General features: G+C 47.0%; 3 protein-coding genes across 7 annotated transcripts; all 3 read left to right on the top strand.

Moving 5' to 3' along the window:
- Positions 1 to 11,622: 11,622 nt before the first annotated feature.
- On the top strand, positions 11,623 to 77,036 carry AP1B1 (adaptor related protein complex 1 subunit beta 1). Of its 3 annotated transcripts, none has more exons than XM_073554089.1 (23): positions 11,623 to 11,872; positions 15,041 to 15,102; positions 15,179 to 15,284; positions 16,707 to 16,842; positions 23,430 to 23,675; positions 23,905 to 24,095; positions 24,405 to 24,626; positions 24,716 to 24,836; positions 24,942 to 25,037; positions 36,112 to 36,227; positions 36,485 to 36,650; positions 36,794 to 36,892; positions 37,052 to 37,311; positions 50,150 to 50,354; positions 51,717 to 51,737; positions 51,921 to 51,950; positions 52,461 to 52,595; positions 60,068 to 60,213; positions 60,294 to 60,423; positions 60,609 to 60,693; positions 73,037 to 73,123; positions 74,384 to 74,538; positions 76,583 to 77,036. In XM_073554089.1, exons 2-23 carry the CDS (start codon positions 15,066 to 15,068, stop codon positions 76,655 to 76,657), a joined length of 2,865 nt encoding a protein of 954 aa, XP_073410190.1. In that variant the 5' UTR covers positions 11,623 to 11,872; positions 15,041 to 15,065; the 3' UTR covers positions 76,658 to 77,036. The 3 variants fall into 3 exon arrangements, with proteins under 3 accessions (XP_073410190.1, XP_073410189.1, XP_073410191.1); XM_073554088.1 differs by having other exon boundaries at positions 11,623 to 11,786; XM_073554090.1 differs by lacking the exon at positions 51,717 to 51,737 and having other exon boundaries at positions 11,625 to 11,786.
- Positions 77,037 to 89,504: 12,468 nt separating this feature from the next.
- On the top strand, positions 89,505 to 162,011 carry LOC141057962 (AP-1 complex subunit beta-1-like). 3 transcript variants are annotated; one of them, XM_073554093.1, is made up of 14 exons: positions 89,505 to 89,635; positions 89,893 to 90,058; positions 90,202 to 90,300; positions 90,460 to 90,719; positions 110,071 to 110,275; positions 111,843 to 111,872; positions 119,009 to 119,154; positions 119,235 to 119,364; positions 119,550 to 119,634; positions 131,980 to 132,066; positions 133,327 to 133,481; positions 157,461 to 157,574; positions 158,620 to 158,678; positions 158,778 to 162,011. In XM_073554093.1, the coding sequence occupies exons 2-12, from the start codon at positions 89,963 to 89,965 to the stop codon at positions 157,473 to 157,475; spliced, it is 1,308 nt and encodes a 435-aa protein (XP_073410194.1). In that variant the 5' UTR covers positions 89,505 to 89,635; positions 89,893 to 89,962; the 3' UTR covers positions 157,476 to 157,574; positions 158,620 to 158,678; positions 158,778 to 162,011. The 3 variants fall into 3 exon arrangements, with proteins under 3 accessions (XP_073410194.1, XP_073410193.1, XP_073410192.1); XM_073554092.1 differs by lacking the exons at positions 157,461 to 157,574; positions 158,620 to 158,678; positions 158,778 to 162,011 and adding an exon at positions 135,532 to 135,985; XM_073554091.1 differs by lacking the exons at positions 157,461 to 157,574; positions 158,620 to 158,678; positions 158,778 to 162,011 and adding an exon at positions 134,708 to 134,803.
- A 19,851-nt stretch (positions 162,012 to 181,862) lies between these two features.
- RASL10A (RAS like family 10 member A) lies at positions 181,863 to 190,990 on the top strand. Its single transcript, XM_073554094.1, has 4 exons — positions 181,863 to 182,012; positions 182,492 to 182,815; positions 184,153 to 184,274; positions 186,254 to 190,990. Exons 2-4 carry the CDS (start codon positions 182,594 to 182,596, stop codon positions 186,513 to 186,515), a joined length of 606 nt encoding a protein of 201 aa, XP_073410195.1. The 5' UTR covers positions 181,863 to 182,012; positions 182,492 to 182,593; the 3' UTR covers positions 186,516 to 190,990.
- The last annotated feature ends 46,289 nt before the right edge of the window (positions 190,991 to 237,279 follow it).

A 237,279-nucleotide genomic window follows, 5' to 3' on the forward strand; every position in this document is an offset into this window, starting at 1 on the left:
GGATCCCAACGTTTAAACTGGGGCAAAAATATGTCGGCCCATATAAGATCAGCAGTATAGTGAATTCTGTAGCCTGTCGACTCAAGTTGCCTAACTCATTGAAAATTCATCCTGTCTTTCATGTCTCTTTGTTAAAGCCGGCAGTGCCTAACCCTTTTCCCGGACGCACCTCTGCTCCTCCTGACCCAGTTCTCGTTGACGGGCAAGAGGAATTCATCGTGGAAAGGATCTTGGATTCGCGGGTTCATAGGAGACGTCTCCAATACTTGGTAAAATGGCAAGGCTATTCAGCTGAAGAGAATTCCTGGGAACCAGTGGAGAACGTCCATGCTCCTCACTTAATCAGACTGTTTCACAGCAGATATCCCAATAAGCCGGACTTAAGATCGTCCAGAGGACGTCTTTTAAGGGGAGAGTAATGTAAGGACTTGGCCTGAATATCCGTTTCTCTGAAATCCTTGCCTTATGTCTGTCGCTCAGTTTCTGCTTTGCCCTTAGTTTAGTTCATTTTTGCCCTCATCCAAGATGGAGTCACGAGCCTCAACGGGGGCCATCTTATTTCCTGTGTTGATCTCTCTTGTTCCTGTCTGCTCTGTATATAAGGAGGCACTGTATGATTACTCATTGCTTGAGTATACTTGTTCTTGGACTTGTTATTAAACTGGAAGGACTGCTACCTAGCTCGTCTCTTCGTTACCTTGGGATACCCCGCCTGCCTGTGAATCTTGGTCTCATTGTAAAGACTTGTTTCTTCAGGATCAGCTCTGCACCCACCTCCACTTCAAGGACTGTTTCCTGCTAGCAGGCCTGGCCTGCTCTCCAGGTCTCTGGATCTGGCAACTTGGACTTCATACATCTCCACGGTCTGTACGTTTGCTCACTGCGTTATTATCTTCATCTGCTTTTACCCTGCTGTGTCTTATCTGTAAACCTGCTTGATTCTGATAAATACTACAGAACTGAAAACCTATGAGCTCAGGCCTCTTTTCTGATCCACGTCACTGACCTCCATTACACAGAGTATATAAAGTTATTACACTCTGTGTTTGGAGGTTCTGAGGGTCAAGGGTGCTTCTAAGAGTGTTGTAGTGGTGAACAACCAGATCAGGACAGGAAAAAGAGGAGATTGGGGACAAGGAAGATTGTAGGGAGTCTTAAAGTGTCTGAGGGTTAATGGCTTGTAGATTTTTGAACGTGTGATAGTAGGAGTGTGCTGGGGTGGGTGAGGATTTGTGAGCGTGAAGGAGAGAATGTTGTGGTCAGAGAAGGGAAGGGGCAAGTTATTCAGGTAGATTAAGCAAAGCCGGACAAAGACCAGGTCAAGGGTGTTACCGTCTTTGTGTGTCTCAGAGGTTGAGAGCTGTGAGAGGCCGAGAGAAGTGGTTAGTGATAGAAGCTGGGATGCAGATGTGGAATTGGGGCTGTTAATGGGCATGTTGAAGTCTCCCAGGATAAGGTAGTTCTAAGGACATGAAGTGCGGCAGCCAAGCTGAGAAGTGGTTAAGGAAGTGGGTAGGTGAGCCCTGGGGGCCGGTATATGACCGCTACTCTGAGGGAGAGGGGACGGAAGAGTCTGATGGTGTGGACCTCAAAAGAAGGGAATGAGAGTGATGTGGCCCGTACTGTGGCCCGTACCCTTGTAGGCCACTGTAGTTATGGACAGTGGGAGGTACCGGAGACCGACCACTGCCGCCAGAAGACGGACCATCGTGCTTCAGTGATTTCCTGGAAAGGACACCGTGCCAGCCGTTGTCAGCGCTATTGAGTTCGCAGCAGGAGCTGCGGTTTAAGGACTTCCTGACACAAGTTCTAACAAACTGCCTTTATCTGAAACGTTATTCTTCACCTCACCATATCCTTTGCCACTTATACCGTCTTATCCACTGTTTATCCCTTCACCTCCCTGCGTGGAGTATTCCGTTAATAAACCTGTTTAACCCTTGCTCTGCTGCCTGCGTACCGTCACTGCAACCCGTGTTAGCTAGAGGAGAGATGTAGAGCATTCGAAAAACTTCCGCAGCAGCCCCAACACTTAATCCCATATCGTGGGGTGAAGAGCGATTGCAGAGGGGGTATGCCTCCTGTGGAGGACGGCGATGCAGACGGAAGCACCCACCAGATAGGCGCTGAGTGCTGGACGTGTGGAAGAATGGGACACCTATCAAGAAGTTGTCAGTTACGAGACAGCTGTCGGCGAAGATTCGCTCACCCTTCCGAAGGTCATGCCAACTGGAGAGAGCGCTGCGCCTGGAAGAAATGGAGCGTTGAGTGGAGGGGAGACGCACCTGGAGCCAGACAAAGCCACGACGTCGGACGCCGAGAAGTGAGAGAGATGTCGAATGTCTATAGTGAGAAGTCTGTGCTGCTCTGTCACATGGAGGCGAATCGGGTGGAACGCCAAATTGGATCCAAGAATCCCGTCTGTGAGGATCAAATCGAAAGTGGGGAGAGCGTGTCAATTGTCCATGAAACGCTCACTCCCACGGTTCCCGACGGTGCTGAGGAAGAATCTCTTGCCTCGTTCTCTGAAGTGGATAATTCGCCGCCCGCTAGTCCAAGGGAAGTACATAGGCTTGAAACTCCAGAGATAGCTGCTCCATCGAATTCGGACGTACTCCCGTCTCCTGCGACCCAACCTGACTCTACCACTCAACCTGAAGTTCCGAGTACCCCTAATGAGCAAAGTCAAGAGGAGCTTCAAGGTACTCCACGTGACCATGCTGGTGACTCACCCCTGTGGAATGCACAGGACAATTTCTTTTGGCAGAATGAGATGCAATAGAGGCAGGAATGGATGTGAAAATTGTGGGCATTGATACCACCTCTGAAGAACAAGCAAGTAAAAGGAGGGAGTGTAAGGCGGACGACCAGACCGCGGGTACCTGCGTGTCGGGTCCGGAACTGATAAGGCTGCATACCCTGTTCCCTGGGGGAAGCAAGAGTGAGCTGGACCTTCCTCCTGACCGAGGGGGGCGGGCAGATAAAAAGGAAAAGAGCTCGCAGCAGGACAGTTTGGCGCGAACAGAGGGCAGCGCACAGTCAGGTGAGCGGCGTGCCCCGCTTCCCCTCTTCACACAGAGCACCGGCGGTGCGAGAGGCCGCACTGACAGGATCCCCCGACATCTGCAGAGGGACTGCTGTACTGAGGGAGACTGTGCGTCCAGCAGCAGCCAGGCAGAGGAATGCCCTGTCCTGGGAACATCAGCAGCATGCAGGTCAGTGTACATCGTCTCCCACCACCAACAGCGGGGACCAGAGAGAGAGAGGAACGTGCAGTGTGTGCCCAGTGACTACAGAGAGAGGTGCAGTGTGTCCGGTGAATACAGAGAGAGGTGCAGTGTGCCCGGTGACTACAGAAGACCCAAAGAAAAGAAAAAAAAGACTAGACTGATAATGGTATGCACATCCCCATAGTAAAATGTGAAAAAACTTTTATTTCATCTTGAACATGATAAATTGAAAAACATTTCAAATATAACACACAACACAACAACCAACTTCCCCTGACGAAGCTGCTCTTTTAGCAGCAATAAGCGTGGGGCCTTTTCCTCACCCCTTTCTCTTTTCCATCAGGACTTCTCACTTATGTGGGTTTATTTATAACCCTGTGTTTGTGCTTAGCTGGCGATGTGGTGATTACACCTAATACTCTTTACCTATTAAGCTTCTATATTGTCTTTTCCTGCAGGACCCTGTTTCAGATGTCAGGTTGCATGATTAGAATTTCATTTCTGGGTTTAGATCATGAGACTCCTCAAGCCTATTCCTTTTTGCATTTTACTCTGCATATGGGTTAGGCCTTGAGATATATATTGTGGCAGGGCTAAGGGTCGTGTAATTGATGGGAGATATGTGTCTCATAAATGGCTTATCTCCATAATGTAAGGCAGAAGTAAAGCATACCAGATATTGTTATTGTTTTTGTTTGAAGGACCTGTGGTGAGGTCACAGTCATGTGACCAGTCAGCTGCTGGGAACGTGGGTGTGGCTACAGCCTTATAATGTGACCTGCTCCTGAACCAGGGAGCTGTATGTGGGGAGGACTACACCTCCCAGCATGTGCTGAGACTCGCGGTCTGAGTCTGCAACCACGAAGGTTTATGTTTTGTTTGCCTAAGCTAGAGGCTATTTTTTGTGATACACTGTTTTATGGTTTATGACAGAAATAAACCTCATGAACTTTGGAAGAACCGGTCTCCTGATTGTCTCCCGCTGCACCTGAGCGAGTCACATCCCCACAATTGGTGGTACACGTGCGGGCAGCGGTCCCAGCAGAGACTTGAGACAGTTGCTGCATGTCCTGGGTGAAGTTTGCAGCGGGGCAACAAGCATTGCCTGGAATCATGGAGGACCTCATGAAACACCTGGTCCAGTCCCAGGCACTGCAGCAGGAAACCAACAAGCTGTTGTTACAGCAGATCCAGCAAAGCCAGCAGGAGCAGCGGCAGCAGTTCCAGCAGAGCCAGCAGGAACAACGGCAGCAGATGCAGCTTCTGGCAACCGCCATCCAGGAGGGCAGGACGAGCGCCCCAACCCCAGGTCGGGCTGATGTCACCGACGTCGAGAAGGTGGTAAGACGCGCATTACAAAAAATGACCCCTGAGGATGATGTGGAGGCCTTCCTGACGGTGTTTGAGAGGGTGGCTGAGAGGGAAAAACTTCAGCCAGAGCGGTGGGCGGAGGTACTGGCCCCTTACCTAACGGGGGGAGCCCCAGAAGGCGTACTTTGACCTGACGGTACAAGATGCCAGAGAGTATCCCAAATTAAAAGCGGAAATTCTCGCACGCTTGGGGGTAACAATGACTACCAGGGCACAGCGAGTTCATCGCTGGGCCTATCACCGGGACAAACCCCCGCGCTCCCAAATGTTTGACCTGTTGCACCTGGTCCAGAAATGGCTGCAGCCAGAGTCGGCTTCCCCTGCACAGATGGTAGAGCGAGTTGTGATGGATCGGTTTGTGCATTCTCTGCCGAGACCTCTACAGACTTGGGTTGCCCAGGGTGATCCCCAAAATGCTGATGAACTGGTTGGGCTGGTCGAGAGATACCAGGGGATGGAAGGTTCCTTGGGGAAGCAGCCCATTCCATATTGGGGGTCCCAGCAGGGGGTGGAGTCACAAAAAGGGGTGGTGCGTCCAAGGTCAAAAGGGGCGGGGGAGGCGGTGCCCAAGGTCCCCTCGGGTGTTATTTGCTGGAAGTGACATGGGCCAGGACATATAGCGGCCCGTTGTCCCCAGACCACCGAGCAGATGTACTGCAGCATGGGACGCCGTAGTTCATACTACGCATATCCAGCTTGCAGTGTGAACTCGCTACCTAACAAGGGGCCACAAGCGTGTCCCGTGAAGGTGAACGGTCGAGCAGTAATGGCGCTTCTGGACTCCGGGAGCTTGGTGACCCTTGTGAGGGCCAGTTTTCCTCTAAACATACTCCCGGGTAAAAAGATTGGTGTTCGGTGCATACATGGCGATGCAAAGGACTACCCTATGGCTAGGGTGAAGATTGAAACGGCGCATGGCACCGAGTCGCATGAAGTTGGCGTTGTTCGAGACTTGTTGCATCCCATAATTATTGGCCGGGATTTCTGTCTGTTTTGGGATCTGTGGGGGATGGGTTCTGAGTGTGCTAGCAAGAGCAGGGAACCAATCCACCCCACTGAGGTATCACCACCACCAGAGGCAGACGAGTTCCCTTTATGTGTCCTTGTTGGGGATGAAGAGGAAGGGTCCCCTGTACCTGACATCCCGGAGTTAGGGGTGGCCGGGGAGAATTTTGGGACTGCCCAACATAGGGACCCCACACTAAGGGAAGCCTTTAACAATGTCACCGTCATTAATGGGGTTGCACAAGAGTCGGGAGCAGACACAAGGTTTCCCCATTTTATGTTGAGTGGGGAATTGTTGTACCGGGTCACGAAAATAAGGGAGGAGGTGGCAGAGCAGTTAATAGTACCAGGCCCCTATAGACGAAAAGTGTTGGACATGGCCCATTCACACATCTTGGGGGGACACCTGGGGGTGGAAAAAACCCAGGAACGGATTGTACAGAGGTTCTATTGGCCTGGGTGTCACCGGGAAATAGTAAACTATTGCAGGTCCTGCCCGACATGTCAGTTAACTGCCCCCACATCTCATTTTCGGAACCCTCTTGTGCCACTGCCCATTATTGAGGTGCCATTTGAGAGAATTGCCATGGACTTGGTCGGTCCCTTAGTTAAATCAGCTCGGGGCCATCAGTATATATGTCATCCTGGACTATGCCACACGCTATCCTGAGGCCATTCCCCTGAGAAACTCCTCTGCGAAGAGTATAGCCCGTGAGCTGGTCCATGTGTTTTCCCGGACGGGTTTGCCGAAGGAGAACCTGACCGACCAGGGGACACCTTTTATGAGCAAGGTGATGAGAGAATTGTGCAGAGTCTTGCAAATTTCCCAGCTGAGGACTTCAGTGTACCATCCACAGTCAGATGGCCTTGTTGAGAGGTTTAACAAGACCCTGAAGAGCATGCTGAGAAAAGTCATAGAGGAAGATGGTAGAGACTGGGATTGTCTCTTACCGTATTTACTGTTTTCTATCCGTGAAGTTCCCCAGGCCTCCACGGGGTTCTCCCCCTTCGAGCTTCTGTACGGCCGGCATCCGCGAGGTCTCCTAGATATAGCCAAGGAAACCTGGGAAGCCGAAGTCACGCCCCACAGAAGCGTCATTGAGCATGTGGCACTGATGCAGCAGAGGGTTGCGAAGGTGATGCCCATTGTTAAAGAACATCTCCGCCAGGCACAAGAGGCTCAGGCCAGGGTCTACAACCGGTCAGCCAGAGTGAGGCAGTTCAATCCGGGAGACCGAGTTCTCGTGCTAATACCGACGGTGGAAAGTAAGTTCTTGGCCAAGTGGCAAGGGCCATATGAGGTGGTGGAGAAACTGGGAGACGTAAACTACAAGATCCACCAACCCGGAAGACGGAAGCCATACCAGGTTTACCATGTTAACCTTATCAAGCCATGGCAAGATAGAGAGCCAGCGGTAACTCCGTGCTTGCTGGGCAACCTAGAAGGGGAGGTTGGAGCCGTTACCATAGCGGAGACTCTATCGAAGGCCCAGAAGCAGCAGTGCCGGGAGTTACTCCAGAAAAACCGCGACCTGTTCTCAGAGTTGCCGGGGTGCACGAAGGTGGTGGAGCACGAAATTCTGACCGAGCCACATGTGCGGGTGAACGTGAAACCATATCGTATTCCTGAGGCCCGGCGAGAGGTAATCTCCAAGGAGGTGCAGCGCATGTTGAAGCTCGGGGTCATTGAGGAATCCAAGAGCGGCTGGTCGAGCCCGATTGTCCTGGTCCCAAAACCTGATGGTGAATGGAGGTTCTGCAACGATTACCGGAAGCTGAATGAGGTCTCCAAGTTCGACGCTTATCCCATGCCACGCGTTGATGAGCTCATCGAGAGACTTGGACCTGCCAGGTACATAACCACTTTGGATCTGACCAAGGGATATTGGCAGATCCCCATGGCACAGGAAGCAAAGGAGAAGACGGCATTCTCCACACCAGATGGGTGCTTCCAGTATGTCCGGATGCCGTTTGGCCTACAGGGAGCTCCAGCAACCTTCCAGAGGGCGATGGATAGAATCCTTGCACCTCATAAGCTATACGCTGCCGCATACCTGGATGATATCGTCATCTTTACCCCGGACTGGGAGACTCACCTGGAAAAGGTCCAAGCAGTGTTTGACGCTCTAAAAGAGGCGGGGTTTACAATAAACCCGAAGAAGTGTGCCTTGGGGAGAGAAGAAGCCAAGTACCTCGGATATGTAGTGGGGCGTGGCGAGATCAAACCCCAAATCAATAAAGTGGAGGCAATTCAAACATGGCCGAGACCTCTGTCAAAGAAGCAAGTTAAAGCCTTCCTGGGGATTGTGGGATATTACAGGAGGTTTATCCCAAACTTCGCCACAATGGCTGCACCTCTAACTGATTTGCTTAAAGGGACAAAGTCAGTGATGGTCAGCTGGTCCGAAGAAGCAGAGTCAGCCTTCCAAGAAATGAAGGGAGCTCTTTGTAAGCAGCCCGTTTTGGTGGCCCCAGACTTTAAACGTGAATTTGTCCTCCAGACAGATGCCTCAGATGTCGGGGTAGGAGCTGTCCTTTCCCAAGAGATACGTGGGGAGGAGCATCCTGTTCTCTACTTGAGTAGGAAGTTGACTTCTTGTGAGAGAAATTACTCAGTTGTAGAGAAGGAGTGTTTGGCCATAAAATGGGCAGTGGACACATTACGGTACTACCTGGTGGGACGGAAGTTTAGGTTAATATCCGACCATGCCCCACTCAGGTGGATGAGGGAAACCAAGGGCAAGAATGCTAGGGTCACCCGCTGGTTCTTAGCCCTACAAGACTTCAGTTTCCATGTAGAGCATAGGGCCGGGAAGCTACATGGGAATGCCGATGCCCTCTCCAGAATCCCTTGCCTGGTAGGTGAAAGTGCCAAGCCCCACGGCTTTAGGCAGAGGGGGGAGGTATGTGGCAGGGCTAAGGGTCGTGTAATTGATGGGAGATATGTGTCTCACAAATGGCTTATCTCCATAATGTAAGGCAGAAGTAAAGCATACCAGATATTATTGTTTTTGTTTGAAGGACCTGTGGTGAGGTCAGTCATGTGACCAGTCAGCTGCTGGGAACGTGGGTGTGGCTACAGCCTTATAATGTGACCTGCTCCTGAACCAGGGAGCTGTATGTGGGGAGGACTACACCTCCCAGCATGTGCTGAGACTCGCGGTCTGAGTCTGCAACCACGAAGGTTTATGTTTTGTTTGTTTGCCTAAGCTAGAGGCTATTTTTGGTGATACGCTGTTTTATGGTTTATGACAGAAATAAACCTCATGAACTTTGGAAGAACCGGTCTCCTGATTGTCTCCCGCTGCACCTGAGCGAGTCACATCCCCACAATATATATATATATATATATATATATATATATATATATATATATATATATTCTTTGGTATTCATCTTGTCTCAGGGTTTAAGTCAGGTTGACTTCAGTACATATTGTCTTGATCTTGCCATTGGACATCTATTAGGGATATACGGATGTATATTCATTTCTGGCTATTCACACATCCTCCAGCTTATCCATTTTTCTATGATTGTCATGGTATGTATCTTTGTATACAGTTGTGGCCAAAAGTATTGACACCCCTGCAATTGTGTCAGATAATACTCAGTTTCTTCCTGAAAATGATTGCAAACACAAATTCTTTGGTATTATTATCTTCATTTAATTTGTCTTAAATGAAAAAACACAAAAGAGAATGAAGCAAAAAGCAATACATTGATCATTTCACACAAAACTCCAAAAATGGGCCACACAAAAGTATTGGCACCCTCAGCCTAATACTTGGTTGCACAACCTTTAGCCAAAATAACGGCGACCAACCGCTTCCGGTAACCATCAATGAGTTTCTTACATTGCTCTGCTGGAATTTTAGACCATTCTTCTTTGGCAAACTGCTCCAGGTCCCTGATATTTGAAGGGTGCCTTCTCCAAGCTGCCATTTTTAGATCTCTCCACAGGTGTTCTATGGGATTCAGGTCTGGACTCATTGCTGGCCACCTTAGAAGTCTCTAGTGCTTTCTCTCAAACCATTTTCTAGTGCTTTTTGAAGTGTGTTTAGGGTCATTGTCCTGCTGGAAGACCCATGACCTCTGAGGGAAACCCAGCTTTCTCACACTGGGCTCTACATTATGCTGCAATGCTTGACTGTAGGGACCGTGTTCTTTTCTTTGAATGCCTTTTTTTCTCCTGTAAACTCTATGTTGATGCCTTTGCCCAAAAAAGCTCTACTTTTGTCTCATCTGACCAGAGAACATTCTTCCAAAACGTTTTAGGCTTTTTCAGGTAAGTTTTGGCAAACTCCAGCCTGGCTTTTTTATGTCTCGGGGTAAGAAGTGGGGTCTTCCTGGGTCTCCTACCATACAGTCCCTTTTCATTCAGACACCGACGGATAGTACGGGTTGACATTGTTGTACCCTCGGACTGCAGGGCAGCTTGAACTTGTTTGGATGTTAGTCGAGGTTCTTTATCCAACATCCGCACAATCTTGCGTTGAAATCTCTTGTCAATTTTTCTTTTCCGTCCACATCTAGGGAGGTTAGCCACAGTGCCATGGGCTTTAAACTTCTTGATGACACTGCGCACGGTAGACACAGGAACATTCAGGTCTTTGGAGATGGACTTGTAGCCTTGAGATTGCTCATGCTTCCTCACAATTTGGTTTCTCAAGTCCTCAGACAGTTCTTTGGTCTTCTTTCTTTTCTCCATGCTCAATGTGGTACACACAAGGACACAGGACAGAGGTTGAGTCAACTTTAATCCATGTCAACTGGCTGCAAGTGTGATTTAGTTATTGCCAACACCTGTTAGGTGCCACAGGTAAGTTACAGGTGCTGTTAATTACACAAATTAGAGAAGCATCACATGATTTTTTGAACAGTGCCAATACTTTTGTCCACCCTCTTTTTTATGTTTGGTGTGGAATTATATCCAATTTGGCTTTAGGACAATTCTTTTTGTGTTTTTTCATTTAAGACAAATTAAATGAAGATAATAATACCAAAGAATTTGTGTTTGCAATCATTTTCAGGAAGAAACTGAGTATTATCTGACAGAATTGCAGGGGTGTCAATACTTTTGGCCACAACTGTATGTTATATACGCTACAACAACCATGATTAATTGTCTCCTGTAAAACATTGTTTCTATTAGTGGGCTTATATTTATTTTCTGTATGAGCTTTATTAAAGACCTATTTTGTCGAACATTTTTTGGGGGTGTTGGTTATTGAGTTACAAGTGTGTTGTATTTTAAATGTTTTTTAAATTTATCATGTTCAAGATGAAATAAAGGTTTTTTTCATATTTTACTATGGGGAGGTGCATACCATTATTAGTCTAGTCCTTTTTCTTTTCTTTGGGTCTATTGTTATACAGGTATAGCACCCTGGTTACAGAAATGAATAACAATAGTGCCCCCTTTTTCTGTATTTCGGTGCCAAATGCTTTGGGCCCGTGAGCACGTGCCACATTAGAGGGACCGGGTACGGGACTGACACTTATGTCCTGAGAATTGCCAGTGTATATTAGCAGAGCCACGTCGGGCTCATAGAGTACTGCGGCCCGCCCCTTGTCAGCCCCTGTAGCATATGGACTAGGGGCAGCGGAAGGTACCGGAGACAGACCGCTGCCGCCAGAAGTCGAAACAGTGATGCCCACAGGACCCCATTGAAAAAGACACCGTGTCAGCCGTTGTCGGCGCTATTGACTTCAGAGTCTGAGAAGCTACTGACTTTCTAGCCAGAATTCAACAGAACTGCCATTCCCTGAACCTTTATTCTTCAACTCAGAATAGCCTTTGCAGCTAGACTGTTTATTCCCGTTTAACCCATTACCTCCCTGTGTGGCGTATTCCCTGGCTCATTACTTGTTAACCCTTGCTCTGCCTCCTGTCGGTCACTGCTTCCCACCTCACCACTGGCTGAGCTGTCCACAGGGGAGGTGCTATAGAGGGGCTCTCACAGAAACAACTCCGTTTTTACGCTTCTCCTCTGTTTCCAGGTTTCCATGGGAACTGCAGCTCTCTCTTAGACGTGGATACCGGATGTCCCTCTCGTCGTCACTTCCGGGATCAGGTGACGGCCATCTTTACGTTGATCTGCCGGGAGGAGGAGGAAGCTCCGCATACGCCTGACATCTGTAGCCCGCAACCCAGGACCGGTCATCGCGTCCTTCACCCAGGTCAGACTCTCCGCCATCCGCGGGCACAGTGCGGGCAGCCGGTGACTGACGGGTGTGAGGTGCTGTCAGTGCTGCCGGGGGGAGAGGTTAGTGACAGCTCAGTCAGGGGGGGAGCGCCATTCATTCCCGGGACAGGCCATGCTGGGAGTTGTAGTGCTGAGTGGTCACAGACCACCTGTGTGCTGGGAAACCCTTGGCTGCCATCTGTATACCGTCTGTCACTTGTGTGTGTCGCCCTCACAGATGGGAATAGATGTCATGCAGCATCTGTCAGTGATGGGATGAAGCCTCCACTTCCTATCCCATATGATCCTGCTAGATAATGGGGGAACCTGCGCCCCCCTTAGAATGTTCATACAGTTTTATAGGTTTCCATTGATTCTTGTCTCTGAAAGAGGTTCTGCAGCAGTGTCGGCCCGTATTATCGTCAGTGGGGTCTTTTGGTCCCAATTTGCGTAAGTGCCGTTTTATCCCCTATAACAGAACCCGATCCACTAATGTGATCCGGGCGTTAGGGACCTGCGGTTTGGAAATATTACAATTCCTTCACCTTCTCATTCAGTTTTGATTCTTCCCTATTTTACGGCTCCATCCTCGTCCCAGGGGGTCACAATCTAATGCCCTGTGTTATTCCTGCGGAGCTACCGGGTACTTCATCACTGATACCCCCGGAGTGTAGCTTCCATCCGTTTTTATGGGAGTTAAAGGGGCTGTCTGGTGAAAACAAGTCATCACCTATCCTAAGGACCGGCTGATTGGTGGGCGCCCACCCGCCCATGGCAGAATGGAGCAATTACATCCCCGTTATTGTGAGTAGTAGCAAATTGAAGACCCTGCTGCCGCTCTATTCATCCTCTATGGGGCAGCCAGACCAATCCATCAGCCCCATAGGGAATGGATGGAACAGGGGTAGAGTGAGTGTGCACACTTGAGCCCGTTCTGCCAGGGGTCCGACTTCCACCTATCAGCAACTTATTAATACTATGGTTAGGTGATAACGTCACTTGACAACCCCTTTAAGCAAACAGGATAGAGCAACCGTGGCCGACTTTTTTTCGATCACCGCTCCTGTTGGCTGCGGTCTAGGAGCAGTGTGAAATGCACTGATGAGAATATCCCTTTAAGAGGCCGGCACCTGTTAGCTGATGCATGCTGCCCAGCAGCAAGTATCAGATCGTGGCTGTATGGTCTCAGCCATACATGTTTAACTCTGAAATGTTGCAGGGTTTCAGAGAAAACCAGTTTAATAGTCATCAGGGACCGAGCCGCACGGGAGATTAGTAGGACAGGCGGCTCAGTCCCTGTCACTTCAGCAGAGTGGGAAGGATGAAGCCAATGCGGACCCACCTGTCCGACTAGTCCCCATGTGGTTGGGTCCCGGCAGCTATTAAGTCAAGTTTTTCTCTGTTCAGCATCAAACATACCTGGCTGTGATCATACACCCAGTGACTGGCACGTTCCGCCGGTGGATCTGGCAACAGGGATCAGCTGTCAGGTTCCCTTTAAAGTCACTTTTGCCCCAAGTCATCATTGCCTTTGCGCCTGTTTTTTTTTTTTTCTAGTTTTGTGCCTTTTTTTTTTTAAATGTCCCCAATTCCTTATTGTATTTGCACCTTTTTTTTTAAAGTCTACTTTATATATTTTCGCCTGTTTTGTTTTGTTTCTGCATCGCGGGCTGAATATCACAATTCCAGATGTTTTTACCTATTTCAACAATGGTAGCTTTTTAAAAAGTCACAATTTGGCAAAATTTCACTCCTGTGTCCGAGTTTGAGTATGTGCTGATTTCTATGGCCGCTACCATAAGTTTTTTTTTTTTTTTTTATGCTTGACATCCTCTCTTGCGGTTATAGGACCTGGCCATTTATATATTGATGTCTATCAAGTGTTAATAAATATACAAAGTTTCCATTTAATGTGACAGAGCCACCGAGAATGGTGTCCTGTGTGACGAGACTCTGAAATGCTGCGCCTGGGAGGAAAACCTGTAGGACAGGTCTGGCCACTTGTCAACATTTTGGTGTAAAGGCCCCGTCACACAGCGATCTCGCTAGCGAGATCGTTGCTAAGTCACAAGCCACAGGAAAGCCCAGCACATTTCTTTGGTCGCTGGGCTCCCGCTGGCCAGCACACATCGCTGCGTGTGACCGGCGTCCCTTGGATACCCGATGTGTACATTAGTTACCAAGCGCGCTGTTGCAGGTACCTGGTAACTAACGTACACATCGGGTATCCAAGGGACGCACGTCCCTTGGATACCCGATGTGTACGTTAGTTACCAGCTGCAGGCATCAACGCGCTGGTAACTAACAGAACACAGCGATGCAGCACGCTCGGCGTCGCTGTGCTAATCGCTGGTGAAGCTGTCTGTTTGACAGCTCACCAGCGATCACATAGCGACTTACCAGCGATCCTGACACCTTGATATCGTTGTCGGGATCGCTGGTAAATCGTCATGTGTGACGGGGCCTTAATGGCCTCTTAAGCTTATACCAAGGTGAGTTATGGGCACAATCCCTACTGCGCAGAATGTCTGTGTGCCCCAGAGTATGGCAGCAGATAGGGCATGTACTGCGCCCCCTGATGGCCATCATCCAGTGCAGCAGGCAAGGAAGACGCACGCCCCTATTGCCTGTGATACATGGAGCCTGAGCATTGTTACAGGTGGTATCGCTGGTCGGGGGTCACCTTACCTAATCCACACAAGCACATGTGTATATAATGGGGATCGTTTGCCATCTGTACAGTGTGCTGTCACTACGCAGTATTCCGCCATATAGCATGCCCCTGCTAGTAGGTTACACAGTAGAATGAGACGCCCCCAGCATGATGTAACGGTGTCATGTACGGTGTGTTGAGGCTTAATGCCATACTTGTGGTGTATAAAGGACCAGCTCTACCCCTTTACTCCGCTGAGAAATCCTTACTTTATTCCTGCTACCTGTTACTTGGAATTTCATTATGGTTGCAGAAGGATAAAGTGTAATCACATCAGTCCGTGTCCCCAGTGGGCTCACAATCTAATTTCCCTAATTTGTCGGACATACATGTAATTAGACTACTATCATAGGAAGCCAATTAGCCCATGTTACTGTCCTGCCGGGATTTCCAGTCACAGCTTTGGCGTTGCCTCTGACCTGCTCCTTGTTTCCTTTCCTGTCGGAGGGGGCGGCTCGGCCTCGTTCCTTCCTGCTGATAACTCTGTGGCTATCGTCCTTCCTCACTCACCGACCCACTGTGTCTTCTCCTTACAGCTAAGAGCGAAATCCCTGCGCAAATATGACAGACTCCAAGTATTTCACCACCACCAAGAAAGGTAAGAGGTGGAGATGTGGGCAGCCTCTCGCTCCCCCGAGCCTTGGAGGACCTATTCTTACATCTCCAACCTACAGGTGAGATCTTCGAGCTGAAAGCTGAGCTGAACAGCGACAAGAAGGAGAAGAAGAAGGAAGCTGTGAAGAAAGTCATAGCCTCCATGACCGTTGGGAAGGATGTTAGGTGAGCGGGGGGTAGGTTGTCATATTGCGCTGTTACTGGCGATGGCTGGTGGCGATAGTGATTCTGGGGGAAGTGGGAAGTTGGAAGGCTGTCCCGTACTGACTGGCTGACTTGGCTTTTATTAACGCCGGGAAGTTATCAGTCATCATATTGTGCCTTTCAGCTCTTTTGGAAAATCCTCGTGATCTGCAACCCTCATATTTTGCTCCTTCAGTAGTTTTTTTTTTTTTTTTTTTTTTTTTTTGTTCTCTTTTGTTGTTGTAGCGTTTATAGGGTTATTAACCCCTTCCCACAGTATGACGTGAATTATTATCCTGGGAGGTTATCAGCTTGTGAGGAGGGGGCTCAAGAGCTTAGCTCCCTCTAAACACGGCTTATGCCGGTAATAATACCTGTCCGGCACTTGTCTCTAACATTTGTTAACCATTTAGTTGGCACTGTCAGTCCCTGACACCGGCATTTAAATGGAACGCGCGTATCAGCTTCCATTACCTCCCTCGTAGCACAATCGGTCCCTGTCGCTGCCATCTGGGTGCTCCTATAAAACTAATCCACAGGCTGAGCTCCATGGGAGACCAAGATTTCCACTATATACTGTTGTATTGCACAATGTAATATCGCTTGTTTGAGTCCCTTAACAAAAACATATTAAAAATTTTTAAAAAACTCTTCTCTTTTCTGCCCCTGTTAAAAATAAAGGAAATAAACATATTTAGTATTATTGCATCAGTGAAAGGCTGTCAAAATATGGAATTAATTAACCCCTTTTGTTAAGCACCCTAAAGAAAAAAAAACAAAATTGTGAAATTATTTTTGATCACCTCCCAAAATAAAACATCCTATGTACCCCAAATTGGTATCAATAAGATGTCAGCTCTCCACACAAATAAATAAGCTATCACTCAACTCCAGCTACAGAAAAATTAAAATATTACAGGACTTGGAAACTGGCAACACAAAGCAAACAAAAAATGTTATTTCTTCCCCCAAAAAATTTTCAACACTTAAATTGTCGTAATCGGACTGACATGGAAAATCATATTTTCAGGTCATTTTTGTTGCACAATGAATGCTGTAAAAATAAAATAAAAAAAACAAACAATGGCAGAATTGAATTTATGGTATATTTTATTTCTCCATGTCATCCCACTTAGAATTTTTTTTCTCCATGTTTTCACTACATTTTGCAAAATGAACGGCGTCATTCAGGACTACAATTGTCCCACACAAAAAAAAGCCCTCTTGCGGTTATGTCATCAGAAAAATAATAAAAGGAATGGTTCTTGGAAGAAGGTGAAGAAAAAAACTCCTTGGTCCTTAAAGGGTTAGTGGCTTTTGCCAGTAGCAGCGGGCACGTGTAGAAAACTGGATACGGCATGTGTATGTATGGCATTGTCACTAAATCGCTCCGTTTTGTGATAGTGCCCTGTTTCCGGACGTGGTGAACTGCATGCAGACTGACAACCTGGAACTGAAGAAGCTGGTGTACTTATACCTGATGAACTACGCCAAGAGCCAGCCGGACATGGCCATCATGGCTGTAAACACCTTTGTTAAGGTGGGTGATGAAATGAAGGCTCCATGCCAACTTTCATAGAATCATAGAATCGTAGAGTTGAAAGGAACCTCCTGGGCCATCTGGTCCAACCCCCTGCTCAAAGCAGGATTCGCTAAATCATTCCAGTCAGATGTCTGTCCAGCCTCTGTTTGAAGACTTCCATTGAAGGAGAACTCGCCACTTCTCGTGGCAGCCTGTTCCACTCATTGATCACTCTAACTGTCAAAAAGTTTTTTCTAATCTCTAATCTGTGTCTCCTCCCATTCAGTTTCATCCCATTGCTTCTAGTCTTTCCTTGTGCAAATGAGAATAAAGTTGATCCTTCTACAATGTGACAGCCCTTTAGATATTTGTAGACAGCTATTAAGTCTCCTCTCAGTTTTCTCTTTTGCAAACTAAACATTCCCAAATCCTGCAACCTTTCCTCATAAGACAGGGTTTGCAGACCGGTCACCATTCTGGTCGCTCCTTTCTGAACTTGCTCCAGTTTGTTGATGTCTTTTTTAAAATGTGGTGCCCAAAACTGGACACAATATTCCAGATGAGGTCTGACCAAAGAGGAGTAGAGGGAAATAATGACTTCACGTGATCTAGACTGTATGCTTCTGTTAATACATCCTAGAATTGCATTTGCCTTTTTTGCTGCTGCATCACACTGTTGACTCATATTCAGTCTGTGATCTATTAGTATACCAAAGTCTTTTTCACATGTGCTGTCACTTAGCCCTATTCCTCCCATTCTATATATGCTTTTTTCATTTTTATTGCCCAGATGTAGTACTTTGCATTTCTCCCTGTTAAAAACCATTCTGTTAGTTGCTGCCCACTTCTCCAGTTTATTTAAATCTTTTTGAATCCTCTCTCTCTCTTCTCTAGTATTAGCTATCCCTCCTAGCTTTGTGTCATCAGCAAATTTAATCAGTTTACCCTCAATTCCTTCATCTAAATCGTTGATAAAGATGTTGAACAATACAGGGCCCAGGACAGAGCCCTGTGGTACCCCACTTGAGACATTCTTCCAACTGGATGTGCAGCCATTTACGACCACTCTTTGGGTCCGATCACTAAGCCAGTTATGAATCCACCTAACAGTTGCCTTGTCCATTCCATACTTAGTCATTTTTTTCAATAAGGATTGTATGAGAGACTTTGTCAAATGCTTTGCTGAAGTCAAGATATACTATATCTACAGCATTTCCTTGATCCACCCAATCAGTGATACCGTCATAGAAGGAAATTAAGTTAGTCTGACATGACTTATTAGTTACAAACCCATGCTGACTCTGTTTAATCACTTCATTCTTATCCAGGTATTGACATACATGTTTAATAATTTGTTCAAAGATCTTTCCTGGTATAGAAGTCAGACTCACCGGCCTATAGTTGCCTGGGTCCACCTTCTTCCCCTTTTTGAAGATAGGAACAACATTTGCTCTTCTCCAGTCTTCTGGCACTTCTCCTGTTCTCCCAGAATTTTCAAAGATTATGGAGAGGGGTTCAAAAATTTCTTCTGCTATCTCCTTCAGTACTCTGGGGTGTAATTCATCTGGACCTGGAGACTTGAATTCATTTAGGTTTGCTAAGTGTTTCCTCACTATCTTTCTGTTTATAGATATCCTGGATTCTTCTATTCCCTTAATAGAACATTGAATAACAGTTGATGTTACATTTCCTTTCTGAGAGAAAACAGATGCAAAATAGGAATTTAAAAGTTCAGCCTTCTCAACATCCTGTCTTACCATTTCATCATTTTCATCCTGTAAAAATCCTATAGCATCTTTGACTTTTATTTTATTTTTGACATATCCCCAAAATCCTTTATTATTGCTTTTGACATCTCTTGCAAGCCTCAATTCATTTTCAGCTTTAGATAATCTGATTTGTGCCCTGCAGGTTCTGCAGACAGCATTATATTCTTCTTTAGATATGCCTCCCTCTTTCCATTTTATAAACATTTTTTTCTTTCTTTTTAGCTTGTGCTTAAGTTCTGTGTTCATCCATCCTGGTTTCCTTAAATGCTTCCTATTCTTCCCTCTTTTCGGAATTGTTAACAACTGTTCTTTGAGAATTTCATTTTTCAAGATTTCCCATCCTTCCTGGACATTTTTGTCTTTAAGGATATCCAGCCATTGGATCCCTCCAATTCTCTTTCTGAATCCCTTAAAATCTGCCTTTCTGAAATCTAACCTTGACGTCTGAGTCTTCACAGGTCTTCCGCCTCTAGTTATCCAAAATTCTAAAATAGCATGGTCGCTACCTCCTAGGGTCCCAGCCACTTTTACCTCCTCAACCATTTCCTCCCTGTTTATAAGGATTAGATCCAAGGTAGCAGTTCCTTGTTTTCTCCCCTACCTTTTGGAAGATAAAGTTGTCAGCAAGAGAGGATAAGAATTTCCTTGACCTGTTAGTTTTGCCTGAGAGAGATTCCCAACAAATGTCTGGATAGTTGAAATCTCCCATGACAACTATGTCATATTTTTGGAGAACTTGGCCATTTGATGCATAAAGAGTTCATCCATATCTTCAGCTTGCACAGGCGGCCTGTAGTAAATGCCTACAATGGTGTCCTTTCCATTGTTCTGTCCTTGTATTCTTACCCAAACAGTTTCCACAGAACTCCCAGTCTCTGAAGCTTCAATCTCTGTGCAGATATACGCGTTTCTAACATACAATGCAACACCCCCTCCTCGTTTATCAAGTCTGTTTCTTGCAAATAAGTTGTATCCTTCTAGTCTTGTATTCCAATCATGTGTATTGTCCCACCAAGTTTCAGTGATTCCAATGACATCATATTTCTTTTCCTGTGTTAGTAGTTCCAATTCTCCTTGTTTGTTGCCCATGCTTTGTGCATTAGTATAGAAACATTTTAGTTTGTGATTGGTTTCTCTTTCTCCAATATTTTTATTAATTAGATTCTTTCGTCTTTGTTCTTCCTTTCCACTTCTAATAGCAGACTTCTCAATAGCATTTGTCAGGTGTATGGCTTTTTCTGGTCTTTTGCTTCCCTTCCCATGTTGTTCTAGTTTAAAGCTCTCCTTACAAGTGTAGCAAGGCGACTTCCAAATACATGCTTACCAGTCTTCGTAAGGTGCACCCCATCTCTAGCAAGTAGTCCATCGTATAAGTAGTTCACTCCGTGATCCAGAAATCCAAATCGTTGCTGACGGCACCATCGACGTAGCCAGTTGTTCACCTGCAGAATCTTATTCCACCTCCTTGCTCCATGGCCATCCACTGGGAGGATGGAAGAGAAGACCACCTGCACTCCCAGTTCTTTCACTTTCTTGCCTAAGTCTTCAAAGTCTGCAGATGGTTTCCAGGTCGTTTCTTGCGGTGTCATTTGTCCCCACATGTAGTAGCAGGAATGGGTAGTCATCTGTAGGTCTGAAGAGTCCTGATATCCTGTCAGACACATCTTTAATTTTTGCACCTGGAAGACAGCACATTTCTCTTGAAGTTATATCCGGTCTGCAGATAGCGGCCTCTGTTCCTCTCAACAGGGAATCCCCCATGACCACCACTCTCCGTTTCTTCTTCACAACATTTTTCTTTCTCCATCCTGGAGGACTCTGAAGGTGTACAATGTTGCTGTTTGTTGGAAAAGTCTTATCCTGATGTATTTCTTCATCGTTTTCCTGCGTGAGAGCCTGGTACTGGTTTCTGAGAAGTATGGGTGCTGACTGCCTCCTGATCCTCCTGCTTCTCTGGGTCACATGTCTCCATTCCTCTGTTTCTTCAGGTGCACTTCGAATTTCTTCTCTTTCTGTAACATGAAGAGATAATTCTGCTCTGTCCAAGAACTCTTCACCTTCCTTAATGATCTTCAACGTAGCTAACCTCTCTTCGAGATTTTGCAACTTTTCCTCCAACAGGAACACAAGCTTGCATTTGTAGCATGTGAAGTTTGGCTTTTCCACTGGTAAATCTGTGAACATGTAGCCACCAAATGGCTCCTGGCCTCTTCCATCTTGAGATTTCTTAAAAACGATGAAAGATGAGCCAAAATTTTTCCGGTTTTTCCGATTTCCTCTTTTCAACTGCAACGGCCAAAACCCAGTGATCGTTGAGCTCGCGGAGACTCTTCACTTATCCCAGAAGGCACTGGGAATATGCAAATGTTCTCCTCAAGACTCTTCCCCTGGTTTTCCGATTTCCTCTTTTCAGCTGCAACGGCCAAAACCCAGTGATCGTTGAGCTCGCGGAGACTCTTCACTTATCCCAGAAGGCACTGGGAATATGCAAATGATCTCCTCAAGACTCTTCCCCTGGTTTCGTGTCTACCTTTTTCCTCATAGCTTGTAAGCTTGCGAGCAGGGCCCTTATTCCTCTTGGTATCTGTTATGATCTATGTGATTATTGTTATGCTGTAATGTCTATTGTCTGTACAAGTCCCCTCTGAAATGTAAAGTGCTGCGGAATATGTCGGCGCTTTAGAAATGAGATTTATTATATTTCACATTACTGCCATACATCTTTTGTTTGATGGGACGGATACATTATGATTGATACAATTATGATAAGCCATGTAAAGATATAAGAAAAATCTTTATATAGAGCCAACATATTCCGCAGCGCTTCACAATACATCAGTTCATATACAACAGTCATAAGTAACAACGTTGAAGATAATACAATAATTAAAGCAAAATAATGACGACCCTGCTCATAAGAGCTTACAATCTACAATATTGGAGCAGGATGTAATGCCCGCTGAAGGTTTGTTTCGTCTCATAGCACATCCATGCCCACAAACATATTGCTCCTACACAAGCTAGACCTGTCACTGTACTGTGATGAATGAAAATTCCCCAATGTCTGAAGGGATTGTCCAGTTAGAAGATTTTGATAACCTATCGTCAAATTAGGTCTTTCTTAGAAGATCGAAGAGGGTCCAGCATGCAACGCCCCCACCAGTCAGCTGTTATATAGTTGTAAGCACATTGAAATAAGTTGCAGTGCGCGGCTCCATTCAATGTGTAGCGGCTGCAGCTTGATACAGCTCTTAATTAGTGATGAGCAAACCTGCTCGGATAAGGTGTTATCTGAGCATGCTGGGGTGCTAGCAGAGTGTCTTTGCCGTGCTCTAATAATATGCTCTAGTCCCCATGCCTGCAGGTCTCGCCGCTGTTTGACAGCCACAAATTGCCTGATAAACAGGCAATCCCTGCATGTGTTGCAGCTGTTGAACTATTGCGAAACATGCAGCTGCGGGGACGCAAACATATTTTTCGAGCCTGCAGAAGACATTCGGTTAGCACACGAGCATGCTCAGATAACACCGTATCAGAGCACGTTCACTCATCACTACTCCTTATCAAATGAGCGGTTCTGCAGTACCCAGCAGCGATCACTACATATGGACTGGAGCTGTGCACTGCAGCTTTGTTCAATGTATTATTTTCCACATAAGCACTATCTGCATATACTTGAGAATTTTCATAACTTGCTAGAGTTGCAGAGAATATTGTTATTGCAGGCTAAACGGGTTGGTCCCAATTTTTTACATATGGGCATAAAGCATAAAATACTTTGAAGAAGCACTCTCATGAAGTTTTTATTTTCATTAATTCTGTGTACGCAGTGTAGTGTGGGCGTATTAACCTATTCACCTATCGCCGCCTTCTCCAGGATCCAGCGCCGCTCTGCTCCTCTTCTCAGTGACATCACCGCACTTTCGACTCTCTGGGTCATTACATGCGTGAGCCATAATTCTCCCTAGCAATGCAAACCCATGTAGTCTAGTTCTGACACTCCATAGGCTTGCATTGTAAAAGTCACTTTTGGGTCATGCAGAGCGCAGCATGACTCGTGGAGTCTGAAGTGTGGTGACATCACTGAGAAAAGGAGCAGAGTGGCGCCGCATCCGGGAGTAGGTGGCGCTAGGTGACTCTATGAATACACTCACACTACATGCACATACATACAAATTTATTGAAGAAAATACTTCATCAGAGTTTCTTTAAAATAATCAAAAAAAGTATTCACCTGTGAATTGTCCGGAATTAGTGACATTGTGATCACATGTAAGTGAATGGCCTCAGAGGTGAGTAGCATGGCCGACATGATTGCTGAGGCCAGTGATTGGGTGTAGAGGTCGTCCACAAAAACTGGTGGGAGCGGCAGGGGGACTAGCTGGTGCGTTATTACATATTTTATTATTTTGAAGCATCGACTGTTTGCCTTGGCAAATGCTGTCATCTGCTACACATCGGCTATCTTTTTGCTGCATATTAAACTAATCAGTAGAAAACCTTCCCTGCAGACTTTACATTTTGACACCATATTGCACCCACCCTGACATACTGATAACGTTGGTTGTCTTTCAGCGGATGGATGTCTCAGATATCACGGAGGTTATATTACACTTGTGGGAAGGAAGCCACAACCTGATCATTTACTCCTGCTCCAAGCACTTCATATAGCTTATTACTGTGTGCTGCTGCCTTCATTCATTTATCATATGAAATAATAAAACCTAGACAGGTTCTCTTTAATCAATCATTTTATTCCAGGTACTAAATTTAGTTTTGTATCTTGTATTCATTTCTTCTGTATATATATTTTTTGGCTTGTCCTCTTTTGTTCAGGACTGTGAAGACCCAAACCCCCTGATCCGTGCACTGGCGGTGCGCACCATGGGCTGTATCCGTGTGGACAAAATCACCGAGTATCTCTGCGAGCCATTGCGCAAATGCCTGAAGGATGAGGACCCATATGTGCGCAAGACGGCAGCAGTGTGTGTCGCCAAGCTGCATGACATTAATGCTCAGCTAGTGGAAGATCAGGGCTTTCTTGATACGTTGAAAGATCTCATTTCTGACTCTAATCCGATGGTAAGGAAACTGCCCTTATTGCATTTTGTTGGTGGAGATGAGGAGCATTTTAAAAGGTCCAAAAGCAGTTACCACCATGTTTCTGCTGGATTAAGCAAAGCCGTTTGAAGTTACTATTCGTTGCTGAAAATGCCCAAAAACATAAATCATGGCTACTGCTTGGACCTTGTTGGCTGAACGGCAAGTACTATACCTGCTTGTACATGTACATCCTACCTTCTCATTCTAGGTTGTGGCTAACGCTGTAGCAGCTCTATCAGAGATTGCAGAGTCCCACCCGAATAGTAACCTCCTGGACTTGAACCCACAGTCAATCAATAAGTTGCTTACTGCTCTTAATGAGTGTACAGAATGGGGTCAGATCTTCATCCTGGACTGTTTGGCCAACTATATTCCCAAAGATGACCGGGAAGCTCAAAGGTAAGTTGAAAGTATATCATGGCACAAAATGACTGTTCAAACCAAGCACACACTCTTAGGTCACACTATCATTTCAGTGCACCTTTAAGCCTACATGATTTTTACATATCTCCACAGAGATAGATGGAAAACTAGGTGGGTAGATGTACTGACCTGAATAGTCATGCCGATGGTTCACCGAACTCCTGTGCTTGGTTTGTACAGTCATTTTGTGCTGACAAAATCCTTTAATATGAAAGTTGTTCATGTGGTTTTTTTTTTTTTGTTTTTTTTTTTACACTATATTTGATGCGCTTGTCCTCTCCACAGTGTATGTGAACGTGTTACACCACGTCTTTCACATGCCAATTCAGCTGTGGTCCTTTCTGCGGTCAAGGTCCTCATGAAACTTATGGAACTGCTATCAAAAGATTTGGATTACTATGGGACACTGTTGAAGAAGCTGGCACCCCCTCTTGTCACTTTGCTCTCTGCTGAGCCCGAATTACAGTATGTGGCACTGCGCAATATCAATTTAATAGTGCAGAAGCGGTAAGATTTTCATGTCCAAACTGATCAGCTTGACCAATGCGCTGTGTCCCCCAGTCACGGTCATTTATTCGACGTGCCTTTTCTTCCAGGCCAGAGATCTTGAAGCATGAGATGAAAGTTTTCTTTGTGAAATACAATGATCCAATATACGTTAAACTTGAAAAGCTTGACATCATGATCAGATTGGCATCACCTGCCAATATTGCCCAGGTTGGTGGCTGTATTATGTTGGGGTGTACAACTTTTGTTGGGGCTCTGAAAATTTTCCCGTTAGGATATCTGTACTTCAATATAATTTCTTTGAAAAACAATTAGGTTCTGGCTGAACTGAAGGAATACGCCACAGAGGTGGACGTAGATTTTGTACGGAAGGCTGTTAGAGCAATTGGACGCTGTGCTATTAAAGTGGAGGTATGAAATTATGTCTTCAAATGTACACTTTGGCCGGCTTAAAGGGCTATTCCAGGCAGATATATTTATTGCCTATCCCCTTATCTAGGAAACACTATATTATTAGGGGTCCACAACAAAGAATAAAAGAAAAAACAATGATTGGGAGTCTAGTAATATTAAAGAGTATATCACAAAAAGCTTTATTAGGTAATAAAATTCAGGCAGGGGAAACAGGAAACATACGTGCATGTGAAACAAATGTGCATGGAACGCATAAGGTAGCAGCAAAATATAATAATTTATAGCAACCAACTAAAAAAGTCTTGTGTAATGATAATGTACAGTTAGGTCCATATATATTTGGACAAAGACAACATTTTTCTAATTTTGGTTCTAGACATTACCACGATGAATTTTAAACAAAACAATTCAGATGCAGTTGAAGTTCAGACTTTCATCTTTCATTTGAGGGTATCCACATTAAAATTGGATGAAGGGTTTAGGAGTTTCAGCTCCTTAACATGTGCCACCCTGTTTTTAAAGGGACCAAAAGTAATTGGACAGATTAATTGTAAATAAAATGTTCATTTCTAGTACTTGGTTGAAAACCCTTTGTTGGCAATGACTGCCTGAAGTCTTGAACTCATGGACATCACCAGACGCTGTTTCCTCCTTTTTGATGCTCTGCGAGGCCTTCACTGCGGTGGTTTTCAGTTGCTGTTTGTTTGTGGGCCTTTCTGTCTGAAGTTTAGTCTTTAACAAGTGAAATGCATGCTCAGTTGGGTTGAGATCAGGTGACTGACTTGGCCATTCAAGAATATTCCACTTCTTTGCTTTAATAAACTCCTGGGTTGCTTTGGCTTTATGTTTTGGGTCATTGTCCATCTGTAGTATGAAACGACGACCAATCAGTTTGGCTGCATTTGGCTGGATCTGAGCACACAGCATGGCTCTGAATACCTCAGAATTCATTCGGTTGCTTCTGTCCTATGTCACATCATCAATAAACACTAGTGACCCAGTGCCACTGGCAGCCATGCATGCCCATGCCATCACACTGCCTCCGCCGTGTTTTACAGATGATGTGGTATGCTTTGGATCATGAGCTGTACCATGCCTTCTCCATACTTTTCTCTTTCCATCATTCTGCTAGAGGTTGATCTTGGTTTCATCTGTCCAAAGAATGTTCTTCCAGAACTGTGCTGGCTTTTTTAGATGTTTTTTAGCAAAGTCCAGTCTAGCCTTTTGATTCTTGATGCTTATGAGTGGCTTGCACCGTGCAGTGAACCCTCTGTATTTACTTTCATGCAGTCTTCTCTTTATGGTAGATTTGGATATTGATACGCCTACCTCCTGGAGAGTGTTGTTCACTTGGTTGGCTGTTGTGAAGGGGTTTCTCTTCACCATGGAGATAATTCTGCGATCATCCACCACTGTTGTCTTCCGTGGGCGCCTAGGTCTTATTGCATTCGAGTTCACCAGTGCTTTCTTTCTTTCTCAGGATGTACCAAACTGTAGATTTTGCCACTCCTAATGTAGCAATTTCTCGGATGGTTTTTTTTCTGTTTTTGCAGCTTAAGGATGGCTTGTTTCACCTGCATGGAGAGCTCCTTTGACCGCATGTTTCCTTCACAGCAAAACCTTCCAAATGCAAGCACCTCACCTCAAATCAACTCCAGGCCTTTTATCTGCATAATTGAGAATGACATAACGAAGGGATTGCCCACACCTGTCCATGAAATAGCCTTGGAGTCAATTGTCCAATTACTTTTGGTCCCTTTAAAAACAGGGTGGCACATGTTAAGGAGCTGAAACTCCTAAACCCTTCATCCAATTTTAATGTGGATACCCTCAAATGAAAGCTGAAAGTCTGAACTTCAGCTGCATCTGAATTGTTTTGTTTAAAATTCATTGTGGTAATGTCTAGAACCAAAATTAGAAAAATGTTATCTCTGTACAAATATATGGACCTAACTGTATATTGTACACTGCTATAGCTGAACCCTGTAGTTACCACCAAGTGGTTTGGTATCCAGGTCCATATATAAACACAGATCACAATTGTCAAATAGGGTATTAAACTGTATTTCTCGTTCGCCTTATTGGGGGACACAGAGACCATGGGTGTATGCTGCTGCCACTAGGAGGCTGACACTATGCACAAAAAAAGGTTAGCTCCTCCTCCGCAGTGTACACCCCACCGACTGGCAGGAAATTCCTCAGTTTAGCTTGGTGTCAGTAGGAGGTGGACACGGGTCTTTCTTAGACCCTTATCTACCTCAGTGTGCGTCGTTTTTTCTTTCAGGTTATCCGGAGGGATACAGAGTGAAGAGTCAGATCTGTAGTCCCACAAAGAGACTATGAGTATGGCGTGTACTGCCACCCCGTATCCTCATAGGTCCTCAGAGTCCCCTAACACGGATGTGTGTCAGGCGATCCAGATGGTCCTCGTTCCCCGTCTCCCACCCACTCGCCTACCAGAGCCTGTCGGTCGGATGAGGCGCGGATACTCTTCTACAGGAAAGACAACACACGCTGGATGAAGGTACCTTTATTCACAGGTTACATCAGAGACGGATCAGGCAGGGTAGGTATGAGGCCCCGAGTCCCATTCTCCTCAGCAGCTCCAGACACGGATCCTTCGGGAGCGGTCGCTGTGGCAGTGCTGCGACGCCTCCGCGCCGCCCCGCTCCTCTCGGCGGCCGCCGCATTTAATTCAGGCCCCAGCTTGTTATCGGCCTGTTCTGCCGCAACTTCGCCCCCACTGTATTCCTAGGCGGGTTTTTCTCCCGCCCGGCCACAACGATCCTCGGGAGTGGTCACCGCGGCAGTGCTGCGGGGCCTCCGCGCCGCCCCGCGCTGACAGGCGGCAGCCTCATCTAATCCAGGCCCCGGCTTCATCTTGGGCCTTGTCCTGCGTCGCGGCCACGCCCCCGCCTTCTTTCTCGGGCGGGCTTTCCTCCCGCCCGCTTTAAGCCCGCCCACCGCCTTCTCCCCTCACTCTAGGTCTCCCTGAGGCGGCGCTGTCTCCACCCACTCCCACTATTCCATAGGATGGCGCCATTTTTAGCATCGGTGGTTAGCCCCGCCCATCTTCCTCGGTCTCTGCAGGGAAGCGCGCGCTTCCTGCTCTATTCTCAGGCTGCCGCCATTTTCGCAGCCTGTCAGCCGGACGCTGTCCTATCTGCCGTGCCCCCTGCAAGCCCAGACGAGCTGTGCACCTTCATTTGCTGGAAGCTGCGACAGGACACCGGACCGTGAGTAGCTCTGCGACTGCAGACTGACACCCTCCTCTGCCTCCTGTCCCCCAACCTTCCGGCACTGCTTCAGTGACTGTCCGTCAGTATGTCTAATTCTAAGTCTGACCGCTCTCATCCTCCTGCCTCCTCTTGCTCCTTAGTTAAGTACTTTGCGTGCTCTTCTTGCAATCGCAAACTTCCCTCAGGTCAGTCCACTCCCCTCTGCCTAGACTGCAGCAATCCGATTCAGCCCGACGCCGTCCAGGAGCCATCTACTGCTCCATGCGAGAGTGAACCCCCCCATTCCTAGCTGGGCTTCGTCTCTATCACAATCAGTGGCAGACCTCACCAAAGTGTCTCAGTCCCTAGTAGCCGTTCTCGATAAGTTGCCCCTGGACACTTCTGCAGGGTCAGCAGGTCTCAAGAGATTCCATGTGAGCCAGCCAGTGTTAGTCGCAAAAGACCCAGAAAGGATCTCGAGCCGGAATCCTCTCCTTGCCCCATCTCACCGCATAGTCCTTCTCAGCAGCCTCCCTCCCAGGCCTCCTCTCCCGAGTCAGGTGAAGCGTTCTCGGACAGGTCATCTGAGGGGATTTTAGAGCTGGATTCGGACCAGGATGCGAATATGAAGGTTACGGTGCAGGACCTCATTGCAGCGATTCACCATACCTTCGACATTGCTGACTTCTCTGCGAAATCCTCAGATCAGGAGGTTTCGTTCAGATGGGCGGAAACACCCTCCAGGGTATTTCCTTTCCATTCCGAGTTTGGAAAGATTTTTACCAAGGAAAGAGAAGATCCGACCAGACGCTTTCAAAGAGGAAAGCCTCTCGGCGTGCCGTACCCGTTTGCCAAGAGCTCACGGACAACTGGTCTGCTTCTCCCTCGGTGGACCCACCCGTGTCCAGACTTTTTAATAACACCGTTCTCCCGCTTTCAGGTGTGGCGTCTTTAAAGGAAAGGTGTAGCAATTTTATATAATTTGCAAAAAAAAGAGTAAGTAACAAAACATGTTGTTAAAGCAAATGTTGTACTAACTCGGACTTATGGTTTGTTTGTAATAATGTTTTAATGTAGCCACTGGGCGCTGCCATCTTGATTTGCAGATCTGTGGAGGACTCATACAGTCTGCAAATATGGCCGTCCCTGGACATAGGAGACTGCGGGCGGCTCCCGACCCCACCATGCAGCTTCATTAGCAGAGAACTGGGCACGCCCCTGTGGGCTGCACCATTCACTGCTGTAGGTGTGGCTGGGCGCCATTTTACTGTAGCCCTGTGCTATCTCCTGTGTGATGCTGACTGCTGAACCGTGTATCTAATCCTCTCCTGTGTGATGCTGACTGCTGGGCCGTGTATCTAATCCCATCCTGTGTGATATTGACTGCTGAGCCGTGTATCTAATCCCATCCTGTGTGATACTGACTGTTGAACCGTGTATCTAATCCTCTCCTGTGTGATGCTGACTGCTGAGCCGTGTATCTATTCCTATCCTGTGTGATACTGACTGCTGAACCATGTATCTAATCCTCTCCTGTGTGATGCTGACTGCTGAGCCGTGTATCTAGTCCCATCCTGTGTGATACTGACTGCTGAGCCGTGTATCTAATCCCATCCTGTGTGGTACTGCCTGCTGAACCGTGTATCTAATCCTCTCCTGTGTGATACTGACTGCTGAACCGTGTATCTAATCCTCTCCTGTGACGCTGACTGCTGAGCCGTGTATCTAATCCCATCCTGTGATACTGACTGCTGAGCCGTGTATCTAATCCCATCCTGTGTGATACTGACTGCTGAACCGTGTATCTAATCCTCTCCTGTGTGATGCTGACTGCTGAGCCATGTATCTATTCCTATCCTATGTGATACTGACTGCTGAACTGTGTATCTAATTCTCTCCTGTGTGATACTGACTGCTGAGCCATGTATCTAATCCCACCCTGTGTGATACTGACTGCTGAACCATGTATCTAATCCTCTCCTGTGTGATACTGACTGCTGAACCGTGTATCTAATCCTCTCCTGTGTGATGCTGACTGCTGAGCCGTGTATCTAATCCTCTCCTGTGTGATACTGTCTGCTGAGCCGTGTATCTAATCCTCTCCTGTGTGATGCTGACTGCTGAGCCGTGTATCTAATCCTCTCCTGTGTGATGCTGACTGCTGAGCCGTGTACCTAATCCTATCCTGTGTGATACTGTCTGCTGAGCCGTGTATCTAATCCTCTCCTGTGTGATACTGTCTGCTGAGCCATGTATCTAATTCTCTGCCGTGTGATACTGCTCTCCTGAAATACTCTGTGCTGCTGTCACCCTGCTGGTTTTATGTGTGATCTACATGGTGGTATTGTGTATAATCTATATGGCGGCATTGTGTGTGAAGTATATGGCGGTATTATTTGTGATCTGCTTAAAGGGGACCCATTCTAGGGTGGCTCTAGCTGAGCACCTGCACACGGGTCAGGGGTAATAGGTGCAGTCAGGGGAGGGCTGGTGAGGCAGCTGAAGAGAGGGGTCTCATTTTTATCGTTACTGTATGGCTACATTCCCCCCAGCGTGCTTCCCAGCGTCACCCCGCACTGCGCCTGTCGCCTCGCTTTCACACATCGCCAGGACAGGATCTGAGGAAGGGAATGGGGTCTTTGCATGCAAAGTCTGGATCAGAACAGGCCATCAATCAGCAGAAATGTTTCCTGGATTTCTGTGCTGCTGTCTCCCTGCTCCTCCCCCATATATCTCCCTCTGTGCCCCCCATAGACCAGCGCACTGCTTTCCTGAAATACTGTGTGCTGCTGTCACTCTGCTCCCAGAATCCTTGCTGCCTGCCATCCTCGGTGACCGAAGACCCCATTCCTCTCATCAGATCCTGTCCTGGCGATGTGTGAAAGCGAGGCGACAGGGGCCTGATATATGGAGGAAGGAGCAGGGTGACAGCAGCACAGAGTATTTCAGGAGAGCAGTGTGCTGGTCCTTGTGGGGCACCCTGTTCGGTGCCAGGGATTGTACATAGAGCGCTGTGTTTTATACACATGGATGGACCGTCTTCTTGTCTGCTCCACAGAAATCCAGGAAACATTTCTGCTGATTGGTGACCTGTTCTGATCCAGACTTTACATGAAAAGACAGTCAGTATAACTTTGCAGGCCCCATCAAAATGGCTGCTCACTGTGTTCCTAGATGTCATCCTCTCTTTTCCCTTAGCAAGCACCCAGTATGGGAGGAGAGGAGTGACACCACACCCATGTCAGCAGATTCCGCCTATACAGTGTCCATTTTAGGGCATGCTCATATATCAAAATCAAACATCATGGACACTGTACGCCCATAATTACTGCAGGACAGTAATGTGAGCTAGTTGTACAGTAGGTTTTTGTGCCAAATTTCAGTATCTGCTCCCCCTAGTGTTAACAAGTGGAAATGCCAAACTTTTTAAAATTATTTTTCATATTTTACAAAATTAAAAACAAATAATAATATTTTTTAAGAAAATGTAAACATTAATTCTTTACATTTTTTCAATTGCTGAAAAATTTTTTGGAGGATGGCACATTCCCTTTAAAGGATTCTAATGATAGGATTATAGATTCCCTAGCAAAGTCCGCATTCGAAGCGGCTTCAGCGGCGGTATGTCCAATCTTTGCTTCATCTTGGGCAGCAAAGGCCATAGCTACTTGGGCAGAGGATCTTCGTAAGGGCATCCTAGATAAAGCACAACCAGAGCAGTTGGCCGATCTCGCTAATCAGATCTCCCATACGGGGGATTATCTGCTTTCTGCTTCTTTGGATGCTGCATCCTGCGCGGTTCAGGCGTCAAGCAACGCAGTGGCAATCCGACGTACGATTTGGCTCAAGGCCTGGCAGGCAGACTTGTCTTCTAAGAAATCTCTTACTAATCTGCCTTTTCAGGGAGTGCGCCTCTTTGGATCCCAATTGGATCAGATTATTAAGGATGCCACCGGAGGCACGAGTTTCCTCCTTCCTCAGTTGAAGCCTCGCAGACCTCCACTAAGGCGTCAGTTTCGTCCCTTTCGGGCTTTCCGCCGTTTCAACACGGCGGAGAACCCTTCCAACCAACAGAGACCGTAGGCACGTCAGGATAGAAAGAAAGTTTCCTTCAGACCCACCCCCTCCTGGCGATCACACTCTTCCCAGGGCAGACCATCCAGATCCAGATCTGGACGGTCCACATCAGCTAGACTATCGTCGGAATTCCGAGGGTCCCTTCCAATTGGGAGGTCGACTCCTCTTTTTCAGGGACGTCTGACTGGCCTCAGTGGAGGACGCTTGGGTCAGGGAGGTTGTATCGTCAGGATACAAGATAGAGTTCGTTTCTCGTCCGCGAGATCGTTTCTTCGAATCCCGCCCTCCAAAAGATCCAGCCTTGATCCCGGGGTTCTTTACAGCCATTGCCTCTCTCCTCAGTTCCGGGGTGATTGTGCCCGTTCCCGAGGCGGAGCGTTTCACAGGGTTTTATTCAAACCTCTTTGTGGTGCCGAAAAAAGACGGGGAGGTCCGACCAATCTTGGATCTCAAGCTACTCAACAAAAGAGTCCGCCTCCGCCACTTCCGGATGGAGTCGGTTCGTTCGGTAATCGCTTCCATGGAGGAGCAGGAATTCATGTGTTCAATAGACATCCAAGATGCCTATCTACATGTTCCCATATTCTCCGGACATCAGAAGTTCCTGCGGTTTGCGATTCGCCAGGAACATTACCAGTTCGTCGCGCTGCCCTTCGGTCTCGCCACCGCACCCAGAGTCTTCACGAAGATCATGGCTGCGTTGATGGCCTTATTGAGGATCAGAGGTCTTGTCCTTTTTCCGTACCTCGACGACATTCTGATCAAAGCTTCATCTTTTCAACAGGCTCGCCTAAGTCTGACGATCGTCTTAGACACACTTTCCAATTTCGGGTGGATCGTCAACAGGAAAAAGTCCTGTTTGGTTTCTACTCAGCGGCTTGTGTTTCTGGGCCTACTGTTCGACACTCGTCGGGCAAGGGTCTTTCTCCCACAAGAGAAGATTCTTTCCCTGCAGCAGGATGTACGATCGCTGCAGATCACACGATTTCCGTCCCTCCGAACAACCATGCGGGTCCTGGGAAAGATGGTGGCGGCGATAGAGGAAGTTCCCTTTGCCCAATTTCACGCCAGACCTCTCCAACACGCCATCCTGTTGAGGTGGAACAGGTCGGCTGTGTCCCTGGATCGTCCTGTTCGTCTTTCACACCGGTTCAAACGGTCACTCAACTGGTGGTTGACGTCACCTCTCATTTTCTTGGGACGGTCTTTTCTTCCCATTCACTGGCAGATTGTAACAACGGATGCCAGCCTCCTCGGCTGGGGGGCAGTGTTCCACAATCACACTGTTCAGGGTCGATGGTCGTCTCAGGAATCAGCTCTGCCGATCAACGTCCTAGAGATACGAGCGATTCATCTGGCTCTCATTCACTGGGAGAGGCTCCTCAGGGGCCTGCCTGTCCGGATTCACACAGACAGTGCCACAGCGGTGGCATATGTTAACCGCCAAGGAGGGACATGGAGTGTCTCAGCCCTAGCAGAAGTGTCCAAGATTCTTCATTGGGCAGAGGTTTCCGTGCCGACAATTTCCGCGGTACACATTCCCGGCGTAGACAACTGGGCCGCCGATTTTCTCAGCCGCGAGGGTCTCGCGGCGGGAGAGTGGTCCCTACATCCGGAGGTGTTTCATCTGCTCTGCCGTCGATGGGGAACCCCGGACGTAGATCTGCTGGCGTCTTGCCTCAACAGGAAAGTCCCACAGTTTGTATCCAGGTCTCGAGACCCTATGGCAGTGGGCGCCGACGCTCTGGCCCTCCCTTGGTCGCAGTTCCAACTCCCCTACCTGTTTCCTCGCCTGCCTCTTCTTCCCAAACTGTTGAAGAAGATCAAAGCAGAAGGAATCCCAGTCATTCTCATCGCCCCGAATTGGCCCAGAAGGTCTTGGTTCGCGGACATTGTCAATCTTCTCGTGGACGCCCCCTGGAAGCTTCCAGACAGGGCAGATCTGCTGTCTCAAGGCCCGATTTGCCACCCCAATTCTCGGTCGCTCAATTTAACGGCGTGGCTGTTGAGACCGAGGTTTTGAAACGGGCAGGATTTTCCGATCAAGTAATTCATACCATGATCCGAGCCAGAAAGCCATCATCTTCCAAAATTTATTACCGTGTCTGGAAGGCCTATTTCACTTGGTGCGAGGCCAATGACATCGCGCCCACGTGCTTTTCGCTCCCTTCGGTTCTGGCGTTTCTTCAGACAGGGCTGGATGCGGGGCTTGCCCTCAGCTCTTTGAAGGGTCAGGTTTCGGCGCTGTACATTTTATTTTAGAAGACGTTGGCCTCCCGTCCTCAGGTCAAGACCTTTCTTCAAGGCTTGGCTCACACGGCTTCTCCGTTCCGAGCGCCCGTAGATCCTTGGGATCTTAATCTGGTTCTCGAGGTTCTGCAGGGTCCTTCTTTTGAACCTCTCAGGGATGTTTCCCTTTCTCTCCTTTCTTGGAAGGTGGCCTTTCTGGTGGCCATCACTTCCATCCGGCGCATGTCGGAATTGGCGGCTCTTTCTTGCGGTTCCCCTTTTTTGGTACTCCACCAGGATAAGGTAGTTCTGCGGCTTCCGCCCTCTTTCCTGCCCAAGGTGGTGTCCTCTTTCCACCTCAATGAGGATATTGTTCTTCCGTCCTTCTGTCCGAGTCCAACTCATCCTCGGGAGCGGTCCTTGAACAAGCTGGATGTGGTCAGGGCGATGAGAGTCTATCTATCCAGGACGACTTCCTTGCGAAAGACGGTGTCTTTTCATCATTCCAGATGGGGCGCGGAAAGGTCACCCAGCTTCAAAGGCCACTATTGCTCGCTGGATCAGATCGGCAATCTTGGAGACCTACCGAGTTAAGCATCGAGTGGCTCCTCCAGGGATCAGAGCGCACTCTACCCGAGCAGTGGGTGCCTCCTGGGCGGTACGCCACAGGGCTTCCGCGCTGCAGCTTTGCAAAGCTGCAACCTGGTCGTCGGTTCACACGTTTGTGAAATTCTACAGTGTCCACACCTACGCTTCGGCGGACGCCAGCCTAGGTAGGAGGATTCTGCAGGCGGCGGTGGTGAGTCCGCTGGCCTGATGGAAGTTTGTTTTCCCACCCCAGGGACTGCTTTGGGACGTCCCATGGTCTCTGTGTCCCCCAATAAGGCGAACGAGAAAACAGGATTTTTTGGGTTGCTTACCATAAAATCTGTTTCTCGGAGCCTTCATTGGGGGACACAGCCCCCTCCCATGTTCTACAACTCCTGTTATTATGTTTGTTGGTTGTTTACAGTTGAGTTGTCTGTTCTGTTTTCAATCTATTCTGTTACTTCTCCTACTGCTTTCTCACTAACTGAGGAATTTCCTGCCGGTCGGTGGGGTGTACACTGCGGAGGAGGAGCTAACCTTTTTTTGTGCATAGTGTCAGCCTCCTAGTGGCAGCAGCATACACCCATGGTCTCTGTGTCCCCCCAAAGAAGGCTCCGAGAAACAGATTTTACGGTAAGCAACCCAAAAAATCCTGTTTTTACCTTGGACAGATACCAATATATACAAGGGCTCAAGAGTATCTGCGCATCCGCCTCGACGCGCGTTTCGGAAAGCCTTCATCAGGGAGTCTGACTATTTGGACTTTTACCAGTTGCCAAAAGAGGGGACCCCAGTTACATATTCTGCCCATGGCTAGGAGGAGGCTAAATAGAGCGGTAGTCGAGCTTCATTCAAAGTCTTTGGCTTGGAAGGAAATAGGTGATAAATGCTTCTGGCTAGAAAATCCCTTTAAAGTATGGTTAAGGCAATAATGGATTCTAAATTGTGATCTCCTTTAGCAATCTGCAGAGCGCTGTGTGAGCACTCTCCTGGACCTCATTCAGACCAAGGTGAATTATGTGGTCCAAGAAGCCATTGTGGTGATAAAGGACATTTTCAGAAAGTACCCAAACAAGTAGGTGTCACTGTGAGTTGTAACATATAGTCAAACAGTCAGGTGATGTGTGTCTCCTAGTGTCCTCATCGGTCAGACGTGTTCATTATCATATGTAGGATCTATAGTGTTTTCGTTAATGAGTAATGACTTGGATAGAAGAGTGGTTAGGATTGTCTGAAGATCGGTCCTTTTAGGTATACCTGATCACTTCCTAGCTTGTCACACTATGGCAGCAAAACCAATGCAAAGTTTGATAGTCGCTAATCTTTTATCAGATATGAGAGTGTCATCTCCACACTATGCGAGAACCTGGACTCTCTTGATGAACCAGAGGCACGGGCGGCCATGATTTGGATTGTAGGAGAGTATGCTGAGCGCATTGACAATGCAGATGAGCTGCTGGAAAGTTTCTTAGAGGGATTCCATGATGAGAGCACACAGGTAGGTCTGTTTGCAATGTGCCAATCCAGCTTGCCTTGATTGAAGTCATAGGCGCTCGAACGGCCTTCCTATGGATATAAACAGATTTTGTGGAACATTTTTAATGGTTGTATATTGCTCTTTATTATTTCTTTCCATCTTAGGTGCAACTACAACTTCTTACTGCTATTGTGAAGCTGTTTCTGAAGAAGCCAACAGAGACACAGGAGCTGGTACAGCAAGTACTAAGCTTGGCAACGCAGGTGAATGCCAATGGTTACAATACACTGACCAGTGTTGTTTAAAACCTATAGGCTATCTTTTCATATCGTTGTTTAAATATTATTATATGCAAGTGGAGATATGGAGAATCAGGAACTATGACAAAGACCACAACTATTTACTATGCATGTTACTCATAGGACTCAGATAACCCAGATCTCCGAGATCGTGGCTACATATATTGGCGACTGCTCTCTACTGATCCTGTTGCTGCTAAAGAAGTGGTCCTGGCAGAAAAACCTTTGATCTCGGAAGAAACTGATCTCATTGAGCCCACTTTGCTGGAGGAACTTATCTGTTACATTGGCACGCTGGCCTCTGTGTACCACAAGCCTCCAAATGCTTTTGTAGAAGGAAGTCGAGGAGTTGTTCCCAAAAGGTTACCACCTCGAGCTGGCTCGTGAGTATTAAATTAATGCCTAGTTATTTTTATGTGTTTTCATGTATCATTGAGAGATTGGCTTCTAAAAGCTTCTCATTTTATTTTAACCCCTTTCCGACTTCAGCCTTACATATATGGCACAAGTTGGGAGCAGGTGTATGGTGTGCTGAGTCCGCCCCATTCCCAAGAGATGGATGACTGCTAGAGATAAGCAGATTAATTTGCGGGACTCCGGTCCGGGTCAGTGGTACCTGGCAGCTAGACAGGAGGCCTGCGAAACTCTTACCTTCCTGTGTCCTCTATGCGATATTTTTGTTGTCAGGGCAGTTGCAGCGTCACACGTTCGACATCACACACAGATGATGTAGTGCCAGCCATAGCTAACCAAAAGCTGTGCAGTGCACGGCTAAAGGTAAAAGATTTGTGGGCCTCCAGTCTAACCACTAGGTACCACTGACCTTGAACACTGGACCGGAGTCCTTCAAATCCATCTGCTCATCCCTTATGGCTGTTACTTAGCCAAAAACTAACAGCAGCGCGTGGAGGTTGGGCTCTGCCCATTGCTGTTAACTGTTTAAATGCCACTACCTTTATAGTGTGTGAACAAGGGTGTGGAGTGGCGTTGGTCGACGCACTCAATGGACCAACCCCAGCATGATCATGAGGTGGGTTCCTATGGCAGTCTAAATCTACTGAAAACCCCCAAGCCTCCCATTACAGTGTTCCATTGCAACCCATACTTTTTCTGGGCTTCATAGGAGACTGTGATTTTTACTCTTTATTTCAATACAGTTCTATTACTGTATAAATGATCAGAGGATCACAGGTTCAAGTCCACCAGAGAGACTCTTTTAATAATTTAAAAAAAAAAGCTTTACTGCGTCTGTAAAAGTACAATCTGTCATTTACTAAACTATTTAACCCAATTGGTAAATACTCTGGAACTTTAACCCTTTAAGGACCAAGCCACTTTGTAGGTTACTGACCAGGCCTTAATTTTGAAATCGGACCACTGTCACTTCATGTGGATATAACTCTGGAACGCTTCAACGGATCCTGCAGATTCTGAGGGTTTTTTTTTTTACATATTGTACTTTATGAGAGTGGTAAAATTTCTTGTGTTTATTTGTGAAAAAAATATAAACTTGGCAAAAATTTTGATATTTTTATGCCCCTAAATCAGAGCGTTATGTCACACAAAATAGTTAATAAATAACATTTCCCACATGCCTACTTTACATCAGCACAATTTTTGAAACATAATTTTGAAACATAATTTTTTTTTTTTGTTAGTCAGTTAAAGGGTTAAAATTTGACCAGCGATTTTTCATTTTTCCAAAAAATTTACAAAACCATTTTTTTAGGGACCCCATCACATTTGAAGTCACTCTGGGGGCCTATATGACAGCAAATACCCAAAAGTGACACCATCCTAAAAACTGTACCCCTCAAGGTGTTCAAAACTACATTCAAAAAGTTTATTAACCCTTCAGGTGCTTCACAAGAATTTAACCTTTTTTGTGTCAAGGATATCAGGTGAAAATGAACCACAATATTTGTTGTGCAATTTCTCCTGAGTACACCGATACCCCATGTGTGGAGGAAGACCACTCTTTAGGCGCATGGCAGGGCTCAGAAGGGAAGGAGCTCCTTTTGAGGTTTTGAACGTAAAATTGGCTGGAATCGAGAACGGACGCCATGTCACGTTTGGAGAGCACCTGACAGTGGAAACCCCCCCCCATAACTGACCACATTTTGGAAACTAGACCCCACCAAGAAACTTGTCTAGATGTGTGGTTAGGACTTTGACCTACCAAATGCTTCACAGAAGTTAATAATGTAGAGCCGTGAAAATAAAAAAAAAATCATATTTCTCCATCGCTTCATTGGGGGACACAGGAACCATGGGTGTATGCTGCTGCCACTAGGAGGCGCTGACACTATGCACATAAAAGTTAGCTCCTCCTCCGCAGTATACACCCCACTGACTGCAGTAAATTAATCAGTTTAGCTTAGTGTCAGTAGGAAGTGGACACGGGTCTCTCTTGAGACCCATATCTACCTAATGTGCGTCGTTCCTTTTCAGGTACTGGAGGGATACAGTGTGAACGGTCACAACTGTACTCCCACGCAGAGACTGAGTACGGCGTGTACTGCCACCTCGTATCCTCATCGGCAGAACCCCAAAATCCCTAACACAGAAGCGTGTTTAGGTGATCCGTAAGAGAATACCCAGTCCTGCCTCCGTCTCCCACCCACTCGCCCACTAGAGCCTGTCGGTTGAGGAGACACGGACGTCCCGCAACATGGATTCCGGACATCCGATTTTCGTGATTGGGGAGGTACTTTTCCCTCTTTTCTCCTCAGGTGCTGAAGAGGAGAAGAAAACTGGAGAAGAAGAGGAGAGAGAGAGAGAGAAAAAAAAAGAAGCTGTTTATTGAAGCAGCTAGCACAGTTCATACCTTGCGGCTGGTTTGGGGGGCCTCAGCACTGCTTCGCAGAACCTTTGGGGAAGAGAGGGTGCTTTGGCACACAGAGGCTTCCTGTTCTTTGTGCCCCCTTGCAGCCTGTCTAAGTGGCGTCATGGCGCTTTGTTTGCGCCACTTTTAACACCCTGGCGCCACTGTGGGGACCCGTTTGGCGCTGTTTTATCACCTCCGCGGGCCCCCCTCCCGCTCTAGCGGCCGCCGGCTGTAATCTAGGTCCCGGCTTCATCTTGGGCCTAGTTTCAGCGCTGACTCCGCCCCCTTCCTCTCTGCTCCGGGCGGGCTTTTTTCCCGCCCGTGTCTCTCTCTCCTCTTCCTGTGTGGCGTCAGGCTCCGCCCACTACCCTCAGCCTCCACTGTGGGCTGGAGCCGCCGCCATATTGCTCCTCCGGGCCCCGCGTTTAGCTGAGAGCGGGCTTCCCGGTTTCTGGCCGTCCTCTACCCTCACAGTGCGCGCGTTCTGCCCTGCGTCTCCTGGCAGACGCCATTTTCCGGCTGGTGTACAGGGGAGCCAAATCCATCTCGGACCTGCCTGCCCTTCTTTACAGCTGCGAAGTCTCCTACACGACATCTGCCGTGAGTAGCTGCACTGCAGACTGACACCCTCCTCTGCTCTCCTGTCCCCTAACCTTCTAGCAGCGCTTAGTGGGATTGTTCATCATGTCTAATTCTAAGCCATCGTTCTCCGTCTTCCTCCTCTTCCTCCACTGTGGTCCTCTCTAACCGTACAGCAGCCCCCAGTTGACCCACGTGAGAGCATGGCCCCTATCCCAGGGTGGGCTTCCTCTGTCACAATCTGTGGTGGATTTTCATCAGGGTGTCTTAGACCCTGGTGTCCGTGCTTGATAAGTTGTCCCTGCAGACTTCCACAGGAACCAGCAGGTCACAGGAAGCTCCGTCGGAACCTAGCAACTTTAGCCGAAAAAGATCCAGGCAGGCGCATCGGTCTAATTCCTCTTCCCGTTCCATCTCGCCCCACAGTCCGTCCCTACGACCTTCGTTTCTCATCCCCAAGTCAGGCGAGGCGTTCTCGGATGCGCCCTATGAGGACGTTTTGGAGCTAGAATCGGACCATATCGCTAACATGAGGGATATGGTTCAGAGCCTCATTGGAGCAATCAACCAGACATTTGCATGAAAGACTTCTGCGGAACCCGCAGATCAGGTGGTTTCGTTCAGACAGTCTAAACCACGTTCCAAGGTCTTCGCTCCTCATACTGAGTTCGAGAAGCTTGTCGCCAGGGAAAGAGAAAATCTGACCAGACTCTTTCAAAGAGGAAAGTGCCTTGGCATGTTATATCCTTTTCCTCAGGAGCTCACCGCCAACTGGTCAGCTTCTCCTTCCGTGGACTCGCTGGTCGCTAGACTATCTCATCAGGGTCCTTCCGATTTCTGATGGAGCATCTTTGAGAGATTCTAATGACAGAAATATAGAATCTTTTGCGAAGTCAGCTTTCGAAGTGGCCGCGTCTGCGCTAGGTCTGGCCTCGGCTTCCACTTGGATTTCAAGGGCCATAGCAAAATGGATTGAGGATCTCCACCAAGGCATTCTGGCGGGAGCCCAACCAGAGCAGCTGGCAGAGCTCGCCAACCGGATTTGGTCTCTGCCTCCCTGGATACCGCGTCTTGCGCTGCTCAGGCATGCAGCAACTTTGTTGCATTTCGGCGTACAGTTTGGCTTAAGGCCTGGCAGGTGGACTTATCATCAAGGAAGTCCCTTACCAGCCTACCTTTTCAAGGAATCGCGCCTCTTCGATCAGTAATCGCTTCCATGGAGGCGCAGGAAATCCTGTGCTCCATAGACATTCAGGACACCTATCTGCATGTCCCTATCTTCTCAGGACATTAGAAGTCCCCTGCGCTTCGCGATACATCGAGAGCATTTCCAGTTTGTTACCCTGCCGTTCAGTCTCGCCACTGTTACAGGATTTTTATGAATATGACAGCGTTAATGGCCATCTTGAGGCTCAGAGGTCTCGTGCTCTTTCCGTACCTCGACGACATCCTCATCAATGCTGCATCCTTGACCCAGGCTCACGAAAGTCTAACCATCGTTCTCGACACCCGGATCCGATTCGGGTGGATCTTCAACTGGAAAAAATGTCTTGCATTGTTCCAACACGTCTTGTGTTTCTAGGCATACTGTTACGGCGGGTTGTTCGCTGGCTGCAGGATCCCCGCCTTACGTCCTTCCGTACAGCCATGACGGTTCTAGGGAGGATGGTTGCAACTCAGGACCGCTTCAGCAGGCCATCCTGTCGCAGTTGAACAGGTCTGTCTCTTCCCTGCTTCGTCCAATTCGACTCTCATTCCGTCTCAAACAGTCCCTCAATTGGTGGCTGACATCACCGCTCATCTCCCAGGGCTGGTCCTTCATTCCGGTCTACTGGCAAGTTGTGACGACGGACGCCAGTCTTCTCGGCTGGAGTGCGGTGTTTCATCATCTGACCGTCCAGGGTCGTTGGTCGGTGCCAAAAGCTGCTGTGTCGATCAACGTCCTACAGATATGGGCAATTTTTCTGTCCCTACTTCACTGGGAAAAGCTTCTTCTCAAGGGTCTGCCAGTCTGGATCCAGACGGACAATGCCACAGCAGTGGCATATGACAACCACCAGGAAGGGACTCGGTGTTCCTTGGCGTTTGCCGAGGTCTCCAAAATCCTCCATTGGGCAGAGGTGACGGTTCCAGCGATATCCGCTGTGCACATTCCCGGCGTGGACAACTGGGCCGCCAACTTTCTCAGCCGCGAGGGCATCGCGGCAGGGGAATGGTCAATGCATCAGAGATCTTTCTCCAAATTTGCCTTTGTTGGGGGACACGGATGTGGACCTTATGGCGTCCTGTCTGAACAGGAAAGTCCCACGGTTTGTTTCCAGGACCCAAGATCCTCTCGCGGTGGGCGCCGATGCTCTGACCATTCCTTGGTTTCAGTTTGTGCTTCCCTATCTGTTTCCTCCTCTTCTTCTTCCAAGCTGTTGAAGAAGATCAAGGTGGAAGGGGTACCAGTCATTCTCATCGCACCGGTTCGGTCCAGAAGGTCTTGGTTCGTGGACTTCGTCAACCTTCTCGCGGACGCTCCCTAGAAGCTGCTAAACAGATCAGATCTGCGGTCTCTGGGTCCGATCCGCCACCCCAATTCTCGGTCTCTTAATTGGACGGCGTGGCAGTTGAAACCGCGGTTCTGAAAAAGTCAAGTTTTCCAGATCGGGTAATTCACACAATGATCCGGGCTAGGAAGCCCTCGTCTTCCAGAATATACTATCGCACGTGGATGGCCTATTTCAGTTGGTGCGAGTCCAATCACATCCCGCCTATGTCCTTTTCGTTCCCTTCTATCCTAGCATTCCTTCAGGCGGGCCTGGACACGGGTTTTGCCCTTAGTTCTCGAAAGGGTCAAGTATCTGCGCTTTCCATTCTTTTCCAGATGATGTTATCCTAGCGACCGCAGGTCAAGACTTTTCTTCAGGGGGTAGCTAATGCAGCACCCCCGTGTCGGGCTCCCATGGATCCCTGGGATCTCAATCTAGTCTTAGAGGCCTTGCAGCGCGCGCACTTTAAACCTCTCAAGGAAGTTTCCCTGTCCTTTCTCTCCTGGAAAGTGGCCTTTCTCGTGGCCATCACCTCCATCCGGCGCGTCTCGCAGTTGGGGCCCTTGTCGCTCCCCCTTTGGGTACTTCACCAGAATAAGGTGGTTCTGCGGCCTCCGCCATCCTTCCTTCCAAAGGTGTTATCCGCTTTCCTAAATGAGGATATCGTTTTACTTCCTTTTGTCCCGGTCCAATTCATCCTCTGGACTTCTCCTTGAACAAACTAGACCTATTCAGGACGATGGAGGACTATTTGGGTAGAACGGCTTCTTTCCGCAAGACAGACTCCCTTTTCGTCATTCCGGATGGTGCGCGAAAAGGCCTGCCGGCCTCCAAGGCGGCTACTGCTCGTTGGATCAGATCAGCAATTTTGGAGACTTACCGAGTCATGATCAGAGTGCCCCTTTTGGGGTTAAGGCTCACTCTACTCGGGCAGTGGACACCTCCTGGGCGGTGCAACACAAGGCTTCTGTGCTGCGGCTTTGCATGGCTGCAACCTGGTCTTCTATTCGCAAAATTTTGCTAGGTCCACACCTACGCTTCGGCGGACGCCAGCCTAGGCAGAAGCATATTGCAGGCGGTGATGGTGAGTTCTCTGACCTAGTGGAAGTTTGATTTTTCCCTCCCTAGGGACTGCTTTGGGACGTCCCATGGTTCCTGTGTTAACCAATGAAGCGATGGAGAAAACAGGATTTTTGGTTCCTTACCGTAAAATCTGTTTCTCGGAGCCTTCATTGAGGGACACAGCACCCTCCTATATTTTAAAACTCCTGTTATTTGTACTGTTACGTTTACAGTTGAGTTGTCTGTTCTCTATTCTGTTGCTTCTCCTACTGCTTTCTCACTAACTGATTAATTTACTGCAGTCACTGGGGTGTATACTGCGGAGGAGGAGCTAACTTTTTTATGTGCATAGTGTCAGCGACTCCTACGTGACAGATGAAACCCCTGAGGGATCCATTCACTATAATGAGGCAGCAGAGTTACCCTGCACTCCGTCTGGCCTCTGTTCAGCGTTGTCCTTCCTTTTAGAGGTGCACAAAACCGCCAGATCACAGGTCCTATGGCGTTCACAGTGCCTGCATCTGCCTCATTATAGGGAATATTCCGCTGGGGGTTCTGTCTGAATCACTTATTTCAGAAATTTACATGGAAACCCCGATGCAAGTGCTCAGCACAGAGTGCAGGATAAATATGCGCTAAGCCGTACTGCGATCTTTGGGAGGCAGAATGAACAGATCCACAGCACGTGAAGAATTAGTTATATTTTTTTACGCCGGTCCTCGTGCGGTATAAGTGATTAGGCGACTTTATTCTTCGAGTCGATCCGATTACAACGTTACCAGATTTATAAAAAAAAAAAAAAGAGAGAGGAGCCAGCGCCGCTTAAGGATAGAACGCATAGCATAGAGTGCATATGCCATAATATCTGACTGTATTCAAAATGAGATATTTGGCAAAAAAATTGATCAATTCAATTGAGCCACCCAGTTAGATATTATGTTTGCCATTTTTTCTTGAGATTGCCTTGGCGCGGCGGGGTGGCTCAATTGAATTGATCAATTTTTTTGCCAAATATCTCATTTTGAATACAGTCAGATATTATGTGCATATGCATTCTATGCTATGCGTTCTATCCTTAAGCGGCGCTGGCTCCTCTCTCCTTTTTTTTTTTTTTTTGTATGTTGGTATGTGGCTGACCACCACTTTTGCCGTGCGCGCTGGGTTATGTTCGTCATTTTTTCTGTGTTCACTGTGATGGATCTAGGCTGCTGTGCACACACAGCAGCCCCACCCTGCCCCAAGCTTTATTTAATTGTGCACCTGTGTTTGAACCTGCATCGCCCTTCATCTATGTTTCCTGGTTGGGCAATGTGTGCAGGCTAAACCTGACATGTCTACATTCAGACCTTGTTGGCCTTCATCTGCACTTGCCTTATCTGGCTTCATGGGAGCGATCTAGATATGCTCAGGTACGGATTGCACTTAATGTGGTCTTGTTTTTAATGTATTTAGGAGGCCGTATGGCACAGTGTTTATTAAAAACGTAGAGTAGGACTCCCCCACATGAGATTGCCTTGGCGCGGCGGGGTGGCTCAATTGAATTGATCAATTTTTTTGCCAAATATCTCATTTTGAATACAGTCAGATATTATGTGCATATGCACTCTATGCTATGCGTTCTATCCTTAAGCGGCGCTGGCTCCTCTCTCTTTTTTCCCCTTCTTTCCTTCTTCTTTTTTTTTTTTTTGTTACCAGATTTATATCCTTTATGGTTTAGCTTCTGTCACATACTAAGACGCTTTGTTTGTAAGAAGAATTTTTTTTTGCATTGCCATATTTTGAGAGCTACAATTTTTCCATATTTCGGCCCACAGAGTCATGTCAGGGCTTGTTTTTTGGGCGACAAGCTGACTTTTTTATTGGAATCTTTTTCAAGCACATGACATTTTTTTGTTCACTTTCTATTCTGATTTTTGTGGAGGCAGAATGAACTAAAACCAGCAATTCAAGAATTGTTTTTTTTTTTTTTCTCCGTTCCGCGTGTGGCAAATTTGATTAGGCAATTTTATTCTTCGGGTCAGTACAATTACACCGATGACACGTTTATATTTTTTTGTGTGTTTTGGCACTTTTGCACAATAAAAAATATATAGAAAAAAATAATTTTAGCATTGCTTTATTCTGTGAGCTATAACTTTTTTTATTTTTCTGCTGATGGAGCGGTATGGTGGCTTGTTTTTTGCGGGACAAGATGGAGTTTTCAGTGATTACTTTTATTTATTTATCTTTTCGATCGTGTTTTATTTCACTTTTTCCAAGGGGTATGATTAAACACAATTTTTTTTTTTACGGCATTCTTTGAAGGGGTTTAACTAGGGGTTAGCGGAAAAAGCCAGCTCACCAGTAAGCAGTATCACGGAGCCCCGTACAGATCAACGTCAGGAAAAAAGAAATCTAGCATCAGCTGCTTGAAATTCTTCTTTATTAAGTGAGATAAAATTGACACATCATAAGACTCTCCATATAACCACACCAGGACAGGACGAGATGAGGCTACGCGTTTCAACCTACATGGCCTTTATCAAAGCCATACTCGGCACCCATCGCAAGTCAGATATATCTATGTAATCAAACAATGAAATTACTTGCATAGATCACATGACATTTTCGACAGGTCCTTTGCATGAACAAGACATGACATATAAAAATGCATCCAATAACACAAAAATTAAATTAAAACATTTAACAGTAGTGCAACATTAAATCATGTCTTTTATTTAGGCCATTCGGATATCTAGTGTTTAAGTGATAGATCCAAAATGCCTCTCGGGTGAGAAGGCAACGTCTGACGTCTCCTCCCCGAGATGACAGGTTCACACGCTCAATTCCCTGTACCTTAAAGTTTGATGTGTTTCTGGCATGACAATCAATAAAATGCCTAGAAGCTGCTGAGATATATTTCTTTCAAAATTATTTATGTTGACTGTATCATGCAAATGCTCCCTGATCCGTATTTTTAGTTGTCTGGACGTACACCCGACATAGGACAAATTACATTGATCACAATTAATTTTATATACTATATTATATGAGTTACAATTGATGTAATTTTTGATTTTAAAAACTGAAGTGTGATCACTATTACTGAACTCCTTAGATACCTGCACATGTTTGCACATTTTACATATATTTGCGCCACATTTGTAAAAACCTTTAGTGGTAAGCCAATTTTCTTTAGACTCTTTGCTATTCAATGAAAACATGCTTGGAGATAAGATATTCCCCAGTGAAGGAGCTCTCCTAGATACCACATTTACACCGGATGCCAAGATCTGCGCTAATTTCTCATCCTCATATAAAACAAGTAAAAATTTATGGACTATTTTTTTTATATAGTCAACATAAATAATTTTGAAAGAAATATGTCAGCAGCTTCAAGGCATTTTAATGATTGTCATGCCAGAAACACATCAAACTTTAAGGTACAGGGAGCGTGTGAACCTGTCCTCTCGGGGAGGAGACGTCAGACGTTGCCTTCTCACCCGAGAGGCATTTTGGATCTATCACTTAAACACTAGATATCCGAATGGCCTAAATAAGACATGATTTAATGTTTTAATTTAATTTTTGTGTTGTTGGATGCATTTTTATATGTCATGTCTTGTTCATGCAAAGGACCTGTCGAAGATGTCATGTGATCTATGCAAGTAATTTCATTGGTTGATTACATATATATCTGACTTGCGATGGGTGCGGAGTATGGCTTTGATAAAGACCATGTAGGTAGAAACGCGTAGCCTCATTTCCTCCTGTCCTGGTGTGGTTATATGGAGAGTCTTATGATGTGTCAATTTTATTCCACTTAATAAAGAAGAATTTCAAGCAGCTGGAGCTATATTTCTTTTTTCCTGTTTAACTAGGGGTTAACACTTATATAGATCGGATTGTTATGGACACGGCGATACCAAATGTGTACTTTTTGGTTTATTTTTTTCACGTTTTTTTAAAAAAATGTTTACTTTTTCACCTACTGTATTTTTCGGATTATAAGACGCACTTTTATTCCCCCAAATTTTGGGGGAAAGTGGGGGGGTGCGTCTTATAATCCGAATGTGTGCTGTAGAGGAGGGGGGGGCGGCTCTGGAGTGGTGTCAGGGGGCTGGGGTGTTTTTGGCTGCGGGCTGCAGAGACAGCGGGTACTCAGTGCTCCCGCTCATTAGGCTCATGTAATATTCAATGCACCTGTTGTCCATCACCCTGGTGCTGAAGCGGCGCAGAGTTGGTGGACAGGGGAGCAGCGCATATTGCATGTGCCTGCACCCTCCCCCCCGGGCCGTCAATATAGTCACCTTCTGATGATGGCTCTGTGCTACTCAGCTCCCCCCTGGCTCTTCCTGTGTCTGTGCCAATAGGACCTGCGGTCAGGTGACTCCCAGTGTGCAGCACTGCGGTCATGTGATGGAAGGTCCTGCAGCTACAATGAAATGCCTGTATGAGCAGCTCCTGGATATCAGCACAGACACAGGAAGAGTCATGGGGGAGCTGGGAACACGGAGCCAACATCGGAAGGTGAGTTAACTGTTTTTTATTTTATCATGTGCTTGCCAGCAGGGGGGAATATAGGGACGGGGGGAATGCCAGCAGGGGAAAATATAGGGACGGGGGGTGCTGTGTGCATGCCAGCAGGGGGAATATAGGGACGGGGGGGCATGTGCATGTCAGCATTAGCAGGGGGGCATATAGTGACCGGGGGGACATATCAAGGATTTGATGGGGGAGCTATGTGCCAGCACAAAGGGGCCATGTACCAGAATGGGGGTTATATAGATACCAGGATGAGGGACATATATATGATTTGAAAGATGGACACTGGCATTATAAGACACACCTCCATTTAACATTAAAAAAATTTTTTTTCTCTTTTTCTTCACCAAATTTGGGGGTGCGTCTTATAAAGCGAAAAATATGGTAATCCCTTTTTGGGACTTTCACTTTTTTCACTTTGAAGGTATAATGCACTGCAATGCACTAGCATTGCACTGCATTATACTTATTCTTAAAGCTTCTGGCATCATGCTGTGAGCATGGTCTCAGAGGCTTTCCGTAGCTTGATAACCCAGGGGTCGTCATGGCAACGATCGGGCCCTGCGATGAGGTCCCTCTGCCTCCCTCCTGAACGCTGCAATCAGCCAGGGGAGGCGTGGACACAGCTCCTGGCTGTTATTGCAGACCCTCAGCCACTGGCAGTGCTGAGCTGCTGCACTAATCAGGCAGAAAGTGCTGATATTTCACAATCTCCTGTGCAATGACAGCGATCTAGGTGCGGAGACCGAAGGCTTGGGTCCCTGCACCCGTTGTCGTGCCTCTCAGCTGTCACAGACAGCTGTTGGAGCTGAACTACCACTGCGTGTTTACACGCAGTGATGGTTTAAATGCATGACAGATACCATCCGTCCCGGTGCGGGAACAGAAACCCAGCTCTGGTTTTTGGTTGCTGCAATTAAGTGCAATAAGACGCAATTGAAACGTATCATTCAAAATGGTGGCAATAAAAAACATCTACTTGCCCCGCTAAAAATTAGACACAAACATGTTACACGTCTTGGAAAACAATAAAAGTAACAATGACAAAAAATTTTATTTTTTTTTTTGTTAAACAAATTTCCGTATTTTTTTTTCACCACTAGTATAATAAAAAAAAAAAACCTGGACCAGTTTGACACGCCATAATGATACTAACCTATAGAAATAATATAAGCCAAAAAACAATTACAGAATCCTTTCATTTTTTTTTTCCATCCCATCGCACTTGGAATTTTCCCTGTGTTTTTTTTTTTTTTTTGTTTTTTTTTTCTTTAGCACAGTGAATGGTGGCGATCAAAACTACAGCTCGTCCCACCAAAAACGAGCCCTTTTTCTGGCTATGTAGACAGAAAAAGAAAAAAGGTATGGCTCTTGAAAGAAGGGAAGGAAAAAACAAAAATGCAAAAATAAAATTTGGCTGCTTGGGGAGGTTTATAACCATGGGGTCTCATGTATGTCCCATTCTGGTTAGCATTGTATCTAACTGATGTATGTGATAGCTCATACTAGTGTGCGAGTACTTAGTCTTAGACAACGGCCCTATATGCATGTATAGAAATCTGAACTGCTCTTTTCGTTTGCCAAAATAAAAGCATCTTTGTCACTACATAAAAACCAGACATGAGATCCTATGTGAAAGATGTAGGGTTAAATTACAGACAGACCATTGCTAATTAACTTCCCTTTTGTCCACAGCAGCGAGAGTGCAGAGAGTCCGGATGCCGTTACCACAGTGCAAGCCCAAGCAGAAACGCACCCGTCAGTCATCCCATCTCAGGGCGATCTGTTGGGTGACCTCCTAAACCTTGATCTAGCACCACCAGTCAGTGGACCTCCCCTGACTACTAGTTCTGTACCGTTGGGTGGAGTGGATCTCCTGAGTGGTGGATTGGACACTTTGGTACGTAATAATGGTCAGCCCCTCTATTTACCATCTAAAATATAGGAATTGGGATATATAAAGGGACTCTGTCAGCACAGAACGACCATCCAAACTAAGTCCCGCCGCTCGGTGCTTCACGGCGGAGCCAATCCTTTATACGCTATCCACCTACTTGTTTTTCCTAAATTTCCACCTCCCCCTTGCTTGATTGATAGCTCTGGCTTCATAGGGCCAGAGAAGGATGGAAACCAAGAACGTAGGAAGGTGTATATAAATGATTGGCCGTGCCGTGAAGCAGTGAGCAGCCATATTTGGTTTGAACAATCATTATGCACTGACAGACAATTTAAGAAGTGACTTTTCATTTCTATGTCAATAATATATAGCCATGGCACAGGACAGAATATGCTCAATGTTTGCCATATTGTCTTCATGCCCTCAACACCACCTCCACTTCAGGCCCTCCACTGTTAAAGGGTTTGCCAAGCTCTGCTTACTCCCGCATCGTGATGTGTGTGGCGCTTATAAAGTTGCGTTCGTAGAGCGCGTGAATTTTTGATAGGAAGAGATGTCCTATTTTAATGAATGTAGGAAAAGGTTCAGGAGCAAAAAGCACAAAGTCTTATCCTATGACAAAGAACAATAAGGTGCAGGGAATTGCTCATCTGGTAAAGTTGTGTATCGCACAACAAGGATCAAGCTTAAATTAGTCAAAAATGTTGAAATTCCGGGGAGAAACAGTAGGTCGGTCGTCTGCACTGCTAATAGAGATTCGAAAGAATGGTCCAGGATACAAAGTAGACTTGATGCGGTTTTATTATTGTGTTTCCAAGTCTTCACACTTCTTCATCAGGATATAACCCCATACATATGTATCCTGGACCATTCTACTTTTATCTCCTAGACCATTCTTTCGGATCTCCATCAGCAGCTAAGACGACCCACCTTTGGTTTCTATTCTGATATTTTAATGAATAGGACACTTGCATGTTACCTGCATCATCATCACCACTTGCCTACTGATGCGGAAGTGTGCTGCGCCCGACAACCTCTTTATATGGACTGATATCTATGGACTAAATCATAAAGTATCAGAGCTCAGGGACTAAATTGTGACACATAACATCCTCTTATCTCTTTAATGAAGTTTTGCCAAATATTGTCTGAAGTCCCTTTAAATCTCTTTAATTTGCTTTGAAAATAATTCCTCATTCCTCCATAGTGTATCCGGCTGATCCTTTCTATCATTTTTCTTTTCTCTTTCTGTTATTGTTCTTTCCTTGGCTGCTCCTGCCTGCTGTTCGGCTTTTCTGTGTGTCTCCCCGCCTGTTTCTGGTTGCCTGTGCTCTGCCTCCCTTCTCATCTGCTTCAACTTCAAAGATTGTGGAAGACTCAGAAGGGGTATGCTAGGGAGAAGTATGCGTCTATGGTGCATGGGTTGTTGGGGTAGTTTTGAACCCTTTAAAATTCCAATCATGGTACACATTCACACCAGGGACTAGGCATCATCATCACATCTTGGGGGCTTTAGGGTAGTTCTGTAAAGACCATTTAAGTTTATAAATACATTTTTTTACTTTACAGCTTGGTGCTGACACCGGTCCAAATCTGTCTGTAAGTAAAATTCCTTATTCCCATTGATTGTCACTTCTTTTAACTAGCATTTAACCTTGGATTATGACTAGACTTGGTGCAATTCGATTTACAGGTCTTGGTCCATCAGCTTCATCAGTATTCTATGGCCGCTGGAGAGATGCCCTGAGAACTGCCTCTTACACGATGGCATGTTCTTTTGATTAGTTAGCCTGGTGTTATGAAATAAAAAGCTGAACCATGATTTCGAGAGGTAGAAGGTGGTTCTCTGGGCTCCAGTCCAGCGGCCACAGATTACTGATATGGCCGATGAACTGGGTCCTGTGAATCAATTCCCAAAAATTATGTCTCATATTTTCCTGATTGAATCCAAGGTTGACATAATTTGTCTCCTAATGAGAAACATAACCCAATATATGGAATCATGTGATAAACACGTTGCTTTTACTTTGGTCATAGTAATTGTGAAATACCATATTACTTATATAGTGTCCCATTGTATAGTATATGTCTGTCGTGCCTCTCTTGTAGATGCCTACTGGATTCATGGCTCCTCCAGTGGCTACTGCCCCCCTTGGACCTCCACTCTCTGGAGGACTCGGTGACATCTTTGATTTGGGCAGTGGAACAGGTGCTCTTGTTGGATCATATGTGGCTCCAAAGTCAGTAAGTGATATTTGTTATACATACAGCTACCTCTTCGGCCCCCTTCACATGTCCGTGAAAAAATGGTACCAGTGTCATCAGTATATTCCATCAGTGTATCATCAGTGTTAGGCTACTTTCACACTTGCGTTTTTTTGCGCTGCGTGCGCAGTAAAAACGCACATAAAAGCGCATTATGCATTTTTTAATGCGTTTTCTTGTTTTTTGTGCATGGTTTTTGCAAAAAAACACATGCTTTTTTTTGCGCTGACGTGCGCACACTACAAAAAAAACGCATGCGCATACCAACGCATTACAATGCGCACCCATGTTAAATATAGGGGAAAAAAACGCATGTGCATTTATGCGCAAAAACGCAGCACAAAAAAACGCAAGTGTGAAAGTAGCCTTATCATTGTTTTTCCGGAATGCGTAAAAGAATTAAATTACAAAGCTTCTCCTATACTTTCCAATGTTAAAAACAGGGCTGTGGAGTCAGTATAAAATGGATCAGCTCAAATTCCTAAAATATATAATAAATTGGGTACTATAGTTCAATGTCTGGTCTGTTCCTGATCTAAGGATCTCGGTTTCTAGGTGAGATGAATCTTTGCTGCACTTTATTTACATACTAAGTAGTGAGGCAGTGCTGTGGAGATGGAGGTTTAGGTGAGATGAATCTGTGCTGCACTTTATGTACATGCTCAGTAGTGACCAGTGCTGTGGAGTCGGAGGTTTAGGTGAGATGAATCTGTGCTGCACTTTATGTACATGCTCAGTAGTGAGGCAGTGCTGTGGGGTCAGAGGTTTAGGTGAGATGAATCTGTGCTGCACTTTATGTACATGCTCAGTAGTGACCAGTGCTGTGGAGTCGGAGGTTTAGGTGAGATGAATCTGTGCTGCACTTTATGTACATGCTCAGTAGTGAGGCAGTGCTGTGGGGTCGGAGGTTTAGGTGAGATGAATCTGTGCTGCACTTTATGTACATGCTCAGTAGTGACCAGTGCTGTGGGGTCAGTGGTTTAGGTGAGATGAATCTGTGCTGCACTTTATGTACATGCTCAGTAGTGAGGCAGTGCTGTGGAGACGGAGGTTTAGGTGAGATGAATCTGTGCTGCACTTTATGTACATGCTCAGTAGTGACCAGTGCTGTGGGGTCGGAGGTTTAGGTGAGATGAATCTGTGTTGCACTTTATGTACATGCTCAGTAGTGACCAGTGCTGTGGAGTGGGAGGTTTAGGTGAGATGAATCTGTGCTGCACTTTATGTACGTGCTCAGTAGTGACCACTGAAGAGTCGGAGGTTTGGTCAAACACAGCACGGATGTACAGCTAGCGTAAGTCGCTAACAGCAGTGACCAGAGCTAGGTTTGATCATTTTTGTATAACCCTTTAAATGCCGCTGTCAGTCTCTCTTAAGGCGCGATCCGGCCCATGCTTTCCTTTGGGCAATCATAGTCCAAACTAAGAAAAAATATAACAAATTTAAAATATTAGTGGGAATCCCCCCTCCTCCCTTGTTTTTCCTCCATTAAAAGCTTAGAAATAAAAAAAATAATCATATTTGGTATCACAGAGTTGACAAGTCTGATTTTTTTTTTTAATCCTTACAGTAACAAAAGTTAAAAATTAAATTGAAACACCAGAATTACTGTTTTTTGACTAACTGCCATTCACAAAATAATAAGTGATCAAGACATCATCTGTACCCCAAAATGGTACTTAATAAAAACATCATACAAAAAATATCCAAAACTTCTCACACCTCTATGGAAAGTGAAAAAAAAAATCTGTCTCAAAAGTAGGGCAAAACACATCTTAGTTTTATTTATTTTTCTCCTTCGTCTCATTGGGGGACACAGATACTGTGGGTGTATGCTTCTGCCGGTAGGAGGCTGACACTAAGTGAATAAAAGAGGTTAGCTCCTCCTCTGCAGTATACACCCTCGCCCCTATTGCGGGCGGAAATCAGTTTTTTGCTTCGTGTCCTATGGAGGCACACACAGTCTGGATCTCTATTTTTTTGCTAGTTTACTATGAAGATGAGACGGGCGACGGATCCTATTGAAAGGGTCTGATCTCCCCAAACCATCAACGGGCGAGCACGTGCGAGTATCCCTCCACGTATCCTTTCCCGCGACGTGGGACATTATGCCAGACTTAGCCCTGTCCACCCCTAGGTATTGAAACCATAGGCTTGCACAGAGGCACAAGACTAGTCTGTGCGGCCCCCACTGCTCCACCAAAGCTAGACGGCGGTGCTGCAAGGTGGACGGTCCCTGTCCTCACCCCCTGAAGGGGTTAGATGGAGCTAGGGTGCCTGCACCGTCCTATTTTTTATCAAAGACCCCCCTCACATACCTACGCTCAGGCTGAAGAGGATCATCTGTGAGGAGAGGAGAGGGGAGGGCTCCTGCGAAGATTTTGGGCTGGAGCCCACAGCCGCAGCACGCCTCGCGGCGTCCACTAGCCACGCACATGTTCTTTTACGCGGCATGCATCTCTTGTCGGGCTGCGTTTCCGCGGGCGCAGAGCAAGCATTTATGCGAAGCCTGCGAATCCAAACGCGCCCAGGAGCCCTCCCCTGCGACCGCAACCAATGTGTCAAATCCCCCGGAGTGGGCCCGATCACTGTCACAGTACATGGCGTCACTTACGAGAACAATAGAATCCCTTCAAGCCCCAGATAGGGGCAGGGACAGTGTCTCGCCGCCTTTAGAGGGAACCTCCACCTCACAGGAGCCTCCGGCCTGCAGGGGCCGCCCTCACTCCAGGCAGACCCGGGGGAAACGAATCCACACGGTGTCGCCCAGTCCATCCGGTGCCTTCGGCATCCGTAAGATCTGCTTCTCGCTCCCCGTCACCAGTGGTTGATAGCGAGCAGACCTCAGATTGCGACTCAGACGAGCCCATTGACCTGGACACTCCAGAGTCACGTGAAACAGTGGACAGCCTCATAGAAGCCATCAATCAGACCCTAGGGATTGAGGATGATACCGCAGCGGCAATGGGGCATAAAGTGGCGTTTTTCTCGGGTTAAAGGGCACTCGAAACGCGTTATCCGTTTGCTCCGGACCTCCGTAAACAATGGATGGAATCCCCGATAGTGGATCCTCCGGTTTCACGCCTGGCCACTAAGACCCTGTTATCTGCCCCTAGGGTTTCCTCGATTAAAGATCCCACGGACTGCCTTATTGAGAGCCTAGCTCGTTCAGTATATGAGGCGTCAGGGTCTGCACTTGCTCCCTCGTTCGCAGCAACTTTGGTAGCCAAGGCTTTGATATCATAGTCAGAAACATTAAACAAGGTCGCGCAGGAGCAGGATCTACCTGCAGAGATCTCGGAGGTCACAGGTCAGATGACGATAGCCAGAGATTATGTATTGAATGCGTCTTTGGATGCGGCCAATTGTTCAGCACTTGCTGCCGCTAATGCAAATTCTATCTAAAAAGCCCTGTGGTTGAGGACATGGCGGGCCGATTCTACTTCCAAGAAGTCCTTGACTTCCCTGCCTTATCAGTGCGGCCGCCTATTTTTGGATCAACTTATCTCCGACTCCACAGGAGGAAAGAGCGGGTTTCTCCCTCAACAGGTTAAATCGTTTTTTCGTCACCCGGTTCAGGCACGTTTTTGGGCCTTTCGCAGTGCCACCGGCCATTCTAGGCCGGGCGTGACGGCATTGGTCAGGTGGCGGCCGCTAAGCAGTCTGAGCCTGGTCCGGGACCCAAATAGAAGACCGGGCCGGGGTCATGCGTTAAAAGACTCCGGGTGGACTACGGGGCCCAATTCCGCCACCTCAGGCCGCCCCAACCAGGATAGGGAGCGGCAGGTCATATAGAGCCAACCCATTGGGGAGAATGCGTGCTCAACAGGCCAGGTCGAGGGGACCCAGAGCCTAAGGATCATCGGCCAAATGACTCGAGGTCTTTACCAGACGACACCAGCAAAGTGGGCGGCCGCCTACTCTGTTTTCACCACGTCTGGGCCAACATCGCTCACGACGCATGGGTAAAGGAATTGGTGTCCTCAGGTTACAAAATAGAATTTGTCAGATACCCTCCAAGAAGGTTTTTTCTTTCTCGGCTTCCCAGGGTGGATACCCAGGTAAGGGCTCTATTGGGAGCCATCAAGTCGCTCCTGCACAACGGAGTCATTGTTCCAGTGCCGGAACACGGAAGAGCTCAGGGGTTCTATTCCAACCTTTTTGCGGTTCCCAGAAAGGACGGGTCTGTCAGGCCTGTTTTTGGACCTAATGCTTCTGAACAAATTCATCAGTTCGTAGCGCTACCCTTCAGGCTAGCCACGACTCCCAGAGTGTTCACAAAGGTTATGGCAATTGTCAGGGACACACTGCATTCTCGAGGCATAGTCGTCTTGCCTTATCTGGACGACCTCTTGGTCAAGGGCCCGTCAATACGGGCATGTGAGGAAGGTGTCAACATCACGCTAGATACTCTTGCCGCTTAGATGGTTGGTCAATGCAAAGAAATCATCCCTTGTGCCAGCTCATAGGATCTCCTTCCTAGGAATGATCTTCCACACTTGCTGAAGGTCGATAATTCTCCCTCAGGAAAGGGCGCTAGTCTCCGGCAGGGAGTCCGGATACTACGCCAACCAGTCCCTCATACCATCCGATCCGCGATAAGGATCCTAGGGAAAATGGTGGCAGCAATGGAAGCGATACCTTTCGTCCAGTTCCATCCTTCACCCCCTGCAGCACGCCTCGTGTCAGCCCAGGACAAGAATCCTTTCACGCTCGATCGGTGGTGCAAACTGTCCTCTCAAGTCAGGCATTCGCTCGCATGGTGGATAACCAGTTCCTCTCTGGCCTAGGGGAAACCTTTCCCCCCATGTAATGGGCTGATAATGACAATTGACATCAGTCTCCTCGGTTGGGGAGCGGTGTTTCGCCACCACACAACCCAGAAACAGTGGTCGCCACAGGAGGCACACCTCCCGATCAACTTATTGGGGATACGAGCAATTCGGCTGGCTCTGCAGAAGTTTCATCACTTTCTAGCAGGCCGCCCCGCCCGGATTCCATCGGACATCGCCACGGCGGTGGTTTACATAATTCGTCAGGGGGGCACCCGCAGCAGAACAACCATGCGCGAGGTGGAGCACGTTCTTCAGTGGGCCGAAGCAAACCACTCGGTGATTTCGGCTGTCCACATCCCGGGCGTGGAAAATTGGGTGGCAGACTTCCTCAGCCGGCAGGGTCTTGCATCCGGAGAGTGGTCTCTACATCCCGAAGTTCTTCAACAGATTTGTCAACTGTGGGGAGCTCCGAATGTGGACCTGATGGCTTCCAGAGTGAATGCCAAGGTGCCCACATGTCGCTCGGGCCAGGGACCCGCAGGCATTCGCGGTGGACGCGTTGGTTCTGCCATGGAACCAGTTTCGTCTCTCATATCTATTTCCCCCACTGCCACTACTCCCGAGAGTCAGCAAAGGGATCAAGACGGAAGGGGGGCCGGCGATTCTGCTGGCCCCAGACTGGCCCTGTCGAGCGTGGTACGCTGATCTAAGGCAGCTGCTCGCCAATGTTCCTGGGCGCCTGCTAGAGCGCCCTGATCTACCGTCTCAAGGGCCAATTTGCCACCCGAACTCAGGGACCCTGTGTTTGACGGCAGGGCCGTTGAATCTTGGATTCTAACCCAGGCAGGGTTCGGGAGCAAGGTGGTCGCTACAACTATTAGCGCTCGGAGGCCTGCTTTAGCATGAATTTATCACCACACCTGGAAGGTGTTCTTTGCTTGATGTCGAGGCTGCGGTGTTTCTCCGCTAAGATTCTCGATCTCCAACATCTTGGTTTTTCTCCAGTCGGGCGCAGAGAGCCCGGATAGCTCAGTCGGTAGAGCATTAGACTCGGGCCTTGCCCCATGTTTCCGTAGGAAACAAATGTCGGCCTTATCCGTCCTGTTCCAGTGCAGGGTTGCTACCAATTTGCAGGTGAAAACTTTTCATCCGGGGAGTGTCCCACTTGATACCTCCCTATATGGCGCCGATGGACGCCTGGGTTCTTAACATGGTCCTAAGTGTTCTGCAGGAAGCTCCATTGGAACCGCTTCAGGATATCGCTTTGAGGTACCTTTCCTGGAAAGTTGTTCCCCTAGTGGCCATCACTTCCATCAGGCGGGTTTCAGAGCTGGCGGCTCTATCCTGCCGAGCTCCGTTCCTCACTTTCCATAGGTATAAGGTGGTCCTCAGACCAGCCCCTCCTTTTCTGCCGAAGGTCGTGTCCTCTTTTTTTCACATCAATGAAGATGTTGTTTTGCATTCATTTTGTCCAGCACCGGTGCACCGTGTGGAAGAAGGCTCTTCACACGTTAGACCTGGTAAGAGCCCTCCGGAGGTACGTGTCGCGGACGGCACCCTTTCCTCAGACGGACACGCTGTTCGTGCTCCCTGAAGAACGCAGGAAGGGACTCGCTGCCTCAAAGTCGAACATAGCCAGATGGATTCGTTTGACTATTCAGGAGTCCTACTGCATTAGAGGCACGCCGATTCCAGCAGGGATCAGAGCGCACTCTACCCGGGCAGTGGGCGCTTCGGCATCAGGCTTCGACGGAACAGGTTTGCAAGGCAGCAACCTGGTCCAGCCTGCACACATTTGCCAAACATAATATCCATGCTCAGGCCTCGGCGGATGCAAGCCTGGGTAGAAGGATTCTCCAAGCAACGGTGGTGCACCTTTAAACAGGAGGTGCATGTAGTTTGGATCGGTGAGTCAATCTCCCACCCAGGGACTGCTTTAGGACGTCCCACAGTATCTGTGTCCCCCAATGAGACGAAGGAGAAACATGGATTTTTGTGAGTACTCACCGTAAAATTCTTTTCTCCGAGACTCTCATTGGGGGACACAGCACCCACCCTATTAGCCAGTTGGCTCTTGTTTAAATGAATGTGTTTACTTATTTGATATAAGGGTGGTGTTTTCCTTTGGACATGTTGTACCTGTATTAAAGCTGATTTGTTGTCCTCCTACTGCTTTGACACCAAACTGATTTCCGCCCGCAATAGGGGCGAGGGTGTATACTGCGGAGGAGGAGCTAACCTCTTTTTTTCACTTAGTGTCAGCCTCCTACCGGCAGAAGCATACACCCACAGTATCTGTGTCCCCCAATGAACGTCTCAGAGAAAAGGATTTTACGGTGAGTACTCGCAAAAATCCATGTTTCAAATTTCTGAAAAAAATTCCGCCTACATTAAAAAAAACAAACCAAAACTGTTGAAGTTTGATTTCCCGTAAACTTTCCAGAGAATCGTTTTTTTACGTGTCATTTTTTTTTTTACCACACAGATGAAGGGAGTCAAAAGAAAACCCAAAATGCGGTGTCAGAATTACTTTTTCTCATTCGTTTAGGGGGAGAGGGGAGCTTGGAAAGCTTGGTTAAAGGCTGCTAAAAGAAACCATGTGCGCTTTAGTTGTCCGTGCTTCCCTCCCATGCAGCCTGGGTAGCTGCTCATCACTCTTCTGCTTCCTTATGACAGGTATGGTTACATGCCATGAAAGGCAAGGGCCTGGAAATCAGTGGCACTTTTGCTAGAAGGTCCGGTGCAGTATTCATGGATTTGCAGTTTACCAATCGAGCCCTTCAGGTCATGAGTGACTTTGCCATACAGTTCAATCGCAACAGGTATAGAGTTGGCCAGAGTAAAGCATTTGGGACAACTGTTTTTATTCATTTTGCCTAACCCTTTAAATTTACTTTGACAGCTTTGGCTTGGCCCCTGCGGCTCCACTCCAGATTCTCACTCCCTTGGCCCCCAACCAATCTACAGAAGTCTCTCTCCCTTTAAATACAGTTGGGTCTGTGATGAAAATGGAGCCTCTCAATAACTTGCAGGTATATCGCCCGCTTTCATTGTTGCTCATAGTGTTGCATGTTAATCTGTGTATGTAGGATTCTCCCTGTCTAGAAATAAGATCATCCTTTTTTGCTTATCGTGACATCGGTACAACATCCAATATTTATGAACCTTGGCGTAATGTTTTTTTTGCGGTTTGATGCAGTACTCTGTTTTCCCGCAGGTGGCAGTAAAAAACAACATTGACGTATTTTACTTTAGCGTTGTGTATCCACTTCACATTCTCTTTGTGGAAGATGGAAAGATGGGTGAGTGTTCACAGTTCAACAGTAATTTCCCCAAAAAATAAGGCTTTTCATTTCTAAACCTAGCTGCGGTGTTTTAGTGGTTCTTGTATTCTTTTCTGCTGTGCTTGCGAGTGTGACAGTTTTGTCGCCCCATAAATAAATCACACTAATCACACTTGCTTTCTGTATCCCAATTTTTGCACTGCCTGTTGCTGACTGCAGAATGGGTTAACTGAGAATCCATCAGTGAGTGCATTTTAACATTTTCTTCTATGCCTCATTGGGGGACACAGATAGTGGGTGTTATGCTGCTTGCCACTAGGAGGACACCAAGTAAAGACAGGAAAAAGTTAACTCCTCACCTGCAGTATACACCCTCACGCTGGCTGGGAATTCCCCACTTATTGCTTAGTGTCTGTGGGAGGCACTTGGGTCTGGCTTCAGACCCCACCGTATTTATTATTTTTTAATTTTCTGTAAATTTTTATTTTTTAATTAATGGAGTGAAGGGGGCGACGGTTCTTTTCTACGGCCTGCTCTCCCCCGAACCAACAACAGGAAAGCACACGGAGTATACCTCCCCGTACACTTCCCTGCGACGACTGGGGCTGATTCTTATGGCGATGGTACCTTTACGGTCCCGGTACCCCTTACGGATATGAGGGGGAACGCACGGAGAAGATTTGACCAGCGCTTTTGGATGCCCTGAATCAGCCCCATAGCTCTCCATCCCCCTGCCCATAGGGTGGATCGATTGAGCAATACCCCTGTAACAACCTCTCCAGCTCTGCTACATCGCCCGGGAGCTTTTTTACCTCAGGATCTGAGATGGGATGAAACCTGCAGGCTCCTGGACAGCGCAGACGGCGCGAGCATCGGATTGGAGGTATGGGGTCGGGTCCTGGTCCCTGGGAGAAGCGCTGACCGAGTCTCAGCGGCGGCATACCAGCTCCCCGTCACGGCTTCGCCCTTCACCTGGCGCTTGCCGCGGGTAGGCCCAAAAATTTAGTCCCCGGCATTTCGGCCTCCTAGGCCGCAATTTACATGGCGCCGCCCACTGTCAGCGCTGCCGGCCACGTCTTTGGTGCCTCTCGCTCTGTACGAGAGGCGCACTGCTAGTCTCAGGGGCCATGTCCTTAACCCCTTCTCTGCTCCTCGGGCTCTGTGACGGCTGTAGGGGTGCGTGCACGGATAGACAACACCTGGTGACGCTACAAAGCCACCGATATTCCTCCCAGGGATACAGCGTCAGGACCGCGGTAAGCTGCATCTGCTCTCGGAGAAAAGCTTAACCCCTTCGCTGCACATTCCCTGCAGCTGCAGCCCAGGCTCTGCTTGTAACCCTTTCACGGGTACTATGTCTCAGTCTAAGGAAGCAAAAAAGGGGGCTAATAAGAAGCGTACTGCGTTCTTTACCGCTGGTACCTATTGCAAGACTGCCTTGCCCAGTACCCAGACTAATCCGCTGTGCAAGGATTGCAACCCGGCTTGTGCTAAAACGCCATCCGCCGCCGCTGCAAGGTGCTCCCTGCGTTTAGTCCCCCTGTGTGTGCCGCGTCCTTGTCACGGTCTGTGGAGTCACTGACCAAGGCTATAGACTCCTCCGGGAATCCTCTTTAAGTCAGAATGCGTCTTTACCGCCCGAGGAGGGCTTTGGCGACGGCCGGGAACTGTCCGCCAGCAGGGGCCGTGCTCTTTCAAGGGATCCTCGGGTCTCTAGAAAGCAGACCTATGACGCGTCCCCTAGTCAGGCTCGCGATTCAGCATCGGCGAGTTCTGTCTCTCGCTCTCCCTCTCCTAATGTTCACAGAGAACATGTCTCTGAATTCGTGTCTGACATGTCAGTCCCTCAGAATTCCCCAAATGTCCATGAATCGCTTGATTCTCTGACAGAGTCAGTCAACAAGTTTCTGATGTTGGACGAGGTGAATATTCCTGCTCTGGAACATGTTATCTCCTTTAAGAAGACTTAACGTGTATGCAGGGTATTTGCCAGCCATCCGGAGTTGAAGGACATTGTCTACAAACGTAGGAACCGACCGCATAAGTGGTTCACAGGGAAAAAGCCTATCGAGGCTAAATACCCCTTTACTCCAGATCTAATGAAGGATTGGTTACAGTCCCCCCTCGGTGGATCCTCCTGTATTGGGCCTTGCTCCTTAAACTCTTCGATCCGTTTCTGAGGGCTCTTCAGTCAGAGACCCCTCCGATTGTCAAATTGGCTACCTCGCCAGTTCAGTTTTTGGAGCTTCAGGAGTGGCCTTTTTCCCATCTTTCGCAGCGACTTGAGTGGCTAAGGCAATGGCCACTTGGGCAGATTTCTGCCTTCCAACGTAGCAATCCTCCTCCGGAGACAACCAGTGTCGCCAAGCAGATAATTCACGCAGGGGATTTTGCAGTAGACTCCTCTTTAGATGCCGCTAATTGCGCTGCTAAGGCAACCGCTAATGCAGTCTACATCTCGAGCCATATGGCTACGCGACTGGCGGGCAGATTCCACCTGCAGAGACTTCTCTGCCGTATCAAACTGGTCACTTGTTTGGACAAGAAACTATAGATCAGCTCATTTCTGACACTTCCGGGGGGAAAGAGTAATTTTCTTCCACAACAAGGGGCTGCCCGGGCGTTTTCAGAATCAACAGCTGACTCGTTTCTCGACCTTTTTCGCAACAGCTCCAGCTGGTCCTCCACAATTTTCTCTTCCGGATCAGGTCGGTCCCCGCGTGGAGACAGAGGTTCCCAGGTCTCTCACAGACCTAACTGCTCTTTTATACCCAGGCCAACAGCATCTGGATCTAAAGAAGCAGATCCCATAGATCCTCTACTCAACGACTTGTTGTGGTATCCGGTAGACACCGACAAAGTAGGCGGCTGTTTGCTGTCATTCAGTCACAGCCTTCCTTCGGGCCGTTATGCGCCACAAAGGGACGGAGTCATCCTTCTGGTCCCTCAAGACGAATGGTTGAGCGATTTTTTTATTCAACCCTTTCTTTGTGGTTCCAAAGAAGGAAGGAACGATGCGGTCCATACTGGACCTCAAGCTGTTAAATCAGTTTGTCAAAGTACGGTGATTCCGAATGGAATTCCTCCGATCGGTGTCGCCTCCATGCAAAAGGGAGAGTCCTTATCCAGCAGTTCCTGCGTTTTGCAATTCGAGAAGAACACTTCTAGTTCGTTGCCTTGCCCTTTGGTCTCGCCAACGCCCCCAGGGTCTATAGCAAGGCCATGGCGGCTGTCATGGCCATTCTCCACGCTCGGGGAGTGGTGGTACTGCCGTATCTGGAGGACCTGCTGATCAAGGGTCCATCCCTTCCAGCCTGTGAGATATCCGTGGATATCACAGTAAATACACTTTCTCCTTCGTCTCATTGGGGGACACAAATACTGTGGGTGTATGCTTCTGCCGCTAGGAGGCTGACACTAAGTGAATAAAAGAGGTTAGCTCCTCCTCCGCAGTATACACCCTCGCCCCTATTGCGGGCGGAAATCAGTTTTTTGCTTAGTGTCCTATGGAGGCACACACGGTCTGGATCTCTCCAGACTATTTTTTTGCTAGTTTACTATGAAGATAAGACAGTGGCGACGGATCCTATTGAAAGGGTCCGATCTCCCCAAACCATCAACGGGCGAGCACGCGTTGAGTATCGTCTCCGCGTATACTTTCACGCCCCGAAGGATATATCTGGGACTTTTCCCCAGACTTCTATTTTTGTTTGTTACTTTATGAAGATGAGACAGGGGCAACGCATCCTATTGAAAGGATCCGATTTCCCCAAACCATCAACGGGCGAGCACGTGCGAGTATCCCTCCACGTATCCTTTCCCGCGACGTGGGACATTATGCCAGACTTAGCCCTGTCCACCCCTAGGTATTGAAACCAAGGGCTTGCACAGAGGCACAAGACTAGTCTGTGCGGCCCCCACTGCTCCACCAACGCTAGACGGCGGTGCTGCAAGGTGGCGGACGGTCCCTGTCCTCACCCCCTGAAGGGGTTAGATGGCGCTAGGGTGCCTGCACCGTCCTATTTTTTATCAAAGACCCCCTCACTTACCTGCGCTCAGGCTGAAGAGGATCATCGGTGAGGAGAGGGTCGGGGAGGGCTCCTGCGAAGATTTCGGGCTGGAGCCCACAGCTGCAGCACGCCTCGTGGCATCCACTAGCCATGCAAGAGAAGGGCTGGATCCGTCAGACAGGAACGCTGCGCCGGTCAGTAGCGCCATTTTTTTTGGTACCTCGACCCCCCCTGTGGCTTCGGCCGGAGCTAAGTTCCGCCCTCGGGGCCGCGCGTCACTTCCGGCAGCCCGCCCCGCACTCGGCGGCGGTAAAAATCGAGGCTTCGGAGCACGGGCTAGGCCGCAAAGTGGGAGTACCGCCCTTAGAGCGGTTTTACAGGCTGATGCGCGCCACAGATGTCGGCGCGCGATTTAAAGGAAGCATCCAGGTCGGGGGGGGGGGGGCGGCACAAGACTGGGGAAAGTGCTGCCTGAGAGGCCACGCTATAGGGAAAATATCCCTAGCAGCGGACAGATACAGCATGTCCGAAAAAAGCAAAGATGCACACGTTCTTTTACGTGGCATGCATCTCTTGTCGGGCTGCATTTCCGCGGATGCAGAGCAAGCGTTTATGCGAAGCCTGCGAATCGAAACGCGCCCAGGAGCCCTCCCCTGCGACCGCGACCAATGTGTCAAATCCCCAGGAGTGGGCCCGATCACTGTCACAGTACATGGCGTCGCTTACGAGAGCAATAGAATCCCTTCAAGCCCCAGATAGGGGCAGGGACAGTGTCTCACCGCCTTTAGAGGGAACCTCCACCTCACAGAAGCCTCCGGCCTGCAGGGGCCGCTCTCACTCTAGGCAGACCCGGGGGAAACGAATCCACACGGTGTCGCCCAGTCCATCCGTTGCCTTCGGCATCCGTAAGATCTGCTTCTCGCTCCCCGTCACCAGTGGTTGATAGCGAGCAGACCTCAGATTGCGAATCAGACCAGCCCCTTGACCTGGACACTCCAGAGTCACGTGAAACAGAGGACAGCCTCATAGAAGCCGTCAATCAGACCCTTGGGATTGAGAATGATACCACAGTGGCTACGGGGCATAAAGTGGCATGTAAAGGAGTGAAGCGGCCGCACAGAATTTGTTCCTCTCACCCTGAGTTTGAGGACATAGTGCAGCGGCACAGAACGTCCAGAACGGCGTTTTCTTGGGTTAAAAGGCACTCGAAACGAGGTATCCGTTTTCTCCGGACCTCCGTAAACAATGGATGGAATCCCCGATAGTGGATCCTCCGGTTTCACGCCTGGCCACTAAGACTCTGTTTTCTGTCCCTAGGGTTTCCTCGATTAAAGATCCCACGGACTGCCTTATTGAGAGCCTAGCTCATTCAGTATATGAGGCGTCAGGGTCTGCACTGACTCCCTCGTTCGCAGCAACTTGGGTAGCCAAGGCTTTGATATCATAGTCAGAAACATTAAACAAGGTCGTGCAGGAGCAGGATCTACCTGCAGAGATCTCGGAGGTTGCAGGTCAGATGGCGATAGCCGGAGACTATGTAATGAATACGTCTTTGGATGCGGCCAATTGTTCAGCACTTGCTGCCGCTAATGCAATCTCTATCTGAAAAGCCCTATGGTTGAGGACATGGCGGGCTGATTCTACTTCCAAGAAGTCCTTGACTTCCCTGCCTTATCAGTGCGGCCGCCTATTTGGAGAAAAGTTGGATCAACTTATCTCCGACTCCACAGGAGGACAGAGCGGGTTTCCCCCTCACCAGAAGGTTAAACCGTTTTTTCGTCACCCGGTTCAGGCACGTTTTCGGGCCTTTGGCAGTGCCACCGGCCATTCTAGGCCGGGCGTGACGGCATTGGTCAGGTGGCGGCCGCTAAGCAGCCTGAGCCTGGTCCGGGACCCAAATAGGAGACTGGTCCGGGGTCATGCGTTAAAAGACTTCGGGGCCCAATTCCGCCACCTTAGGCCGCCCCAACCAGGATAGGGAACGGCAGATCATATAGAGCCAACCCATTGGGGAGAATGCATGCTCAAAAGGTCAGATCGAGGGGACCCAGATCCTGAAGATCATCGGCCAAATGACTTGAGATCTTTACCAGACACCAGCAAAGTGGGCGGCCGCCTACTCTGTTTTCACCACGTCTGGGCCAACATCGCTCACGACGCATGGGTAAAAGAATTGGTGTCCTCAGGTTACAAAATAGAATTTGTCAAATACCCTCCAAGATGTTTTTTTCTTTCCCGGCTTCCCAGGGTGGATACCCAGGTAAGGGCTCAATTGGGAGCCATCAAGTCGCTCCTGCACAACGGAGTCATTGTTCCAGTGCCGGAACACGGAAGAGCTCAGGGGTTCTATTCCAACCATTTTGCGGTTCCCAAAAAGGACGGGTCTGTCAGGCCTGTTTTGGACCTAAAGCTTCTGAACAAATTCATCAGGATCAGACATTTCCGGATACAGTCTCTTCGTTCAGTCATGGAGCAGTGAGACTACTTGGCTGTCAATTAAGGCCAGGACGCATTTCTGCATATTCCCATTTTTTCCTCATCAGAGGCTTCTATGTTTCACCATCAGCGTTCAACATTTTCAGTTCGTAGCGCTACCCTTCAGGCTAGCCACGGCTCCCAGAGTGTTCACAAAGGTTATGGCAATTCTCAGGGCCACACTGCATTCTCGAGGCATAGTCGTCTTGCCTTATCTAGACGACCTCTTGGTCAAGGGCCCGTTAATACAGGCATGTGAGGAAGGTGTCAACATCACGCTAGATACTCTTGCCGCTTAGATGGTTGGTCAATGCAAAGAAATCATCCCTTGTGCCAGCTCAGAGGATCTCCTTCCTAGGAATGATCTTCGACACTTACCGAGGGTTGGTAATTCTCCCTCAGGAAAAGGCGCTAGTCTCTGGCGGGGAGTCTGGACACTACGCCAACCAGTCCCTCATACCATCCGATCCGCGATGAGGATCCTAGGGAAAATGGTGGCAGCAATGGAAGCGATACCTTTCGTCCAGTTCCATCCTTCACCCCCCGCAGCACGCCTCGTGTCAGCCTGGGACAAGAATCCTTTCACGCTCGATCGGTGGTGCAAACTGTCCTCTCAAGTCAGGCAGTCGCTCGGATGGTGGATAACCAGTTCCTCTCTGGCCTAGGGGAAACCTTTCCCACCAGGTCATGGGCTGATAATGACAATCGACGCCAGTCTCCTCGGTTGAGGAGCGGTGTTTCGCCACCACACATCCCAGAAACGGTGGTCGCCACAGGAGGCACGCCTCCAGATCAACTTATTGGAGATACGAGCAATTTGGAGATACGAGCAATTCGGCTAGCTCTGCAGAAGTTTCATCACTTTCTAGCAGGCCGCCCTGTCCGGATTCCATCGGACAACGCCACGGCGGTGGTTTGCATAATTCATCAGGGGGGCACCCGCAGCAGAAAAACCATGCGCGAGGTGGGGCACGTTCTTCAGTGGGCCGAAGCAAACCACTCGGTGATTTCGGCTGTCCACATCCCGGGCGTGGAAAATTGGGCGGCAGACTTCCTCAGCCGGCAGGGTCTTGCATCCGGAGAGTGGTCTCTACATCCTGAAGTTCTTCAGCAGATTTGTCAACTGTGGGGAGCTCCGGATGTGGACCTGATGGCTTCCAGAGTGAATGCCAAGGTGCCCACATATGTCGCTCGGGCCAGGGACCCGCAGGCATTCGCGGTGGACGCGTTGGTTCTGCCATGGAACCAGTTTCGCCTCCCATATCTATTTCCCCCACTGCCACTACTCCCGAGAGTCAGCAAAGGGATCAAGACGGAAAGGGGGGCCGGGGATTCTGCTGGCCCCAGACTGGCCCTGTCGAGCGTGGTATGCAGATCTAAGGCAGCTGCTTGCCGACGTTCCTGGGCGCCTGCTAGAGCGCCCTGATCTACCGTCTCAAGGGTCGATGTGCCACCCGAACTCAGGGACCCTGGGTTTGACGGCAGGGCCGTTGAATCATGGATTCTAACCCAGGCAGGGTTCGGGAGCAAGGTGGTCACTACAACTATTAGCGCCCGGAGGCCTGCTTCAGCATGAATTTATCACCACACCTGGAAGGTGTTCTTTGCTTGTTGTCGAGGCCGCGGTTTTTCTCCGCTAAGATTCTCGATCCCCAATATCTTGGTTTTTCTCCAGTCGGGCTCAGAGAGCCCGGATAGCTCAGTCGGTAGAGCATTAGACTCGGGCTTTGCCCCAGGTTTCCGCAGGAGACAAATGTCGGCCTTATCCGTCCTGTTCCAGTGCAGGGTTGCTACCAATTTGCAGGTGAAGACTTTTCATCCGGCGATTGTCCCACTTGATACCTCCTTATAAGGCGCAGATGGACGCCTGGATTTTTAACATGGTCCTAAGTGTTCTGCAGGAAGCTCCATTGGAACCGCTTCAGAATATCTCTTTGAGGTACCTTTCCTGGAAAGTTGTTCCCCTAGTGGCCATCACTTCCATCAGGCGGGTTTCAGAGCTGGCGGCTCTATCCTGCCGAGCTCCGTTCCTCACTTTCCATAACTATAGGGTCGTCCTCAGACCAGCCCCTCCTTTTCTGCCGAAAGTCTTGTCCTCTTTTTCACATTAATGAAGATGTTGTTTTGCCTTTTTGTCCAGCACCGGTGCACCGTGTGGAAAAAGGCTCTTCGCACGTTAGACCTGGTAAGAGCCTTCCGGAGGTACATGTCGCACACGGCACCCTTTCGTCAGACGGACACGCTGTTCATGCTCCCTGAAGAGCGCAGGAAGGGACTCGCTGCCTCAAAGTCGACCATAGCCAGATGAATTCGTTTGACTATTCAGGAGTCCTATCGCATTAGAGGCACGCCGATTCCAGCAGGGAACAGAGCGCACTCTACCCGGGCGGTGGGCGCCTCTTGGGCGCTTCGGCATCAGGCTTCGACGAAACAGGTTTTCAAGGCAGCAACCTGGTCCAGCCTGCACACATTTGCCAAACATAATATCCATGCGCAGGCCTCGGCGGATGCGAGCCTGGGTAGAAGGATTCTCCAAGCAACGGTGGCGCGCCTTTAAATAGGAGGTGCATGTATCTTGGATCGGTGAGTCAATCTACCACCCAGGGACTGCTTTAGGACGTCCTACAGAATCTGTGTTCCCCAATGAGATAAAGGAGAAACATGGATTTTTGTGAGTACGCACCGTAAAATCCTTTTCTCCGAGACGCTCATTGGGGGACACAGCACCCACCCTATTAGCCACTTGGCTCTTATTTAAATGAATATGTGTTTACTTATTTGATATAAGAGTGGTGTTTTCCTTTGGACATGTTGTACCTGTATTAAGGCTGATTTGTTGTCTTCCTACTGCTTTGGCACCAAACTGATTTCCGCCCGCAATAGGGGCGAGGGTGTATACTGCGGATAACCTCTTTTATTCACTTAGTGTCAGCCTCCTAGCGGCAGAAGCATACACCCACAGTATCTGTGTCCCCCAATGAGCGTCTCGGAGAAAAGGATTTTACGGTGAGTACTCACAAAAATCCATGTTTCTTGCCTGGGTCGGTAGATAAACTTCGAAAAGTTTTCCCCAACACCGGTCCTGCAGATTTCCTTTTTGGAATTGATCTTGGACTCTTCCCGCGGGTTAGTCATTCTCACTCCAGAAAAGGCCCGAGCCTTACAACAGGCAGCGCAGACTCTTTCCTGACTGGTTTCTCACTCCATACGTTTTCAGCATGATAGTTCTCAGAAACATGGTGGCAGCGATGGGAGCGGTCCCATTCGCACAGCTCTATTTCCGCCCTTTACAACATGCGTTGCTGTTAACTTGTGACAAGAACCCGTTCTCCCTGGACCGCCGGTTCCCTCTGTCCCTGCGGGTCAGATGAGCCCCCAAGCTGGAGACACTGAAATCCTCCCTGAGTTAAGTTAAGTTCTTTCTCCCAGTCTCCCAGTACAATGGTCGGTGGTGACCATCGACGCCAGTCTCCTAGGCTGGTGTCCGTTTTTTTTTTCGTCGTCACCACATGGCACAGGGTCGTTGGTTAATTCGAGAGTCACGTCTCCCCATCAACATCTTGGACATTCCAGTGATCAGATTAGCTCTACTGAGTTTCCACCATCTCCTCGCAGGTCACCTCATCAGGATCCAATCCGACAATGCCACGGCTGTGGCGTATATCAACCATCAGGGGGGTATTCGGAGCAGGATGGACATGCACGAAGTGAGTCACATCCTCCATTGGGCAGAGACCAACCATTCGCCTTTCTCAGCAATCCACACCCCGGGTGTGGACATTTGGGCGGTGGTTTTTCTCTGTCGCCAAGGCCTTGCCTCAGGAGAGTGGTCTCTTCGTCCAGAGCTTTTTTCAGCAGATCTGCTATCGCTGAGGGACTCCGCATGTGGATAATATGGACTAAAGACTAAACAGGGTTCTTCGATTCATTGCGCGATCCATGCGCCATCCGAGCGGACACCCTAGTTCTACCGTGGCAGCGGTTCCGGCTCCTGTGCATTCTTCCCTTGCTCCCGAGGGTCATCAAGAAAATTAGAGCAGAGGGAATACCAGTGATCCTAGTTGCGCCAGATTGGTCGCTCCGGCCATCGTATGCAGAACTAGCACAACTAGTCGCCGGCGTTCCCTGGTGACTTCCAGATCGCATGGATCTCTCTCACAGGGCCCAATTTACCACCAGAACTCCTGTCTTTGACGGCGTGACTGTTGAATCCTGGTTTTTAGCACAGGCTGTTTTTTTCTCCCGATGTGATCTCAACCATGATTAATGTTAGGAAACCCGTGTCCATGCGCACTTATCACCGCACCTGGAGAACCTTCTTCTCGTGGTGCAAGGATCATGGTCGATTCCCTCTTGTGTTTTCTATTCTTTCCTTATTGGAATTTCTACAATCTGGATTATCGTCAGGTCTCGCGCTTAGCTCGCTCAAGGGCCAGATTTTAGCCTTGTCAGTGCTGTTCCATTGCAAAATTGCCACCGGACTTCAGATGAAGACATTCATTCACAGAGTCTCCCAGGTGACGCCTCTATACTTTAAGGGCCATTGGAATCATGGGACTTTAAGTTGGTTCTCGTAGCCTTACAGGAGGCTTTTTTCGAACCACTGCAGGACGTACCACTAGCTATTCTCTCTTGCAAGGTGGTCTTTCTAGCGGCAATTGCGGCAATTACACAAGATTCTGAATTGGCGACACTGTCCTGCCGTCCTTCGTTCCTGAATTTTCATCAGGACGAGGCAGCTCTCAGGACATCCCTGACTTTCCTGTCCAAAGTCTGGTCTTCTTTTCATCTCAATGAAGAAATTGTTTGGCCTTCCTTCTATCCGGCTCCAGTCAGGGCTCTGAGATGGTACATCTCGCGGACGGCTCCCTTCCACAAGTCAGATGCCCTGTTCGTACTTCCACAGGGGCATAGGAAGGGTCTAGCCGTTTCAAAAACCACGCTAGCCAGGTGGATTTGCTTGGATATTCAGGAATCCTACCGTGTCCGGGACACACCTGTCCCAGCAAGGATTCAGGCGCATTCTATCCGCTCAGTGGACGCCTCTTGGGCCATTCGGCACCAGGCGTTGGCAGAACAGGTCTTCAACGCTGCGACTTAGTCCAGCCTGCATACCTTTACAAAACATTACCAAATTCATGCTCCGGCCTCTGCGGATGCAGCTCTTGGCAGACGCATCCTGCAATCGGCAGTACCACAGTGTTAAGCCAGTGGTACATGGGGTATTAGCAGTTGTATGCTCCCCACCCAGGGACTACTTTAGGACATCCCACTGTCTGTGTCCCCCAATGAGGCGTAGGAGAAATAAGGATTTTTGTGTACTAACCGTAAAATCCTTTTCTGCGAGCCAATCACTGGGGGACACAGCACCCACCCTGTTTGGCCTATTGGCTTACTGTAGCATTTTTAGGTTTTGACAGAGTTATGATTGTCATTCGTTTAATGCTCCTACTGCTTTTTTCACCGAACTGGGGAATTCCCAGCCAGGGAGAAGGTGTATACTGCAGGGGAGGAGTTAACTTTTTCCTGTGTTTACTTAGTGTCCTCCTAGTGGCAAGCAGCATAACACCCACTGTCTGTGTCCCCCAATGATTGGCTCGGAGAAAAGGATTTTACGGTGAGTACACAAGTCCCTTTTTTTTTTTTCTGCCCTCTCATCTGATTTATGTCCACAGACTACATTAAAGTTGAATGAGCCTGTAAAAGCCAAACTGTGCAAAATTTGTAACGAAACCCAATTATTATTAGCCTTAAATACATGCATTTTAAGTAAAAAAAAAAAAAAAAATTAAAAATTGTCTCCAAAGATGGAAAACCTTTGTGTGTTATCATGGAGAGGACAAAAAAAATACATTTCCATTTACTTTCCTGAACAGAGCGACAGATGTTTTTGGCCACATGGAAGGACATCCCCAATGAGAATGAGGCTCAGTTCCAGATCAGAGACTGCCCTCCAAGTCCAGGTATGTTTTGCAAGGAAATAACGTAAAAACCAGTGTCACGTGAGTTATGGCCCCACAGACTGCTATACAGATACTAGATTGCAATACTAAAACTATGCCGCAATGTGTGTCTAGTAGTGATGAGGAGAGTGCTCGGATAAGGTGTTATCAGTGCATAGTCGTGTGCTACTAGAGTGTCTTCGGCATGCTGTAATACTGTGTTCGAGTCGCTGTGGCTGTTACATACAGGGATTGGCCAACATGAAATCCCTGCATGTGTTGCGGCTGTTGTGAACAGCCACGACAAATCGAACATATTATTCGAGAACTGCGAAGATGCTCTATTAGCACACGAGCAAGCTCGGGTAAGGCTAGTTTCACACTAGCGTTCGGGAGAGCTGCAGACTTCCTCCGTGAAGCTCTTCCCTCTGTCGCACCTCCTCCGTGAAGCTCTGCCTACATCTGCATGCGGCCTGCATACCTATCTTTAGCATTGGGTATGCAGGCCATGCCGATGTATGCGGATCCGTCCACATGCGTCGCTTTGAAGCTGCGGCGACCGCAGAAAAATGCAACATGATGTGTACGCCGCAGCGTCAAAACGACGCATGTGGACGCATCCGCATACATCGGCATGGCCTGCATACCCAATGCTAAAGATAGGTACACAGGCAGAAGTAGGCGGAGCTGAATGGAGGAGGTGCGGCAGTGGGTGGAGCTTCACGGAGTAATTACGCAGCTCTGCCGAACGTTAGTGTGAAACTTGCCTTACACCTTATCCGAGTATGTTCACTCATCACTAGTGTCTTGTAGCCCAGAACCACATGGCTGCCGGGGAGCAGGAGAGCCTCTCATGAGCCAAGCCGAAATCCAGATGTAGCAGAATTGATGGGGAAAAGCCCCTTCCCCAGTCCCTCCTGCCTCTGTACTCCGCTACCATCTCTGTAGTGGTGGGAGACTGTCCCTGATTACGATCAGGCGTTCTAGCTGCCAATTAGATGGGGCTGGCAAAGTAATGAGAGATTCTGTTTCGCACATTATTGTGTCTGCACCACATCATTCATTGTAATCATAGTATAGTTTTTTTCCACTTTTTCGGCTTCAACTTGGTGCATGCGATTGTCCAGTGTGTTCTAAGGTGTATAACATTTTAATTGTGACTATTAATTGTACATAATAGTGATGACATTGCTGTCAGCTCATACTTTATTATTGGTAAGATTGCTCCTAGGTTCTAGTTTTCTAGCGTGTAAGTTTAATGCTGAGCTGTTAATTTCCCAGATGCGGTCAGCACCAAGCTGCAGGCCAGCAATGTCTACACAGTGGCTCGGCGTACAGTGGACGGTCAGGACATGTTGTACCAGTCTATAAAGCTCACAAATGGCATCTGGGTGCTGGCAGAACTGCGGCTGCAGCCTGGAAGTCCCAGCTGTGCAGTAAGTACCTGCTACACCTGTCCCGTCTCTGTCTGCTTCTGTCATTGATTTAGAGTCCGATAAGTTGTTTCATTGCCTTACATCAGCCTTCCCTTCTATGTGAAAACCAAAGGTCTGTTTCCTGGCTCCTTATATCTGGTGTTATGAAATATTTTCATAGCATGAGTGTGGATGGGAGCGCTCTTCCTATAAGGGCAGTAAGTACGTTCTATTAGTCAGCCCTGGAAGGCTTTACTGTACATGGTTATAATGGCTCTGAATGCGCCCATGCGTTGTTAGCCATAGACTAAACACCAATTAACCTGCCATATATTCCTTTTAGTGATAAGTGCAGCCAAAAAATATGGCTAAGCTAAGAAAGGATAGCTGCATTCGCTTTACTTTACAAATGGAAGGGATCGGGTCTCATGCATTAATATGGTTTCCAGTGAAAACTGTACAATTTTCTCTTTTATAAAGCAAAAGCTGGAAAGAACTATAGAAGTGTGAATATAGCCTTAAAGGTGTTGTCCTACAAACAAAGTACAATTTAATCAATAGATCTTGGAATAATAATTTCCACAATTGGATGTGTTAAAATAATATTCCTGTGCTGAGATAATCTTATAAATGAGGCCCTGCTGTGTTCTGTTTAATGGCTGTGTCTGACCGTACAGGAACATGGTCTGATCATACCACAGCTCCTGGGCAGCGGAGAAAGCAAAAGAGTATACAGACAGTACAGCACGGGATCACAGCTGATTGTTTCTGTAAGCTGAAACTTGTTTAAAAACAGGCAGCAAAAGCTTTACCTGACAGAAAAAATACGCTGTGGTCCCATGATGTCTGTATAATCTTTTGCACTCCGTCCTTCCCAGGTTTTGTGGTATGATCAGACCATATTCCTGCATGGTCAGACACAGACATTACACAGTACACAACAGGGGCTCATTTATAAGATTATCTCAGCACAGGAACAATTATTTTAACACATCCAATTGTGAAATTTTTTATTAGTCCAAGATCTAATAATTAAAACATACAGTACTTTGTTCTTTGGAAAACACCTTTTAAGCTGAATTCAGCCATCTGTTAAAGACCATGAAGTCGGACTGGCTGAAGGTCTCCCGACCCAAACTTGACAACCTCGTACGAAGACCTTGTTTTTCGGATGTCTGAGTTTATTAGGCTTTACAGATAATAGCAGGATTGTATTTGTAATTTTTCTTTTCGTCCCATTTCTTACTAGCACACTTCCAAAAATCTGGCCAACTATGGAGATGTTGGCGGAAAATTTTTAATATGCAAAGTTCCCATTTACATAACCTGATGATGGTGACAAATCATTGCACCATTTAAACGTGTGAGTCGTCAAGCAAGGAAATGCTTATGTCGCTTTATGGCATCTTTTACATTCATTATTGGCTACACATCCCCACGTGTAGACTGAGCTGTGCTGCCGACAATAATGAAACTGTATGGGGATGAATAGTTGCGGATGATTGCTACATGTAAAAGTAACAAACAAGCAGCCACCAACTTGCTGTGTCGTTAATTAGCACAGGTTTTCTACTCGTGTAAATGTAATGTAGTTGGTGAGAGATTTTTTTGTTTTATTGCAGATCTTGTATAAAACAGTACAACATAAATCTAGTCTTAAAGGGGTTGTCCGCTTCCAACAGATTGATGATTTTTTTTATTTCCCCCGGCTTGATCATCAATATTAGCTCTGTGGGGATCCGACAAGCATCTCCCCCACTGATCCGTTGTTTCAAGTCTCTGCTGGTATTACAGAACAACTTCTATTCTGATACCAATCAGATAAATAAATAATAATACTGGTAACTTATCCTAGGGATAGGCCATTAATATGCTGTGGCCTACAACCCCTTTCACTTTGTAGAAACATTACTTATGATTCTAGTATTAAGCTTTAGTTACAACTTGCATTTCCAATTTTGCATTATTCAGAGGTGAAATCTTCCAACATGCTTGATGTGTTTTATAGTTATTTGGATTCTGAGTACTGTGCAGGGTTAATTGTCTGAAATTTTTCTGTTAACAGCTATCTTTAAAGTGTCGTGCACCTGAAGTATCACCATTCATCTCCCAAGCCTTTGAAATAGTGCTAAAGAACTGAGCCTTCCTCTGTACCCAGCTGTATGACGATCACCATCCTTCCTGTATGAAGGCTGGGCTTATGAGAAAAGAGGCTTTGTGCGCATGAGTCTGCTACTTTTCTAATCGGGATAAATGAACATGGACCAAATAATGAATAGTGTTGATTTTATTCTCTTACTCCCAAAGTTGCTCCTATTTCTGCCTTCATTTTTAAACCCTTTGCTATCACGTGGATGGCACAGGGGTTAAACTGTTCACTACTGCTGTGAGCATGTGGGTAGACCCTACCCTTTTTTATGGTAGATGCTGTATTGGTTCTGCTGGATCCAGTTAATTTAAACAATAAAGAACTTGGATATAAATGTATATAATAAAAACTTTGATATGTGTGAGCCTCACCTTTTATGATTTATTCTCCAGTGAAACATTCCTATGTACTGTATGTACTGGAGGTGTTAAAGGGAATTTATCATTAGAAAATGACCTATTGTTTAACCTCTTAGTGATGGAGCCAATTTTGACCTTAAAAGGAACCTGTCATGTCCTCTGTAGCATGTAAACTGTCCCCAGTGCGTTGCAATGTGCATCACTGTCACGTTTTTTTTTAAATAAAAACGGCGGTCTAATCATTAGGATAAAGCACTTTATATAGTTATATCGTATCTGCTCATTTAGGGGTGTGCTTCATTGGGTTCAGACACAGTGTCACCGCCCATGCAATTTGAATGATTTTCTTGGGGTTGCGCCGATATCGCTCAAACACAGTTTGAAAATCCCACGCTTGCGCAATGTCGATCGTGGAGCTGTGCATGCTCAGTGACGAGAGGCTCCAACCCCACACTGGCGCACTGAAGCTGTGTGTAGTACCTAGCTCCACTGACTGTGGCAGTCATGGCGCATGTGCAGCTCCCCGATCAACACTGCGCAAGTGAGGGATTTTCAAATTGTATTTGAGTGATGACAGCACAACCTCATCATTCTAATTGTGTAGGCGGCGACAAAATGAGCAGGTACGCCCTAAACTATATAAAGTGCTTTTTCCACGTGATTACACCGTTTTTAATTAAAAAATGTATTAGTGATGCACATTGCAACGCACTGGTGACAGCTTACATGCTAAAAAGGACATGACAGGTTCCATTTACCCCAAAGGGTGGTTTGCATGTTAATGACCAGGCCAGTTTTTACAATTCTGACCTGTCCCTTTATGAGGTAATAACTCTGAAACGCTTCCATGGATCCCAGTGATTCATGATAGTGGTAAAATTTCTTCGATATGACTTGCGTTTATTTGTGAAAAAAAAAGAAATTTGGTGAAAATTTTGAAAATTTCGCAATTTTCGACTTTGAATTTTCATGCTCTTAAAACAGAGAAATATGTCACACAAAATAGTTAATAAATAACATTTCTCACATGTCTACTTTATATCAGCACAATTTTGGAACCAAAATTTTTTTTTATTAGGAAGGTATAAGGGTTAAAACTAAAAACAACGATTTCTCATTTTTACAACACCATTTTGTTTTAGGGACCACATCACATTTGAAGTCACATTGAGGGGACTATATGATAGAAAATACCCAAAAGTGACACCATTCTAAAAACTGTACCCCTCAAGGTGCTCAAAACCACATTCAAGAAGTTTATTAACCCTTCAGGTGCTTCACAGGAATTTTTGGAATGTTTAAAAAAAAAAAAATGAACATTTAACCTTTTTTCACAAAAAATTTACTTCAGATCCAATTTGTTTTATTTTACCAAGGGTAACAGGAGAAATTGGATCCCAAAAGTTGTTGTACAATTTGTCCTGAGTCCGCTGATGCCCCATATATGCAGGTAAACCACTGTTTGGGCGCATGGCAGAGCTCGGTAGGGAAGGAACGCCGTTTTACTTTTCAATGCAAAATTGGCTGGAAGTGAGCGAGGACGCCATGTTGAGTTTGGAGAACCCCTGATGTGCCTAAACAGTGGAAACCCACCACAAGTGACACCATTTTGAAAAGTAGACCCCCCCTAAGGAACTTATGTAGATATAGGGTGAGCACTTTGAACCCCCAGGTTCTTCACAGAAGTTTATAATGTAGAGCCGTAAAAAACACAAAATGATCTTTTCGCCCTCAATGTTTTTATTTTGCTAAGAGTAACAGGAGTAATTGGACCCCCAAAAGTTGTTGTGCAATTTGTCCTGAGTAGGCTAATACCCCATATGTGGGGGTTAAACCACTGTTTGGGCGCATGTTAGAGCTTGGAAGGGAAGGAGCACTGTGATGGTGTGATATGCTATGTGGATATCATTTTGTGTATATTTCTATTTCACTGATTTTCATAGTGTTTTTCTTGTTGCCTTCTATATCTGCAGCCTGACTGCATCTACGTCTCTTGATGACCCCCTGTAGTGTCAAAATCCCCCAGGCACCTTTGTCAGGCATGGGAGGCCAGAGAACCGCCCCAACCTGTCTGGTTACTCCTGGACATGAGGAGGGGGCTGGAAGGGACAGGAGGGGGGGGATGTCAGTTCCTGTGTGGAGAGCATCGTGTGAACACAGCACGTCAGAGAGAAAAGGAAGAGGATGGACCCATTTTAACCTCTGGCTGCTAGATTTTTGGAGTCTCATCTCCCTGGACATTTTATCCTGTTACTGAACTGCATACGTGTTCTGGACTATTGTATCCTCAGTGTGGTGGATTGTTTATGGACCTTCTAATTTTGCCTATAATAAAGGTCTTGGGATTGTTCACACTTCCCTCGCTCTGTTGATTGTGTGATACCGGAGAAGGACCCTGTGACAACTGGAGTCAGCAGTGGGATCAACAGAGTGTAACCCAAAGGAGAACCACCCACCGAGTGAGTACAGAATTTGGACTGTATCCAGTTTACAGGAGAGAGCCAGAGACCTGGACCTGAGCTTCCAGGGACTGACTAAAGAAGCCTTAATTGACCTACTGGTCAGCGCTAGCCCGGCCACCTGCTCCCAGATGTCTGAAGGACGAGCCCATACAAAAAAGCCAGTGGTTGGTGTGGTACGAAGAAGAGATGGCGGTTCTGGGCCCAGGCGTCTCAGGAGAACAAGGAGGAGGTTACCTGCCGAGCACAGCAGAGACAAGAAGCAATGGAGCTTGAAAGAGGGAGTAACGCAATGTGGAGTGTAAACCCAGTGATCCGGGAGCCTGTACGGATCCCCCGGACAGAGTTTAAGCCATTTGCTGAGGCTTCTGGGGATGTGGAGGGGTTCTTCAAGGACTTTGAGCAGCAGTGTGCTGTGATGGAGGTGCCCCACTCTGGCTGGATGCGTTTGTTAGTGGGACTCCTGAACGGAAGCATGGTGGAGGCTTACCGAACCATTGACTCACAGCAGAATTGGGATTATAACACTATAAAGCGGACTGTCCTGGATTACCACGCTATCACCCCAGACTCATATAGGGCCAAGTTCCGAGACCTCCCATGCACCACAGGGGGATCGATTAGGATATATGCACAAAAGATGTCCCAGGCATGTCGGAGATGGCTGGAAGCAGAAAATGCCTTTACTGTGGAAGATGTTATACAGGCGTTCCTTATAGAAAAAGGACGTCTTAATTGATGGATACAAAGTGTCAGGATTTAGAGACATGGGGGCATTCCTGACTATCGCTTACACCCGGGTGGTTCGACCCAAGGCAATTTACCAGGGTCCCGGAATTCCCATTGTCTTGGCGGGGGGTGCCCGCAAATCTATACAGCGAGCTTCTTTGCGTTTGGATTATGGTTATGGAGAAAAACTTGGATTGGAGTTATGGGAGGACTTCCTGCAGATATCCTCCTTGGGAACGACATTGGGGAGTTACAGTGCTAATTTGTGGGAGTCAGTCACCCGACTACAGGCCCTTCAAGCACTACGTCATCCGGACCTCACCGGGGAGCAACCACCACGAACCGCATCAGAGCTGGTAAGCGATACGTTTGCTGCTACTACATTGGGAGAGTCTTGGGACAGAGAGGAGTTTAGGAGAGAAATAGAGGGTGACACTACCTTACTTAGCAGCCCTTAGGCAAAAGGCAGAAACTAGCCACATGGGAGATAATGGGGATGGCTTCACTCGAGAAAACGGACTGTGTTATGTAACAAAGGTCAGTGACCAGGGCAACCCTGACCCAACGACCAGGCAACTCATTGTCCCTCAAAAGTACAGGGCACAGCTACTCCAACTGGCCCATGACATCCCCTTGGCTGGGCATCAAGGGAGGAAAAGGACTGAAAAGAGACTCACCCAAAGTTTTTACTGGCCTGGCATCTCGCAGTCGATAGCCCATTATTTCTGCACCTGCGATGTGTGCCAGCGAATGCGGCATCCAGGATCTCGGCATAAGGTACCCCTGCAATCCCTGCCCATAATTGAAGAACCATTTCAACGTGTAGCTGTCGACATTATAGGTCCTCTGTCCCACCCCAGCCAGTCGGGGAAAAAATATATCCTGACCGTGGTGGACTATGCCACTAGGTATCCTAAAGCTGTGGCCCTGTCCAGTATTACAGCAGTAAAGGTGGCCAAGGCCCTTGTTACCATCTTTGCCCGGGTAGGGTTTCCTAGTGAAATATTATTGGATCAAGGCCCTCAGTTCATGTCAGATCTGGTCCAGTCCCTGTGGCATACCTGTGGTGTTCGAGCCATCCGCACCACCTGCAGACCAACGGACTATGTGAATGCTTTAATGGAACCCTAAAAAATATGCTGAGGGCTTTTGCTGACGTTGAAAAAGACTGGGAAAAGTACCTGCCACATCTTCTCTTTGCCTATCGGAAGGTTCCCTAAGAGTCCACAGGGTACTCTCCCTTCGAACTACTGTTTAGCCGGAAGGTCCGTGGGCCTCTCACTCTTCTGAAGGAACATTTGGAGGGAGATATCTCAGACGTCGGAATGCCAATCATTCCCCATGTTCTAGAGTTCCGAGACCGTCTCGCCCAGCTAGCTACCTTGGCTAAAGAACATCAGCGAATGGCCCAGTCCAGACAAAAAATCTGGTATGACCGTAATGCCAGGACCCAGGAATTTATGGAAGGACAACAAGTGCTCATGATTACTGCTTCCCCTGCCATCAGGCTTCAAGCAGTGTGGGAAGGCCCTTATCAGGTTGTCAAGAAAATTAATGACACTAACTACGTTATTGACCTGGACTCTAGTGGTTGACGACAGATAACCGTCCACATTAACATGCTGAAAGACTAGCACGACCGATCTCTGCCTGTTCTAGCTGTCTGCTACCCCCCCCAGTAATACCGCCGACGACGAGTATCTCCCCGATCTTCTCCAGGTTGCCCAAGCGGGAGGATCACTGGAACAATTTATCGAATATACAATATCTTTGCCGTACAAGGCCAAGGGCTGCTGCATTCTTCTCAAAGAAGGGGAAGACTACTCTCACCAGCCACCATGTGGAAACCCCCGGACAACGCCCCATCCAGCAGGCTGCCTACCGGGTTCCAGAGGAAATTCAAGGCATGATAAAGAACAAACTGGAGGAGATGAAACGAGTGAGTTATTCATCCATCTCACAGTTCTTGGGCCTCTCCTGGTCCCCAAGAGGGATTGCACAACACGATTCTGCGTTGATTACAGATGGTTAAATGATGCCACCAAGAATGATGCTTACCCCATGCCCAGGGTTGATGATCTATTGGATTGTCTGACCAGTGCCCAATTTGTGACCACGTTAGACTAGAGAAAAGGGTGCTGGCAGAAACCCCTAATGGAGGGCGCTCTGGAGCGCTTGGCCTTCATTGCTCCATTTGGGCTTTTTGAGTTCCTGGGAATGCCCTTTGGGATCAAAACTGCCCCCACTACTTTCCAGAGACTGGTAGATTGACTGTTACAACAATGTCAGGACTTGGCCTGTGCTTACTTGCATGACATTGCCATTTTTAGCACCACCTGGGAGGAACATCTTAAACACTTGGGCATAGTGCTAGACTGTATCCTTGCTGCAGGACTGACCATTCACCCTGATAAATGCCAAATAGGGATAGCTGAGGTGCAGTACCTCGGGCATAGAGTAGGGGGTGGGACCCTAAGGCCTGAGCCTGTCAAGGTGGAAACCTTTAGCAACTGGTGTAGACCCCAGCAGGTACTTGCATTTTTAGGAACTGCTGGATACTATCGAAAATTTGTTGCTAATTTCAGCACCTTGGCAGAGCCCCTAACCGACCTGACCTGCAAGAACATGCCTACGAATGTGACATGGATGAATGCATGCGAGGATGCCTTTTCAGCATTAAAGACCGCCTTCATCACTGCTCCTGTCTTGGCTGCCCCTGATTAGAAGCGCAGGTTCCTCGTGCAGACAGATGCATCCACTTTTGGGATTGGGGCAGTACTTAGCCAAGTGAACGCCGCCAGAGCAGAACATCCTGTTGCTTTTGCCAGTCAGAAACTACTGGATCGGGAAGTTGCCTATGCCACTATTGAAAAGGAGTGCCTTGCCATCGTATGGGTGCTAACTAAGGGGGGTTTGATTTACTTTTTATAGCTGGTTTTTGTTTGACAGCTGTCACACACTAAAAGGAGCTTTTTATTACAAAAAGTAGTTTTTGCATCACCTCATTTTGAGAGCTTTAATTTTTCCATATTTTGACCCACAGAGTCATGTGAGGTCTTGTTTTTTGCAGGAAAAGTTGATGTTTTTATTGGTATCATATTCGGGCTCATGACATTTTTTTATCGCTTTTTATTCAATTTTTTGGAAGGCAGAATGAACAAAAACCAGCAATTCATGAATTTCTTTTGGGGGGGGGGGCGTTTATACAGTTCCGCATGTAGTAAAATTGATAAAGCAGTTTTATTCTTCAGGTCACTTCGATGACAGCGATACCTCATTTATATCTTTTTTTATGTTTTGGCGCTTTTATACAATAAAAACTTTTATAGAAAAAAATAATTTTTGCATCGCTTTATTCTGAGAGCTATAACGTTTTTATTTTTCTGGTGATGGAGCTATATGGTGGCTTGTTTTTTGCGAGATAAGATTGATGTTTTCAGCGGTACCACGTTTATTTATATCCTTCTTTTAGATCGCGTGGTATTCCACTTTTTTTCGGCGATATGATGATAAAGCATTGTACTATGAATTTAATTCACAGTTTTGGCAATTTTCCCATTTGGATTCTGGTTGTCCTGGGGCGGAGGAGTATGAACAGCATTTAAAATATTGGTGGGCTGAGGTTTGTCGTAACATCTCCAAGTCTCAGGGGAGGTATGTTTTTGCAGACAAAAAGAAGGTCTCGGGTCATACTTTTCAGTTTGGGGAGAAGGTTTGGCTCTCCACGCGGAATATTAAGCTCAAGGTTCCATCAGCCAAATTGGGGCCAATATTAATTGGTCCATACGAAATTGTGGAGATAGTCAATCCTGTAAGGTCACGTCTCCCAGCCTCATTTAAGATTTCCAATGTGTTCCACAAATCCCTTTTAAAACCTTTGGGATCTGTTGAGGAGGGTTCTGTGTCGGCTGTTCCCCCGGTGTGGGTGGAGGGTCACATGGAATATGAGGTAGGACACATTGTGGATTCTCGTCTGGTACGCCGCACCTTGCAGTATCTGGTACACTGGAAGGGGTACGGTCCAGAGGATCAGTCTTGGGTCTTGGCCCAGTCTGTATACTCTGATCATCTGGTTTGGGTGTTTCATGCCAGATATCCTGAGAAGCCTGGGGCTCCAGTGGGCCCCCATTAAGAGGGGGGTACTTTCATGGTCTGTATGTGAATTATGGTTTAGTGCTGCAGGGGTTAATACCTTTGGCCTCTCTTTGGTTCTGGGAGGGCTTTAAATAGCCTTATTTGGGCTCTGTCCGTTGTCCGTGATACTTTTGACCTCGGCTTAGTTCCTGACCCCTGTATATCTGTGGATACTGTCTGCCTGTGTATGTTTGCTCGTGTCCTGGCGATGTGTGAAAGCGAGGCGACAGGGGCCTGATATATGGAGGAAGGAGCAGGGTGACAGCAGCACAGAGTATTTCAGGAGAGCAGTGTGCTGGTCTATGGGGGGCACCCTGTTCGGTGCCAGGGATTGTACATAGAGCGCTGTGTTTTATACACATGGATGGACCGTCTTCTTGTCTGCTCCACAGAAATCCAGGAAACATTTCTGCTGATTGGTGACCTGTTCTGATCCAGACTTTACATGAAAAGACAGTCAGTATAACTTTGCAGGCCCCATCAAAATGGCTGCTCACTGTGTTCCTAAATGTCATCCTCTCTTTTCCCTTAGCAAGCACCCAGTATGGGAGGAGAGGAGTGACACCACACCCATGTCAGCAGATTCCGCCCATACAGTGTCCATTTTAGGGCATGATCATATATCAAAATCAAACATCATGGACACTGTACGCCCATAATTACTGCAGGACAGTAATGTGAGCTAGTTGTACAGTAGGTTTTTGTGCCAAATTTCAGTATCTGCTCCCCCTAGTGTTAACAAGTGGAAATGTCAAACTTTTTAAAATTATTTTTCATATTTTACAAAATTAAAAACAAATGATAATATTTTTTAAGAAAAATGTAAACATTAATTCTTTACATTTTTTCAATTGCTGAAAATTTTTTTGGGGGATGGCACATTCCCTTTAAAGGATTCTAATGATAGGATTATAGAATCCCTAGCAAAGTCCGCATTCGAAGCGGCTTCAGCGGCGGTATGTCCAATCTTTGCTTCATCTTGGGCAGCAAAGGCCATAGCTACTTGGGCAGAGGATCTTCGTAAGGGCATCCTAGATAAAGCACAACCAGAGCAGTTGGCCGATCTCGCTAATCAGATCTCCCATACGGGGGATTATCTGCTTTCTGCTTCTTTGGATGCTGCATCCTGCGCGGTTCAGGCGTCAAGCAACGCAGTGGCAATCCGACGTACGATTTGGCTCAAGGCCTGGCAGGCAGATTTGTCTTCTAAGAAATCTCTTACTAATCTGCCTTTTCAGGGAGTGCGCCTCTTTGGATCCCAATTGGATCAGATTATTAAGGATGCCACCGGAGGCATGAGTTTCCTCCTTCCTCAGTTGAAGCCTCGCAGACCTCCACTAAGGCGTCAGTTTCGTCCCTTTCGGGCTTTCCGCCGTTTCAACACGGCGGAGAACCCTTCCAACCAACAGAGACCGCAGGCACGTCAGGATAGAAAGAAAGTTTCCTTCAGACCCACCCCCTCCTGGCGATCACACTCTTCCCAGGGCAGACCATCCAGATCCAGATCTGGACGGTCCACATCAGCTAGACTATCGTCGGAATTCTGAGGGTCCCTTCCAATTGGGAGGTCGACTCCTCTTTTTCAGGGACGTCTGGCTGGCCTCAGTGGAGGACGCTTGGGTCAGCGAGGTTGTATCGTCAGGATACAAGATAGAGTTCGTTTCTCGTCCGCGAGATCGTTTCTTCGAATCCCGCCCTCCAAAAGATCCAGCCTTGATCCCGGGGTTCTTTACAGCCATTGCCTCTCTCCTCAGTTCCGGGGTGATTGTGCCCGTTCCCGAGGCGGAGCGTTTCACAGGGTTTTATTCAAACCTCTTTGTGGTGCCGAAAAAAGACGGGGCGGTCCGACCAATCTTGGATCTCAAGCTACTCAACAAAAGAGTCCGCCTCCGCCACTTCCGGATGGAGTCGGTTCGTTCGGTAATCGCTTCCATGGAGGAGCAGGAATTCATGTGTTCAATAGACATCCAAGATGCCTATCTACATGTTCCCATATTCTCCGGACATCAGAAGTTCCTGCGGTTTGCGATTCGCCAGGAACATTACCAGTTCGTCGCGCTGCCCTTCGGTCTCGCCACCGCACCCAGAGTCTTCACGAAGATCATGGCTGCGTTGATGGCCTTATTGAGGATCAGAGGTCTTGTCCTTTTTCCGTACCTCGACGACATTCTGATCAAAGCTTCATCTTTTCAACAGGCTCGCCTAAGTCTGACGATCGTCTTAGACACACTTTCCAATTTCGGGTGGATCGTCAACAGGAAAAAGTCCTGTTTGGTTTCTACTCAGCGGCTTGTGTTTCTGGGCCTACTGTTCGACACTCGTCGGGCAAGGGTCTTTCTCCCACAAGAGAAGATTCTTTCCCTGCAGCAGGATGTACGATCGCTGCAGATCACACGATTTCCGTCCCTCCGAACAACCATGATGGTCCTGGGAAAGATGGTGGCGGCGATAGAGGAAGTTCCCTTTGCCCAATTTCACGCCAGACCTCTCCAACACGCCATCCTGTTGAGGTGGAACAGGTCGGCTCTGTCCCTGGATCGTCCTGTTCGTCTTTCACACCGGATCAAACGGTCACTCAACTGGTGGTTGACGTCACCTCTCATTTCCTTGGGACGGTCTTTTCTTCCCATTCACTGGCAGATTGTAACAACGGATGCCAGCCTCCTCGGCTGGGGGGCAGTGTTCCACAATCACACTGTTCAGGGTCCATGGTCGTCTCAGGAATCAGCTCTGCCGATCAACGTCCTAGAGATACGAGCGATTTCATCTGGCTCTCGTTCACTGGGAGAGGCTCCTCAGGGGCCTGCCTGTCCGGATTCACACAGACAGTGCCACAGCGGTGGCATATGTTAACCGCCAAGGAGGGACATGGAGTGTCTCAGCCCTAGCAGAAGTGTCCAAGATTCTTCATTGGGCAGAGGTTTCCGTGCCGACAATTTCCGCGGTACACATTCCCGGCGTAGACAACTGGGCCGCCGATTTTCTCAGCCGCGAGGGTCTCGCGGCGGGAGAGTGGTCCCTACATCCGGAGGTGTTTCATCTGCTCTGCCGTCGATGTGGAACCCCGGACGTAGATCTGCTGGCGTCTTACCTCAACAGGAAAGTCCCACAGTTTGTATCCAGGTCTCGAGACCCTATGGCAGTGGGCGCCGACGCTCTGGCCGTCCCTTGGTCGCAGTTCCAACTCCCCTACCTGTTTCCTCCCCTGCCTCTTCTTCCCAAACTGTTGAAGAAGATCAAAGCAGAAGGAATCCCAGTCATTCTCATTGCCCCGAATTGACCCAGAAGGTCTTGGCTCGCGGACATTGTCAATCTTCTCGTGGACGCCCCCTGGAAGCTTCCAGACAGGGCAGATCTGCTGTCTCAAGGCCCGATTTGCCACCCCAATTCTCGGTCGCTCAATTTAACGGCGTGGCTGTTGAGACCGAGGTTTTGAAACGGGCAGGATTTTCCGATCGAGTAACTCATACCATGATCCGAGCCAGAAAGCCATCATCTTCCAAAATTTATTACCGTGTCTGGAAGGCCTATTTCACATGGTGCGAGGCCAATGACATCGCGCCCATGTGCTTTTCGCTCCCTTCGGTTCTGGCGTTTCTTCAGACAGGGCTGGATGCGGGGCTTGCCCTCAGCTCTTTGAAGGGTCAGGTTTCGGCGCTGTCCATTTTATTTTAGAAGACGTTGGCCTCCCGTCCTCAGGTCAAGACCTTTCTTCAAGGCTTGGCTCACACGGCTTCTCCGTTCCGAGCGCCCGTAGATCCTTGGGATCTTAATCTGGTTCTCGAGGTTCTGCAGGGTCCTCCTTTTGAACCTCTCAGGGATGTTTCCCTTTCTCTCCTTTCTTGGAAGGTGGCCTTCACTTCCATCCGGCGCATGTCGGAATTGGCGGCTCTTTCTTGCGGTTCCCCTTTTTTGGTACTCCACCAGGATAAGGTAGTTCTGCGGCTTCCGCCCTCTTTCCTGCCCAAGGTGGTGTCCTCTTTCCACCTCAATGAGGATATTGTTCTTCCGTCCTTCTGTCCGAGTCCAACTCATCCTCGGGAGCGGTCCTTGAACAAGCTGGATGTGGTCAGGGCGATGAGAGTCTATCCAGGACGACTTCCTTGCGAAAGACGGTCTCTTTTCATCATTCCAGATGGGGCGCGGAAAGGTCATCCAGCTTCAAAGGCCACTTTTGCTCGCTGGATCAGATAGGCAATCTTGGAGGCCTACCGAGTTAAGCATCGAGTGGCTCCTCCAGGGATCAGAGCGCACTCTACCCGAGCAGTGGGTGCCTCCTGGGCGGTACGCCACAGGGCTTCAGCGCTGCAGCTTTGCAAAGCTGCAACCTGGTCGTCGGTTCACACGTTTGTGAAATTCTACAATGTCCACACCTACGCTTCGGCGGACGCCAGCCTAGGTAGGAGGATTCTTCAGGCGGCGGTGGTGAGTCCGCTGGCCTGATGGAAGTTTGTTTTCCCACCCCAGGGACTGCTTTGGGACGTCCCATGGTCTCTGTGTCCCCCAATAAGGCGAACGAGAAAACAGGATTTTTTGGGTTGCTTACCATAAAATCTGTTTCTCGGAGCCTTCATTGGGGGACACAGCCCCTTCCCATGTTCTACAACTCCTGTTATTATGTTTGTTGGTTGTTTACAGTTGAGTTGTCTGTTCTGTTTTCAATCTATTCTGTTACTTCTCCTACTGCTTTCTCACTAGCTGAGGAATTTCCTGCCGGTCGGTGGTGTGTACACTGCGGAGGAGGAGCTAACCTTTTTTTGTGCATAGTGTCAGCCTCCTAGTGGCAGCAGCATACACCCATGGTCTCTGTGTCCCCCAAAGAAGGCTCCGAGAAACAGATTTTACGGTAAGCAACCCAAAAAATCCTGTTTTTACCTTGGACAGATACCAATATATACAAGGGCTCAAGAGTATCTGCGCATCCGCCTCGATGCGCGTTTCGGAAGGCCTTCATCAGGGAGTCTGACTATTTGGACTTTTACCAGTTGCCAAAAGAGGGGACCCCAGTTACATATTCTGCCCATGGCTAGGAGGAGGCTAAATAGAGCGGTAGTCGAGCTTCATTCAAAGTCTTTGGCTTGGAAGGAAATAGGTGATAAATGCTTCTGGCTAGAAAATCCCTTTAAAGTATGGTTAAGGCAATAATGGATTCTAAATTGTGATCTCCTTTAGCAATCTGCAGAGCGCTGTGTGAGCACTCTCCTGGATCTCATTCAGACCAAGGTGAATTATGTGGTCCAAGAAGCCATTGTGGTGATAAAGGACATTTTCAGAAAGTACCCAAACAAGTAGGTGTCACTGTGAGTTGTAACATATAGTCAAACAGTCAGGTGATGTGTGTCTCCTAGTGTCCTCATCGGTCAGATGTGTTCATTATCATATGTAGGATCTATAGTGTTTTCGTTAATGAGTAATGACTTGGATAGAAGAGTGGTTAGGATTGTCTGAAGATCGGTCCTTTTAGGTATACCTGATCACTTCCTAGCTTGTCACACTATGGCAGCAAAACCAATGCAAAGTTTGATAGTCGCTAATCTTTTATCAGATATGAGAGTGTCATCTCCACACTATGCGAGAACCTGGACTCTCTTGATGAACCAGAGGCACGGGCGGCCATGATTTGGATTGTAGGAGAGTATGCTGAGCGCATTGACAATGCAGATGAGCTGCTGGAAAGTTTCTTAGAGGGATTCCATGATGAGAGCACACAGGTAGGTCTGTTTGCAATGTGCCAATCCAGCTTGCCTTGATTGAAGTCATAGGCGCTCGAACGGACTTCCTATGGATATAAACAGATTTTGTGGAACATTTTTAATGGTTGTATATTGCTCTTTATTATTTCTTTCCATCTTAGGTGCAACTACAACTTCTTACTGCTATTGTGAAGCTGTTTCTGAAGAAGCCAACAGAGACACAAGAGCTGGTACAGCAAGTACTAAGCTTGGCAACGCAGGTGAATGCCAATGGTTACAATACACTGACCAGTGTTGTATAAAACCTATAGGCTATCTTTTCATATCGTTGTTTAAATATTATTATATGCAAGTGGAGATATGGAGAATCAGGAACTATGACATAGACCACAACTATTTACTATGCATGTTACTCATAGGACTCAGATAACCCAGATCTCCGAGATCGTGGCTACATATATTGGCGACTGCTCTCTATTGATCCTGTTGCTGCTAAAGAAGTGGTCCTGGCAGAAAAACCTTTGATCTCGGAAGAAACTGATCTCATTGAGCCCACTTTGCTGGAGGAACTTATCTGTTACATTGGCACGCTGGCCTCTGTGTACCACAAGCCTCCAAATGCTTTTGTAGAAGGAAGTCGAGGAGTTGTTCCCAAAAGGTTACCACCTCGAGCTGGCTCGTGAGTATTAAATTAATGCCTAGTTATTTTTATGTGTTTTCATGTATCATTGAGAGATTGGCTTCTAAAAGCTTCTCATTTTATTTTAACCCCTTTCCGACTTCAGCCTTACATATATGGCACAAGTTGGGAGCAGGTGTATGGTGTGCTGAGTCCGCCCCATTCCCAAGAGATGGATGACTGCTAGAGATAAGCAGATTAATTTGCGGGACTCCGGTCCGGGTCAGTGGTACCTGGCAGCTAGACAGGAGGCCTGCGAAACTCTTACCTTCCTGTGTCCTCTATGCGATATTTTTGTTGTCAGGGCAGTTGCAGCGTCACACGTTCGACATCACACACAGATGATGTAGTGCCAGCCATGGCTAACCAAAAGCTGTGCAGTGCACGGCTAAAGGTAAAAGATTTGTGGGCCTCCAGTCTAACCACTAGGTACCACTGACTTTGAACACTGGACCGGAGTCCTTCAAATCCATCTGCTCATCCCTTATGGCTGTTACTTAGCCAAAAACTAACAGCAGCGCGTGGAGGTTGGGCTCTGCCCATTGCTGTTAACTGTTTAAATGCCACTACCTTTATAGTGTGTGAACAAGGGTGTGGAGTGGCGTTGGTCGACGCACTCAATGGACCAACCCCAGCATGATCATGAGGTGGGTTCCTATGGCAGTCTAAATCTACTGAAAACCCCCAAGCCTCCAATTACAGTGTTCCATTGCAACCCATACTTTTTCTGGGCTTCATAGGAGACTGTGATTTTTACTCTTTATTTCAATACAGTTCTATTACTGTATAAATGATCAGAGGATCACAGGTTCAAGTCCACCAGAGAGACTCTTTTAATAATTTAAAAAAAAAAGCTTTACTGCGTCTGTAAAAGTACAATCTGTCATTTACTAAACTATTTAACCCAATTGGTAAATACTCTGGAACTTTAACCCTTTAAGGACCAAGCCACTTTGTAGGTTACTGACCAGGCCTTAATTTTGAAATCGGACCACTGTCACTTCATGTGGATATAACTCTGGAACGCTTCAACGGATCCTGCAGATTCTGAGGGTTTTTTTTTTTTACATATTGTACTTTATGAGAGTGGTAAAATTTCTTGTGTTTATTTGTGAAAAAAATATAAACTTGGCAAAAATTTTGATATTTTTATGCCCCTAAATCAGAGCGTTATGTCACACAAAATAGTTAATAAATAACATTTCCCACATGCCTACTTTACATCAGCACAATTTTTGAAACATAATTTTGAAACATAATTTTTTTTTTTTGTTAGTCAGTTAAAGGGTTAAAATTTGACCAGAGATTTTTCATTTTTCCAAAAAATTTACAAAACCATTTTTTTAGGGACCCCATCACATTTGAAGTCACTCTGGGGGCCTATATGACAGCAAATACCCAAAAGTGACACCATCCTAAAAACTGTACCCCTCAAGGTGTTCAAAACTACATTCAAAAAGTTTATTAACCCTTCAGGTGCTTCACAAGAATTGAAGCAATGTGGACGCAAAAATGAACATTTAACTTTTTTGTGTCAAGGATATCAGGTGAAAATGAACCACAATATTTGTTGTGCAATTTCTCCTGAGTACACCGATACCCCATGTGTGGAGGAAGACCACTCTTTAGGCGCATGGCAGGGCTCAGAAGGGAAGGAGCTCCTTTTGAGGTTTTGAACGTAAAATTGGCTGGAATCGAGAACGGACGCCATGTCACGTTTGGAGAGCACCTGACAGTGGAAACCCCCCCCCCATAACTGACCACATTTTGGAAACTAGACCCCACCAAGAAACTTGTCTAGATGTGTGGTTAGGACTTTGACCTACCAAATGCTTCACAGAAGTTAATAATGTAGAGCCGTGAAAATAAAAAAAAATCATATTTCTCCATCGCTTCATTGGGGGACACAGGAACCATGGGTGTATGCTGCTGCCACTAGGAGGCGCTGACACTATGCACATAAAAGTTAGCTCCTCCTCCGCAGTATACACCCCACCGACTGCAGTAAATTAATCAGTTTAGCTTAGTGACAGTAGGAAGTGGACACGGGTCTCTCTTGAGACCCATATCTACCTAATGTGCGTCGTTCCTTTTCAGGTATTGGAGGGATACAGTGTGAACGGTCACAACTGTACTCCCACGCAGAGACTGAGTACGGCGTGTACTGCCACCTCGTATCCTCATCGGCAGAACCCCAAAATCCCTAACACAGAAGCGTGTTTAGGTGATCCGTAAGAGAAAGAATACCCAGTCCTGCCTCCGTCTCCCACCCACTCGCCCACTAGAGCCTGTCGGTTGAGGCGACACGGACGTCCCGCAACATGGATTCCGGACATCCGATTTTCGTGATTGGGGAGGTACTTTTCCCTCTTTTCTCCTCAGGTGCTGAAGAGGAGAAGAAAACTGGAGAAGAAGAGGAGAGAGAGAGAGAGAAAAAAAAAGAAGCTGTTTATTCAAGCAGCTAGCACAGTTCATACCTTGCGGCTGGTTTGGGGGGCCTCAGCACTGCTTCGCAGAACCTTTGGGGAAGAGAGGGTGCTTTGGCACACAGAGGCTTCCTGTTCTTTGTGCCCCCTTGCAGCCTGTCTAAGTGGCGTCATGGCGCTTTGTTTGCGCCACTTTTAACACCCTGGCGCCACTGTGGGGACCCGTTTGGTGTTGTTTTATGACCTCCACGGGCCCCCCTCCCGCTCTGGCGGCCGCCGGCTGTAATCTAGGTCCCGGCTTCATCTTGGGCCTAGTTTCAGCGCTGACTCCGCCCCCTTCCTCTCTGCTCCGGGCGGGCTTTTTTCCCGCCCGTGTCTCTCTCTCCTCTTCCTGTGTGGCGTCAGGCTCCGCCCACTACCCTCAGCCTCCACTGTGGGCTGGAGCCGCCACCATATTGCTCCTCCGGGCCCCGCGTTTAGCTGAGAGCGGGCTTCCCGGTTTCTGGCCGTCCTCTACCCTCACAGTGCGCGCGTTCTGCCCTGCGTCTCCTGGCAGACGCCATTTTCCGGCTGGTGTACAGGGGAGCCAAATCCATCTCGGACCTGCCTGCCCTTCTTTACAGCCGGGAAGTCTCCTACACGACATCTGCCGTGAGTAGCTGCACTGCAGACTGACACCCTCCTCTGCTCTCCTGTCCCCTAACCTTCTGGCAGCGCTTAGTGGGATTGTTCATCATGTCTAATTCTAAGCCATCGTTCTCCATCTTCCTCCTCTTCCTCCACTGTGGTCCTCTCTAACCGTTCAGCAGCCCCCAGTTGACCCACGTGAGAGCATGGCCCCTATCCCAGGGTGGGCTTCCTCTGTCACAATCTGTGGTGGATTTTCATCAGGGTGTCTTAGACCCTGGTGTCCGTGCTTGATAAGTTGTCCCTGCAGACTTCCACAGGAACCAGCAGGTCACAGGAAGCTCCGTCGGAACCTAGCAACTTTAGCCGAAAAAGATCCAGGCAGGCTCATCGGTCTAATTCCTCTTCCCGTTCCATCTCGCCCCACAGTCCGTCCCTACGACCTCCTTCGTTTCTCATCCCCAAGTCAGGCGAGGCGTTCTCGGATGCGCTCTATGAGGACGTTTTGGAGCTAGATTCGGACCATATCGCTAACATGAGGGATATGGTTCAGAGCCTCATTGGAGCAATCAACCAGACATTTGCATGAAAGACTTCTGCGGAACCCGCAGATCAGGTGGTTTCGTTCAGACAGTCTAAACCACCTTCCAAGGTCTTCGCTCCTCATACTGAGTTCGAGAAGCTTCTCGCCAGGGAAAGAGAAAATCTGACCAGACTCTTTCAAAGAGGAAAGTGCCTTGGCATGTTATATCCTTTTCCTCAGGAGCTCACCGCCAACTGGTCAGCTTCTCCTTCCGTGGACTCGCTGGTCGCTAGACTATCTCATCAGGGTCCTTCCGATTTCTGATGGAGCATCTTTGAGAGATTCTAATGACAGAATTATAGAATCTTTTGCGAAGTCAGCTTTCGAAGTGGCCGCGTCTGCGCTAGGTCTGGCCTCGGCTTCCACTTGGATTTCAAGGGCCATAGCAAAATGGATTGAGGATCTCCACCAAGGCATTCTGGCGGGAGCCCAACCAGAGCAGCTGGCAGAGCTCGCCAACCGGATTTGGTCTCTGCCTCCCTGGATACCGCGTCTTGCGCTGCTCAGGCATGCAGCAACGTTGTTGCATTTCGGCGTACAGTTTGGCTTAAGGCCTGGCAGGTGGACTTATCATCAAGGAAGTCCCTTACCAGCCTACCTTTTCAAGGAATCGCGCCTCTTCGATCAGTAATCGCTTCCATGGAGGCGCAGGAAATCCTGTGCTCCATAGACATTCAGGACACCTATCTGCATGTCCCTATCTTCTCAGGACATTAGAAGTCCCCTGCGCTTCGCGATACATCGAGAGCATTTCCAGTTTGTTACCCTGCCGTTCAGTCTCGCCACTGTTACAGGATTTTTACGAATATGACAGCGTTAATGGCCATCTTGAGGCTCAGAGGTCTTGTGCTCTTTCCGTACCTCGACGACATCCTCATCAATGCTGCATCCTTGACCCAGGCTCACGAAAGTCTAACCATCGTTCTCGACACCCGGTTCCGATTCGGGTGGATCTTCAACAGGAAAAAATGTCTTGCATTGTTCCAACACGTCTTGTGTTTCTAGGCATACTGTTATGGCGGGTTGTTCGCTGGCTGCAGGATCCCCGCCTTACGTCCTTCCGTACAGCCATGACGGTTCTAGGGAGGATGGTTGCAACTCAGGACCGCTTCAGCAGGCCATCCTGTTGCAGAGGAACAGGTCTGTCTCTTCCCTGCTTCGTCCAATTCGACTCTCATTCCGTCTCAAACAGTCCCTCAATTGGTGGCTGACATCACCGCTCATCTCCCAGGGCTGGTCCTTCATTCCGGTCTACTGGCAAGTTGTGACGACGGACGCCTACCTTCTCGGCTGGAGTGCGGTGTTTCATCATCTGACCGTCCAGGGTCGTTGGTCGGTGCCAAAAGCTGCTGTGTCGATCAACGTCCTACAGATATGGGCAATTTTTCTGTCCCTACTTCACTGGGAAAAGCTTCTTCTCAAGGGTCTGCCAGTCCGGATCCAGACGGACAATGCCACAGCAGTGGCATATGACAACCACCAGGAAGGGACTCGGTGTTCCTTGGCGTTTGCCGAGGTTTCCAAAATCCTCCATTGGGCAGAGGTGACGGTTCCAGCGATATCCGCTGTGCACATTCCCGGCGTGGACAACTGGGCCGCCAACTTTCTCAGCCACGAGGGCATCGCGGCAGGGGAATGGTCAATGCATCAGAGATCTTTCTCCAAATTTGCCTTTGTTGGGGGACACGGATGGGGACCTTATGGCGTCCTGTCTGAACAGGAAAGTCCCACGGTTTGTTTCCAGGACCCAAGATCCTCTCGCGGTGGGCGCCGATGCTCTGACCATTCCTTGGTTTCAGTTTGTGCTTCCCTATCTGTTTCCTCCTCTTCTTCTTCCAAGCTGTTGAAGATCAAGGTGGAAGGGGTACCAGTCATTCTCATCGCACCGGTTCGGTCCAGAAGGTCTTGGTTCGTGGACTTCGTCAACCTATTCGCGGACGCTCCCTAGAAGCTACTAAACAGATCAGATCTGCGGTCTCTGGGTCCGATCCGCCACCCCAATTCTCGGTCTCTTAATTGGACGGCGTGGCAGTTGAAACCGCGGTTCTGAAAAAGTCAGGTTTTCCAGATCGGGTAATTCACACAATGATCCGGGCTAGGAAGCCCTCGTCTTCCAGAATATACTATCGCACGTGGATGGCCTATTTCAGTTGGTGCGAGTCCAATCACATCCCGCCTATGTCCTTTTCGTTCCCTTCTATCCTAGCATTCCTTCAGGCGGGCCTGGACACGGGTCTTGCCCTTAGTTCTCGAAAGGGTCAAGTATCTGCGCTTTCCATTCTTTTCCAGATGATGTTATCCTAGCGACCGCAGGTCAAGACTTTTCTTCAGGGGGTAGCTAATGCAGCACCCCCGTGTCGGGCTCCCTTGGATCCCTGGGATCTCAATCTAGTCTTAGAGGCCTTGCAGCGCGCGCCCTTTAAACCTCTCAAGGAGGTTTCCCTGTCCTTTCTCTCCTGGAAAGTGGCCTTTCTCGTGGCCATCACCTCCATCCGGCGCGTCTCGCAGTTGGGGCCCTTGTCGCTCCCCCTTTGGGTACTTCACCAGAATAAGGTGGTTCTGCGGCCTCCGCCATCCTTCCTTCCAAAGGTGTTATCCGCTTTCCTAAATGAGGATATCGTTTTACTTCCTTTTGTCCCGGTCCAATTCATCCTCTGGACTTCTCCTTGAACAAACTAGACCTATTCAGGACGATGGAGGACTATTTGGGTAGAACGGCTTCTTTCTGGAAGACAGACTCCCTTTTCGTCATTCCGGATGGTGCGCGAAAAGGCCTGCCGGCCTCCAAGGCGGCTACTGCTCGTTGGATCAGATCAGCAATTTTGGAGACTTACCGAGTCATGATGATCAGAGTGCCCCTCTTGGGGTTAAGGCTCACTCTACTCGGGGAGTGGACACCTCCTGGGCGGTGCAACACAAGGCTTCTGCGCTGCGGCTTTGCATGGCTGCAACCTGGTCTTCTATTCACAAAATTTTGCTAGGTCCACACCTACGCTTCGGCGGACGCCAGCCTAGGCAGAAGCATATTGCAGGCGGTGATGGTGAGTTCTCTGACCTAGTAGAAGTTTGATTTTTCCCTCCCTAGGGACTGCTTTGGGACGTCCCATGGTTCCTGTGTTCCCCAATGAAGCGATGGAGAAAACAGGATTTTTGGTTCCTTACCGTAAAATCTGTTTCTCGGAGCCTTCATTGAGGGACACAGCACCCTCCTATATTTTAAAACTCCTGTTATTTGTACTGTTACGTTTACAGTTGAGTTGTCTGTTCTCTATTCTGTTGCTTCTCCTACTGCTTTCTCACTAACTGATTAATTTACTGCAGTCACTGGGGTGTATACTGCGGAGGAGGAGCTAACTTTTTTATGTGCATAGTGTCAGCGCCTCCTAGTGACAGCAGTATACACCCATGGTTCCTGTGTCCCCCAATGAAGGCTCCAAAAAACAGATTTTACGGTAAGCAACCAAAAATCCTGTTTTTTTTCCACAAAACTGATCTTTTTGTCCCCAATTTTTTATTTTCCAAAGGGTAACACGAGAAATTGGACCACAAAAGTTGTGTAATTTGTCCTGAGTATGGGGGGGGCATTTGGATTTGGGAGTGCAGAATTTGCTGAATTTCTTTTGGCCTTTCCAGAGCCTTTGTACTTCCAGTAACATGGAAGCCTCCTGTATTTCTGTTGACAGGTTGACAGACCTTAGTGGGGACTTGTTTTTTCTTTTTTTTTTTTTTTTTGTTGCGTTGATGCTTTTATTGGGAACATTTTTCATAACGTTTGTGATCACATTTATCCGGCGCTCTATGCTGAGCACATACTTTGGGGTTTCCATCTAAATCTCCGAGCTACGTGACAGATGAAACCCCTGAGGGATCCATTCACTATAATGAGGCAGCAGAGTTACTCTGGACTCCGTCTGGCCTCTGTTCAGCGTTGTCCTTCCTTTCAGAGGTGCACAAAACCGCCAGATCACAGGTCCTATGGCGTTCACAGTGCCTGCATCTGCCTCATTATAGGGAATATTCCGCTGGGGGTTCTGTCTGAATCACTTATTTCAGAAATTTACATGGAAACCCCAATGCAAGTGCTCAGCACAGAGTGCAGGATAAATATGCGCTGAGCCGTACTGCGATCTTTGGGAGGCAGAATGAACAGATCCACAGCAGGTGAAGAATTAGTTAAGGATAGAACGCATAGCAGAGAGTGCATATGCCATAATATCTGACTGTATTCAAAATGAGATATTTGGCAAAAAAATTAATCAATTCAATTGAGCCACCCAGTCAGATATTATGTTTGCCATTTTTTCTTGAGATTGCCTTGGCGCGGCGGGGTGGCTCAATTGAATTGATCAATTTTTTTGCCAAATATCTCATTTTGAATACAATCAGATATTATGTGCATATGCACTCTATGCTATGCGTTCTATCCTTAAGCGGCGCTGGCTCCTCTCTCCTTTTTTTTTTTTTTTTGTATGTTGGTATGTGGCTGACCACCACTTTTGCCGTGCGCGCTGGGTTATGTTCGTCATTTTTTCTGTGTTCACTGTGATGGATCTAGGCTGCTGTGCACACACACAGCAGCCCCACCCTGCCCCAAGCTTTATTTAATTGTGCACCTGTGTTTGAACCTGCATCGCCCTTCATCTATGTTTCCTGGTTGGGCAATGTGTGCAGGCTAAACCTGATATGTCTACATTCAGACCTTGTTGGCCTTCATCTGCACTTGCCTTATCTGGCTTCATGGGAGCGATCTAGATATGCTCAGGTACGGATTGCACTTAATGTGGTCTTGTTTTTAATGTATTTAGGAGGCCGTGGCACAGTGTTTATTAAAAACGTAGAGTAGGACTCCCCCACATGAGATTGCCTTGGCGCGGCGGGGTGGCTCAATTGAATTGATCAATTTTTTTGCCAAATATCTCATTTTGAATACAGTCAGATATTATGTGCATATGCACTCTATGCTATGCGTTCTATCCTTAAGCGGCGCTGGCTCCTCTCTTTTCTCCTTCGTCTCATTGGGGGACACAGAGACTGTGGGGTGTGTGCTTCTGCCGTCTGGAGGCTGACACTAAGTATACAAAAAAAGAGTTAGCTCCTCCTCCGCTGCATACACCCTCGCCCCCAGACCGGGCGTAACTCAGTTTTTGCTTAGTGTCTGATGGAGGCACACGCAGTCTGGAGCTCCAGACTAGGTTTTTGTTTTTTTTTTTTTTTTCCCTTTCTTTGAAGATAAGACAGGGGCGACGGATCCTATAGAGAGGGTCCGATCTCCCCAAATCATCAACGGGCGACCACGTGTGAGTAGTCCTCCACGTGTTTTCTCTCCCGCACCGAGGGACACATCTGGGACTTTTCCCCAGACAACCATTTTTCTTTTTTATTTTGTAAAGAGGGGCAACGCATCCTGATAAGAGGATTCGATTTCCCCATGAACTACAACGGGCGAGCACGTGTGAGCGATGGGCGATCCCCAACGGACTCCACGTTTTGTTCCTCTCCTGCAACGCGGGATTTCAGGTTGCCCCTTCCACCCCTAGGTAGTGACACCAGGGGTGCAGTTGGAGGCGCAGGTGAGCCAGGGGATCGAAGCATCCACCCCCAGTAGCCTCCCCCTCCCCGCCCAGGGATGGGGTTGAGAGCACCCCAAGAGAGCCCCCCCGGTGGCCAGGCTCACCTTTTTTTGTAGGGTCACCCCCCGGAACGGGACCCCCCAGAATGCGCCGCGGGGCTGTCTGTTCCCCCGCCCGACGGGGTTACTTTTTCTCACGGGGCCCGACTCTCTCCCCGGTGGAACCCGGTGCGAGTAGTGTCACATGCGGAGTGCGGCCAGAAGTCCCGCCGGCGGCCGCGGTCCCCGCGGTATGGGGAGATCCGCAAGGCCGCGCGAGGCCTGCCCGCCCCTTCCGGTGGTAGCCGGAAGCCCCGCCCACTGACTTCCGGCAGCCCGGGGGGCGTGGCGGGCGCGCAGTTACCGGGGAGCGTGCGCCCTCCTCCCCCTCCTCGCAGGTCCCCGCCGGAGTACGGCTGAAGCTCCGCCGGCGGCCGCGGTCCCCGCTGTATGGGGAGGGCCGCGAGTTCCGCCCGCCGCTTCCGGTGGGGGCCGGAAGCCCCGCCCACTGACTTCCGGCGGCCCGGGGAGCGCGGCGGGCGCGCACAGTGACCGGAGGCTCCCGCCCCCCTCCCCCTCCTCGCATTTCCTCGCCGGAGTGCGGTCGGAAGCCCCGCCGCCTCTCTCCAGAGTGCACCGCAGTGCCCCCGGCGAGTAACGGCACGTGAAGCAGCTCGTGTCTGGCAAAGGGAAAGCTCACTCTTTCCTATACGCTGTTTGCGTTTCCTGTGGGGTCAGGCTGCCTAAAGCGCAGCCGGGTAAATTTTGCGAAGCCTGTGAGTCGGAGCGAGCCCAGGAGCCCCCCATTGTTGCAGAGCCCAGGGGTCAGGACCCCCCAGAATGGGCAGTGTCTTTATCGCATTCTATGATGTCCCTTACGAAGGCAATTGAGTCCCTTCGGGGCCCGGGCAGGGTCAAGGATGGTGGTCTGCCAGCGGAAGACAGCTCGTCCACGTCTCAGGACCCTTCGTCCGTTAGGGGCCGCTCCAGCACCAGACAAGCTCATGGTAAGAGAGCTCGTTCTCCGTCGGCCGGGCCCTCTGGGGAGTCGGCGGCGATTTTTAGGGCATCTCGTTCCCTGTCGCCAAGCTCAGGAAGCGATCAGGACGAGGGCGAGGAGGAGGAGGAGGAAGCCTGGAATCCAGAAAGCCTGGGATACCAGGACTCGGTGGACAGCCTCTTTGAGGCGGTCAACCAGACTTTAGAGATCGAGGATGATGTGTCCACGGCCTCAGGTCACAAGGTCTCCTTCAAGAAAACCAGGCGTCCGCATAGAAGGTTTGCCACACATCCGGAGTTCGAGGAGCTAGTCCAGAAACATAGGGAACACCCGGATAAGCGCTTTGCAATGCAAAAGGCGCTGCAAGCAAAGTATCCGTTTCCTCCTGAACTCCATAAAGGGTGGGTGGAGTCGCCAGTAGTGGACCCACCGGTGTCACGTTTAGCATCAAGATCGCTATTGTCGATACCCAGCGGTTCTTCTATTAAGGACCCAACTGATCGCCTCATAGAGGGGCTTGCCCGTTCAGTGTATGAGGCAGCAGGGTCGGCTCTGGCCCCCTCCTTTGCGGCTACCTGGGTGGCTAAGGCCATGGTTTCATGGGCAGACACTCTGCATAGGGCCCTCCAAGACAGGGATCTGCCCGCGGAAATCTTGGAGGTGACAAATCAGATATCAGGAGCGAGTGATTATCTCGTCGGCGCCGCTCTGGATGCGGCCGAGTGTTCTGCTGTGGCGGCAGCAAATGCGATCGCCGTAAGGCGAGCATTATGGCTGAGATTATGGAAAGCGGATTCTATCTCTAAAAAATCCTTGACCTCATTGCCTTTTCAAGGCAATCGGTTGTTCGGTGAAAAGCTTGATAAGCTTATCTCAGAAGCCACAGGGGGAAGAGTAGTTTTCTACCGCAGCAGAAGAGTTGGCCGGCATTCAGGCAGACGCAGAGGCGTTTTCGGCCCTTTCGTAGCTCCTGGAGGTGGACTTCGGCCAGGGCATCCACCTCCGCAAATGATGGTCAGATTAGGGAAAGGCAAGTTTCTTACAGGGCCAATCCGCTGGGTAGAGGCCGAGGCCGTTTGCCCAGAGCGAGGGGGGCCAGATCACAAAAGCCTCCAGCAAAATGACTCGAGGCACTTCGTACCTACGGACGACAGAGTGGGCGGACGCCTACTAAGGTTCAGCCACGTTTGGGTCGCAGTGGCACGCGACGCTTGGGTGGCAGAACTGATATCGTCCGGGTACAAGATAGAGTTTGTCGGACTCCCGCCATGGCGTTTCTTCCGTTCCCGGCTCTCCGGAACAGAATCGCAGGCGGAAGGTCTGTTGCAGGCTATAATGACGCTACAGCGCAACGGGGTCATTGTCCCAGTGCCGAAAAGCGAAGAGACGCAAGGTTTTTACTCCAACCTGTTTTCAGTCCCCAAAAAGGACGGGACAGTAAGGCCAGTACTGGATTTAAAGATCCTGAACAAATTTATCAGGGTCAGGCGATTCCGGATGGAATCCCTCCGTTCGGTCATTTCAGCCATGGATCCAGGGGAATTCCTGGCCTCGATCGATGTGCAGGATGCATATCTACACATCCCGATTTTTCCTCCACACCAGAGGTTCCTGCGTTTTGCGATCGGAGGGCGACATTTCCAATTTGTTGCTCTGCCCTTCGGTCTGGCCACTGCCCCCAGAGTCTTTACAAAGATAATGGCGGTGGTTATGGCCATCCTGCATGCTCGGGGCATAACGGTACTACCCTACCTGGACGACCTTTTGGTAAAGGGGCCGTCGTTTCAGGCGTGCCAGGAGAATGTCGGTATCACTCTGGATACCCTGGCCCGCCTAGGTTGGCTGATCAATCGGAACAAGTCGTCCTTGGTTCCGGCTCAGAGAATCGTATTTCTAGGCATGGTTTTCGACACCACCCAGGGGCTGGTGATCCTCCCTCAGGACAAGGCGCAAAGGATCAAACAGGGGGTACGGAACCTTCTTCAGCCGGGCTCCAGATCCATCCGGTACGGCATGAGTGTGTTGGGCAGAATGGTGGCGGCGATGGAGGCAATCCAGTTTGCCCAGTTCCATCTCCGTCCGCTTCAACATGCGCTCTTGTCAGCATGGGACCGAAGGCTGCTTTCCCTCAATCATCGGTGCAGTTTGTCTCCACCGGTCCGACGGTCACTCCAGTGGTGGACTCGCGACTCGTCTCTGGTTCAGGGGAAACCCTTTCCCCCGGAACAGTGGTTGGTGGTGACGACCGATGCAAGCCTGCAGGGTTGGGGAGCAGTTTTCCAGAGTCACACAGCCCAGGGGCGGTGGTCCTTTCGGGAGGTAATTCTCCCGATCAACATTCTGGAGATACGGGCAATACGATTGGCCCTGCAACATTTTCAGCGTTGGCTGACAAACCGGCCGGTGCGCGTTCAGTCGGACAATGCTACAGCGGTAGCGTATGTGAACCATCAGGGGGGCACGCGCAGCCAGGCAGCCATGCGCGAGGTCGGGCTGGTACTGCGTTGGGCCGAGAAAAACCACGTGGTAATTTCAGCGGTGCACATTCCGGGAATCGAAAACTGGGCGGCGGATTTTCTCAGCCGACAGGGGGTCGCAGCAGGGGAGTGGTCCCTGCACCCCGAGGTTTTTCAACAGATCTGCCAACGGTGGGGGACACCAGACGTGGACCTTATGGCATCCAGAGAGAACGCCAAGATTCAAAGGTTCGTCGCTCGATCCCTCGACCCGCAGGCAATCGCAGCAGACGCTCTGGTGCTTCCGTGGAGCCAGTTTCGGCTCCCGTACTTGTTCCCCCCGCTACCTCTGCTTCCAAGAGTCATCAGAAAGATAAGGAGAGAGAAGGTTCCAGCAATTCTGCTGGCCCCAGACTGGCCTCGGCGGGCCTGGTATGCAGATCTGGTTCAACTAGTGGTGGACGTACCCTGGCGTCTCCCAGATCGGCCGGACTTACTGTCCCAGGGGCCGATCTGCCATCCGAACTTAGGGGCCCTGTGTTTGACGGCGTGGCCATTGAATCTTGGCTGTTAACACAGGCAGGATTCAGGCGCGATGTGGTGGCCACGATGGTGAGTGCCCGAAAGCCTTCCTCGGCGAAGGTATATCATCGGACTTGGGAAGTGTTTTTCCGTTGGTGTAGGGATCGCGGAGTGGCTCCTCTGGTTTTTTCGATCCCCAACGTACTGGCTTTTCTGCAGGCAGGGCTGGACGCGGGATTGGCTCCGAGTTCGCTCAGAACGCAAGTCTCGGCCCTGTCGGTGCTTTTCCAACGAAAGGTCGCTTCGGTCTGGCAGGTTAGGACGTTTATGCAAGGGGTCGCACATTTAGTACCCCCCTATAAGGCACCGATGGAATCATGGGACCTGAACTTAGTGCTCAGGGCCCTTCAGGAGCCTCCCTTCGAACCGTTACAAGAAGTCTCCTTACCTTACCTGTCCAGGAAGGTCGTTTTTCTGGTAGCGATAACATCTATTAGGCGGGTTTCGGAACTGGCGGCTTTATCTTGTAAACCGCCGTTCCTGACTTTTTTTAAGGATAAAGTAGTTTTAAGGCCAGCTCCCCCCTTCTTGCCGAAGGTTGTCTCTGCATTCCATATCAACGAAGACATTGTCTTACCCTCGTTTTGCCCGGCACCGGTGCATAGGGTAGAAAAGGCATTGCACACCCTGGATCTGGTAAGAGCCCTTAGGAGATATGTGACAAGGACAGCGCCATTCCGCCAGACAGACTCTCTATTCGTGATTCCAGAAGGGCGGCGGAAGGGACTCGCTGCGTCCAGAGCGACTTTGGCCAGATGGGTTCGTCTGACAGTCCAAGAATCATATCAAATCAGTGGCACGCCGGTTCCGGCAGGGATCAGGGCACACTCGGCTCGAGCAGTGGGTGCCTCATGGGCACTGCGACACCAGGCTTCAGCGGAACAGGTGTGCAAAGCAGCTACCTGGTCCAGTTTGCATACGTTTGTCAAACATTATAACGTACATACCCAGGCATCCTCGGATGCAAGCCTGGGAAGAAAGATTCTCCAGGCAGCAGTTGCGCACCTCTAATCAGGGGCGCAAAATAGCATGGATTGGGTGAGCTAAGATCCCGCCCAGGGACTGCTTTAGAACGTCCCACAGTCTCTGTGTCCCCCAATGAGACGAAGGAGAAACATGGATTTTTGTGAGTACTCACCGTAAAATCCTTTTCTCCGAGACGCTCATTGGGGGAAACAGCACCCACCCTATTAGCCAGTTGGCATCTGTTTATTTTGAATTATACAAATCCTTATGTAAGGATCAGGGTGGTCCCTTTTTCAGACGTATAATTTCTTGCCTGAGTTTAAGGCGCGTTCTCCTACTGCTTATGCACTAAACTGAGTTACGCCCGGTCTGGGGGCGAGGGTGTATGCGGCGCAGGAGGAGCTAACTCTTTTTTTGTATACTTAGTGTCAGCCTCCAGACGGCAGAAGCACACACCCCACAGTCTCTGTGTCCCCCAATGAGCGTCTCGGAGAAAAGGATTTTACGGTGAGTACTCACAAAAATCCATGTTTTTCCCCTTCTTTCCTTCTTTTTTTTTTTTTTGTTACCAGATTTATATCCTTTATGTTTAGCTTCTGTCACATACTAAGACGCTTTGTTTGTAAGAAGAATTTTTTTTGCATTGCCATATTTTGAGAGCTACAATTTTTCCATATTTCGGCCCACAGAGTCATGTCAGGGCTTGTTTTTTGGGCGACAAGCTGACTTTTTTATTGGAATCTTTTTCAAGCACATGACATTTTTTTGTTCACTTTCTATTCTGATTTTTGTGGAGGCAGAATGAACTAAAACCAGCAATTCAAGAATTGTTTTTTTTTTTTTTTTTCTCCGTTCCGCGTGTGGCAAATTTGATAAGGCAATTTTATTCTTCGGGTCAGTACAATTACACCGATGACACGTTTATATTTTTTTGTGTGTTTTGGCACTTTTGCACAATAAAAAATATATAGAAAAAAATAATTTTAGCATTGCTTTAATCTGTGAGCTATAACTTTTTTATTTTTCTGCTGATGGAGCGGTATGGTGGCTTGTTTTTTGCGGGACAAGATGGAGTTTTCAGTGATACTTTTATTTATTTATCTTTTCGATCGTGTTTTATTTCACTTTTTCCAAGGGGTATGATTACACACAATTTTTTTTTTTTACGGCATTCTTTGAAGGGGTTTAACTAGGGGTTAGCGGAAAAAGCCAGCTCACCAGTAAGCAGTATCACGGAGCCCCGTACAGATCAACGTCAGGAAAAAAGAAATCTAGCTCCAGCTGCTTGAAATTCTTCTTTATTAAGTGAGATAAAATTGACACATCATAAGACTCTCCATATAACCACACCAGGACAGGACGAGATGAGGCTACGCGTTTCGACCTACATGGTCTTTATCAAAGCCATACTCGGCACCCATCGCAAGTCAGATATACAGTATATATGTAATCAACCAATGAAATTACTTGCATAGATCACATGACATTTTCGACAGGTCCTTTGCATGAACAAGACATGACATATAAAAATGCATCCAATAACACAAAAATTAAATTAAAACATTTAACAGTAGTGCAACATTAAATCATGTCTTTTATTTAGGCCATTCGGATATCTAGTGTTTAAGTGATAGATCCAAAATGCCTCTCGGGTGAGAAGGCAACGTCTGACGTCTCCTCCCCGAGATGACAGGTTCACACGCTCAATTCCCTGTACCTTAAAGTTTGATGTGTTTCTGGCATGACAATCAATAAAATGCCTAGAAGCTGCTGAGATATATTTCTTTCAAAATTATTTATGTTGACTGTATCATGCAAATGCTCCCTGATCCGTATTTTTAGTTGTCTGGACGTACACCCGACATAGGACAAATTACATTGATCACAATTAATTTTATATACTATATTATATGAGTTACAATTGATGTAATTTTTGATTTTAAAAACTGAAGTGTGATCACTATTACTGAACTCCTTAGATACCTGCACATGTTTGCACATTTTACATATATTTGCGCCACATTTGTAAAAACCTTTAGTGGTAAGCCAATTTTCTTTAGACTCTTTGCTATTCAATGAAAACATGCTTGGAGATAAGATATTCCCCAGTGAAGGAGCTCTCCTAGATACCACATTTACACCGGATGCCAAGATCTGCGCTAATTTCTCATCCTCATATAAAACAAGTAAAAATTTATGGACTATTTTTTTTATATAGTCAACATAAATAATTTTGAAAGAAATATCTCAGCAGCTTCAAGGCATTTTAATGATTGTCATGCCAGAAACACATCAAACTTTAAGGTACAGGGAGCGTGTGAACCTGTCATCTCGGGGAGGAGACGTCAGACGTTGCCTTCTCACCTGAGAGGCATTTTGGATCTATCACTTAAACACTAGACATCCGAATGGCCTAAATAAGACATGATTTAATGTTTTAATTTAATTTTTGTGTTGTTGGATGCATTTTTATATGTCATGTCTTGTTCATGCAAAGGACCTGTCGAAGATGTCATGTGATCTATGCAAGTAATTTCATTGGTTGATTACATATATATCTGACTTGCGATGGGTGCGGAGTTTGGCTTTGATAAAGACCATGTAGGTCGAAACGCGTAGCCTCATCTCCTCCTGTCCTGGTGTGGTTATATGGAGAGTCTTATGATGTGTCAATTTTATTCCACTTAATAAAGAAGAATTTCAAGCAGCTGGAGCTATATTTCTTTTTTCCTGTTTAACTAGGGGTTAACACTTATATAGATCGGATTGTTATGGACACGGCGATACCAAATGTGTACTTTTTTGTTTATTTTTTTCACGTTTTTTTTAAAAAATGTTTACTTTTTTACCTACTGTATTTTTCGGATTATAAGACGCACTTTTATTCCCCCAAATTTTGGGGGAAAGTGGGGGGTGCGTCTTATAATCCGAATGTGTGCTGTAGAGGAGGGGGGGCGGCTCTGGAGTGGTGTCAGGGGGCTGGGGTGTTTTTGGCTGCGGGCTGCAGAGACAGCGGGTACTCAGTGCTCCCGCTCATTAGGCTCATGTAATATTCAATGCACCTGTTGTCCATCACCCTGGTGCTGAAGCGGCGCAGAGTTGGTGGACAGGGGAGCAGCGCATATTGCATGTGCCTGCAACCATCCCCCCCCCCCGGGCCGTCAATATAGTCACCTTCTGATGATGGCTCTGTGCTCCCAGCTCCCCCCTGGCTCTTCCTGTGTCTGTGCCAATAGGACCTGCGGTCAGGTGACTCCCAGTGTGCAGCACTGCGGTCATGTGATGGAAGGTCCTGCAGCTACAATGAAATGCCTGTATGAGCAGCTCCTGGATATCAGCACAGACACAGGAAGAGTCATGGGGGAGCTGGGAACACGGAGCCATCATCGGAAGGTGAGTTAACTGTTTTTTTATTTTATCATGTGCTTGCCAGCAGGGGGGGAATATAGGGACGGGGGGAATGCCAGCAGGGGAAAATATAGGGATGGGGGGTGCTGTGTGCATGCCAGCAGGGGGAATATAGGGACGGGGGGGCATGTGCATGTCAGCATCAGCAGGGGGGCATATAGTGACCGGGGGGACATATCAAGGATTAGATGGGGGAGCTATGTGCCAGCACAAAGGGGCCATGTACCAGAATGGGGGTTATATAGATACCAGGATGAGGGACATATATATGATTTGAAAGATGGACACTGGCATTATAAGACACACCTCCATTTAACATTAAAAAAAATTTTTTTTCTCTTTTTCTTCACCAAATTTGGGGGTGCGTCTTATAAAGCGAAAAATATGGTAATCCCTTTTTGGGACTTTCACTTTTTTCACTTTGAAGGTATAATGCACTGCAATGCACTAGCATTGCACTGCATTATACTTATTCTTAAAGCTTCTGGCATCATGCTGTGAGCATGGTCTCAGAGGCTTTCCGTAGCTTGATAACCCAGGGGTCGTCATGGCAACGATCGGGCCCTGCGATGAGGTCCCTCTGCCTCCCTCCTGAACGCTGCAATCAGCCAGGGGAGGCGTGGACACAGCTCCTGGCTGTTATTGCAGACCCTCAGCCACTGGCAGTGCTGAGCTGCTGCACTAATCAGGCAGAAAGTGCTGATATTTCACAATCTCCTGTGCAATGACAGCGATCTAGGTGCGGAGACCGAAGGCTTGGGTCCCTGCACCCGTTGTCGTGCCTCTCAGCTGTCACAGACAGCTGTTGGAGCTGAACTACCACTGCGTGTTTACACGCAGTGATGGTTTAAATGCATGACAGATACCATCCGTCCCGGTGCGGGAACAGAAACCCAGCTCTGGTTTTTGGTTGCTGCAATTAAGTGCAATAAGACGCAATTGAAACGTATCATTCAAAATGGTGGCAATAAAAAACATCTACTTGCCCCGCTAAAAATTAGACACAAACATGTTACACGTCTTGGAAAACAATAAAAGTAACAATGACAAAAAATTTTATTTATTTTTTTTTTTTTTTGTTAAACAAATTTCCGTATTTTTTTTTCACCACTAGTATAATAAAAAAAAAAAACCTGGACCAGTTTGACACGCCATAATGATACTAACCTATAGAAATAATATAAGCCAAAAAACAATTACAGAATCCTTTCATTTTTTTTTTCCATCCCATCGCACTTGGAATTTTCCCTGTGTTTTTTTTTTTTTTTTCTTTAGCACAGTGAATGGTGGCGATCAAAACTACAGCTCGTCCCACCAAAAACGAGCCCTTTTTCTGGCTATGTAGACAGAAAAAGAAAAAAGGTATGGCTCTTGAAAGAAGGGAAGGAAAAAACAAAAATGCAAAAATAAAAGTTGGCTGCTTGGGGAGGTTTATAACCATGGGGTCTCATGTATGTCCCATTCTGGTTAGCATTGTATCTAACTGATGTATGTGATAGCTCATACTAGTGTGCGAGTACTTAGTCTTAGACAACGGCCCTATATGCATGTATAGAAATCTGAACTGCTCTTTTCGTTTGCCAAAATAAAAGCATCTTTGTCACTACATAAAAACCAGACATGAGATCCTATGTGAAAGATGTAGGGTTAAATTACAGACAGACCATTGCTAATTAACTTCCCTTTTGTCCACAGCAGCGAGAGTGCAGAGAGTCCAGATGCCGTTACCACAGTGCAAGCCCAAGCAGAAACGCACCCGTCAGTCATCCCATCTCAGGGCGATCTGTTGGGTGACCTCCTAAACCTTGATCTAGCACCACCAGTCAGTGGACCTCCCCTGACTACTAGTTCTGTACCGTTGGGTGGAGTGGATCTCCTGAGTGGTGGATTGGACACTTTGGTACGTAATAATGGTCAGCCCCTCTATTTACCATCTAAAATATAGGAATTGGGATATATAAAGGGACTCTGTCAGCACAGAACGACCATCCAAACTAAGTCCCGCCGCTCGGTGCTTCACGGCGGAGCCAATCCTTTATACGCTATCCACCTACTTGTTTTTCCTAAATTTCCACCTCCCCCTTGCTTGATTGATAGCTCTGGCTTCATAGGGCCAGAGAAGGATGGAAACCAAGAACGTAGGAAGGTGTATATAAATGATTGGCCGCGCCGTGAAGCAGTGAGCAGCCATATTTGGTTTGAACAATCATTATGCACTGACAGACAATTTAAGAAGTGACTTTTCATTTCTATGTCAATAATATATAGCCATGGCACAGGACAGAATATGCTCAATGTTTGCCATATTGTCTTCATGCCCTCAACACCACCTCCACTTCAGGCCCTCCACTGTTAAAGGGTTTGCCAAGCTCTGCTCACTCCCGCATCGTGATGTGTGTGGCGCTTATAAAGTTGCGTTCGTAGAGCGCGTGAATTTTTGATAGGAAGAGATGTCCTATTTTAATGAATGTAGGAAAAGGTTCAGGAGCAAAAAGCACAAAGTCTTATCCTATGACAAAGAACAATAAGGTGCAGGGAATTGCTCATCTGGTAAAGTTGTGTATCGCACAACAAGGATCAAGCTTAAATTAGTCAAAAATGTTGAAATTCCAGGGGAGAAACAGTAGGTCGGTCGTCTGCACTGCTAATAGAGATTCGAAAGAATGGTCCAGGATACAAAGTAGACTTGATGCGGTTTTATTATTGTGTTTCCAAGTCTTCACACTTCTTCATCAGGATATAACCCCATACATATGTATCCTGGACCATTCTACTTTTATCTCCTAGACCATTCTTTCGGATCTCCATCAGCAGCTAAGACGACCCACCTTTGGTTTCTATTCTGATATTTTAATGAATAGGACACTTGCATGTTACCTGCATCATCATCACCACTTGCCTACTGATGCGGAAGTGTGCTGCGCCCGACAACCTCTTTATATGGACTGATATCTATGGACTAAATCATAAAGTATCAGAGCTCAGGGACTAAATTGTGACACATAACATCCTCTTATCTCTTTAATGAAGTTTTGCCAAATATTGTCTGAAGTCCCTTTAAATCTCTTTAATTTGCTTTGAAAATAATTCCTCATTCCTCCATAGTGTATCCGGCTGATCCTTTCTATCATTTTTCTTTTCTCTTTCTGTTATTGTTCTTTCCTTGGCTGCTCCTGCCTGCTGTTCGGCTTTTCTGTGTGTCTCCCCGCCTGTTTCTGGTTGCCTGTGCTCTGCCTCCCTTCTCATCTGCTTCAACTTCAAAGATTGTGGAAGACTCAGAAGGGGTATGCTAGGGAGAAGTATGCGTCTATGGTGCATGGGTTGTTGGGGTAGTTTTGAACCCTTTAAAATTCCAATCATGGTACACATTCACACCAGGGACTAGGCATCATCATCACATCTTGGGGGCTTTAGGGTAGTTCTGTAAAGACCATTTAAGTTTATAAATAAATTTTTTTACTTTACAGCTTGGTGCTGACACCGGTCCAAATCTGTCTGTAAGTAAAATTCCTTATTCCCATTGATTGTCACTTCTTTTAACTAGCATTTAACCTTGGATTATGACTAGACTTGGTGCAATTCGATTTACAGGTCTTGGTCCATCAGCTTCATCAGTATTCTATGGCCGCTGGAGAGATGCCCTGAGAACTGCCTCTTACACGATGGCATGTTCTTTTGATTAGTTAGCCTGGTGTTATGAAATAAAAAGCTGAACCATGATTACGAGAGGTAGAAGGTGGTTCTCTGGGCTCCAGTCCAGCGGCCACAGATTACTGATATGGCCGAGGGTCAGAGGTTTAGGTGAGATGAATCTGTGCTGCACTTTATGTACATGCTCAGTAGTGACCAGTGCTGTGGAGTCGGAGGTTTAGGTGAGATGAATCTGTGCTGCACTTTATGTACATGCTCAGTAGTGAGGCAGTGCTGTGGGGTCAGAGGTTTAGGTGAGATGAATCTGTGCTGCACTTTATGTACATGCTCAGTAGTGACCAGTGCTGTGGGGTCAGAGGTTTAGGTGAGATGAATCTGTGCTGCACTTTATGTACATGCTCAGTAGTGAGGCAGTGCTGTGGAGACGGAGGTTTAGGTGAGATGAATCTGTGCTGCACTTTATGTACATGCTCAGTAGTGACCAGTGCTGTGGGGTCGGAGGTTTAGGTGAGATAAATCTGTGTTGCACTTTATGTACATGCTCAGTAGTGACCAGTGCTGTGGAGTCGGAGGTTTAGGTGAGATGAATCTGTGCTGCACTTTATGTACATGCTCAGTAGTGACCACTGAAGAGTCGGAGGTTTGGTCAAACACAGCACGGATGTACAGCTAGCGTAAGTCGCTAACAGCAGTGACCAGAGCTAGGTTTGATCATTTTTGTATAACCCTTTAAATGCCGCTGTCAGTCTCTCTTAAGGCGCGATCCGGCCCATGCTTTCCTTTGGGCAATCATAGTCCAAACTAAGAAAAAATATAACAAATTTAAAATATTAGTGGGAATCCCCCCTCCTCCCTTGTTTTTCCTCCATTAAAAGCTTAGAAATAAAAAAAATAATCATATTTGGTATCACAGAGTTGACAAGTCTGATTTTTTTTTTTAATCCTTACAGTAACAAAAGTTAAAAATTAAATTGAAACACCAGAATTACTGTTTTTTGACTAACTGCCATTCACAAAATAATAAGTGATCAAGACATCATCTGTACCCCAAAATGGTACTTAATAAAAACATCATACAAAAAATATCCAAAACTTCTCACACCTCTATGGAAAGTGAAAAAAAAAATCTGTCTCAAAAGTAGGGCAAAACACATCTTAGTTTTATTTATTTTTCTCCTTCGTCTCATTGGGGGACACAGATACTGTGGGTGTATGCTTCTGCCGGTAGGAGGCTGACACTAAGTGAATAAAAGAGGTTAGCTCCTCCTCCGCAGTATACACCCTCGCCCCTATTGCGGGCGGAAATCAGTTTTTTCTTCGTGTCCTATGGAGGCACACACAGTCTGGATCTCTATTTTTTTTGCTAGTTTACTATGAAGATGAGACAGGGGCGACGGATCCTATTGAAAGGGTCTGATCTCCCCAAACCATCAACGGGCGAGCACGAGTATCGTCTCCGCGTATACTTTCCCGCACCGAGGGACATATCTGGGACTTTTCCCCAGACTTCTATTTTTGTTTGTTATTTTATGAAGATGAGACAGGGGCAACGCATCCTATTGAAAGGATCCGATTTCCCCAAACCATCAACGGGCGAGCACGTGCGAGTATCCCTCCACGTATCCTTTCCCGCGACGTGGGACATTATGCCAGACTTAGCCCTGTCCACCCCTAGGTATTGAAACCATAGGCTTGCACAGAGGCACAAGACTAGTCTGTGCGGCCCCCACTGCTCCACCAACGCTAGACGGCGGTGCTGCAAGGTGGACGGTCCCTGTCCTCACCCCCTGAAGGGGTTAGATGGAGCTAGGGTGCCTGCACCGTCCTATTTTTTATCAAAGACCCCCCTCACATACCTACGCTCAGGCTGAAGAGGATCATCTTTGAGGAGAGGAGAGGGGAGGGCTCCTGCGAAGATTTTGGGCTGGAGCCCACAGCCGCAGCACGCCTCGCGGCGTCCACTAGCCACGCACATGTTCTTTTACGCGGCATGCATCTCTTGTCGGGCTGCGTTTCCGCGGGCGCAGAGCAAGCACTTATGCGAAGCCTGCGAATCCAAACGCGCCCAGGAGCCCTCCCCTGCGACCGCAACCAATGTGTCAAATCCCCCGGAGTGGGCCCGATCACTGTCACAGTACATGGCGTCACTTACGAGAACAATAGAATCCCTTCAAGCCCCAGATAGGGGCAGGGACAGTGTCTCGCCGCCTTTAGAGGGAACCTCCACCTCACAGGAGCCTCCGGCCTGCAGGGGCCGCCCTCACTCCAGGCAGACCCGGGGGAAACGAATCCACACGGTGTCGCCCAGTCCATTCGGTGCCTTCGGCATCCGTAAGATCTGCTTCTCGCTCCCCGTCACCAGTGGTTGATAGCGAGCAGACCTCAGATTGCGACTCAGACGAGCCCATTGACCTGGACACTCCAGAGTCACGTGAAACAGTGGACAGCCTCATAGAAGCCATCAATCAGACCCTGGGGATTGAGGATGATACCGCAGCGGCAATGGGGCATAAAGTGGCGTTTTTCTCGGGTTAAAGGGCACTCGAAACGCGTTATCCGTTTGCTCCGGACCTCCGTAAACAATGGATGGAATCCCTGATAGTGGATCCTCCGGTTTCACGCCTGGCCACTAAGACCCTGTTATCTGCCCCTAGGGTTTCCTCGATTAAAGATCCCACGGACTGCCTTATTGAGAGCCTAGCTCGTTCAGTATATGAGGCGTCAGGGTCTGCACTTGCTCCCTCGTTCGCAGCAACTTTGGTAGCCAAGGCTTTGATATCATAGTCAGAAACATTAAACAAGGTCGCGCAGGAGCAGGATCTACCTGCAGAGATCTCGGAGGTCACAGGTCAGATGACGATAGCCGGAGATTATGTATTGAATGCGTCTTTGGATGCGGCCAATTGTTCAGCACTTGCTGCCGCTAATGCAATCTCTATCTAAAAAGCCCTGTGGTTGAGGACATGGCGGGCCGATTCTACTTCCAAGAAGTCCTTGACTTCCCTGCCTTATCAGTGCGGCCGCCTATTTTTGGATCAACTTATCTCCGACTCCACAGGAGGAAAGAGCGGGTTTCTCCCTCAACAGGTTAAATCGTTTTTTCGTCACCCGGTTCAGGCACGTTTTTGGGCCTTTCGCAGTGCCACCGGCCATTCTAGGCCGGGCGTGACGGCATTGGTCAGGTGGCGGCCGCTAAGCAGCCTGAGCCTGGTCCGGGACCCAAATAGAAGACTGGGCCGGGGTCATGCGTTAAAAGACTCCGGGTGGACTACGGGGCCCAATTCCGCCACCTCAGGCCGCCCCAACCAGGATAGGGAGCGGCAGGTCATATAGAGCCAACCCATTGGGGAGAATGCGTGCTCAACAAGCCAGGTCGAGGGGACCCAGAGCCTAAGGATCATCGGCCAAATGACTCGAGGTCTTTACCAGACGACACCAGCAAAGTGGGCGGCCGCCTACTCTGTTTTCACCACGTCTGGGCCAACATCGCTCACGACGCATGGGTAAAGGAATTGGTGTCCTCAGGTTACAAAATAGAATTTGTCAGATACCCTCCAAGAAGGTTTTTTCTTTCTCGGCTTCCCAGGGTGGATACCCAGGTAAGGGCTCTATTGGGAGCCATCAAGTCGCTCCTGCACAACGGAGTCATTGTTCCAGTGCCGGAACACGGAAGAGCTCAGGGGTTCTATTCCAACCTTTTTGCGGTTCCCAGAAAGGACGGGTCTGTCAGGCCTGTTTTTGGACCTAATGCTTCTGAACAAATTCATCAGTTCGTAGCGCTACCCTTCGGGCTAGCCACGACTCCCAGAGTGTTCACAAAGGTTATGGCAATTGTCAGGGACACACTGCATTCTCGAGGCATAGTCGTCTTGCCTTATCTGGACGACCTCTTGGTCAAGGGCCCGTCAATACGGGCATGTGAGGAAGGTGTCAACATCACGCTAGATACTCTTGCCGCTTAGATGGTTGGTCAATGCAAAGAAATCATCCCTTGTTCCAGCTCATAGGATCTCCTTCCTAGGAATGATCTTCCACACTTGCTGAAGGTTGATAATTCTCCCTCAGGAAAGGGTGCTAGTCTCCGGCAGGGAGTCCGGATACTACGCCAACCAGTCCCTCATACCATCCGATCCACGATAAGGATCCTAGGGAAAATGGTGGCAGCAATGGAAGCGATACCTTTCGTCCAGTTCCATCCTTCACCCCCTGCAGCACGCCTCGTGTCAGCCCGGGACAAGAATCCTTTCACGCTCGATCGGTGGTGCAAACTGTCCTCTCAAGTCAGGCAGTCGCTCGCATGGTGGATAACCAGTTCCTCTCTGGCCTAGGGGAAACCTTTCCCCCCATGTAATGGGCTGATAATGACAATTGACATCAGTCTCCTCGGTTGGGGAGCGGTGTTTCGCCACCACACAACCCAGAAACGGTGGTCGCCACAGGAGGCACGCCTCCCGATCAACTTATTGGGGATACGAGCAATTCGGCTGGCTCTGCAGAAGTTTCATCACTTTCTAGCAGGCCGCCCCGCCCGGATTCCATCGGACATCGCCACGGCGGTGGTTTACATAATTCGTCAGGGGGGCACCCGCAGCAGAACAACCATGCGCGAGGTGGAGCACGTTCTTCAGTGGGCCGAAGCAAACCACTCGGTGATTTCGGCTGTCCACATCCCGGGCGTGGAAAATTGGGTGGCAGACTTCCTCAGCCGGCAGGGTCTTGCATCCGGAGAGTGGTCTCTACATCCCGAAGTTCTTCAACAGATTTGTCAACTGTGGGGAGCTCCGAATGTGGACCTGATGGCTTCCAGAGTGAATGCCAAGGTGCCCACATGTCGCTCGGGCCAGGGACCCGCAGGCATTCGCGGTGGACGCGTTGGTTCTGCCATGGAACCAGTGTCGTCTCCCATATCTATTTCCCCCACTGCCACTACTCCCGAGAGTCAGCAAAGGGATCAAGACGAAAGGGGGGCCGGCGATTCTGCTGGCCCCAGACTGGCCCTGTCGAGCGTGGTACGCTGATCTAAGGCAGCTGCTCGCCAATGTTCCTGGGCGCCTGCTAGAGCGCCATGATCTACCGTCTCAAGGGCCAATTTGCCACCCGAACTCAGGGACCCTGTGTTTGACGGCAGGGCCATTGAATCTTGGATTCTAACCCAGGCAGGGTTCGGGAGCAAGGTGGTCGCTACAACTATTAGCGCCCGGAGGCCTGCTTTAGCATGAATTTATCACCACACCTGGAAGGTGTTCTTTGCTTGATGTCGAGGCTGCGGTGTTTCTCGAGATTCTCGATCTCCAACATCTTGGTTTTTCTCCAGTCGGGCGCAGAGAGCCCGGATAGCTCAGTCGGTAGAGCATTAGACTCGGGCTTTGCCCCATGTTTCCGCAGGAGACAAATGTCGGCCTTATCCGTCCTGTTCCAGTGCAGGGTTGCTACCAATTTGCAGGTGAAAACTTTTCATCCGGGGAGTGTCCCACTTGATACCTCCCTATATGGCGCCGATGGACGCCTGGGTTCTTAACATGGTCCTAAGTGTTCTGCAGGAAGCTCCATTGGAACCGCTTCAGGATATCGCTTTGAGGTACCTTTCCTGGAAAGTTGTTCCCCTAGTGGCCATCACTTCCATCAGGCGGGTTTCAGAGCTGGCGGCTCTATCCTGCCGAGCTCCGTTCCTCACTTTCCATAGGTATAAGGTGGTCCTCAGACCAGCCCCTCCTTTTCTGCCGAAGGTCGTGTCCTCTTTTTTTCACATCAATGAAGATGTTGTTTTGCCTTCATTTTGTCCAGCACCGGTGCACCGTGTGGAAGAAGGCTCTTCACGCGTTAGACCTGGTAAGAGCCCTCCGGAGGTACGTGTCGCGGACGGCACCCTTTCCTCAGACGGACACGCTGTTCGTGCTCCCTGAAGAACGCAGGAAGGGACTCGCTGCCTCAAAGTCGAACATAGCCAGATGGATTCGTTTGACTATTCAGGAGTCCTACTGCATTAGAGGCACGCCGATTCCAGCAGGGATCAGAGCGCACTCTACCCGGGCAGTGGGCGCTTCGGCATCAGGCTTCGACGGAACAGGTTTGCAAGGCAGCAACCTGGTCCAGCCTGCACACATTTGCCAAACATAATATCCATGCTCAGGCCTCGGCGGATGCAAGCCTGGGTAGAAGGATTCTCCAAGCAACGGTGGTGCACCTTTAAACAGGAGGTGCATGTAGTTTGGATCGGTGAGTCAATCTCCCACCCAGGGACTGCTTTAGGACGTCCCACAGTATCTGTGTCCCCCAATGAGACGAAGGAGAAACATGGATTTTTGTGAGTACTCACCGTAAAATTCTTTTCTCCGAGACGCTCATTGGGGGACACAGCACCCACCCTATTAGCCAGTTGGCTCTTGTTTAAATGAATGTGTTTACTTATTTGATATAAGGGTGGTGTTTTCCTTTGGACATGTTGTACCTGTATTAAAGCTGATTTGTTGTCCTCCTACTGCTTTGACACCAAACTGATTTCCGCCCGCAATAGGGGCGAGGGTGTATACTGCGGAGGAGGAGCTAACCTCTTTTTTTCACTTAGTGTCAGCCTCCTACCGGCAGAAGCATACACCCACAGTATCTGTGTCCCCCAATGAACATCTCAGAGAAAAGGATTTTACGGTGAGTACTCGCAAAAATCCATGTTTCAAATTTCTGAAAAAAATTCCGCCTACATTAAAAAAAACAAACCAAAACTGTTGAAGTTTGATTTCCCGTAAACTTTCCAGAGAATCGTTTTTTTACGTGTCATTTTTTTTACCACACAGATGAAGGGAGTCAAAAGAAAACCCAAAATGCGGTGTCAGAATTACTTTTTCTCATTCGTTTAGGGGGAGAGGGGAGCTTGGAAAGCTTGGTTAAAGGCTGCTAAAAGAAACCATGTGCACTTTAGTTGTCCGTTCTTCCCTCCCATGCAGCCTGGGTAGCTGCTCATCACTCTTCTGCTTCCTTATGACAGGTATGGTTACATGCCATGAAAGGCAAGGGCCTGGAAATCAGTGGCACTTTTGCTAGAAGGTCCGGTGCAGTATTCATGGATTTGCAGTTTACCAATCGAGCCCTTCAGGTCATGAGTGACTTTGCCATACAGTTCAATCGCAACAGGTATAGAGTTGGCCAGAGTAAAGCATTTGGGACAACTGTTTTTATTCATTTTGCCTAACCCTTTAAATTTACTTTGACAGCTTTGGCTTGGCCCCTGCGGCTCCACTCCAGATTCTCACTCCCTTGGCCCTCAACCAATCTACAGAAGTCTCTCTCCCTTTAAATACAGTTGGGTCTGTGATGAAAATGGAGCCTCTCAATAACTTGCAGGTATATCGCCCGCTTTCATTGTTGCTCATAGTGTTGCATGTTAATCTGTGTATGTAGGATTCTCCCTGTCTAGAAATAAGATCATCCTTTTTTGCTTATCGTGACATCGGTACAACATCCAATATTTATGAACCTTGGCGTAATGTTTTTTTTGCGGTTTGATGCAGTACTCTGTTTTCCCGCAGGTGGCAGTAAAAAACAACATTGACGTATTTTACTTTAGCGTTGTGTATCCACTTCACATTCTCTTTGTGGAAGATGGAAAGATGGGTGAGTGTTCACAGTTCAACAGTAATTTCCCCAAAAAATAAGGCTTTTCATTTCTAAACCTAGCTGCGGTGTTTTAGTGGTTCTTGTATTCTTTTCTGCTGTGCTTGCGAGTGTGACAGTTTTGTCGCCCCATAAATAAATCGCACTAATCACACTTGCTTTCTGTATCCCAATTTTTGCACTGCCTATTGCTGACTGCAGAATGGGTTAACTGAGAATCCATCAGTGAGTGCATTTTAACATTTTCTTCTATGCCTCATTGGGGGACACAGATAGTGGGTGTTATGCTGCTTGCCACTAGGAGGACACCAAGTAAAGACAGGAAAAAGTTAACTCCTCACCTGCAGTATACACCCTCACGCTGGCTGGGAATTCCCCACTTATTGCTTAGTGTCTGTGGGAGACACTTGGGTCTGGCTTCAGACCCCACCGTATTTATTATTTTTTAATTTTCTGTAAATTTTTATTTTTTAATTAATGGAGTGAAGGGGGCGACGGTTCCTTTCTACGGCCTGCTCTTCCCCCGAACCAACAACAGGAAAGCACGCCGAGTATACCTCCCCGTACACTTCCCTGCGACGACTGGGGCTGATTCTTATGGCGATGGTACCTTTACGGTCCCGGTACCCCTTACGGATATGAGGGGGGAACGCACGGAGAAGATTTGACCCGCGCTTTTGGATGCCCTGAATCAGCCCCATAGCTCTCCATCCCCCTGCCCATAGGGTGGATCGATTGAGCAATACCCCTGTAACAACCTCTCCAGCTCTGCTACATCGCCCGGGAGCTTTTTTACCTCAGGATCTGAGATGGGATGAAACCTGCAGGCTCCTGGACAGCGCAGACGGCGCGAGCATCGGATTGGAGGTATGGGGTCGGGTCCTGGTCCCTGGGAGAAGCGCTGACCGAGTCTCAGCGGCGGCATACCAGCTCCCCGTCACGGCTTCGCCCTTCACCTGGCGCTTGCCGCGGGTAGGCCCAAAAATTTAGTCCCCGGCATTTCGGCCTCCTAGGCCGCAATTTACATGGCGCCGCCCACTGTCAGCGCTGCCGGCCACGTCTTTGGTGCCTCTCGCTCTGTACGAGAGGCGCACTGCTAGTCTCAGGTGCCATGTCCTTAACCCCTTCTCTGGTCCTCGGGCTCTGTGACGGCTGTAGGGGTGCGTGCACGGATAGACAACACCTGGTGACGCTACAAAGCCACCGATATTCCTCCCAGGGACACAGCGTCAGGACCGCGGTAAGCTGCATCTGCTCTCGGAGAAAAGCTTAACCCCTTCGCTGCACATTCCCTGCAGCTGCAGCCCAGGCTCTGCTTGTAACCCTTTCACGGGTACTATGTCTCAGTCTAAGGAAGCAAAAAAGGAGGCTAATAAGAAGCGTACTGCGTTCTTTACCGCTGGTACCTATTGCAAGACTGCCTTGCCCAGTACCCAGACTAATCCGCTGTGCAAGGATTGCAACCCGGCTTGTGCTAAAACGCCATCCGCCGCCGCTGCAAGGTGCTCCCTGCGTTTAGTCCCCCTGTGTGTGCCGCGTCCTTGTCACGGTCTGTGGAGTCACTGACCAAGGCTATAGACTCCTCCGGGAATCCTCTTTAAGTCAGAATGCGTCTTTACCGCCCGAGGAGGGCTTTGGCGACGGCCGGGAACTGTCCGCCAGCAGGGGCCGTGCTCTTTCAAGGGATCCTCGGGTCTCTAGAAAGCAGACCTATGACGCGTCCCCTAGTCAGGCTCGCGATTCAGCATCGGCGAGTTCTGTCTCTCGCTCTCCCTCTCCTAATGTTCACAGAGAACATGTCTCTGAATTCGTGTCTGACATGTCAGTCCCTCAGAATTCCCCAAATGTCCATGAATCGCTTGATTCTCTGACAGAGTCAGTCAACAAGTTTCTGATGTTGGACGAGGAGAATATTCCTGCTCTGGAACATGTTATCTCCTTTAAGAAGACTTAACGTGTATGCAGGGTATTTGCCAGCCATCCGGAGTTGAAGGACATTGTCTACAAACGTAGGAACCGACCACATAAGTGGTTCACAGGGAAAAAGCCTATCGAGGCTAAATACCCCTTTACTCCAGATCTAATGAAGGATTGGTTACAGTCCCCCTCGGTGGATCCTCCTGTATTGGGCCTTGCTCCTTAAACTCTTCGATCCGTTTCTGAGGGCTCTTCAGTCAGAGACCCCTCCGATTGTCAAATTGGCTACCTCGCCAGTTCAGTTTTTGGAGCTTCAGGAGTGGCCTTTTTCCCATCTTTCGCAGCGACTTGAGTGGCTAAGGCAATGGCCACTTGGGCAGATTTCTGCCTTCCAACGTAGCAATCCTCCTCCGGAGACAACCAGTGTCGCCAAGCAGATAATTCACGCAGGGGATTTTGCAGTAGACTCCTCTTTAGATGCCGCTAATTGCGCTGCTAAGGCAACCGCTAATGCAGTCTACATCTCGAGCCATATGGCTACGCGACTGGCGGGCAGATTCCACCTGCAGAGACTTCTCTGCCGTATCAAACTGGTCACTTGTTTGGACAGGAAACTATAGATCAGCTCATTTCTGACACTTCCGGGGGGAAAGAGTAATTTTCTTCCACAACAAGGGGCTGCCCGGGCGTTTTCAGAATCAACAGCTGACTCGTTTCTCGACCTTTTTCGCAACAGCTCCAGCTGGTCCTCCACAATTTTCTCTTCCGGATCAGGTCGGTCCCCGCGTGGAGACAGAGGTTCCCAGGTCTCTCACAGACCTAACCGCTCTTTTATACCCAGGCCAACAGCATCTGTATCTAAGGAAGCAGATCCCATAGATCCTCTACTCAACGACTTGTTGTGGTATCCGGCAGACACCGACAAAGTAGGCGGCTGTTTGCTGTCATTCAGTCACAGCCTTCCTTCGGGCCGTTATGCGCCACAAAGGGACGGAGTCATCCTTCTGGTCCCTCAAGACGAATGGTTGAGCGATTTTTTTATTCAACCCTTTCTTTGTGGTTCCAAAGAAGGAAGGAACGATGCGGTCCATACTGGACCTCAAGCTGTTAAATCAGTTTGTCAAAGTACGGTGATTCCGAATGGAATTCCTCCGATCGGTGTCGCCTCCATGCAAAAGGGAGAGTCCTTATCCAGCAGTTCCTGCGTTTTGCAATTCGAGAAGAACACTTCTAGTTCGTTGCCTTGCCCTTTGGTCTCGCCAACGCCCCCAGGGTCTATAGCAAGGCCATGGCGGCTGTCATGGCCATTCTCCACGCTCGGGGAGTGGTGGTACTGCCGTATCTGGAGGACCTGCTGATCAAGGGTCCATCCCTTCCAGCCTGTGAGAAATCCGTGGATATCACGGTAAATACACTTTCTCCTTCGTCTCATTGGGGGACACAAATACTGTGGGTGTATGCTTCTGCCGCTAGGAGGCTGACACTAAGTGAATAAAAGAGGTTAGCTCCTCCTCCGCAGTATACACCCTCGCCCCTATTGCTGGCGGAAATCAGTTTTTTGCTTAGTGTCCTATGGAGGCACACACGGTCTGGATCTCTCCAGACTATTTTTTTGCTAGTTTACTATGAAGATAAGACAGTGGCGACGGATCCTATTGAAAGGGTCCGATCTCCCCAAACCATCAACGGGCGAGCACGCGTTGAGTATCGTCTCCGCGTATACTTTCCCGCCCCGAAGGATATATCTGGGACTTTTCCCCAGACTTCTATTTTTGTTTGTTACTTTATGAAGATGAGACAGGGGCAACGCATCCTATTGAAAGGATCCGATTTCCCCAAACCATCAACGGGCGAGCACGTGCGAGTATCCCTCCACGTATCCTTTCCCGCGACGTGGGACATTATGCCAGACTTAGCCCTGTCCACCCCTAGGTATTGAAACCATGGGCTTGCACAGAGGCACAAGACTAGTCTGTGCGGCCCCCACTGCTCCACCAACGCTAGACGGCGGTGCTGCAAGGTGGCGGACGGTCCCTCTCCTCACCCCCTGAAGGGGTTAGATGGTGCTAGGGTGCCTGCACCGTCCTATTTTTTTATCAAAGACCCCCTCACTTACCTGCGCTCAGGCTGAAGAGGATCATCGGTGAGGAGAGGGTCGGGGAGGGCTCCTGCGAAGATTTCGGGCTGGAGCCCACAGCTGCAGCACGCCTCGTGGCGTCCACTAGCCATGCAAGAGAAGGGCTGGATCCGTCAGACAGGAATGCTGCGCCGGTCAGTAGCGCCATTTTTTTTGGTACCGCGACCCCCCCTGTGGCTTCGGCCGGAGCTAAGTTCCGCCCTCGGGGCCGCGCGTCACTTCCGGCAGCCCGCCCCGCACTCGGCGGCGGTAAAAATCGAGGCTTCGGAGCACGGGCTAGGCCGCAAAGTGGAAGTACCGCCCTTTGAGCGGTTTTACAGGCTGATGCGCGCCACAGATGTCGGCGCGCGATTTAAAGGAAGCATCCAGGTCGGGGGGGGGGGCAGCACAGGACTGGGGAAAGTGCTGCCTGAGAGGCCACGCTATAGGGAAAATATCCCTAGCAGCGGACAGATACAGCATGTCCGAAAAAAGCAAAGATGCACACGTTCTTTTACGTGGCATGCATCTCTTGTCGGGCTGCATTTCCGCGGATGCAGAGCAAGCATTTATGCGAAGCCTGCGAATCGAAACGCGCCCAGGAGCCCTCCCCTGCGACCGCGACCAATGTGTCAAATCCCCAGGAGTGGGCCCGATCACTGTCACAGTACATGGCGTCGCTTACGAGAGCAATAGAATCCCTTCAAGCCCCAGATAGGGGCAGGGACAGTGTCTCGCCGCCTTTAGAGGGAACCTCCACCTCACAGAAGCCTCCGGCCTGCAGGGGCCGCTCTCACTCTAGGCAGACCCGGGGGAAACGAATCCACACGGTGTCGCCCAGTCCATCCGTTGCCTTCGGCATCCGTAAGATCTGCTTCTCGCTCCCCGTCACCAGTGGTTGATAGCGAGCAGACCTCAGATTGCGAATCAGACGAGCCCCTTGACCTGGACACTCCAGAGTCACGTGAAACAGTGGACAGCCTCATAGAAGCTGTCAATCAGACCCTTGGGATTGAGAATGATACCACAGCGGCTACGGGGCATAAAGTGGCATGTAAACGAGTGAAGCGGCCGCACAGAATTTGTTCCTCTCACCCTGAGTTTGAGGACATAGTGCAGCGGCACAGAACGTCCAGAACGGCGTTTTCTTGGGTTAAAAGGCACTCGAAACGAGGTATCCGTTTTCTCCGGACCTCCGTAAACAATGGATGGAATCCCTGATAGTGGATCCTCCGGTTTCACGCCTGGCCACTAAGACTCTGTTTTCTGTCCCTAGGGTTTCCTCGATTAAAGATCCCACGGACTGCCTTATTGAGAGCCTAGCTCATTCAGTATATGAGGAGTCAGGGTCTGCACTGACTCCCTCGTTCGCAGCAACTTGGGTAGCCAAGGCTTTGATATCATAGTCAGAAACATTAAACAAGGTCGCGCAGGAGCAGGATCTACCTGCAGAGATCTCGGAGGTTGCAGGTCAGATGGCGATAGCCGGAGACTATGTAATGAATACGTCTTTGGATGCGGCCAATTGTTCAGCACTTGCTGCCGCTAATGCAATCTCTATCTGAAAAGCCCTATGGTTGAGGACATGGCGGGCCAATTCTACTTCCAAGAAGTCCTTGACTTCCCTGCCTTATCAGTGCGGCCGCCTATTTGGAGAAAAGTTGGATCAACTTATCTCCGACTCCACAGGAGGACAGAGCGGGTTTCCCCCTCACCAGAAGGTTAAACCGTTTTTTCGTCACCCGGTTCAGGCACGTTTTCGGGCCTTTCGCAGTGCCACCGGCCATTCTAGGCCGGGCGTGACGGCATTGGTCAGGTGGCGGCCGCTAAGCAGCCTGAGCCTGGTCCGGGACCCAAATAGGAGACTGGTCCGGGGTCATGCGTTAAAAGACTTCGGGGCCCAATTCCGCCACCTTAGGCCGCCCCAACCAGGATAGGAAACGGCAGGTCATATAGAGCCAACCCATTGGGGAGAATGCATGCTCAAAAGGTCAGATCGAGGGGACCCAGATCCTGAAGATCATCGGCCAAATGACTTGAGATCTTTACCAGACACCAGCAAAGTGGGCGGCCGCCTACTCTGTTTTCACCACGTCTGGGCCAACATCGCTCACGACGCATGGGTAAAAGAATTGGTGTCCTCAGGTTACAAAATAGAATTTGTCAAATACCCTCCAAGATGTTTTTTTCTTTCCCGGCTTCCCAGGGTGGATACCCAGGTAAGGGCTCAATTGGGAGCCATCAAGTCGCTCCTGCACAACGGAGTCATTGTTCCAGTGCCGGAACACGGAAGAGCTCAGGGGTTCTATTCCAACCATTTTGCGGTTCCCAAAAAGGACGGGTCTGTCAGGCCTGTTTTGGACCTAAAGCTTCTGAACAAATTCATCAGGATCAGACATTTCCGGATACAGTCTCTTCGTTCAGTCATAGCGGTCATGGAGCAGTGAGACTACTTGGCTGTCAATTAAGGCCAGGACGCATTTCTGCATATTCCCATTTTTTCCTCATCAGAGGCTTCTATGTTTCACCATCAGCGTTCAACATTTTCAGTTCGTAGCGCTACCCTTCAGGCTAGCCACGGCTCCCAGAGTGTTCACAAAGGTTATGGCAATTCTCAGGGCCACACTGCATTCTCGAGGCATAGTCGTCTTGCCTTATCTAGACGACCTCTTGGTCAAGGGCCCGTTAATACAGGCATGTGAGGAAGGTGTCAACATCACGCTAGATACTCTTGCCGCTTAGATGGTTGGTCAATGCAAAGAAATCATCCCTTGTGCCAGCTCAGAGGATCTCCTTCCTAGGAATGATCTTCGACACTTACCGAGGGTTGGTAATTCTCCCTCAGGAAAAGGCGCTAGTCTCTGGCGGGGAGTCTGGACACTACGCCAACCAGTCCCTCATACCATCCGATCCGCGATGAGGATCCTAGGGAAAATGGTGGCAGCAATGGAAGCGATACCTTTCGTCCAGTTCCATCCTTCACCCCCCGCAGCACGCCTCGTGTCAGCCTGGGACAAAAATCCTTTCACGCTCGATCGGTGGTGCAAACTGTCCTCTCAAGTCAGGCAGTCGCTCGGATGGTGGATAACCAGTTCCTCTCTGGCCTAGGGGAAACCTTTCCCACCAGGTCATGGGCTGATAATGACAATCGACGCCAGTCTCTGAGGAGCGGTGTTTCGCCACCACACAACCCAGAAACGGTGGTCGCCACAGGAGGCACGCCTCCAGATCAACTTATTGGAGATACGAGCAATTTGGAGATACGAGCAATTCGGCTAGCTCTGCAGAAGTTTCATCACTTTCTAGCAGGCCGCCCCGTCCGGATTCCATCGGACAACGCCACGGCGGTGGTTTGCATAATTCATCAGGGGGGCACCCGCAGCAGAAAAACCATGCGCGAGGTGGGGTACGTTCTTCAGTGGGCCGAAGCAAACCACTCGGTGATTTCGGCTGTCCACATCCCGGGCGTGGAAAATTGGGCGGCAGACTTCCTCAGCCGGCAGGGTCTTGCATCCGGAGAGTGGTCTCTACATCCTGAAGTTCTTCAGCAGATTTGTCAACTGTGGGGAGCTCCGGATGTGGACCTGATGGCTTCCAGAGTGAATGCCAAGGTGCCCACATATGTCGCTCGGGCCAGGGACCCGCAGGCATTCGCGGTGGACGCGTTGGTTCTGCCATGGAACCAGTTTCGCCTCCCATATCTATTTCCCCCACTGCCACTACTCCCGAGAGTCAGCAAAGGGATCAAGACGGAAAGGGGGGCCGGGGATTCTGCTGGCCCCAGGCTGGCCCTGTCGAGCGTGGTATGCAGATCTAAGGCAGCTGCTCGCCGACGTTCCTGGGCGCCTGCTAGAGCGCCCTGATCTACCGTCTCAAGGGTCGATGTGCCACCCGAACTCATGGACCCTGGGTTTGACGGCAGGGCCGTTGAATCATGGATTCTAACCCAGGCAGGGTTCGGGAGCAAGGTGGTCGCTACAACTATTAGCGCCCGGAGGCCTGCTTCAGCATGAATTTATCACCACACCTGGAAGGTGTTCTTTGCTTGTTGTCGAGGCCGTGGTTTTTCTCCGCTAAGATTCTCGATCCCCAATATCTTGGTTTTTCTCCAGTCGGGCTCAGAGAGCCCGGATAGCTCAGTCGGTAAAGCATTAGACTCGGGCTTTGCCCCAGGTTTCCGTAGGAGACAAATGTCGGCCTTATCCGTCCTGTTCCAGTGCAGGGTTGCTACCAATTTGCAGGTGAAGACTTTTCATCCGGCGAGTGTCCCACTTGATACCTCCTTATAAGGCGCAGATGGACGCCTGGGTTTTTAACATGGTCCTAAGTGTTCTGCAGGAAGCTCCATTGGAACCGCTTCAGAATATCTCTTTGAGGTACCTTTCCTGGAAAGTTGTTCCCCTAGTGGCCATCACTTCCATCAGGCGGGTTTCAGAGCTGGCGGCTCTATCCTGCCGAGCTCCGTTCCTCACTTTCCATAACTATAGGGTCGTCCTCAGACCAGCCCCTCCTTTTCTGCCGAAAGTCTTGTCCTCTTTTTCACATTAATGAAGATGTTGTTTTGCCTTTTTGTCCAGCACCGGTGCACCGTGTGGAAAAAGGCTCTTCGCACGTTAGACCTGGTAAGAGCCTTCCGGAGGTACATGTCGCGCACGGCACCCTTTCGTCAGACGGACACGCTGTTCATGCTCCCTGAAGAGCGCAGGAAGGGACTCGCTGCCTCAAAGTCGACCATAGCCAGATGAATTCGTTTGACTATTCAGGAGTCCTATCGCATTAGAGGCACGCCGATTCCAGCAGGGAACAGAGCGCACTCTACCCGGGCGGTGGGCGCCTCTTGGGCGCTTCGGCATCAGGCTTCGACGAAACAGGTTTTCAAGGCAGCAACCTGGTCCAGCCTGCACACATTTGCCAAACATAATATCCATGCGCAGGCCTCGGCGGATGCGAGCCTGGGTAGAAGGATTCTCCAAGCAACGGTGGCGCGCCTTTAAACAGGAGGTGCATGTATCTTGGATCGGTGAGTCAATCTACCACCCAGGGACTGCTTTAGGACGTCCTACAGAATCTGTGTTCCCCAATGAGATGAAGGAGAAACATGGATTTTTGTGAGTACGCACCGTAAAATCCTTTTCTCCGAGACGCTCATTGGGGGACACAGCACCCACCCTATTAGCCACTTGGCTCTTATTTAAATGAATATGTGTTTACTTATTTGATATAAGAGTGGTGTTTTCCTTTGGACATGTTGTACCTGTATTAAGGCTGATTTGTTGTCTTCCTACTGCTTTGGCACCAAACTGATTTCCGCCCGCAATAGGGGCGAGGGTGTATACTGCGGATAACCTCTTTTATTCACTTAGTGTCAGCCTCCTAGCGGCAGAAGCATACACCCACAGTATCTGTGTCCCCCAATGAGCGTCTCGGAGAAAAGGATTTTACGGTGAGTACTCACAAAAATCCATGTTTCTTGCCTGGGTCGGTAGATAAACTTTGAAAAGTTTTCCCCAACACCGGTCCTGCAGATTTCCTTTTTGGAATTGATCTTGGACTCTTCCCGCGGGTTAGTCATTCTCACTCCAGAAAAGGCCCGAGCCTTACAACAGGCAGCGCAGACTCTTTCCCGACTGGTTTCTCACTCCATACGTTTTCAGCATGATAGTTCTCAGAAACATGGTGGCAGCGATGGGAGCGGTCCCATTCGCACAGCTCTATTTCCGCCCTTTACAACATGCGTTGCTGTTAACTTGTGACAAGAACCCGTTCTCCCTGGACCGCCGGTTCCCTCTGTCCCTGCGGGTCAGATGAGCCCCCAAGCTGGAGACACTGAAATCCTCCCTGAGTTAAGTTAAGTTCTTTCTCCCAGTCTCCCAGTACAATGGTCGGTGGTGACCATCGACGCCAGTCTCCTAGGCTGGTGTCCGTTTTTTTTTCGTCGTCACCACACGGCACAGGGTCGTTGGTTAATTCGAGAGTCACGTCTCCCCATCAACATCTTGGACATTCCAGTGATCAAATTAGCTCTACTGAGTTTCCACCATCTCCTCGCAGGTCACCTCATCAGGATCCAATCCGACAATGCCACGGCTGTGGCGTATATCAACCATCAGGGGGGTATTCGGAGCAGGATGGACATGCACGAAGTGAGTCACATCCTCCATTGGGCCGAGACCAACCATTCGCCTTTCTCAGCAATCCACACCCCGGGTGTGGACATTTGGGCGGTGGTTTTTCTCTGTCGCCAAGGCCTTGCCTCAGGAGAGTGGTCTCTTCGTCCAGAGCTTTTTTCAGCAGATCTGCTATCGCTGAGGGACTCCGCATGTGGATAATATGGCCTAAAGACTAAACAGGGTTCTTCGATTCATTGCGCGATCCATGCGCCATCCGAGCGGACACCCTAGTTCTACCGTGGCAGCGGTTCCGGCTCCTGTGCATTCTTCCCTTGCTCCCGAGGGTCATCAAGAAAATTAGAGCAGAGGGAATACCAGTGATCCTAGTCGCGCCAGATTGGTCGCTCCGGCCATCGTATGCAGAACTAGCACAACTAGTCGCCGGCGTTCCCTGGCGACTTCCAGATCGCATGGATCTCTCTCACAGGGCCCAATTTACCACCAGAACTCCTGTCTTTGACGGCGTGACTGTTGAATCCTGGTTTTTAGCACAGGCTGTTTTTTTCTCCCGATGTGATCTCGACCATGATTAATGTTAGGAAACCCGTGTCCATGCGCACTTATCACCGCACCTGGAGAACCTTCTTCTCGTGGTGCAAGGATCATGGTCGATTCCCTCTTGTGTTTTCTATTCTTTCCTTATTGGAATTTCTACAATCCGGATTATCGTCAGGTCTCGCGCTTAGCTCGCTCAAGGGCCAGATTTTAGCCTTTTCAGTTCTATTCCATTGCAAAATTGCCACCGGACTTCAGATGAAGACATTCATTCACAGAGTCTCCCAGGTGGCGCCTCTATACTTTAAGGGCCATTGGAATCATGGGACTTTAACTTGGTTCTCGTAGCCTTACAGGAGGCTTTTTTCGAACCACTGCAGGACGTACCACTAGCTATTCTCTCTTGCAAGGTGGTCTTTCTAGCGGCAATTGCGGCAATTACACAAGATTCTGAATTGGCGGCCCTGTCCTGCCGTCCTTCGTTCCTGAATTTTCATCAGGACGAGGCAGCTCTCAGGACATCCCTGACTTTCCTGTCCAAAGTCTGGTCTTCTTTTCATCTCAATGAAGAGATTGTTTGGCCTTCCTTCTGTCCGGCTCCAGTCAGGGCTCTGAGATGGTACATCTCGCGGACGGCTCCCTTCCACAAGTCAGATGCCCTGTTCGTACTTCCACAGGGGCATAGGAAGGGTCTAGCCGTTTCAAAAACCACGCTAGCCAGGTGGATTTGCTTGGATATTCAGGAATCCTACCGTGTCCGGGACACACCTGTCCCTGCAAGGATTCAGGCGCATTCTATCCGCTCAGTGGACGCCTCTTGGGCCATTCGGCACCAGGCGTCGGCAGAACAGGTCTTCAACGCTGCGACTTAGTCCAGCCTGCATACCTTTACAAAACATTACCAAATTCATCCTCAGGCCTCTGCGGATGCAGCTCTTGGCAGACGCATCCTGCAATCGGCAGTACCACAGTGTTAAGCCAGTGGTACATGGGGTATTAGCAGTTGTATGCTCCCCACCCAGGGACTGCTTTAGGACATCCCACTGTCTGTGTCCCCCAATGAGGCGTAGGAGAAATAAGGATTTTTGTGTACTAACCGTAAAATCCTTTTCTGCGAGCCAATCACTGGGGGACACAGCACCCACCCTGTTTGGCCTATTGGCTCACTGTAGCATTTTTAGGTTTTGACAGAGTTATGATTGTCATTCGTTTAATGCTCCTACTGCTTTTTTCACCGAACTGGGGAATTCCCAGCCAGGGAGAAGGTGTATACTGCAGGGGAGGAGTTAACTTTTTCCTGTGTTTACTTAGTGTCCTCCTAGTGGCAAGCAGCATAACACCCACTGTCTGTGTCCCCCAATGATTGGCTCGGAGAAAAGGATTTTACGGTGAGTACACAAAAGTCCCTTTTTTTTTTTTCTGCCCTCTCATCTGATTTATGTCCACAGACTACATTACAGTTGAATGAGCCTGTAAAAGCCAAACTGTGCAAAATTTGTAACGAAACCCAATTATTATTAGCCTTAAATACATGCATTTTAAGTAAAAAAAAAAAAAAATTAAAAATTGTCTCCAAAGATGGAAAACCTTTGTGTGTTATCATGGAGAGGACAAAAAAAATACATTTCCATTTACTTTCCTGAACAGAGCGACAGATGTTTTTGGCCACATGGAAGGACATCCCCAATGAGAATGAGGCTCAGTTCCAGATCAGAGACTGCCCTCCAAGTCCAGGTATGTTTTGCAAGGAAATAACGTAAAAACCAGTGTCACGTGAGTTATGGCCCCACAGACTGCTATACAGATACTAGATTGCAATACTAAAACTATGCCGCAATGTGTGTCTAGTAGTGATGAGGAGAGTGCTCGGATAAGGTGTTATCAGTGCATACTCGTGTGCTACTAGAGTGTCTTCGGCATGCTGTAATACTGTGTTCGAGTCGCGGTGGCTGTTACATACAGGGATTGGCCAACATGAAATCCCTGCATGTGTTGCGGCTGTTGTGAACAGCCACGACAAATCGAACATATTATTCGAGAACTGCGAAGATGCTCTATTAGCACACGAGCAAGCTCGGGTAAGGCTAGTTTCACACTAGCGTTCGGGAGAGCTGCAGACTTCCTCCGTGAAGCTCTTCCCTCTGCCGCACCTCCTCCGTGAAGCTCTGCCTACATCTGCATGCGGCCTGCATACCTATCTTTAGCATTGGGTATGCAGGCCATGCCGATGTATGCGGATCCGTCCACATGCGTCGCTTTGAAGCTGCGGCGACCGCAGAAAAATGCAACATGATGTGTACGCCGCAGCGTCAAAACGATGCATGTGGACGCATCCGCATACATCGGCATGGCCTGCATACCCAATGCTAAAGATAGGTACACAGGCAGATGTAGGCGGAGCTGAATGGAGGAGGTGCGGCAGTGGGTGGAGCTTCACGGAGTAATTACGCAGCTCTGCCGAACGTTATTGTGAAACTTGCCTTACACCTTATCCGAGTATGTTCACTCATCACTAGTGTCTTGTAGCCCAGAACCACATGGCTGCCGGGGAGCAGGAGAGCCTCGCATGAGCCAAGCCGAAATCCAGATGTAGCAGAATTGATGGGGAAAAGCCCCTTCCCCAGTCCCTCCTGCCTCTGTACTCCGCTACCATCTCTGTACTGGTGGGAGACTGTCCCTGATTACGATCAGGCGTTCTAGCTGCCAATTAGATGGGGCTGGCAAAGTAATGAGAGATTCTGTTTCGCACATTATTGTGTCTGCACCACATCATTCATTGTAATCATAGTATAGTTTTTTTCCACTTTTTCGGCTTCAACTTGGTGCATGCGATTGTCCAGTGTGTTCTAAGGTGTATAACATTTTAATTGTGACTATTAATTGTACATAATAGTGATGACATTGCTGTCAGCTCATACTTTATTATTGGTAAGATTGCTCCTAGGTTCTAGTTTTCTAGCGTGTAAGTTTAATGCTGAGCTGTTAATTTCCCAGATGCGGTCAGCACCAAGCTGCAGGCCAGCAATGTCTACACAGTGGCTCGGCGTACAGTGGACGGTCAGGACATGTTGTACCAGTCTATAAAGCTCACAAATGGCATCTGGGTGCTGGCAGAACTGCGGCTGCAGCCTGGAAGTCCCAGCTGTGCAGTAAGTACCTGCTACACCTGTCCCGTCTCTGTCTGCTTCTGTCATTGATTTAGAGTCCGATAAGTTGTTTCATTGCCTTACATCAGCCTTCCCTTCTATGTGAAAACCAAAGGTCTGTTTCCTGGCTCCTTATATCTGGTGTTATGAAATATTTTCATAGCATGAGTGTGGATGGGAGCGCTCTTCCTATAAGGGCAGTAAGTACGTTCTATTAGTCAGCCCTGGAAGGCTTTACTGTACATGGTTATAATGGCTCTGAATGCGCCCATGCGTTGTTAGCCATAGACTAAACACCAATTAACCTGCCATATATTCCTTTTAGTGATAAGTGCAGCCAAAAAATATGGCTAAGCTAAGAAAGGATAGCTGCATTCGCTTTACTTTACAAATGGAAGGGATCGGGTCTCATGCATTAATATGGTTTCCAGTGAAAACTGTACAATTTTCTCTTTTATAAAGCAAAAGCTGGAAAGAACTATAGAAGTGTGAATATAGCCTTAAAGGTGTTGTCCTACAAACAAAGTACAATTTAATCAATAGATCTTGGAATAATAATTTCCACAATTGGATGTGTTAAAATAATTTTCCTGTGATGACATAATGTTATAAATGAGGCCCTGCTGTGTTCTGTGTAATGGCTGTGTCTGACCGTACAGGAACATGGTCTGATCATACCACAGCTCCTGGGCAGCGGAGAAAGCAAAAGAGTATACAGACAGTACAGCACGGGATCACAGCTGATTGTTTCTGTAAGCTGAAACTTGTTTAAAAACAGGCAGCAAAAGCTTTACCTGACAGAAAAAATACGCTCTGGTCCCATGATGTCTGTATAATCTTTTGCACTCCGTCCTGCCCAGGTTTTGTGGTATGATCAGACCATATTCCTGCGTGGTCAGACACAGCCATTACACAGTACACAGCAGGGGCACATTTATAAGAATCTCAGCACAGGAACAATTATTTTAACACATCCAATTGTGGAACTTTTTATTAGTCCAAGATCTAATAATTAAAACATACAGTACTTTGTTCTTTGGAAAACACCTTTTAAGCTGAATTCAGCCATCTGTTAAAGACCATGAAGTCGGACTGGTTGAAGGTCTCCCGACCCAAACTTGGCAACCTCGTACGAAGACCTTGTTTTTCGGATGTCTGAGTTTATTAGGCTTTACAGGTAATAGCAGGATTGTATTTGTAATTTTTCTTTTCGTCCCAGTTCTTACTAGCACACTTCCAAAAATCTGGCCAACTATGGAGATGTTGGCGGAAAATTTTTAATATGCAAAGTTTCCATTTACATAAACTGATGATGGTGACAAATCATTGCACCATTTAAACGTGTGAGTCGTCAAGCAAGGAAATGCTTATGTCGCTTTATGGCATCTTTTACATTCATTATTGGCTACACATCCCCACGTGTAGACTGAGCTGTGCTGCCGACAATAATGAAACTGTATGGGGATGAATAGTTGCGGATGATTGCTACATGTAAAAGTAACAAACAAGCAGCCACCAACTTGCTGTGTCGTTAATTAACACAGGTTTTCTACTCATGTAAATGTAATGTAGTTGGTGAGAGATTTTTTTGTTTTTTTGCAGATCTTGTATAAAACAGTACAACATAAATCTAGTCTTAAAGGGGTTGTCCGCTCCCAACAGATTGATGATTTTTTTTATTTCCCCCGGCTTGATCATCAATATTAGCTCTGTGGGGATCCGACAAGCATCTCCCCCACTGATCCGTTGTTTCAAGTCTCTGCTGGTATTACAGAACAACTTCTATTCTGATACCAATCAGATAAATAAATAATAATACTGGTAACTTATCCTAGGGATAGGCCATTAATATGCTGTGGCCTACAACCCCTTTCACTTTGTAGAAACATTACTTATGATTCTAGTATTAAGCTTTAGTTACAACTTGCATTTCCAATTTTGCATTATTCAGAGGTGAAATCTTCCAACATGCTTGACTTGGTGATGTGTTTTATAGTTATTTGGATTCTGAGTACTGTGCAGGGTTAATTGTCTGAAATTTTTCTGTTAACCGCTATCTTTAAAGTGTCGTGCACCTGAAGTATCACCATTCATCTCCCAAGTCTTTGAAATAGTGCTAAAGAACTGAGCTTTCCTCTGTACCCAGCTGTATGACGATCACCATCCTTCCTGTATGAAGGCTGGGCTTATGAGAAAAGAGGCTTTGTGCGCATGAGTCTGCTACTTTTCTAATCGGGATAAATGAACATGGACCAAATAATGAATAGTGTTGATTTTATTCTCTTACTCCCAAAGTTGCTCCTATTTCTGCCTTCATTTTTAAACCCTTTGCTATCACGTGGATGGCACAGGGGTTAAACTGTTCACTACTGCTGTGAACATGTGGGTAGACCCTACCCTTTTTTATGGTAGATGCTGTATTGGTTCTGCTGGATCCAGTTAATTTAAACAATAAAGAACTTGGATATAAATGTATATAATAAAAACTTTGATATGTGTGAGCCTCACCTTTTATGATTTATTCTCCAGTGAAACATTCCTATGTACTGTATGTACTGGAGGTGTTAAAGGGAATTTATCATTAGAAAATGACCTATTGTTTAACCTCTTAGTGATGGAGCCAATTTTGACCTTAAAAGGAACCTGTCATGTCCTTTGTAGCATGTAAACTGTCCCCAGTGCGTTGCAATGTGCATCACTGACACGTTTTTTTAAATAAAAACGGCGGTCTAATCATTAGGATAAAGCACTTTATATAGTTATATCGTATCTGCTCATTTAGGGGTGTGCTTCATTGGGTTCAGTCACAGTGTCACCGCCCATGCAATTTGAATGATTTTCTTGGGGTTGCGCCGATATCGCTCAAACACAGTTTGAAAATCCCACGCTTGTGCAATGTCGATCGTGGAGCTGCGCATGCTCAGTGACGAGAGGCTCCAACCCCACACTGGCGCACTGAAGCTGTGTGTAGTACCTAGCTCCACTGACTGTGGCAGTCATGGCACATCTGCAGCTCCCCGATCAACACTGCGCAAGTGAGGGATTTTCAAATTGTATTTGAGTGATGACAGCACAACCTCATCATTCTAATTGTGTAGGCGGCGACAAAATGAGCAGGTACGCCCTAAACTATATAAAGTGCTTTTTCCACGTGATTACACCGTTTTTAATTAAAAAATGTGTTAGTGATGCACATTGCAATGCACTGGTGACAGTTTATATGCTAAAAAGGACATGACAGATTCCATTTACCCCAAAGGGTGGTTTGCATGTTAATGACCAAGCCAGTTTTTACAATTCTGACCTCTGTCCCTTTATGGGGTAATAACTCTGAAACGCTTCCATGGATCCCAGTGATTCATGATAGTGGTAAAATTTCTTCGATATGACTTGCGATTTGTGAAAAAAATGGAAATTTGGTGAAAATTTCGCATTTTTCGACTTTGAATTTTCATGCTCTTAAAACAGAGAAATATGTCACACAAAATAGTTAATAAATAACATTTCTCACATGTCTACTTTATATCAGCACAATTTTGGAACCCAAATTTTTTTTTTATTAGGAAGGTATAAGGGTTAAAACTAAAAACAGCGATTTCTCATTTTTACAACACCATTTTGTTTTAGGGACCACATCACATTTGAAGTCACATTGAGGGGTCTATATGATAGAAAATACCCAAAAGTGACACCATTCTAAAAACTGTACCCCTAAAGGTGCTCAAAACCACATTCAAGAAGTTTATTAACCCTTCAGGTGCTTCACAGGAATTTTTGGAATGTTTAAAAAAAAAAAAATGAACATTTAACCTTTTTTCACAAAAAATTTACTTCAGATCCAATTTGTTTTATTTTACCAAGGGTAACAGGAGAAATTGGATCCCAAAAGTTGTACAATTTGTCCTGAGTCCGCTTATGCCCCATATATGCAGGTAAACCACTGTTTGGGCGCATGGCAGAGCTCGGTAGGGAAGGAACGCCGTTTTACTTTTCAATGCAAAATTGGCTGGAAGTGAGAGAGGACGCCATGTCGCGTTTGGAGAACCCCTGATGTGCCTAAACAGTGGAAACCCACCACAAGTGACACCATTTTGAAAAGTAGACCCCCCCCCTAAGGAACTTATGTAGATGTAGGGTTAGCACTTTGAACCCCCAAGTTCTTCAAAGAAGTTTATAATGTAGAGCCGTAAAAAACACAAAATGATCTTTTCGCCCTCAATTTTTTTATTTTGCTAAGGGTAACAGGAGTAATTGGACCCCCAAAAGTTGTTGTGCAATTTGTCCTGAGTAGGCTGATACCCCATATGTGGCTGTTAAACCACTGTTTGGGCGCATGGCAGAGCTTGGAAGGGAAGGAGCACTGTGATGGTGTGATATGCTATGTGGATATCATTTTGTGTATATTTCTATTTCACTGATTTTCATAGTGTTTTTCTTGTTGCCTTCTATATCTGCAGCCTGACTGCATCTATGTCTCTTGATGACCCCCTGTAGTGTCAAAATCCCCCAGGCACCTTTGTCAGGCATGGGAGGCCTGAGAACCGCCCCAACCTGTCTGGTTACTCCTGGACATGGGGAGGGGGCTGGAAGGGACAGGAGGGGGGAAGTCAGTTCCTGTGTGGAGAGCATCGTGTGAACAAGCACGTCAGAGAGAAAAGGAAGTGGATGGACCCATTTTATCCTCTGGCTGCTAGATTTTTGGAGTCTCATCTCCCGGAACATTTTATCCTGTTACTGAACTGCATACGTGTTCTGGACTATTGTATCCTCAGTGTGGTCGATTGTTTATGGACCTTCTAATTTTGCCTATAATAAAGGTCTTGGGATTGTTCACACTTCCCTCGCTCTGTTGATTGAGTGATACCGGAGAAGGACCCCGTGACAACTGGAGTCAGCAGTGGGATCAACAGAGTGTAACCCAATGGAGAACCACCCACAGAGTGAGTACAGAAATTAGACTATCCAGTTTACAGGAGAGAGCCAGAGACCTGGACCTGAGCTTCCAGGGACTGACTAAAGAAGCCTTAATTGACCTACTGGTCAGCGCTAGCCCGGCCACCTCTCAGATGTCTGAAGAACGAGCCCATACAAAAAAGCCAGTGGTTGGTGTGGTACGAAGAAGAGATGGCGGTTCTGGGCCCAGGCGTCTCAGGAGAACAAGGAGGAGGCTACCTGCCGAGCACAGCAGAGACAAGAAGCAATGGAGCTTGAAAGAGGGAGTAACGCAATGTGGAGTGTAAACCCAGCGATCCGGGAGCCTGTACGGATCACCCGGACAGAGTTTAAGCCATTTGATGAGGCTTCTGGAGATGTGGAGGGGTTCTTCAAGGACTTTGAGCAGCAGTGTGCTGTGATGGAGGTGCCCCACTCTGGCTGGATGCGTTTGTTAGTGGGACTCCTGAACGGAAGCATGGTGGAGGCTTACCGAACCATTGACTCACAGCGGAATTGGGATTATAACACTATAAAGTGGACTGTCCTGGATTACCACGTTATCACCCCAGACTCATATAGGGCCAAGTTCCGAGACCTCCCATGCGCCACAGGGGGATCGATTAGGATATATGCACATAAGATGTCCCAGGCATGTCGGAGATGGCTGGAAGCAGACAGTGCCTTTATTGTGGAAGATGTTATACAGGCGTTCCTTATAGAAAAAGCACGTCTTAATTGATGGATACAAAGTGTCAGGATTTAGAGACACGGGGGCATTCCTGACTATCGCTTACACCCGTGTGGTTCGACCCAAGGCAATTTACCAGGGTCCCGGAATTCCCATTGTCTTGGCGGGGGGTGCCTGCAAATATATACAGCGAGCTTCTTTGCGTTTGGATTATGGTTATGGAGAAAAACTGTTGGATTGGAGTTATGGGAGGACTTCCTGCAGATATCCTCCTTGGGAACGACATTGGGGAGTTACAGTGCTAATTTGTGGGAGTCAGTCACCCGACTACAGGCCCTTCAAGCACTACGTCATCCGGACCTCACCAGGGAGCAACCACCACGAACCGCATCAGAGCTGGTAAGCGATATGTTCGCTGCTACTACATTGGGAGAGTCTTGGGACAGAGAGGAGTTTAGGAGAGAAATAGAGGGTGACACTACCTTACTTAGCAGCCCTTAGGCGAAAGGCAGAAACTGGCCACATGGGAGATAATGGGGATGGCTTCAATCGAGAAAACGGACTGTATTATCATGTAACAAAGGTCAGTGACCAGGGCAACCCTGACCCAACGACCAGGCAACTCATTGTCCCTCAAAAGTATAGGGCACAGCTACTCCAACTGGCCCATGACATCCTCTTGGCTGGGCATCAAGGGAGGAAAAGGACTGAAAAGAGACTCACCCAAAGTTTTTACTGGCCTGGCATCTCGCAGTCGATGGCCCATTATTGCCGCACCTGCGATGTGTGCCAGCGAATGCGGCATCCAGGATCTCGACATAAGGTACCCCTGCAATCCCTGCCCATAATTGAAGAACCATTTCAACGTGTAGCTGTCGACATCATAGGTCCTCTGTCCCACCCCAGCCAGTCGGGGAAAAAATATATCCTGACCGTGGTGGACTATGCCACTAGGTATCCTTAAAGCTGTGGCCCTGTCCAGTATTACAGCAGTAAAGGTGGCCAAGGCCCTTGTTACCATCTTTGCCCGGGTAGGGTTTCCTAGTGAAATATCGGATCAAGGCCCTCAGTTCATGTCAGATCTGGTCCAGTCCCTGTGGCATACCTGTGGTGTTCGAGCCATCCGCACCACCTGCAGACCAATGGACTATGTGAACGCTTTAATGGAACCCTAAAAAATATGCTGAGGGCTTTTGTTGACGTTGAAAAAGACTGGGAAAAGTACCTGCCACATCTCCTCTTTGCCTATCGGAAGGTTCCCTAAGAGTCCACAGGGTACTCTCCCTTCGAACCACTGTTTAGCCAAAAGGTCCGTGAGCCTCTCACTCTTCTGAAGGAACATTTGGAGGGAGATATCTCAGACATCGGAATGCCAATCATTACCCATGTTCTAGAGTTCCGAGACCGTCTTGCCCAGCTAGCTACCTTGGCTAAAGAACATCAGCGAATAGCCCAGTCCAGACAAAAAACCTGGTATGACCGTAATGCCAGGACCCAGGAATTTATGGAAGGACAACAAGTGCTCATGATTACTGCTTCCCCTGCCATCAAGCTTCAAGCAGTGTGGGAAGGCCCTTATCAGGTTGTCAAGAAAATTAATGACACTAACTACGTTATTGACCTGGACTCAAGTGGTTGACGACAGAAAACCGTCCACATTAACATGCTGAAAGACTAGCACGACCGATCTCTGCCTGTTCTAGCTGTCTGCTACCCCCAGTAATACCGCCGCCGCCGAGTATCTCCCCGATCTCCAGGTTGCACAAGCGGGAGGATCACTGGGACAAATGCCCCTAGGCTCCCATTTATCGGATATACAAAAGGACAATATCTTTGCCGTACAAGGCCAAGGGCTGCTGCATTCTCCGCAAGGCTGGGGAAGACTACTCTCACCAGCCACCATGTGGAAACCCCCGGACAACGCCCCATCCAGCAGGCTGCCTACCGGGTTCCAGAGGCTATTCAAGGCATGATAAAGAACAAACTGGAGGAGATGAAACAACTGAGTTATTCAGCCATCTCACAGTTCTTGGGCCTCTCCTGGTCCCCAAGAGGGATTGTACAACACAATTCTGCGTTGATTACAGATGATTAAATGATGCCACCAAGAATGATGCTTACCCCATGCCCAGGGTTGATGATCTATTGGATCGTCTGGCCAGTGCCCAATTTGTGACCACGTTAGACTAGAGCAAGGGGTAGGGCAGAAACCCCTAATGGAGGACTCTCGGGAGCGCTTGGCCTTCATTGCTCCATTTGGGCTTTTTGAGTTCCTGGGAATGCCCTTTGGGATCAAAACTGCCCCCGCTACTTTCCAGAGACTGATAGATCGACTGTTACAACAATGTCAGGACTTGGCCTGTGCTTACTTGGATGAAATTGCCATTTTTAGCACCACCTGGGAGGAACATCTTAAACACTTGGGCATAGTGCTAGACTGTATCCTTGCTGCAGGACTGACCATTCACCCTGATAAATGCCAAATAGGGATGGCTGAGGTGCAGTACCTCGGGCATAGAGTAGGGGGTGGGACCCTAAGGCCTGAGCCTGTCAAGGTGGAAACCTTTAGCAACTGGTGTAGACCCCAGCAGGTACTTGCATTTTTAGGAACTGCTGGATACTATCGAAAATTTGTTGCTAATTTCAGCACCTTGGCACAGCCCCTAACCGACCTGACCCGCAAGAACATGCCTACGAATGTGACATGGACGACTGCATGCGAGGATGCCTTTTCAGCATTAAAGACCGCCTTCATCACTGCTCCTGTCTTGGCTGCCCCTGATTAGAAGCGCAGGTTTCTCGTGCAGACAGATGCATCCACTTTTGGGATTGGGGCAGTACTTAGCCAAGTGAACGCCGCCGGTGCAGAACATCCTGTTGCTTTTGCCAGTCGGAAACTACTGGATCGGGAAGTTGCCTATGCCACTATTGAAAAGGAGTGCCTTGCCATCGTATGGGCGCTAACTAAGGGGGGTTTGATTTACTATTTACAGCTGTTTTTTGTTTGACAGCTGTCACACACTAAAAGGCGCTTTTTATTGCAAAAAGTAGTTTTTGCATCACCTCATTTTGAGAGCTTTAATTTTTCCATATTTTAACCCACAGAGTCATGTGAGGTCTTGTTTTTTGCAGGAAAAGTTGATGTTTTTATTGGTATCATATTCGGGCTCATGACATTTTTTTATCGCTTTTTATTCAAATTTTTGGAAGGCAGAATGAACAAAAACCAGCAATTCATGAATTTCTTTTGGGGGGCGTTTATACAGTTCCGCATGTGGTAAAATTGATAAAGCAGTTTTATTTTTCAGGTCACTTCGATGACAGCGATACCTCATTTATATCATTTTTCATGTTTTGGCGCTTTTATACAATAAAAACTTTTATAGAAAAAAATAATTTTTGCATCGCTTTATTCTGAGAGCTATAACGTTTTTATTTTTCTGGTGATGGAGCTATTTGGTGGCTTGTTTTTTGCGAGATAAGATTGATGTTTTCAGCGGTACCACGTTTATTTATATCCTTCTTTTAGATCGCGTGGTATTCTACTTTTCTCTAGTCACCTTCCACGACAGCCAACTTGGAGGTTGTCTCCCCGCCCTAATGGGGGACAGGAACACAAAGAGGTTAAATAACCCTCCCCTTCCTGCTACCTCAGTGTTTTTCCTGTCCCCTATCGGGGCATGAAGAGGTCACAAGGGGCTGCCGTGGCCAGCGAGCGGAGCCCTAGATACTAACCGAAGCTGGGCAGCCGAGGTCGGGGGGCTCCCGTCTCCACCGCGGTGTGACTCGGGACTTTGCCACCCCTGTGGTGTGTACAGCATGGATGGTGACAAACCCTCAACTGCAGCATCTGCGGAGCCCAGCGTTCCCCCTCCTACAGTGAGTAGCAGGGCTGGTCCCCTTTTTCTGTCAAACTACGGTGGCACGGATCTGAGCGAGCCTCTCTTCTTCTTGCAGGAAGACAAGGCCTCGGTCCCTAAAAATCCTCGCAAGTGTGGTATTTGTGGTGCCAGGTTTCCTTCTGACTACAGGAAGAAGTTATGCCAAGCCTGTACGCAAAATATCCTGCGTACCGAGCAACCCTCCCTGTTTGACAGCATAAAGACTCTCATCAGACAGGAGGTGCAGTCCTCCATAGCAGCCCAGACCCCCGCAGCCCAGGGCCTTGCCCCAAAAAAAAGAAAAAGAGCACCTGTGGAAGCTGACTCGGACTCAGGAGAGGTCCGTTCCTCCGGATCGGAGGATATCTGGGAAAATGAGGGCTCAACGTCCACATCCAGTCATGATGCGAAAAAATATTATTTTTCCTCAGAGGATATGGAGGAGTTAGTATCCATGGTGAGAAACACCATGGGATTAGAGGAGGAAGAGGTTAAACTCTCAGCCCAGGATGAGATGTTTGGAGGGTTGAAACCCAAAGGTAGAAAAGGGTTCCCGGTTCATGAGGTCATACAGGATTTAATAGCTCAGGAGTGGTCCTCCCCCGAGAAGGCGCTCACTGTGCCCTCTGAGCTTAAAAATTGGTTCCCCCTAGAGGGTGATAGTTCTATATGGGAGATCCCTAAAATAGACGTCCAGGTGTCTAAGGTCACTAAAAAAAGTCCTTACCCTTTGAGGATGCTTCCCAATTAAAGGATCCGATGGATCGGAAAATAGAGAGCCATCTTAAAAAGTCCTGGGAGGCCTCCACGAACCTGCTCAAGGCGAATATTGCATCCACCTGTGTAGCCAGATCTTTGTTTTTCTGGCTACGCACGTTGGAAGACCACCTATCGGGGGGTACTCCAAGAGAGGAAATCCTAGACTCCCTATCAATTCTCCAGAAGGCAACGGGATATTTAGCGGATGCCTCAGGAGAGACGGTACGGGTGGCAGCAAGGTCCCTTGTCCTTTCAAATTCGGCCAGGAGAGCCTTGTGGCTAAAATCATGGGGGGGGGGTGATATCACCTCCAAGACGAAGCTGTGTGCTATCCCCTTCCAGGGACACCATGTGTTTGGTCCGGTCCTAGAGGACATCCTAGAGAAGGCCTCAGACAAGAATAAGTCGCTGCCAGAACAGAAATCCACCAAAAGACGTTTTTTTCGTCCCTCAAGAGAGCAGACCTCCCCAAGGGCATTCAGAGGAAAGGGCAAGACGGGTTGATGGAGCTACCCGAAAGGGGGGAAAGGGAGAAACATCCTTGTGCCCCAACAGCCGCAGCCCCCGGAGAAACAGTGATTCCCGGGTCGGGGGTCGACTCACACAGTTTCTCGCCCAATGGCAGGCCACGACTTCAAACCAGTGGGTCCTGCACACTGTACAATTTGGGCTGAAGCTGGAGTTCGAGCACCCTCCCCCACACGCCCTAAGAATTACTCCAACACAGTCCCCAAGTCTACAGAGAATATTGTGGCGTCAGATAGAAGAACTCCTACGAGAAGAAGTGGTCTCATATGTGCCTCCGCAAGAGGAGGGCAGGGGGCATTATTCTCGCCTGTTCCTGTTAAAAAAAACCTTTAGGAAAACACAGGCTCATAATAAATCTGAAGCCCCTGAACCACTTCATCAAGTACCGAAGGTTCAAAATGGAATCAGTGAAGTCGGCGATTCCACTGATTGGGCAAAACTGGCAAATGGCCATGATAGATCTGAGGGATGCGTATTACCACGTCCCCATTCATCCAGACCACCAAAAGTTCCTGAGGTTCGCGATCTTCCACGGCCAAGAAATCCGCCACCTCCAGTTCAACGCCCTGCCGTTTGGGGTATCCCCAGCACCAAGGGTATTCACGAAGATAATGAGGGAAGCAGTCATCTCTATCCGGCTTCAAGGAATATGTATTGTGCCGTATCTAGACGATCTGCTGATCATCGCACCATCGGTAGTCCGGCTGAACCAAGACGTATCAAGGACCCTACAGATACTCGAGGGCTTGGGGTGGATACCGAATCTCCAGAAGTCGGCCCTCTATCCTTCTCCAAGGAGAAAACTCCTGGGAATCCTCTTGGATTCAGAAGAAAGAACCTCCTTTCTCCCCGAAGATCGGCAAAGAGACCTTCGGCAGAAAGTAATCCGGTTCAGAAACCAGAAGGCGCCAACACTAAGGGACGCCATGTCCATCCTGGGTTCTCTGACGGCGTGCATTCAGGCGGTATCTTGGGCACAAGCTCATACGCGAGTCCTCCAATCATATGTCCTGATGAACGCAAAGAGGTATTCAAACAACCTATCAAAAAGAATCCCGCTTCCAGGACATATAAAAACAAGCCTTTGGTGGTGGCTGAATTACCGGTATCTGAGGCGAGGAATAAGTTGGGATCAGCTTCCTCTAAAGGTACTATGTACCGATGCCAGCCTGAGAGGCTGGGGGGCGGTGATCGAAGACTCATACTTTCAGGGGCAATGGCCCCAGAACATAAGATCTGGATCGTCAAACCTAAGAGAATTGACAGCAGTAGAAGAGTCGTTGAAAGCCGCATCAGCCCTAGTCAAAAACCATCATGTTCGGATATACTCCTACAACGTGACCACAGTAGCGTATCTCAGGCACCAGGGGGGCACAAGGTACGCCAGTCTAAAGAATGAACCTATTATCCGTTTCCGCAGTACATCTGAAGGGGTCGGAAAACATCCAGGCAGACTTCCTGAGCAGGAAAGACGTCCATCCAGGGGAATGGTGTCTGAACCAAGAGGTCTTCCAGAACCTAGTCTCAAGATGGGGAAACCCAGAAGTCGACCTGTTCGCGAATGCGCTGAATGCAAAGGTGGCGACCTTTTTTTCCCTCAGTCCCACGTATGGAGCCCGGGGGACAGATGCGTTTGCCCATCCATGGATCTTCAGACTGGCCTGCGCCTTTCCCCCAATCCCGATGCTGGCAAGAACATTACAGAAGATCAGAGCAGACGGAGTCACAACGATCCTGGTGGCTCCCATGTGGCCAGGACGAAGCTGGTACAGCGCTCTGCTGGACATGGCCCAAGAGGGTCCCTTGCTCCTACCCCAAAACTCCGACCTCCTGTTTCAGGGTCCCTTGCTTCACCCGAACCCGACCAGGCTGCGTCTAGCAGCTTGGTTATTGAAGCCAATATTCTAAAGGCTAAAGGGTTGTCGGACGAGGTGATTCGGACCCTTCAAAAAAGCAGAAAGCCGGTGACGAACGCAATTTATGGCAAGATATGGAAGAGGTTTTGCTCCTGGTGCCTCCCGGGGGCCCCTGACCCCTTTCATCCAAATATTGCCCAAATACTGGATTTCCTGCAGAAGGGCTTAGAATTAGGGCTTACTCCAAGTATGTTAAAAGTACAGGTATCTGCCCTTAGCTCTTTCTTTGATCAAGACCTAGCTAGACACCGCTTGATCAAGCGGTTCATGGTAGCGGCAGGCAGGATTCGCCCTTCAGTCCCTGATCGGGTTCCCCCCTGGGTTCTTAATTTAGTACTCAATAGCTTGACACAGGCCCCGTTTGAGCCCCTGTCAGAAATCTCATTGAAGGTTCTTACACTCAAAACTGTATTTCTGGTAGCAATCACATCGGCTAGACGGGTGGGGGAGTTACAGGCCCTATCAGTACAGGAACCTTACCTCCTACTCAATTCTGACAGTATAGTACTGCGTCTAGACCCCTCCTTTTTGCCCAAGGTGGTGTCAGATTTTCATAGAAGCCAGGATATCGTGTTGCCCTCATTTTGCGCAAATACTTCTAATCCGAAAGAGGGAAGGTTTCATACCCTGGACGTTCGCAGGGTGGTTCTCCGCTACCTCGAAGCAACCAAGGATTGGAGAATTGATCAGAACCTGTTCCTTCAGTATTCGGGAAGAAACAAAGGGAAGAAGGCAGCAAAGAGCACGATAGCGGGTTGGATCAAGCAGTCCATCTCCCTGGCATACTCTTCAAGACATCTATCTCCGCTGGAGTCGTTAAAAGCCCACTCCACTCGATCAGTCGCTACGTCCTGGGCAGCAAGAGGAAATACGTCTTCAGAGCAGATATGCAGAGCTGCCACCTGGTCCTCTGTGCACACCTTTACCAGACATTATAGACTGGACTTCAATAGGGATCTGACGTTCGGCAGACGCGTCTTGCAAGCCGTAGTCCCTCCCTAAAAAAATTAACGTTGGCATGACTCCAAGGTGGCTGTCGTGGAAGGTGACTAGAGAAAATAGAATTCGACTTACCGGTAATTCGGTTTCTAGGAACCTTCCACGACAGCACTAATTTCCCTCCCTATATGATGTATTTACCTGATGATTCCTTCTCTACTGGCGGTAACTATTCATGCTAGTATGTCAGAATAAACACTGAGGTAGCAGGAAGGGGAGGGTTATTTAACCTCTTTGTGTTCCTGTCCCCCATTAGGGCGGGGAGACAACCTCCAAGGTGGCTGTCGTGGAAGGTTCCTAGAAACCGAATTACCGGTAAGTCTAATTCTATTTTTTTCGGCGATATGATGATAAAGCATTGTACTATGAATTTAATCCACAGTTTGGGCAATTTTCCCATTTGGATTCTGGTTGTCCTGGGGCGAAGGAGTATGTACAGCATTTAAAATATTGGTGGGCTAAGGTTTGTCGTAACATCTCCAAGTCTCAGGGGAGGTATGTTTTTTGCAGACAAAAAGAGGGTCTCGAGTCATACTTTTCAGTTTGGGGAGAAGGTTTGGCTCTCCACGCGGAATATTAAGCTCAAGGTTCCATCAGCCAAATTGGGGCCAAAATTAATTGGTCCATACGAAATTGTGGAGATAGTCAATCCTGTAAGGTCACGTCTCCCAGCCTCATTTAAGATTTCCAATGTGTTCCACAAATCCCTTTTAAAACCTTTGGGATCTGTTGAGGAGGGTTCTGTGTCGGCTGTTCCCCCGGTGTGGGTGGAGGGTCACATGGAATATGAGGTCGGACACATTGTGGATTCTCGTCTGGTACGCCGCACCTTGCAGTATCTGGTACACTTGAAGGGGTATGGTCCAGAGGATCAGTCTTGGGTCTTGGCCCAGTCTGTATACTCTGATCATCTGGTTTGGGTGTTTCATGCCAGATATCCTGAGAAGCCTGGGGCTCCAGTGGGCCCCCATTAAGAGGGGGGTACTTTCATGGTCTGTATGTGAATTTTGGTTTAGTGCTGCAGGGGTTAATACCTTTGGCCTCCCTTTGGTTCTGGGAGGGCTTTAAATAGCCTTATTTGGGCTCTGTCCGTTGTCCGTGATACTTTTGACCTCGGCTTAGTTCCTGACCCCTGTATATCTGTGGATACTGTCTGCCTGTGTATGTTTGCTCGTGTATGACCTGGTCCATTTCTGTTTCTGATATTGTTGCCTGACACTACTTGCTTTGCCTCTCTGTTATGACCTTTGCCTGTCCCTGACCTTCCATTCCATTGCTCCTGACTGTACCGCGCTGCTATCTCAGGTTACCAGGCAGACTCTGCTTTGTGACTATGTCCCTGTCTTGCCCCTCCTGTACCGTGCCATCTCCTGGCTTAGACCCGCACCTGCCCGACTACTCTCTGGGCATCTCTAGCCCAAGCATCGGTCTCCGGAGCTCCGTGGCTTGTCTCTGCCCCCCAGACACTCCCCCAGAACTCACGTGCTTCAGGTCCTGTTTGCCTGAAGCACGCATCTTCACCGCTGCCGCCCCGCTCCACAGGTATCTTTGAACCGAGTTTGTTCTACTCAGGACACGCACACTGGCTCAGTGAGCAAGTGCAGTGCAGTGTTCCTGACAAAATGCTTCAGTTTCGTCCCTTTCGGCCTTTTCCTCCTTCAGTGATCTCCTCCCATCAGGACCGCTCTCCCGCTCAAAGGGAGAGGAGGAAGCCATCCTTCAAAGAAGCTATCCACTGGCATCCGAAGGGTCGCTCCTCCAAGCCTTCAGGGTCTCACGTCAACAGACTATCCTTGACGTGATGGGTTTCCCCCTCAGGAGTCTCTCCAGGGTGGGAGGCCAACTCCTTTTCCAGGAGGCCTAGTTGTCTGTGGTTATAGCCTGGGTCAGAGAGATCGTGATTTCGGACTACAAGATCTACTTTTCTTCTGTCCCAGGAAGATGTTTATTCCAGTCTCGTCCGCCGAGAATCGGACAGAAGTAATTTTACCCGTTCCATTGCATGAATGTTTTTCAGGGTTTTACTCCAATCTCTTCGTAGTCCCGAAGAAAGACCGGTCTCTCCGTCTTATTCTGGACCTCAAGTGATTGATTTGTCATGTTCGGAACCGTCTTTTCAGGATGGAGTCCCTGAGTTCGCTAATCGCCTCCATCGAGCCAGGGGAATTTTTCTGCTCTGTGAACATTCAGGATGCTTATCTTCACATTCCTTTGGCCTGGCCTCTGTCCCTAGAGTATCCACGAAGGACATGGTACCAGTCATGGCCATCCTTCGTTCCAAGGGGATACTCATAATTCCTTATTTGGACGATCTTTTGATCAAGGGGCTATATTTTTGAGACTCTTGTCCAGATTGCCCTGGACACTTATCCATCTTGGCTGGATAGTCAACAGGGAGAAGTCCTCCCTGACCGCAGCTCAGCGCCTGGTGTTTCTGGGCATGAGGTTCAACACAGTCCAAGCCAAAGTCTTTCTCTCTGTGCCAGGAAATCCGTGCTCTAAAACGCCCATCTCCACATCCCCTACGGCTCTGCATGAACGTTCTGGGGAAGTTGATTGCCGCCATGGAGGCTGTGCCCTTTGCCCAGTTCCATACTCGTCTCCTTCAGCTGGCCCTCTTATTTGCTTGGGACAAGAGGACCGCTTCTAATGCAGACCTGGGCAAAGCGCGGCCCGCGGGCCGGATGAGACAGCCAAGGGGCTGGAAAACAGTGGCCCATGTGCACTCCCACACCAGCCCACTCGCTGTCTCCATCTGCGCTGATTTCATTGATGGAGGAGGGGCCTCCGGCCACTTCCTCCACCAATCAGTGAGTGACACAACTGACGTCATTTCATTGCGTCAGCTGTGTACTGCAGTCAGTCATGCTGGACATAGGGAGGCTGTGTGGGGCTCATGTAGTATATATGAAGGCTGTGTGGGGCTCATAATGTACTGTATATGAGGAGGCTGTGATGGGGCTCATTCTTGGATATGGAGAGGCTGTGTGGAGCTCATGCAGGATATGGGAGGCTGTGTGGGGTTCATGCAGTATTTAGGGAATCTGAGGCTCATGCAGTATATGGGGAAGCTGTGTGGGGCTCCTGCTGCATATGGGGAAGCTGTGTAGGGCTCATGTTGTATATAGGGAAGCTCTGTGGGTCTCATGATGCATATTGAAGAGGCTGTTTAGGGCTCATGCCGCATATGGGGAGGCTGTGTGGGGCTCATTCTGCATATAGGGAGGCTGTGTGGGGCTCTCATGCTGGACATGGGGAGGCTGTGTGGGGTTCATGCTGGACATGGGGAGCCTGTGTTGAGTTCATGCTGCATATGGAGAGGCTCATCATGCTGCATATGGGGACGCTGTGTGGGGACTCATGCTGCATGTAGGTAGGCTGTGGGGGGGCTCCTACAGTACATAAGGGGTTGTGGGGGGTCTTATACTATATATAGAAGGGGCTGTATTGGGGTTCAAAAGATATAAAGGGGATGTTGTATATAGGGAGGCTCTGTGGGTCTCTTGCTGCATATTGAGGAGGCTGTTTAGGGCTCATGCCGCATATGGGGTGGCTGTGTGGGGCTCATTCTGCATATAGGGAGTCTGTGTGGGGCTCTCATGCTGGACATGGGGAGCCTGTGTTGAGTTCATGCTGCATTTGGAGAGGCTCTGTAGGGCTCGTGCTGCATATAGGGAGGATGTGTGGGGGCTCATGCTGCATATGGAGAGGCTGTGTGGGGCTCATGCTGCATGTAGGGAGGCTGTGGGGGGGCTCCTACAGTACTGCATTTTTTTTCCATACGTTTAATGGTACTGTACACCATAGCAAAACCTGCTGCGGGCCAAATCCACTGCGGATCCGCAGCAGAATCCGCAGCTTGTGCGCACACCCTTAATGATCAGTATTGTAGTATTCGGTCACAATGTGGTGGTAGTATATGATCTGGTTATGGTGTAGCGGTATTTCTCCCTGTTTGAGGTATTATTTGGTCACTATGTGATGATAATATGTGATCTGGTCAGGGTATGGAGATATTTGTTCCTTGTATGTGGTATTATTCGGTAACTATGTGGTGGTAATATATGGTCTGGTCATAGTGTGACTGTTTTTGTCCCTTGTATGTGGTATTAATAGTCATTCTAAAAATATATGTGACTCATTCTATTATAGAAAAATAAATAAATATAAACCTAAAAACAGTATTGGATATTTTAAGAAATGTTTAATAGGTTAGAGTAGAGTAGGGCCCGGCCAAAAGAGTATACCTTGTCGTGGTGGCGGCTTAAAAATTCTATTGGCCAAAACAAAAGCTACTGGTTATGTATGTGATCTGGTGTCTGCTGGGAACTGTTAATATCAGATTGGTGAGGATGTGGTGCAGAAGATGTTTTTTCAAGAGCGGGCGGTGGGACCGTGGAAGGTTCGGGGTGTGGAGGCAGAACTGGGGTGGAGCCTGGGCGGAGTCTCAAAGGGGCCTGAAAATTTTGCCAGTATGGGGCCCCAAAATTCCTAGTGGCTGCCCTGTGAACTTGGATCGAGCTGGCGGTCTGCCGCGAGGCTTGCTACCAGCAGTCCATTTAAAAATTTCACCCACAGATCATGGGGCAGAGTACCCCTACAGAAGCAGCTTACAAATTTCACCCTAAGAGCATGGGGCAGAGTGCCACTATAGAAGCAGCTTACAAATTTCACCCACAGAGCCAAACTTTTATCTTAGGTAGTGTATAGTAGAGCAGCCACAGACAAAAAGCTTGTTTGATTCTGGATACGGCTGGCGGTCCGTCACGAGGCTTGCTACCGCCATTCCCAGCCCCTTAGCCTTGGGACACCTCCCCAATGCTGTTGCCTTAGGGTCTTGGGGACTCAAAGTGTTCCCCTTGAAAAAATTAGTGTTTAAATCAGCCCATCCAACCACGCCTGAATGCTTCAGCTAGGGATAATGGAATTGTACTCCTTTTCTATTTTCTTATTTATTTGAGCTGGGGCCATGATTAAGAGAGGACCCAGGGGAACTCAAAGTGAAGGAACTGGAAGTACTCACAGACATTCAATCTCAAACCACCCACAGATGGGGTTGCAGAGTACATATGGGTAATGGAGAATCAGAGTTCTGATTCGGAGAGGCAACTTGATAAACGTTGATGTGGTATTCAAGGAAGGCAGCAGTCGAGCAAATTAACCACTTCTCAACTGAGTCAGCAGTTGATCTAGCGGGACACAATAACCATCCATGACAATTTTGAGGCTCTGTAATTGGAAGGAGTAGTTAAATCTTTTGATGAGCTTTAGGTCTGTCCACAAAGATAGAATAAAATTATTTTTAGGCATGCGACTCATACAGACACGGCTGCAGAGTACACAGAGGATTTTGGGCAGAGTGCTCCCACAGAAGCTAATAAAAATTTCATCCACAGAGAATGTTTTCAAACTTCTCCCCACAGAACCTGATAAATTTCACCCACAGAGCATGTTTCCACATTTCCTCCACAGAAGATAACAAGTTTTCCCCACAGAGAAAGTTTCCATATTTCCCCCACAGAAGCTGATAGCAAATTTCTCCGACAGAAGCTAATAACAAATTTCACCCACAGAGCATGTTTTCACATTTTCACCACCAAAGCTCATAACAAATTTTCCCCACAGAGCATGTCTCCATATTACCCCCACAGAAGCTGATAACAAATTTCAGCCACAAAGCATGTTTTCACATTTTCCCCACAGAAGCCTATTAAGGGTTCGCGCACACTTGCGAATAAATCAGACAAATGCAATCCACTAAAAAATCAGATTGCATTCCGACCAAGGTTACTCTATGATTCTGTGCTCATCTGCGTTTTTTCAATCAGCTCCAATCGGATCAAGATCGGACTGAAGAAAATACACATCAAGCTGCAATTGCATGCAAAATTCGGATTGCACGCACCCATACAAGTCACCCAAGTGCAGTGCTATTCCCGCAATGCAGGAGATGGGGAAATTAGTTTCTTTGTTCTTTGTTCCCACATGCTTTATGCATCCATTAGCCCTCTGTGTCTGTACTGTTACACACTTAACATTATGGCTGGTCCATACAATCAGGGCAATTGTTACCACCCACCTTTCGTGTCTACCTTTTTTCTCATAGATTGTAAGCTTGCGAGCAGGGCCCTCATTCCTCTTGGTATTTGTTATAATCTATGTGATTTTTGTTATGCTGTAATGTCTATCGTCTGCACAAGTCCCCTCTGAAATGTAAAGTGCTGCGGAATATGTCGGCGCTATAGAAGTAAAATGTATTATTATTATTTTTTCTCCTCTGAATCTCTGCTCCGATCCTCTGCTGCTAGAGGTAGGTAGTTTTCCAGGAAACTCTGCACCACAAAGTTCAGCACATGTGCCAGGGAAAGGATGTGCATCAAACCGGCTAGGCCCAGAGCTGCTACGAGATTTTGCATGTTATCGCACATCACAAGGCTGGGCTTGAGGTTCACCGGCACCATCCACTCATCTATCTGCTGTTTGATCTCAGTCCACAGATCTCGTGTGTTCTAGGATTTATCCCAAAACAGATGAGTTTTAGAACAGCCTGCTATCATTTTCCCCTGGTTATGCTGAAGATGGTGGTGCAAGTCTTCCTGTGACCATATGAGGAAGCAGTGCAGGAATCAGAGTAGGAGGAGGAGGCAACCTGAACAGATAAACGTCCAACCATCCTCAGTGGTGGTAGGACATGGACTATAACCAGTGGCGGATTATAATGAGGTCAATTTGGGCAGTTGCCCCGGGCCCAGTGGGGTTAAGGGGCCCACAGCCCAGGCCAGTAAATTGCCCCATTATAATCCGCCACCGCACGCCACACGACTGCACCGACCGACCTCTTAGGCTGACAGTTCCGCTCCTCCCCTTTCTTCCTCTTGCACAGACGAGACCGTACGTGGTGACGTATGAGTCCGACGTGCAGAGGACGTTGAAAAGACCGCGAGGTGAGGCACAGTCAGATGCGCAGCCCGCCTCAGTCTTACCTCACTCGGCCATAGAGGATCTGAAGACTGAGGAGAGCTGGCTGCTGCAGTGCTGACAACCTGCTCCTGGCTGTGCTGCTTGCTTGATTCTGCCGGGATCCTCTGAGTCCTGCTCCAGGAGGATCCAGGGCAGAAAAACACTTCCTTGGCAATTGCAGACAGGCTGACTGAGTCTGAGACTTGTGACTCATTGCCGCCCGTGACCCGCCGACCTTCATCTCCTGTTATCTCCTGGGCCATCGCCTCAGCCTGCAATAAAGGGAGTCTGAGGAGAGAGGTACTGTCCATCCCCCAATGCTGACATGCAGCACAGGGAACGTGAGTGAGTGATCAGTCCTCCTGACTAGTCCTGCCCTGCTGCAGCAGCTGCCTGTGGCAGTGCTCTGTGTGTGCACTGTCTGCTGCCAGCCAGACCTCCTGGTGGCTGCTGAATGACAGAGAGGACTCAGTTTCAGTCTCTCAGACACTCACTGAGTGTAAAAAGAAAAAAAAAAGAATCCTAAGTAATTAAATGATTTGTGTACTCAGGTTGGCTTCAGACTTGCTGATGCCTGCGCAGCATTCTGCGGAGGGCATCCGCAATCCCACCGTAGCTCCATCTGTATCATGGAATGCACGGTGGCTGCAGACAGCTGCGCGTTCCTATTGCCGGCAATGAGTGATTTGTGCGCATGCGGATGCTTGTGCACAAATCACACACTCTCGTCCACGCTGAGAATGTGACATGTCGTGTTCTCAAGAGTATGTGATTTGTGCGCAAGCATCCGCATGCGCACAAATCACTCATTGCCGGCAATGGGAACGTGTGGCTGTCTGCAGCCATCTGCAGACACCGTGCGTCCCATGATACAGATGGGCCTGCGGTTGGCTTGCGGACATCTTGCAGATGCCCTCCACAGAACGCTGTGGAGCGTCTGCAAATGTGAACCCAGCTTAAAGGCCCCGTTGCACGCCGCGATGTTGCTGGAGATCTCATGAACGCGCACATCGCTGCAATATCGCTGAGGAGAAGTCGCTGAAGACTCTCCTGTGATGTTGCGCGCAGAGCTGCGTTCAGTGATCCAGCGATCCTGCGGGCGATTCCGGTAGCTATCTTTATCATGGCACTTCCTCTGCAGAGTTGCCTCTTAGATCGCTATTGCGGTGTCACACGCAGCGATGCGCCAGGTTGCTGGAGTTGATATCGCCAGGATCCCCAACATGCACAGAAACCTGTCAACTCCGACCACCAACTTATCAGGGTTGAAATCGTCCTGTTACATGCAGCGATGCACTGGCAATGTCGCTCAAGCCGTGACGCAGGAGCAATGTCGCCAGCGATATCGCTGTGTGTGACTGATCCTTTACGGCCCTTTCACATCTGAATTTTTTTCGAATTGCGGCAGATTCACCACATCTGCTGCCTAACGGCCGCACTTCCGGCGCACTTGTGCCAAGCCCCATGCATTGTCTATAGGGCTTGCGGTCGGGTGTGGCAAGTTTAATTCTGCCGGATGCGGCAGATCCAGCACTTGCAACAGTGAAGGAAAACTGCTGCTGACCACGTTGTTTTTCACGAATGCAAGTGCCGGATCTGCCGCATCTGGCAGAACCGCACTTGCCGCACCCGACCGCAAGCCCCATAGACAATGCATGGGGCTTGCCACATGTGTGCGGCAAGTGCAGCCGTTAGGCAGCAGATGTGGTAAATCTGCTGGATCTGCCGCAATTTGAAAGAATCAATGATGTTAAAGAGGCTTAACTAAGGCTGCTTTCACATCAGCGTTTAGCTGATGTTTGCGGCCGATCCGGCAGGTGACACCACATGTGCTGGATCGTCTGCCTAACTGGGCAGATCCAGCACTTGCGGACGTGAAAAAAAAACGCTGTAAGCTGTGTTTTTTTTTCGCGGCCGTAAGTGCCAGATCTGCCGCACCCGACAGAACTGCACTTGCTACACCAGACCGCAAGCCCCATAGACAACGCATGGGGCTTGCCGCATCTGGGCTGCAAGTCGGCCGTTAGGCGGATGAACTGGCGCCACCTGTGAGGGAGGGTGAGGAGACAATACGGGACAGAGGACTGTCTGTCGTGAAACTACATGGGGCAAATGTACCCCATGTAAACTGTGCCCCCCCTCTTGGATAACACAAAAGCATGTGAAATTGCTGTACATGCTGTATCATGTGCCACTCTTAAGTGGCCATCTTCCTTGGATCATGTATGCATGGAGTCCATACATACATACATACATTAGTCAAGCAAAATATCCACATAGAGGGGAACATTCAGCATGTAGAGGTATTTCACATGTCTATACAAGGATGGAGGGGTAGTGGGTGTGCACGTTGTGTATTTGGTGAGTTTGTAACTTATTATTTGTAAGGTCTTGTGCAGATGTTCAGTATTTGGTCAGTTTGTCCCTCAGTATTTGTAAGGCCTCGTGCACACGCTGAATATTTGGTGAGATGTTACCTCAGTATCTGTAAGGCCTCGTGCACACGCTGAGTATTTGGTGAGTTGTTACCTCAGTATCTGTAAGGTCTCGTGCACACGCTGAGTATTTGGTGAGCTTTTATTTCAGTATCTGTAAGGCCTCGTGCACACGCTGAGTATTTGTTGAGTTGATACCTCAGTATTTGTAAGGCCTCGTGCACACGCTGAGTATTTGGTGAGTTGTTACCTCAGTATCTGTAAGGCCTCGTGCACACGCTGAGTATTTGGTGAGTTGTTACCTCAGTATCTGTAAGGCCTCGTGCACACGCTGAGTATTTGGTGAGTTGTTACCTCAGTATTTGTAAGGCCTCGTGCACACGCTGATGCTGCATTATAAGACGCAGGCCTTATGCTCCTGTACACAGAATAAATAACTTGTAAAAATCTAGCGCCCTGTATTCTAACCTGTTACCAGTCCAAAATTCTTGCTTGCACATTGGTCCAACCGGTGTCACGTCACCCACTCAGCTAAGGTCCACGCCCCCAGGACCTACTGTATAACCAGTCCCAGATACAAAAGGTGTATACTGCTGAGCTAATGTTCCCCTTGTATTCCAGACTCTGCAATTCCCTCCTCCACCTGTGACTAGAGAGGCACTGCACCTTCAACTTGGGGTGCAGTACCCCCCTGTGGCGCCTCGCCATAGGGGTGCCACACTTTTGGTAACTGTGCTAATGAGCACGGCCGCAAAACGCATGCCCACAAAATCGCGGGAAATGCACACTGTGTGAGCGTCGCGTATTGTTTTGTGATGTCTATTTTTTTGAGTCTCTCGTTCTTCCACTATCGTTATCTTTTTGGGGTCTTTTATCTACAGGAACTTTTCTCATGACTTGAATAATGAAGGGAAAGGGGTCAGGAGGCAAGACAAAGAACGAAGCTGCTGGATAAAGACAAAGCTAAAGAGGAACAGAGACCCAGCAACTTTCTAGTAAGTGTATGCTCATACCACGTACACACACCAAAGCCATTAGGTGTATACAGATATTAGAAACTCAGGCCAGTTTCAAATCATGATTTCTGAGCTTCCAAGTGTATCCGTTTCAAATCGGATACACTCGGATCTGAATTCGGCTCCCATGTACCCCTATGGAGATCAGATAGGATGTGTGCTTTTTGGCATCCAATTTTTGCACCATCCGATCCTGTCCGATTTAGTCACGGACACAAAATCGTAGCCTGCTGCGATTTGGTGTCCGTGCCTCAAATTGGACAGCATCGGATCCGTGCCGATCCGACCACCGATAAAATGTGAGCCTATGGACATCAGATCAGAGTTTACCTCAGATCTGATGTCGGCTCCGTGAGCCCTGTCTGTCCGTGTCCTCCCTGTTCTCCTTCCTCCATCTCCTCTATTCTGCTCCCCCCCCCTGCTATTCTATTCTGTCACCCCGCTACTCTTCCCTGTTCTATTCCCTATCCTGTCCCGTGTTCTCTCCCCTCTTTCTGTTTAAAAAAAAAATAAAATCTCCTCCTGGAGGATACATCACCTTCCCGCTGGCTCCGGGGATGCAACTGTCACCATCAGGGGAGAAGAACCTCTGGTGATGTCACAGGGGCGATCAGCTGACCTGTCATGTGATCGGCTCTGTGACATCACCAGAGGTCCTTTAGCCTCGATGGAGACTGTGGCATCCCCGGAGTCGGCGGAAGGTGATGTATCCTCCAGGAGGAGATTTTTTTTTTTAACACACGGAGGGAGAAAACAGATGACAGGATAGGGAATAGAACAGGGAAGAGGATAAAGGAGAGGAGGGAAGAAGATGAAGGAGGCAGGAGCAGGGAGAGACAGGGACCACAGGATCCACACGGAACCTGCATAGACTCAGATACAGGTGGCTATTTGCCATCTGAATGCAGGGATCCGTGTGGATCTGTGGCTGTTTGTGGGATCTTGCAAAAACTCAGATCCCCACGGACAGCCACAAAATCGTGATGTGAAACTGGCCTTATAGTTCTTGCTTTATTTCTTTTAGGTATTCAATACTCAAGTACATACCATTGTGCGCTTCCTCTGGAAAGTACCAGCCAAACTGTAAGTTCTTCCCAAAAAACACACACAGGCTGACACAGCATCAATGTTTAGTTTACTAAATGATTCCTTCTCTTACACTGTGTCATCCTATGCCCCTAGATGCATTCTTTACACAAATCGGGTGCTCAGAAAAGAAAAGAGCTACGACAGAGAACTCAACAAATGCACAAAGAGATTTCCAAATTTCCTAAGTTAGAGACTTTCTTTAAAAGGAAATCTACAGAATCTGACGAGCCAAGTCAAACTGATGTAAATAACAACAGCTGTGATAAATATACATCTCCGACTCCATGTCACTCATCTGATGACTCAAATTCTTTAATTACATTGCCCCAAAAACCTGATGGAGAGACAGAAAATGTAATGGATGAAATTGAGCATGCTCAGGAAGGGGTGGAGGATGTTTCAGAGTGTGCATCAGATATTGGGCTGTGGGGTGAACACATTTCAAAAGAAATGCAAGAATATTTTATTGCTAAAGGAGCTACTTTTTTCCAAAATTCTGAGGCAGACTTGTACAACTCTGCTGTGCTTACCACTGGTAACCATCATAGGTACTGTAATAAAAAATGCTTCACACATGTAAACCCCAAAACTAATGAAATTTCATCACGAAATTGGCTATGCTATTCACCATCTCAAGGCAAATTGTTCTGTTTTCCATGTAAACTGTTTTCTAGCAGGCGTTGTGCATTTACATATGGTTTTAATGATTGGAAACATGGTGAGGACAGGCTAGTTAGGCATGAATGTAGTGAGATCCACAAACAAGCTGTCCTGTCAGTAGTGAGCAGACAACAGACAACATCTCGGTTAGACAGTCAGGTGCTTTTGCAAATGGAAAGCGAAAAAATATACTGGCGTAAAGTCTTAAAGAGATCCCTTTCAGTTATAATGTTCCTTGCTGAAAGAGGGCTTCCTTTTAGGGGGAAAAATGAAACAATTGGTTCTTCTCACAATGGGAACTATCTTGGGTTCATGGAAGTAATGGCGAATGTGGATGAATTCCTAGATGAACATATAAAGCTACATGCAAATAAAGGCAGGGGGCATACATCTTACTTGTCTTCGACTGTGTGTGAGGAACTGATACAGATTTTAGGAACCAATGTCCTCTCACTTATTGTGCAGGAATTGAAGAAAGCTAAATTTTTTTCACTGTCTGTGGATTCTACACCAGATGTTTCTCACTGTGACCAACTAACATTTATTGTCCGTTAGGTTTTGCCTTCTGGACCTGTTGAAAGATTTTTAGAATTTATTCCTGTTATTGGTCACACTGGCCAACAAATAGCAGAGTTGATTGTTGGTATTCTATCTAAAAATGATATCAATATTAAAGATTGCCGTGGCCAGTCCTATGATAATGCTGCCAATATGAGTGGAAAATACAATGGGGTCCAAACACATGTCAGGAATGTATTTCCTTATGCCACATTCATTCCTTGTGCGGCCCATTCCCTTAACCTGGTAGGGAAAAATTGTGCTGAAAGTATTCCAGAAATTTTCAGATTTTTCAATGTTTTGGAACACCTTTATGTCTTTTTTTCGTCATCTACTGGGAGATGGAGAGTGCTGGTAGACAAATTAAAACCCCTTGGGCTACCAGTTGTAAAACAGCTTTCTGCCACAAGGTGGTCCGCAAGATATGAGGCAGTTTTGGCTTTGCACAAAGGTTACGAGCCAATATGTAATCTTTTACACAGCATGATTACAGATCCAGACTTCAGTTCATGTAAAAATGAGGCAGGGGCTTTGGGTGAGAAGTTAAGTGAACTTGATTCAACCTTTATTCTCGTGGTATGGCATGCAATTTTGGATCGGTTTCATAAAACCAATTTGTCCCTTCAAGAGGCAGGTTTAAATTTAAATACTGTTGTGGCTTTACTTCAGTCTTTGTTAGACTTTGTCAAGAGTCTGAGAGAAGAGTTTGATAAATATGAAAATGAGGCTGTCAACATTTGTGGCCATAATATGTATAATTCTTCGGTACATTGATTTCGGAAGAGAAATCGTCAGTATGATGATGGTAACTCCGAAGCAATTGTGTTATCCCCAAGGGATAAATTCAAAACTGAAGTTTTTTTTGGTCTCATAGACAATCTAATGAGTAGCCTGTGCCAACGTCTTGGAGCATATTCAGATGTTTGCTCCAAATTTGGCTTTTTGTCTAATTTGTCAAAACTTTCTCCATTGGAGATTAAAGAGGCTGGAAGCAATCTTGTTTGTTCATATCCTGAAGACCTAATGCCTGGTGCAACCGAAACAGAGCTAGTTCAGTTTTCAAAATTTTTATCCACCTCCTTTATAAGAGATAAGACAGCAAAAAACGAATTGTCTGAACTGAATTTGTTCCTACTTCTACACGAACATAATTTAACTCAGACATTTTGTAACACTGAAATTATACTCAGGATATATTTGAGTATGATGGTGTCAAACTGTACTGGCGAAAGGTCTTTTTCCAAACTCAAAAGAATAAAAAATGAGCTAAGGAGCCAAATGGGCCAAGAGCGGTTAAACCACCTTTCTCTTTTAAGCATTGAATGCAAACTTTTGAAAACCCTTGACGTATCCAAAATAATTGATGAATACAGCGCAAAGAAATGCAGGAAAAAATTGTGTTAATTTAGTCTAAAAAAAAAGGCTTATTGAGGGTTTTACATTCCGATGACACATAAATTAAAAACGTTATGTTACCCAAAGCAGGAAGAGATGATTATAATGCATATAGAAATAAGGAGGGAGGGGGAATGTTTACTGTGGGAAAAGCATCCTGATAATATATTTGAATACTGGCTTTCATCAGACTTTGTGAATTACTTTTACTTGTATCAAAGACTTTATCTAGTGTTTGGTATATGGTATTTTGTGTACTGTATTACACCATGTTCCAAATTATTATGCAAATGTTCTTTTTCTCTGATTTTCCTAAATGGTCGTTGCAAATGACAGTCAGTGTAATAAGTCACTTAATATATACCATCCATGTATTTCATTGACAAAAAAACCCCCCCTATGACACTGAAAAAGAACACTTGCATAATAATTTGGAACATGGCGTAGTACTGATGTACCTGAAACTAATGGTGCTGTGCTTGATTTTAGATATTTTCAGAGGATACTTGAATATATAGTTTCTGGTAAATGTGAGTGTATAAGTAATATTTATATAAGTTATGCATTTGACACTTTTGTCATTGATATGACTGTATTGTAATAGGAATGTGACAATTTCAATGTATTTTCCACTGTTTAAGTTGCACTTTTGATGAGAAACCTGTGAAAATTGTCAATCTTGTTTACAGATTAAAATTGGACTGTTCAATACTATGGCTTAAATTTTTTATTTTTTTTCTCTTCCTAAATGAAGGGTAAATTAACTAGATCAATGGATGTTTGACAGGTTATAGCTTCACTCAGCAACAATTTTTCTGGAATAATCTATTTCAGGTATATCGTGACCCCTGTCACGTGACGGGGGGGCCCACAGAGTCTGAACTGCCCCGGGCCCTGGCTACCCTTAATCCACCCCTGACTATAACCCCTTCCTACTCTGTTCCAGCCGCCACTACATTTACCCAGTGGACAGTTAGGAAGATGTAACGTCCCTGGCCGTATTTCCTGGTCCATGTATTGGTGGTTATGTGGACCTTGCCATTGATGGCATTGCACAGTGCACACCTGATTTGGTTCGCAACATGTTTATGCAGGGCATGGATGGCCTGCCTGGAAAAGTAGTGGCGGCTGGGAACAACAAACTTTACTAAGAGGGATCACTTACTGTAGGTTTTTGCTGTTTTGGCAACTCAGGACCTCTGTAACTTGGCATCCACAATTTATTCCATCCAAATTTGCACTCCAAAAATCAAATTGCGCTCTTTCCTTGTTGAGCCCTGCCATGAGCTCAAACAGTAGTTTTTAACCACATATGGGGTATTACGTCATTCAAGAGAAATTGCGCAACAAATTTTGGAGTACACTTTCTTCTATTACTCTTTGTCAAAAGACAAATTTGGTGCTAAAATAATATTTTACTTGGAAAAATGTAATATTTGTTTTTACATCCAAATGTAATAAAATCCTGTGAATCCTATGAGCGACAGTCTGCTCTTCTGATCCACATGTCTCACCCTTTTATTTACAGTAACACCTGGAGGCAGATTCTCAGGCAGATCAGTGTCTGACCCATAGCCTGGAACGGCTCACATGTAAGAAAAACATGAATATCTCTGGAAAAAGACATTGGATCACAGAAATCAAGATATCATATTATTCAGCTTCCTATGACCTACATGTCCATGTAGACGACCTAGGAACCTTGATCCTACTGACAAATTCTCTTTAAGTTGCAGGCCGCACAGAACTGATTGCTCTTCTGCCCATAACGCTTTCAGCCCTGCTCTGAAACACTAACGTGTGTAGGTAGTTGGCAGCTCATATCCAGCCCAAAGCTATGAACTATTAGACTTGTCATCTGTGGCCCATCCCTTTATCGTTATCCAGTAATTATGGTCTTTGCCTCTGCTTGTTTTTTGCACACATTAAACAGCTTAGATAAAATACCTTTTGTTTGTTGTTTTGTATTTTTGGCCAGAAAAAGTGCACTCAACAGGAAGACCACCTTTATCCGACACAAATTCTATAATTGTAGCACTGTAAGCCCTGTACAAGTATTGGCAAAAGGAAAATTGGCTGTGTTAATTGTTCTGTATACAAATGAGTTGTAACCTATCAGAGAAAAGCTGAGCTATATGTCCTCAGGATTTGATCTGGTATTGGTTCGATATACACAGAGTGCTCACAGAGCATTTATATGGATACTAGTTTGTTCTCGCTTTACATACTAGGTATTAGCTTTTATTTTTGCAAGGTAGGATAAAAAATCAACCTCATTTGTTTTACTATTGATCACTTGGTCCACACTTTGTCAGCAGAAGGTAAGGCATATTTGAAGTGCCGAAGACTGCTCAGGTTATTGGTGTTGTGGCGTTTGTTATAAATTAGAACCACAACATTGTATTTTATTTCAAACCTCTATTAGTGGCAGATATAGATCCCCATTACTTAACCTTTAGGCCACGTTCATATCAACAGTATTTGGCCAGTATTTTACATCAGTATTTGTAAATCAAAACCAGAAGGGGCTGAAAAATACAAAAGGGGTGACTGTGTTTCTATTATACTTTTCTTCTGATTGTTCCTCTCCTGATTTTAGCTTAGAAATACGTATGTAAAATACTGACCAAATACAGAATGTATGAACGTGCCCTTAAAGTGACTTTCCACTCTAGGACTAAAAAGTGACTATACATTTGTTAACAGGTATGCTGATGTAAGGGGGACGACCGGACAGCGGGTACCTGATTGCCGGGGCCGGAACAAGGCTGCATCCCCTGTTGCCTGGGGAAAGCTTTAGTGATGCGGACCTTCCCCTGTTGCCTGAGGGATGCTCTAGCGAGGCAGACCTTCCTCCTGACCGAGGGGGTCGGGGAGATAAAAGGAGAAAGCAAGCGCAGCAGAGCAGTTTGGCACAAACAGAGGGCAGCGCGCAGTCAGGTGAGAGACGCGCTCCGCTTCCCCTCCTCACACAGAGCACTAGCACCACGACAGGCCGCATTGACAGGGTCCCCCGCCATCTGCAGAGGGACCACTGCACTGAAGGAAGCCGTGTGCCCAGCAGACCACAGAGAGGAATGCTCCGTCCAGGGAGCACCAGCATCATGCAGGCCAGTGTCCGCCGTCTCCCGCCAACAGCCACGGGGACCAGAGGGAGAGACGTGCAGTGTGAGCCCGTTGATTATCAAAGGACAAGGCGCCGAACGTTCCGTGTCCGTGAGTACAGCACATGTGCCCCATGAGAGTGACCGGGTACGGGACTGACACTTGTGCCCTGAGTATTGCCAGTGTATATTAACAGAGCCACGTTGGGCGCGTACAGTACTGTGGCCCGCACCCTTTTCAGCCACTGCAGCACATGGACTAGGTTCAGCGGAAGGTACCGGAGACCAAGAGACCAACCACTACCGCCAGAAGATGGGGCATTGTTTCCCACAGGACCTTCCTGGAAAAGACACCGCACCAGCCGTTGCCGGCGCTACTGAGTTCCCAGCAGGAGTTACAGTTTGAGGAACTCCTGACACAAGTGCTTCACAGGAACTGCACTTACCTTATCCTTTACTCTTTACCTCAGAATATCCTTTGCTAATTGTCCTGTTTATTGCCCTGTTTAACCCTTTACTTCCTGCATGGAGTGTTCCCTTATTATTAAACTTGTTAACCCTTGCTCTGCCTCCTGTCCATCACTGCATCCGGCAACCTGCTCTCACTGATACAACAGCGCAAAAAAATGAAGAGACAGTGGTACTTAAACCAACAACTATTTATTTGAATAACACAATTAAAGGGGTGCCTTTAGCACAATATCAAGGGATAGCGCAAATAGCAAAAATGAAACAAGTTATGTTACAATAAGAATACAGTAGTTGAGATGAACAGGATATTGACACAATGCTATTTACACACCATTGTTCTATTATTACCATTAAATAACTTTTATCGTCAGTGATGTCTTAGTCCTAATACCCCAAACCTCAGGGCATCACTATCACTACTGAGCCCGTCACTGTCATCACTCTCTAGGCAACACAAAACATCACACAGGCCCTAACGGGAGTCGCTGACTCTACCCACTATGCCTCAAGTCCCAGGTTGGAGTTTCTCGGCCCACTGGTCACACTGGCCATCATCATTTCCTGAAGCACGTCCCTGTCCCCATTTTGTATCGTACGTCTATACTGAAAGCAACAGCTCACACGAACGTAGCACCGCAACGGCCTAGTCTTCTCTCTATCGGCTCCGACTCTAGGTCTGGTCTCTCTCGGGTTTTCACTCGGGTCTGGTCTTCCTCGGGTCTTCACTCAGGTTTGGTCTCTCGAATTTCTTTACTTGGGTTTGTTCTCTCATAACGGTGGCTATAAGTCAGCTGACTATACCACATGTCCATTCGGGCACCAACTCCTCCCCTTCACTGCCCTACTGGGCCTTTTTTAATTACTAACTGCACCACAGCTATCACCTAACCTGGTGTCTTCTCCAATATCTTCCCACTGGGAAGTTCCCAGAGGGAATCATGCACTTCATTCTTGAGTTACTACTAATGCAATTCTTTCTGCTTTCACTTTCCCTATCATCTTTGACCAGCAGATGGCGGTATTCGCATGCAGACACTCTGTTAGGCATTAACTGTGTGTGACTTCTCACTTGCCTATCTCCTTACATTCCTCCTCTCTTTAAAGTCACCAGTCCTTGGGTGAGAAAAAAACACTTTATCTCTAGATGCTCCTTCCAAGCATTACTAGTGTCCAAGCACATTCTTGTGCCTCCTGCATTATGTACTGCCAAATTAAGACACCAGCAATGGCACGCTCTGTTCTGCGAGGCCCCTCTTGGTGAGTTTCTTCAGGAACATTTGGACTTTCTGGTACTTCTATTGCATGTTCAGTCTCTGACCTATTCTCTGGATCAGCCTGGAGTGGTAGAGTTGCTTCTCTTGGCACTGCACGTACCATCCACTATTCATCCTCATCCTCCGCAAGCCTCCTTGACGCAGAGTTCCTGGGGAGTCATTCCGAACTGTAATGCAACTTGCCCCTAGGGCGCTTCACTTGTATCAGCACTCAATCTCCAGGTTATAGTGGTATCTCCTGCAACGGGATCACGTCTCTATGTTTCACCTCCTGGAATTTCTGTTCAATGAGCCATATCAGCATCTGCAGCCATTGCTGATGTTCTCATACCCAGGTAAATGTGCTTATCCTGGTGTAATCTTCCTCAGTGTCAAACTCTGGCTCTGTTATTTCATGGTTGTTACGGCCAAACAGTGACAAGTAGGGTGTGTACCCGGTTGTGGCATGAGCTCAGTTGTTGTACACTCCTACTAATTCCATAATAAATTCAGGCCACCTCATTTTCTGATCCTCTTCCAATATGCTTATCATCTGAAACAACGTACTGTTGAAGCGTTCGCAGGACTTCTCAATGTCGTAGTGTGTGTGGCTCTTCCATGACTCTCCCCTGGAAGCATTCCCCTTGATCAGAGTGGATCCCCTTCGGGCACCCATGTACCAGGATAAAATCTAGGCAATGACTTGGGCCGCTGAATCAACCATCTGATCCCGGGTCAGAGCTAGGACTGTGAACTTTGTGAAGTGCTTCATCATCACCTGGCAATATTCACAAACGTTATAAAAGGGTCTGATCATGAGATAATCCCTCATTAACACTTAAAGTGACTCAGATGTCATTATCACTTGTGTGGATGCCCTCTGTTCTGGAGGTTTAGCCAATTTACATTGCCTGCTATTCTAACAAACTTCTTCCACCACCCGCAGTTGTGGCCAATACACGAGCCATTGCAGCCATTGGAAGGTCCTCTCTGTTCTGAAAAAGTGCACCCCTCTCATGGGCTTCCTTCACCACACTTGGCACCATCCTTTCTAGAATCACTAACTGCCACGTATTCTTGAATTCTCTGCGCAACTGTATCCACCTGTATAACAGGCCATTCTTTATACAGAGTCGCTACCATTGTCCTAACTTCTGTAAGTCACCAATAGATAAGCCCAAAATCTCTTCTCTCTTTGACTTCTGGCCTAGGGTCATCCACTTCTGTAACTTCGATAGCTCTGGATCCTCTGACTGTTGCAGCTGTACCTATTCAACTATCCATCTCATGTGCATTCCAGCACTCATATAGTTGGTATACTTCTCTTGAGAGACCAAGAGAGCTGTCGCAAAGCGTCAGAAATCTGCGGTCTCATCACTCTCCAACTATTCATTCATATTCTTGTTTCTCATGGGTTAGTCTGGATAGTTTGTTTGCAAGTGTGCTTTCAGTCTTCGCCCGACTGGCTATCTTGGACCTGTACTTGGACATCCTCATAACTCATCATTGTTCCAATGCTCCCAGTTTCGCATTATCTAAGTGGGCAAGTGGGTTGTTGTCAGTCCTCTCTTTAAATTCAGACCTTGGCAAATATTCTGCAAACTTTTCAGTCATGGCCCATACCAGGGCTTACAAGTCTAGTTTGAATGAGCTATAATTTTCAGGTTTTCTCATATCCTGTAGGTTACTGCTAGCATAGGCAGTCACTCGTTCTTGCCCTTCCTGTACCTGGGCGAGCACTGCTCCCAGACCGTGGATACTCCCGTCCGTGTATAACACAAATGGTTGAGAGAAGTCTGCGTAGGCAAGCTTTAGTGCCTAGAAGGCTTTTTTTCTGCCTTGTCCCTCACTGAATCGGCATACTCTTGGGACCTCTTGCTTGTCACCCTTAACAGTTTCTGTCATTGGTACACCGTCTTCACAAAATCTTTGATGAATCTTCTATAATACCCCAATACACCCAGGAATGCTTTTAATTCTCTCAACATCATGGGTGTAGGCCACTTGTGCATGGCAGTATTTTTCTCCTTTGTTGTGTACATTTCTTCAATGGAGACTGTATATCCTAGGTCAGTGATGGCAAACCTTTTAGAGACCGAGTGCCCAAACTGCAATTCAAAGCCCACTTATTTTTCGCAAAGTGCCCTGAATACTGAGCTTTTGGGTTGGAAAGACAACTTGTACATTAGCGCGCTATAGAGTCAATATCAAAGAGTTTGTAAGCATTGCACTCCAAGCCTAAGATACTAGCCAAGCCACCAAATGTAGTGAAGGTCTGTTCTTGAGAATGGAGAGGATTTTTAATCAAAACTAAAATTGCAAAGTTGTTTGTTTTTACAACCTCTTTGCAATTGTAACCCTTTATCATGATGAGAACAAACCCTTTTAGTCCTCCATACAGTATAATGGGCCCATATGATGCTCCATACTATAAAAAGGCCCCACATAGTGCTCCATACTGTATAATGGCCCCACACGATGCTCCATTTTGCATAATGGCCCAACACGATGCTCCATTTTGCATAATGGCCCCACACGATGCTCCATACTGTATAATGGCCCAACGTGATGCTACATACTGTATAATGGCCTCACATTGTGTTTCATACTGTATAATGTAATGTGTACACATAGTGCTACATACAGTATAATGGCCTCACATTTTTTAAACAAAATACAGTATATACACGTGTATAAGCCAACCCAAGTATAAGCCGAGGCACCTAATTTTGACACCAAAAAATGGGAAAACTTATTGACTCGAGCATTAGCCTGGTATGCATGGTTCCTTATCACCATCCTTGGTGCCCTCGCAGCATCTTGTATCTGAAGCTGAGCGATCACATGTCCCCGCTCATTAACCCCTTCACACCGGAGTCCATTTTCGTTTTTGCGTTTGTTTTTTGCTCCCCTGCTTCCCAGAGCCTAAACTTTTTTATTTTTCGGTCAATATAGCCATATGAGGACTTGTTTATTGTGGGATGAGTTGCACTTTTGAATGAAACTATTGCTTTTACAATATCGTGTACTCAAAAATGGGAAAAAAATTCCAAGTGCGGTGAAATTGCAAAAAAAAGTGCAATCCCACACTTGTTTGTTTTTTTTTTGCCATGTTCACTAAATGCTAAAACTGACCTGCCTTTATGATTCTCCTGGTCATTATGAGTTCATAGACACCAAACATGCCTAGGTTCGTTTTTTTCTAAGTGCTAAAAAAAAATTCCAAACTTTGTTAAAAAAAAGATAAAAAATGACTCAATTTTCCGATACCTCTCCATTTTTCGTGATCTCGGGTTATTTTTTGCTCGCCGAGCTGATGTTTTTAGTGATACCATTTTGGTGCAGATACAACCTTTTGATCGCCAGTTATAGCATTTTAACCCCTTCACCCCCAAGGGTGGTTTGCATGTTCATGACCAGGCCAATTTTTACAATTCTGACCACTGTCCCTTTATGAGGTAATAACTCTGAAATGCTTCCATGGATCCTGGTGATTCTGACACTGTTTTCTCGTGACATATTGTACTTAATGTTTGTGGTAAAATTTCATTCATATAACTTGCGTTTATTTGTGCAAAAAACGGAAATTTGGCGAAAATTTTGAAAATTTTGCAATTTTCCAACTTTGAATTTTTATGCCCTTAAATCACAGAGATATGGCACACAAAAAACTTAATAAGTAACATTTCCCACATGTTTACTTTACATCAGCACAATTTTGGAACCAAAATTTTTTTTGTTAGGAAGTTATAAGGGTTACAAGTTGACCAGCGATTTCTAATTTTTACAACACCATTTTATTTTTATGGACCACATCACATTTGAAGCCACTTTGAGGAGTCTATATGATAGAAAATACCCAAAAGTGACACCATTATAAAAACTGCACCCCTCAAGGTGCTCAAAACCACATTCAAGAAGTTTATTAACCCTTCAGGTGCTTCACAGGAATTTTTTGAATATTTAAAAAAAATGAACATTTAAATTTTTTTCACAAAAAAAAAATTCAGGTTCAATTTTTTTATTTTACCAAGGGTAAAAGGAGAAATTGGAATGGAAAAGTTATTGTGCAATTTGTCCTGAGCATGCTGATACCTGATATGTGGGGGGAACCACTGTTTCGGCGCATGGTAGAGCTCAGAAGGGAAGGAGCGCCGTTTGACTTTTTCAATGCAAAATTGGCTGAAATTCTGATCGGACGCCATGTCACATTTGTAGAGCTCCTGATGTACCTAAACAGTGGAAACCCCCCACAAGTGACCCCATTTTGGAAACTAGACCCCCAAGGAACTTATCTAGATATGTGGTGAGAACTTTGAACCCACAAGGGCTTCACAGAAGTTTATAACGTACAGCGGTACAATTAAAAAATCATATTTTTTCCACAAAAATGATCTTTTCACTCCCAATTTTTATTTTCCCAAGGATAACAGGACCCTAAAAGTTATTGTGCAATTTGTCCTGAGTATGCTGATACCCCATATGTGGGGGTAAACCACTATTTGGGCGCATGGCAGAGCTCGGAAGGGAAGCAGCGCCATTTGACTTTTTTGGCTGGAATTGAGATCGGACACCATGTCGCGTTTGGAAAGCCCCTGATGTACCAAAACAGTGGAAACCCCCAACAAATGACACCATTTTGGAAACTAGACCCCCCAAGGAACTTATCTAGATGTTTGGTGAGAACTTTGAACCCCCAAGGGCTTCACAGAAGTTTATAACGTACAGCCATACAATTATAAAATATTTTTTCCACAAAAATGATCTTTTCACCCTCAATTCTTACTTTCCCAAGGGTAACAGGACCCTAAAAGTTATTGTGCAATTTGTCCTGAGTACGCCGATACCCCATATGTGGGGGTAAACCACTATTTGGGCGCACGGCAGAGCTCGGAAGGGAAGCAGCGCCATTTGACTTTTTTGGCTGGAATTGAGATCGGACACCGTGTCGCGTTTGGAAAGCCCCTGATGTACTAAAACAGTGGAAACCCCCCACAAATGACACCATTTTGGAAAATAGACCCCCCAAGGAACTTATCTAGGTGTTTGGTGAGAACTTTGAACCCCCAAGGGCTTCACAGAAGTTTATAACGCCCGGGCGTGAAAATAAAAAAATCATATTTTTTCCACAAACATGATCATTTAGTCCCCATTTATTTTATTTTCCCAAGGGTACCAAGAGAAAATGGACCCCAAAAGTTGTTGTCCAATTTGTCCTGAGTACCCTGATACCTCATATGTGGGAGAAAACTACTGTATGGGTGCATGTCGGGGCTCGGAAGGGAAGTAGTGACGTTTTCGAATGCAGACTTTGATGGAATGGTCTGCAGGTGTCATGTTGCCTTTGGAGAGCCCCTGATGTACCTAAGTAGTGGAAACCCCCCACAAATGACACCATTTTGGAAACTAGACCCCCTAGGGAACTTATCTAGATGTGTGGTGAGCACTTTGAACCCCCAAGGGCTTCCTAGAAGTTTATAATGCCCGGGCGTGAAAATAAAAAAATCGTATTTTTTCCATAAACATGATCATTTAGTCCCCAATTTTTTATTTTCCCAAGGGTACCAGGAGAAAATGGACCCCAAAAGTTGTTGTCCAATTTGTCCTCAGTACCCTGATACCCCATATGTGGGAGAAAACTACTGTATGGGCCCACGTCGGGACTCGGAAGGGAAGTAGTGATGTTTTGGAATGCAGACTTTGATGGAATGCTCTGCGGGTGTCATGTTGCCTTTGAAGAGCCCCTGATGTACCTAAACAGTGGAAACCCCCCACAAATGACACCATTTTGGAAACTAGACCCCCTAAGGAACTTATCCAGATGTGTAGTGAGCACTTTGAACCCCCAAGGGCTTCACAGAAGTTTGTAACGCCCGGGTGTGAAAATAAAAAAATCATATTTTTTTCCCACAAAATGATATTTTTGCCCCCAATTTTTTATTTTCCTAAGGGCAGCAGGAGAAATGGGACCCCAGAAGTTGTTTTGCAATTTGTCCTGAGTAGGATGATACCCCATATGTGGGGTTAAAACACTGTTTGGGCGCATGGCAGAGCTTGGAAGGGAAGGAGCACCATTTGACTTTTTCAACGCAGAATTGGCTGGAATTGGGATCAGACTCCATGTTGCGTTTGGAGAGCACCTGATGTGCCCAAACAGTGGAAACCCCCCAATTCTAACTCCAACCCTAACCCCAACACACCCCTAACCCTAATTTCAGCCCTAACTCTAGCCCTAACCCTAGCCCTAACCCTAACCCTAATGGGAAAATGGAAATAAATACATTTTTTTAATTTTATTATTTTTCCCTAACTAAGGGGGTGATAACGGGGGGTTTGATATACTATTTATGACGGTTTTTATTTTTGGCAGCTGTCACACGCTAAAAGACGCTTTTTATTGTAAAAATAGTTTTTGCATCACCACATATTGAGAGCTATAATTTTTCCGTATTTTGACACACCGAGTCATGTGAGGTCTTATTTTTTGCGGGACGAGTTGATGTTTTTATTGGTATCATGTTCATGCACGTGACATTTTTTGATCTCTTTTTATTCCGATTTTTGGGACGCAGAATGAACAAAAACCAGCGTTTCATGAATTTCTTTTGGGGGGGTGCGTTTACACCGTTCCGCGTGCGGTAAAATTGATAAAGCGGCTTTATTCTCCGGGTCAGTACGGTTAGAGCGATACCTCATTTATGTCTTTTTGTATGTTTTGGCACTTTTATGCAATAAAAACAATTTTATATGAAAAATAATTATTTTTGCATCGCTTTATTCTGCGAGCTATAACTTTTTTATTTTTTCTCTGATGATGCTGTGTGGTGGCTCGTTTTTTGCGGGCCAAGATGACGTTTTCAGTGGTATCATTGATATTTATATGCGTCTTTTTGATCGCGCGTTATTGCACTTTTTGTTCGGCGGTATGATAATAAATTATTTTTTGCTTCGTTTCTTATTTTCTAAGGGGTTTGCTAAAGGGGTTAACTAATGGGACAGTTTTATAGGGTGATACCAAATAAGTGTACTTTTATTGTTTTGTTTTTTTTATTTCCAAAAAATGAATTTATTAGGGAATTTTTTTTTAAATTTATTTAGCGTTTTTTTTTAAATTATTTTTACACATTTTTTTTTTTTTAACTTTATTAGGTTGTCCCAGGGGGGACATCACTGTACTGTGACAGATCGCTGATCTGTCACATCACAGATCACTGTGACAGATCAGCAATCTGTCACAGGCAGTGTGCAGGTTTCCTCCTTGCCTGCGCTTTGCAGGCACTGAGGAAGCCAGCTCCCTGCTGGCCCCCGAAGGTCCCCATCACCATCTTGGATCCGGGGACCTGCAGGGTAAGAGCCCCCCGCAGCAGCGCTGAACATTGCGCTGCTGTGGGGGGCTCAGGGAAGCACGGAGGGAGCCCCCTCCCTGCCGATGCTTCCCTTTAACCCCCGGTACACCGCGATCGTGTTTGATCGCGGTGTGCAAGGGGTTAACGTGTCGGGGGTGGTCCGTGACTGCCCCTGACACATAGTGCCGGGTGTCAGCTGTGATAATCAGCTGACACCCTGCCGCGATCAGCGACGTTCACCACGTGGGCGCCGCTGATCGCACTAGACGTACTATCCTGTCCATGGGCATAGGGGCCCGGGTCCCATGGATGGGATAGTACGTCTGATGTCAGAAAGGGGTTAATGCAATGTCATGGCAACCAAAAAAAACATAATTCTGTTGTTTTGACTTTTTTTCCTCACTACAACATTTACCGATCAGGTTAATCCTTTGTTTGATAGATTGATAGAACGCGGTGATACCAAATATGTCTATGTTTGATTTTTTTTATTGTTTTATTTTGAATGGGGCGAAAGAGGAGTGATTTGAACGTTTGCATTTTTTTAAGTATTTTTTTAAACCTTTTTTTCTAACTTTTGGCATGCTTCAATAGTCTTCGTGGGAGACTAGAAGCTGCCATAACTCGATTGCCTCTGCTACATATAGACGATGATCAGATCGCCTATATGTAGCTGAGTTACTCACGTGCTATGAGCGCCAACCACTGGGCAGCGCTCATAGCAAGCCAGCAGTGACAAGCATAGAGGTCTCCAGGACATGCCAACCCACCGGTGACCCGTGACCACGTGACGGGGGTCAGTGGTGGGCAGATTTCCGGCCCGATGGCCTGAAGCACTAGTTAAATGCCGCTGTCAGAGTTTGACAGCGGCATTTAACGGGTTAATAGCTGCGTGTGGATCGCGATTTCACCTGCGGCTATTCCGGGCACATGTCAGCTGTTTTGAACAGCTGACATGTCCTGGGAAACATGTGTTCTCACCGCTGGAGCCCACATCAAAGGGAGAGAAGCGACATGCGCTGTACTAGTGCGGCGCATGTCGCAAAGGGGTTAAGGTAATGAATATTCACCTCTCTCTCTTAGCAGCTACTGGAAGCCAGAGGCTGCGGCCGAAGCAGTGCACGCTATAAGAGAAATGAATATTCACTGCCAGTGCAGTGAATATTCATTTCTCTTTAGCAGAGGGAACAGGCTTTAGCCGCAGCCGCTGGCTTCTGCCTCCTGTGACCCGCTGCTCCGCCACTCAACCCTTTCTCGCCGTCTTCTAGTCCTGAGGAGATGGCGCGCGTGCCCACCGGGAGGGCTCTGCATGCCCCATCTGGCACGCGTGCTATAGGTTCGCTGCCACTGTCCTATGCATTTTATTTCCTTCTAGAAAAGATGACACTTTCAAAGCTTTAATAATAATAATAATCTTTACTTATATAGCGCCAACATATTCCGCAGCTCTTTACAGTTTAACAGTTTCAAAACACAATTCATAAGTAACAACGTTAACAATACAATCATTAAAGTAAAATAAGATTACCCTGCTCGTGAGAGCTTACAATCTACAATGAGGTGGGGGAGATACAAAGTACAGGTGTGTATTTACAATGATGTATTTACAATGATGGTCCAGCCATCTTGAGGGAGTGAGGGATAGATTGAGATAGTGAATTAGCTACACACGCACACACTTAAAATGACTTTGATTAGTGAACGTGATAGGCTGCTCTGAACAGATGTATTTTGAGGGAGTGCCTAAAACTGTGCAAATTGTGGATAGTCCTAATTTCTTGGGGTAAAGCATTCCAGAGGATTGGCACAGCGTGGGAGAAGTCTTGGAGTCGGGAGTGGGAGGTGCAGATTAGTGCAGAGGTTAGTCGAAAGTCTTTTGCAGAGCTCAGTGGTCGGCTAGGCCGATAGACAGAAATGAGGGAGATGTGGGGGGGTGCCACACTGTGGAGAGCTTTGTGGGTGAGAACAAGTACTTTGAATTGGATCCTATAATGAATGGGCGGCCAGTGTAACAATTGGTGAAGAGCGGACGTGTCCGAGTACTGATTAGCCAGATGGATGAACCTGGCTGCTGCATTAAGTATGGACTGGAGAGGGGAAAGTCGAGTAATGGGGAGGCCAATTAATAGATCGCTGCAGTAGTCCAGGCGGGAGTGGATCAATATGACAGTGATGGTTTTTTCTTGTTTCCATGGTGAGAAAAGGGCGAATTCTGGAGATGTTCTTTAGGTGTAAGCGGCAAGAGCGTGCAAGAGATTGCATAGGGGATGTGAAGGAGAGATTGGTGTCAAACATAATGCCCAGACCGCGTGCCTGCTGCCGGGTTGTTATTATGGTGCCACCCATGGAGAGGGAAATGTCAGATTTAGGGAGGTTAGTAGACGGCGGGAGCAGAAGAAGTTCAGTTTTGGAAATGTTGAGTTTCAGATACAGAGTGGACATGATGTTGGAGACTGCGGACAGACAGTCACTGGCGTTCTGTAGTACAGCGGGGGTAAGGTCGGGGGATGACGTGTATAGTTGTGTGTCATCAGCATAAAGATGGTACTGAAAGCCAAATCTGCTGATGGTCTGTCCAATTGGGGCTGTGTAGAGAGAGAAGAGAAGGGGGCCAAGGACTGAGCCCTGAGGTACCCCGACAGCGAGAGGAAGAGAAGATGACGTGGAGCCAGCGAACAAAACACTGAAGCAGCAGTCAGAGAGATAGAAAGAGAACCAGGAGAGAACAATGTGCTTAATGCCTAGTGACTGGAGCCTATGGAGTAGGAGACGGTGGTCAAAAGTCTCGAAAGCTACAGAAAGGTCGAGAAGAATGAGCAGAGAGTGTTCACCGTTACATTTTGCTATCAGAAGGTCATTGGTAACTTTGATGAGTGCGGTTTCAGTCGAATGTAGGGGTCGGAAGCCAGACTGTGAAGGGTCTAGGAGGGAGTGAGTGGAGAGATAGCGGGTAAGACGGGAGTAGACTAGGCGCTCCAAAAGTTTAGAGATGAAGGGGAGATTGGAGACTGGTCTGTAGTTGTTTGTGCAGGATGGGTTGAGAGCAGGTTTCTTTAATAATGGAGTAATGATAGTGTTTGAAGGAGGATGGGAAAATGCCTGAGGAGAGGGAGAGATTAAAGATTGTAGTTAGGTGAGTTGTGACGACTGGAGAGAGAGACTGGAGGAGATGTGAGGGAATGGGGTCGGTAGTGCATGTAGTCGGACGAGAAGAAGAGAGGAGTCTGGAGACTTCTTCTGTGATGGGATCAAATGTGGAAAGTGAGCCAGGGGAAATGTAAAGAGGGATGGGAATCACAGCATTTGGTGGTTGGGAGCGGATTTCCTGATGGATATTATCTATTTTCTCTATAAAATGGGAGGCCAGGTCATCTGCACAAATGTCTGAGATAGGAGCTTGTGCTTTTGACCTGAGGAGGGAGTGAAAGGTGTCAAAAAGTTTCTTGGGGTTGTTGGCTAGTGAGGAGATCAGGGTGGTGAAGTAGGTCTGTTTGGCGAGGTGAAGGGCAGAGTTGTAGGTTCTTAACATAAATTGAAGTGGATGAAGTCTTCTGGTGTGCGGGTTTTTCTCCATCAGCGATCAGCACTCCTAGAGCATCGCTGGAGAAATTGAGTTTGCAATGTGAGCCAGGGCTGTTTTACTCTGTGTTTGGAGCTTCTGATGGTGAGGGGCGCTACCTGGTCAAGGGTTATTCTAAGAGTGTTGTTGTAGTGATGAACAGCCAGATCAGGAGAGGAAAAAGAGGAGATTGGGGACAGGGAAGATTGTAGGGAGTCAGAAAGTGTCTGATGGTTAATGGCTTGTAGATTTCTGAATGTGTGATAGGTAGGAGTGTGCTGGGGTGGGCGAGGATTTGTGAGAGTGAAGGAGAGAATGTTGTGGTCAGAGAGGGGAAGCGGCGAGTTATTTAGGTAGGAGTTTAAGCAAAGCCGGACAAAGACCAGGTCAAGGGTGTTACCGTCTTTGTGTGTCTCAGAGGTTGAGAGCTGTGAGAGGCCAAGAGAAGTGGTTAGTGATAGAAGCTGGGATGCAGATGTGGAATTGGGGCTGTTAATGGGGAAGTTGAAGTCTCCCAGGATAAGGGTTGGTAGGTCTGAGGACATGAAGTGCGGCAGCCAGGCTGAGAAGTGGTCAAGGAAGCGGGTGGGTGAGCCTGGGGGCCGGTATATGACCGCTACTCTGAGGGAGAGGGGACGGAAGAGTCTGATGGTGTGGATCTCAAAAGAAGGGAATGAGAGTGATGGAACTGGGGAGATGACCTGGAAATTGCATTGTGGCGACAGGAGTATGCCGACTCCACCACCAGGTCTGTTTGTGGGTCTTGGGGAATGGGTGAATTGTAAGCCACCATGGGAGATGGCAGCAGGAGAGACAGTGTCAGAATCCTGAATCCAGGTTTCAGTGAGGGTCAACAGATCCACAGAGTTGTTCAGAAAGTAGTTGTGCAGGAAAGGAAGCTTGTTACATACAGACTGTGGATTCCAGAGGGTACAATTGAAAGAAGGAGATGAAGGGGTGCAAGTAATATTAATAAGATTATTATGGTTTTGATATGGGGTAGGGTAGGGGTTGGGGTTGGGGGATGGTGGACCAGGGTTGGGGGAGATGTCCCCTGAAATCAGTAGGAGTAAGAACATAAAGAGTAAGTAGTTCTTTGAAATGTTAGCTGTTTTTTTGTGCAATGTGTTTTGGCAAGATGGACTGAGGTTTTTCCAGGAAGGTGAGAAGTGCATGGGAGCTGTACATGGGAGAGGGAAGTATAGAGGGGCTGATGTGTGTGAGTGGTGATGGAGGAGGGATGGGGCGGTGAATGTGGATGGCAAGGGAACACAGGAGGATAGAAATAAAGTACATGGCTAAAAAGACAGCAAAGTGTGGTTTACCTGACTCCTGTCCTGACTAACTGTCATGGAGTAACTGTCTTTTGCTGGATGCTTAGCTAATGCAATGCTTTGCTGAATGTGTGTGACCCCCTCACTTGCGTGTTCCCCTTAGAATCATTCTAAATTTATACACCCCAATACAAGGCCAGGAGAGAGGGATTGTAGGAGCTGCTTAATTATAAATTAGCAACTGCTGCTCAACACCTCTTGGTGTGCAAAAGATGATCAAAGACGCAGACCTGATATCATCCCTATGCTATAGCCCCTCTCCTGAGATAGCTTTAACTTCGGCTCATGCTTTTGAAGCCGATCAAGCACCTGCCCGAGTCTAGCAAGATGCTCCTCAAACGTGGTGGGGTATACAGTATATGTATATAATGTCATTTAGCAAGATGCTCCTCAAATGTGGGGGTGTATATAAAGTGGGGAAAAAAGTATTTAGTCAGCCACCAATAGTGCAAGTTCTCCCACTTAAAAAGATGAGAGAGGCTTGTAATTGACATCATAGGTAGACCACAACTATGAGAGTCAAAAGAGAAAACAAATCCAGAACATCACCTTGTCTGATTTGGCAAGATTTAATAAGTATTTGGTCACCTAAAAACATGCAAGGTTTCTGGCTCTCACAGACCTGTAACTTCTTCTTCAAGAGGCTCCTCTGTCTTCCACTCATTACCTGTAGTAATGGCACCTGTTTGAACTTGTTATCAGTATAAAAGACACCTGTCCAGAACCTCAAACAGTCACACTCCAAACTCCACTATGGTGAAGACCAAAGAGCTGTCGAAGGACACCAGAGACAAAATTGTAACCCTGCACCAGGCTGGGAAGACTGAATCTGCAATAGGCTAGCAGCTTGTTTGCCTATCCAGGGCCTATCACTAGGTTCAGGCAGAGATAGGGATATTTAGGACAGACAGGGTGTTGTTAGATCTGCCTAGGGGTCTCAATTCCCCCCTTTCCTAGTGTTTGTGCTTCCCCCTCTCCCCGTTGTTCTGCACCATGCTTCTCCCTCACTAAGCGTGACAATAGTCCACACGGAACCTCAAAGTCCTACCCTTCTTCAGGACAAACATGATGGGCACAGCCCAGTGGCTATGGCTTTCTCATATCACCCTGTTTTCACCAACAGTAGCATGTGAGCCTGCAGATCCTTCACTTTTTGATACATTTGGGGTTGAAACTGACAATATCACTCGTATGGGGCTGTAGTTCCCATAGGTATTTCATGCTGGATAGCATCTGTACACCACTTTGATACCTGGATATGGTTCCCGGCATGCTCCCTGCATCCATGTGTTGTGTGTACTGTACTTCCCGTTGATGGGCCTAGTGCGCGCGCTTGCCTGCTCTTAAAGGTACAGCGCACATAGTAAAATGCTCCCAGCCAATGTTAAGAGGGAGGTGCCGAAGCAACGCTGAATCATTAGGTAGTGTGGTGGTCTACTAGTGAGTTGTAAGGTCACCTGGTCCAAGTGTGGTCACTGTTCAAAACTCATATTCTATGGTCCTTATGTGGCCAGTCCTGAACCTAATGTCTCTGGTCCTTGTGCTGCCAGTCATGAACCCTTAGTCCCTGGTCCTTGTGTAAGGGTTGGCCAGGACTATAGTCGTGGCCAGAGACACTAAAGCATCAGTGTCCCGGCCTTCCCTCACAGAAAATTGCAATCCACTGTTTGGCGTACCTTTGTCTCCAGTTTCTGGTCCCCCTGGTCACCTCCCAAGTGGCGATGGCTCCTCTCGGAGGTGACCCCCAGTAACTGAGACACACTCCATAGTAACTTGAACGGTTTCTTTACTGATAACTTCACACAATATATCCACAGTTGGCACGTCGTAGGATCACATTCATCTTTACTTGCTTCCTCAGCTCTCCCTACTTTGCTGACGCTTCTATATGGCACGTGCCCGGATTGGACTGTCTTAGACTGCTTCCCAGCTTCTTTCTAACTTCGCCATGATGACAATTCCTTCTCCCTGTTTCACCCCAGACTTGAAATTATCCGCCACCCGGTTTGGTTGCCTATGGAAAAGCATCCGACCCGTCTGTACCACTTCCTGCAAAGCTTCAGCATCCTTCTGTTCCTCACTCCATCCGACTCCAGCTCTAAAAGTGTCTGCCAGGGTTATGAGTCACCACATCTTCTCTCTACTGTTCTGGCTCACTGTATTGTTGTCCATTGGCTGTGGATAACTTGGACTGTCGCTGCTTAACTACCATACCGCCAAACGCATACTACGCACGGCCTGCGCCCCCAGTGATAAAGATAGGGGACACAGGGCGCATGCAGCGTCATGCGCCGGTAGGCGGAGCTACCAGCGGAGGCGCGGCAGGGGCGGGGCTTAGCTGTGGCCGTGCGCAGGCCGTCGCTGCGCTCAAAAGCGCTAGTGTGAAACTAGCCTAAGCCCACTACTTTGGATAAAAGGCAACCCCACAAATGTTCTCAGGAGGCTTTCCTGTTGGCATGACACAGGACTCATACTAGTGCTCACCTTCTCTTCTCCTTACAATAATTCTTCCTGACGTCCCAAACAGTCTGAAGGTGATGGGGGGGTTGTAAAAATTTAAAATAACATTAAAGACATTCTCATTATCTATCTATGCTAGACATAACCAGCGTGAATAATATTCTCTATTTTACTATCTTACTAATGGACTCAGTGTGTGCCTGAGATACATTTTGAGAGACAGCACTTAGCATTCATTAATTTAACCCTTATGTGCAAGACAGCTGATGAAAAGGAAGGCAAAAGCATCAAATGCCTTGCAGTGTCCATCGTTAAGAGATCTGCACTATTACTACTGGAGCAGGAGATATGGGTTTATTTGGGCATAGCGCAGATATAAAAGCCACTTGCTGTGATTTTACTAAACTTCTCATTCATTCACGCATTATTGCATATTTTTCTTCCCAAACAAAGCTGAGGTGATAACCACAGGGCTATCTATATAGCATGAATGGGCTATTATTATGACAAAGGCACTTTTTATAGCTCCATAGGATGGCATGCTGAGTATTTCGTTTCAGAATATATATGGGCATTGTGCAAAAATTGTCTTCAAAACCCCAGGCAGTAATGGGGTTAGTCATTTAGAGCGCTGAGTAATCTAGCAGTTGTCTAAATGATAATACAATGAATGGCTCTCTTATTAAGCAGAGCCAGCAGAAATATGCCAAATTTATGAGCATGGGCATTGATATTCTTGGTGTTTGAAGCCAAATCAGTCGTAATTGCAGCCGTGCAAATAGCGAAGGTCACGAAGGTGTGAGATACTAAAGGAAAGCCAGCTAGAGATATGATGATATGGTGGGGACTACATGCTTCTGCTCAGAACAAAGTGGTGAGAGCTTTTAAGATTTTTTTTTCAGAAGTTGATGGAGCCAGTTTTTGTAGTCCAGCACTAATGGACTCAGGTCTATGGCAACCCCTCTTCTGATATGAGACAAGATGCCGCAGTTTAGTAAAAGGGGAGGGGGCCTATTTGTATTCTGCAGTACATCCCAGGAATCATGCTGCTCTCAGCAGTAATGAAGCATTGGGGGAGGGAAGAGGTACAGTACATAGGACACTGGGGCTGGAGGCACCGCCGCCGCTGTCCATGGTGCTGAAGGTTAATGCTTGCGTCTGAGGTTCTGCTGCAAGTGGACGCAAAGGGTAAGCTTCTCCCTAAATGACCAGCATACATCCATGAGAAGAAGGGGATGCAAAGACTCTGAGAGCATAGCCTATGGCTGATCTCATGCCACAGTGAACCAGCAGCATCTCCTTATTCACCTGAAGGTGACCTTGAATGGTGACACTATCTGCTTACCTGCCCAGTGCTGGCTCTCATCAGATATGGAGCATAAGCTCAGGGAAGCTTTGTTATCACGCCAGGTCAGAGGGAATGTCCATGCAAACTGGTGATCTATCGATGCGGTATTTTTAAGCCGGACATGGCTACTTACAGGGAACAATAGATTGTAACTCTACACCAAAGTAATACTAGGCAAACCATAGGGTTAGTGGCCCTTTTATAATGCCGTAATGTGTATTTTTAATTTATGGAATCATATCTCAATCCTAATTCTTTCTTTTTTTTTACAACGATATTACTTGTGAGTTTAAGGTCATTTTGTACTTTGTCCTTACAGATCTCAGGATGAGAATGCCACTTATCTTCATGATGCTAAGGTAATAGCGGCTCATGGCGTTGATGGACATGTATAAGTGAGTGAGCGATCAGGCATGCTTGTATGACCATGGTGCAGACGGTGCAGGTGGCAGTATTGGGGGCACCTGGAGTTGGAAAAACCTCTATCATCCGACAGTTTGTAGCCCAGGAGTTTCAGGAGGAATACACTCCAACAGAGAGCAGGCAATTATACCGAGCCTCTGCTGTTCTAAGCGAGAGGATGTATGAGCTCCTAATCCTGGATTTACCCAACCTGCCCAGATACCCAGGCTCTGCCGGACAGGTGAGAACCGCTATACTGATACGCCATACAGTGACTGTCAGGGACAATTTCTTGACATTTTTATTTTTTTATCCTTTTTGTTTAATTACAAACATCGTTAGCGCTATGTAATAATTTCCTATAATGTTCTTTTCCTATGACTTGTATGGTTTTTATTACTGCTCTGTTGGTATGCAGCACACATAATAGACATTTATAGACATTTACATTGGTAACATCTGTCTTCAGTGAATGACAAAGAAAAAAAAATCAACATGCAATACTAGAACCGTGCACATTCATTAAAGCCTATATTTATCTTATTTCTTACTAAATAAAACTTATAAGGAAAGTAAAATACAATTCAATTTAGTCCACCGAAAGAGGGAAAAAAAATACCCCAGACAAAGCGTTCTATGTGAAACGCCTGTAGATACCTGGCTAGCCCTTTACATGTGCTGTACTATTACTGCTGTGCCTGGTCATGCGGTAGTTCTTGATTGTTTTCTGACTGATGTGAACTGAGTGTGCTTATGCCTCTAATGTACAGCTTTACCTTTAGCCTCATGTCGACTGGAGTATATTCATTGATATTGGTAATAGGTTACGCACTATCATTTATTTCCTTTTTTCTGCAGACTTGTATTAGTAGTAAATTAGTCATAGTTGTCTTTTTTAATTAATTAAAAATATCAGATATTAATGATCTGGTTTTCTGCGTTTCATGGTTATGAGATTTTTAATTGGAACTTCTTTCAAAGTATTGAAAATTGTACAATGTGCTGACAAATGTGTGATGTATTCAATTGGAAATCATACGGTAAGCGTATGCCTTTATTACTGATCTATGTCTAGCCTCTGCGCTGTACTCTACTTCTGCATACCACCAGTTTCATACTAAGAATTACATTTATTATTATCATCATCACAAATTAGTACCTGGATATTATGCAGGTACTCTCCCTAGATCCAATGCTTGTAAAGGGCAATGTGGTGTCATACAGAACTCCATAGGGAGGCACACATCATTCCACATAGCTCAGCAATACAGAACAGCATAGACTCTTGTGTGCTAGTGTGCATGAGGCTGAAAGGGAACAAGAAAACAATGACACGACAAAAACACAAAATGGTTCACAATCAAGACACTTTTATACAAACAACCAGCAACATGTATATGCTAGTTCTTAAATAACCTGTCAGTGGGAGAACTGAAGGGTCTCAGTGGAAATATTTGACTGTGACTGCATGTTAATGGCGCATGGAAATATAAATAGCAGGATGTCACTACAGCTTAACATGGAAAAACAAAATACTTCTCGCTCTAACATTTATTTTTCCTTCCTATTTTTTCCCAGGAGTGGTTGGATCCGCAATTTCGTGGTCTGCGGAACAGCAGAGTCTTCATTTTGGTCTTTGACATCTGTAGCCCTGAGAGTTTCCACCACGTGAAGCAGTTAAGGCAGCAAATCATTGACAGGTCAGAATCAGAATTTCACTATAAATCATAATTATGCAAATTGTCTCTTCAGAGAGGAAGAGGACTAGAACTCTAGTGCCACCTATTGGAGGTAGCAATCCTAAAAGTCAATGTGGACCCTTTAACGAGCCTAGTTACATGACTTAGGATAAAAGCCAAGCCAGAATCTCCATTTGCAGACACTGTGTTTCGGGGTACTGCCCCTCATCAGTGAAAAGTGGGAGATCTGGTTATGAACATAAAGGACAAGTTCTGCCAATGACAAATGTGTGTGTGTGTAGATAGATAGATAGATAGATAGATAGATAGATAGATAGATAGAAAAAAGAATGGCAGCACTCCAATATTTACCAAAAAAGTAAGGTGGACTTTATTCGGCCCACATGGCCTGACAACGTTTTGGCTCATATGAACCTTTCTCAAGCGCGAGAATAATACGATAATATGTTTTTCTATGGGGAGGCGAAACGCGTTGAGATGAAGACATGGATAATTATAGGATATAAACTGTTCAGAGAATGGTATAATTAATAAAAGACCAGCACGGAGTTTATTAAATGCAGATTGTACCTCCTCGGATTATACACTAGTCAATTCCATGTGATTGGCGAGGGACGACCAAGAGAGCTTTTCTGAGGTTTTGGCTGTATTTTATTAATAGTAATTAGCGACATCCAATGATAAAAGATGTGAATGACATATTTGTGTACTACATACAGTCTCATGGTGTTTTCTGTTTTTAATGTAACAATAGAGTTTAAAGTGGTTGTCCAGGACTATTTATATATTTTCACTATGGGTCTAAAAACTAACAGGCAGATAGTTGATAACAGAGGCGATTGCCATCCTGTCCTACCTGGTGCTAGCTCAGAGTGGTGACTGACCACTCCAGCCGGCGATTCAGCTGCTCCACATCATCAAGGCAGTTCTTCTTTCAGGCTGCTCTAAGAAGGAGTTTGTGACTGCTGACGTCATACTGATTGACTGCCTAACTGCAGGGAGCGAACTGTCAATCACCATGATGTTGGCAGCCACGCTCGGGCAACAGAGCAGAGTGGTAGAGAAGCCGCTGCTCTGTCAACGTGACATCAGCGTAAGTCACTGAATCACTGGCACGAGCGGTCTGTGGACCACTCTGTGCTGGCAGAGTAGGGCACAACAGGCAGGCAGTTAGCAAATACCTACTTGTTAGTTCTTAGGCACATAGTAAAAAAAAATAGTTTACAGTTTTATGGTTATTTAAACCATTATTCCATGAATTTTTATCTCTGGGATTTATAAATGTTAGAGTCGAGCATCAGTGATTTAAAGTAAAGTACGTGGTCCTGTCAATGAGTGGACAGGGCTTAGTTCCTTAGTAAATACTCATGAGCAGCCATGCTGATTATTATACACAGATGAAAGTTATTAAATAATCATGTTATTTATTGTTTAATACTTAATTATAGTGTAAAAAGGACTATGGGACTATTCTCTGAGAAGGGAGAATTGTTGCACAGGTGAGGAGAAGATGGAGAAAAAGATTTCTCCATCTTCTACTTTGTGTGAGTCCGTGGAAATCAGACTGCACTTGGATGTCATCCAAGTGCAGTACAATGTTTTCCACGTACCCATAGACTTGAATGGATGAGAGTAATCTGATTTGATCAGCGCTGCCTGATAGAATAACATTGGTCCGATTGCTATCCGATAAAACATCGAATAGCACTCGCCTGATGTATACGCTCGTGTGAGTGAGCCATAGCAGTAATTTCTGAGCAGTACCAAAACTATTTTTCCTTTTGGACATTTGTGATTGCTAGTGAACCCAGACTTCAACAATGCAGTCTTCTCTCAAGTGTCTCTAGAACATAGCAAAAGATCATTTTAACGAGATTTGTCCTTCAAGAGGTAAAGAATGTATTTGGTAGAAATGCTGCATATTGTATCTCCTATTGTATGAAAATATCATTCACCCTCATGTTTCACTAATTCTGTAGCACCAGCAAACCTCCACTTATTGTAGTGGTTGGAAACAAGAGAGACCAGCAGAAGCATCGCTTTGTACCACGCCATGTTCTATCCATTCTGGTAAAGAAGAGTTGGAAATGTGGCTACTTGGAATGTTCTGCCCAGAACAACTGGCACATCCTGTTACTCTTCAAGGAGCTTCTCATCAGCACCACAACAAGAAGCAGGAGCCACACACCAAGCATCTGCCTGCAGGGGGCGCTTCACAGAGAGCGGTGCAGTGTAATGTGAGAACACTGCAAGGTATAGGAAGAAGTCACCACCTGTAATGCAAGGTCACCAAAGCCGATACACACGGATGGCCTCACATACAGAATCACCTTGTTGTGAAAGTAGTCGTTAAGATAAAGCAATCACTGCCTGATGGGTTACCCACTGCAGTTCTGGCACAGCAATGTCCATACAAGTGTTGTCGTATCCGTACTCCAGCACAACCACACTCAGCCTCCTTCTGCAGAACCACACTCACATGGACATTGGTATGCCTGATACTGCAGGAAAAGATCATACCCCCTTCCTTCTGTTGGTTAAAGGAATCTGTCACCAGGATTTTGCTCCCCATCTGAGTATAACATGATGTAGGGGCAAAGTTCCTGATTCCAGTGATGTGTTACTTACTGGGCTCCTTGCTGTCATTCTGATAAACTGTTTTATCTGCTGCAGATCAAAGAAAAAAATTGAAATTCTGATCTCTGTATAACGCCACCCACACTGCCGATTGACAGATTTTTGTGTACACTGTGTATAGGCAGAAAGCTGCCAATCAGTGGTGTTGGGGTGGGATTACAAATAATATGGTGGACTAATGGCGGCAGGTTTACTAGTCCTCTAGTGATAATCTCCTGCTGATAAAACGGTGATTTTACCAAACCTGCACAAAGCAGCCTAGTAAGTGACACATCACTGGAATCAAGGTCTCTGTGTCTACAGTCATGGCCAAAATTTTTGAGAATGACACAAATATTAATTTTTACAAAGTCTACTGCTTCATTTTTTCTAATGGCAATTTGCATATACTCCAGAATGTTATAAAGAGTGATCAGCTTAACAGCAATTACTTGCAAAGTCAATATTTGCCTAGAAAATGAACTTTATCCCCCAAAACACATTTCAACATCATTGCAGCCCTGCCTTAAAAGGACCAGCTAACATCGCTTCAGTGATTGCTCCATTAACACAGGTGTGGGTGTTGATGAGGACAGGGCTGGAGATCAATCTGTCATGATTAAGTAAGAATGACACCACTGGACACTTTAAAAGGAGGCTGGTGCTTGGCATCATTGTTTCTCTTCTGTTAACCATGGTTATCTCTAAAGAAACACGTGCAGTCATCATTGCACTGCACAAAAATGGCCTAACAGGGAAGAGTATCGCAGCTAGAAAGATTGCACCTCAGTCAACAATCTATCGCATCATCAAGAACTTCAAGGAGAGAGGTTCCCTTGTTGCCAAAAAGGCTCCAGGGCGCCCAAGAAAGACCAGCAAGCGCCAGGACCGTCTCTTAAAAGTGTTTCAGCTGCGGGATCGGGCTACCAGCAGTGCAGAGCTTGCTCAGGAATGGCAGCAGGCAGGTGTGAGTGCATCTGCACGCACTGTGAGGCGGAGACTCTTGGAGCAAGGCCTGGTCCCAAGGAGGGCAGCAAAGAAGCCACTTCTCTCCAGAAAAAAACATCATGGACAGACTGATATTCTGCAAGAGGTACAGGGAGTGGACTGCTGAGGACTGTGGTAAAGTCATTTTTTCTCATAAATCCCCTTTTCGATTGTTTGGGACATCTGGAAAACGGCTTATTCGGAGAAGACCAGGTGAGCGCTACCACCAGTCTTGTCTCATGCCAACTGTCAAGCATCCTGAAACCATTCATGTGTGGGGTGGCTTCTCAGCCAAGGGAATGGGCTCTCTCTCAGTCCTGCCTAAAAACACAGCCATGAATAAAGAATGGTACCAGAATGTCCTCCAAGAGCAGTTTGGCGATCAACAATGCCTTTTTCAACATGATGGAGCACCTTGCCATAAAGCAAAGGTGATAACTAAATGGCTCAGGGAACAAAACATAGAGATTTTGGGACCATGGCCTGGAAACTCCCCAAATCTTAATCCCATTGAGAACTTGTGGTCAATCATCAAGAGAGGGGTGGACAAACAAAAACCTTCAAATTCAGACAAAATAAAAGCATTGATTTTGCAAGAATGGACTGCTATCAGTCAGGATTTGATCCAGAAGTTGATTGAGAGCATGCCAGGGAGAATTGCTGAGGTCCTGAAGAAGGGTCAACACTGCAAATATTGACTTGCTGCATTAACTCATTCTAACTGTCAATATAACCTTTTGCTACTCATAATATGATTGCAATTATATTTCTTTATGTGATAAAAACATCTGACAAACACACATAAAAACCAGAGGGCAGCAGATCATGTGAAAATATAACATTTGTGTCATTCTCAAAACTTTTGGCCATGACTGTACATTATGCTGCTCTCAGGATAGATGACAAAAACCTGGTGATAGATTTCTCTTAATGTTAAAGGCAGTTATCAATGCTATATTCCAGAAAACCCTTTAAGCGATACCTTTCACTGAGGAAATAAAAAAATTCAACAACACTTATCTTGGCCATAGACATTACATTAATGTTTGCTGAACTCACCGATTTTGGTGAATCAGTCAGAAAAAATGGGTCCGATTTAGAAAGTATTTTCTCTAGAATTCTGCTGTAAAACACCTTGAAATGTCTCAAAATTGATGTGCAACTCAAAGTTGTGCAAAAACATTGTGACTTTTGACGCTTTTCCACCACTCCTGAGGCACCTCTAACTTTTAGAAAAATACATGGAGCTACAGGAAGGGTTAGGACCAAGCACGTCTTATGAATTCGGGGTAATTTACGACGCTAAGGTGCCTGACTTGGGTAACATTCTGGCAGTAATGCACCCCAGTTTTGATGAATCAGGCCCGTTGAATATAGTGGTGGCCCAACCAACACCTGTCTACCTTGGTCTTCCAGCACTTTGTGGCCTTATCTCTAATAAAATAAAAATGAGTACTCAGCCAAGCTTCAAGATTTATTACAAGACTGAAGGAGATAGCTGTAATTTATCAGAACTATCTATTGTGTATGGCCAGATGTAGGACCTCAATACAATTGAGGTTGAATGCAGATGTCCAAGAATCATGGTGGGAGTTCGGATCAGTCGTAGGTCTCCTGACCAGAATTCACCAGCTTCCTCGTATGCGGAGTTTGGGTCAAGAGACCATCAGCCAGCCCAGGTATCTCGCTCCATGCATGAATTGTGAGCCTCAGACATCTGAGTTTAGCCTTAGGGTGTGTTTACACCGGCCAATGGTGGCCATTAAAGATATAACCTGATTAGTGATCGGTTTGATCGTGCATTTAGATCAATGCGTTTGATGCGCATAGATTGATCGTTAAAATGATCACCCCGTGGGCACAAAATACCATTGTCCTAGACAGCACATGTCCTGTAAAACGGCTTTTCACCTGATAATTGGCTATCATTTTTGCTGACTTTTCATATGCTGAGTTTTCAGAGCATAAACTCTCCAATCAGAACAAGCGGTTTTGGAACTCGTGGCTTTTTTTGTAGAGTTTCTGCTCCAAAAAGGAAGCCAGATTAGAAGTCAGTGTGAACACACCTTAAAAGATGAAGCTATCCTACATAAAAGCGTTCAGATTCGGGACAGGTAACTGTCACTGTGGACACCTTTAATTCTTTTCTCAGGCATTTTCATCCACTCAGCCAATAAAGGTATTGCTTAAAGGGGTTGGCCACTTTATGATAATTTTCACATCTTGTTACTGACAGATTGGCGCAGATGATTTTCCTGGCCCTGCTGACGGAGGGACATGTAACTTGACATGTCCGTAAGCTGTTTCCATAGAAAAATATTATGTATGCGTTGGTTTCTCATGCGAAGCATTCTTTTTTAATAAGGGCAGCTGATGGACATGTAAGGAAACAGGCTCCTCAACCGATAGCCATGAAGTTTGTCTAGAGGAATTTACTAAATAAGGAGAAGCACTTTACAGGGAGCACATCTCCCCTGTTCTCCAAATAATAAAAGTGATTTCTACTATTTATCTCTTACTTGTGGAGGTTATCATGAAGTGGTCGCCCTCCATAGCCGCAGAGTTTAGATTAGAATAGTGGAACAATATGTGACTGTCATTGCTGGCACTGGCTAACACGGCCACATTTCTATTGAGGCAGCTTTGCTACATGCAAGCCAATGTTGACACGTGGCAATAATCTGAAATCCTCCGCTCAGCCTTATGTTCTATGAGGAATCTATAGCATGTCAAACACAAATATTATCCTGCCAAACCTTATGATAATGGAGGACCTTTGCACACCGAAAGCAAAAAAAAGTCTCCTTCTCCATCTGTCATGTCACCCAGCAATAAAGGGCTCTTCCATGATTTCAGTGTTATCACATCCATTTTATTACTGTCATATTTTAGGTGTTATCTTTAAACTCTTGTGGGAAGGGTGTGGATTGTATGTATCATACCTCATTTTCTCTAAGCATGACTGTATACTTTCACCTCAGATATGGGGGTGGGGTAGGAGAGGTTAATATATGCAGAGCAATTTGTTATCGCTCACCAGTATGTATTGATTTTTCTCCACTACTATTCTTGTCACCAGCATTTGAAGTAATAAATATATATAATAAAAACAAGTCTTTGTTATATAATGTTTATTTTTCTCTTTTTTTAATTCATGTTAATGGACCCATAGAGAAAGGTATATAGTTCCATTCAGTCTAATGGATCCAGAGAGATTTAAACGTATAGAATATACAGTGGGTACAGAAAGAATTCAGACCCCTTACTCCGACACTCATATTTAAGTCACATGCTGTCCATTTCCTTGTCATCCTCCTTGAGATGGTCCTACTCCTTCATTGGAGTTCAGCTGTGTTTAATTAAACTGATAGGACTTGATCTGTAAAGGCACACAGCTGTCTATATAAGACCTCACAGCTCACAGTGCATGTCAGACCAAATGAGAATCATGAGCTCAAAGGAACTGGCCAAGGAGCTCAGAGACAGAGTTGTGGCAAGAAACAGATCTGCATTGAAGGAAAAAAGACCGTAGCACTCACCGATCCAGGTGAAAAAGTCTGCTTTATTTAGCAGTCCATATTAAATCTTCATGCCCGGGAGGCTAGAGGGGGGAGTGAAGGGCACACTCCCCCCTCCAGTCTCCTTGCCATGAAGTTTTAATATGGATTGCTAAATAAAGCAGACTTTTTCACCTGGATCGGTGAGTGCTATGGTCTTTTTTCCTTCAATGTGGATCTACATATATTGTGTTTTCTGCACCAGCACCCGTGATCACGGGGTTCAGCAGTATGGATTTGACAGCCTTAAACCGGCAGCAGCATTGGCAGTGCCGACTAGCTTTTTCTTCACACGTTGATGACAAGATACAGATCTGACCAAGGTTAGAAAAGAATTTATGCAGTACTCAAGGTTCCTTAGAGCACAGCGGCCTCCATAATTCTTAAATATAAAAATTTTGGGACCACCAGAAGTCTTCCTAGACCTGGCCATCCAGCCAAACTGAGCAATCGTGGGAGAAGATCCTTGGTAAGAGAGGTAAAGAAGAACCCCAAGATCACTGTGATTGAGCTCCAGAGATGCAGTAGGGAGATGGGAGAAAGTTCCACAAAGTCAACTGTCACTGCAACCCTCCACCAGTCGGTTCTTTATGGCAGAGTGGCCCAATGAAAGCCTCTCTTCAGTGCCAGACATATGAAAGCCCACATATAGTTTGCTAAAAAACACATGAAGGATTCCCAGACTATGAGAAATAAGATTCTCTGGTCTGATGAGATGAAGATAGAACATTTTTGGTGATAATTTTAAGCAGTATGTGTGAAGAAAGCCAGGCACTGCTCATCAGCTGTCCAATACAATCCCAACAGTGAAACATGGTGGTGGCAGCATCATACTGTGGGGGTGTTTTTCAGGTGCAGGAAAAGGATGACTGGTTGAAATTGAAGGAAACATGAATGAGCAGGGACTCACCAGCACTGTAGGGACCCCTGGGGACAGGAACAGCCAGAAAGTACAGATGCACAGGACCTGAACGCTGAAGGTTAGCAAGCCGGCACAGGACCTACGATCATGTGACTGCAAGGGGGCGGGGCTTAGCGTCCTGCTTTCAGAGAAGATAGAAAACTCAGAGTCGGGCAAAACGGAGGTCATACACAGTACGGGCAAATGAGGTACAGGAGGGATAAACAGACGGGAGGTCAGACAAAGCCAAAGAGGGCGGTGCGGTACCAAAGGGACGAACAGAGAGCAGTCAAGTCACAAGCAGAGAGTCATACACGAGAGAGCGGTGCGGTACAAGAGGGGCAGGCAGAACTCGTAACAGGGACAGAACCGGATCACAACCAAACAAGCAACAAGTTATCAGGCACAAGGCACACGTATACAAGAGGTCAACTAACTCAGCCGAGGGTAGGAGTATAACTGACACCGGACCTAGGTCCAGTGAGCATTAAATAGCCGCCCTCTGCCAGAGAGAGGCAGAACAATTAACCCCCAGCCTGACCAGGATGGGCCAAAGCGAAACCTCATCCTGGATCATGACAGCAGCCAAGTATGGAGATATCCTGGATGAAAACCTCTTCCAGAGTGCTGTGGACCTCAGACTTGGCCAAAGGTTCACCTTCCAACAACACAATGACCTTAAGCACACAGCTAAAATAACAAAGGAGTGGCTTCAGAACAACTCTGTGACCATTCTTGACTGGCCCATCCAGAGCCCTGACCGAAACCCAATTGAGCATCTCTGGAGAGACCTGAAAATGGCTGTCCACCAACGTTCACCATCCAACCTGATGGAACTGGAGAGGATCTGCAAGGAAGAATGGCAGAGGATCCCCAAATCCAGGTGTGAAAAACTTGTTGCATGATTCCCAAGAAGAATCTTGGCTGTACTAGCTCAAAAGGGTGCTTCTACTCAATACTGAGGAAAGGGTCTGAATACTTATGACCATGTGATAATTCAGTTTTTCTTTTTTAATAAATTTGCAAAAATGTATACATTTCTGGGGGTTTCTTCAGTCAAGATGGGGTGCAGAACATTTAGTTTAAGATGGAGTTGTCCTAGTAGGAAACAATCCCTTTAAGCAGTGGACTCTTTATTAGCCCACGTGGCAACATTTCAGTTCCATATCAAAGAAATGTCCCGTTATTGATCCAAAACTTTGCCACTTAGGCTAATAAAGATTCCACCACTTTTTTACAATTAATCAGGGTGCTCTGTGTGTGTGTGTCTGTATATACAGTTGTGCTCAAAAATTTACATAGTCTGGATCCCAGAAACGCACTCAGCTTTTATGCACACACACTGATCACAAGCAAACAGGTCACAGGTGAGGATGTAACCATTCAAACCCATTTGTGTCAACTTCTGTGCATGTTATCAGGCCAAAATCACCAGGGTATGTGAATATTTGATCAGGGTCATTTGAATGTTTTGGGTTGTCATTATGATTTAAAAAGAGAAAACAGTAGTTTGACAATAAATGGCTTCACCCAACCACTAACCATGAGTGGAGAAAAAGTTTTTGTGTTCTCATTCATATTCTCTGAAAAAAGGCCAAGAAAGCAAAAATTCTCCCAGGATATGTAAACTTTTGAGCAAAACTGTGTATATATTTTATATATACCGTATATATATATATATATATATATATATATATATATATATATATATATATATATATACACACACACACACTCTCACACGTACATACATCATACACGGGGCCGCTTTTAGGCAAGGTGGGGCCCTAGGCAAAAGTTTAAAAAGGGCCCCAATTGCTAACATATCGCACATCACACAGAAGCATTTCAGCTGTATTTACATGCGCTGAGTTCAGGCCACTACACAAGTGTGTTCGACAATATTGAAGTACACTGTGTGCAGAATTATTAGGCAAGTTGTATTTGAGAGGACACTTTTTATTATTGAACAACAACTATGTTCTCAAGCAACCCAAAAGACTCATAAATATCAAAGCTTAATATTTTTGGAAGTTGGAATGGGTTTTTTTTAGACTTGGCTATCTTAGGAGGATATCTGTTTTTTTCAGGTAACTATAACTGTGCAGAATTATTACGCAACTTAATAAAAACCAAATATATACCCATCTCACTTGTTTATTTTCACCAGGTAAACCAATATAACAAGACACAATTTAGAAATAAACATTTCTGACATTCAAAAACAAAAAAAAAAAATCAGTGACCAATATAGCCACCTTTCTTTACGATGACACTCAAAAGCCTTCCATCCATAGATTCTGTCAGTTGCTTGATCTGTTTACGATCAACATTGCATGCAGCAGCCACCACAGCCTCCCAGACAATGTTCCGAGAGGTGTACTATTTTCTTTCCCTGTAGATCTCACATTTTATGAGGGACCACAGGTTCTCTATGGGGTTCAGATCAGGTGAACAAGGGGGCCATGTCATTATTCTTTCTTCTTTTAGACCTTTACTGGCCAGCCACGCTGTGGAGTATTTGGATGCATGTGATAGAGTATTGTCCTGCATGAAAATCATGTTTTTCTTGAACGATACCGACTTCTTCCTGTACCACTGCTTGAAGAAGGTGTCTTCCAGAAACTGGCAGTAGGTCTGGGAGTTGAGCTACACTCCATCCTCAACCTGAAAAGGTCCCACAAGTTCATCTTTGATGATACCAACCCATACCAGTACCCCATCTCCACCTTGCTGGCGTCTGAGTTGGAGTGGAGCTCTCTGCCCTTTACTGATCCAGCCTCGTTCCCATCCATCTGGCCCATCAAGAATCACTCTCATTTCATCAGTCCATAAAACCTTAGAAAAATCAGTCTTAAGATATTTCTTGGCCCAGTCTTGACGTTTTATCTTATGTTTCTTGTTCAAAGGTGGTCATTTTTCAGCCTTCCTTACCTTGGCCATGTCCCTGAGTATGGCACACCTTGTGCTTTTTGATACTCCAGTAACGTTGCAGCTCTGAAATATGGCAAAACTGGTGGCAAATGGCATCTTGGCAGCTTGACGCTTGATTTTCCTCAATTCATGGGCAGTTATTTTGCGTCTTTTTTTATCAACACGCTTCTTGCGACCCTGTTGGCTATTTGCCATGAAACGCTTGATTGTGCGGTGATCACGCTTCAAAAGTTTGGCAATTACAAGACTGCTGCATCCCTCTGCAAGACATCTCACAATTTTTGACTTTTCAGAGTCCGTCAAATCTTTCTTCTGACCCATTTTGCCAAAGGAAAGGAAGTTGCCTAATAATTAAGCACACCTTATATAGGGTGTTGATGTCATTAGACCATACCCCTCCTCATGACAGAGATGCAAATCACTGATTTACATAATTGGCAGTTGGCTTTCAAGCCTATACAGCTTGCAGTAGGACAACATGTATAAAAAGGATGATGTGATCAAAATACTCATTTGCCTAATAATTCTGCACACAGTGTTGTTCAACACTTGTTTCCCAGCCTCTTTACATCAACTGAGAAAGAATGATGGGGACAGAACAATCACTAATGGATCAATCTGTCCCCATACAGTATCATGTTATCAGCAGCATATCTACAGTTTACACTGGTGATGTGCTGCTGAGAACAATGATTTCTGTTCTGGCATAAACAATCCAGTCACTCAGTGAATATGTAGCATTTTGCTTGTTTAGTATAATACACCCCATAGGCCTCCATATATTATAATGTGCACCACAGTTCTCCATATTGTAAAATGTACACCTCATAGTCCTCCATATAATATACTGTGCCCCATAGTCCTCCATATAGTTTAATACACTCCCTATAGTCCTCCATATACTATAATACACTCCCTATAGTACTCCATAAATTAAAATACACTCCTCAGTCCTCCATATAGTATTGTAAACTTCCCATAGTCCTCCATATATTATAATACACTCCTCATAGTACTCCATTTATTAAAATACATGCCTCAGTCCTCCATATAGTATAAAACACTGCTCAGTCATCCATATAGTATAATACACTGCTCAGTCCTCCATATAGTATAATACACTCTTCAGAGTCCTCCATATATTATAATACACTCCTCATAGTCCTCAATATATATTAAAATACACTCCTCAATCCTCCATATATTAAAATACACTCCTCAGTCCTCCATATAGTATAACACACTCCTCATAGTCCTCAATATATATTAAAATACACTCCTCAGTCCTCCATATATTAAAATACACTCCTCAGTCCTCAATATAGTATAATACACTCCTCATAGTCCTCCATACATTAAAATACACTTCTCAGTCCTTCATATAGTATAATACACTCCTTATAGTGCTCCATATAGTATAATGCCCCGCCATAGTCATTCATGTTGTACAATTCACTTCCCATAGTATAATGCACCCCATAGTTCTTCATATAGTATAATGTATTCTCCATAGTCCTTGATATAGTAAAATGCAGCCACCCCATAGAGCATAATGCAGCCACCCCACAGAATATAATGTCGCGCCCTCAGGAGTATAATGCAGCCACACCATACAATATAATGTAACCCCCCCATAGAATATAATGCAGCCCCCCTCATATAGTATAATGCAGCCCCTCCATAGAATATATGGTAGCCACCTCATATAGTATAATGCAGCCCCCATAGAATATAATGCAGCCCCATTATAAAGTATAATGTAGCCCCCCCATACAATATTGTGAAATACAGTACAGGACATCTTGTTCTCCAGAACGCCATTTTGTTGTTTTGAGATAAATTCTGTAACTGCAGTGGGGGCAGTGGGGGATGTGGGGGGGCGGTGGTGGGAGGGGGAGCTGGAACAGCTGCGGCTGCTCTCTTGTTTTTCTGCTTTCACTGCTGATACAGAGCGGGTTAAATTCTTCTGAAAACTTTTTACTACTTTTAATGCATCGTCCGGAGTGGAATTCTCGATGTCAGGTCTAACTGACATTATCGCCTCTTGCAATTCAGGTTTAAGGCAGGACATCAAAGCTGCCACAAAAAGGTGTGTATGGGCTTTATTATACAATGAGAATCCCAGATCTTTAAATACCACCATAAGATGCCCAAAGAACTTCTCGGCAGTCTCCCCCTTGTCCTGTGTGACATCTGTGAGAGAGGTAGCTTGATCCGCTAGTCTATCTTGTGCCCAAACCTTTTAAGCATTGCAGAAATCGACACCACTCTCATGGGTTCCCCATCCAGGTTCACATCAATAACAAATACCCCTCCCCAGCTTACTCGAAGTATGTGTAATAAATCTCTTTGGGGAGTGGAATAAATCTCTCGATTTGCTACCATTTGCCTGTAGAAGGCCATGGGGGAAGTCTCTGGATCTGGTAATTGATTGCAAAGGGTGTCTATTTGGGATGGGGTAAAGGGGGTATAATTTGGGGTGTCAGGAGTGGTTTCCACATTATCCTCTTTAAATTCGGATATTACTGACTCGGGGGTGGGAGGAGGAGGAGGTGGAGGTAGTACGGGCACAAGAGGCAACTGCTGCGGAAGCAGGGCAGGAGGCTCTGTTACAGTTAGAGATTGTATTGCCTGATGGGCCGTTAGGCGGCTGTCGAGGACAAATCAGACCTCCTCCAATTTTATGGGTTTTTCCTGTATACACCACTCTATTGCTGATACTATGATTATAGCGGCATCCTTCCTGGAATATTGAAAGTTACCGGCTGAGATTAATGGTATGGCCTCTATATGTTGAGGCATCGTACCAGGGCGGACAGAGGAGGCATACAGGATTGCGTTCTGGACAGCCTCAGTAAGCAATTGTTGGGACCTAGGAATGTTGGTAGGATTATATCGTGGTCCCACTGCATGTATTACATATTGACACGGCAGCTGTCCTGCTCTGGTTGCTGCGACCTGTCCTGTATCTACCTGGCCATATGTTTGTATATACGAATCAGATTCTTCCTGTATCATGGGTCCGCCTTTCTGTGAAATTGTTGTGGCCAGTCCTCCAGCATGGTGGAGTTGATTATTCACGGCATTTACTATGGCCCCAACGTGCTGCTTCGTGAGATCCCCTGTCCCTATCCTAAAGAGTACATCATAACAGTGGGGTCCAGGAATAACATTAGAATATATTCCCTGGAAATCTTCTATCTCCTCTGTGTATCCTGTCTCTGGCCGAGTGACTAAAGTAGGAGGGGGTGGATACTCATAACCCCTAGCAATACTAGGCATAGCAGGGACTGGTGCTGGCGGTGGCTGATAGGTGCCATCAGCGCTTAACAAGGGAAAGGTGGGGGGTGCGACTCCGGGTCTCCTTGCGCCACAATTGTAACAGACCTCTCTCCACTGAGGATTAGTAACTCCGCATACAGCACAAATCCACCCGGCAGGATCATGGGGCGCACTGAGTTTTGGCAGTCCAGGATATATTGGAGCCCTGGGGTTAAGCACAGAGCTTACAGTTGGGAGGAGATACTTGATTTCCTGGGGAGGGACCTTATCATCTAGCAGGGAGACCCCTTGTTCCAGATAATCATTTTTAACTGTTTGTCTTCCTGACACATTAGTCTCAATCACTTTCTCGCACCACAGTCACTTTCTTGCACCACAAAACATCCAGTCCTTGTCATAATAATAGACAATTTTCCATCTTCAACATAGCAGTAACAGAATCAATCAGAATTCACTTCCTCTGTTCTTCCTAACACCTTCATCACACAATTCATGTGCCATGCCACGGAATTCTTATTTTTCTTCCACGGAAACATGATTCTCTCCCTTAGAGCTAAATATCCTTACTTCAGTTGTGCACAGTACTGGAGCGGCCGTTCAGTCTGTTCCACTGGGTCTATCCCCCTCTGGGATGCCCAAAATTCCAACGTGGCACTCAGTGAAAGGAGGAGGGTGTCTTAGACTATCCCTCCGGACACCTCTTGCTATATATATTTATATATATTCCTGAGTTACGTATCCTACCCAATCTTCGATCACCTCACCACGCCTGATACTAACAGTGATCAGTATTTCAGGATATTTTGACTATAAAGAGAGCCACAATCACTGGTCAATCCGGGGTGTCTGTCGCTTATGAGGTACAGTTCGAAGACTGGGCCCCCAACAGGACTGCACCTCTATATGATTCCACCCAAGAATCACCCCATCATCAAGGACAAACCTCAGATCCTCTTTGCAGCAACAAACACAGGAGAAACCACACCAAACGGTCAGTCTGAACAGTATAACTGCCAATTTACCGTGGTTGTCATGGGGGATGATCAGTCCCAATTTTCCAGTGCCTGTGTCCGGTCGGAGGGTCCTTTGTCTTGTTGTCCTCTGGGGGCAGCGGCGTCCCAGTTTGAGGACCCCACGTTGGGCAGCCAGCTGTCGAGGGAGCTATTGAGGGAGGATCTGAAGTGACCCTTCATGGTTGACCAAGTGATTTCCAAATTAATCCACAGGGCGTTGCAAGCAACTGAGAATGACCAGACGGAGACGAGTGTCTCTGTATGGGAGGATCAAGGCAGATCGCTAACCCCGTTTATAATGTCACCTCTTTTATAGTATTTTGCTTAATTATGCAAAGTACACAGCTACCAATAGCATCGTCGTAACACATTTACTTTATAAGCCAATAGTATTGCAAAAAACGGAAACTACATATATATCCCTAGTTACGTGACGTAGAAAGGAGTAAAATAGCACATTCTTCAGCTCATATCTTATGCAGGCTGGAACAATCTGGTTTCATAACAACCGCGAACTTGACCCTAGTTAAGTTACAGAATTTATCTCAAAACAACAAGGTCTAAGCATTACAAGGTCTCCTCCTGTAATTGTCAGTGTTGTCATCCTTTTTGGGGAGAGCTGTGCAATCCGTGAGGTAGGCTGCAATAAGTGCAGGAGAACCAGTAATTCTTATATATTTGTAAATGTCACAAAATCATGTTCAAACTCACTCAAGTAAAGATAACAAGATCAGCAGGCCCAGACTGGCAATCTGCCAAGGCGGGCAGATACCAGCTGGGCCGGTGGACCTTTAAAACTTCTGACTAGGCCCTGTGTGCACACGCTCTCTCACTGCACGCGCTGACAAGGGCTGCAGCGGCCCATGTCAGTGTGTGAACGCAGCCCTTGTTCATGCTTGCGTGCACTGCTGTGGCCCTTGTCAGCGTGGCTAAATAGGAGAGTACGCACACAGGGCCTAGTCAGTAGTTTGAAAAGGCCACCGTGGCACGCACAGGATGCCAATACCCTTGTCAGAAGTTCGGTATGCTCTCCTCACCAATCCCCGGCATCTGCTCCTCAGCAACTCCGACGCTGGCTGGACAGATGACCCATCTCATCTCTTCATCCTCCCCCCATCTGAGGTGAGTATCAAGATTAAAGCTTTTTTATGTATATACAGCATTTGTAGTTTGAACTATATAATGTACAGTATATTGACTGCTGTATATACAATATATAGGTGATATGGCTGTATATAATCACTGTGTCACCTATATAATGCATGTACAGCAGTATATATACATTATATGGGTGGTACTGCAACTGCTGTTTATATACGTTATATAGGTGATACAACTGTATGTATACTACGACTATACACTGCAATCACAGTATCACCCATATAATGTATAAAGACTGCTGTATATATAATATATAAGTGATACCGCTACTGCTGTATATAATTGCAGTATCAACTATATAGCGTATGTACAGCAGTTTATATATGTTATATAGGTGATACTGCGACTACTGTGTATATACTTTAAATAGGTGGTCCCGCTGTTCATATTGTAGTGTAGTGACCACTGTGTCCGCTAGGGGGCGGTGTGTGGATGTCCCAGGAGAGTGGATGAATGGCAGAATACTGAATGACCGTTATGTATCTCAAGGTGGGTGGCCTTGAGATGGAGACTTATGTGTGTAGTGATCAGCAGTGATACTGCTAAAGTGCTGGTTCAATGTGTCAGGGACTAGTTACCTACAAATCCACCCAGGGGGTGGGTAAGAACGCTATTGCAAAGGATGTGTGAATGGTTCAGGGACCTGTGGTGAGGTCATAGCAATGTGACCCGGTGGGCGTGGCTACGGACCATATAAGGTGGCCAGGGTAGGTCACATGAGGTGAATGCAGGGACCTGGTTGGTCCGTTTTGGAAGGCCCCATCTGGGAGAGATGGGGGTTGTCTTCCTGACAGCAAGGAACGCTGTGTTGAATGGCTGCACGTGCCTGATGATTTCCTGGAGGGAATGGATGTCTGCAGCATGATAAAGGAGCCATGAGGAAACCCTGACGTGAGTGAGATAACTGAGGCTGAAGAGCCTGTGTATGCCCAACCTGTGTGACCACAGGGATTACAGAGCTGAACTCTGTCATGGACGCTATGCTGATATTATGAAGTTTATGTTGCTGCTGTGGGTTTATGATGCTAAATAAACCGCATGGACTATGATTGTTTATGGAAAACCCATGCCGGAATTGGTTTTGTGGTGGCTAAGCGAGTATCCCCTACTTGAATAACAGCGCTACCTCACAATTGGTGGAGAATGTATGGGCAGTATTGTAGCCTTGTTGCTAGGAGCAACGGAAGAGGACTGCAAAATTTCGGTTGCTAAGGGCAACGGTTTCCAAAGGTACATGTCGCAGTGCTGGCAACGCTGAGCCGGGAGAGCCGGTCAATGGAAAAGACTTATAGGACACCTCTGCGGTAGAGGGGTCCGAGAACCTGTGCAGCCAGCAGGTGACGGTCGTGAAAGCCGTGTTGTACTGACCGGTGGTCAGTGAGAAAGAGACTGGTGATTGCTAGGGTGCCTCTGCGGAAAAGAGGTACCAGAGGACCTGTGTGGCTGACACAGGTAACGGACAGGTGTTCGTGTTGTACTGACCTTTCAGTGGGAAAGACTGTGTACCTGGAGGGTTCATTGAGCAAGGTCCTGGAGGGTCAGTGTTGGGAGGTTCTGGGAGAAGAATTGGATCCCTGGAGCACATAGTATGACCTTGGACCTGGTGAGGCATAAGTGTTGGGCAGTCTCAGGAGGAGACGGATGTCCTGAAGAGCACCCACTGAGCCCCTGGACCTGGTGAGGCCGGTCTGTTGGGAAATCCTGGGAGGAGGGTTGGCTCCCTGAATAGCACCCGGTGTGCCCTGTGTGTTGGACGGTCTCAGGCGGAGACGGAACGTCCTGAATAGCACACAGACAGGACACGTGAGTTTTGTGTGGTGTGTTTATTTTTCTTTTCTCAACTCAGTCTGCAGTGGCTCAGTGGGAGTCAAGAAGGTGACAAGCGGCTTCCTGTAACTCGGTGGGGTTACGAAGGGGACAAGCGGCTTCCGGTAACTCGGCGGGGTTACGAAGGTGACACCAGCAGCTGTGTGTGAACGGCAGCCGGTGGTGTTGAAGATCGGTGACAGCAAGAGCTGTGGTGGTGCCAACAAGGACTTGTGTGGTATCGTAAGAGACATAAACTGTGTGGTGTGAGCTGTGGTCTGAGAAGACCGGTATAACGGACATCGGGAAATCCCAAAAGGGGGCGGTGGCCCAAATCGGGGTGGTAGCCCAAAAGGGGGTGGAGTCCCAGAGGGGGGCGGTGACCCAAATTGAGATGGTAACCCAAATCGGGAGATGGTAGCCCAAAAAGGGGTGGAGTCCCAGAGGGAGGCGGTGGCCCAAATTGGGATTGTGGTCCAGAAAGGGGCCGATTTTGCAAAAGGGGCAGCACTGGGTACCTCAGTGGGTATGTCTGGGGAACCGCAGTGTGGGTATGTCTTTTGAGGAGTGCGGCATGTATTTTCCGGATGACGGCCACAGGTGTGTACCGTGATGCTGCACTGGGAAGGAGTCTCTGGTAGTCTGGACTCAAAGTGGCAGGTGACTTTGAGAAGAACTCCTCTCGTTTTATCTCTGACCGAGAAAAACGCCAGGGTTCGCTGTAAACACAGGGTCACGGTGAACTATGCCGTAGACAGAGTAATGTTTGAGGGGACCAAAGGTGTGAGAGCCAAGGGGGCGGGATATCACAGGACTTAGTCTATGCCTTGGAGAGGGGCCGGGACTTTGTTTTGTTTGATGACGTATGGTCGGACGAGGGAGACGTTTTGACTGTGGGGCCAGCAGACACTGAGACAGTGACGCCTCTCAAAGTGGACAGGTCAGAGGTAGAACTGACTGGAAGAAGAGGTACATCTGCCCAACGTACGGACCTGACGTCTCGTGACATGACGTATGGTGGGCTGGGAGATGAGACGACTGGACTAGACACATTGGTGGACGGTAACTCGAGGGTTCACTCGGCGGACGGGACTGACCCAGTTGTACCCTTTGACAATATAATTAAAGAGGTAGTAGTGCAACATGTGCTGGCCAAAAGAGAACAAGATCATGAGATACAGTTAATAAAGGAGACAGTGGAAGGACATCTCGAACGAGAAAGAGTCCTGAGACAAATGGCCGAGAACAGGGTCGAGGAGCTTGAGAAAGAAGTCTTGGAGCTCAAAGAAACTGTAAGAGGTTTTCTGCGGGAGCAAAGAACAGAAGAAGACAGTCACCCGGTCGGGTCAACTGTGGTGAGGGAAGTGTCCATGGTAAAGCCAGAGCCTTCTGTCCAGGAAGAGTGCAAGATCAGGACCTTTAAGTCTGTGATTGATGTACCAGAAGACATGCAAGAAGCCTATGTTGAGGAAGGTGTGCATGAGGCTTTCAAAGAGGCGGTCAAAGCGTGTAAGGTGAACTGGGCACCTGAGACTCGGCAGTTGGTGATATCAGCCAGAGAAGATACATCAAACTGAGTAGTTGTCCTGAAAGAAATGCATCTGTAATGTCTTCACGCCAAACAGCTGGTTAGGCGGAGTAATATGAAAGCTGCTCGATGCCTAGAGTTAGCAAGAGAGGCTATGGATCGGCTAGGTTTGCGGAAAGATGTGATTCCGGTTCCCAAAGGTCTGATTGGGAGAAACATTGGAAGATTCGGGAAGATAATGCAAGACCTTATGAATATCTCCGGTGTGGTGAGGGTGAGGATCCCTCCTAATGATGAAGACCAGATATCCAGTGAAGAGGGTAGGATTCCCGAACTGGTGGTTGGCTCCGTGGAAAGCCTGAGAAACTTTCAGATGCTCTTGGAGTATCGAGTGGGGTACCTGCAAGAGATTGAACAGTTGAGGCTGGACCGTCGGCTGATCAATAAAGAGGTATGGAACACCAGGTGGCGGCCGCCTTCAACCCAAGATGTAAGGACCCGAAGGGTTCCTCCAAGAAGTGACATGGCAGATGGCCGAAGAATGTCAGCAAGTGGTAGTTCGACTGGCAGGACGAAGTTGAAAGACCGTAGTTCCTGTGAGGCGCTGAATGAGTCAGACTCAGGCCAGACACTAGGCTTAACTAAGACTTATGACCGTACTGACCGGGGGACCTGGTCGGGGAACGGAACAAACAGGGAGAGGAATGTGGTGACTAAACAGTGTCTGATGACACAGACAGACTGTGACTGGAGGGCCAAAGATCAAGGCCGATATTCTGACCGCTGGGGGTGGGGGAGGCCTAACGTAGAGATGAGGCCGTATGAAAGATGGAGACGGTTCTCTCGACCAGTGGGGCAAGGTGTAATGAGTGCCCGGTCTCGAGATCCTGGTGTAATGTTGTGTGTTCAACCCCACAACTTTGAACAGAGGGGTGAGGTATGTGGTGTAGTGACCACTGTGTCCGCTAGGGGGCGCTGTGTGGATGTCCCAGGAGAGTGGATGAATGGCAGAATACTGAATGACAGTTATTTATCTCAAGGTGGGTGGCCTTGAGATGGAGATTTATGTGTGTGGTGATCAGCAGTGATACTGCTGAGGTGCTGGTTCAATGTGTCAGGGACCAGTTACCTACAAATCCACCCAGGGGGTGGGTAAGAACGCTATTGTAAAGGATGTGTGAATGGTTTAAGGACCTGTGGTGAGGTCATAGCCATGTGACCTGGTGGGCGTGGCTACGGACCATATAAGGTGGCCAGAGTAGGTCACATGAGGTGAATGCAGGGACCTGGTTGGTCCGTTTTGGAAGGCCCCGTCTGGGAGAGATGGGGGCTGTCTTCCTGACAGCAAGGAACGCTGTGTTGAATGGCTGCATGTGCCTGATGATTCCCTGGAGGGAATGGATGTCTGCAGCATGATAAAGGAACCATGAGGAAACCCTGACGTGGGTGAGATAACTGAGGCTGAAGAGCCTGTGTAAGCAGAACCTGTGTGACCACAGGGATTACAGAGCTGAACTCTGTCATGGACGCTATGCTGATATTATGAAGTTTATGTTGCTGATGTGGGTTTATGATGCTAAATAAACCGCATGGACTATGATTGTTTATGGAAAACCCATGCCGGATCTGGTTTTGTGGCGGCTAAGCGAGTATCCCCTTCCTGAATAACAGCGCTACCTCACAATATATACTGCGACTATACACAGCAATCACAGTATCATCTATTTATTGTATATACAGAATATGCAGTTTGACCTGTCTAATGTATATTGACTGCTGTATATACAATATATAGGTGATACTTCTAGTGCTGTATATACAATATATGTGATACTGTGATTATACACAGCAGCAGCAGTATCACCTAAATAATGTATATACATAAGTCTATATACATTATATAGGTGAAGCTGTGACTGCGGTATGTACGTTATATAGGTTATACCGCTGTGTGTGTGTGTATGTGTATGTGTGTGTATATATATATATATATATATATATATATATATATATATATATATACATATACACATACACCCACACTGCGGCTATACACAGAGATAGACTGCTAAATATACAATACAGAAGTGATACTGCTACTATATAATGTTTGTACAGCAGTCTATCTACATTATATAGGTTATACTATGCCTTCTGTATATACGTAATATAGGTTATACTGCTGTTTTTTAATATATACACAGTTTTGCACAGTATATAGTGTGGAGTTGTGTGTGTTTATAATTGATTCTAGCATATATTTTGGAGCTGGGTACACTTCTGTCATGTATACATCGTGTAATTCTCAGCATCTACTCTTATTATGTGGGTGTATGTGTGTTTGTTTCTATCTATGTTTATGTGAGAGTATGTATGTGTGTGTGAGAATACGTGAGTATGTATGTGTATGTATGTATGTGTGAGTATGTGTGAGTATGTGTGTGTGTATGTGAGAATATATGTATGGGAGTATGTATGATCAGGGCCGGCATTAGCGGCAGGCAGACCAGGCAGCTGCCTAGGGCCCCCGCTCCCCCTGGGCCCCCAGCCAGTGACGTGCCGCTAACAGCGGCACATCATGCAGCTGCTATGGAGCCCGTGAGTCAGGGGGCCCTCCTGCCGCTAGCACCAACTCCACCGCCGCATTCAACTATGCCGGTGTCTGACGCCGGTACAGTTCAAAGCAATGATGGAGGAGAGGACGTCGTCAGATGACTCTCTCGCTCCAATCATTCCCCTCTACCTCTGACACTGCGGGTGCGTGATTACGTCACTTCATCGCGCACCCACTTTGTGCCGCCGCTGAGACCGGAGTCGAACCTGGAGCAGTGCGGGGCACGAGAAGAGGTGAAGATTGTGTTTTGTTTTTGTTTTTTTTAAATATATCAGTGAGTGAGTACTGGACTATGGGGCCATTCTCGGGAGGGCTGTATTCCATGGGTGGCTACATTATATTCTTTGGGGGAGGGCTGTATTATATTCCATGAGGGAGGATTGCATCATAATCTTTGATGGGGCTACATTAAATTAAATTCTATGGAGAGGTTGGCTTTATTATATTCTAAGAGGGAGGATTACATCATACTCTTTGATGGGGTTACATTATATTCTATAGGCAGGTGGGCTGTGTTATATTCATAGGAACCTGTCCAATTAATCATTTTGCAACAAAAATGTACACTATTCACAAATAGTTAGGGATATTTGACTTTTGGGCACAATTTATGGAAAATGTAAAAAGTTCACGCTACAGTGATATTTTATCACGAAAGTAGGGCATTTAAGTAAAAGCATGCAATGGTGATTTCCTCATCTCAAACAATTTATTGAAACAGAAGCCAACAATGGTAGGTATACCTTAACAAAAAATATCACTGTCTCAATAACTTATCACGTGGCCTTGAGCATCAATTACAGATTGACAACAATGTCTCATGCTGTTCACAAGTCCATTCATTGTCTGCTGAGGCATGGCATCCCAGTGATCTTGAAGGGAGACCCTTAGGTCATTGAGGTTCTGGGGTACAGAGTTATGAGCCTCTACACCGCGATTCATGTCTGGAGAAAGGGCAAGCCAATCAATTTGAGGTACCCAAATTTCCAGCAGCAGTTCTCTAATGATGCAACCTTGATCAGCTGGAGCATTGTTGTCCAGGAAGATGAAATTAGGCCTGTGTTTTTCATGCAGACGGATAATGACTGGATCAATGATGTTATTCAAGTATTATTAGGGGATTGTCACGGTACCATTCACAAAGTGTAGGGCAGTTGTATATTGATTAGACACACCTATCCACACTAACACCACCACCACAGGCTTGTCTGGTGATAAGGAGCTCTCCTTGACTTCTCCAACATCGTTGTCAGCCATCATTTCTACTCAGCGTGAATGGGCTTTAATCAGTGAACAGCAGTGAGGCTCACTGGTCCCTCGTCCAGCGAATATGCTCCCTGGCCCTTACAAGATGAGGTTGCCTGTGCCTGGTGGTGTGGTCAGGTACCCTTGCAGGTCATCTAGCAATTCAGACCACACTGATATAAATGGTTTTGAATGGTCTAACATGACACTTGGGTGCCCCTCACCTACCTTAAATGTGCCTGGAGTTGTGTGGCATTCATTACTCAGTTTCAAAGGGCATTGCTCACAATGAAACGGTCATCAGTGTGTGATGTGGACAAAAGATGTCCACTTCTCTGTCTTTCTGTGACTCTTCCAGTCTCAATCTATTGCTGTTGGATTCTGCTGTTGACTATGTGACACTCTAAGCTCAGTGGCCACTTCTGTCTGAGAACATCCTGCTTGAAGACTCACAATGGCGAGGTACTGTAGATCAATTGTTAGGTGTCGTCCTGGTCTCATGTTAAAATGTGAATCGCACGATGTGAGGGACTGTTTAAATACCAATTCTATTTGAACCCCAAAATTCATTGGCCTATTCATGGATCAATCACTTTTGCCATTAAGCTACTTTTTAGAGAACAGCAAGTTGTGCACAAAGTACTGAAACATTGAAAAGTTGGACATGTGAATTCAAAAGTTTAAAGAAAGTCACATTAAGTTAATATGGAAAGATAGAGTGCATTTTAGGATAATCCTGAAATTTCACCCATAAGCCAAATATCCCTAACTTTTTGTGAGTAAGTACATGTCTCATTCTGAATCGCTATGGAGTTTCAGAAGAAGCATAATTTAAGATGGAACCTGAGGACAAGGTGACTACTCACAGATGTATGTCCCTGCTGGCTTCTCCCGGCTCCACTCAGCTAGATAGACAGGTCTCTCCCTATGCAAAGATCGGTAGAGACCTATTAATCATCAGAGAAAGGCAAGGAGAAATTAGAAATGACATACCTCTGTGAAAAGTCATCCTAGTCACTTTGTCCAGAGCTGCTGTATAAAATTGTTTTGGTTTGCATTTCAGAGTGAAACACATACAGAGTGAGCTATTTCAAGTGTTTATTTTTGTTAATGTTGATGATTAAGGCTTACCGCCAATGAAAACCCAAAAGTCATTATCTCAATAAATTAGAATAATTAACAAAAAAACACCTGCAAATGCTTCCTAAGTGTTTATAAAGGTCCTTTATTCTGTTTCAGTAGGCTCCACATTCATGGGGAAGACTGCTGACTTGATAGATGCCCATAAGGCAGTAATTACGAATATGCAAATAAAGTCCGTGGAGCCTCATTTAAGAGTCTCAAACACTCTTAAATGAGGCTCCATGGACTTTATTTGCATATTCGTATTTCCCAGGGAGCATTGCACCTAGGATTTCACTGACTGAGCGCCTTTGCCGGCTGCTGCAGTGTTTTCTTTGACTGGTCTCCCTGAGGTCAGTGATTGTTTCGTGATGTTGGTCTACTAGGCATTGCTCCCACCTAGCCAGAATCCTACTCCACACTGATGAGGTGCGGAGTTTCCTGAATACCTTGAGTGTTGTCTCTTGGCCTTCCGGCATCGCCACTTCGGTGGCTTAAGCCGGTCGCTGCTTTTGGGAGATAGCCAGGAGGTTTCGGGGAGGAGACCCTTGGAGTTGTGGACGATGGGAGTCCGACTTCAATTCTCTGGGACCGGTGATAGCCGGGTCAAAAATGGATTCAGGATTGACATCGCTGAAGATAAGAAGTTGCATTTTTCCCTGGGATATTTGGTCAACATGGTGTTTTATGACATCCTGAAGATTCGGAAGTCCGATATAATATGCCTGCAGGAGTTTAGGAGAGAAGGCAGGTATGTACTGGTGCTATCTTCTATGGCGGCTTGCCAGAATTTGTTTACTGCCCTGAAAAATGGAGTGGCAAATCCTTTGCTGGAAGGTCTTACCTTTACTGTGCTGTACTCTAAGGGAGATATCCCACTTGTAGTTTTCATGCACAACCCTTTTGTTTCCCTGGAGGACATTGCTTTATTTTTCAAAAAACATTGCATTTATGTTCAGTACTTCCACAGGGTCCTGAATGGAGAAGGGCCCTGGACTGGGAAGTACAAATTTTTTGTGAGATTTAGGATGGATCCCCAAGGCCCAGGAGGCATCCATTACCCCCCTCTTAATTTTTCAGTTGGGAAAAATACTGTTTTTTTTGTTCTTTCCAGATGCCCCGATGTATTGCAGGAGGTATAAAAATTTCGGGCATACCCAGGATAGTTGCAAGGAGATGCCAACTTGCAGGAATTGCAATGCTTCTGGCCATATGGCAAAAGACTGCACAAATCCTGCTATGTGTAATGCTTGTGGTGAGGAGGGCCATAAGTATCGGGACTGTAAGGCCAGGATCAGTCCTAGGTCTTACGCTGAGGTCTCAGGTGGGGCAGCTGCACCCCCTGCTGCTGTTGTTGACATTCCACAGGTTTCAGACCCGGAACTTATTGAGGAACCTGAAATCATGGATGCACATGAGGAGGCCCTGCCCCAAATGGAGTCTCCCAGCCCAGAGGTGGCAGTTTTGGAAGCTACTGATGTTGAATGTGAGCTCCCTCTTCAGTCTGATGTCTGTGGGGTTGGGGAGTTGGAGAGTACTCTTGGCAATACCCCCAGTGTATCTTGGTTTGCTACTGAGGAGGAGTTGGCCAGTTGTGGAGATCAAGGTGACTTCACTCTTGCGAGGTCCTCTGAGGATAAGGAGCCTGAAAATTCCTGTAAGAAGCCCAGAACGGATTGGGCAGACCCCGGTGAAGTTGGTTTAAGGCCGGTGAGTGAACGTAGTTACCATCAGAATGTCTTCTCTCCTGACACCAATGCTTTTTTAGGCATTCCCGCAGACGTAAACAGATTCAAGGAGTTGCAGTTCCAGATGGAAGACGAAAACGGCTGAAGAGGAAGTGGCGTGTTTGTCGTCATGTAAATAACACAGTCATGTTATGGCTCCCCAAGCTGGTTGGGGCATCGCGTCCCTGAATGTCAGGCAAATTAGATCCAAATTCAGGGGGGCAATCGTTCTAGATTATATTAAACAGATGAATGCTCACATCTTTTGTCTTCAGGAATGTGGGATTGTGGACGCTCCAAGCGATAAGGACTGGCCTTACGGACAGCATGCATGGTCTGGCTCATGTGTTAATAGGAATGATGGGGTAGGGATATTAATGGGTAACAGGGAGATTAGTTTAGATAGCTACACGGTGGTAGAGGTGGGTAGATGTATAATTGCACATGTTAGCTATAGGGGGTGGCGGGCTAGAATTACTAATGTGTACTGTCCATCAGGACACGACAGGAAAAAGGAGCGTCTGGCTCTTTTGGAAAAATTAAGTTTGTTTCTTCCGGGCAAAATGCCTACAGTTTTAGTTGGAGACTTTAATTACACCACAGAAGGGAATTGTGACATAACTGGATAACTTTTTACCAATCTTATTTCTGATTTTTCCCTTCTAGATGCTGCTGCTCTGAAATTTGGCATCCCACCACCGCCAACTTACCATGCTGATAGGGGTGGTATTGCATCCAGGATAGATAAAATGTTGTTTTCCAAAAATATGTTGTGTATGAATTTTGAACAAAATGCTGTACCTTTTTCTGATCATGAGTGTTTGAGAGGTGTGTTTAGTGCGATTGATGACCGTGTGTATGGGGGTGGGGTTTGGAAGCTGAATGTAAGATTGTTAGAAGATGAGGATGTGATGAATGAATTAAAAATAAAGTATAAAGAGTGGAGAGTATATAAGAGGGATTTTGCGTGTGTACTGGAATGGTGGGACTGGGTTAAGGTGTGTTGCAAAAAATTCTTCAAAAAGAGGGGCTATAAAAAAGCTGCTATTTATCGGAGTAGATTTAATGATTTAAACAGGCGCTTAGACTGGTTAAGGAAGTGTGGAGAAAGTGGCATGGATGTGCCTGATCTGCTGGCTGAGACAAAGAGTGAATTAACGAGTGTTATGGATGAAAAAAGGAAAGAAATCATCTATCGCACCAAAATAGAACATCTTGAGAAAGATGAAAAGTGCACGAGGTTCTTTTTTAAGAAAATGAATGGGAGAAAGGCTGATATGGATAAAATCCTGGATAGGAATGGTTTGTGTGTGTCAGGTGACAATGTGATAAAGGAGGTGAATAGGTTCTATAGCAAGTTATATGATAAAAAATGGATTGATTCTGGTCTTGTTTCAGAAGTGCTGAATGGGTTAGAGAACAAGTTGGATAGTGGAGAATGTGATGTTTTGAATGAGGATGTAATTATGGAAGAAGTAGAAAATGTGATGAAGAGTGCTAAAAAGAATAATACTCCAGGTAAAGACCGATTGCCGGTAGAATTTTATGTGAAGGCGTGGGATTTTCTGGGTGCTGATTTGACTGAGATATGTCAGTATATGTGGGAGAGTGGTAAGTTGTGTGAATCAATGAAAGAGGGGGTGGTTGTGCTTGTGCATAAGAAAGGTGAGAGAAAGTGTTTAGAGAATTGGAGACCTATAACATTGCTGAACGCAGATTACAACATCTATAGCAAATTGTTGGCGAATCGTATGCGTGTGGTGATTGGTAGTGCTGTGGATGAGGATCAAGTGTGTGCTGTGCCTGGAAGAAGTATGAGTGATAACTTATTGTTATTAAGGGATTTGATTGGAGACTGCATGGGAAGGAAACGGAAGTGTATGGTTCTGTCAATTGATTTTGAGAAAGCGTTTGATAGGGTCTCGCATGTGTTTTTGTTTAAAGTTCTGGATAGAATGGGATTTCCTCAAAAATTTGTGAATGGGATAATGTCTTTGTATGATTGTGTGTCAAGTGAGTTTCTTGTTAATGGGTGGTTGAGTGAGAAAGTGAATATTAAGTCTGGTGTAAGGCAGGGGTGTCCCATGTCCCCTGTCTTGTTTGTATGTGTGATTGAACCTTTGTTGTGCTTGGTGAGACGTGATAAAATGATGCGAGGTTTGTTGGTACCTGGGAGTGGTGGGAAGCATGTGAAAGTTCTTGGATATATGGATGATGTTGTGGCTGTGAGTGAAAGTGTTGTGTCTATGAGTAGGGTTAAGTTGCTTCTGGAGTTTTTCTGTGGTGCATCTGGCTTTAGAGTGAATTGGAATAAATGTAGTTTTAAATGTTTTGGGGATGACAGGGTTAAAATGGAGGGGGTAAAGTGTGAGGAGGGTGCTATCAAAGTGCTGGGAGTATCTATAATAATAAATGCCCTAACCAGCTTCCGGTTGTAACAACTTCCGTCCAGTTGTAACCGGTGACGTCACCACACACACGCACATGTTAACCCTCAACACACCACACTGCCTCAACACACACTCCTCTCACCTTTCACCTCCACTCATGTCCACTCACTCTTTCACTCCACATACGTTCCTTTCTCTCACTCCGTTTCTCATACTCACACCGTCATCGTCGCTGCCCCAACATCTTCCTCCGCCGCCGCGATCCAGGATCCAGACGTTCTCCAGGCCACCGACATGTTCTTGCGGGACGCCATCTTGGATTTCGTGAAATCCCGCGATATTCAAGATTGCGTCGCCGCAACAACATGTCGCTGGCGTGGACGACATCAGGATCCAAAAAGAAGGCGTCGGCGAAATCTCGCGAGATTACGCCGACGCCATTTTGGATCCCGATGTCGCCCATGCCAGCGACATGTTGTTGCGGCGACGCCATCTTGAATATCGCGGGACTTCACGAAATCCAAGATGGCGTCCCGCAAGAACATGTCGCTGGCGTGGGCGACATCGGGATCCAAAATGGTGTCGGCGTAATCTCGCGAGATTTCGCCGACGCCATCTTTTTGGATCCCGATGTCGTCCACGCCAGCGACATGTTGTTGCCGCGACGCCATCTTGAATATCGTGGGATTTCACGAAATCCAAGATGGCGTCCCGCAAGAACATGTCGGCGGCCTGGAGAACGTCTGGATTCTGGATCGCGGCGGCGGAGGAAGATGTCGGGGCAGCGACGATGACGGTGTGAGTATGAGAAACGGAGTGAGAGAAAGGAACGTATGTGGAGTGAAAGAGTGAGTGGACATGAGTGGAGGTGAAAGGTGAGAGGAGTGTGTGTTGAGGCGGTGTGGTGTGTTGAGGGTTAACATGGCAAGAGGTGTTAACGACGTCGGCGAAATCTCGCTTGACGCTTGGCATTGCCTGTACCACCATAACTACTGCTGCCTTGGTCCTATGCCTGTTTACTGCCGGTGTCTAATTACTGGACCAATTTGCCTGTACTGCCATAACTACTGCTGCCTTGCTCCTCTGCCGGTGTCTAATTACAGGGCTAATTTGCCTCTACCGCCATAACTACTGCTGCCTTGCTCCTCTGCCGGTGTCTAATTACAGGACCAATTTGCCTCTACCGCCATAACTACTGCTGCATTGCTCCTCTGCCGGTGTCTAATTACAGGGCCAATTTGCCTATACCGCCATAACTACTGCTGCCTTTGTCCTCTGCCAGTGTCTAATTACAGGGCCAATTTGCCTCTATCTCCATAACTACTGCTGCCTTGCTACTCTGCCGGTGTCTAATTACAGGGCCAATTTGCCTCTATCGCCATAACTACTGCTGCCTTGCTCCTCTGCCGGTGTCTAATTACAGGGCCAATTTGCCTCTATCGCCATAACTACTGCTGCCTTGCTCCTCTGCCGGTGTCTAATTACAGGGCCAATTTGCCTCTATCGCCATAACTACTGCTGCCTTGCTCCTCTGCCGGTGTCTAATTACAGGGCCAATTTGCCTCTACGGCCATAACTACTGCTGCCTTGCTCCTCTGCCGATGTCTAATTACAGGACCAATTTGCCTCTACCGCCATAACTACTGCTGCATTGCTCCTCTGCCGGTGTCTAATTACAGGGCCAATTTGCCTCTACCGCCATAACTACTGCTGCCTTTGTCCTCTGCCAGTGTCTAATTACAGGGCCAATTTGCCTCCATCGCCATAACTACTGCTGCCTTGCTCCTCTGCCGGTGTCTAATTACAGGACCAATTTGCCTCTACCGCCATAACTACTGCTGCCTTGCTCCTCTGCCGATGTCTAATTACAGGACCAATTTGCCTCTACCGCCATAACTACTGCTGCATTGCTCCTCTGCCGGTGTCTAATTACAGGGCCAATTTGCCTATACCGCCATAACTACTGCCTTTGTCCTCTGCCGGTGTCTAATTACAGGGCCAATTTGCCTATACTGCCATAACTACTGCTGCCTTTGTCCTCTGCCAGTGTCTAATTACAGGGTCAATTTGCCTCTATCTCCATAACTACTGCTGCTTTGGTCATCTGCCTGTTTACTGCCGGTGTCTAATTACAAGGCCAATTTGCCTCTACCGCCATAACTACTGCTGCCTTGCTCCTCTGCCGGTGTCTAATTACAGGGCTAATTTGCCTCTACCGCCATAACTACTGCTGCCTTGCTCCTCTGCCGGTGTCTAATTACAGGGCTAATTTGCCTCTACCGCCATAACTACTGCTGCCTTGCTCCTCTGCCGGTGTCTAATTACAGGGCTAATTTGCCTCTACCGCCATAACTACTGCTGCATTGCTCCTCTGCCGGTGTCTAATTACAGGGCCAATTTGCCTATACCGCCATAACTACTGCTGCCTTGCTCCTCTGCCGGTGTCTAATTACAGGGCTAATTTGCCTCTACCGCCATAACTACTGCTGCCTTGCTCCTCTGCCAGTGTCTAATTACAGGGCCAATTTGCCTCTACCGCCATAACTACTGCTGCCTTGCTCCTCTGCCGGTGTCTAATTACAGGGCCAATTTGCCTCTACCGCCATAACTACTGCTGCCTTGCTCCTCTGCCGGTGTCTAATTACAGGGCCAATTTGCCTCTACCGCCATAAGTACTGCTGCCTTGCTCCTCTGACTGTTCACTGCCTGTGTCTAATTACAGGGCCAATTTGCCTCTACCGCCATAACTACTGCTGCCTTGCTCCTCTGCCGGTGTCTAATTACAGGGCCAATTTGCCTCTACCGCCATAACTACTGCTGCCTTGCTCCTCTGCCGGTGTCTAATTACAGGGCCAGTTTGCCTCTACCGCCATAACTACTGCTGCCTTGCTCCTCTGCCGGTGTCTAACTGCAGGGCCAATTTGCCACTACCACTTCATAACTACTGCTGGGCAATTACAGGGTCAATTAGTATCTGTTTACGCTACAATCATAGAATCATAGAATCATAGAATCGTAGAGTTGGAAGGGACCTCCTGGGCCATCTGGTCCAACCCCCTGCTCAAAGCAGGATTCGCTAAATCATCCCAGTCAGATGTCTGTCCAGCCTCTGTTTGAAGACTTCCATTGAAGGAGAACTCACCACTTCTCGTGGCAGCCTGTTCCACTCATTGATCACTCTAACTGTCAAAAAGTTTTTTCTAATATCTAATCTGTGTCTCCTCCCATTCAGTTTCATCCCATTGCTTCTAGTCTTTCCTTGTGCAAATGAGAATAAAGTTGATCCTTCTACAATGTGACAGCCCTTTAGATATTTGTAGACAGCTATTAAGTCTCCTCTCAGTCTTCTCTTTTGCAAACTAAACATTCCCAAATCCTGCAACCTTTCCTCATAAGACAGGGTTTGCAGACCAGTCACCATTCTGGTCGCTCTTTTCTGAACTTGCTCCAGTTTGTTGTCTTTTTTAAAATGTGGTGCCCAAAACTGGACACAATATTCCAGATGAGGTCTGACCAAAGAGGAGTAGAGGGAAATAATGACCTCACGTGATCTAGACTGTATGCTTCTGTTAATACATCCTAGAATTGCATTTGCCTTTTTTGCTGCTGCATCACACTGTTGACTCATATTCAGTCTGTGATCTATTAGTATACCCAAGTCTTTTTCACATGTGCTGTCACTTAGCCCTATTCCTCCCATTCTATATATGCTTTTTTCATTTTTATTGCCCAGATGTAGTACTTTGCATTTCTCCCTGTTAAAAACCATTCTGTTAGTTGCTGCCCACTTCTCCAGTTTATTTAAATCTTTTTGAATCCTCTCTCTCTCTTCTCTAGTATTAGCTATCCCTCCTAGCTTTGTGTCATCAACAAATTTAATCAGTTTACCCTCAATTCCTTCATCTAAATCGTTGATAAAGATGTTGAACAATACAGGGCCCAGGACAGAGCCCTGTGGTACCCCACTTGAGACATTCTTCCAACTGGATGTGCAGCCATTTACGACCACTCTTTGGGTCCGATCACTAAGCCAGTTATGAATCCACCTAACAGTTGCCTTGTCCATTCCATACTTAGTCATTTTTTCAATAAGGATTGTATGAGAGACTTTGTCAAATGCTTTGCTGAAGTCAAGATATACTATATCTACAGCATTTCCTTGATCCACCCAATCAGTGATACCGTCATAGAAGGAAATTAAGTTAGTCTGACATGACTTATTAGTTACAAACCCATGCTGACTCTGTTTAATCACTTCATTCTTATCCAGGTATTGACATACATGTTGTTTAATAATTTGTTCAAAGATCTTTCCTGGTATAGAAGTCAGACTCACCGGCCTATAGTTGCCTGGGTCCACCTTCTTCCCCTTTTTGAAGATAGGAACAACATTTGCTCTTCTCCAGTCTTCTGGCAATTCTCCTGTTCTCCGAGAATTTTCAAAGATTATGGAGAGAGGTTCAAAAATTTCTTCTGCTATCTCCTTCAGTACTCTGGGGTGTAATTCATCTGGACCTGGAGACTTGAATTCATTTAGGTTAGCTAAGTCTTTCCTCACTATCTTTCTGTTTATAGATATCCTGGATTCTTCTGTTCCCTTAATAGGACAGTGAATAACAGTTGATGTTACATTTCCTTTCTGAGAGAAAACAGATGCAAAATAGGAATTTAAAAGTTCAGCCTTCTCAACATCCTGTCTTTCCATTTCAACATTTTCATCCTGTAAAAATCCTATAGCATCTTTGAATTTTCTTTTACTTTTGACATATCCCCAAAATCCTTTATTATTGCTTTTGACATCTCTTGCAAACCTCAATTCATTTTCAGCTTTAGCTAATCTGATTTGTGCCCTGCAGGTTCTGCAGACAGCACTATATACTTCTTTAGATATGCCTTCTTGCCAGGACGCCGCCTTCACTGCCAGATAACTGCCAAATAGACTCCTTTACCTGTGCCAACATGAGTCATAACAAAAAGTATGCCAATGCCAGTGAAAGGAAAGCAGCTTTAGCACTACGACAAAAACAACGCCGTGCTAATGAGACTCCTGAGGAAAAACACCATCGCCTTGAGAAGATTAAGGCTTATAAACGCTGTCGCCTCACACACGAATCCCCTAACTCTAAATCCATAAGATTGGCTGAAGAAGCCTCTGCACGCCGTCACCGCCGACAACAGACGGCCTCTTCCTCATCATTACTATTAGACTCACAACAGGATGCTTCCACATCAGCATGTGGAACAATTTACTGCTACACTTCATCCCATATGCCGTTCACTGACATAACTAATCAGCAATCTGTTTCTGCCCTATCAATACCACCATTCAATACCGATGCACAGTATGCCAATGCCAGTGAAAGGAAAGCAGCTTTAGCACTACGACAAAAACAACGCCATGCTAATGAGACTCCTGAGGAAAAACAGCATCGACTTGACAAGATTAAGGCTTATAAACGCCGTCGTCTCACACACGAATCCCCTAACTCTAAATCTATTACATTGGCTGAAGAAGCCTCTACACGCCATCACCGCCAACAACAGACGGCTTCTTCCTCATCATTATTAGTAGACTCACAACAGGATGCTTCCACATCAGCATGTGGAACAAGTTACTACCACACTTCATCCTATATGCCGTTCACTGACATAACTAATCAGCAATCTGTTTCTGCCCTATCAATACCACCATTAGTCAATACCAACGCACAGTTTCTTCACATACAAGCTGCAGTTAGCCCGCAGAAAGTGCAACCAAGACAAATATACGTTGGTCTCAAAACTAGGCGCACCCCATCGGTTGGACATGCACTTCTACTACAACCTCACATTTTCACTAATGCTGAAAATAGTATTACCGAACACAGCTGTGGTGACATGACCCATGTATGTGAGCATTGCGAAGCTTTGCATTTTGTAGCAGAGATACCTTCTGATAACAACTTTACGCTCTGCTGTCAGAAGGGTAAAGTCCATGTACCCATACTACAATATCCTGATGTCTTTACACGTTTGCTGAAAGGGCAAAGTGAATTTAGCAAAAATTTCATGGATAATATTCGAAGTATTAACAGTTCCTTTGCTTTTGCCTCCATGGGTGCAAATATTTCACCACCTCCTGGATATGGCATATACTGTTTCCGCATACATGGGCAGATCTATCCTAGAACTGGAACACTACATCCCTCAGATGACCAACAACACGCATTTTCCCAACTTTACATTCTCGATACCGCTACCGCAAATGAACAACGCTTACGATGTAAAGAAAATCAAAAATGTCATCCTACATTGATGAACATTATTGCCCTTCAAATCCAAACTATTAATCCTTTTGTGGAAGCTTATCAAATGTTACGTGATGTGGAAGAACAAGAAAAAATTAAATCTCTACAAAACGGAACTGTCATGCCAAACATCACTATGGCTATTAAACAAGATCGTACTCAAGACCCTCGACGCTACAATAATCCCACTGTCAGTGAAGTAGCAGTCGTGTTTCAAAATGACAATGGTGAGCCACTAATGTCCACTCGCAGGATTTCAGAATACTCAAGATGGCATGGCCGCAAGAACATGTCGCCGGCGTGGACAATGTCGGGATCCAGGATGGCGCCGGCGGAAGAAGATGTCGGGGATCGTGGAGCAGCGACGATGACGGTGTGAGTATGAGAGACGGAGTGAGAGAAAGGGTCGTATGTGGAGTGAAAGAGTGAATGGACGTGAGTGGAGATGGTGAGAGGAGTGTGTGTTGAGGCGGTGTGGTGTGTTGAGGAGGTGTGTGTGTATTGAGGGTTAACATGGCAAGAGGTGTGTCACTATCCTCTCGATGCGATAGCATCGGGCCTTAATCTACTATAATAAATGCGCTAAGCAGCTTCCGGGTTGTAACAACTTCCGTCCAGTTGTAACTGGTGACGTCACAGCACACCTCTTGCCATGTTAACCCTAAACACACCACTCCTCAACACACACTCCTCTCACCTTTCACTATCTCCACTAATGTCCACTCGCAGGATTTCAGAATACTCAAGATGGCATGGCCGCAAGAACATGTCGCCGGCGTGGACAACGTCGGGATCCAGGATGGCGCCGGCGGAAGAAGATGTCGGGGATCATGGAGCAGCGACAATGACAGTGTGAGTATGAGAGACGGAGTGAGAGAAAGGGTCATATGTGGAGTGAAAGAGTGAGTGGATGTGAGTGGAGATGGTGAAAGGTGAGAGGAGTGTGTGTTGAGGAGGTTTGTGTGTATTGAGGGTTAACATGGCAAGAGGTGTGTCACTATCCTCTCGATGCGATAGCATCGGGCCTTAATCTAGTTATTTAATAAGGACTTGGAAGGTAAGGAGAGCTGGGAGGAGTGTGGATTGCGCATAGAGCATAAGTTAAATTTTTGGCGACTGAGAGACTTGACCTTGAGTGGTAAGATTTTGGTCATAAAAGCGGTGATTCTTCCGATTTTGCTTTTTATTGCAACAGTTTTTCCACTATCATGTAGGAAAATTAAAAGAGTGGAAAAGTTAGTTTTTACCTTTTTCTGGAGCAGTGAAATAGAGAAACTTAAGAGAGAGAGTCTTTTCAAGGCGTGTCACCATGGAGGCATGGCCTTTCCAAACATTGAGATTTTTCTGGGGCTTCAGTATATCAAAACTGTTGTTATTTTGCTGAATAAAGGAAATAAGGGAGCATATATGGCAAGTTATTCTGCTGGTTGGATGTTATATGGCTTATGTTGGAGAAAGAGGGATGCTAGAGTGCCTGTTGCTTTCCAGTGTCCGGTCTGGTATGAGGTGTTTGAGAAGTTTGTGAGGAAGCATGATTTACTGAGTGTGCCGATGAATGATTTTAGAATGGCTACGAATGTGATGAAAATAATACGTAAGAATGATGTGGAATGTAATATTGTGGGGTTGAGAGGGAATGAAGTTTCGGTTGCATGGAAGAGTTTGGAAACGCACAGGATGTCTAATAGACAAAGGGATATTGCATGGATGTCCTTGCACAATATTTTGCCTGTGCGACAGGTTCAGAAGAGACGAGGTCTGACCAGAACTGATGTGTGCCCGAGGGAAGGATGTGGTGGATGTGAGACTGTGTGGCATACTATGTGGGACTGTGATTACGCGTGCAGTGTGTGGAAGTGTGCAGGTGGGTTGTGTAAGGAGTTAGCAGGTGTGAGTTTTATTGACTGGCGTGTTGCGATGTTTGGAATTGGTGCATGTGGTCATGTGAAAAATAGAATCCTATGGTTAATTATGACTTGTGTGATGCAGAGTTTGTGGGATGTGAGGAATTTAGGAATTTTCAAAGAGAAGCATGTATCTGTGAATAGTGTCGGGCTGATCCTTTCTAGATTATACTTGATTTATAAATTAGACAGCGAAGGCGGTGGTGGTTCTGATGCAGAGGGTGTCTGGAAATTTAAAATATGGCAGCACCTGATCAAATATCAGTGAATTTTAGTGATGCTTATTGATGTCCAGGATGTCTTTTGTGTATACCCTTGGTTTGTTATACTAAAATAAATATGAACCATGATGATGAGAGTTGAAACAACGACGTTTAAGTTGATGAGCTTATATTGAGTTGTTTATAACTAACCTGAATGGTTTTGAAAAAAAAAAGAAACAGCTGTCTGTGGATGGATACCTGGCCTTGATATTTCCCTTGTCATATCTGTAAACTCGTAAAGAGCTGGATATTGACTTAAAGGGCCACTTAATATGGTGGTAATGGTGGTTCCCGAAAGGAGCCACCCCTTGGCTGTGTCCTTCCCTGGAGGAAGATCTGGCTAGTCCCGTGTTTGAGACTCTTAAATGAGGCTCCACGGACTTTATTTGCATATTCATATTTTCCAGGGAGCATTGCACCTAGGATTTCACTGATTGAGCGCCTTTGCCGGCTACCGCAGTGTTTTCTTTGACTGGTCTCCCTGATGTCAGTGATTGTTTCGTCATAAGGCAGTAATTGACACACTCCACAAGGAGGGTAAACCACAAAAGGTCATTGCTAAAGAAGCTGACTGTTCAGAGTGCTGTATCCAAGCATATTAATGGAAAGTTGAGTGGAAGGAAAAAGTGTAGTAGAAAAAGGTGCACAAGCAACCGGGAAAACCGCAGCTTTGAAAGGATTAAGAAAAGGCCATTCAAAAATTTGGGGGAGATTCACAGGGAGTGGACTGCTGCTGGAGTCATTGCTTCAAGAGCTACAACACACAGACGTATCCAGGACATAGGCTACAAGTGTCGCATTCCTTGTGTCAAGCTACTCATGACCAATAGACAACACCAAAAGCGTCTTACCTGGGCCAAGGAGAAAAAGAACTGGATTGTTGCTCAGTGGTCCAAGGTGTTGTTTTATGATGAAAGTAAATTTTGCATTTCATTTGGAAATCAATGTCCCAGAGTCTGGAGGAAGAGTGGAGAGAGACAATCCAAGCTGTTTGAGGTCTAGTGTGAAGTTTCCACAGTGATGGTTTGGGGAGCCATGTCATCTGCTGGTGTAGGTCCACTTTGTTTTATCAAGAACAAAGTCAGCGCAGCCGTCTAACAGGAAATTTGAGACCACTTCATGCTTCCCTCTACCGACAAACTTTTTGGAGATGGAAATTTCATTCTCCAGCATGACTTGGCACCTGTCCACACTGCCAAAAGTACCAATACCTGGTTTACAAACAACAGTATCACTGTGCTTGATTGGCCAGCAAACTTGCCTGACCTTAACCCAACAGAGCAAACCTGGGCAAAGTGTGGCCCACGGGCCACATCCGACCCTCTGGCTGTCTCAGTCCGGCCCGCGGACCGAGACAGCCGTGGGGCTGGAAACCTGAGGTCCGTGGGCCGCACCGTGCCTGCCCGCTCGCTCACTGTCTCCTGCAATCAGCATTTGAAACAGCTGATGCGATGATGTCATTTCATCGCGTCAGTTGTGTACTGCCGGAGAGTCAGCGCATCGGAGATGGCAGCAGAAGCAGGGTGCCTGGGAACAGGACTGAGGTGAGTATTTGGTGTTCTTTTTTTAATGTGTATTCATGGGGATTCTATGGGGGTGAATGTGGGGATTCTATGGGGTGAACATAGGGATTCTATGGAAGTGAACATGGTGATTCTATGGGGGTGACATACAGCACATGGGGATTCTATGGGGGTGACGTACAGCACATGGGGATTCTATGGGGGTGACGTACAGCACATGGGGATTCTATGGGGGTGACGTACGGCATATGGGGTTTCTATGGGGATGAAGTGCAGCACATGGTGATTCTATGAGGGTGATTTTCAGCACATGGGGATTCTATGGGGTTGACATGCAGCACTTGGGGATTCTATGGGGGTGACATGAAACACATGGGGAGGCTATGGGGGTGACATGCTGCACATGGGGAGGCTATGGGGGTGACATGCTGCACATGGGGAGTCTATGGGAAGGCTGTATACTGTCATGCAACATATGGGAAGGCTGTGTGGGGCTCATGCAGTATATAGGGAAGCTGTGTGGAGTTCATGCAATATATGGGGAGGCTGTGTGGGGCTCAGTCAGTATATGGGGAGGCTGCGGGGGCCTCATGCAGTATATGGGAGGCTGTGTGGGGCATCATTCAGTATGTGAAGAGACTATAGGGCTCATGCTGTAGAAGGATGTGTAGGGCTCATGCAATATATGGAGAGGCTGCGTGGGGCCCCATGCAGTATATGGGGAAACTGGGGCTCATGCAGTACATGGGGAGGCAGTGTGTGGCTCATGCTGTACATGGGGAGGCTGTGTGGGGCTCATGCTGTAAATAAGGATGCTGTGTAGGGCTCATGCCGTATATAGGGAAGCTGTGTGAGGCTCATGCAGCATATGTAGTAGGCTGTGTGAGGCTCATGCAGCATTTAGGGAGGCTGTGTGTGGCTCATGCCGTATATAGGGAGGCTATGTGGGGCTCATGCCGTATAGTGGGAGCCTGTGTGGGGCTCATGCTGTATGTAGGGAGGCTGTGTGGGGCTCATGCCGTATATAGGGGAGCTGTGTGGGGCTCATTCCGTATATAGGGAGGCTGTGCGAGGCTCATGCCAAATATGGGGGCGGCTATATGGGGCTCATGCTGCATATTGGGAGGCTGTTTGGGGCTCATGCCGCATATGTATTAAGCTGTGTGAGGTTCATGCTGTATATAAGGGGCTGAAATATATATAGGGGGGTGTCAGCATACTTAATTATGCTCAATATTAAGTGATACAATTAATATTAATTCATATTGAAAAAAAATTAATTTCAATCTATTGGTTCGGCCCTCCACAACAGTCATGGTCTCTCATGTAGCCCCTCGGAAAATTAATTGCCCACCCCTGCCATAGAGAATCTATGAGGTTTTGCCAAGAGGAAGATGAGATACACCAGCCCCAACAATGCAGACAAGCTGAAGGTTGCTATCAAAGCAACCTGGGCTTCCATAACACCTCAGCAGTGCCACAGGCTGATCGCCTCCATGTCGCACCGCATTGATGCAGTAATTGATGCAAAAGGAGCCTTGGCCAAGTATTGTGTGCATATACTGAATATACATTTCAGTATGCCAACATTTCGGATTTTAAAATAATTTTTTAAGCTAGTGTTATGAAGTATTTTAATTTACTGAGATAATGACTTTTGGGTTTTCTTTGGCTGTATGCTATAATCATTAACATTAACAGAAATAAACACTTGAAATACATCACTGTTTGTAATGACTCTATATATGAGTTTCACTTTTTGTATTGACAAACTGAAATAAATTAACTTTTTGATGACATTCTAGTTTTGTGAGAAGCACATGTATTTTCAATATTGCAGCTTTGTCGGATTTCTGCTGCCATTGGATAGCATGAATCAGGGACTGGCTGCGTTACTGCAGTGATTTTTGGTTTACCGTGAACACATACGGTACTTTCAAAAGCCAGACTGGAAATAGTCTGAGCCCGATGCACAGCGACATATCCCAACACCACGCTCCTAGGTTGACAGCCATTGTCTCATTCAAGCTGCCCATAGTCTCGGGCAGCCTTAAGGTCCCGTTTCACTTAGCGACACACCAGCTATCCCGACAACGATACGACCTGGTGCGTCGCTAAATGATCGCTAGTAAGCTGCCAAACAGGCAGATCTCTTCAGCAACGCAGCAACGATCCAGCGATCAAACACAGCGATGCGCGCTGGCCAGTGGGACGCCGACGACGAAAAAATGGCCCAGGACATTGCTGCACAATCAGAGATATCCAGCAGGGGGGCCGGTCGCTGCGTGTCACTTGAGCGATATCGCGGTTGCGTCACAAAATTGGTGACGCATTAGCGATCTCGCTATGTGAGAGGATGCCTTTAATCTCACAGCAGCAGCTCAACTCCACCTCCTCTTGAACTTCTGGCTCATCTGCCCTGCTCCTCCCCCCTGGCAAGGACTTTGCAAGTCAGAATTGTAGTAATAATGATGACTCATGCAGGAAAAAGAGACTTCCTGTTTCTACATAGAGCTTAGAAGGATTCACCTAGTCAGTTTTTAATCACATGATATCATAGACCTAATAGAATATAGAAAAAATAACTTAGAAAGGCAAAATGAGCAATTGTAAGTACACAGTGCTATATAATATGATGATTGCAATACACTAAGAATAAAAATGTTATAGAGAGTGCGTCTTTAAGCATTAACATCCGCATATCTTTATAACTTTTGCTGTTTCACAATTTTGTAATTGTTCTTTATGATGTACAAAATTAGCTACCCCAGACAAGACAACCAGTTACATTGCACACAATATTGCTCACGCTACACAAAGACTTTTTGCTATAATACATTCCTATTTAGAGCTGCAGTACAGAGGAATTTGTAGAAGTGGTTGTCCCACAATGGACATTTATCAACTATTTGCATTACAGGTAATAATTTCTGGGGACCTCACCTATCCATCTCTAAACACTACATTAGGGGTTTGGATAACAGGTAATAAGGTAATGATTGAACAGTGGTGGTTGAACTTTCATATTGATTTTCTAATGTCTTTGGGGCGCATTGAAACAACCAAATTCTGTATTTGGCCCCAAAAAAAGTTAATTTCCCATCTGAAAATGGGATTACAGAAGCATCCACTTTCTGTATTCACTATTTCATGTGTATCAGACTGAAGATGTAAATGAAACTCAAAACAGTTCTTAACAAGCATACCATTTTCTTTTTAATTAGTTTACATGGGATTTTTATAGACAGGCATGAACAAGTTCAAGTACAGCTCCCCTGCCTGAAGACATGTTCGTGTTATCAAGAATCAAACATTCTGAGTAACATCATTGACTACATTAAATTATGGTGAGAATATTCCCATCAGGAAGCATGAATACATTGTCTAAACGAAACAGGAACCTTATTATACACACCATATTCTGATTTCATATAAAAGTAAAAAGAAAATCCTATGAGATGGTGGATATGTATGACGGGTATATGGGCACGGGCCTATGGGATGGTGGATATGTATGACGGGTATATGGGCACTGGACTATGGGATGGAGGATATGTATGATGGGTATATGGGCACGGGACTATGGGATGGAGAATATGTATGACGGGTATATGGGCACGGGACTATGGGATGGAAGATATGTATGACGGGTATATGGGCACAGGACTATGGGATGGCGGATATGTATGATGAGCATATGGGCACGGGACTATGAGATGAAGGATGTGTGATGGGTATATGGGCACTCGACTATGGGATGGCGAATATGTATGATGGGTATATGGGCATGGGACTATGGGATGGAGAATATGCATGATGTGTATATGGGCATGGGACTATGGGATGGAGGATATATGTATGATGGGTATATGGGCACGGGCCTATGGGATGGTGGATATCTATGATGGGTATATGTGCACGGGACTATGGAATGGAGGATATTTATAATTTGTTAGAACTAACCACAGTTAGTTACTATGCCTGGGCAGCGCCGGGCTCTTCAGCTAGTATATATATACACTCACTGGCCACTTTATTAGGTACACCATGCTAGTAAGGGGTTGGACCCCCTTTTGCCTTCAGAACTGCCTCAATTCTTCATGGCAGAGATTCAACAAGGTGCTGGAAGCATTCCTCAGAGATTTTGGACCATATTGACATGATGGCATCACACAGTTGGCGCAGATTTGTCGGCTGCACATCCCTGATGCGAATCTCCCGTTCCACCACATCCCAAAGATGCTCTATTGGATTGAGATCTGGTGACTGAGGAGGCCATTTGAGTACAGTAAACTCATTGTCATGTTCAAGAAACCAATCTGAGATGATTCGAGCTTTATGACATGGCGCATTATCCTGCTGAAAGTAGCCATCAGATGTTGGGTACATTGTGGTCATAAAGGGATGGACATGGTCAGCAACAATACTCAGGTAGGCTGTGGCGTTGCAACGATGCTCAATTGGTACCAAGGGGCCCAAAGAGTGCCCAGAAAAAATTCCCCACACCATGACACCACCACCACCAGCCTGAACCGTTGATACAAGGCAGGATGGATCCATGCTTTCATGTTGTTTACGCCAAATTCTGACCCTACCATCCGAATGTCGCAGCAGAAATCGAGACTCATCAGACCAGGCAACGTTTTTCCAATCTTCTACTGTCCAATTTCGATGAGCTTGTGCAAATTGTAGCCTCAGTTTCCTGTTCTTAGCTGAGAGGAGTGGTACCCAGTGTGGTCTTCTGCTGCTGTAGCCCATCTGCCTCAAAGTTCGACGCACTGTGCGTTCAGAGATGCTCTTCTGCCTACCTTGGTTGTAACGGGTGGCAATTTGAGTCACTGTTGCCTTTCTATCAGCTCGAACCAGTCTGCCCATTCTCCTCTGACCTCTGGCATCAACATGGCATTTCCGGCCACAGAACTGCCGCTCACTGGATTTTTTTTCTTTTTCGGACCATTCTCTGTAAACCCTAGAGATGGTTGTGCGTGAAAATCCCAGTAGATCAGCAGTTTCTGAAATTCTCAGACCAGCCCTTCTGGCACCAACAATCATGCCACGTTCAAAGGCACTCAAATCACCTTTCTTCCCCATACTGATGCTCGGTTTGAACTGCAGGAGATTGTCTTGACCATGTCTACATGCCTAAATGCACTGAGTTGCCGCCATGTGATTGGCTGATTAGAAATTAAGTCTTAACACACAGTTGGACAGGTGTACCTAATAAAGTGGCCAGTGAGTGTATATATATATATATAAAAGTGAATATATGTATGTATGTGTGTGTATCACCAACCAATCACGAAGCATCTTTCATTTCACCAGAGCTCTTTAAAAGAAGCTGAGCTGTGATTGGTTGCAACAGTTTTCTCACTTCACAACACTTCAGTAGACACTGACATGGTGGGAGAAATCTAGCATACCCGGAAACATAAGCTCCCAGCCATTGTCTGCCCCCCAGAAAGGAGCACAGCGCACATGACAGAAATGAATCCCCCCTCCATCCCATAGGCACATCTTCCCTCTTAAAGGGATATCCGGTATGGAAGTTAGGGCAAATCCCTCAGTGCTCTGATACTGTCCCCAGGCCTCTCTTAAAGGGATCATTGGTATGGAAGTCAGGGCAAATCCATCCAGCACTTTGGTTTGACCCCAGGCCTCTCTGAAAGGGATCCCTGGTATGGAAGTTAGGACCATTCCACTCAGCGCTCTGGTTCTGACCCCAGGGTCTCTTAAAGAGATCATTAGTATGGAAGTTAGGGCAATTCCACTAAGCGCTCTGGTTCTGTCCCCAGGCCTCTCTTAAAGGGATCCCCAGTACGGAAGTGAGGGCAAATCCACTCTGCGCTTTGGTACTGACCCCAGGCCTCTCTTAAAGGGATCTCCGGTATAGAAGCTAGGGCAAACCCCTCAGCTCTCTGATTCTGACCCCAGATCTCTCTTAAAGGGATCATTGGTATGGAAGTCAGGGCAAATCCATCCAGCGCTTTGGTTCTGACCCCAGGCCTCTCTTATAGGGATCCCAGGTATGGAAGTTAGGACCGTTCCACTCAGCGCTGTGGTTCTGACTCCAGGGTCTCTTAAAGGGATCATTAGTATGGAAGTTAGGGCAATTCCACTAAGCGCTCTGGTTCTGACCCCAGGCTCTCTTAACCCCTTACCTACAATGGACGTAATATTCCGTCCATGTGACCATCGACCTAATTACCATGGACGGAATATTACGTCATGCCCTTTAATGCGACATGGTGACTTAAGTCGCGGTGATCGCATTAAAATGCCGACGCCATCTTACCTCAGGATGGATGGCCTCAGCATCCCGGGCAGTCTCCACCCTGGCCCGCCCCTCTCTGAGCTGTGATTGGCTGTTCAGCCCCCAGATTGGTGCGATCGCAGATCTAATCGATTGCGCCAATCGCAGCGCACAGCGGCGCAATATTGCCGCTGTGCCCTGCCGGTACCGGCCCGGATCGGTGCTGTAATAGCACCGATCCTAGGTCGGAGCCTAGGACAGGCCCAGCAGGGCCTGCAGGAAGTGGTTGGCACGATCGATTAGATTGGCGATCGCGCCAGCCACAGGGCACAGCTGCGGTCACGCTGACCGCTCTGTGCCCTGCTGATGACCTGGCCATGACCTGCCTAGGAATCAGAGCTGTGAGCTCCGATCCTAGGCAGTTACCATGGTCACCAGGCAGAGCAGGGATTGGTGGGATCGATGTAATCATTCGATCCCACCAATGACAGGTCACAGCAGCGATGTGACCGCTCTGTGACCTGCCCCTGACCTGCCTCTGACCTGTCTGACCTGTCTGCAGGGGTCCTCACTCTAGCTGAAGATTCCTGCAGAGAGGTCGGACGCAGCAAGAGCTCCTGTGCTGGGTATTGTGGTGCCACAGCTTGTAGCATCACAATCCCTGCAGAAGAAAGAAAACTACAACTGTAAATGTTAATTGATCCCTGATCCCCTGCCCAATCTATCTTCACCCCCCCACCTATCTTCATCCCCCCATCCCCCATGCACCCCCCCTTTTATCCCCCCTCACCCCCCTTTTACCCCCTCATCCCCCCTTTTGTGCCGCCTCCGTGCGCAGCCACCGAGCGTTGATCGGTGACGCAGTTCACTGATCAACACTCGTGCTCGCTTTTTTTTTACTCCGCACACACATCCCGTCTTTCATTTTTTTCTCCCCCCCTTGTGCCACCTAACTACAACCCTAACTGACTCCTGCCCAATCTCTCTTCATCTGCCCCAATCCCCCCATCCCCCTTCCATCTATTTTTACCCCCCTTCACCCCACTTTTGCGCCACCTCCGTGCGCAGCCACCGAGCGTTGATCGGTGACGCAGTTCACCGATCAACACTCGTGCTCGCTTTTTTTTTACTCCGCACACACATCCCGTTTTTCATTTTTTTCTCCCCCCCTTGTGCCACCTAACTACAACCCTAACTGACCCCTGCCCAATCTCTCTTCATCCACCCCAATCCCCCATCCCCCACCCCCCTCCACCCCACTTTTGCGCCACCTGCCTGCCGTTTTAATTTTTTTTCTCCCCCCCTTGTGCCACCTAACTACAACCCTAACTGACTCCTGCCCAATCTCTCTTCATCTGCCCCAATCCCCCCATCCCCCTTCCATCTATTTTTACCCCCCTTCACCCCACTTTTGCGCCACCTCCGTGCGCAGCCACCGAGCGTTGATCGGTGACGCAGTTCACCGATCAACACTCGTGCTCGCTTTTTTTTACTCCGCACACACATCCCGTTTTTCATTTTTTTCTCCCCCCCTTGTGCCACCTAACTACAACCCTAACTGACCCCTGCCCAATCTCTCTTCATCCACCCCAATCCCCCCATCCCCCACCCCCCTCCACCCCACTTTTGCGCCACCTGCCTGCCGTTTTAATTTTTTTTCTCCCCTTTTTGTGCCACCTAACTACAACCCTAACTGTTGATCCCTGCCCGATCTCTATTCATCCACCCCAATCCCCCCAGCCCCCTCTTTTTACCCCCCTTTGTGCCGTTTCCGTGTGCACATTTAGCAGCCGCTGAATTTTGATAAGTGACGCAATTCACTTATTAAAGTTCGTGCCGGCTGTTTTCCATTTTTCTTTTTCACCCCCCCCTTTGAGCCACCCCTGTGCACACATCCAGCAGCAACTAAATTTTGGTAAGTGACGCCGTTCACTTATCATATCTAGGTCCTGCTGTTTTAGACTTTTTTTCACATTTCCTTTTAGCTTTTTCTTACAGGATAGTGTGCACCAATCACTAGCCCCCCCACCACATACACAGTTATAAATAAAGTACACCCAAGCACCATATTTACACAAAAAAATGTCCCGCCCATCACGTTCCTCCCAACAGCGCTATTCAATGGAGGAGGCATATTCTTACCTTGCCTCCGACACTGATAGCGAGGATGACGATCCGACCTTTCTTTATTTTTTGGATTCTTCATCCTCTTCCCCTTCCTCCTCGGGTCCTGCGGAACCGCCACGCAGACGCTCCAGGACAGAAGAAGATGAGGCAGTGCCCACCATGCCCGCAGCTGATTCAGCAAACCCTGTGTGGACCTCGCCCCCGAAAATTACGAGCCACTGATTCCTGATTTTGTGGCAGAATCAGGAATCAAGTTTGACACCACCGGCCTCACAGAAATTGACTTTTTCAAAGTCTTTTTCTCTGAGGATTTTGTTAACCACATGGTGGAGCAAACTAATTTGTACGCTCGGCAATTTTTGGAGCAAAACTCGCGTTCATCCTATACTAACTGGTCTCCTGTGGACGCAGTTGAAATGACGAAGTTTTGGGGCCTGGTCCTCCACATGGGTATCCTGAAGAAGCCTGAAATTTCGCAATATTGGAGTGTTGATATTTTATACAACACTCCAGTGTTCCGAATGGTCATGGTCCGGGCGTGTTTTCAGGCCATCCTCAAGTTTCTGCATTATAACGATAATGCACAGTGTCCCGCACGAGATGACCCCAACTTTGACCGTCTGTTCAAAGTTCGGCCGGTCATCGAACACTTCAACAAAAAGTTTGCTGAAGTGTACGTGCCCCAAAGGAACATCTGCGTGGATGAGTCCTTGGTCCATTTTAAGGGCAGGCTCGGATTCCGTCAATACCTGCCCAGTAAGAGGGCCAGGTACGGAATCAAACTCTATAAGCTGTGTGAGAGTACCTCAGGGTACACCCACAGGTTTAGAGTGTACGAAGGAAAGGACACCAGGATTGAACCCCCTGAGTGTCCTCCTGACCTGGGAGTGAGTGGGAAAATTGTGTGGGATTTGGTGCACCCACTGCTGGATAAAGGTTATCACCTCTACACTGATAACTTTTATACCAGTGTCCCACTCTACAAAGCCCTCTTTGCGCGAGGTACCGCAGCTTGCGGTACTGTCCGCAAAAATCAGAGAGGCCTCCCGAAGACGCTACTTGGGCAGATGCTCCGAAAAGGTGAGAGCAGGGCCCAATGTAGCGACCACCTGCTGGTGGTCAAGTACAAGGACAAGAGGGATGTCTTTCTCTTGACCACCATACACGGTGATGGCAGCGCCCTCAGCACTGTACGGGGTACCTCTGCACAGGTCAGCAAACCTGAATGTGTGCTGAGGTACAATAAAAACATGGGGGGCGATGATCGCTCCGATCAACTCCTCCAACCGTACAATGCTTTGAGAAAGGCCAAGGTGTGGTACAAAAAGCTGGCCGTGCACATCGTCCAATTGACAATGCTCAACGCATTCCTATTGTCACAATGTGCATTCCCCAGCGATACGTCGTACCTTCAGTTCCAGGAGGTAGTGGTTAAGGCCCTGATGTTTGGAACTCTGGAAGGAGCGGGCCCCAGAACTTCCGGAACTGAAGGTGCTCATATTGTACCAGGTCAGCATTTCCTGGGGGAGGTCCCGCAAACTGGAAAAAGAGGTAAATCGCAAAAAAGGTGCCGAGTGAGTTACAAAAACGGAATACGCAAGGACACCATTTATCAATGCGACACCTGCCCCGAAAAACCTGGCCTGTGTATGAAGGATTGCTTCAAATTGTACCACACCTCATTGCACTACTACATTAGATTAGTTGGGGCACATCTAGATAAGTTCCTTGGGGGTCTAGTTTCCAAATCAATGTCACTTCAGGGGCTTTGCAAATGGAAAATGACGCCCGCAGACCATTCCATCTAAGTCTGCATTTCAAAACGTCACTCCCTTTCGACCCTGACGTGTGCCTAAACAGTTTTTTCCCACATATGGGGTACCAGCGTACTCAGGACAAATTGGACAACAACTTTTGGGGTCCAATTTCTCCTGATACGCTTGGGAAAATTGAAAATTGGGTACTAAACGATCATTTTTGTGGGCACAAAATAGGATTTTTTATTTTCACGCCTGGGCAGTATAAACGTTACTGAAACACTTGGGTGTTCAAAGTTCTCACCACATATCTAGATAAGTTCCTTAGGGGGTCTAGTTTCCAAAATGGGGTCACTTGTGGGGGGTTTCTACTGTTTAACCACATCAGGGGCTCTGCAAACGGAACATGACCCCCGCTGACCATTCCATCAAAGTCTGCATTCCAAAGCATCACTTCTTCCCTTCTGAGCCCCGACGTGTGCCCAAACAGTAGTTTTCCCCCACATATGGGGTACTAGCGTACTCAGGACAAATTGGAAAACAACTTTTGGGGTCCAATTTCTCCTGTTACGCTTGGGAAAATTAAAAATTGGGGACTAAACGATCATTTTTGTGGGCACAAAATAGGATTTTTTATTTTCACGCCTGGGCAGTATAAACTTTAGTGAAACACTTGGGGGTTCAAAGTTCTCACCACATATCTAGATAAGTTCCTTAGGGGGTCTAGTTTTAAAAATGAGGTCACTTGTGGGGGGTTTCCACTGTTTGGGCACATTAGGGGCTCATCAAACGCAACATGGCGTCCAATCTCAATTCCAGCCAATTTTAGGTTGAAAGAGTCAACCGGCGCTGCTTCCCTTCCGAGCCCTGCCGTGCGCCCAAACAATGGTCCCCCCCACATATAGAGTATCAGCGTACTCAGGACAAATTGGACAACAATCTTTGGGGTCCAATTTCTCTTGCTACCTTTGGGAGAATAAAAATTGGGGACTAAACGATCATGTTTGTGGAAAAAATATGATTTTTTATTTTCACGCCCGGGCATTATAAACTCCTGTGAAGCCCTAGGGGGTTCAAGGTGCTCACCACACATCTAGATAAGTTCCTTAGGGGGTCTAGTTTCCAAAATGGGGTCACTTGTGGGGGGTTTCCACTGTTTGGGCACATTGGGAGCTCGTCAAACGCAACATGGCGTCCAATCTCAATTCCAGCCAATTTTAGGTTGAAAAAGTCAAGCGGTGCTGCTTCCCTTCCGAGCCCTGCCGTGCGCCCAAACATTGGTCACCCCCACATATAGGGTATCAGCATACTCAGGACAAATTGGACAACAACTTTTGGGGTCCAATTTCTCCTGTTAACCTTGGGAAAATTAAAAAATTGTTGCTAACAGATCATTTTTGTGACTAAAAAGTTAAATGTTATTTTTTTCCTTCCATGTTGCTTCTGCTCCTGTGAAGCGCCTGAATGGTTAATAATCTTCTAAAATGTAGTTTTGAGTAGCTTGAGGGGTGCAGTTTTTAGAATGGTGTCACTTTTGGGTATTTTCTGCCATATAGACCCCTCAAAGTGACTTCAAATGTGAGGTGGTCCCTAAAAAAAATGGTTTTGTACATTTTGTTGTAAAAATGAGAAATCGCTGGTCAACTTTTAACCCTTATAACTTCCTAACAAAAAAAAATTTTGTTTCCAAAATTGTGCTGATGTTACGTAGACCATGTGGGAAATGTTATTTATTAACTATTTTCTGTCACGTAACTCTCTGGTTTAAGGGCATAAAAATTCAAAGTTTGAAAATCGCTAAATATTCTAAATTTTTGCCATATTTCCATTTTTTTCATAAATAAACGCAAGTTATAACGAAGAAATTTTATCACTAAAGTGAAGTACAATATGTCACGAGAAAACAATGTCAGAATCGCCTAGATCCGTTGAAGCGTTCCAGAGTTATTATCTCATAAAGGGACAGTGGTCAGAATTGTAAAAATTGGCCCGGGAGTTAACGTGCAAACCACCCTTGGTAGTGAAGGGGTTAAAGGGATCCCCGGTATGGAAGTCAGGGCAATTGCATTCAAATTCTCTGGTGCTGACCCCAGGTCTCTATTAAAGGGATCATTGGTATGGAAGTGAGGGTAAATCCCTCAGCGCTCTGATTCTCACCCCAGGCTTCTATTAAAGGGATCATTGCTATCTACTGTAAGTCAGGGCAAATCCACTCAGCGCTCTGGTTCTGACACTAGGCCTCTCTTAAAGGGATCCCCAGTATGGAAGTTAGGGCCATTCCACTCAGCGCTCTGGTTCTGACCCCAGGCTAATGGGATGATGTGGGATATTAGGGGTAGTTGTCCGGTGGCTCTGGTTGATGGGATGATATTGGTTATTAGGGGTAGTAGTCTGGTAGCTCTGGCTGACGGGATGTGGAATATTATAGTGAATGTGGCTATGCGGAGTGGGCGGGGCTATAAACTCAGCGAATGTTGTTCCTATCTTCAAAAAGGGGAAGAAGGTGGACCCAGGCAACTATAGGCCAGTGAGTCTGACTTCTATACCAGGAAAGATCTTTGAAAAAATTATTAAACAACATGTATGTCAGTACCTGGATAAGAATGAAGTGATTAAACAGAGTCAGCATGGGTTTGTAACTAATAAGTCATGTCAGACTAACTTAGTTTCCTTCTATGATGGAATCACTGATTGGGTGGATCAAGGAAATGCTGTAGATATAGTATATCTTGACTTCAGCAAAGCATTTGACAAAGTATCTCATACAATCCTTATTGAAAAAATGACTAAGTATGGAATGGACAAGGCAACTGTTAGGTGGATTCATAACTGGCTTAGTGATCGGACCCAAAGAGTGGTCGTAAATGGCTGCACATCCAGTTGGAAGAATGTCTCAAGTGGGGTACCACAGGGCTCTGTCCTGGGCCCTGTATTGTTCAACATCTTTATCAACGATTTAGATGAAGGAATTGAGGGTAAACTGATTAAATTTGCTGATGACACAAAGCTAGGAGGGATAGCTAATACTAGAGAAGAGAGAGAGGGTTCAAAAAGATATAAATAAACTGGAGAAGTGGGCAGCAACTAACAGAATGGTTTTTAACAGGGAAAAATGCAAAGTACTACATCTGGGCAATAAAAATGAAAAAAGCATATGCAGAATGGGAGGAATAGGGCTAAGCAACAGCACATGTGAAAAAGACTTGGGTATACTAATAGATCACAGACTGAATATGAGTCAACAGTGTGATGCAGCAGCAAAAAAGGCAAATGCAATTCTAGGATGTATTAACAGAAGCATACAGTCTAGATCACGTGAAGTCATTATTTCCCTCTACTCCTCTTTGGTCAGACCTCATCTGGAATATTGTGTCCAGTTTTGGGCACCACATTTTAAAAAAGACATCAACAAACTGGAGAAAGTTCAGAAAAGAGCAACCAGAATGGTGACCGGTCTGCAAACCCTGTCTTATGAGGAAAGGTTGCAGGATTTGGGATTGTTTGGTTTGCAAAAGAGAAGACTGAGAGACTTAATAGCTATCTACAAATATCTAAAGGGCTGTCACATTGTAGAAGGATCAACTTTATTCTCATTTGCACAAGGAAAGACTAGAAGCAATGGGATGAAACTGAATGGGAGGAGACACAGATTAGATATTAGAAAAAACTTTTTGACAGAGTGATAAATGAGTGGAACAAGCTACCACGAGAAGGGGTGAGTTCTCCTTCAATGGAAGTCTTCAAGCAGAGGCTGGACAGACATCTGAGTGGGATGATTTAGCGAATACTGCTTTGAGCAGGGGGTTGGACCAGATGGCCCAGGAGGTCCCTTCCAACTCTACGATTCTATGATATACAGTGGGGCAAAAAAGTATTTAGTCAGTCAGCAATAGTGCAAGTTCCACCACTTAAAAAGATGAGAGGCGTCTGTAATTTACATCATAGGTAGACCTCAACTATGGGAGACAAACTGAGAAAAAAAAATCCAGAAAATCACATTGTCTGTTTTTT

Source organism: Dendrobates tinctorius, unplaced genomic scaffold (assembly GCF_039654945.1).
Source record: "Dendrobates tinctorius isolate UK_male_01 unplaced genomic scaffold, ASM3965494v1 ptg000206l, whole genome shotgun sequence".
In the NCBI taxonomy this organism is placed as follows: Eukaryota; Metazoa; Chordata; class Amphibia; order Anura; family Dendrobatidae; genus Dendrobates; species Dendrobates tinctorius.

What these genes read in the sequence shown, in the direction of transcription:
- RASL10A (XM_073554094.1), top strand. Translation starts at nt 182,594, where the DNA reads ATGACCATGGTGCAGACGGTGCAGGTGGCAGTATTGGGGGCACCTGGA. An exon ending in ACCCAGGCTCTGCCGGACAG is followed by an intron (nt 182,816 to 184,152) that starts GTGAGAACCGCT and finishes ATTTTTTCCCAG; the next exon opens with GAGTGGTTGGATCCGCAATT. An exon ending in AGGCAGCAAATCATTGACAG is followed by an intron (nt 184,275 to 186,253) that starts GTCAGAATCAGA and finishes CTAATTCTGTAG; the next exon opens with CACCAGCAAACCTCCACTTA.
- LOC141057962 (XM_073554091.1), top strand. Translation starts at nt 89,963, where the DNA reads ATGATTTGGATTGTAGGAGAGTATGCTGAGCGCATTGACAATGCAGAT. An exon ending in TACTAAGCTTGGCAACGCAG is followed by an intron (nt 90,301 to 90,459) that starts GTGAATGCCAAT and finishes TGTTACTCATAG; the next exon opens with GACTCAGATAACCCAGATCT. An exon ending in TTACCACCTCGAGCTGGCTC is followed by an intron (nt 90,720 to 110,070) that starts GTGAGTATTAAA and finishes TTTTGTCCACAG; the next exon opens with CAGCGAGAGTGCAGAGAGTC.
- AP1B1 (XM_073554089.1), top strand. Translation starts at nt 15,066, where the DNA reads ATGACAGACTCCAAGTATTTCACCACCACCAAGAAAG. An exon ending in ACCGTTGGGAAGGATGTTAG is followed by an intron (nt 15,285 to 16,706) that starts GTGAGCGGGGGG and finishes GTTTTGTGATAG; the next exon opens with TGCCCTGTTTCCGGACGTGG. An exon ending in ACACCGGTCCAAATCTGTCT is followed by an intron (nt 51,951 to 52,460) that starts GTAAGTAAAATT and finishes CCTCTCTTGTAG; the next exon opens with ATGCCTACTGGATTCATGGC.